The 277,394-nt window shown below is 41.0% G+C and overlaps 2 protein-coding genes and 4 long non-coding RNA genes across 11 annotated transcripts; 5 read left to right on the top strand and 1 right to left on the bottom strand.

Moving 5' to 3' along the window:
• Positions 1 to 250: 250 nt before the first annotated feature.
• On the bottom strand, positions 251 to 1,473 carry TBCC (tubulin folding cofactor C). The gene has a single exon (XM_056356744.1). The coding sequence runs from the start codon at positions 1,417 to 1,419 to the stop codon at positions 370 to 372; it is 1,050 nt and encodes a 349-aa protein (XP_056212719.1). The 5' UTR covers positions 1,420 to 1,473; the 3' UTR covers positions 251 to 369.
• Positions 1,474 to 1,555: 82 nt separating this feature from the next.
• On the top strand, positions 1,556 to 47,566 carry BICRAL (BICRA like chromatin remodeling complex associated protein). 5 transcript variants are annotated; one of them, XM_056356738.1, is made up of 12 exons: positions 1,556 to 1,600; positions 26,900 to 26,948; positions 29,810 to 29,858; positions 29,941 to 30,009; positions 34,045 to 35,745; positions 37,505 to 37,604; positions 38,804 to 38,901; positions 40,699 to 40,760; positions 40,885 to 41,030; positions 41,185 to 41,279; positions 42,749 to 42,851; positions 43,656 to 47,566. In XM_056356738.1, exons 2-12 carry the CDS (start codon positions 26,905 to 26,907, stop codon positions 44,456 to 44,458), a joined length of 3,270 nt encoding a protein of 1,089 aa, XP_056212713.1. In that variant the 5' UTR covers positions 1,556 to 1,600; positions 26,900 to 26,904; the 3' UTR covers positions 44,459 to 47,566. The 5 variants fall into 5 exon arrangements, with proteins under 5 accessions (XP_056212713.1, XP_056212717.1, XP_056212714.1 ...); XM_056356742.1 differs by lacking the exon at positions 1,556 to 1,600 and adding an exon at positions 11,397 to 11,437; XM_056356739.1 differs by lacking the exon at positions 1,556 to 1,600 and adding an exon at positions 11,888 to 12,666.
• Positions 26,955 to 28,886, top strand: LOC130157336 (uncharacterized). The gene is made up of 2 exons (XR_008824812.1): positions 26,955 to 28,345; positions 28,770 to 28,886. It is a non-coding gene; the product is annotated as an uncharacterized LOC130157336 (long non-coding RNA).
• Positions 47,567 to 72,232: 24,666 nt separating the features above from the next.
• On the top strand, positions 72,233 to 87,530 carry LOC130157773 (uncharacterized). Of its 2 annotated transcripts, XR_008825034.1 has the most exons (6): positions 72,233 to 72,461; positions 74,229 to 74,314; positions 75,960 to 77,477; positions 82,584 to 82,620; positions 84,842 to 84,927; positions 85,262 to 87,530. It is a non-coding gene; the product is annotated as an uncharacterized LOC130157773 (long non-coding RNA). The 2 variants fall into 2 exon arrangements; XR_008825033.1 differs by having other exon boundaries at positions 84,842 to 87,530.
• A 13,290-nt stretch (positions 87,531 to 100,820) lies between these two features.
• On the top strand, positions 100,821 to 197,637 carry LOC130157845 (uncharacterized). The gene is made up of 6 exons (XR_008825059.1): positions 100,821 to 101,199; positions 116,543 to 116,613; positions 130,831 to 130,898; positions 131,928 to 131,974; positions 189,888 to 189,994; positions 193,977 to 197,637. It is a non-coding gene; the product is annotated as an uncharacterized LOC130157845 (long non-coding RNA).
• Positions 197,638 to 260,616: 62,979 nt separating this feature from the next.
• LOC130157332 (uncharacterized) lies at positions 260,617 to 272,692 on the top strand. The gene is made up of 3 exons (XR_008824811.1): positions 260,617 to 260,900; positions 271,328 to 271,453; positions 272,588 to 272,692. It is a non-coding gene; the product is annotated as an uncharacterized LOC130157332 (long non-coding RNA).
• The last annotated feature ends 4,702 nt before the right edge of the window (positions 272,693 to 277,394 follow it).

A 277,394-nucleotide genomic window follows, 5' to 3' on the forward strand; every position in this document is an offset into this window, starting at 1 on the left:
ACTGGCAGGTAATTTCAGGTTCTGCCCAGATGACAGAAAGCAGCAAACCAGTTCTAATAGAGGCTCACTGTCGTTTGCGTATCGGTGCCCCTTCCCCCACCTTGATCTGAAAAACTCAGCAACGAGGTACTGTAGTAATTGGCAAATTCCACAGTGATACATAAAGATTATAGCAGCAACTTGTGTAAGAACAGTAAACTATTCTTTGACTGGTATTCTTCAATTAAAAAAATCCAGTCATACACTGTAATTCACAATTTAAATATCGAATAGAATCATTTAATGGCATACTGGGGATGAAGTCCCACAGTTTATGAATCAATACGTTTACACCAGGATTTCTCGCTCTGCGCCGAGCTGCCTCTGCAGTCAGTCCCAGCAACTGACTCTTTCCTGCTCGGGGATCAGGCTCCAGTTGGGCGAAGGCTTGTCAGTTGCCAGCCAGTCAAAGTCATCCACCAGGTTCCAGTTGTTTCTGTTTCTGTCCAGCCCAGAAGACTCGAAATCTCTCTCGATACCAGGGTAGCTCCACGCGTAGGGGGCGAAGAAGACTTTAGTGCAGTCCTCGATTATGGCGCGGCTGGTCACCTGCACGTAGAAGCGGCTGTCGCGGGTGCGATGGGTGCGGAGCTGCTGGCAGGCCAGCACCAGGACACACTCGCTGCAGCCGTCCACCAGCACGGAGGTGGAAACGGGCCCGCAGAGCACGGTGCAGTCCCGGCAGTCCCGCACCCGCAGCGTGTTGGCGTTGCCGCGGAGCCGCACCCGGCAGCCGCGCAGCTCGGACAGCACCACGTCGCGCTGCAGCAGCTCGGTGGGGCCGAGCTCCAGCTCCTGGCCCTGGGCGCCGCTGAACCCGCACAGCGGCGGCCCGCTCGGCTCCCCTTCGGCGGTCCCGGGGCGGGGGGGCGGCGCGGCGGCGGCAGGCCAGGCGGGCTCGGCGGGGCGCGGCTCGCTGCCCGGAGCTGCTTCTTTCTTCAGGGCCCGGAAAGCGAATTTCTTCTTGGGCTGTAGCTGCTGGCGCCGGGCCGCCAGGTCCCCCTGCAGCCGCGCCACGGCCTCCTGCCCTTGCCGCACCTCGTAGGGCGCCAGGAACCGCACGCTCTCGGTCAGCAGCTTCTGCAGCCCTTGCAGGCGGGCGGCCGCCTCCTCCAGCGGCCCCGCCGCCAGCAGCGCCTCCACGGCCTCCCGCTCCCGGGCGAAGGCTGCGACGAAGAACTCGCTCCGCTCCTCCTTCACCACCTGCGCCTCCTTCTTCTGCCGCTGCCGCTCCACGCCCTGCTGCCGCTCCGCTTCCCGCCGCTGCAGCCGCTCCGGCAGCACCGCGACGGCGGCCACCTCGGGCTGCAGGGGAGCCACGAAGGCGGCCGGCGCCCGCAGCTGCTCGCCGGGCACCGCCGCCTCTCCCGCTGCCTCCATCTTGCCTCCTCGCTTCCCCTCCGGTCACTAAGCGGCCCGCTGATTGGCTGCCAGCAGCCCCGGTTGCGTCGCCGCCGCCGATTGGCGGGCTGGGGGGCTGCAGCGGGAGGGGAGGGAAGGAGGGCCGGAGGGAGGGGTCTCCTGTGGTTTTAAAGGGGCCGGCGCCTCTCCGCGGGATGGGGTGAGTGCTGGCGGCAGGTGCCGCGCGCCGCGTTAGCCCGCTTCCCAAATTAGCAGCCGCCCTGTAAATAACCCCCCGCCCTCCCCGCCGTGCGCGTCCGCGCGTAAGTCCCTGCTCCTTCTCCCCCAGGCCGCGCCGGCCGTTGGGCCGTTGGTCCTGAGGGCGGCCCCGGCACCTCGCGGCCCGTCCTACAGGCGGCGGAGCCAGAGCCGGGCCGGGGGCGCCGTCTCCCCGCCGCGGGGCTTGGGGCAGGGCGGCTCCGCGGCGGGGCCCGGGCGGGGCGGGCGGCTACCTCAGGCGGGCTGCGGGTGGCGGTTCTCCGCCCGCCGTTAAAAATACGGGCGGGCCGCGCGGGCCCTGCCTCAGCCGGGCGTGTCTGCCGTGGGCCCCGGCTGCCCGCCCCGTGGCCCGGCGTGGTGCCCGCTGCCCCCGGGCCGGGTGGGCGCGGGGCTGCGGCCGCCTGCGGGGCCGGTGCCTTCGGCAGGCTCTGTAAGCGCGGGGTTCTCGGGAGCCTGCCCTGCCGCTGTCCTCTTCCGCGGTGGTGAAAAGGGCTGTCGGTACCCGCGGGCAGCTGCGGAGGTGCTGCCAGGCGGGCTGGGTTGAGATGACGGGTTGATTTATTGTTTCCTTCCAGAAGAGGGTTCAGTTCTTGAGGGAAGAGGCGACAGCAGTGCCAGACGGTGGCTGTGCCCGGGAGAGGTCTGTGTGGGGAATCCGCAGAGGCCCATGTGGAAGCATGACAAGGAAGGCTTGCTTTACATGTTTTAAGTTTTTTTTTAATTTGAGATGTGTTCTAAGTAAATCTACAGCAGGAACTAGAAATGAAGTACACTTGGCTACAGAGCAGAAAAGTGACTGCTCTTCTGATGTATTTTTTTGTGAAGAGCTTTTCTATTCCATGGAACGTTAATTTTTGCAAAGGAAGTTAACACAAAGCACTCCTTTTAGAAACACAGGAAAATAAATTTAAATTCCTGTCCAGTTCTAAGAATACCATTTCCCTTCCCTCGGCATTTCAGTTACCTATAATAAGTTAACACAGGACCTAAAACTATCCATTGAAACCAAAAGGTGGTAAACCCAAAGTAGACATTCTGAATTTACCGTTCTCTATTTGGTGATAGCGTGAGTATTCTGTGTAATGTTCCTGTCTGAAAGCATGGATTGTTACACTACTTCAGGTGAGCCTTTGAAAGTAGCCATTGTTTTCTGTTTCCTGGGAAATAGGGTTTAATTTCTGTGTTAAGACATAACATCGTTCGAGGGTAGGAAGTACCTGAACCTTATATATAATCATGCCAGCCCAATTAGGATGACAGAAGAAAGGCAGTGAAATGCCTTTAATCCTTGTAACACATAAAAGACTTGCACTAAACCACATAATATTCTCTCCTTATAGCTGTTACAATATAAAATTGGGGGATTTCAAGGGATTGTTGTACAACAGTAGTATGCCAGAGTAGGTTAGGTGCAGGGCAGCAGGATGGATGGGTAACGTTACGCTCTATCTGCAATGTTAATGTATCCAGAATTTTGCTTCTACAACATCAGATTTTGAGTCTTAAAAATTAAAACCTCTTACCTCGTAGAAAGGGAGAATGCTTCATCGTGAAAAAGGAGCAATACCTTGAAATAGTCTTGCTTGATTTCTTTTTCCCTACCAATGTGTTTAAATGAGGCATTTAGTAAGTCTTAGGCAATTTTGCTAATAAATAGCCAAGTCCACTCCTGCAGTAATTGCAGTAATGGTACGTTAGGCAGGAATATGATGCAATTATTTCACTGTAAGAAATAAATAAATCCTTATTTCCTTCTTGTTTCATAGAAAGATTCATTTTATATAGCATGCTTTTTTGCCTTACGCTCCCACTATGAGTGTAGGTAATACAGATAGTAACAGTGAGTGCTTATCCCATGCATGAGAATATTGACAGAAACAGGCTTTTGCTGCTTTGCAGTATGCACAAATGTTATCAAAATATGGCTTTGGTATTGTTATACAGATGTGACCTGGCAGATGTACTGCAGTGGGTAAAACAACTTTATGTATGAAAAGATTACAAAAAAATACTAGTGTGCACAGCTCAAAATATATGTTAAATATTTTATGCTGCAGTATAATGGTAACTTTTTATTGCATTTGGGCACTTAGAAAGCTAGGTGTTCTAAATTGTTTTTTCTAGAGGTGGTTGGAGGTTTAAGTTAGAAGCAAAGTAACCCCAGATACAAGAAGCTGAAGTGTATGACCATAATGAAAAACTAAAAAGGGAGAAGTAAAATTCTTCCAACTCTCTCATTTTGATGTTCCAAAATTGCTTTCCACACTTACAATCTGAGGTTTTGGTATAATTGATACTGGTGTGTGTATATATATATATATATATATATTGTGATAATACAAAGACTGACAATTTTCTTCCTGAATTTGCTGGCAGCAACTTCTGTGTTTCAAAGCTGCCTAGTGTGCTCCATTATAAGCCATACAGAATGGAAGACTTAAAATATCCCAAGCAGTAACCACCTGGATAAAATGTAAGCCTTCTAGCTCAGGCTTGGACTCATTTTGGTAAGCTGCAACAAGTAGTTTAGCTGTTTGAGGATATTCGATAGAAGTAAGGTATATAGTTCTGCCCGTGCTATAATTTTTTTCTGTTCCCCGTCCCCCCTGGCCCAGACGTGCTTTAGTTCCTCTCTGGGTTTAAAGCAGATAGCAGTCATTTCAGTAAGACCTTTTGCTGGTTGCTTGGACTGTGCAGTGTCATTTGTTTTATGTGAAGTCGCAGGTTGCACTTGCTTACTTGGATCTAGTGCTGTGAAACTCCGAAACATAAGCTCTGTTTATTGCTTTTGAATGCTATCTACCTAAAACATTTTGTACTGACTTAAACTAGCTCAACAGCATTAACTCAGCTTTTTGAGGTGAGATGTATTGCATAATTCAGGTGAAGCTTCAAGATCCTGTCTCATTCCATCATTATTTTAATAAGAGTGGGCAGTAGAAGTGAGATCCACAGAAGCAACTGGCTGTCTGGCCTCGCAGTAGTGGATTGTTAAACCCGAGGTTCCTGGGATTGTGGAAGTCAAGAACCTCATAGTTGTGGTGTGATCTCAAAATGTAGATTTGCACTCTCTAAAGCAAAGGAAGGAGTAAATACAGTTATTCCTTATTGTTGGTACATATTCCCAACACTGACATTTTGTATTCCAAAGCGTGTAATGTATGTACATTGGACCGTTGCATACAAAAATGCTATTTTGTCTTTTAGGTGTGTCTTCAAGAAAAGCAGCAATCCATGTCTCTTGTGTGGAGCTCTTATCTGATAGATGTGATCTCTGCCAGTTAGACTGAGTTTCTCCAGGAGAGATTAGCAAATGAATGTAATTACTTCTGGCTACAAAGTAGGTACTTCAGTGGCTTGCACAAGCATTGTATTCTACAGCTGGCTTTAGTAAGCGCTCTTTGAACTCCTCTGGCACGGTGATCAGGCAGTACAGATGCAAGCTGTATTACAGTTCATTTAAGGTACTGTAGACTGTACATTTTTCACGGTGGAATGGGGTTTCAGTAAAACTGACTGTCAAGTCACTATCTCTGTTCTTTTCTTGGGAAAAAAGTAAATTCCTTTAAGTTTGGCATACTGATTGTTTTTAAAAAAGCTTTTTGGACTAAAATGTTGTGCTTTATCTATTTGGCCATATGGAAAGGCAAGACAATGTAAAATATGTGTGTTTTTTAATTACTAATTAGAGAGTTAGAGCTAAAACTATAAAACTTACTTGGTGCATCTTAATTGCTCTGAGTAATGCAAAAGCTTTGAAATGCAATCCTTGGGAATGCTTAAGTTACTAATTATATTCCAACCAGTCAAGGTTCACTTGTTTTGAAACCAGTGTGAGCTGGTCCTTTCCGAGGACCTGGTATTTCCAGTGACAAAGATGGAGAAACAAATTTATTTCTATGAAAATGAGTTACTCTCCAAAACCAAGGACAGACTTCAAAGCATAACATTTTATGACAAGAGGCGCTTCAAGATTAATAAAGCAAGGCCCACATATACCACACACAAAAGCTCAAGAGTGGAAGTGCACTTAGGTTTAGCTCAGGTCTAGCTGCTAACTGGTATTTAGAATCCTAACTTGCTAATTGACATTAAGTTAAATTCCAAAGACCAGTATGTAAGCTACAGATGCTGTCTTATGGACTCTCCCTTTGAGGTACTTATTCTATTAGTTCTAGAATTCCTAAGAGATTTTTTCAGTGCCTTTAGACTTCAGGTGCTTTTACCAATTTTAAGGCATTTCAGGAAACCATGTTTGGTTATTGGACTAGCCAGTTCAATGGATCACCTAGGTTCAACAGTATATCAGAGTTTTCAGTTTTGGAATTGTGAATCTTAATTGCAAACATATTAAATTTATTTTTCTGAATAATTTAAATATAATTAACTCGAAGTCATTGTATCCAAGTTTACTGATTCTCTGTTAGCTCTCCTGTATTATATTCATTAGTTAACAAACCATATTCTTTTTGCCTTTTACTCATCTTACGAAAAAATCTGTCAGCAATCATTTTGAAGGAGGACTGCCTCTTGTTATTATTAGCATTTGTTCTTTAGTCTAAATCCGAGAGAATAAATTCCATTCAAATTGATACACTTTCTAGCGATAATACTAAGATTTATTTTACAGCAGTCTTTATTCATATCCAGATCTTAACCAGCTGGTTTCTAGTAGGGTCCCAGGAATACCCAAGTAAAACCATTCTTTCTCAAAAGCTGTGACTTGCTGCTTTATTCAAAATGTCTCTTCTGTTCCTCCATTTTGTCTTGTCCAAGTATGGCTTAGTACGTTTGTGTTTCTTTTCTGAACATGAATGCTTTTGGTTGCAGTGGAACGCTTACCATTCCACTGTGTTTCTATTATCCCTGTAACACCTTGTTTCATGTTTCAGGCCTCCATTTTTTGCTTAGGTTCCTTCTATTAGTATTTATTTGATTTTTTTTTTTAAATACTTCACAGAACCCCAGCTGCATTTGGAACGGTCCTTTTGTTAGTTTCGTTGCCTGGCTACTGTTTTTAATTGCTACTTCTTTTAAAAAAAAAAAAACAAAAACTTTTGTCCATCTACTCATTAACATACTCCTGTATTTCTGTATCCTCACTTAGCTGATTTTTTCCCCCCATTCATCTATGCTAACCACATTAACTGTGCATATTATAGAAGCTTCTCCCAATTTCTGCCATATTTTTTTGTTTAATTTTCTTATATACATTTTGGCATTGTTAGTTGTTGAAGATGATTTTTCCAGATACCATAGTAAAGTTCTGTCTCCAGAGGTGTGTTTTTCCAATACATTTCAGTGGCTTAGTATCTTAATATTACTCTAAATTGGAAATGAGAGCTATTAATCTTTCAAACTTAATTCTCCTTTTTAAGGTACTCTAAGCTGAAGAATATGAGAGACTATTTAAACAACCTAGAGCATGATACAGTTTATCTTGGTCTGTTCCAGTAATAATTTTGCATTGTCTTTTGTTTCAATGGGAGGACCAGTCACCACATTTTCTCTGGTTTTACTTGATTGTTCTCCATGGACCAGATCCACATCTCAGAAAACCACAGTTCTCCAAAATCTGTTCTTCGGATTCATCACAGAACAGCCCTGTTGGCCTTCACACCATGTCCACTCATAGAAACCTGTCTGCCTTCTAGTATTGGTGTAAATCTCTTGTTCTGAGGTTCGCTCTTCATTACCTCCTCTTACTACCAACGTCCTAAACAATCACTCCTTAAGGTACATATTGGTTAGATAGTCCTATGTTTGGTATGATGATTGATACTGGAGTGATACAGCTTCCTAAATTACATCATGCAGTTATGACCCTGCTTCTGTAAGTACTGTTTTGTGTAAGTCAGTCATGGTATCAAGCTGAAATTTGTAACTTTTAGGAGATTTTTACAGGTGATTTATCAAAGTATTGGTGGCAACTATTCAAAATTTGCAGTTGATATGGATATTGAACTGAATTTTTAATGTGGTATGTTGCATTTATATTCCAAGTTAAAGACCTTGTCTCCTGTCATGCCACTGTATTTGAGTGCCGTACTTTTCGAGTGTTGTGACCTCTCCATCTTTCTAGTGCTTGTACCTTTTAATGTTGACCTGTTTGTTTCTGTGCCTTCAAGCTTAAGAGTTATTTATTCTTATCTAAATTAGTAATTAAGAAAGCAGTATGTAGTTGGATAAATGGTGTGCCTGGTGATAAGCTGACACAAGAAACATGTTAAGGGATGGAGAGAGAAAGAAGCATGGGAGGGAGAAGTACCATCAATAGAGCTGCAGCACTCTGTCTGAGGGAGCAAGGCTGCAGTGGAGTAAATGGTGTTCTTTTCCATCCAATATACCTCAGAATGCAGCGAGTTGAGGTTACAAAACTACTTTTCACTCAAGAATATTGGGATGTCTGTGGCGTTAATCCCTTTAATGCAAATAGCTTAGTCCTTAAATTCTTTCTTATGAATCTGCTGCTGCTTGATCTTCTTTTGGGGTACTAATTTATAATTAATTGCACAAGAATTAGAATGCTTGCGAGGCAGACCTGGAAAACTGGGCTGAGTAATAATAAAGTTACTTGATCTAGGAGAAACATGGAGACAGAATGAATGGGGAGGGTGTTTTGTACCCCCTTATTTTCATCGTCTCAATATCTAAGCCTAGTTTTCACTTCTCCACAATCTGACATTTCAGGGCTACGTGTCTTAGCTCACTCCAAATGTCATTTGGTGTCTCTGAACACCTATGAGAGTGGTAGTTGTTAAATAGCATGGTCACAGTTTGACAGCTGATGTCAAAATATAGCCAAGTAGTATGTTGTGTGATGGGTGCGCATGATGTTCCCAGTAGCTATTCTTAAGAATTATTATGCCAACGTCTGTCTTCTCAAGATTTCTGCTATTCCTTTTTGACACTGGTCTTGCCTTGCCTTTCATGCTTATTTCCCCTTACTCCTTCTGAAGCTGCTACAGGAAAATCAATGAGAAAATGAATGAATGTGATTGAGGAAGCTAAGTAGAGACAGCAACCGAATGTGCATTGTATTTAATTTGGAGAATAGGACTGGTTGAGGGGAACAGCTGTCGGCAGGTGACCTTGGGGTAGAATTTTGACATATTAGGGTCTTTTGTGTTAATGCAGTAAGGCAGTGAGAAGAGGGGCAACCTCCTGGGGCAATGACATTCAGTTCAGAAACACCATGTGATCCTCTTAAAAAAGCACGAGTACCTTACGGCAAAAAGCAGTATTTCTTTACAAACATGGTCTGGAAAATTCTGTAATACACCAGAAAGTGATAACACTACAGCTGAAGACTGCCTTCAAACTTCTTACTATTGAAGGTAACATTAAGTGTGTACTTCAATCTGACCTATAAAGTCACATCCAACCCTTGATTATTTAAGTAACCGTTTTTACCTGAGCCAGTTTTGTTTCTTAACAGATACAGTTAATATAGAAACATACACAGATTTACTTTTGCAGCGGGTACAGTGTGTTCTGGTTTGGGTTTGTCCACTCAGTGACAATGTAAAGGGTTTTCATTGTTAAACTCATTGACTTGTTTAGATCTGGAGAAATCCAGTTGCTTCAGGGCGCTTCATTGTATAGATGTTAGCTCTCCTTTCCTTTTTGTTCTGTCCCTGCTTAGCAAGGTTATCTCCAGTGCTGCTGAGAAACATCCTTCAGGGAAAGTAAGCATAAATTATGGTACATTCATGGACAATTTACATAGGCTTCCTTGTGTTTCTTATGATAAGGGAGACTATTCTAAATCATTTGTCCTCTTTCCTCCTATTCCTTCTTTGTATTGCCTGCTTCCTATTTGTGGTTTCTGTAGGACTGGGAGAATAATAACGTACTGATCAGATGTTCTGCCTCGCAACCTCTGCAGCACAGTTCCTTCCTGTTAACCAAATCAGAAGAACGCTCATGGTGCCCCTCCAGCTCACAAGTTATTACTTGAGCAATGTTCTCTGAAGCCAGTGATGCCATGTAGGCTTCCATGCTTCAGTTCAGGGCAGAGTCTGGCCCCTTGAAGCATTTGCTGAAGTTAGGGACCTTGCATTTGACCTTGTTGGTTTTTCTAATGCTAGTGTCAGGAGTATAGGCTATAATAGCAATTAGGGCCCTGAGCTCTTTGACACATCCATATGGTTGGTTGTTCAGGTCCGTACTGTACTTACAAAAAGTGAAGTTAATATATTGGCTGATGTGCTAGGCAGCACCATGCTTGTGTTCCATATGCCTGGACTGCATAAAGGATCTGTAGGACTCATGCTAAGGCCTGTTTGCCAGGGCCCAGCATTGCCATTTAGGGAGTGATTTGAAACTTCACCTAAATTTTCTGCTGTGGGCATGCATATAAACGGGAATTGTGGGCGAGTCTTGGCTTTGGCGAAGGTTTGGAATCAGGCTTAACCTTTGTTTCCCATATTATAATATGAATCGGTTGATCACTTAAAAAATAACGTAACCAGATTCTAATTGAAAACAATGCTGACTTTTTTTTAAAATACAAAAAATCTGGCCAGCTTCTTTGAGAAGGTCCACTTAGTACACTGGCCATAACAGTTTTCATGTAATTGTATTTAAACTCTAAAAACTTTGTGTTTTTTCGAGCTGTGAAGCTAATAAAGAATGCGCTACTAATTCCTTGTCTCTAAGGAATTTTAACAAAGTTATGTTTTCTTAGGAAAAAATAGAAAAGGCTGCTGTGTGCAAGTCCTTGGGAATTACGATTACTGGCAGAAAAAGGGTCTGAAAGAGATTTCTTGTTTTAAAAGCAGTACCATTCATATTTCTACATGCTAAGAATCAAGCTCTGATTTCAATCAAAATGGTTTTGTTTTAAATAAACTAGGCTTCTGTGAATCACCTGAATAAAGATTTTTAAAATTAATTTTGAATGAAGAAAGTGAGTATTGTTAGTTTTGTATAACCAAAAAGCTTTGAACAGAATTATTATATTAATGCTTTTAGCCAAAATGAATTGTAGAATTGTCAGTGAGCTCTCGGTGCTACATGCTTTGACTTCAAATTAGCGTTTTTAGGTTACCCAAAACTTTGTATAAGCAGCTGAAATTCACGGCATGTGTTTTGACCAACGGTCGTAAGAAAAATAATGCATCTAAAAATACTGCAACCTGTAAGAGGATCTTGTCTTTTTCAAGGTGACCTTTTTCTGGGGAGCCCCCGCCCACCCCAAGTGTGTAAGTGGTTTGCAACTTCAGTGTCAAGACCAGCCAAGCTGTTAAAATGAACGTTCTTCGTGGGAAAAAAACTTTATTTTTTTTTACCTTTCTGTCACCCAAAACACACCCCAACTTTTAACCGAAAGTAAACGGCTCAGGCACTTACAGATATCCTGACCTGCAGCTTTCTCACAAAAAAAAAAAAAAAAAAAAAAAGGCAGTTAAACTTTTTAAAGGGACTGACTGTAAAAAAGGCGAAGCGGGGATCGCGCCGGAGCTGGGGACTCATCATGCCAGGGCGGCGGTGCGTGTGGCCGGCGCCGGGCTGCGGCACTGTGTCCCGGCGGAGCGCCCGGCCGGGCCCCGGGTGCCGTGCCGCGCCGCGCCGCGCCGTGCCGTGCGGGGCCGTGCCGTGCCGCGCCGTGCCGCGCTCTCCTCTCTCGCTCTCTTTCTCTTTCCCCCTCTCTCGCTCGCTCGCTCTCCCCCCTCCCTCCCTCGCTCTCTCGCTCTCCCTCTCTCTCTCTTACACTGCCAGCCCCTGATGTGATGGCGAAGAAACCCCGTTGACAAGGCACTGCTTTTTCATGACGGTGAGTTTCCCTTTGAGTGTATTATAATTTTGTGATAAAAATTTCAAGGAAAAAAAAAACACACAACCTCCTTCCTCCCTTCCTTCGGGGAGGGAAAAGAGAGGGGGGAAATCTATCTCCAGACAGACAGAAAAGAAAGAGGAGCAAATTAACAACCAGGAGTTGCCAAAACCAGGATATTAGGTTTCAGCCCAGAGAGCTATTGGCTCTGGGGCTATGTATATAAATATATATCTAGAGAGAGAGCGAGCGAGAGGGGAGACGAGGAGGAAGAAGAGGGATATTTTGTGGGTGGCTGTTGTTTGGGCAGATGTGGATTCACATGGAAATGAACTATATTATTTTTTTTTCCGCGAGGCTGGTGGTGGTGGCTGCTGAGGGCACTTAAAAAAAAAAAAAAAAAAAGTTGTTTCTTAAAATAAAGGCGGGGGGTGGTGGTGGTGGGGGTGGGGGTGTAGAAGGGAGAGATAAGGTTTCAGGTCCAGGCTGATAGCTGCAGAGAGGGGAGAGGTTTGGGGTGGGTTTTTTTTTCTTGCTGATGCCATGCAAATTTAGGAGAGGAGGGAAGAAAAATCTCTTTTAATGACTCATTGATTGAGCCGGTTTAAAATTAGTTGTTGTTGTTGTCTTTTTTTTTTTTTTTTTTTTATTTTCCGCCCCCTTGATGGCCATCAAGAGAGGGATGGAAAGAGGAGAGGAGGGAGAGCGAGTGTGTGTGTGTATGTGTGAGTGTGAGAGAGAGAGTGAGAGGGAGAGAGGGGGATAGAGAGAGTGTGTGAGGGAGAAAGAAAAATAATCTTTTCAAATCTCCTCCCTCTTTTTTTTCCCCCCTCGTTTCTTTGCTTTTCTCTAAAGCTCTGTAGTCTGTGAAACACTCTTTCTTCCTCCTCGTCGGGAAAATGGAGACACTTCGTCTCTCTCCTGGCTGTGGAGCTAGGAAGATTTTTTCTTCTCTTTTTTCCTTTTTCACTCCTGGCTTGATTTTTTCCTTCCCCCCGTCCACTCGCCACCACCCTAACCTTGTAATTTCTTTGAGTTTGTGTCTCAGATTTGTGCCTTCTGGGGATTTATTTTTCACTCATTTCCTCGTTTTCGGTGTCGCCACTAGATTTGATTTGATTTGTTTGGTTCTTTATTTGCAATTTCCTCCGAATTGCTCCGTGTCTCCTGCTTTTAACCAAGGAATGGAAACGGTGCTGCTTTTTGTGGGTGTGCGAAATGCTCGGGCGGTAGGTTTGGGCTAATGCGCTTTTTTCTCCTTTTCGGGACTAAGTTTGCCGCTGTGGGAGGTTTTTTTGGGGTTTTTTTTGTCGTGTCCCCCCCCTCCCCCCCTTTTTTTTTTCCTTTTGGAGAGAATATTCAACTGTAACTCTTCTTTTTAAAACGTAACAATAAACCGTCTCTTTCTGGAGTAACCCGTTTGGCTTTGCTGTGGAGTGGATGTGAATCTGATCCTTTGTGCTGATGGGATTATTTTCTTTAAAAGAAGCAATGTTTTATAAATAGTTTTTACTTGTGGCTTGAAATAGTAGTCGGTTGTGGAGGGGATGCCGTGAAATCCTCACAATTCACATTTATTGGCTTATGGGGGGGGGGCTTCAGTACTTAAGGTACAATTTGCTTTTGTTAATAATTGCAAAATTCACTTACAGCTTGTGGCAGATAGCAGACGTAGTGATGTTAAAATTAAACGCCGTACAGAGGGCACCTTTAATGTTTATTTAGAACTGTTACTAAAATAATCAGAGGGGGAAGGGAAGCGATGTGGAGGCCTTGGCTCTTGCCCGCTCTCTCGCCCTGGGGCCCGGCAGGCCGGGGCGCAGCAGGAGCCGCGGGAGAGGGAAGGGGTCCCGCGGAGGCCGCCCGGCCGTGCCCCGAGCCCGGCAGCCGGCGTTTGCGGTGCGGCGCTCGGTGCGAGTGGGCGAGAGCGGGGAAGATGGCGCTGTCTGGCTTCCTGCCAGCGTTTGTTGCGCAGTTTCGCTCTGACTCTCCTCCCCCACGGGCGCCATTTTAAGGTCCTTTCTGTTGTCGCCGCGCCGTGTGGGGCGTTGCCGTCGCGCCACGCTCGGGCCATTTCTCTTTCTGTCTCGGAAGCGTTACGCGGGGCTGGAGAGCCTCTCCCCGACATACCCGAAGCTGCTTGCTCCCCTCCCCGCCCCTTCTCTTTCTTTCTTTAAGAAATATCTGTAAGGGGTTTCTTCTGTGTGCGCTATGGGGAACGGGGGTGAAGGATTTGTTGGCGTGTGTGCGGGGAGCAGAGGGCGGATTGCTTTGGGCATGGGCGCTCTCGGGAGCGGCCCCGTCAGCCGCTCGCTCTGAGCTGCTGCCCCCGTCGCCTGGCTGCCCCCATCGCCTGGCTGCTCAGGGCCATCATCCTGTGAGGGGCTGAACTGGCTTGGTTCAGAGAGGCCTGGGCTCCCAGCTTGAGGCCTGTCAACATCACTTCAGAGCTTGTTTTCGTGTTTCTGAAATAACGTGTTTCTTGACATGAGATGCATTCGTGGTGTAGGAAGAAACAGTACGTGAAAGAGTGGCCTCTTCTGTTGAAGAGATGACCCAAAAGTACACCATGTCATTAAAAAAGAACACCCCCACCCCAAAATGTTCTGGTGTAGCACATAAGGTAATCTTCATTGAAGAGCCTTTAACACCTTCAAAAATGCTTGTAAAAAGACAAGGACAAGTAACTTTTTGGTGGGTGGGTAGTTAACTAATTTCGTTTCTGTTACTCTCTTGGTAATTATTTTTGAGCGGGTGGACTAGCATCTTTCCAGGTTTTTACCGGTCCAAATTATTCAAATTTGACAGCTCCACTTTAATACGCTTTTTCAGCTTTTGTTTTGATGCTGGTTTTAGGGAGAGTGTTGAAATGGTCTCCTGTTTTTTGATCAAAACTTCCTTTTGTTTGCTTGTGGTGTTCCTACGTTTCTGTGTAATCTGATCAGTGCTCATGAGGCTTGAGTTGAATACCAACATCTGTATTCAGGGACAGCAAGCATGCAGCCAGACCAAGCCATGCTGCGCACGCTAAGGGCTGTGGAATCCTTGTTTAGTTCTTCATTTTATGTTTTTTGACAGATCAGAGGAGAGCCTCTTGCTCATTCCTGGAGGAAGTGGGAGATGTTTTTAAAATTTGGGATTGCTTTTGAGGCTGTTTAAATTCTTTGCCTGTTGGTGTTGAAGGGTTTTAAATGACATTTTAAACTATGCAGTTTTATTGCTTGGAGTATACTAAAAATATGTCTGTATAGAAACTCTTTTCTAAAGACTTTAATGGGGACAACTTCGTTAATGTTTTAGCTTTTTAAAAAATGCACCTCCTAAAACTTCAGTTCAAAAATCTATGGAGTATGGAGTACAGTATTTGTTCACATTTCAGAAATCTTACTAGTACATGAAATTCAGATTTTCTCGAAGTGATTATTTTGCAATTTAGTCCTGGGATTAAGATAGCAAATTTTTTTTTTACTGTGTAGTGTATTTCTGTACAATAAAACTTTCCTAATGTCTGGCAGATTGTGTGGCTTTTTTCATTAATTTGTGAAGATAATGAAGAAATGACAAAAATGGGATAAAAATGACCAGTTTATATTCTCTCGGGGCATAATACTTGCCAAATTACTACGTATCTTCTGACCTGGTTGCATTAAAGCAAAATGTATTCTCATCTTGAGTTGACATCTTCGGTGGCTAGTAGTGAAATAGACTACATCTGTTCTTTGTAGATTTATTTCTTTGGCTGTGTCTGAGCTGAAGAGATTCTTCTTTTTGTCATTGTTGCAAGTAGTACTTTGTAGTTTGCATAGCTTGTTTACATCGATGGAGGAGTGCAGCTCACCAAGTCGATACACTAGTCTGGTTGCACTTCCATTGGTGCACCTTGGCTTATTCACTAGTGTGTGGTACTCCTGCATTTTAAGTTTCTTACTTTGTTCATACGTTGAGCACTTGCCCTGTATATTATACCTGTATTCTTGATAGTACTTTCAGTATATGTGTAGCCTTAGGTGAGGTCAGTGCTACATAGCTGTGCCCTTGACAGAGATGGTTCTACTGTAGCTAAATACTTACATTGCCTTATAGATATGCAGTTTTCCTGCCCCCACCAAGTGTCCTTTTCCAGTAGAGTTTATCTATTTAGCTTAATTGTTTAATTAACTGATCATAAACCCCCGAAGTCCTGCTAGTATAAGCTGCATTTCCAGTTTCTTCCAAGGACCCTGTCTGTATCTGTGAAGTTTTGCAACAGAGGTAGGTTGGTAGTCTAGAGCTGGAGCTTTGCAGGTGGGGATGTGTTGGTATGCTACTTGGGTATTCATTGTACTCTAGCTGTATTTTCAGAGTTTTGCTGGTGTACTTCCACATCAGTTCCAGGAAAGTTCTATCTGCATAACTGCCGTTACATGGTATAATGTGGCTGTAATGGTCAATGATCATGCCTTTTTATGCTGCATTAGGCTTGTGATAAGTCTAATGGCTGGTGCTTTTTAGCGTAGATGTAGCAGTGAGAGTGTGAAAGTGTGTCATCCCTGTCTAAGCAATAGATACAGTCCAGGCATAAGAGCCTCTCTGATAACGTAGTTTATTCTGTTCAGAGAGGTGGCATAATTTCTTGTAGTAGTTCTGCTGGAATAAGCTGCATCTGTGCTTGAAAGGTTGTTTTTTGTTTTTTATGGTGACATACCTGGTCCAGCAGAGACATGGGGTTTGTCAACAAAAGCAAGCATGTTTTGCTTTCTTATAGTACAAGAAAAGCAGCAAGATTAATAAACTGTTCTAACAGTCATTGTGACCTGCAGCTGTTCTAGTTTGAAAGCTGGAATAAACAGTATGGGTAAAGCCCTTGTTGTACCATCGTAAATCCATTAACACCAGCCTGAATTGATGTTTTTTTTCCCAAGACTATCATGTAGTTAAATGAAGATACGTATCTTTATTTTCAAATGTTTGTTTGCCCCTGCTTTCATTGTTGAAAAAACACAACTACTGTGTTTGTATTATTCTTGCTTTATTTGAGAATTGCTGAGGTTTTAGACAAAATTAAGATAGCTAGCACAAATAGACTATCAAGTTCTTGTATTGCTTTAATTTACTTTCTTGCACTAGTTTTGAAATTCTCTAGAGCTATATCCAATGTTACTTTGAGTAAGGGAGTGCTTATGAAAAGGAAAAGAAAGCAAATGGGCAAATCGCTGTCAAAACTTAATACAATAGCCTTTCTTTCACTGAAAGTATTAAGAAAGGGTGGTGAAGAGAGGGGAGTCAGGGGAGAAAGTTGTAACTTCATTGCAGGAGACTGATCATTTTTGTAATGGCTGATCTTAGTCTTGTCTCAGGTGGAGCCTGTAGTAGTTTCACTGTGAACTTGATCTGAGTGTAGAATTTCAGGATCTTGTGTTGAAGTTTGAGTTTATTGACATGTGTCAACTACAGAAGGTATCTTGGCCCCACTGAAATACCTGGCAAAATATCCATTGGCTTCAACAAGGACAAGATTGGCGGTGTGGAGGATTTTCAGCCTGGTTTTGGGGGCATTGATATGGACCACACTGCTGAGTTAGTTACGCATCTGTCAGTTCATCATACTCTTAATTTCAGTTGATATCTGAAACATAGTAACTGAAAGGAGTATAAATGTCCATTCAGCTTTAATTATTGGCAGTTGTTAGCTGATACTAACTTGTGTGAACCATGCCTGTGGCAAGGTAAACAGTTTTGGGTTTGGTGTTTGTTTTTTTAAACATAGTGTGGACTAGAGTGGCAGTGAAAATGTATTAATTGGGCATGGTTTATTAATTGAGAAATTATCAGTTCATAAGGAAGTTACATTATGGGATTGCATAAGGGTTTTTTTCGAATCTTTGGAAATTATATGCACAGAATGAGAAGTATGATACATGGGTATTCCCTAGTATAAAGTGAAAACATCTGAAGAACTGACTCCGTGTTTCTTGAAGTATCGTGTTGCATAAATAATGTATGCTTAATAGCCTGTGTTACTGCATACAGTAGTTTCTAGAAATACTTGAAGAGTGTCTAACTTTCTTTGGGCAGTGAACATTTCTTTCTGAAGGAACTGTTGAGATTGACTGCTTCTTTTCCTCTTTTGGTATGAAACCAGGACCTTTCAAAATGTTTTATGACTATTGAGATTCCTGAAGAGCTGTGTATGTGCTGGAGCAGCTTAGAAGACAGAGCCCAAAATAGGCTGTAGCATAGTGATGAGGATGGTGTTTGCTGGGGAAACGGGCTAAGTGTGTTCAACCTGGGGAGTCCCGTTGGGGTAGGTAAGCACCCTGACCTCTGGGCTGCGAGTTACACTGGATTTTCTCTGTGTGGTTTAAAAAAAAAATAAATTTCTGGTTGAAAGTCTTGCCAAATTTTTGGTGTTGCCAAGAGCAGCTCTGGGTGCAGTATGGAAAAATGGTACTGAATAAATTAGAAATTTGATGCTGAACATGTGTGGCTGAGGGAAACCAGATTTTAGACAGCTGCACAGAGGATTTACACATGTACTCGGTGTGCTTGCCTGCAGCTGGATTAACCTTCACTATCATACATACTGTTAAGTATTGAACTGTACATTTCCATATTTTTTTTCTTAATAGAATATCACCATAGTTTTGGGAAGCTTGATAAGTTGCCACATTTGCCAAACTTAAGAATTATTTTTTTTTTTTGTAGTATACTAAAAGGAAATTTATGAGTTGGATAAACAACCTATTGTAGGTTGCCTGTACTTTAGTGTATGGTTTTTATTTGTTCTTCTGTATAAGGAGCTGGTACTTCACAATTGTGCAGAGACCCTGCCTGTCTTCTTAGGTGTTTGTCTCCTGCCAGACTTTAGAAACCATGAAGATGCATAATGTTGTGCTTAGTAATTCATGAGGTAGCACTTTGTGTTTCTTTTCTTGTTGCAATTTATCTGACTCCTGAACAGTTCCCATTTTTTGGAGCAGTATTCCTAGAGAGGTGTTGAATCATTCTTTGAATATTTAAAGTTAGAAACAACTTCTTGCACTGTGTTGCATAAATGTTGTGTTTGAAATACTGATGATTAAATTCAGTTCCACAGCTCATTTCAAACATTGTAAGTTCATCTTACTATCATTATTATTATTACTATTATGAGTAGTAAGTACTACTCAAGTTTAGAATGTTGGAATGAAAACACATTTTCATATATATAGAAAGTCCACACTTGCATATTGCACTGTCATACTAGGTTAGAATCCCTAATTCCTTTGTTAGCTCTTCTTGAGAGCACAATTCCTGGTAGATTTTTCAACAGTATAGTAGTTACTTTTTGTTGATTACTGTGGAAGAGAAAATTTTTGAAAGGAATAATGAGATATTTTAGAATATAAGCACAGCATGGTTTACAAGTGAGCAGTTAAATGTACAAAGTCCATTTTTAAAAATAATTTTTCTTCCTTAGTCCTGTTGTCCTGAAATGACAAATTTTTGACAATTATGCCTTCGGTATTTTTGCCCAAGTAAAATTGAGAGTGAGATTTTAGTTTTCAATCAAGTTTGTCAATATTTACCTCTTTTCCATTGAATACTGTGTCATTATTCTGATGCATATTGTTTTTTTACAGTAGTAAGAGGGGAGAAGTAGAAATAGTTTTCAATATTTGCTTTTTTTATTCCATCTATGTAAAAATCAGTTTCTTGAAAATAAAGGGCTTGATGTGGTGAGCGGCTCATAGGATGATTGTAAAACATGTGCGTGGCTAGTTACGAGAACCTGAAATTGTCCAGTTTGAAAGGTAATAGATTGTTCAAAAGTAGCATGGACTTGAAATTTAAGAACAAAATACATGGTAATAATGGTTTGAGTTTATACTCCTTTCTTCCACTCCCGTGTTGCAGAGAATGCAAATTAGGTCTGGTTGTTCCTGTGTACGTTAAGTTTCTTTCAGTGAATCCAAGGCTGGCTGACTGTTAGGAACCTGAGAGAGAACTGGCAGTGTAAGGAGGGCAGTAGTTACAGCACCTTAGCAACCTGAAGTGCATGCTGCTGAAATGATACTTATTGCTGAATATGTGGTAAAACGTCCTCCCCCCACCCCCTGCCACAGTTCAGAAGCACACTGAGTTAAAATACTAGCACTGTGAAAATTAGTGGCAGTTGTGGGGGAAATTTGTGTGAGGGAAGGACTTCACTGGGCATTTTGCCTCTGCAGTCGGTGTGGAATCACATAATGCTGCTGTGATCCTTTGATGTAATTTAACAAGGGAGGGATGTTTGCATCTGGTTAATAGTGCTATCTTACATCTCACATATTCAAAAACAATGTAAGGCATAAAAATACCATAAATCTGATGTAGCACACGGTTCGCTACAGTACCTTTTTCTACATTGACTATTAGAGTAATTTTGATCTCTTCAATTTTTGTTGTTCTGATGATTGTTGTTATGGTGACAATGTATTTCTTCAGGTATTCCATAGTGAAGTTACTGTTAATGTTGGGATTGTAGATCTGGAAAATGGTGTAGTGCAGCAGAACAGTACAGATTTGATGGCTTGTATCCGTTATAAAGCCTGATGGAGATGTCGTGAAGAGTTCCTGCTGTCTGGATGTGTACGAAGTCTCGCTGAACTTGTGGGGATTAGTGGGCATATCTCCTAACTCAAACACTAGTTGCTTCAGGTGCTACATATGTTACTGTATGCAAGTTTCATTATCGCCCACTATAAAGCTGTTAACTACAGCAGTCATTTCCTTGCTTTAAAGCATTGATTTCCAAAGGTCAGTGTTCACTCTCAGAAGGCATGGGCCAGCATGCTGCCAGTCAGGAATTGATACTGTGTAGTCGCATGGAAGTGATGAGTCTGTAAGATTTTTACAACAGTTTTGCAGGTAAATTTATTTACTTGTGGTTTACTAAGTTCTGGTGTTGATCATATTACACTTTTGGGGATTACTGCTCTAAATGTTGCTTTTCTAAACTAACTACTGTTTTTGGCTTTTTACAAACTGTGAAAATAATATTTTACTGCTTGGTATCTGAAGTTGTGTGTTAAGGTTGTATGAAATTATAAATGACTTTGAGAAGGGAAATAATTCTTTGAGACAAGCTTGAATATAATTTGAGCAGATTTAAAATTCAGTATTTACAGTGGTTTTGAATACTTAGATTTTTTCAGTTCTAAAAATCAGGTACAGTATATGAGGCACGTATGAATAGTTGGGCTGTTTCTGGACAAATACAGTTTTAATGACTCTTCAGGCTGTAGACCCTGCATGTGTTGCATGCCACCGTGGATTGTGTAGCATGGTGATGAAAAATTGAGTCTGTTAAGGAGCACTGGAGTTAATCTGGCCCTGCCTCCTGCTGTAAGCAGAACTAGCTTCAAAGCTGGGACAGGTTGGTCAGGGCCGTTTGAGTTTTGGAAATTTCCAAAGAGGGTGATTACACCTGCTTGCTTGAGTGTTCTTGTTTGTGAGCTTCTTTTTTCCTTACGTCTGGTTGGATTTCTCTGTGTTGCATGTGTTGGCTGTTGCCTCGTGTCTTGCTGTGCACTGATGAGAAGAGGCTGGCTCTGCTCATCTTAGTATCTGTTTTAGCTAGTGGAAGGCTACAGGTGGCACCTCAGTTAGCCTTCTGTTGTCCAGGCTGAAGTAATGTAGTTCCCTCAGACTTCCTTAGTGTCACTTGCCTGCAGGATTTTATTGGCACTCTGCTGGGTTCTAGCAAGTTTTTCTGTATTTCTTTTAAGAGGGGAGAGGTATGTGTGGCAAAAGTGGACACAGCATTCCAAATGGGAGCTCACAAGTACTGAGTAGAGGGGAATAATTGCTTCTGTCGACCTGCTGCCTGCACTGCAGCTAATGTGAGAGTGGTGGCTGTAATAACTCTACACGTGTGGCTACAGGCTGACAGTTGCTTTAAGCTGGCTGAAGCACTGCTGCCTTCCCCAGTACTTAACTCCCCAGCTTGCCCATTCCTATTCCCTCTCTTGTGCTGCCACTAGCAGTCTCGTGGCAAGCCAGAACCAAATCCAGAAGCTAATTGAAGTTGAAACAGATCAATGTATTTTGTCGATGAATTTTCTGATCCAGGTGGCTGTTAACAGCCTTGAGCAGACTCGGGGAAAGTGGATGAGAGGGGTGCAGGACTGCTCTCTCCTTCGTTTGTTTGCCTTTGCTCTGTAGTAGGTGAGAGTGTTGTTGAAAGTGAGGCAGAGATGTTAAGGCCAAGTACTAACAGTCCCCCAGAGGACTGACCTGCATAGCTGGGATATCCTTGTCAGTTTTATTACTTTAACCTTTTCTTATATTCTGTTTGGTAGGATGTGATAAAGGGCACTCTGGTTATTTCCCAAAAGGGACAGACAGTGCTGCTTCCTCAAGTACATGTGACCCAAGTTGAAGTATATGCTAGGTTTGCCAGTGCAGCAGCAGGGTTATGAAATAAGGCAGCAGAGGCTTTGCTAATAATAAGTTAGAGGGAGTATCTGTGCTGGGTTGTTACTAATTAGTAAGGATTGCCCTTTGTAAAGTAGTTGAATGTAGCAGCAGGGCTGAGTTTGGCCTACTTAGGATAAACAGCCTTTTTTTGTAGGATTTTTTTTATTTTTTAAGCAAAGACACTGTAGAACAGTGTTGATAGTAACTAGGTATTTCTTAGGCTACATTGTAACAGTGCTCCAGCAAGTTGTGTGACTCTTTCCTATGTGTGTGTTCCCCCAACTGCCTCTGGCCTGGGCTCTTGTCAGGGCACTGGGTGCACTGGGGGGCCCCGATGGCCCAGACAAGCCTCACCCGGAGCCTGCACCCACAGCCCTTGCCTATGGGCTGAAACCCGTGTCAACTGATCCAAATACAGAAGTGAGTCAAACTTTTAAGAGCCTAAACCAGTGGTCTCCAAATGTTCTTAATTGCACACCCCTATCAGTAAAAGTTTTTTGAGCATGAACCCCCAAGGTATGTATATTTGTGTATGTGCTAATGAAGTTCCAGTGTTTTCTGTCTGCACCCCAGTGGATTGTCTTGCATGCCACCCCTCTTTGGAGAACGCTGGTCTAGGCTATTCTAATGCTCTTAATTCCACTCATTGTGTTGAGTTCTGTTTTCAAACTGTCTTGGCTTAATACAGTTTATGCCCATTTCACACGGCAGTCATTGATTTGCCCCCCTATATGTTAACGAACAGTGAGATGGACAGAATTTATAACTTGTGTATAGAAAACCTGAAAAGGTGGTCAGCAAGAAAAGCACCATTTGTGCTGTAGAAAATGTATTAGGAAAATTTCACAGGATAGGCTTGCTTTTTATTAACACACTTTTAAATGATCATCTGTGTCAAGGTCATGTGTTGATAATGTTTCCCTCTTTTCTAAAGAGGCTGAATGACTAGTTGTTTTTGGGTGTGCAAGGACTCTGTCGGATTGTGCACCACCTCTGTTGCTGTCGTGAAGTTAACAGGACACGAATCCTGAATGAAAACTGCATCAGTTAAAAAGATGTAAACCTGCAGTGTCCTAGTTTCTGCTGGGATAGAGTTAATTTTCTTCCTAGTAGCTGGTATGGTGATGAATTATGGATGAGAATATGCATGAGAATAATATTGGTAACACACTGATGTTTTAGTTGTTGCTGAGCAGTGCTTACACTAAGTCAAGGACTTTTCAGCTTCTCATACTGACCTGCCAGTGAGGAGGCTGGGGGTGCACAATAAGCTGGTAGGGGACACAGCCACGGCTGACCCAAATTGGCCAGAGGGGTATTCCATACCCTATGATGTAATGCTGAACAATAAAACTGGAGGGGAGTTGGCTGGGGGGGTGGTATCCCACTGCTTGGGGACTGGCTGGGTGTTGTTCAGCAGGTAGTGAGCAGTTGCATTGTGCATCACTTGTTTTGTATATTCTTTTATCAATATTATTATTTTCCTTCTTTTTCTGTCCTCTTGAACAGAACCTCTTAATCTCAGCCCATGAGTTTTACCTTTTTTTCTGATGCTCTTCCCCATCCCACAGCATGGGGGAGGTGAGCGAACAGCTGTGTGGTGTTTAGCTGCCTGCCAGGTTAAACCACAACATGCAGTTACACGGTTATGTAGATCTTGGGTATGTGTGGTGAAATAGGAGCAGAATTTAATCTAAATAGGTAGGTTTGTGTGTTGGCTGTGACCTTGATTTTCTTTCACAGACCACATACCCCTATGTGTGCCATGTAACTTGTGTGTTGGTCCTGTGGTATTTCACAAAAGCGTTGCTATGCAGCATTATGTTAGTGTCATGTTACTTGGGCATCATTTGTGGGGATGTTGAGGTGGTAGCAATCTGTCTGTGTGTTATTTGCAGTTGTCAAGGTGTGAAAGCATGTAGCCCCTTAGGCTGCAAATGCTGATCAGAACAACTGAATGTAGCAAGAGCTCTGTGTATGATAGGTGTGTTCTTGGCTGTGTGACGGTTCATTGTTCAGTTGTATAAAAACTTGGCAATGGTTTTATACAGATTAGCTCTTTGGTAAACCAGCATTAAAAAAAAGGTGACATAATATTTCTTTTCCATGTGTATATAAAATTCTACTAGTAATGTCATTGTCAAAGCTTGTTAGAAGGATGCACTTCTGGAGGGGACTGGTTGTGATTCTTTGTGTTTATAAAAATGTAGCTGTTTTCTTTAGGTTTTATTGTCTGTCATAAACTGGCAGAAGTTTATGGTGTATTGGGTAATTTTTCTTGTATCATGTTTGTGAAATGAGGAAAAAGAACAGATTATATTTTCTAATAAGGCCAACTGCATGTTCAGCTAAAGGGCTGAGTGGTGAAGAATATGTAGTACCATTAAGATTTTCTGTCATTGGTGTTCTCATGCAATTTATTTTCCTTCTGATTGTTATATTCAGGTTTTCAAGAATTTAGTGAAATTACCAGATTTGTCTAATACCCGCAGGAGTACTGATTGAACAAAGTTCTATGTGGTCATTTTTGATAATATTGAACTCTTATAGTAGTATAATCACAGAGAGTATTTGATTTGGTAAAGCAAATACAATTTATTTTATTTAAATAATGATGTCAGTATTGCTGTAGACACATGGGATGGTGTTTTCACAAGCAGGCATGTAGTGTCAAAACAGAGTTCATGTTGACTTATGGTAGAGCTGATTTTTACTTCTGGTTAGTTAGCAGTCTTTGAAACCTGGCTCTTGAGAGATGGATATGGTGTTTTTTAGCTGTTAGAGGAAATAGCACCTTCCCCTAAGTAGTACTAACAATACAGTTAAAGCAGTATGCTAATCACCGAATGCTAATTGCTTATTAATTTGTTCTTACTAATGAACATTTACATATAAATTCCATGATGTCATAAAATGTCATTTTACTTGCATAGCATTAAATTGCAAGATCAGTGCTCAGGCTGGTGGCTGTATGCAAGAGTGAGCAGGTGTATTACTGAATTACGGGAGAAATTACTAAGATGCATAATCACCTCATGAGTGCTGATTTTGTTGACTTTTGAAGTAGTTCTTGGTAGCTGTGCTTTATTTTCCAGTTGTCTCAGAAAGGTGATGCTGAGGGATCCTTATAGTGATGCATGTTCCGGTTCTGCTTCACCCTTACTAAGCTAAAGCACAGGAAATTGAGGAAAAAATCTGAATGAGGCTATGCAGTATGGAGGACAGACTGCCATCTGCTAGTCTAAAGTATAAACACTTTCAGAATTAGTGAGGTATAGAAAAAATCCAGGAAAGAATCACAGGATTGCTGAGGTACGAAGGTAGGTCTGAAGATCACCTCATTCAGTGTCCAGCTTACAGCAGGCTCTGCCAGAGCAGACTGCTCAGGGCTGTGGTCCAGCAGGGTTCTGGTTATCTCCAAGGATGGAGACTCCATAACCTTGCTGGAAAACCTGTGCTGGTATTTAACTACCATTTTAACTACTATTTTTTTTTTGTTTGTTTGTTTTTTAATTTCTTATGCTTAAATAGATTGTTGTTGTTTTGATTTGTGCCCCTTGCCTCTTGTTCATTCAGTGGGTATCAGTGAGAAGGATTTGGTTCAGTCTTCTTTACACCTTTCCGCCAGGTATTTATACACATGGGTAAGATAACCCCGTAGCCTTCTGTTCCACAGGCGGAACGGTCCTGGTGCTCTCAGTTTCTTGTGTAACAGATGCTCCAGTCCCTTCCATTGTCTTAAACATTATGAAGATCTGTATGAGGGAGAGCCTGAAGAACAATTCACATGGATCTGATCAAGGAGAGTAAGTTTCTGTTTGGTGAGAAGTAAGAGAGAGAGCAAAATCTGTATTAATAGATTTGGTTAGTATGATAGCAGATTTTTAAGAGAAGTTGAGAAAAAAACAGGCATGGAATGCACAGTGATCAATTTGATGTGATTAGAAGATGTGTGAAGGTGAGACTGGATAACTGATTGGAAGCCAGGGTACCGAGAGGTTTAGGAAATGCTGGCATCCGTTGATGACTGAACTGGTGGATTATATAGGACCTTTACAGAGGGAATAAGGGAGGATAAAGTCCTGAGAGTTACTGATAGGGAAAAGGGAGAAGGTACAATCTTAGATGACATTCTGAGAGTTATGGTGAACAGACCCAGAATATGCAAACAGAAACTTTGAAGGAACAGCAATCAGGCGAAAAAGTGATGAAATGTTTGGTACGGGCAGCACCCAACTGAGTAGGCAGTGTGTAAGGCTTGGTGGTTGTGATACTGTGAGGCTGAAAGTGTTCTGTACTCAATGAATGGATGCTTACATTGTGTGATTAAGGTAAATTAATTCCTCACTTGCTGTTAAAAGGGTTGTCAGTGGTCTGTACTATTAATCACAGGTTTGTTTAAATACACTTCTGAGTATTGTTGAGGAAAAAAAGGAAGTAGCCATATTGTCACTAGCAATAGCTAAGGAAGTTCTGCTAGAAAATAGTGTTCTTTTGAATGTTTTGGCTTTGTCATGTCTTGGCTGTGGTTTTAGCCTATAATAGCACTGTCATGATATTGACCTAGATTTGTTTACCTTTTTGGCTGGTCGGTATTATAGCCAGTAATTGTAAAAGTAGGTTCTGTAGTGGTTGGTTAATCCCATGCTGGGCTTAGCTGGGAGTAAATTCCTACAGAAACATTTTAATTGGAGTCTTGAGATTGTATTCAGTGTTGATTTATTTTTTTTTTAAAGTCACAGAAGTTCTGTTTAATCAGTTTGGTTAATCATTTGTCTTTCTCCAATTTAAAATTCTAAAAAAACCCCTAAATGGTAGAACTTTGCATGGGCTTTTGTACATCATTACATGTGACTGAATTTCATTTTGAGATAAATCAGTGGATCTCTGTAGAAGGTGCAGGTTTAAGAACTTTGCCAATAGTAGACACTGTCAGCTTCATAAATCAAATAAAAATATTGAGATATTCTAAATTGGTCTTATTGTTGAAGGCAGTCTTTTGTCTGACACATCAAATATCCATCCTCTCCCTCTTTGTTCTAGTTGTCATGGATGATGATGATGATGAATCCTGTCTCCTTGACCTTATTGGGTAAGTTTTCCTTAAGCAATTCTTTCAGAAAAGTTGGAAAAAATAGTTTTGCAAAATCATCTTCTTGAAGGTGATTCTGTCTCAGTATTGTCTCAAGACTAGGTGACTTGCAAATGAAATGAGTAGCTATGCTTCACTTTCTCCCCGAGGAGATGTGTGTATCACACAGCCTTCAGCCCCAGTGTATACCAGCTGACAGTCCACTTGCTGGCCTTCTCCTCCAGAGAGGTGAAGGAATAAAGTGTGCATGGAGGTTGGATTCCCTTCTCAGCTAGTGGCAATATCAGGTCGGTGTTGAAGCACGTTACTAGGGATTTTGTTACAAACTTTGCTGCAAAGAACTATTTTTTTTTAACTAAAAAATAAAGATCTCAATTTTTTGAGTAGTGGAACTAAATGGTTTATTAACACTATGCTTGTATTTTACAGGGAAAAGTAAAATTATAAATAATTTCTACTAATGACATGCATTTGCATGGAAATGTTAGAAAAATAGGATTGCTACCCGGTGCTGTTAAGTATTCACAACAAACAAGAATTTATCAGCATTTGGCTCAAAGATACTTGATTTTAATAAAATTGGGGATTTTAGATGGTCCTGTTTGGTTTGTTTTTTCTTTTCATCATTTCTGTAACAGATTTATTTGGAGGTTTATAGTTCTACATGGGAATCTCAAAAAATAATGTTGGTAGCTGGAGCATGAGCAAGATTTTTGTGGATTGTGTATATGAGAAATTACCTTCCTTTGGCCAACATTCATGTCAGTATTGAAGGAGAGTTAATACAGTATAACGCATTTAAAACTTTAAAAGAGCATCGAACATTTAATGTACAATACTTTATTCAAACTCTGCCAGAAGTTAGTATGACATCAGTCTTGTAGCAGCTGCTAAAAGTTCACTTCTGCTTCATACAAGATTTTTTTACTGTCTTAAATACATCGGCCATTTACCTTTCTCATGCATGCAAAGCTTCCAGTGAAACCAATGGGAGCTTTACCTTCAGAAAAACCAAAATACCACCACAGTGGCTGCTGTAATTTGGGGGGTTACTCTGTGGATGCTGTAGCAAAAGCATTGCCGGTAATGGCAGACAGTTACATTCTGTGAAGTATACTGTGCAAGATTACTGATTGGAGCTGTATGAAAACACATCCTCCTTGGAACATAAAGATGATAATTGACTGCATGGGACAATTAAATGCTCTGTGGTGAGCATGAATCAGGAGGATCCTGCTACAAGTTCACAGGTGGTCCAGGAAATGAAGTGCTCTCTATACAGATGAGTGTTTGTGTGAAAAAATACAGTGTTCTTCCTGCTGCTGGCAGCAATTACTGTCTTAAGCATCTAGAAGAATAGAAACCAGCATTTTTTACCCATCTTATCTTTGATTTTGGTAAGTGCCTTCTAAAATTCCTTCCTTACTAAAGACAATATTTAAGGTGATGAAGTGTTCTTCATTTTCAGTTGCATTTTTTAATGATTTAAAGTCAGTGAGTGTAACTAGTATTAAGCGGCCTGGTTATTTTATTGATAAGACTCATAAGCTTGATAGAGCCCTATATGAGATAATGAGTCCTATTCTCCTTAATTATTGAAATTTAGTGTAATCTACTATTTGAAAATATATGTAACCACTTCTATGTTGTAAGCGTAATAGTGCCATGAGGTCCCTGCCAGGTAGCAAAATGTCTTTTGTAAACACATGAATAAGCTTGTTTTTGAAATAAAAGAGAGAGAAATCAGAGGTGTATTTGTGCTTTTAGAAGAGTATTTGTAAACTGGAAAGATCTTTAACTTGTTCCCTCTTTATTTTCTAGGATGATCAAGAGAGAAGGAGAAATGTTTTGAATTAATATTTTTTACGTGAGAATTTGCTTCTCAGAATGTTGTATTATTACTTATTAATCAATAAAGATATTTTAAAATAAAAAAAACTCCATGTCATTTTACTCCTCATGTTAATGGACATGTTGGGAAATGCTGTATAATTGTTGTATTAAAATAATCCCATGTAACACAACCTTTTAATGTTTTTTACTTGGTTTGTATGTGCAGTTACATTAATGTATTTTTTTGTCTGAATTTCCCATGATCATTCAACCAGACCATATTTTTAATCTGAGTTTTATTCAGTGATAGTGCTAAGTTAATGAAATACATTGAAATTGTATTTCATACTATTTAATCAATTATATCTATGGTTGATTTCACTTGGAAAAGGTGCTGCTCTTTTCTCCAAGTGAAGGGACTGTTACTCTGGCAAGCATAAATTTCTGCTGACTTACATTAAGGGTGGCAGAAAACATGTTAAAGATTCAGGTTTGTCACTAGGGTATTTTTGTCAATGTTAAACGTGGCAGAAAACATGTTAAAGATTCAGGCTTGTAAATAACCCTGTTGATTTAGGCACTAGCTAAACAGACACTGTAGTTCATCTCTGGAGAAGCAATGATACCTGTTTTAGCTCTCATGTTATTTGGTGCTAGTATTTTCCTTTGGTTTTGTACTATGTGCTGTCATAATATCCTGTGTGTTTTAAGACAGTATGAGTAATACTGTTATAAAGGGAAGTAAGGTAGACTGCAACTAAAGTTTTGTATTGAACATAGTTTATTGCTTGAAATGCCTTGGTACAATGACAGCAAATACCATCAACATCTGAAGATTGTGCTGATACAGATACACAGATCCTCAGATGGTATTAACTTTCAGCTTTGCATTGGAGTCAGTGAAAGAAATGTGCTTTTATTATAAACCTGATTTATATGAATGCAGTATATGGCTTAGTTAAATTAGTTTCATTAGCAGAAAGAGCTTCCTAAAAGTGGTAACTTTTTTTCTTTTCCCCTCCCTTAAGGGACCCACAGGCACTGAATTATTTTCTACATGGACCTAGTAGTAAATCTGTAAGTAGCATTCCTGTGTATTAGACATATATAACCTTCATTGAGTGTGTTATTTCTAAACATTATTTTTGTCTTTTACCAGAGCAATGAAGACTTGACTAATGCAGAATATTCTGTAGCCAACTCAAATTCAATTTTCGCTAACTCCAATGTAAGTGGTCGGGAGATAAATTATATTTGTATTGAGATTGCATGGTTCTGTTATGGCTTTACATGGCTTTTATAAAAGGTTTTGACCTTTTTCATATGCACATTCTGAATGCTGACATAGAACCACCTCATGCTGTTAATATTTTAAGTGTTTCAGCGGGGAATTGATCGAAAGATACTGCGCTGTTGGGCCATGTTTTGTAAATATGTAAACCAGCTTGCTGAGCAGTGAAAATGTTCTCCGGTGTAACTCTCTTGTAAACTGGACTTGTAATCTTAGTGATGGTAGATGTATAGTTGAGCTCAAATGTAGACCTTAAAAGTTGGTCATTCATGCATTTCCTGTGTATGTTAGGATGGTTTTGTTTCATATTTCTAAGTAGAATCTGAGCTAGCATTTTTTTTAAATTAATAAATGGGGTTTTTTTTGTTCTTTAGACTGAATAGCTAGCTTGGGATGTTTCCATCCTGTAACATCAGTGTTAGGGAAGTCACTTCAAATTCATTAGGTGTTGCAAGTTGTCTTCGGTATTATTTTTTCACCAGGAGTGTACTGCAGCCCAGGACCAAGTTTTACCCAATGAGGTTGTGGAATCCCCATGCTTGGAGATAAAGCCAATGTTGATCTACTTTAATACTGTAGTAGTCCTACTTTGAGTAGGAGGTTGGGCTAGATGACTTCCGGAGATCCCTTCTGACCCACATTTCTTTAATTTCTTTGGTGTGTTTTTTTTTAAAAAAGAGTTCAGTTATTAGAATACATAGGGTAGGGTTTCCTTGGTAATTCCTCTTTCTGTTGTACTGTTGTCTTGAGTCTGTCCCATGTTCCTAACAGATATGTGGGTATACTTGTAGGTGATCTTAAATAATTGGCATAAATAAATCCTGAAAACTGTTTATCTGTGTGTAGAGAACTAGTGACTTTTCTGTAGCTACAGTAGTGTGATGTGAAGTATTTGCCCCATCCTTCATTTTGATATCCTTACTAAATATTACAGGAGAAACATTGAGTGACAGTTCTTTCTCCAGATAAGCTGGTTGAGGTAATGGTGGGGGAGTGGGGTACCAACAGTAATGGGTATGCCCAGTTTTCAGCTAATCAGGAGCAGTGGTTTCAACTTGGTACCAGTTAGCCATTATCGGACAGCAGCTTCCTGTATGCAATATGGCAGGTGGGTTTTGTAGACTTAATTCTAAGGAAAATGAGGTTATAGGGGAAAAAGGTGACATATGACATGCATTTGTCAAAGCCTAGACTTCCTAGTTGTTTGTAAAGGTTTTTCTGTTACGCATGAGTAGGTGGAAAGACATCAGGAGTGTATTTCTGGCATATTTTCAGAAAGTGAGTATTTGGAGTGATTTTGAGGAGTAGGAGATTCTGGGCAATGTGGGATTCTTGCGTAGTAGTTGGAAGAAACAAAAATATTTGGTGAAAGCCAAAAGAGCTTTCTGGTATGTGAGGTTGGGGGTTAGGTAATCTAGAAGGCAGATGGTCAGAGGAGCAGGGATTTCTAGTGTGTGTTCCTAGGATGGCTTACTGTATTTACATTCTCCAGCACTTGTTCCTCTCGTGTTCTGTTTTCATCCTTTGTATTTTCATCATGAATACCAATGCCATTTTCTTTTCCTCCCTCCCTTGCATGAGAGCCCTGTGCTGACCTAAGTGAAGAATGACTTGATTGCAAATACAGATTCTTATAGTGTGTTGTGAAGGAGCAAGGAGTATCTAAAATACAAATAGATGTTTTTTCAGTCCCTGCTTATAATGTAAGATACGTGAAAAGTTAAAGGCTTCTGAGTTTGTTGTCATTGAAGTTTTTGCAGATACTGAAAGTTCTGTCTTTGTATGTATTCAGAATTGCTACCATGAAGTAGGATTGACTGTCTTGATGCCCGTCTCATGCCTTTCAGTGGCAGAGTTGACAAATTCAGTGTCAAGGGTTCAGTGCCTCAGCTGGTAAGCATGCTCAGCCAACACCTAACCACAAACAAGATTAAGTTCCTGCTGACTGAAGGATGAGAAAGCAGTGTCCACTCTGCCCCCCTGTGCCCTGCCCCCTCCTCCCCACCCCCCACCCTGAGCTGAATGATTGCATAACACCTCTACTGATGGCAGGTTGGTTTCCTTGGGCAGTTGTCAGTCTCTCTTAAAACCCGCATGAGAGGGTTCCTTAGCCATTGTCCTATTCTGTGGGTTGTACTCAGTGACTGCTTCCACCTTCCTATTATAGTAGGGTAGAACAGCTTAAAAGAGCAGAATATTCATGCATGGAGCCAGCAAGAATAAGACTCTTGAAAACTCAAGAATAAGCAGATTCATGAAGCTGCAGAGTCACTGAGTTCTGGTTGAAAGTAGCATGGTGTACTGCATGGCCGTTCTGAATCTGGGAAGCAGTGATTCAGATGTTAAGTTGGAAGGTCCCAGGTTCCGTGCCCGTAAAATTGGTTTTGGATGTTAAACAGTTCTGGAAGGAGGGAGTGAAACTTGGGGTTCTTCATTCCAGTGGGAGAGTTTCAAACTGTTAATCTTGATTGCATGTAATATTATTTATTACTACTGTTGCTGTTGTTAGTAGTAGTAATAGTTATATTGTTAGTACTAACTGGAATAGCATTAATTGGAACCCTCTTAAGTTACACAGTCATGAAATATTTCAGATTGGTCATTGTCACGGAGGCAGGTTACAGGTGCAATAGGAAATTCTCCACAAGAGCCTCTACAGTTGTGAGTTCTAGTGATGCCCTAGTTAGTGACTCCTTTTTGCTCTGCCTGATGGTAGCTAGGTACAGTTGAGAACCCAATTTGTAATTTTACGTGTTCATAAGATGCAGACATCGAGACAGTTTCATAAAATATACAGGCTGATTTGGAAAGAGATTGGGGTAAAATTCTGAATAAATATGCTTGGGGAACTGAAGTTAGGGTGGGGACGTTATTGCATATGATAATTACGGCTTGCAGCATCTTCACACTGGTTATATGAGGTGAAAACAAGTGTCTGTGACCTTCAAGGAGTGAAGACTTGGAGTATGAATGGTCTGATAATTTCACACTCTTGTTTTGCATTATCTTGACCTAAAAAGAAAGTGCATGTTGTTTTTGAATAGTTGAGATACGATTTTGCAATTTAGAAGGGTGTACTCTGTCTAACTTAAAACTATTGCAAGTAGTAGTATGCATTTACATTCATCATTCCACCTGTAGAATCCTGATAGTTGTGTTCTCTAGAGTTTTTGGACATAATGTTGTTTTAGGAAAATCTTACTAGCCGTAGGCCAGAGTAAAGTAGGTTCTGATATTCCTTATCACAGTATTTGTGGATATGAATTTGAAGGATTTTTTTTCATTCAAGGTGCCACTTAATATTTGTTGTAGTTTCAATGTTTATAGTTCTCTCTAATCTTTTTACTAGCATAAAGCACAGTCTGTAGCATTGTTTTTCATACTACTTTGGTTCTACAATTTTTCTAAACAAAGAGCTAGTGTAATTCCTTTACTTCATTAAATACTTGCTAGTTTGCATTGTGTGACTATTGAAATATCGGTAGGGTTTTGGAGATGGATCTAGAGGAAGTCAGCGAAAGAGCATTGTGAAAGGCGCTTTCTCCTGCCTTTTCCGGGCTACTACTGTTGCTGCTGAAACCTTGCCCCAAACTGAGTTACAATGGAGGTCTTCTCATTCCTCCTTTCTTTTATCCCTTTGTCCATACAGTGCTCAGCTTGAGGAAGGGAAAATGGTACTTTGTCACATCCTCTTGAAACAGTGCAGCTGCAGAGCTGAGTGCTGTGGAACTGGAAGACTTGAGAAGTGAGAGTGGTGTCTCCAGCAGTCTGTTATGTGGGCATGAGTGGGGTGCCAATGACACACATGTTTATGCTGGCCCACTGTATGGGATGAATGCCACCTTACATACAGAATTATATTCTTCGCATAGTCTGTAAAGAATGTTTGCTTGCATGAAAAAGAGCTTAATGGGGAAACAAAGTAGAGCTTGGGCTTTCTGAAAATGATGTATTTCTTGGTTTGCATTTCAGAGCACTGATCCGAAGTCGTCTATAAAAGGTGTAAGCGGTCAGCTTGGAGAGGGGCCTAGTGATGGACTGCAGCTGTCCAGTAGCCTTCAGTTTCTTGAAGATGAACTTGTATCTTCTCCTTTACCTGATCTTACTGAGGATCAGCCTTTTGATATTCTTCAGAAGTCCTTGCAGGAGGCCAATATTACTGAACAGACTTTGGCAGAAGAGGCATATTTGGATGCCAGTGTAGGTTCTAGCCAACAGTTTGCACAAGCTCAGCTTCATCCTTCTTCATCAGCATCCTTTACTCAGGCTTCTAATGTTTCTAATTACTCAGGTCAGACGTTGCAGCCTATAGGAGTTACTCAAGTGGTACAGCAACCTGTTGGAGCATCTTTTGCAAGCAATACAGTCGGTGTGCAACACGGCTTTATGCAACATGTCGGAATTAGTGTTCCCAGCCAGCATTTGTCTAATAGCAGCCAGATTAGTGGTTCTGGGCAGATACAGCTAATTGGTTCATTTAGTAATCAACCTTCCATGATGACCATTAATAACCTTGATGGATCTCAGATAATACTGAAAGGCAATGGTCAGCAAACACCTGCAAACATGAGTAGTGGCCTCTTGGTTCATAGACAAACTCCAAATGGTAACTCACTGTTTGGTAACTCAAATTCAAGTCCAGTAGCACAACCTGTAACCGTTCCATTTAACAGCACAAATTTTCAGACGTCATTGCCTGTCCATAATATCATCATTCAAAGGGGTTTGGCCCCAAACTCTAACAAAGTTCCCATTAATATCCAACCAAAGCCTATCCAGATGGGTCAGCAGACTGCTTACAATGTGAATAACTTGGGAATACAGCAGCATCACGTGCAGCAAGGGATTCAGTTTGGGTCTGCAAACTCACCTCAGAGTTCAGTAGTTGGTCCTCATATGTCTGTTAATATCGTTAATCAACAAAATGCAAGAAAGTCAGTTACACCTCAGACAGTTAGCAATGCTGGAGGTAGTATTGTTATCCATTCTCCTATGGGACAGCCTCATACACCTCAAAACCAGTTTCTTATACCTACAAGTTTGTCTGTTAATTCTAATTCAGTTCATCATGTCCAGGCCATAAATGGACAACTTCTTCAGACTCAGCCTTCCCAGCTGGTTCCCAGCCAAGTGTCTGCTGAGCATGTAATGCTCAACAGGAACTCTACAAACATGCTAAGAGCCAACCAGTCATATTCGGGACAGATGCTGAATAATCAGAACACAGCTGTTCAGCTTGTCTCCGGCCAGACATTCACAGCTCCTGGAAACCAAGTTATAGTAAATCATGGAACTTCACAAATTGTTGGTGGACAGGTGCCACTGCAGCAGGCATCACCAACGGTGTTGCATTTGTCACCCAGTCAAGCTAGTGTTTCTCAAGGTAGATCGAGTTTTACTACGATGTCACCTGGGCAGTCTACAGTCTCAAATATGTCAGCTTCTAATCGATTTGCTGTTGCAAGTTCTTCTGGTTCAGTACATCCTAGCTTGGGACCATCGGTTCAGTCTGTTGCATCAGGAGGAAACTTCACTGGAGATCAGCTTACACAGAACAGAACTCAAGTTCCTGTCAGTGCATCGCATCGTCTTCCAGCATCCTCTTCCAAATCCGCCAGCACCTTCAGTCACACGTCAATTGGAGTAACACAACAACAGTTCGCCTTTGGTCAGGTATGAAAGCTGCTTGAGAATGTAGCCAAAGAAATGCTTCTAAGTTGTGCTGAAATCTGGTTAACAAAGTATTAAAGTTGATGTTAATACAGAGAGCAATAATTTTGCTAATTTATATTTTTCAAATACTGTGGAACTGCTGAAAATTACTGTAACCCGGAGATGTCATTTCACTCGATATTTTCTATCCTGTCACTGAGTGCAAATGAAGGAGTCTGTCACTTCCATTAATTCAGAAGGTTTTGTTGGTGATGTATAGTAATGTCTTCAGAAGTGCTTAGCACTGATCTGTTTCTGCTCCTATTTATATGAATGGACATTGTAAGATTATAAATAAGCTCTCCTGAAAATCTTACCATAGAGCTAGTTTTAAAGGCTGGGGTACATTCTTAGCCACTTTCAAGTCTTCTGACCTCACTAAAAACTGTGCCTGTATTTTCAAAGTTTGACCTATTCAAATAAGGGGTGAAAAAGTTTCTTGGGTTTCTCTGTTATTTGCTGTACTGGCATTTTGCCCACTAGTTCTGTGAGTCTGGAACAGTTAGCAGTTTTCAAATTTGAAGCAAAGACAAGACGAGATGTTCTTAGAATCCTTAAAAGGAAATACCTTTTAAAGTAGCTGTAAAAGCATAGCATTCAAAAATATTTTCTTTGAGAAGAGGTCTACTTTCTAAATTTGCTTCTAAGGTGAGAATGGGTTTTTGTTTTGTTTTGGTTTGGTTTTTTTTGTTTTGTCCAATTGGTGCAGCTGCAATATATGTGCAACTGTAGTTTGTTTTTGTAAGTGAGCTTCCAGGCTCTGCCAATACTTAATTCAGTGACTTCTCACAGAATTAGCAACAAGCTATTATTCCACTTCTTTCTTTTTTTTTTTTTTTTTTGCCCTTCCCCCCCCCCCCCCAGTCATATAAAATACTGATAACATCCGTCTCAAAATGCATTTGCACTAATTATCTTAGACCTTTCTCTTTTCCCAAAGGTGTGATGGATTTTTTTTAACCAAGACCAAAATGGGCAATGAAAATGTGTCTTAGAAAATAATGTCACTTTAGGAAATAAGGGCAAACATGTTGCAGAACAACGTATTTAGTCTTTGCCAGAACTACTAGCACAGGTTGTAACATTTTGTTTGCAGTTGAGTAATTTGAGGCCTGCTTGACTTTCTCTTCTTGCGTCTACATCTATTTGTAGGCTATGTGCTGGGTCAGTGACTTTCAGCACTTACAAAAGCATAATATTTCTTACAGCTGTAAAAGATCATTTTAGTTTTGTGCTGAAATTTCAGAGCTGAATATGGGAACTACAGAGAACAAATTCTACTGTTTAACAAAACCTTTTTGATTTGTTTGTACTTGCATTTTAAATATTGTACTGTATTGTAAACCATGTATCATTCAGTTGCTAAACACTGGATGGTTTGTTCCACTGTGTATTTTTTTTGTTGTGGAAACAGCTTATTTAGTCATCTTGCAGTTTTGAGACGCAAAAGCTGAGCTTTGAGGGCCACTTGTAGTGGTAAATCATGGGGTTTCTAGAATGTAACTGTAAATTTCTGCTAATTTCTGATTTACTTTATAAAATTACTGAACTTAGGAGGAATTGAGATGTCTGAAATTTCACCACTTACAAGTTTGAGTTTGAAGAAGTATGTGTAGAGCTGAATTTTACTTGCCTTTTTTCCTTTTACCTCTGTTTATTAAAGCTTTCAGTAAATGTTTGATTGTGGGTTTTAATTTTTTTTTTAATGTATGTTGCACAGAAAAAAGCTATGAACCAGACATCACCAGTTTCTGCATCGAAGACACAGGATAATTTGCGACAGCCTCAACTAACAAGTCTTCTGAGCAACACACTATCAGGTCAACTAAGGTCTTTTTAAAATCATTTTCTTAATTTTCTCCATCAACAGAAATTGGTGGTTCTTTGATGTGTGAGACTTGCATTGATGGCTCATGCTGATAGGGTCCTAAAGGTTATCAAAATTTTATCTTCAGAAGAACGCTAAATTTTTCGGTACTGAATGTGTGCTTTTATATTTCCCAACCACGGCATTTAGTAGAGTGAAAAGTTGAATCTCCACTTTTTCCATTCTATAAAATGCAAAATTGTACCTTTTTTGTGTTTGTTTTTTTTTTTTTTTTTTTTACTTTTTGTCCAGCTTAGGAAAACAGAAATAAGCAATTTTCAAAATACAAGCATGCTAAAAATTCTATGAAAATTTTAGACCTCTTCTGATAGTTGCTTCAGATACAGAGGAAAGAAGAATAGCGATTACAAGGTTATATGCAGGCTGTTATTGTTCAATTTGTTTTGGAATGTGTCACTTTCACTTAAAAGAGTTAATGCATTGTTCGTGGCAAAATACTTAGCTTTTCAAGCAGCACCATGCTACTAAAAGGACAAAATCAATATATTCGAAGCAAACAAAATGCAGTAACCTTCATGTTCTCTTTATTCAGAAAGGTTACTTATGTACAAGATCCCATAATCTATTTGTTGGGGTGTTTTTCCCATGTGTACAGTTATGTGCAGGCTGTCCAGGCAGTTCTCTACAATAGACACAGTATGGTTGTTTTTTTTTTTTTTAAAAATAAATTCTCATTTGTGTTGGTTGTAATGTAGCGTGGCTGATAAGATGCTGTTTGAATTCCTGAGCATAGCAATTGAAGGAAGTCTGCCTATTCAGAAAATCTAAAAAAACATGTTTATAATGCCTGTGTCTACATACTTTCAGGAGCTCTAGATTTTTTTTTAATTTATTTTCTTGAGGGGAGGGTTAGTATTGGAAATTGAAAATGTATGATTTTCAGTAAATTCTTGGGACGCTATACTTAATGGTACTTGAATTTCTTCTTATATTGCAGTACTGTAGTAGATGGTGATCTATATCTGAGGATTTTTGTAGCTTGCAGCACAAAATATCAGTCCTGTTTCATTTTTGAGCCAGTTTCTCCACAGGGTAGTTGCACTAATGCTTTTAAGCGTATGAGACATATAGGTACATGAAATTATTCTGTTCTTGCCTAGGATGACAGTTGTCTTAACATATTTTTTATAGGGCAGGACTGTGGAGGAAAAATCATACAGCAATCTCTAGGGACAGCACAGCCACAAGAAAAAGTAATAGGATCATCATCAGTTCAACAGAGTATACAGGTAGAGAATACTTTTATTTTTATGTTTTCCTTTCCCTTAAAGCTTTAGTGGTTTGGGATGTTTCACCTCCATATTGATAATCTAGGAGTCCTTGCAGGTTTTTTCAGAGTGTATGAAGTCACTCAAGCTTGTCAAATCTACCTTGACATAATAAACATTGAGTCTTCTGCAAATTGATATTCTGAATGCTGCTTTGAGATTTAATATTCAGTAAGTGGTGTCTGACTGTACTGTTCCTTGAAGATAATTTCATATGACATAGCAATTCTTCATTGAGTTGGATGTGATAGACCTACTCTTACCATTACTTCTTACAAACTCAGCTATTCTCTAGCTGATTGGAGGGCATGGTTTGTGAGAAGTAGCAGAAAAATTCCATCTGGTCTTTGTTTTATTCTTTACTACATTGTCATCTTTTTTTGTTTTTTTGTTTTGTTTTTTAAACCACCAGAAGTGTGCAACTATGTACAAAAATTTGACGCTATGTCCGGGGTTTGGGGCTGGAAGGGGAGACCAGCTTTTTTGGAGGAGGAATACCAGAACTTCTGGAGGGAGGAAACAATTGTTAACATTCATGGACCAAGTAGCTGAGGGCGAGAAGCGAGGTTTTGGTATAGGCTTGAAAGTGTGAGCTTTTTTGTGGATGGAACTAAACTACAAAATCACGGAAGAAAACAAGGGAGGATCAGCTTTAGAATTTTTGTTCCTTGCTGTAAATGTATTTATCAATGTAGTGTGATGTGAATGTTTTTCTCTGCCTTACTGATGTACAAGCACAGCAGAAGATGCAGTAGTACTCAGTTATGAGTTAAGCCTGGTTTTGAAATTGTTGGCTAGATGTTCATTCTCCTGTTGGTGAATGCTTTTTATGCTCTGAAGCCAGAGGCTTTTTGGCCAGCAAGTACCATTACAATATGCCTGCTTTATGTTGCTCCTACTTTGCTAAGGATGATGCTCTGTACCACATGTTTTTTTGTTCATTCTAACCGTTTTGTAGTTCAAAAGAGCTTTAATGCAGTCTTTTTTAAAAACCATAAGTAACTTTTACTCTGTGACTGGTTTCATTAGTGTGACTAGCTGACTAAAAAAATCCCCAAAACTTCATATTAAACAAAGACTCTGATCCAGAATGGCTTCTTTGGGAGAATACTTGGATTGCAGTAATGCCTCTTAAACAGTAGGGACATGAACGTTTACCACCTCAGAGAACCTCACATCTTAAGACAGTGTTCATGTGAAAAACCTCGGCTTCATAAGTGTCTAAGGAAAGGAGATGATGATGTAGATCTACCTGATGTATGCATCTATAGCATTGACACTGAAACAGAATTCCTAGAACCACTTTCACCCCACACCCAGCCACCATGGCTTTTGAGAATTTCAGTATGCAACCTTAGCCTTCTTTCCTGACAGATACTCTTAATCCATCAAAATCAGGCATGATGACATCAGCTGAGAAATGCAGAGACAGTTCTTGAGAGCGGATTTATTTGGAAAAGTTTTTAGTTGTGCGTTTTCTTCTATTTACCTGCTAAATTTGATAACCAACCTTTTTCCTAATGAAGCGTGTATATGCACTATAGTGGAATTTGCCTGCAAACATTTCAGACCTTTGGTCTGGGTAAGAGAAGTGACTTCCCGAAGTGCCCTGTGAAAACAGGAGATAGTTGAAAGTGTTTATACTTACGTGGTCACGCTTAGTATTGGTGATATACTTAATTTGCAGAAACAAATGCTGAAACTTAGACTTTGCAGGGGAGGGGATATATTGTAATTTGTCTTTTATTTTGAACTTAGGTGGATGGTCATTTAGTTGGACAGAAAAGGCCTGCTGCTAAACAGTTAACTAAAGGAGCTTTGTAAGTCATTCTTCTTTTGTAATTTTTCTGCAGATGTTTCCTCTAACCTTAATCTCTTTTTAGTTTTTTCAATTTATAAAGTTATGTTAAGAGTATATGTTTATATCTTTAATTTTTCTTGTAGTATTCTACAGCAGTTACAGAAGGATCAGGTGCATGCTGTGACACCAGATAAAAGTCAGTTCAGATCATTAAATGATGCAGTTCAGAGACTCCTTTCATACCACGTGTGCCAGGGATCACTGCCAACAGAAGAAGACTTAAGAAAAGGTACTTTTCTTTTTAAGAATTGGAAATAAGATTCTAATCAATGTATTGAGAGATTTTTTTTTAATATAAGTTAGAGCAATAAGAAAGGGAATATTTTTAAGTTTGTGCAGGTTACTGAAGAACAGTGTTTGAAAGTATGTTCTTGTCCTTCCAGTGGACAGTGAGTTTGAAACTGTAGCTACACAGCTTCTGAAGAGGACACAGGCTATGCTGAACAAATACAGATGTTTGCTTATAGAAGATGCAATGGTAAGGTGTATAACCCATGTACATTTTATGTTTATGGGATGTGATTCAGTTTGTTAAAAAGAAAAATAAAAAAAAGATATCTGCAGGAAGGTGAGAGTTGGGATTACACTTCATTTTGTTGAGGGTTTTAGAGATACATACATACATATATGTATATATGTATGTATCTCCAGTGTACTTGTTATACCACCAGCAATCTTAGCGGCCAGCCTGCATTTTTATCAGTGAAATGGGCTGAGTTTGTATTTCCCATTCTGCCTAAAGTACGGATGCTGTTACATTTGAGTTCCATAGGTGCTGAAGACACATGAACTTCTGCTCTCTGCTTATACTTGCTCTTGCACTGAACAGGCTGTGGGAGTCAGATGATTTCTGTATATTTCTGTGGGTGATAGAGCCTGAAAGAATGTTGAAAATTTCCATTCAGAGGCCTCCAGCCATATTATAATTGGACCCAAACCATATTACAATTTAGGAAATCATTACTTCTCCTTAGAAGCTAGGTAAAGCTTCACATTTTCATCAGAAGTGCTTCTGATTTAAGTGATTTCACAACCCCAGGCATGAGGTAAAAAGAAAACTGACAGAGCTACTTAAGAATATATTTTACAGGGGTCAGGAAATGTCATTGTAGCTTTAAACATATTAGTTTTCAAGTCTGGAAAAGTTTTGAATTTAAGTATAATAGACATTTAAATCACTCTGCGTTATCAACAGGAATATGTAACGTAAGTGTTAAAATTAATATGGCTTTGGAATCTAGCAGTCCCATTAAAAAAGACACTAACCATCAAATATTTGCAAGTAACTGCAGGTACAGAGGGGGAATGGAGGTTAAAACCTATTCTCTTAGCATCTGGTATGTTGTATGATAAATCCTATTCAGCCATTTTTAAGAGCTTAGTTTACATAGTGTTCAGGTTCGGAACTAGTTGCCTGTGTTGTGACTTAGTAGCCAGTGAACTTTTTTCTGTGATGAATGTATCCATCTGGGTTGAAGGCATCATCCAGAAAATGCCAATTGGCACCAGCTACTTAGAAGGACGAGAGAGAAGTGCAGGGAAGTAACAAGACAACAGGGTGGTCCCATTGGAAGTTTTTTATTGCTTTTCTCTCTAAAAGAGAAAGATGCCATATGGTGTAAAAAAAATGTGGTGTGCAGTGGTAAACATACTCAGTCCTGAAAAGGTACAGTTCTTACAGTTGGAATAGTAAATCTTTGTTTGAAAATCTTTAACAAGTAAAATGTACCATAAAATGTGAATAATACTTTGTGGTGGAGTTATAGTAGTGGTTGGGGTCCCAGTCAAGGGCATTTAAGATGCTGTGGAATTGGGAACAATCTCTGCAAATACCTACTGAAAGTAATTTCTTTTTCTCTGAAGAGTAACTAAGCTGTAGATACTTTGATTTGGTACCAGCCTGTGCGTGACTACAGAGATGATTGGTTTTGTTACCTTTTCCTGCAGCGGATAAATCCCTCTGCAGAAATGGTTATGATCGATAGGATGTTTAACCAGGAAGAAAGGGCATCTCTGACCCGGGATAAGCGTCTTGCACTTGTGGATCCTGGTAGGTAATTGCTAACTTCTGAATCTTACAAAGGCAGCATAAGTGTGGTTTGTTTAAAAACAGTTGTGGCCACAGTGAGGCACTGATTGCTAGGGATTCCAGTAATCGAAATACTGAATAAGCAGTTGCAAGTTCAAATTCAACATTCTAGAGACACTGTAAGGTTGAAGGTAGTTATTTGGGAAAAGAGTATATTTGGCCTGTTTGGCAGAGAAATACTTCGGAGTTTCTTTTGACAATAGTCATGACTCCTGCATGGCCTCCCTCGGTTCTAGTAGGGAACAGTATGTGAGGTTGCTGGCAGTCAGAAGAACACTGCTGTGTAAAGCCTGAGCAGTCTTGTTCATCTTAATGAAGTGTTGTTTTTGGAGTGTCATGGTGACTTAAATGGCAGCATTTTTAACCAGACTGTCGTTGAATGTAGCAACTAGAAACACATTATTTGTGTAAGGTAACAGTTGCTATTTGTTAAAATGTTCTGCATATTCTGCATATTTTAAAAGATACTCTGAGGATTTATTGAAGAAAGTGTTAGTCTTCCAGATACCATATTTGCATATTTAGAATGCTGGGAAGTGCCTTGAATCTGGTTTTACAGTGCACATACGTGCGTAGTATGCTGATTAACTTGGTGATAATCTACACTGGATGCAGCAGAATACTTAAGTATGTGTACGTCTCTTAAAGACACAAATCTGTAGACTGTAGATGTTACTTGAATTTTAATACTCCGAAACTACATTGGAGTATGTGTTACTTTGATGTATAGGTAATTTAAGTATAATGTTGCAACTTAATTTTCAGATGGTTATCAGGCCGATTTTTGTTGTTCTGCCAAACAATTTGATAAAACAGCTGAAGAAGCACAGTCCAGCAAAAGTGACCATCAGTCTAGCAAAACATTACCTTCTCGAAATCAGACTACCAAAACCCAAGCCAGAGACCGACCAAAATCCAGCTCAGCAGAGTCCACAAATCACAGTAAACTTCCTCTAGTGCCTAACAACGTTCTGACACTGCAAGAAGGAATAGCTTCTACTAAAAAATCAGAGAGCCTCACTAAAGCTTTAAAGTTTGAGAAAGCTAATTGTTCTTCTGAGAGCCAATGCGTGGCCCTTTCTGAAGAAAAGGTGGCTGGGAAAGATCTTGCCAAGTCCACTGAGAATTCTTCGAGTTCTGAAGACTTGTCAAAAACTGTGTCAAGAGGCAGTCATGGAACACACAATAAAACATCAAGGAACACAGTTCAGTCTTTCTCAAAGGTAACGTGTAATAATTCCCTCCAAGACAAAACTCTGAGGAGCTCTCCAAAGAATGAGGTTTTACATCCTGATAACAGGAAAGGCTCTGGTGAACCCCAGCAAGACTTACTGCTCAGTAAGAGTTTAGAAACTACATTTAAAAACATCTTGGAACTTAAAAAAGTGGGGAGACAGCCACAAAATGAGGCAACAAGTAGCAGCTCAGTTGAATTAGAATTTCCTAATTTTTCACCTATTGCTTCACAGGAAAACTTCCCGGAAAAATTTATTCCAGACCACAGTGAAGGTGTTGTAGAAACTGACTCTATTTTAGAAGCAGCTGTAAATAGTATCTTAGAGTGTTAATAGTTACAGTACCATGGACAAGTTATGTTTCTCTTAGCAGAAGCAAATGTGAATGACACCACAAGTACAGCCTGACATGCATTTAAGGTTAATCTTTCTAAACTAGATTCTGTTCTGTGTTTGAGAGCAATACTCATTGTGGTTACAGTGAGATATCCAAGTAAAGTTAATCCTTGTTAGAATGCAGTCTGTTAGGGCCTTACTATTTCAAGTATTATTATGATAGTGCTTTTGATAATTGTGCAGTACTGCAACGTAACAAGGTTGCACGTCATTAGGCCCTATGTAATACGGTAATATACTGACAATCACAGTCATTTGAAAGGATATATTTATTAAGAAGATGTTTTTAAAAAGTGATGAAAGCAACAATTCTCCCCTACCCTTCCACAAATCATCAAATTTTTGGTTTTTTTTTCTGGAAAACCCACTGTACCTCTATTCAGAAGTGATAATCTGCTTTGTTAATGAATCTGTGTTCTAGGATTCTTAAGTTGGAAGGATATCATCAGTGTGTTTACAAGGCTTCATAATTTAAACTTAAAGTGCTTTTCTATTGCTATCTGAGCAGAAACTAGTACTTGATGATATATTTGTAGTGGGTAACTTTAGTCTGTGGGATGATATTATATGATCTTAGTCACAGTGGCATGATATGAAGTAATAAATGCTTGACTAAGGGAGGTAGAATGGAAGCCAGTAAATGGCAAAGTGTACAGGATGAGGCCATGATAGAGCCATGAATTTATATATATAACACATATATATGTTAACTCTTGAGGAAAAGATTTTGCATTTTATAATTGGATGTAGTCAGCCTTGACTCTTTCTGAAGTGGTATAAATGTTGTTTTTTATTTGTTGTTTGGGTTTGTTTTTTTTTTTAGACCAAGTGTCAAAAGCACTTTTATTTGAAAACTGTTATGATATTTGTAGCTTATATTTTAAGAGGACATTAGCCTTACTCTTGATTAAATTTAAAGGCCAGTGTTTATTTTTGATTTTTTTGCTTTTTGCTGTCAGAGAATGTTAAATCATCCACTGTAGCAGTCATAATTATCAAGATATGTACAGACCAAAGTTGATCAGCAATCCCATTGTTTTAACATATCGAAAAGTATGTAATTATTAATTCATATTATAGAGCCAAGTGAAACCATTGCATGGTTTGCATTTGGCTTGCTGTCATGTTGTTAAGATAGAATCTTATTATTTTATTTATTTATTTTAAACTATGACATCTTTTTTTTTTGTTTTGTTTTGCTGCCCATGCTGCTTTTTCCTCGTTTACTTTGGTCATGAGTGCTTTTGTGCACGTAAGTGCACTGACATTTGTCATGTGCGTGTAGTACATATGTCTGCTCAGGAGGATATAGCTTTTGTGGTTTCGAAGGTATGCTCATGTTCTCCCCCAGATCTTCTCCACAATTTCTTAGAAGAATTACCAGCCATTTTCAACTGGCTGATTACAATTTTCGTGATGTAGAGGCTCATTGTGACAAGCTGTGGTTGTCAAGTCAGATTGCCAGGAAGGAAAACAAAAGGATTTGGTGTCACTTAATTTAGTCCATCTGAATAGTACAAAAGAAAGCAGAATTAGATGCTGTCCCAGTAGAAGATTACAGTGCAACTCGGTATTGAGCTACAGTCCACTGTCTGACCACTAAAGGAAACCAAATCTAGAAAGCAATGTGAGAAAGAAGAACTTACTTAAAATTCATTTCCCCTTCAACATGAACAGAAATACTGGTTATGTGTGTTACTAATTGCCATTTAAAAAGATGTGCCAATTTCAAAGTACATGTTTGTAAAAAACCAACATTCCCAAGTGTTGTATAAAATATTCAAGGTAATAATAAGTATTGCCAGTTTTAAATTTCTAGTTAGGTGTCCATAGAATAGACTCTCAGGAGGTTAGTTGTTTTCTTATTGGCAAAACTGACAACATAGTCTTCACCTATTGCCTTTTTAGATTTAATATTATGTTCATGGCTGTGTATCCCGATGCATACTTTATTTTACTGTTTTGGAAATTTAACCATTCTAAACTATCTAGGAAGGAAAACAGTGAGTTACACAGCTGTATGTTAACTAGTTAATTTTTTCTTTCATAGGGAAAAAAAGTAAAGTTGCACATTCATTGATCCACTTGCTTTTTGTACCACCTCAAAATGGGTATGGGGTTTCCAGCCTCTCTGCAGCAAATACATAATTGAAGTATCAGACTATGTGTCTTCTATTGGATCTCATTTTGGGATGGGGGACAATGGCATATAAAAAATGCCAAATTACAAAAAGTAATCATGGTTGATTTGGTCAGACACATTTCTCTGAAATACTTATGAGAGGAACCCATTGAACAATCCTAGCAAGATTAATCTTGGATTGTTAATGTTCTGTTGTTCACTCCTTTGAATTCAATTCTAAAGGAATTCTGGTACGTGGTGAAGCTGTAAATGAAAGAATTGTATTTTTGTGGTGCTTAAAAAAAAGTATGATATAGGCTCAAGTCCAGCAAAGTACTGTGAATGTGCATGACTTTAAACATGTTCTCATTATTTTGCTGGATCAGCATTGTGATTTCAATGTTATTTAATACTGCCTAATATTAAAACAAATTTTAAACTGGCAATTAAGAAAACTATGTTCATTTTGAAGATTTTAGTATAATTTATCTGTTAGATTAGGGAGGCCTTACAGACTGACTTCACTTAAAGAGGATGTGTCACTTATTGTCAGTGTGGTATGGACTTTATTTGCTTAAATACCTTCATTTGTAAAGTATGTCTCACTTGAAATTGCTTTGTATACATTTTGTAAAAATATTTATAAAATGTTTTGTAAAAAAAAAGTATAACAAATTGCAGTTTATTTTGTTATGTTGGATAAATACTGTTAAAAGACACAAGTCAGTAAATATATTGTTAATCCATGGATAGGAAATGTTTAGTTGGAGATTACAAATTGAAACAACCATTGCAATACAGCCAAAGATTTGGGAAAAAATGTCTATCTGTGATTGTCTTGATTTAACCAAGTTGAGTATTTACATTTCCAAGAGAATTGTTCTCAGTTTTAAGTAATACGGTTGCAAAATATTATTACTCCTGTGCTTTTTATATGGCAGCTCTGTTATCAAATATTTAATAGGCCAACTTCCTGTACTCTTTATGAATCTTTCTGAATGTACGCTATTAGGATTTGGTTCCTGTGGCATTATAACTACGTACGGAAATGTTGATCTCCAGGTGACAAGAATGCCACCGGCCCTGCTCTGTTGCCATTAGAAATCTTGCGATGGTGAGGTCGCTGAGACGTGCTCTCCTTCAGCGTGTTTCACAAGGCAGAGGCACCATCATCCTGATACCTTGGGGGGGTAGAAGAGAGGGGGTTTTTTAGTCAGCTGGCCACCTCATCTGTGCTACAAGTTTCAGAGTTGTGCCAGTTGTATTGCATTATAGATACCTGTGTGTGCAGTATTCCCCTTTCCTTCCTTTTGGCTGTGAGAAGGTATTACAATTGCTGGGATACGATGCTTCTTCCTACTTTCAGAGGAGTGATGAACCTTTTCTTACTGTGATTTCATTTTTCAGAAAGTATGCTGAGATTCTAATCTAGTAAAGCTCTCATGCTTGGAACTTCAACACTATTTTTGGAGGCTATGAAAACAAAAGGATTGGTGAAGTGCACTGCCTTTTAACTTGGAGTAGGGTCCGCAGTGCTGAAAGGTAGAAGTCTTTATGGTTAGTATTCATTATTTTGTCAATCAGACAAAATAAACATGCCTTTCGAATGCTTCCCACATGGATTCAGACAGTAAGAAAATGAATAAAATCAGTTATATATTATTCTAATCGCTGTTTGGGTTAGGATGGCTAAGCATCCTGGATTTTTTTTTCTTTTATAATATCCCTATAGAATTACCAGGCAGACTTTCTGGGTTGGGAAACATTTGATGTGCAGTTAACTGTGCAGCTGTCTCCACTTTAGAGTGTCTTTTCATTACAAGAATATGGTTTATTTTTTAATTGTCTTTCAATAGCACTTGTATGGTGGGGTTTGTTACATTTATTCCAACACTGAGGGCAGAATTTCTGAGGATTTTTGGCATATGTGTTGATGCATAGCTTATTTAAGAAAGTCAGAACACCTTTCATTTTGAGAATCTGTACAAAGAAAAAAAAAAATTGCCAGAATAAGCCTGGCACAAGGAAAAGTATGTCAGTGATTTTTAAACCTTAGAGAAATTTCTCTCCTCTTCAGAAATGTTTCCTTTATAAGCCTTTGAATTTTTGCTTTAGACCTGTACATGCTTTTTTTGTGGAGTTTGCACAACAATGTGTGTGTCAGACAACTTCAAGTAATGCAAGAAAGTGCCTTCATGACTTTTGGGGGTCAGCTGTCACTTCGGTTAAAGAAAGTCATTGCAGAAAATAAGTGGCTGGAATTGCAAAAGTGAGCTAAAATAGTTGACATTTATATGAGGCTAAAATCCTGTCTGGATTATTGTGATCAAAACTAACGTTCAGCAACTGAAACTAAATTCAGAAATTACAAATCGTGAATTTTAATTGGAGATACTCAAAACTGACAGCTTTTTGAAATGATCGGGTAGGACAGAAATGACAAGGAAAAAGGTGCTTGTTTTTTAAACTCTGCATGTAACTCCTGAAGCTGTAACCACAAACTATGCTGTTATTTTTGTGAGTGAATTCCATTGCTGACTAGTCAGACAGCTAATAGGTTTCCAGAGAGCTGCATACGGTGTGTATTTGTGTACAGAAGAACTCAGTTAAGGAAAATGGCCCGATTTGGCTTCAATTGTTATTATATTGAAAGTAAAGGGACTGACATTACAAATACAGGTATTTAGATGCTTTTCTTGCACTGCAGCATTCAGCCACTGGGTCAGCAGTGACAAAATATGTATACAAGTGTCTGTAGTGTTCTCTCAAGTACATGTAAGTGATGTAAACAGTAATATTTCTGTGCTAGTACTGCATTTTCTTAAAACTGAGTTCAATTTGAAGCTGATTTCGCCTCAGATTAGAACTTCTTCCGAAGTCTCATTCCAAAATGCAATAATACACAGAAACTATATACTTGTTTTTAAATTTCCTAAAAAATCTTTTTGGCTTTTTTTTTTTTTTTTTAGCCATGGTGTGCGTGGCGCATATCCATTTGAGTAAGCAGCAGCAGAGAGTAACACTGCTGGAAGGAAACCTGCTGTAGTTCATTTCACAGCTTGATGCTGCTAGGTATACCTGAGGCTAACAAATGGCAAACAAACTAAAAATGCATGTGTTTAATGTTACTGAAGTTGAACAATTAAATTTCACCTTGCTTTCAAGGTAAAATCCATCAGGGATTTGGAAGGTCCCTGTTAATGGGGGCAAATAAAGACTAGTCTGCTGTGTCTGTGGAAGGTTGGAGGTTGGATACCGAGTGGTCAGGAACAGGGACTCGGAAGCCTTTGTGTACGGAGACGGAAATTCAGATGAAGCTGAAGGAGACGAGGCTCCAGGGTTTGGAAGACGTGAGCAGGAAGGTAGGTAGGCATGTGTGGGATGGATTTTGTGGGGACCTTTGTGATCTGAATGACTACAAATGGTTTTAAAAACACAGGATGTGTTATACAGACAGGAAGTTGCACAGGGTTGGATCCATTTCTGTATTAGATCATATAATCAACATATGTTTAAAAAGTTATTAAACATACTGTCATCTTTTTCCCCCCTTGCACCTCTGTGAAAATACCTGGATGGTACTGGGTGAAGAATGAATTTAATATAGTGAATATTGCACTCAGATGTAGATTTGTATGTCTTACTGTTGCAAGAATGGGCTCAAAACACAGTTTGCAAGCTGGTTGTGAAAGAACTTACCTAATGTGCAAGGTCTGGTTTTAAATTGAGGAAGAACATTACTAAAAATTCTGAGTAAACAAAATATTGTGGAGTTGGGGAAGTGTTTTCGTGATACTGGATGAGCATCGTATAACATACTCTTTTAGCAAAAGGTAAGGAAAATGTGGAATCTTATTTGCTACTGCGCTGTTGGGTGTTTTCCCCTGAGGTTAAATTTTCCCCATTGATAGAAGAGTAGATTTTGAGTCTTTAGTGAAAATGTATACAGTCTTATGACACCTGTAATAATTAGTATTCAGTTGATGAGGACACATTATATTACTCCTTTCTGTTAAGGAGGGCAATTTTGATTGTGACAGCCAGTCTGAGAGTTAAAACTTACTTCCCAAGGAGCTGAAGACCTGCTTTTTTTAAAAGTTGAATTACACAGCATCTGATTTGTTGAAGCCGAAAGAGAGGTGCCATCCCATTCTGATTCTTTTTTTGTTGTTTTATTCTTTGGCAATCAGATTTCACGCCCCTAAACAGATAAGCACTGTCAGACAGTTGTAGCCTTTGTCCTGTTTCTGCAGCAGTGTCCTGTCAGGGACTGTCCAGTTTATTTCATTGTGATCGAGCAGGATCCTACAAATAATGATAACTATTTAAATGTGCTCCCATTTTCCTTAAGTGAGATGTAGTAATTTTGGGGGAAACTTAGGTTTATGTCGTCAGTTTGTAAATTCTCTAGCTAACAGAGACCCCCTTTGCGATTTGCGTGCAGGTGTGAAGGTGTTTTCTTTCTTACCTGACTAGCTTAGTAGTAATGAATACTGAACTGGGCATCAGGGCAAGGTTATTGGTGACAGTGAAAACTGGAAATTGGATTTATTGGGGTTTTTTGGTTCTTTTATCTGCCATGCTCTTTCAGGAGGTGCTTTTAGCTAAAGGTCCAGATGCTGGTTTTATGACTACAACTCTTGATACCCAGGTCCAGGCATGGAAAGAACATGGGACTGAAGGTTGGTGTTCACCATGCCAAAAATGGTGAGACCAGGCTGAAGAAGCCTCAAAATGTTACAGGCGACTACAGATCTGTTTGTCTGTTCTGCAATCCAAGGGCAGTATCTGACTTTAAATCCAGTTTTGTTGTGTTTATGGAGAGGAAGAGGAGTAGTAGACATAAATTGTTAAAGGTCCGTTGTTTTTTATAACAGTCAAAAAATGAGGATTTTTGGTTGCTTCTTGCTTCCCCTCCTTTATTTAACAAGGCTGCAGGAGCTTTGGCATTGGTGAGTTGACTTAGTCTTCTGTAAAAGGTTTAAAAAAAGAAAAGGGAGGGTGGAAAGCTCTGTGTGTGTGTCCGTGTCCATTCCAGTAACATCAGGTTCTGAGCAAATAAACAGTAGGTTTCAATTATCTGCTGCTAATTATCACCCAAATTTGATTTGCACGCTCTTCAAAGGGTCTCATATCTTTCCATTTAGTTATTTGTTTCAGTGTGATGAATCTTTAATTCAAACCAAACGTGGGTCAATTTCCAACTGGAAAAAAAAATGTGAGGAATGTGTTTATCCGCGGTCATATCAGTGTCGCTCTTTAGTTTTATATATGTGGTGGTTTGTGGCCTCGGTGGGGAGGTGAATTTGTGTCAGTCTGTGAATTGGCTTTGCCTGCAAGTATGTGAAGGGTTTGGTGAGTTGTAGAAGGGCTTAAATAATTGTGCTTAATGGGATGGTTCTGGTGGGCCTGGAGTAATGAGGGGAAGTTTGAAAGTTAAACAGATGTAACCAAAATCTCCATGTGACTACATTTTCCCCTCCCTGAGATATTATTTCCCTTATGCAACATCAGGTCAGTTGGTCCTTTACATGCACGTGTTTTCTACTCCAGTAATTATCTTTTTAATCTTTATAGGCAGGCTGTTTGCTCCTCTGTAGTGATGCACCCTACAGTCTCTGAGGGCATTGAAATAATGGGCGCATGCCTTTCCTCTACCAAAAGCATGGACTGCAAACTGTAGGCCTGTAGTGAGAAAATAGGGCAAATAAAGAAATGTCTCATGCAGTGATTGACTAAGTAGATGTTGAGCACTGTCTTAGAAATCTTGCAGTGCTGTGTCATCTGGGCATTGTCCTGGGCAATCGGCTGTGGGTGACCCTGCTTGAGCAGGGGCGTTGGACAAGATGACCTCCAGCGGTCCCTTCCAACCTCAGCCATTCTGTGCCAGTAATATTCAGCAGAAATTGTGAAGAAAGGATATTAAGGCATGCAGTACTAAATGTAGCTGGTTTCACCGACTGCAGCTTTGAATTGCACCTTTTGGGTCACACAGGTGATGGCTGTATTGAAAAATATGTTGGTTTCAGTTCTTCCTGAATAGAGTGAAAGAATGAATATAATATATTGTCAGAAACTTTTTAAAAGATTGTTACCAGTCAAATGCTTAGTATTTTAGAAAGAAACAGAATTATAGGTTCCTCTATCGCTATTTATCCTGCTTAAGGGAGCATATTTTTCATTTTTATGCTCTTATAGATCAAGTGCTGAGAACATGCCCTGTGCACGTTGTCATACAGTGCATTTGTGTGCTTACACACACTCACCACACTCTGACCTTTTGGATCTGCAATTACCCATGGCTGTCAGCTTTTTAATTACATGACTGCCTTGTGCTGCAGTCAGGTCTATCTCAAGGCTTGTCTGCGTGCTGTGTAAGAGTTACACCAAGCCTAATGAGGCCAAAGGCTCATCTGAACAGCGTCTGTCGCCTGGGTAAGAGCCTGTCCCCTAGCAGAACGCCTAGCAACTATTCCCACTTCCTCAGCTTCCTCCAAGAGCCAAGTTTCCTCTTCCAGCTGACTGCTGGGGGGGGGAGCACCCATCTCCCAGTCCCTGGGTACTCCCAGTACCAGTCCTTGTGAAGCCAGAATAGCAACTGGCAGGAGAGTTGATGTCATCTTTAGCAGAGTTGGCTCTTGAGGATTTAGCAAATGCCACAGCTACTGATGCTTTGTTGGGCAATCTGCTGTAGGCTGCTATACGCCGCTATATGCTGTAGCTCCTGGCAGTCGTTCATAAAGCATTCACTGGATGGGGTGAATGCCCTTCGTTCTAACAGACCTTGCCCGTTTTCACTGTTACACATACTCGATGTCCGTCCTCATCCACAGTCTCTGTGCCTGCTTTCCAGCCTGTTACCCACTGCAGCTGCCGGCTTCCTCCTTGGGAGCAGTCAGGGTCTCCTCCTTCAGCCCACGGTGAGAGCAGCGCTGGCAGCTGCTTGCCCAGTGCACATGGCAGGACTTCGAAGGTCCTTGTTCAGGCATTCGAGCCTCTGCTTTTCCTGTGCCTGGAAATCAGTCTTTGTGATAAAAAAAAATATTATTTATTTAGTGCCTTTGTGCTGTAGTGGATGCAGCCAAAGCACAGCCTGCCATCCAGCTGGCTAGGCACTTGGCAGCCGCAGCAGGGAAAAGGGTAAATCCAATCACGGAACTGCCGCCTGGAACGGTGGTAGCGACATCGTTAGCCAGCCCTGGTAATTGCTAACAGCCATTCACAGCTGCATGGAGTTTTGGTACAGATTCTTGCAGAAAACTGTATCCGAGACCATGCGCTCCTGTTTCTTCTCCTGCGTGTAGGAACGTATGGCCCTGCCAGGCTCAGGGTGCTGCAAACTGGCGCCGCGTGGCACCGGCCACGTGCTGATGTTATGGCTGCCGAGGTGGTTGGGGTGCCTGGCTGTGCTGCGCCCGATGCAGGGGTCTGGCCTCCCTTCCCCTCAGCCAGTGAGTGCCTTTCTGCTTGCATCCCTTCTACCTCTGGGTAACATGTTTTTAGGAGTCCTTTTTTGTTTTGTTTTTATTTTCCCAAGATAAGAAGGTACTGGGGGCAGGTAAACACTCAAATCTGGGTAAAAGCTAATATTTACTTTGCAGACCCTTTTTTTTTTTCTGCATTTTGACTACTTTTCAGAAAGAAATAGCAGGTACAGGTTCTGTAAGCAGACAGACACAATAGTACTGCAAAGTGTGAATTTCTCCCAGCTGTCTTAATGGAGTGTTGATTTTAAAACCTAATTTCACTGCTGCTTACCATGCAATTAACACCCAGTTATTACATTTGGTTAGTTCAGCTGAGTGGTACCACACTTTGTGTCAGGGTGGGTGTCAATATGGACACTTGAATCAAAACATCCGTTTGAAGATAAGTGACTAGTCAAAGAGCAAACGAGCGCTGAGGCTGTGGAAGCAGGAATGAGCCAGGAAAACCTGGTAATATTATAGCTCTATTAAAATTAATTTGAATAAAACGTTAATTTCCGTTTGCTAAAGAAAACAAACAAACAAAAAAAAAACCCCAAAAACACAGCAAAGAGAGTTAAGAAAAAAAAAAAAAACCAAACCCAAACAAGCAAACCAAAAAATACAGCAAAGAGTTAAAAGACAGGAAATTAAAAAAATGTTTCCATGGGTTTACAAAGTTATCAAATAAAAGGGAACCAGACCAAACAGCAGCTGCTGCAGAGGTGAATCAGGTACCTCCATGTAAACTTGAAATACAGGAGGACAGGACAGCTAATGAGACAAAGGTAAGCATCAAGTGAGGTCAACCCCCTTTTATTAAGAATGTAACTCTTCCAGAATGGTAACAGAATAGTAGCTACTGTCTTGTGCAACAGCAATGGGATTTACTCGTACAAGGTTTTGAAACCTGGAGCGCAGCGAGGTGAAAAAGCCCACCCTGACGGAGGATGCTCTGCGCTTGTTAATGAGAAAACAATTTGTAAAAGTTAAAACTTTCGAGGTAGTCTAAGATCTAACCCTTCTTCCCAGCAGCGATCTCCTCAGCTGCTTCTCTGGATCCCCTGTGGATGCAGTGACGGCCCGCGCTGGTAAGACAAAACCAGGGGTTCTGGCCGCTCGGGATGGATCCGGTAGGACAGGAACCGAGTCCCAAACCTGCTGGAGCTTTCCGGGCTGGGGAAAGATACTTACTCAGGGTGTAAAATGTCCGTATATTGTCAATTCCCGGGCGGCTGCGGTTTGCCCCTCACTTTCACGACTCTCCACGAGGTGGAGGAAGCGGCTCGTGCTCCGGCGCGTGCGGGGCTCGGCCCGGTGCGGGGGCGGCCTCGGGGGGCTCCGGGATCCGCCGGGGCTGGCTCCGGGAGAGACCCCGCCGGGATCCGCCGGGGCTGGCTCCGGGAGAGACCCCGCCGGGATCCGCCGGGGCTGGCTCCGGGAGCGGCCCGCTGCGATCCCGGCGGCGGGTCGGCTCCCAGAGCTCAGCATCCCTGCGGAGCTGCGGCTCTTTATGAACGAGGTACAAGCAGGAGAAATAACAGCAGTGTCTGTGGTTAAAATCCTGCAGCTTCTCCGAGGTGTCTGCTAAGGGCCCGGGTTGGTGAGCGGCGCGTGGGGTTTTGTTGGCTGCGGTGGGGTTTGGGAGAACCCACCTTGCCCCATTAGCCCCAGCTTTCCAGTGCCTCAGTCCTGGCTTTTCAGTCTTTGCAGCTCCTAAAAATCAAACCCCATGTAATTTGTGATTTCCTTTCCTTGTCTCAAACCCCGCTTGATTTTTATGTTTGCCTGTGATGAAACAGGTCAGCCCAAAATAGAAAATACTGGTTAGTTTCAAAATTCAATTTAGTTAATACCTGTTGGAAAAAAGATCTGCTAATACCTGTGTGTGCATGACATGGCACTGCTTCTGCTTCAGCATCTTGGGGCAGGTCATGTGGGTTATTTCTCAAGGTGCTGAAGTGTGTTTGCAGTGGTACTGAGGATGTTTCCGAGTTGCACAGGGCTAACTCGATTGTATCAAGATGAAAAGTCATTGGAATGGGATATTATTAAGGTAATTTATAAGAAGTGAACTCGGGAGTAGAACTGAAAACTGAAATAGTACATTGCTTGGAAAGGAGTCTTGAGGAGCCGTTACATTCTTGATACACAATCCTCTATGCCTATAGCATTCTTGCAGAAGTTTGTGTAATGGTGTAGTTAAGATCTTGCACAAAGGGTTGTTTTGCTTCCCTTTAGCCCAAACATTTTCTGAGCTGCTTGTTTCTGTGTTCCCACAAGCATCATGTTGCCATAAATGAAGCATCTGTGAGCTTCAGTGTGAGGTTAGAAAAAGCGGGAGATGAGGGGGGGCGGGCGCAGACTTGATGAATGGTGTTGCCATCGGTGAAAATGTTCATAAACAATTGAATTTAGTAGCTCAAACTGGGACCAGTACCCTGATACAGGAAGATCTGTGTCGTGGTTTGCAACAGAATTTTTTTCCGGTGTAATTCATTATCTTGATTGTTGGTTCCCTTCATCATAAAGATGCTATCATTTCTACTATTTCTAAAAAACTTATCAGGCCTTCTTTTATTTGCTGGTGGCTCAGGCTGACTGAAGAAAAAACCAATATCTTTAAAACATGTGGTGAAGTGAAAAATGCACTGAAATTTCACTTCAGTGCTCTGGCCAAATCTGTCTTGTGGGAGTTGCTACTCCAGCCTGCTCTGTGCTGGAGAGCCATTTCTCTCATCTTCACCTGTGCTGCAGAGTTGTGCTTCCTCTTATGCTGAGGCCAAACACATCCTGAGAAAAAAACGTCTTTGTTTGCCAAACATGCAGCTGATGACACATGTATTTATGCTCCCTGGCAAACTAAGTTAAACAAACAGGGACTAAGTTGGGCAGACGTTATAGGAGGTAATACCTCATTTTAGCTCAGCTGTGAGCAGTTCATTCTCCTTTCCAATTATGGCATCCCTATGCATCACTTCCCCAAGAGAGGAGTATTCTGGGGAAAAAAAAAATTACAGCACTTAAAGTCTTGAAAGAGCAGTAACTGTGCAATGGGGGACAGTAGCTGGAATGAAGGGTCTGAGCACATGTACATCTGTCTCATTTTGTTAAAAGCATGGTTGTTTCTACCTCAGATATTAAACTGTTAAATTAATTCCTGAAAACTCAGTCTCTCTGTTCACAGTGTGCCTGAATTCAAGCTGCGTTTCAGTAACATCAGGTTCTGAGCAAATAAACAGTAGGTTTCAATTGTCTGCTGCTAATTATCACCCAAATTTGATTTGCACACTCTTCAAAGGGTCTCATATCTTTCCATTTAGTTATTTGTTTCAGTGTGATGAATCTTTAATTCAAACCAAACGTGGGTCAATTTCCAACTGGAAAAAAAAAATGTGAGGAATGTGTTTATCCGCGGTCATATCAGTGTCGCTCTTTAGTTTTATATATGTGGTGGTTTGTGGCCTCGGTGGGGAGGTGAATTTGTGTCAGTCTGTGAATTGGCTTTGCCTGCAAGTATGTGAAGGGTTTGGTGAGTTGTAGAAGGGCTTAAATAATTGTGCTTAATGGGATGGTTCTGGTGGGCTTTAGGGTAAGGAGTACAAGTCCTGAAGTCACACAGACACAGAAAAATCTTGCTAGACTTCAATTCCCATCCTACCTATAAAAAGATGTCTGTGCTAGGATGAAATGGAAAGGTAGGATAACACAATCTAGACTTTTTTTTTTTTCTACTGCATTGAATCTCAACTTAAAAAATGTGTATATTGGATTTTACACAGGCTGCTTGGTTGGCACCGTGACCCTCTGCCACGCGCACAGCCATAAAATTTCAGTCACAGAACTGAAGGAATTGTGGAGGTTTTTGTGGGGTTTTTTTGTTTTGTTTTTTTTTAAATAAACTGAAAGCACCAAATGCAAACGAGGGTTAAAGCAACAAGAAAATTTCATTGTAATAAATACCACATGCGATCACGATTTACAAAGCGGACAATAAAGACTAATTTATAAAGAGAAATCCTTATATTCTCTTTCATGTGGCTGAAGGCAGCATCATTTCTGGCTGTCTTTACTGGAGATTTATTCAAAGATTTAACACCCTCTTCTGTTTTTCTTCTCCTGGAAGCCTGGAGGAGGATACTTCATTAACTTGCTATTCTTTAGATTCATGTCTGACCTCTGTTTTCTTTTAATGTGGAGGTAGTTGGTAGGAGGTTTGGATTTTTTCCTTCAAAGAATGCTTTCAAAAGATTTCTGTAATATGGTGTAGCATTTCCTACATGTATTTATTTTTTTATAGCGACTGGAGTAAATGGACCTTATTTTAGGTAAGCCTGTGAATACTGGAAAACCCCTCCTCAAATTCTGTATGTTGTCTTTTGATACTTTCAGGATTGGTTATTTAGCATCTCAGCAAAAGAACCTCTTTTGGTTTGGTGCCCAAACAGTCAGCTAAGTCTGAACTGGTGACCTAATGTAAAAACTTTTGCTGCTGTCAGTGGAAGAAAGATTTGAACTCTGTGGCAAGTATTTCTTACACTTCACTGTTTTGGTCTTCTGTCAGTCACAATTAAAATCAAGGTCCTTCTGAAGTAGAGCTGTAATTACAAAATTAATATCATGTGCTTTTTTACTGTGGCTGTATCTGTAAGATGCATCTCAACAGGGTTTGATACAGTGAATTCTTCTTTGCCAGATGGAAACTTTTCTGTTTGTCTGCGTCGGTGTTTCTGGGTTCCAGTGCTATGTGACTGGCTAGTGTCCATTGTATTTTTACAGTTTATTTTCTGTCTTGCCACATCCAATCCAAGTAGTTGTATGTTTTCTTCCTACAATGGAAGCAGGGTATGTGCTGATAGAATTGGTATAGCATACAAGACACATTAGGATGTGTAAAAGTTTTGTGTTTGGATTGTCTCAATATTTCTTGACAAAGGCGGGGGATCTTACTTATTTAACAAAACCAAAAGTAATAATAGACATTGGGACAAGTACTTGCCTGTCATGATAGGAGTGGGATAAATCTTCAGGCAGGGGCGTTCAGATTCATAAATGTATTTCACGCAGATTCTGTGGGTGTTTTGTAAGGTTTGGTTGTGATGTAGTAGGCACTCTTCTTTCCTAGTATCTGTGGCTGGTCTGCTTAGGTGATGAACAGAATCATGAAAAAGACTTTGTCCTTCTATATTCTCAGGGCCTTCAGATAATTTCTAAAATTATTTGCCTCTGTTAGAGTAAAGCCCTAAAGGAATGGTTACCTCTGTGCAGAGGTTCTGACAGTGGGTGATGGTGGGCTCTGTTAAGTTCTTCAATGATTTAGCCATAATCTTCGTAATACTTGGAGATCCCTTAAAAAGGTGAATGCTCAGATTTTACTGACAGAACTTCTGCCTACAGGTTAGCTGCCTGGAGCTATATTGTACTATATAAAGCACAATACCCTTGCTAAAATACCTTGGAATCATGCTGTTGTGTGGGAGGGTCTCTGTTCCCATTCTTCTTCCACCAAAGACTCCGAGCTGAGACTCTGGGAACCTGTGAATGTGATGGGTACTCTTTGAAATCACCAGTTCTGAATGAACACATGGGCTTTCTCTTGAGCTGTCGCATAGCGGTAACTGGCATCCTTCAGGATTTGCATTGCGTGTGCTTGTTTCACGGTTCTCTGTAGTCTAGAATTTCCCTTTGAATTTTTGAATTGAAAATTCAGAGAAAAAAGGGCTTGAAGATGAGCTCCAACTTGTATAACTTCCCAGCTAAGAGAAAAAACACAGAAGAACCCCCTAACCATGCAATTTTCTGACTTTCGGGTCGCCTCATTGTATCCGGCTCTAAGTGCAACCATCCCTGCGAAGGATTCCGAACTGTGAAGGATTCTGGCCCTTCATTTTCCTTCCCTTTAAGAGGAGGAGAGTGACCTGAAGTTCTTTTCTAGCTAAGTAGTACAAAGTAAATGGATTTTAAAGTAGAGATACATTTTTGAAGATATTTTTACTTTAGATTCTTTTGCTTCAGAAACAAGGTGTGGTTTGGTTTTTTTTTTTTTTTTTTTTTTCCTTCAAGGTACCAGACTGCTTGAATTTCCCTTATTGCTTGCTGTTCGTCGTATCATGGAGGAGGAAGCTTTCCCACTCCATAATCTTTGCTCACTGTTTCTGTCAGTCCTACTTCTGTGATCCCTTTCTTTTAGAAAGCTTTTTAACAAAGTGGTCTTTAGACGTCTAGTTTTTTAGCCAGCTTTGTTACTTGGGCCAGGAGCCTTATGTTGTTGACTCATTGCTTATGAAGAAGATACTTAACTGCAAAAACCCTGATGCATTCTTGATAATTCAACCCATAGCCTCGTATTTACATAGATCAGTTCAACCGTAGAGGGAGTTCTTATAATTTTCCAAACTGGAAAAGAAACTAAAATAATACTTTGTGTATCTAGTAGCTTTAGTTAATTGACTAGTTTGGTCTAGAATAGTTTGCATCCCTACTGTATATTATTGCTCATAAATTGGTAACACAGACAGTCTGTGTGTCCCCAGCTTTGTGCTGGACATTTGTACCTGGACTATCTGAGACTCAAATTGCCTTTACGTGTGTAGGAATCTACAGTGTTTGTTTATTTCTGCTTTTGGTCCAGCAAGTCTATTAGAGCAAACTGGAGTATTCCTTTAGATTCTTCTCCAGTCCTAATGTAACTTGAATTCTTTATCTAATTGCAGTCAGAACGTAGGTATCAAAAGAAGAAATGTGGAGAAAATCAGCTCATCTATCCATGATTTTAAATAGATTTTCCAACAGATTTTGGTACAGCTTGGTCCTGAATTGAGAATGGGAGAAATTAACTGACCTCCATAAACCTTCAGCGGGGCATGGCAGAAGTAAGTTCTGTGGAGAACAAAGACAGACATTTTATTTCTCCAGTACATCCTAGCTAATCTTCACACCTAAGAAATTTTGGGACTGATGTGACACACACACACACACACACACACACTGCTTTCACGCCTAGGTAACTATTAATTTCACCAGGGTGAAGTCAAGAAATTCTTGAAGCACAGAGCAGGTCCGTAACCAAATGTTTATAAGGGCTCCAAGGTTAGTGGTGTCCAGGGCATAAAAACACTTTGAGAAGTCTTTGATAAAATATTCATATCTTTCCCCCCCTAAGCTGCTATTAAGAAAAGTGGGCTTTTTCTGCCTGATGGAGAAACCTGGTCACAGTTATCCATGCCTTTGACACCTTGACACTGTATTATGTTATTGCCACACTCTCCATACAGGGCTGTGGGCTGAGACCCTTGGAAACTGGAGCTGGTGCACAATGTGAAGCTTCATGCCAAGAACACTTCAGATCAGCTCTGCTGGTTGTTAATAAGTTCCTGGGCAGAATTCAAGGTGTTAGTTGGAACCTATAAAGCCCCAAAAGGTTACCCAGGAGGCTGCTTCCCTTCCTGCAGCGCAGCACTTGCAACTGGGATCAGCCAGAGATACTTGACCTCAGCTTTGGAATTCACTTCCCAAATCCATCCACCTGGGCTGGGGTCTGTCAAAAGTTAGTGTGTGCTGTAAGCTCAGCTTGTCTGCCAGATGACTTGGTAGGGACGGTATGAGATACTGATACTGCTTTATGCTGGTGGTGGTGTGTAATTTTACTTACTGGTGAGTGTTGTTTGGTTTTTTTCTTTCTTTTACCTTCCTTTTTACCCTAGAAAGAACAGTTCATTGTTTTTGAGATGATAGTATAACTACAATTTGTACCTGCAATCATGTGGCTGGAGCTGAGGCATTGCCAACTGCATTTTAATTAATTACATTTGTGATTCTGTTGAAATCAATGGGAGTGTATGACTCATTCCCTGGTACTAAGATTTATTCCTCTGAGCAAAACTTTTGAGATCAGATAAGAATCAATAAAGAAGTTCTATGTAAAGATGGATGAGATCAGAAAACCCTTCTTGCTTAACCCTTAAAGACTTCTCTTTAAGACAGATCAGTGACGTGCGTTATAAAGCCGAAATGTCAGTTGGAGAAAACAAAGCAAGGGCAAGTGATAGTAGAAGGGGAGGCAAAATCCATGTTGATGTTTGTCATGCAGTCTGCTTTATTCTCAGCTCATTAAATGAGGTGCAGAAGAGGGGAAGCTGCAAAAAGATGGGATGTGCTTGACCTTGATTTCTGATGGAGAGAGGTAGTACATGCAGTTACAGTTCTGTAGCACAGAGCACACAGCTTGTAAGCTGAGCAGACTCGTGCTCAGCACAGATGTGAGGTGCTGTGCCGTGATCTCACAGGGCGCATCAAGGAAATTAAAGCTGGAAAGCCAAACCTGGGAGATTTGGCCATCTAAGTAATCATGCGTGGCTGTGGTGTGCCCTTTGAGAAAAAGCGCCTGCAAAAATATTTTTAGGTTTGTAGTAGTGTAGTCTATAAACAGGTAGAAATGGTGGCAAATGAATTTATTGTGTTTACCACTGGAAACAATAATACAAATAACAATACATAGCTGTTTTGAATGGGTCACCCAGGAGAAGTCCAATGACCTGATTCAGGAAAGATCTGTTGCTTCTCCATTTGTTTCACCTCGAGCTGTCAGGAAAGGGAGAATAAGACGTTAGAAAGCTGAGGGTATGTATAAATCCCTGGGCTGGAGCATTTTATTTGCCGGTGGCTCATCCCTAATATTGTTTGGCTATAGACCAAAGTTCCTATCTGATAAGACAGGATGTAAAACTGTGAGTAATTCATCCACCAAACAGCACAAGCCAGATTTTTCTGGTTTTGTGTGTATAAACAATCTGTCCCTGCATTTTTATTCCCATCTGTTTAGACAGATCCCAAATTTAGGTGTTGCTCTATGTGGTCATCCACAGGAGAGAGGCACTGCACCCCCAGTGAACTCCATGGGCCTCCCACCCACAGACCCCCGAAAGCACCAGGTCCCAGTGCAGCACATTCCTTCAATATGTCAGATGCTTGATCAGCCCAAACTTAATCTTTTTCTGCTTTCAGCCTCCCAGCTACGGGGATATAGCTGTTTCAGGCAACCTGTAAAACTGCCTCTCCTTAAAGCCCTTACGTAGTCACACAGTGAACAAACCCCACACATCTGTCATGACAAAAAGCTTTTCTTCAGAAGTAGAGCCACCCCTATGTACTCATAATTTTTCTAAACGGTGTGTTCATTGCCAGTAAAGAACTTTTTTCCCCTAGGAAAATGCATGTCCCAGCTCTAATAAGTTTATTTGTAAGTCTGATTGACATATGATGGGACAAAGTTAGAGTGACAGTGAGTGTTACATTGATGTGAAATTTTACACCATATCTGGACATAGTATATACTTGGTTTATGATCCAGCTGGGCATGCTTGTTAGTTATTGTTGAGGTCAATCAAAGTGTAATTGTAACATAGGGAAAGACGGTCCCAGGGCTACAAAGATTTGTTTCCAACAGCTGCTATTCATTATTCATTAAACTCTACCTTCTGGTTTTGAAATTAATAACCCTTGGCCTTCTAACAAGGCATCAGACTTTAAGAATATAGATGTAAAAATCAAAGATGCGCTAGTTTCATCCCCAAATAAGTGAGAGCACAAAGCACTTTAGCTAGCAATCATAGTTGGCTGCAGCACTTGGTATTTCTGCTTGTGGAAAACCAGATGTGAGTTAATTAACCTGAAATTTACAGGCACTGTATGCTGGATGTGAGAGAACTGACTGGTGTACAATAAACCCCAAACTTATGGAAGTCAGGGGGAACACTCAAAACTTCAGTTAAATAAAATCTCATAAAAATTAAGGCGAAGTACAGTATCACAAGTCTACAATGGGGGAATATCAGATTAAATAGAGTTTATACAGATTGGCACTTGCACACCAGCGGTGTTCCAACATCCATTTGCCATTGTTTGTCCAAAGTATAGCACAGGCTTTGGCTCAGGACAATGGTGGAAGGAGGCATGTGATGTTTCTGTCCCACGAATCCCATTCCTGTGTCCCCATGAACGTCGCTGCACTGAGATGGCACACAGGAAAGGTCCCGCGACAGCTTCGGAGCGTGGCAGGGGACAGGGACTGCTCGGCTGCTGAGTGCCAGCTCTGCAGCCCTGCCGAGCTTCTGTGAAGCTTCATTTGTTGCTGCTGAAGAGCAGCTGCAGGAGGAGCTGGGTTCCGCCGGTGCAGTCCGGCTGAGCTTGTTTGACAAAAAGGTGTTTTGGGAGCGTTTTCTGTAGCTGGGCGAGAGATGTGTTTTTGGATTCCGTAAACCACAGAAAGAAAACAGTGATATCTGTGAGTAATCTGCTTGAATGAAAGCTGTAATTTTTGAATTGCGATATTAGTTGTCACGTCCACTGCAAATTTCTAAACTCTGCAGCAGTTAGTGACTACCGCTTCAACTGGTCTCAGAACAAAGCAGTCAAGCATATGGCCATCATTGTTATTATGGAATTAAAAGTAAAGTTATGTAATTAGCTTCAAGAAAACTTCATGACAGGCATATAGCATATATCTATATATTTGTAAAGAAAAAAAAAATATATTTACCTTTTTCAATAGATATAAATCAGCCTTTCAGCAGTGTAAGTTCCGGTGTGGGATCCAGCGCTCTAAAACCGATCTAATGATGGTGAGGGGAAGACATTCTCTTTGAATTCTACACTACCAAACCTCCACTGGAATAGATAAACATTTTCTGGAGTTCCTGACTAGACAACACCATCTTTGTTGAGATTTCTACTGTTGTGAGATGCCCACCTGCTTGAAGGGCAGTCCCCTTTCACCGCAACATCCTACCTATACATTGGTGGTGGGTGACTGTGGTAGGACTCATTACTCCCTCAGAGATATCCTGCCTTCCAGATGTCTTGCACACCGTCACTGAGTAGTGGAATTTTAAACCCTGTGTATAGGAACAGGCCCTATGTCTCTTTTTCCAAAACATTGAAATATTCTGTATTGGCAAGAAACAAACTTGTGATGCTTACCATTGCCCTTCAACAGTTATTACAAGTTTTAACAAATTCTAATAGGAAGCACCTCAAATTGTGCTGATGTTTCTTCTTGAGTTTTATGTCAAAATCTGTGGAAAACTTTTTTCAGTTGACTTCAGAGGATGCTGCTTCCAGCCCAGGCAGGTGCAGGCACGTTTTTGCCATTTCCTTGCTTTGTATTAGCCCTTTGTGATGACACTGTGGCTCAGACTTCAGGGTAGTGTTCTGAGGCTGGGTGTCTGAGGGCAGGCCGTCTGTGGAAAATACGATTACACTAAGTGTGAGGCATGATCATAAGACCAGTAACTATAATAGTATATCATAAAGTGAATTAAAATTGGTCTAAGAGTGTTAACACAGCCATCTCTCTCCCCTCTGAATCAGCCTCTCATATCCTTTTCTTTCTTGTGTAAATTCCACTACTTATTCACGTGGGGTGCATTAAACCATCACTAAATGTTACATTTATGACATGTTTTTAAGCAAACATTGGAATATCCATTGCACATGAGCATGTTTCCTCAGCTCTGCCGGCCTTGTTGGGCAGCTTATCTACTGTTCTTCCTAAGTCTGACCTTTCATGTTTAGTTACTTTAAAGACACTAGAAAACCAACTCTCTACCCAATTTCCTCGTAGCTTGGGGGTAAGGTTAAAATATCATGTAGCTACCGTATGTTTGACATTATACAGCCACAACTGATAAGCAAATATTTTCTTTTTAAATACACAGTACATTTTGCAAGAGTACATAACAAGTATTCTCATTTTTATTCTTTGTCCTGGAGAAGGCCTGGTGTTGTTAAATATAAAACGTTGCCACTGGTGTTTTTCTTACTAAATCTGTTCACATCAATTGTTTCTGCCTACCCCATATTTCAAAGCAAAATGATGGGGAAAGGTCATATTGATTGCCCTTCTCTTCAGTTCTCAGCTTAAGGGTGTCCTGTTTGTAATTAAGGAACAATTTCTTTTGTGATGGTAGTCAAGAAATTTTTTTTTCTTTCTTTTTCTCTTTTTTTCACATCATATTTGGAAAGGTATGTGGAAGCCAGGGAACAGTTAATGCAATTGGAAGATTTGTTGCTACAGAGGTGATTTGCTTTATTTTTTTGAGAAAATCTGAAACAGCTTCTGTGTTGTGTATTCAAATTTAAATCCGTACACTATCAGCAGTGAATTTGGAGGTAAAGGGCTGAATGGGAAGGTTTTGATTGCAAGGCCATCTGGCGTTATTATGAAAAACGTTTTTGAATGCTTAAAAGAAACCTAAACCACATTTGCTCAGTAGGTGCTGACTCCAATGAAATTGAACCATCTTGGTGCAGCTTTGTTTTCTGACTGTTGGAAGGACTGTGGGAAAATCAGCTATTTCTATACTGATGAGGTGGCTGTGGCTGAGAATCATGATTTTAAGGGAAAAAATGTGCAATGGAATGCCTGGCATGTTGAAGCAAAATATTTTAAAATTGTAACTTTTTTTTTAAACTTCTTGTGAGATTCATGCAAGATGTACCTTTTTAGAAGACCAGAGAGAGATAATCAATATGTTGTTGCTCCAGTCTGGTCCTAGAGAGATATGCTGAAGAAAGACAAAACCTATTTGCCGTCACAGAATGGTCCGAAAGCATTTGTGCAGTACAGAGAAATATGCTTCTAGAGAGTACGGAGACTGGTATTACTCGGGTCAATCTCCTGAAGGCTGAGTTTTTAGATTTCTGTGAAACTCAATTTGTTTGCCTGCTTTTCTTAAAGGCTGTGTGCTGTGTTTGCTTACAGGCTTCACTGCTTGGATGGAACCGAAGGGATTAGCAATGGGATGTAAGGGCTTTTCTATCTAGGTCAGGCAGGATTTAGCACTGACTGAAAATGACACTAGTTGTTTAGTATTCTGGATCAAATGTACAGTGGCCGGATTCATAGCAGTCTGGGTCATCTGAGGTCATAGTGCAGCTAAAGTTGAGAAAACATCACCAAAGCTGAAGCGGCATTTTCAGACTGCTAAGCAGGGAAGAACAGCACCGAATATTCCCACACAAGGTTTCATTCATATGTATTTCCTCTTCCTTTTTGAGGCTGAATGCTTTATTCCTAGATGCCACATGTAATGCATTTACAAGCTAGGAAAGCATGCATCAGGCTAGGCATAAATCTGATGAATTGTTTTTAGTTTGAATTCTGGAGTCTGAATTGCTTTGTCACTGCTCTGAATCAAGAGTCTGTTTCTGAGGTTGTCAGCAGGTTCAAGAGGTCCTCCTTTAGGATTTAGGGGGGAAGACATTTTTTGTCTTTTCATTTTGTGTAAGATTTTTTTTCAACGTAAAAAAAAAATTAGGAATGAAAAGTCTAAATATCTCATTCAACCAGTGTGGATATAGAGTGCCCTGATCACTTCAGATTACTTGAATTCACCTTAAACTCAGTGGACTCGTTTCCACAGGCGATGCCAGTTGTGGTGAAACAGGTGGCAGGCGGGTTCCTTGGGTTTCCCACCATATGATGCTGGAGCTCCTGCCACAGGCACGGTCTCTCATCCACCCAGGGGGCTCTGATGGGAGAGCAAAGTCAAGCAGGAAAAGAAAGGGAATGTGGAGTCAACGAAATGCTAATTTTCCTTGTGTGTGTTTCTACCCTTCCCTTTCCTTTGCTCAGCAGAGAAGGGAATTGGAAAGAAAAAGGAACCGGTTTCTGCGCTGGCACCAAGGACCCACCTGTGTGGCAGTTTGGTACCTTGTGGAAGGCAGGTGCTGTTTGCCCCTTGCTGCTAAGCTGGGTTACTTGGGTCGTGTGCGTGGGAGAAGACTCACGCTGCAGTGTGCTGGGTGACAGCAAACAGCCAAAAATCAAATGAATGGGGATTTAAATTTTGTTATCTGACTTCTACGTGCCAAACCGGGGGTATCCACCGTGCTTGGTGCTGTAGTATCTGAGCAACTACAATTCATTTCTTTTTTGAAATCGTGGAGCCCCAGTTCAAGGACTTTGTTTTGTATTGGCAAAGCAGTTCAGCCATGCAAAAACTAGACTTCTAAGTTTCATTTGGCAGAGAAGTATGGGACCTTCTCTGTCACTGAGATCTCTTTCATGTCACGCGACAACAGGCTGTGGTGACTTTGCAGGCGCAGACACGCTGAGCTGTGTTGGTGGAGTGTTTCCTGTTCCAGGCAGAACAAGATGTCGTAAATCTTCATTCTCTCTGTGATAAATTGCGTGTTAATGAAGATAGAACTTGCTTTGATATGAAACCAGGTTAAAAGAAGAATTCTTCTGATGAGAAAAACCCAGAGATAGTGAAAACAGCAAATTAGGATACAGGGGAAATGATGGATCCTGGCAAGGAATTTTTGTGTGGACAGTGACAAATTTTGTACAGATATACTTGAATATTTTTAATGTTTGAGTTAAGATCTAAGGGGTGCATTTATGAGCTCCTGGTACAGATAATTACTGAAAAATTTGACGCTGAATTTTGAGCACAAGATGGATTTCACTATAAGCACACCTCTTCAGTTCCCATAAAACACAGCCCTCTCTCTGTATGTGTAGTCTGTCTTGCCTTATTCCACAAAAAGGGTCTGCAAATGAGTGACTAAAAGGTAGACAGGATGATTCACCCAAAAATGCTGTCTGCAGGGTTCACTTTGATGCTCTCACTAGTCTCATGTGCAGTGTGTCAAGAAATGAGGTCTCATGTTAGCTGATTTCTGTGTTCTCAGTTTGACTGACCACTGCATTCCTCTTTTATATTGAGGTAACACCATGGGAGGGACCTCCAAGCTTTTAATCTCTGTGTTTCATCGAGGCATTTATTAAGCACCCAGTCATCTTATTAACTGAGTGTCTTTCAGCCCTGCGCATAAGGCTGGCAACTCTGATGAGGTTTGCCCTTGTGTATCCTCTGCATCTTCAGGACCAAATCATTCAGAGCTTGGTAGTATACACAAAATTTCTTGATACCTTTAGATTGGTCACACATGTCCTAGCATAAAGCACACTGAAATAACTGGGAACTTCACTACAGACTGGAAGGTCACCTTCAGTAACAATTATTCCATTTTTACAGCTCACCTTCAGTCACAATCAGGCTGCACATTTTTGTGTTGCTTTCATTTCTCCCTCTGATATTGCATGTTTTAGGAAGGTAAACCCTGGCCTCATCTATCATTGTGTCAAATGCTGAACATCAGACCCGTACTTGAATTATCAGTTGCATGTGGATTACGTTACCTGTCTCTGTTCTGATCTGTTTCTGTTTTCCGTATGATACAGCTGGTGTAGGGTTTTTTATCATACAAAAGCTGTAACCTGGAAGAACCAACATTAATTTCCTCTGGAGCCTTATGAAAAGTATCAAGGGTGCGCCTGACTTGTGGTGACAGAGCTTTTCAGCATACTCTGAGAAAGAACTGCTTCTGGGCACACATGGCAGCCAGATATAACTTAGACGCATAGCAGCGTACATATAGTACTAGTTCATTAACTTTCCCTTTGTGAATCTGCTAACCAGACAGTTTACTAGCACTTTTAATGTACCATCACGTGTCTGGGATCAGATATTAGTAATACCCAGCTGCAGATCAGGCTGAGTTTCCATAGGACCTCAAACAATAGTGATTAGGTGAAAGCTTAATATCTTTAGCATCTTATAAACCCTGTCTCATATTTTACATTAGGCATTCATGAAAGGGAAGACAGAATAAATTACTCTATGTAAAATGCATCCGGAAGCATAAGATAATCCTGTAATTCCCAGTATTATCCCTAATAGGGTGACCCTAGAACCAGTGATGAAATGGAGCAACAAGGTCACTGCATGCCAGGGTTCAATAAAATCTTCCATGGCTGCTTTTCTGCAATATCTAACCAAACAAATTGAAAGCAATTTGAAAAACTCTTGAAAGTAGTCTTTGTTCTGAAGGGATTAGGAGCCCACAGATGAGTATGATGTTCCTCAGCCTCTGTGAAAAAGAAGCTTTGCTGAGACAGCCTCAAATCACTGCAAAGAAATCAGTGTAATTCAGGAACCTGGGATCTGTTTCATCAGTTCCCAGGTGCAGTGCAGCAGATATTGGGTATGATTAAGAAATGGTGCAAGGGAACTTGGAATGGACCTTGCATGGGCAGCTGATTGAAGAAGCTCCTGGAAGGAACATTATCTGGGCTAGATGTCTGGGAAAAGGAGAGTAGCTTGTTGGAGTTACCTTTATTTTCCATCCAGAGCTGTGGCAAAGGTGCAAGGTGACTCTCTGAGAAGGGATCACAGCCTTGCAGCGGTCCTCAGGTGGAGTGCTTGCACCCTGGCCTAATGAGCCACCTGCTTGTGGCTCCTGTGTGGTGTCAGCTCTGCAGCGGAGACCTCTTCATGATGGCTGTGTTTTTCTCTTTTTGTGTGGGACAGGTACTGCCAGCAGTACCTGACAGATGAACAGGTAATGGGGAAAGTGGTTGATGTGAAGGCTCAGCTGATGTTCAGCTGGTCCCGTGCCCACAGCTGCGCATGGAGAAGGTGGGTGCCTGTGGCCCTCTGGTTCTTGGGATCCTGGGATGACTGTCACAGAGGGGCCAGCCGCTGGGACAACGGTAGTCTGATGGGCAGGCCACCAAAAGCTCGGTGGCACATGCCCTGAGCTGAGAGAGGAGTCTCTGAAACCAAGAAAAACTTGTTTTGTGCTTTCTCTTTGCAGACAAAAGATAGGTACCAGCAGAACGTAACCGATCCCAAGGTGGTTGCTTATAGATTAGTGGCTGGTGATGCCTGGTGCTTAGTACCACCTAGCTCTTGAAACGACTCCCTGTTTGTTCTTCCCATAGGATCCTAGGAGAATGGGTAAACAAGAATTTCTTGTTCCCACTGGAGTAGGCTATGAATGTAGGAGGACTTTCAATGATTTTCTCTGGAAAGGAACTGTGGTTGAGACATATGGTCTTTTAATTTGGAGAAATCTTATATTTTCCAGGGTGCTTGCCATAAGTCAGGGAGAGTTTGGGCTCACGGGACAGATGGGTGGGTGGAAAAGCTGTTTTTTGTTTGGGGTTGTTTTATTTTATTTTTTTTTTCCCTCCAGTTTGGGCTCTGACACACAATGTTTCATTCTGTTGTTTGAGATTTTGCCACTAAAACCTTGGGAAGAAAGGAACCTTCTTCCCCATTGCAAGGCTGGTATTGTTTGGGATACCCTGCTGGGCTTCTGAAGAGACGTGATGACAGACACTCTGCAACAGACGTAAAAACCAGCTCTGGAATCTGAACAGCACATCAAGCATGTGAGCAAAAGCTACGCTGACTTGTGTGTGTCTTCATCATCGCCTGCCAGTTGCAGAACAGGCTATGTAAGTATAGCACTGTCAGTGCTTCTTGGGAGAACTGGCTGCTTTGAATAATTGAAGAGAAACGCGAAAGATAATTTACGACAATGAAATGTGTAATAGTAACAGTGCAGTTTCTGGAAAAACAATGCAATGTGGGGATATGGAGATCTGAGCTGTAAAAGCCTGTAAGTCAGTCAGATAAACCACCAGGGATTCCCTCGTACCGTAGTGAGAAAATTCCCAGTCCTCAGTACGGATGTGAGATGTCTGCGCCCAGTCAGAAAGAGCTGAGCCCCTTAGACAATTATAATTAGATCGTTAAAGTTTAATGCCTGGCTGTATCATTAACTCTATATTGTAATAATAAAAGGGTGGTGAGAACCTCCAGTAAAAGAGCCAGATGATGTGCTATTCCCAACCTGTGATTCCTGGGGATTATGGGCATAGTTGCAGCCAACACACAGCACAGTTCCCATGTGAACAGATCTGGTTTCAAAATCACCGCTATGAAATAAACACAAGACTTTTAGGCAAGTGAGCTCTCACCCAGTTTGGTTTGACAGCAGGGAGTGATTCCTTAAACATTCCCGGTGCTGCAGGGCCCAAGAGGATGCTGTGCTCTGACCTTGCCTCACCTGAGAGCAAAAGATGGCCGAGTAGCTACGTTCATGGCAACAGAAGAGTGGGAGCAGAGAAACAGCGCAGGTCTAACGTGGTTAACCCAGGCTTGGTTGATCAAGGGCTGCCTGGGGCATAGGGAGGCAGCCCTGAAGCGGGGGGGTCGGCAGCAGCTGCTTTCACTCCCCACAGCAAAGGGAGCTGTGTCTGCTAGATCTACCCACAGTGAAGGAAGAGGAACCTTAGCCTAGTATATCTCATTTGATCAAACAGTAAAATTGGTACTTAGCACACCTGAAAATGCTTGTCAGAATCCTATTTTTCTGTTTTCCTGTTTCTAGCTTGATAACCTTGCATACTTACAAGTTCTACAGGGGTTAATACATTGGAACTACCTTGGGGATAGAAGTATTTGGAAGCACTGGAATTCCTGTTTCTCCAAGTGTGAGTGGATGTTATCTGTTCATGTCTGACTGTGTCTTTGATATCTTCAGATGGAAGGTGATGGTGACGCCCCAAGCTGTTTCATGCCAGCCATATATCACCATTCTGGCACCAGTCCTCCTTTGACATCTGACCTGAGTACTATCAGTTGCAGTACATTCAGTTCCCTAAAAAGCCAGCTTTTTGCTGTAGGGAACACCGTTTCCTGTAGCTGCTGGCAGACCCAAGGGGCCAGGGAACTCACTGGGCAGGGCTCTCCCCCCAGGACTGTCTGAAATCCTTGTTTCCACTGTAGTAGGGGCCCTCTTTGCCCATACGTGGCTTGCACCTTTGAGGGTAGCTCAGCCTTGCACAGGGGACAGGATGGATAGCACTCATTGAATGAATGAATATTCGGTGTCTCACTTGGTTATTCCATGGGTTTTGCCAGGTCTTCTGGGTCATATAAGTTTCCAATGTATCCTTTATATATAAAGCTCTCTCTTTTTGTGGACTTTTCTATGGTGCTGATCATGAAGCTATCTGAGACTTTCATATCAATGCATTAATTTTTAATTTGCCTGTGTGAGGTGAGGAAATGGCCCAAAAGAGCAGTAGAGGGGATTTAGTCTGCAACAGGGACGTTGAGAGGCTCCAATCATTTCAGCTGGTTTTGAGAGACTTTAGCACTTTAGACAAATCTGGTTCAGACTCCCGCTGCATGGTGAGACTCCCAGGATTGGAGACCATCTGTGAGAAGCTGGGAGTACCTGAGCTTTTATTTTATTTTATTAAGTTTATTTTCCCCACTGTCTTCAGCTGGAATGCATTCAAACCTACTGGCCAAACCCAGGTCATCTTGTGGACCAAACCACTTTGAGTGCTCAAGTTGACAGCCTTAATACTCTGATTTTTTTTATAACATATACTCTTTTTAGTGTGATTCCTTGGGAGCTCTGCACAACCCCCTTCTCCCTAGACATTCATGATGTAGTCTCCCATGCAATCAGTCAACAGGTCTGAACTGTTAGAGCCAAGCACAAGCCTGACTCACGAATGGGCTCTCAGACTAAAGATGTCACAGTCTTTCTGAAAACTTGGGAGGGACTCCCTAAGAGCACCAGATTGTGAGGAGAAATCAGTACAGGAGATTCTGTTCTCACGATGATAATAGTAGCTGAAAAGTTCATTTTGCCAGTGGGATTCCCATTTAAATGCAAACAGGGGAGGGCTTGTGATTCCTGACTGAGGTCTAATGGCATATAGGAGTGGGATATTTCTTTGAACATGATCTTGATAATAACATTTACTAAGCCCTGTTTGGCTAGACTTACAAAATAACCTCTGCCAGTTGATATCACCTGGACCACTGGAATTTTTGCCCTACATTTTACAATTATCTACTCACTGTATGTTTTTTTTTTCTTTTTGAAAATTGCAGAACTATTTTTTTATTCATACTGAAGGATATAAAGACATAAGGAAAAACTTTGCTTTTTCTCCAGCCCCCATTATTTAATGCAAACAGTTTTGTCTGAACATTTCCACTGAGGCCCAGTAACTTGGTTCTGACTATGCTTTTAAGCCATATTTCATCTAATGTTGGGAGGGAGTGTACTTCTCTGCTGCTTTATAGTTTGAGCTCATAAAGAAAAAAGACTGAGCATTTCTTGCTGACAGAGTACTTTGGAAATTTAGGGTTTGGGGTTTATATTTTTAATATTACCATCCCATGAAAGTAAATAGATAATTAAGACTTTTTTTTTTTTTTTTTTTTAATGGGGGAAGAAACAGCAAGGGAGGATGAGAGAGGTCCAGATGTCAGTCTAACAACCAGCAGTCTCTTGAAAGCGGCACTGTGGTGGGCAGTTTCGGTATGGTGATTTGTTTGATCTATTATAAAATCCTCTACACCAGTGTGTAGCTACCACCCACTTCTATTTATTATGCAGTTTTATTTTTGCTTGGTAATATTTTTCTTGTGTTTATTTTAAAAGGTCTACATTTTGTGGTGACAGTCTCCCATTTTCCAAATTAACTGCTAGCAGATGTTGCTGTGTGGTGTGAAGCACACACAGCAGCCTAAACCGCCAAGGTCTGGATACTGGCTTAGAAAAAAAACTACCTTTGTGCTATTCAAGCAAGTTTCAGGAGTGTCTATAATATGCTTATGTAGAATCTTGTTCAGAAAATAAATTACTGTTGTTTTTGTAGCATTTAGATGGCTTTAGTGTTTGGAATTACTGCTGAAACCTAACAAGTCTGTACCATGGTTTATGAAATATCATTTGAGCAGTGTTATTTAGAAAAGGATTAGCTACGGATACATTATATACAGGGGAATGCAGGTAAGTAATACTTGGAGCTACAACTACCCAGTATTGTCCCTTATAAAATCCTTGCTACTGTCGCACATGGCTGCTAAACCTTACCTTTTGGAGCTAAAAGCTTCAGTGCGAGCAGAGCGCTTTGAGTACGCTGCTTTTGAAACTGTTGCTGAAAATGAGATTGAGAAATGGGGGTTTGTGCTTTTCCTTTTGGATTAAGGTATTGCAATTTGGCTGGGGCATTGTCCTGTGGCCAAGGATGTGCTTTTTTTTTGCTGCATCTGTGAAATTTCATCTGGTTTTGGACAAACCATGCATTTGTGAGAAGCTGAGGTTGCATATGTTGTAGAGTGACTTGCTACTCATCAGGGCCATTTGTATATTATGCTACAATTGCTCATCCAGGGAACTAGGCGAGTTATAAGCACTCGCTGTTCTCCATGCCTGGTGTGAGTAGGACAAGACGGGGAAAGAAAAGGGTATGATAGTGCAGCGTGTAGTTCACTGCCTAACTTGTTGCCAGACTGCTCAGGAGGACGCGTGGCTGGTGTGGCTGTGGCTCCACCAAGGCAGGTTTTTAAGATCTGTTTGTGCGAGTGTGTTAGGAACGACGCAGGTATAGTTGGTGCTGCATTAGGGCAGGGAGGTGGACTAGAAAACCTTTAAAGTTTCCTTTCAGATCTACCATTCTCTGTCTAAGCCTTGCTCTGTAGCCTCCCTCAAAGCAATTGGCAAGTTACCCCGTGAGATACGTTACTGCAGAAGGGCTGTCCACTAGATGTCAGTGGAACTTCACTGAAATAAGATTCAAAAAGCCTTTTCTGGTCGGTCGTTAAAGAGGTGATGTACAGGTGAGCATCAGCACTGTGCTTGCAGCCCGCTCAGCACCGCGCCTGGGCTAAGGCTTGTTCTGCTTCTCCATGGGCATCCCACGCTGACCTGAGGAACGGAGCCATCCCTGGGCTTCTGTGTGGTGGCCAACACCTCACACAAGTTTAACACCCGAAAATGAGACTGTTTCGTGTTAAGGTTTTGAAGAGTCTGTGGATGGGTACAGCAATGCTTTTTGGGATTATCACTGTGTGAGCACGTTAGAACAAATGCCTTTCTTGTTGTGAAAGTATTTCAATGGTGATCTATTTGCTGGGATTGCTAAGGATTTTATTTTCTTACCTTCTTATTTTCACAACAGCTATTTCTGCATTTTATTCTAAGACAACTCTGTGATGGTAAGGAATATGCAGACTTCTGTATGCTTTTTCGCTTTAAGAAAAAGCTGTGAAGAGGACCTGAATGGCCTTGTTATTGAAGTTGCTGAAGTTGTTGAAGAGGACCTTGTTATGGCCTAATAATCTTGTTAAAGGAGCGTTATCACAAAGGTTGCAGGTAAACAGAAGTTGGTCTTCACCAGTGTTTTTAATGCATAAGTTGGATGAATTATATCTGCTTTATTTCACTTGACCTACTAGAGGTCCCTCCAGTTAAATCACCTGTAGTTGGCCTACAGTTGACCCTTTGTTGACTTATTTAACCATCTGCCTAGTTTTCAGAACAGGTTATGAGCATTCAGACTTAAATCAGTCCTTGAAAAGGTCCTGTCATTAGGCAATAAGGCTCATAGCTGATAATCTGCCCGTCACATATTATGAACACAGATGACAATCACTTACCTCTTTTATGTCATAAGGCTGAAATTGCCTGAAATGAGGAAGAAAGCCATTATTTAATCAATGGAATTGCGTCAATTGAGTAAAATTTGTCTCTAGTGTAAACAAATGGAATGTCTTTGCACTCTGTGAAAACAAGACAAAATTACTTGCAGATCTTGCAGATCGAAAAACATAGGAAGTGGGCTTGTAGGCTGACACATTCAGGGTTTCAGAGTATGCATTTAAAATAATTATCCAGATTGCACTGGATTACTTAATATATTTTTTGTATCATGTGTATACACTTTTATATTTGAAACAATAAAAGCAGTATTAGTCCTTTTTTAGTCATGTTTGATTATTTGAGAAATTCCTTAGAACAATGCAAGATTACTACTGATAAAAGTATTTGTTAAATAAGAAAATGTCAAAAACCAGTTTTAACTTCTGAAGACGAACTGAAGAGCCGTCATTAGTGTGTTGCAAGACACAGAAGGTTTTGGTACAAATACATATAAGAGACTTGATGTGAGAGAATGATCTTCTATTAAAAAAAATAAAATTTAAATTTCTTCCTTGTAGCCTCATGAATATATAATAGCAGAACACAATAAAGAATTAAGCAATTTCTAGATTCATGCATTTACCCAAGTGCCCCGTTTTTAGTACTATGAACACTCAATATTTAGTGGCTGCCTCCTGGAGAACAATTTATATGTGAAATAAACAGAAGCTGCGTAGGGTGTTGGGATATCAGCCTGCAGGTATTTTGCATATCTTTAAGTTGTCCACAGGTCCAATGGGAGAAAATGTGGGTGTGTTAAAGATGTATGTTTCTAATCTGTAAACATTGTGATTTACTTGCTAAAGTAAATTTTGTTTGCAGTTTTGTAAATGACCTAAAGTGACCAGCTGGAGTAAAATCAATCATGTGTTGAATTGAGAAGCTGATCTTGCGTTCTAGAGGCAGCAGGTATGCCTATGTAAGTCATCCTCATTGATTCAGGAACTGGGATTGCTCCACAGAGAAGTTTGCAGGAAGAAGCTGGTCTGGGAACCAGGTATTTAATTTTTATTTTTTTTTAAAGCTCCTTTTGTGGCCTTTTGGAGATAATGTTGGATGATTGAAATAAACACTGTAGGAAAGGTAAGAAACTCTGGGTTTAATGTGTAGATCTTGATTCAAGAACCTTCTAGGACAGCCCGTTTACTCAATGAATGCCCAAAGAACCAAGCTGAAAGGCATTTAATAATTTCGGCGCTTCATAGGACTGGTCTGTAACTGTGACATGTGATAGCTGACAGGCAAAAGGTAGAGGGGTGGGCAAAATTTCAGCACCAAAGATCACAGAAAAGATATAGTAAATATGCTGTGCATTAGTCCTCCCCTTTCTCTTCTTTGAGCTGTCTAGAGGTTAGGAAGGGATTTTGAAGGAGCAGTGTCCGCAGCAGGGAAGGAGCTATCAGTTGAAGGAGTCTGCACCTCACTGCTATGGCGTCCCCTTCTGCCACGCTCTGGGCCAGGCTCTGACTTGAGGAAGCAGAGTCCCCTGCTTTTGTGCTAGCTCTGTGTGCATCAGTGTGAGGATGCAAGATATAACTGCGGTCCCTGTAAAGATGGGATCGACTGCCTACTGTCTTCTTCATCTGTCAAGTTATGCCACATGGAAGAGAGCACTTGGAAGATGCTGGGCTGCATCTTTTCCCTAATTGTGATTAGTGAGCAGTGGTTGTGGTGGTGTTTTCCTCTCAGCTTTGTTTCGGGAAGATAAAAGGAGAATGAAATGGCATGTTGGTGGAGCTGGAGATCTGGAGTCAGAGCCGTTGGTTCTGCCCTTGACCCTGCCAATGCACAGGAGCTGCAAATTATGAACTAAAGTTACGGAAGAAACAGGGGTTCCTTGCTGCCCCAAAGTGTTGGGTCTGGATTTCTGACAATGCATGGAGAATGAGCTTGTCACCATGTGATGCCTAGGGGTCTCCTCTTCATGTGCAGTAGTAACTCTTGTGCTCTTTCCCTGTGCCATGGAGCTTAGCCTTCCGCAGAGGGATTTGAACTTGAAACTCCTTTGGTTTATTTGAACATGACTACAGGTCTCTCCCACATCTGTCTTTGCCACAGCCCTAAAGTCACTGTCTGGCTAAACAACAGTCGGCAAGTTTTTTTACCACTGGGGTTCCTGTATAGCTGTTTATCCACACGAGCCAGAGTTTCTGTATTTCCACGCTGGCAACTTGAACTGGACCAGAGCTCAGACTCTGCACGTGGCCTCTTGCAGCGGGGTGCGTTTCCCGTTTTATGGTGGGGGTATAAACTAAGGGCACATTTTATGGGGAGGAGAAATGGTTTGTCCAGCTGAAAACAGAATGGAAGGGTGTGAGTGGGGAGGCTTTGGGTAGCAGGGTCTGTAAATCCTGGGGGACAGTTCATATTATTCTAGATTTTGAGAAATCAGCAGGAAGGCAACTGCCAGCTCTGGTTTCATTAGGGTGGTGCTCTCTGAAACACCCTTGGCAGTTGCTTTCACATACAGGTCAGTGTAATGATAAAGTTCACTTCCTTTCATTGGGGGGATTGCTTTGGATATCTGAATATATATATATGAATATATTTATTCAGAAATGCCTGACATAGTAGCTGATAAAGAAAACACTATGCTGGATTTTCATAAAATAAATATAATTGATAGCCAGTAATCAAGTGACATTTCTGTATTTGTTTGAGAATTGGATTCCTACCACTTCTAATTTCATGCTCTAGGGTCTTGTTTTCCTCCTTTTGTCATTCCAGAGAATTTGTTCCCTTTTAACTGAAATAAAAAAAAGTGCTCTTTATTCTTACACTCTGCATAGTAAAGCACGCTTAAGCAGCAAGGTAGAGAAATCTGCACCTTGAGAGAGTATCATGTTGTACTGAGACTTCTGAGAGATTAGCTTTTGAAGAACCTCTTTGTTTTTATTCTGAATATGATCCAGTCCTGGGGATTTAATTTTCTTCTCCAGATCATTATGTTTGCATGTTTTCTTATCAGAGGAGGAATAAGTTTAGGGCATGAGCCTGTAAATCTGTTTTCACATAATTCATTAAGAGTCACGTGGTACTGGTGCCATTAAAGGGAAAGATACTGTTTATCTTTTAATTTTGCAGTGACATCTAGTCCTTTCAATATGGTTTTCATCTTTAGAGCTCAGTGCATTATTCTGGTTTCCCACACTACGATTGTTCAGGGATTGGCAGGTCTGTGAATAAACCTCACATAAATTTTGTTCTCTTTCTGCTCAGTCACTCTCCCTTCTGCGTCTCCTTACAGTGCCCATCATCCAACCAAGTCAAGCTGCCTTCAGTAGTGAAAGATTGGCTCTTTGCTAGATAGCCTTGGGTGAACAGAGGAGCAGAAATTTAGCAGGATCTTGTAAATCATTTGGGTTTTCTCTCAAGTCAGCCAACTTTCTATGTTCAGAGGCCAGATAATTATCCTTTTGTTCAAAAGAATGTCCTTATCCATTTTCCATAAAGAGATCTGAAGAGTTTATTGCTTCCATGTTGTGATCTCTTAGCAGTTGCTGAGGCTTATGAATGACTTTATCATTTATGAAAATGCTATGGAGTGCTCTGTGGGATATGCAGAAAAAAGTTTCTGGTTTCCTCCTCTTTTTTTCCCAGTAACACTCTGAATATCCCAGGGAGTGGTTTCAGCTGTGTTCAGAACCACAACCTGTAAGAAATGATACCACGCTGGTGTGTCGTGGCAGCCAGGCGCAGTGTGACCATGGAGAATTGTCCCATGTGTGCCATGTATGAAGCAGACTACTCATGGTTAGGGCAGTTGCTATCTTTGTGGGGACAGACAAAGCCTGATTCTGCTTGCACAAGCTGAAGTCACTTTTGGCTCTGCAGAGGGGAGGAACAGGACCAAAGTCAGTTTTGAAAGTGGATTTGAAAGCTGTGTCTAGTTCACTTAGATGCCCTTCTTGTTAGGAGTTTGAGCATTAAGGGATGAAAAGTGGAGTGATTCTTTAAGGTCTTCATCTTCCATGTCCATCTCCTGTTGACGTTGATGGGGAGTGGGCTCACAAGACAAAACCAGTAAATGTGGCCTCCAAGGATGACTACAGCTGTGATTTCCCAAGCCTTTGTATCCTACTGGGAAACTTTCAGACAAAAAGGTAAAAAGCTTCCTATTGCCAAAGGTTCAAATGCTGTATTTAAAAGGAGCTTGCTCCAGGTTTCTAAAGGCAGCTGATCAAAGCGTGTCTTTGTGCGGGAAGCACAATGCGCTTCACATGCACCCAAATTAAGTTGCTTTCCTGTAGCAGCAGCAGCATGACTGAGTGCTAGCCTGTGCTTCCCAGGAAGCCTGCTTGCCCTGTTGTTCCTCTTCTCTGAATGAGCAGCTCTCAGCAGGCAGCTGCTGCTGCTCTTCTAATCAGGTTGATTTTAGGTAAGCTTAGTGTAAAGAGTGGGACTGCATTATAACTATGGAGAAGAAAGTGCCAAGGTTTTTTGAGTGCTTGTAAATTTAGTTGTAGCAGCTGCAAAGGCTAGAGGAACTGTGGCCTGTCAGTCCAGGAGCTGGGGCTCCTGTTTGGTAGTGTCTGCTCAGCTCTGACAGAAGTGTGCAAATACCCTGCTTGAGGCAGAGGAGCTGTGTTCCAAAGACAGCTTTTGGGCTGGGTCTGAAATCTTAATTTTTGTAGATCTGTCACAGTTCCTGCTAGAATTGACAGGAGATGCAGGTGCCAATATTGCTGAATAGCAAGATTTGATTCAAGTTGGACGCTCTTGGTTTCAAGCTGGCAGTTGAAAATGCTGTTTCAAAGTGTCTGTGCATATCTCTTGAAGATGTGGGATGCTGTCAGGCTTGGCTGGCTGACTGGTATTTGCCAGTGTGTTTTAAGACCCCTCAGAGGTTTAAACAACTGGACGTTCCTGTTGTTATTAACAATCCTAAGGTATTTATTTTATGATAACTTGGGCTGTATTTTATTCAGAGCAGCTCAACCTGCCTTCCAACATCTATGAGTTATGGTTTGATTCCTTGCCAGTCGTTTCTCCAAAACCTTGGTGCTCTAGATTTTGCTTTGTTCAGTTAGACAGCCTGAGCTCTTCTGGCCTTGGGGGCAGCGGGCGGAAACATGCGACGTTACATCCCACAAATGGTATCAAGTTTACAGTGTGAGGGTCTGCTTTACCTCTGTTTCAGTTCACGCTGCCATAACCCCATTTATTTCAACACAGCAGATCTGGAATAATACAGGTGATAGAAACGTGGACAAAAATGCCTGATGGCAAAAATTCCTCTGCTGCATTAAAGTTAGGTGGCCAGTATACTGAGATCCATCTTTATTGCTTGCATATTTTATTGTGTTAAAAATGATGATTAAGGGAGATCTGAAAGTAAGGTAAAAAATATGGAATGCTTGAATTCATTAAGAGCCAGAGGAAATTCATTAAAATGTGCTTTGCAGCCCCAGGCCAGTTCCCTACCTGTTCTGCAGAAACACAAGCTGACCGCCTTCCTTGACTCTCTCCTCGCCCCCACCCTCACCCCCCCTTCCCGGCTTTCACCTCCTGATTAGTCCTGTTGTTTCTCTAATAATAAACCTGGCTGCGTGTCCATCCACAAACACTTTTGTCGTGTGCCTTGTCCGGCAAACAGATGCTGTTGAATTTCTTCTGATCTCTTTTCCTGATGAATCTCTTCATTGTCCGTATTGTTACAGACACAATTCAAGATTCTTCAGCTTATTTCCTGGTTTCTTTTCAAAATGGGATAGGGATGACAATTTATTACTTGCATGATGTTAGGCCTAAAAAACCCTTCCTGGGCTCTTACTCAGTTGTTCCAGGGGCTATATAAAACCAGAACAAAGGCAACGTGTGCGCATAATGCATACTTTTTAACAGGTTATTCTAGAAAGGCAGGGATTCTCCTCAACTGTGAGACAAATTCTCTTCTGTTCAACTCCGTTAGCTGTATACCAGGATCGAAAAATCTGATCATTGCCATTTAACAGTTGATGCTCTTCATGCAGTCCTTAATAACTTCAGTGATAAGAACGATTAAATGAGAGCTTGCCTGTTGCAAGAGGTCGTATTTCAGAGGATAACTTGATAATTAATTTTTCCTGAAAAGAACGCTATGTCTTATTTGTTTCCCCTGCAGGAAATTCTGGTTCATCAAGGCCTGATCTGCTGCTTAGGTAAGTTTGGGTTTCACAGGAGAATGAAAGACTGGACATTGGGACGTTCCAAGAAGATTTTGCAGGAGCTTAATGTAACCTGAGCCAATTTAGCAAATATTATTTGTATTTATTTTTCACATCTAGCTTTCTAAGGCATAATTAACTGCTTCTAGCAGTTCTTGCTTGTATAGAAGTTTTTAGTTGTTTGGAAGCTTTTTCTACTGAAAATCTTTAGGTTGATAAATAAAAACAAATGCTAGAAGACAGGAGAGCTCCTAGAGAGCCATCTTGCTTATATAGCTGTTCCTTCCCTGGGTATCTGCCACCGCCTCCAGGGAGCAGGATGCAATGAAACCATAGACGCTCCTTTGAGGGATTCTCACTGAGCTGTTGACAAGTTCTTCATGGGCTGTGGACAATATACCACTATGCACTTGTGTCACACCACAGGGCCTCCCATTGACGCTTATCCTTTTCGTTTGGCCTCTGACCTCCGCTGCTTGCCACTTAGTGAAACGGCAGTTCCGAAAAGAAAGCAAAAGTCAGGCCGAAGTAGCTTTCATCTACCTTGCATAGCCTAGCTTGTACTACTCGCTATTTTTCAAATTAGTAATAATACAGATCCTATATATTTTTCCCATTTTGAAACAGAACCCATTCTTGAGTAGAAATGGACAAAACAGCATTGTTTCCCTGCTACCCAGATATGTGAATGTTTACGCTGACATAATTATTTCCTCCTTTTTTTTTTTTTTTTTAATCAGAGGTAATCCAGAACTAACCCAGAGATTTAAAAAAATGTACAAATGCAAATTTACAGGTTTGGTCCCTCTGCAGTTTCTGGCTTTCACATATGTTATTGATCTTTACTTGGGCTTACTGAACTGAAGGCAAAATGTCATGTTTAGGTACATTTTAGACAATCCATGCAGCAATTATTTTGAATGTGAACATCTCATTCATTTGGGTAATTAAAATACTCCATTACAATTGTTCAGTATATAAATGCTAATCTTTGAAATCTGGAACGGAAATAATTGTATTACACTTGATCTGTGACTGTAGAGCTACGGCACCCCCAGCTCTTCACACAGTGATGCCAAAGAATAACTTTGGTGGCCTACAAGTCTGTTAATTGAATTACTGGATTACAGGAATGCTGAAAACCCTCTGTCTCTAGCCAGGATTCTGTGGTGTCAAGGTGTCGTACAATGAATGAAAAATCACTTCTCATGACACATGGGTTGGAAAATAACCCAACAAGCCTCCTCCATTCCTCTGCTTGATCCTCAGAAGCAGTTGAACAGTACCCCTCCTCCCACTGATTTTGGAAGTGGTCATCAAATGAAAGGGTAGAGCTAGAGGGAGGGAAGATGCTGATTTAATTAGAGATCTAAAGAATCTGATTTTTTTTTTTTCCCCCAGCATGTAGTATTGTTGTAAGTCAGCACCTACTGATGTGTGATGATTACAGGCAGCCAAGAAACTGACCTGTACATCCATCCTTCTAGACTATGATGGCAGAGGCAGGACACTTTCCTTTTAAGAATAAGCAGTTTTCCGATTTTGTTTAAACTGATCCAGAGAAAATAATGAAAATGAAATCAGATGAAATATATAGGAAGGATAGCTGGAAAAGCAAATGAAATGTTGAAAATTGACAGTAGTCATTTACAAAACAGGCAAAGCTTTGAAAATATGCTTAAAAGATTTAGGAGCATAGATTTTATCAAAAGCAAGCAAGATTTGTATTCTAACCCCCAATATAGAGTTTTGAGTATTTTCTCTAGTATTTGTGCTCAAGTTTGGCAAAAAAAAATATTATTAAAAATGTTTATTTTTGAAATTAAAGATGCAGAACTTCGGGAATTGACTTACTAAATCTTCAGTTTTGATCAGTGGTTTCACAGTTTTATCTAGTGCTGCTGACGTCAGAATATTACTTGAGAAACTGCTTGCTTTCATTCAAGAAAGACAATAAGATTCTGACTCAACTGGCTGGATGATTTAAAAAGCTGCCTTGTATATGAGGACGGAGAGATGCCTGAGCTGTGATTTTATTGTTTTTTTTTTTAAATACTTGCTTTTGGCAGGAAAATTACAAAAAGTGACAATCAAAAGTTTCTTAGCGATGATTAAGCATCAAGGCACTAGTGGAGAAAGGAAGCTGCTGGATATCCTAACGATTTAAGTTAATGCTGTAACCAAGTTGCCTTCATTTTCTCCTTTGTTTCATTAGGATAGAAATAACGGACCACGCTGAGAGCATTTAATCCTTTTGCATGCCCCTCTATGAACTAAGAAGGTGGTCCTTGCTTGAAACAGGTAAGACCATCATCAGACCACTAAGGTGACCAGTTGTAGCTTCATTCACACTGGTGTTCAGTGGATGCCAAGCATTTGCAGGATGAGGGCCAATATTTATAACTCCAATCTACTGCATGGCTCTTTTTCAGTTCTTGATTCTTAACAGGTGCTCTCCCCCTGCCCAGTGCTCTGCAGGCTGTGAAAACAATTGAAGGTATTACGGTTAGACACTAAATACATCATGAAGATTAACTTGATAAATGGTCAATTCTGGCTTCATGCTTGAAATTTAAGTCAATTGTCTGGATGAAATGTGTAAATCCCTGTATAACAGACATTTATCTCTTTCCAGACTTTTCAGTGCTCTGCACAAGATGAAAGCAAGCAAGTGGATAATTTTTTCTGGTGGTGATGCTGTATTTTTCTTCTGCTAGGAATAATTTCCTGGGATGTGGTGTCCAGCTGTGTGCATACAATATGTGTTGACAATGAGGGACACAGGTACTTTGGCAAGTATTTCTACTGGTGATGCTCTGAATAGCCTAGGATCTGGTAGACATCCCAGGTGGAAAATGGGATCTTCCCTTCCAAGCATTCCTGCCAGTGTCCTACAGGTCACATCCCTGTGCTTGGGGCTTGCCCCTGACATGAGCGAGGGGAGTATTTATTCTCCCTAATAGCCTGCAGGAATTGTGCTGCATATGCTTTAATGGGAATATTCTCTTCTCTCTTGCCTCTTTCCCTTCCTCTCCCTCCTGACCCTAGCTTTTCCCCTTCTTTTACCTTTTCTGGATGGATTGTATGTTTTCAAAGTTTAAAGCTTGCTTGTTCTCCCATTGTTCCCTAAGTGCCATGGCTTGAAGTATCACAGGCCAATCATCAAAGCACCTTTAATAAGGGATTTGTCAGGAACTCATGTGTGTATGAGCTATATTTCTTTGCACAGTGAATTTTGTGGGTTATCAGAGCAAAATATGACTTGCTTTGACAGTGGTCCCATCATAAGCTCTTACCTTCAAGAATTCAACCTCCTACTTTTACAACCTATTCATAGTCCCTTTGGAAATTTTAAACACAGCATGTTAGGATGTTGGTTAACAGCAAATAAACCTGTGCGCTGACCTGCCCATGTGCTAATAATAAGTCATGAGTCTGCTTTTTAAGAAACTCTGTCACAAATGGTGGTTGAAAAAATAAATGAATGACTGAATTCCTACAGATAAGACCATCCAGATGGGACTGCTGGGGGGTAGGCTAATGAGTTAGCCCTGAGGCCTTGACAGTCTTCCTTCTAAAAAAAAGTGTTGTTCAGATGAGCCCATGGCCTCTATTTTCCAAAGGTGAAATTTACCATGGAGTGAAGGGCCAGCAAAAGGTCTCTGCCTCAGGCGTGCACGAGGCTTGACAGATAGATAAGGTTTGTGCTAGCAAACTTCGATTTTTGGGAGTAAATTAGCTCTTTTGGAGAGGTCCTGAAGTGCGACCAGACCTAGCCGTGAATGTTTTGTACAGGCTTTTGACACACTCCTGGTCGTCAAGGATATGCAGAGGGGCATGCATTTATGGATTAGATAGTGGATGTATGATCAACTTGCTTATACCTTTTTAATGAGTATGCATAAGGACTGCGTGTGTGGGAAATAGGCCATCATTTTTTGCAAGAATTGGATGGCTTTAATTTCTAGCTTTGTTTTTTTGTTATATCACTGTAGCAATTAGTTCCACTTTTCCATACTACTAATCAGTTCAGCATTTTCTGAAAGGACTTTCTGTACTGCAGAAATTACTTCCATTTGCATGGAATGTTGGATTTGCTTAAAATAAAAAATGAAATTTGTGGCCAGCAGACACACCAGATATTAGGTACCTTTTTGGGGGGTGGGAGGTGGCTACAGAATATCACCAACAGACAACAATGATATGCAGCTATTATCTCTATTGCACAAGTATTTCAGTTTTTGGGTGTACGTGGTGATGGTGTTGCTTTATTTCTTGGACAAAAACACAGTGTGGGTAAAAACTACTAAACTCCTTGGTCTTAGGAGTTGCTTCCTCTTTTGGCTGATGGACAATTTACAGAGTTAGTTCCATGATTTCTAGCGTCTCAAGAGTGCATTAGAGTTTCACAGCAGGAGATTTGTAAAAGGGAAAGGAATGGTGTACAGGGAATTAAAAGGTCTGTAAAACTAGAGGCTCGCTCTCCTGTGAGGAGTGATCTTGTCTAAATCAATAAATGTCTATAGTCTGTGTTTTTCAGCTGTGATTATTAGGACTGTGTGTTCAGTCAGTGCATTCTGAGCAGAGCTTAGTAACACCAAAAAATGTATTTACAGCTATTTGTCCAAATTCTGAATAACCGTCCCTTTTGTACTCTGTTCTTTGCTATTCCCAAACCATAGTGCAGACAGGCTTTGGCTCAGAGTCCAGTGAAGTATTTCTAAGCATGCTTAACTCCAGGCACATGACTACTCCAGTTAATATTTGTAAGACTTTCTACAGGCTTAAAGATAAGCACATGCTTAAATGGTTTGCTAACACTGAGTCTCATTTTTCCTGAGTATTTAGAAGAACGCTGTTTTTGGTGACTGCGCCATGCACAATAAAAGATGTTCTTGAATAAAGGTCATTATTATCTGTCATTCATTTTCCATTATTCTGTATTAATTGTTACCTATGGTCCTACTAACTGTTTATCTTGGATCAAAAACTTTGCTAAAGGGGCATCAATGAAAAGTTGCACTTTGATATAACAAGTAGTGAAAGCCAAGGACTAAGAAAAAAACCTTTAAAGTCCAAGATTTCTTTTGCAGAAATGCTATGTAAACATGTGGAAAAATGAAATACACTAAAGAATAAGAAAGCAGGAAAGAAGTGCCTATGTGTATGCTTTTACTATAAAAGGGTAATTTATTTTTTTTTTTAACTGCAGCATAACTGGTGCCTGCTAAGTCTTACCCTGCAAGGTCCTGCAGGCATTACAGGTTTCTGCCACGCGGTAGCTAAGTAGGCTCAACTTTTTTGCACTCAGCAGTGACTCACTTTGCCTACTTCAGTCTCTTAAAAAAATGGTAGTGCTTAGTTTCTGCTAAAATAGGATAGCTAACATGCAATACTGTAAAGTTATGCAAATACCACAGCAAAAACAGAGTAATATTGGCAGTGAAGGGAAAACCTATTCTCATTTACAAAAATTACTAAATCAGTTCTACTTCCAGGGTAGCAGCTGGGGAGATGAAATTCACAGGTATTAGGCAAAGGTACAGTCACAGCTAAAAGTAAGAATGTGAAACGGAAAATTAACTAGCTGGGTATGAGGAGGACATATTGTTTATGAACTGTTCAGTTACATTTTCTGCTGATCCATCTGCCTGTGGAAATCTTTTGCCATCCCTTGAAGACTAAAATATTCCGAAGATAGAGGCAGGATTCAAGCAGTACCATTCTCCCCAGATATCTTCTGATGAGGTGTCAGCTTCCTTTTGGCAGAGTCTGAAGGATAGATAAGGGACTGTGGTTACAGGCACAAAGGGCTTTTATGACAAGGTGAGAAAGAGAAAGTTTCAGATTAGCAGGAATTTGTATCTTTATTGTGCTTTTAACTTCAGTTTCAAATCTTAAAACAGATTTTCACTGGTACATGAACTCAGTGAACTAATGTCCTATTGCATTTTAATTTCATCACTCTGACTCTTTGACTTCAAAGCCTGCTCCAGGTCTAGAGAAAAGTTCACAATCAGATCAATTTGGCTACAGAAATATGTGTTTGTTGTACATGGTCAGAAAACAGGGAGAGCTTTTAAAACAGATCAGCCAAGAACAAAGAAGGCTACTATATGTTTCGAAAGATCCATTGTATTTGTACCTGGATAACGAATAATCTGAACTAGCTCTTCACTGTTAAAGTAAGGGTGACTAATTTTTAAGGAAACAAACAGAAGAAGCCTCAGAGGTAGGTGTTTAACTGAAAATAAGTAAATCAGTAAAACAAGTATAAAACCCTGCAGGATATATTTCTTTTGTCTCCTCTCTCCCATAGCTGTGTTATTCTTTTGTTTTGTTCACCCAAAAAAGTTTTTAGGTTTGCAAATCTGTTCCACAAATTCAAGTTTTGGAGCTTTAAAATTGTGACCCGTCAAAGTTCATTCTAAGCCTGAGGGTTATATCACATTCCATAAAATTGTTAAGACTGTCCATCAGATCAGATGGAAATCTAGTAAGTGCAGTAGTATCTCACCACTTAGGAATCATGCTCAGCATTTTGTGTGGCCATCATTTGAGATAAAAGTCACTGGTGTCTGAATTCTATTATTTCACATACATCAAACTTTCCAAATCACTCCTGAGTTCCCATGTTTTAGGTTTACCCATATCTGTTATGTTACTTCGGGGAGTGTCAACTGTACTTTGACATCATGGGGAATGAGATAAAAAAGAAGTAAGATTTGGTTCATTGGAAAAGGACAGTTAGACAGTGGAACTGGTGAAAATTCAGGAGGGTAGATTTTAAGTTCTCTTTCTCTATGTTGTTGAAAGAATCCATGCAGACTGAGAAAATGATGTTATTACCACTGCACCATATAGAAACTGCAGAGCAGAAATCAGCAAGGATTATTAAGCAGAAGACCACAGGTTTTGGCCTGAACATTTTTCAGAAGTGATGCAGTCTTCTTCACTAGAAACTGCATGGGTCCAAATTTAGCACCTGATTCAGATAATTAGCCAGGTGCAAATACTGTTTTTGTGGTGGTCCATCAGATCTATCAGTCTATTCTCATTTACAGTGGAGCTCTCCGAACAGTAACAATCATTTGGCCTCTGGTGCATTGGGACAACTTCTACAATGAAGCAAGTGGTGCTCCTTACTGAACATACCTGAACTCTGGTTCTGGACCCATCTCCATCAAAATCTGCAAAGGCAGATGAGTGCTCCAGTGCTGACAAATGCCACTTCTCTTTGTGGTCCAGGGGAACTGCTGGGTACTCAAATGTTTTTCAGAGCAGGACATTTAGTAGTGTAAAAATAGATGCAGTGGCTAACTTTAGTGGCTTACTTCAAATGTCTTGATAGTCCTTATTTGGGCAAAGGAAATATTAACTTCTTTGGAGTTTTTGTGATGTGAAGGCTGCTGAATAGGCATGTAGCTATTCTTTTGTTTAATCAAGAGCAATTTGTTTATTTCTGCCATATCTTAGTGTATAATGTTATATATCCATCTGCCGCTGAATGATAGACAATCCTAAGTTGGTGTAAACCAGCAGCATCTATCAAGAATCTGGCCCTGTGCACTCACTCGCCTTATCTGAATTTCTCTAACTTTTCCTTTTCTGTGTACTACATGAAGTCTCTGCTCCTCTCGTATCTGTGCAAGAAGATTTATTTGGCAGTAAAAATGTCCTCTTAAATTGAAATTTCAGTTATGTACTTTATAGAAGTGAATAGCTTTCAATAAATCAGTCTTCCTTTCTCTTTCCTATTATTATTTATTGTTTACATTACTGCAACAGACATAGCTCCTGTAAAGCCTTTCAGCTTTAATCCAGCAGTGGGGGGAACATGTGACGTTGAAGTACAACGGAAGCAAAGGAGCAGCCGTACCTCTGAATTTTATTCCCCACCAATGGGCGAGGGACTGCTCTCTGGGTTGTCAGTCAGTATCAGAAAAAAACAGTTTTCCCTTGCATTTTGAGGCAAGAATTATTGACTCTTTTAAAGGGGTGCTAAGGGCCTAGAACAGAAGGACAAGGGTCTCAGGGCTGTGTGTGGCTGCTGCTGCAGAGGGAATGGCAGAAAGTAGGTGGTGTGCTGCGGTAAAAGTGCTGTATAAACCTCCTAGACAGTTAGGAATATCTTGTGTAAAAATCCAGATGCCCATCTGTAATCCTAGACACTTAAGTGTTTTAAAAACATGACTCTAGAAGTGTCTTCTGGGAGGAGGATTTAGGTCCTTGGTCACAGCTGAATAACCCTGTCCCTCAGAGTGCTCTGGTGTGGTGTTGGGGATGGTAAATCCCGTGCACTCAGTAAGGAGGTGTTGCTCTTGGGTAGAAAGTAAATTACATTAGTTTTGTATGCTTTCTGGTTCGTACATTGGAGATGGTAACTGTGTGCCAACAAAGGCATTTATTAAATGATTTAAGTGCATTTTGATTTGACCCCATTGATGTCTTGGGTGACTTCATCCCTCCTGTATATGTTTCACCTCTTTGTCTACACTTATTTACTGCTTGTACTGCTGAAAATAATTCAAATGCACCAGTGATCGGAAGAGCCTGACTACATGTTTTCTAAAGAAAAGCAGGACAGGTCTGTAAGATTGGCTGCAAAATGTACTTATTGGCGTGTGCTGTGGTATGGTATATACTTCGTGTCATGTGGCAGGAATCCCTGGTCTGTCCCTGCAGCTCTTCCTTATGTTGAAATTCCTTTCAACCCTGATGTTATTTCTGTCTTTATTTTTGGCAGCAGGGTTAGCAAGTTTAAATTTTGAAAGGCGGGGAATGAGAGAGAGATAGAACTGCTTGGTGAAGGGGTCAGAAAGGACAGGCTAGCTGAAAGCAGTCGGGACTGCTAATGCATTCCTCTTCCGTCTCCTCGTGGGGCAGAGGAAGGCAAAATCCTACACGCAGCCCAGAGGTCCCTTCCCCCCACTTTCATCTCACCCACCCTATAAGCTTCGTGTCAAAGCCAACCTCTTCCTGCTGGAGGATGACTGGATGCGATTCCTTTCAGAGGCTGTCAGCACTTCTCCTGTAACTGCCCTGTGGAGATGCTGTTGAGTGACATGAAACACTTTTTCTCCTGACAGGATTAGCGAGCCATCTCTCCACACTGCCCAGCTTCCCCTTCTGTCTCCACCAGCTCTCTCTATGTGGCCAGAGAGGCATGCTTGGGTCTTGGATAGCATTGAGTCACTTCTCCCGCATTTGCTACTGACAGAGCAACTCTGTTATTAGAGGAAACTTGCTCTTCACGCAGCAAATTAACCCATTTTTGAAGTGAGAACAGGAATTGTTAGTCTATGTCCATTTCTTTTGTGCCTCTCTATTTATATCTTGTGGAAACATAGGGTTTGTCCGGTGTTATGCCCAGTCCGTGGTCCTTCCAGATATGAGTTCCTGCTCTGACCACAGTCTCATCAAGCATTCCGTAGGAGGGAGAAGATGACAGTGATGGTTAGCCTGTCCCAGCAGAAATGGCATGACTAATCTCTGATAATGGAAAACTTCCCTCTTCTGGGAAGATGTATGATACAATCTTGCCAATGGGACTCCCAGAATCAGGATTTTTGTCCTGGGTGTTCATTTTCACTCCCCCAGTAACAGTGTAAGATGGGCAGAGGGATATTTTTTAGGCACTCTTGTGCATGATCAGTCTAGCAATTTGCTGGAGTGAGTCAAGAAGTTGGTACTAACTTGCCTCTCCCCTGTGCCATAGTTGAGTCTTGGTTATCCTGTCCCTCTCTCCATTATCCCCTTGACCAGTTTGTACTCTCCATTATTACTTGGCTGTATTAGGCTACTCAAGCAGGTCTTACCTTTCATATGACTACTTTCTCTTCATCCCAAAGTTAATGTGCCTTTTCTGAATGAATGCCTTGACTGTGCTTCTGTTAACTTATGCTAACCAGGGCATGCCTGCCAGGTCTTCAAAGACCAATTATCTTGCTTTGCATTTAAATATATACTTCTCTCGTTGCCAAAATACAGAATCATAGAATCGTTTAGGTTGGAAAAAGACCTTTAAGATCGTCAAGTCCAACCCTTAATGTAGCACTGCCAAGTCCACCAATTTATAGATGTGAATATGTATGAAAAAAATACAGTTATTACATGACTACATAAAATAACTAGAAAGAAGCAGCTCAATTTTTTTTCATTGCATATATAGTGGGGTTAGGATGTATTCAGCCAAGTATGTATTCAGATCATTCAGCTTGCAGTAAGCATGTGTATTGAAATCAATGTTGGGTCTCCTTACGGGCTGAACCTGGCTCTGCAAATTTACAGTACTATGTTACTACATTACAATATGCTGTCATGTTCAAACTTTTGAATTTATTAAGCAGGATGTAATATGCCAAATCTTTACAAATTACTCATTGTTTTGGTACTGGATTTTGGCAGTATTATCATTAACATAGCAAGCCAAATGACCCTTGCACTAAGTTTTCCAAGCGGATGTCAATGCAAGAAACTAATCTCAGTTTATCTCAAATTATTGTACTTTCAAATGGTTATTCCATCTATAAAGTATGGGACAGTCCATATTCATGTTATCCCAAGGGAAGCTCCTTGAAAGAACTGTGACCTCCTTGCTCTTGAAGGTTAGAGGAAAGTGTTTTCTTCCAGCTCTGCAACTCTGCTTCCATATGCTGCCAACTCTACTAATCTTGCCAAGGAAAAACAGACCTTTCCTTTCTTATTCCACCTTTAATTTGTCCTGTTCAGGTTTATTTCTGGAAAAGAGGACGTGTTTCTTCTCTAAAGCAATCTTCCCTTGCAACAACCACTCATCATGGTCTGACCATGGCTTGACCCTTTTGGAAACACTGAAATGTGAAAAAGGGCACTTGGATCCCATGGTGCTGGGCAGGCTTAAAAACACTTAGATAGATCAAAAAGGCTGAATTGCTGAGTTTTGTGGCTTCTGTTTGGATTTTTTGTTTCATTTAACCTGCAGTGTCAACGGATCCAGAGCTCTGAATGGCATACCAGACAGGAAAAGCCAGTTGGGAAATGACCTGAAACTGTTGTTGGCACTGTACTTTAAAAGTGAGCCTTTTTATTGTCTGCATAACAGTGGCTGCAGATCACTATCCCTGTGTTGCTATTAGCTGGTGCAATGCTGAGGATACTTCTGAATAATGGCATTTCATGTACAAAAAGAAAATCCAAGAAAACTCTCATTTCAGACCTGAAGTTTTGATTTTTGTATGGCAGGAATTTTTCTTCATCTGATTTTGAAGCCGAAGGAAAATTGTGTCACAGGGCCCAACTTTTCATCAAACACTTGAAATCATTTATGAGGCATGGTGAAAGGACTTCAAGAGTGCTTCAGAGAATCCTGATTATTTTCCTGACACAAGCTTCTTATATTGTCTAACTAGCGTTGCTAAGAAAGACAAAATGTTTGTCTGCTATGTAACAATTATGCCATAAAAAGAAAAAAAGGAATGAGAAAGGCAAAGGGATTATAAACCTGCAAAGGAAGCCAAGTATAGAGTGACCGTTTTTGATCTTTACTATCAAGGCACCAAGTATATGTTTTTTAATGTTCAGTTCTAGCTAAATTTAAGCTATATACTCTCCACCATATTCCCTCTAGGGAATGCAATGCCAAACGAGCACACAGTGTTCTCACATTAAAATCTTCCATCAGCATTGCTGTGGGCTGTGGGAGATATTAAGTCAGCCCGTCATCTTGCTGCTCTAGCCTGAAGAAGAGGCCAAAGTTCAACAGTTTCATTAATTCATTCAGGAAGAGAGGAAAGTAAAAACAAACCAAGTATTTGTTTTCATTGATTGTTCAGGTTTCATTGATTGTCCAGACGACCAATTCACTTTGTTGTCTTTTTCCCCTTTCCCCTTTCTCCCCTTCTAGAAATCAAGGGGTTATAGAATTTTAATGTCAGTGATGAAGATACTGAAGTACTTAAGTCGTTCCATCATAGTCAAGTTTTCCCTGAAAATTTTAGTGTTTGCTTTAGTCTTCCTTTGCTGCATTAGTTTAATTTTATCAGACATGATAGTAATTTTTAAGCATAAGCTCTTTATTTGGTTATAGTTCTTTATCCAATGAAACTTTACTACTTTTCTTTTCCTACTAGTCACTGAACAAAGACTGTGTTTCAAGAATGCTGGCTGGTTTGCAGACCTCTGGCTGTATGAGATAGCTCCTTCTCTCTGAAAATGCAACCTCACGTAGCACAGAGCAATTAAACTGTTGGGAAATCTGAGAAACCCTGTGGTCACAGGAGATGCAATCCTACATTGACGGCAAAACTCTCTGCCAGATGAAATAAAAATAGCTATTAATTTCACCATGTTAGGAGCTAAGAGCACATACAGGAGCCAAGCTCAGAAGTCATCCCTTTGTACAGGCTTTCCCCCAAACATAAATGCAATCATGCTGTCAAATAAAAAGGGAGGCAACAATCTTAACACAAGACACTGCTGTTGCACTTGTATAATCTGAAGAAATGCTTGGTCTGAGACTAATGTGTACCAGTTTGAGAACCCCACTGGTAACTCAGAGATCATATTCACTGTGTTAATACAGAGTTTGCCCTTACAAATTTATGAAAGTTACAGCAATGGGACCAAAGAAATGAAAGGAGGGCTGGACCAGAAATGTGGAGGATAGCAGTAGCTTACCTTGATTAACTTGGTAGTTCAGGAGTTCAAGCGAAGTTTGTGACTGCTGTTCTTTGTTTTTCTTCTACAGAGCAATTTCCCTTATCCTCTTCTTCCTCTTTCATGTTATTTATTTTCTAGTAACACTGACCTTCTGCATTGAAAAATAGTTTCCTCCTCAAAGAAAGACTTTTCCATGTGAAAAAGTTGTTCTTGTTATGCGAATTTACATTTTATAAATGTATTTTCTTGTCGGTTTTTCTGGCTTGTGTCTAAAACTGCATTTTAGATTTTAGGTAAATGCTTCAAAAGTGCGTGACTTGGAAGCCTGTGTTCCCTGGTTTTCATTAAGATCTGAATTAGTCTTTTAAGCCAGATTTGAAAATAAAGCTGAGTCTCATAAGTCACTTAGGTGCTCTTCAAATTTACTTTTAGGGTAAATCCTGAATGCAGTTTTTTTCCCTGTGTATTGTTTATAATGATAATCTAATGTTTAGCCAATGCTTGGCTGTGGAACAACAGAGAGTTGTGAGATGACCAAGCTCATTTCCTGAGTTGCATCTTTTTGTTTTCATAGCAAGTCTTTACTTAACATTTCATTTAACAAGCCTTGTGGACTATCTCTTGATTAAATTCTGCATGTTTCCTGCCACTTGCATGAACTGAGAAATGTAACCTTAAAGCCAGAGCCAATATAAATATTTTTTCATAGAGTGATGTAACAACCAGCATTTTGTTTCACAAAATTCAGACTTATTAGAAACTGTGAAACTTTCCTTCATTTTCAGTTTGTCCTGAAAAAGCATTTCAGGCGCTTGCTTATATAAATGGGGAAGCTGGGAAGCATTGTGGGAAATTAATGTGGAGTCACTATTGGAAAAAAATGGTTAAACTTTCAGAAGGAAGATTGGGATATCAGTATTAAGATTAAGTTAAAGTCTGGCCTAGGATAACCTGTGTGCATTGCACTTAATGTGTGTGTAAAGTGAGACTCCCCTTGTATTATTTGTTTGCTGCTGGTATGGCCATTGCTATGGAGCCAAGTTATAAAAACCTTCATCTAATTTGCTTTGCAATTGAAATCAACTAATACTTTTTCCTCCCTGCATAGTTCCTGGATTTAATTACTAAATTTGTAGGGCACATACTCTTAGATTTCATAGTAGAAACCTGGAGTGACTTTTGCTGAGTGAAGTTACTCTGCAAATGTGCTTGTGTAGAGATCAGCAGCTAGTCCAGAAGAAGAGAGTCATAGTGGGTATTTCTAGAAATTGTGGTTGATGGTAATATCAAGACCAAGATAAAATGGAATTAGAGTTTAAGGGAGAAGTTTGCACTATAGGCATAGTTTTAGGGAAGAGGCCATCTGAGACAGTCAAGACTGAAGACTGTCACCATGGGATATGCCCCTGAGAGGTTCAGCCAAAGGACTTGAATGTTGGAAGTTTTTCAGTTTCTTGTTTTTTATTTTTTTCTTTTTCTTTTTCTTTTTTTTTCTCAAACAGTGTAAGATTAATTTATAGTGTTTGAGTAGGGGGGAAGTTGAGGGATGGGGTCAAATTGATGGCAAGCTGCCAAAATCTGCTTAACTTCTTTATCAAAAGAAAAATAAACTTTTATCTGCTTTTCTGATGTCTTTGAGTGTGAAAATGGGTGTGTTGCAAACTGAATGCAAAGCTGCCCAACAGCAATGAATTTCAAATTCTTAAAGTTTATGGGACATTATTAAACCTGTAGTTATGGTGGTATGTTAACAATTGCTGAGTTTTACTAGCTTTACTTGACTTTGCTTTAAAAAAAATGAAAAATCTTGGTGAATAGTTGCTGCTCTAAGTTTCCAGTGGTCAATGTTCAATTGCTGCTTGGATTTCTCTGCTGATTGTTTTGATTTGCTGCTCAAAGGCCAACATGTAATTCACTCAGTCTGGTTCCTGAGTCTGATTACAATTTTTATAGTGCCATCTCCCAGTCTCAGTCTTTATAGGTTTTTTTGATTGGTGTAGGGCCATTGCAGTTTGGTTTTCTATTGCAAACTTTCAGTGAGATGTGCCAGGTCTGCAAGATGGTCCCTATTTTTTCCCCTTCTATCTGGTTGTTGTAAAACTGCACTTCTTCAAGGACGCCAAAGCTCCCAAAATATTCTAATTTATTTTTTGATATCCCAGTTAATCATGGTCCTACTAAGTTCCCCAGTAACTGAATTTGCCTGACTCTTCTGTCCATTTTCATAAAAATATTCTTGTAAGACGCCATTAAATAAGACACTATTTTCAGTCACTTTAGCTTTGCCAGACTTCAACTGTTATGTTTAAATTTTTGTCAGGTATCTGCATCACCTAGGATGTGTTTGCTTGGACAAAAAATACACCAACATATTCCAGCATTTTTCAGAGTAATGCAAAGGAAAAAATACCCTTTTTAATTTATATTTTAACTGTTAGGTATTAAAAAGATTCTAAAAGTATTTGTAGCTACGTGCTTTGAATCTGAGACCTGACAAAGCCAGAGGTTTGAGTATTTGGGCCAGAAATATAACTTTTGACATCTACCCTAGAAAATCTTAGCTTATTTGATGGAATTACCACCTTTTTTTAGAAATCAGATCTCAAAACATTTTGGAAATGTTTTAGCTTGTGACGTCTGAATTATATGAAGCATTGACATTTCCTGAGTGTTGAAAATTTCAGTTTTGCTCAGCTATCATCAAGGTAATTTCTTCTTTGATACCAGTTTGTAGGAAAATGCCTTTGGATATCGTATTTTGAAGCTACTGGGAGCACCACTGAAAACACCAAGAAGTCAATTCCCAATTCTAATTTCTGGAAGATTTTATGTAAGCATGGTAAAAAGGAAAAAGAAGCCCATTGTCATATGAAGACACTTCCTCTTCCCTCATGGTTAAATTACTCATGGTGGATGCGGCAGGGTTTGGTGATGAAGGTGTGCTACAGCTGTGCAGTTGAAGATCCTGTCATGTAATGAATACACTGGAAAGGCTGAATGAAAACACTGGAAAGGGACAGATAAGGGTTTTCCTAAATGTTAGGTTTGTCACAGGCAAAATAGTCTTGGGAAAATTTACTTAATTTATTGCCAGTTAACATAAGCTTTTAATTGCTGATTCAAGTATTGAGAAAAAAAGGCAATTAAATGAACACTTGGGCAAACGCCTTTCCTCACCCTCCTGCAGGCTTGGCTGTGGTCCGACTCCTCTCCTCCTCCTTCCCAGTCTCAGCCTCCCCCGTCACCACACGCGTTTCCACAGTCTCCTGGTCCCCTCAGTGAGGTGACAGGTGGCACAACAGATTGGGGTCATTGGCCTAATGGCTTCCTGCCAGTCCTTGCTTTTCTTCTGCACCAGCGTGGGTCACCCATGGCTGCAGCCCCTCAAGGGTGTCCCTGTTTGGGTATGGGGTGCCCATGGGCCGTGGTCCTTCAGAGGTGTCCCTGGCCTGGTGTGGGGCCCACACCCTCAGGGGTGTACCTGCCCTACTCAGGGGTGACCTCCAGCCTTCTGGGGGTGTCCCTGCCCTGCTTGGGGATGACCTCATCCCTCTGGGGATCCCTCCTCTGTCAGGGAGCACCTCCTTCTGAAAGCGTGTCTCCGGCCATATCACCAGTGATGCTGCCTTACCCGTGTATCCTTCAGTTTGTTTCCTTTTCTTTCTCAAAACATGTCCCTTCCTCACATGTGTCCTGCTCCAGTGGCTACTTTCCTTAGCTATGGCTGGGCAGAGGTGTGAAGAGGTGTAGTTCTGAGGTGCTCACCATGATGTCGAAGCCAGCAAGACCTGGTGGCGACCAGCCGCGGGCCTCCTCCATACGGGGCCCTGCAGCCTCCGGGTACACCCAGCAGAACTTTAGGAAACATTTCCTAACTTACCAGTTCTTGGCTTTGCACCTTAAATATATTTTTTGTAAATACAGGGCTTGCTATAAATCTGTTTTCAGAGCATCTGAATATGAAGCCATGTAGACAGGTATGTTATTTGGAATTGGGTTCTGCTGAGCAGAAGTGCTTTCACACAGTGGCGCTTTGTGTTGTGGTGACGGGCCAAGACACCTCACGAGCAGGTGTGTGCTAATTAAGCTTGACGTGATTAAAAGTCCCTGAAAAATCTGAAGACGATTCATTACAAAAAAAAATCTGAAGACATTATGTTACAGGAATTTGAGTTGCTTTTTCCTGGTTGGGGTCTTTCTTGCTACCAATAACCTGTTGAATAACTTGAGCTGAGAGCAGTGTAAGTGAGCACACCCAGACACCTGAGTCCTGGAGAAGGCATTTGGGTTTGGTACGTTTGGTAGAGACCTAACTCTTTGATTCTCCTTGTGTTTTGCTACTGCGTGGAATTTTGCTTTACCAGATTTTCTATGCTTTTTTTTCAAAAATCACAGTTAAAGTTTTGAGAAGAAAAAGAGAAATGAAATATCCTTTCCAATATTTTCTGATTCTGGGACTGAAAAGCTGCTACAGCTTAATTTATCCCTCTAAACATTAGGCACTGTTATTTGAAAATGTGAGAAGTAGGATGGCAGTGTCCAACAAAAGCATGGGTTTTGCTAGGAATGTGAGAATACAGAACTGGCAGAAGCAGGGATGAATATTATAATATTTTTATCCTGCAACTTTATGTTGATTTTTAAACACAGTTCTAATGAAAATAGTATCCTCGCTTATAGCTGAACTGCCGTCCGCTCCCTTTGTGCAAAACACCAATTGATATAAGTGAGTTATGCCAGCAAGAAATAAAGATAGAATATGTTATTTGAAATCCATGCTTGTCAGATAAAAGGGGGAATAAATTATTATGTACCTTTGAAAAAAAAAAAAAACATTAAAAATACAAACAGTGAAGAGAAAAGCATTGGGTGAAGAAATACAGTTAAAAGAGCACATCTGTTTTAAATTCTTATTTGGGGCGAGAAAGTCCCCACATATGTTTTTATTTTAAATTTGCATGTGTGTTGTTATCCTTGTGTTAACTATTAGGTAAATAAAAGTATTGAGAATCCATTTTTCAGTGAAGTTTGGTTAGGAGTATTTGTACACATTGTGAGAGAGATAATTTGAAAGCTAATTGAAGCTTTGTGAGGAACCAATTCCCTGCAGGTCCCTTAGTTTAAAATACCTGTCTTTTGTGTACTAGTGTTGACCAAAGGCATTTATTTATTTTGGAAATGAAATAATTTTACCCTTCAGTTTGCATTTTTGACATGTCTTGCTGAAGTACAGCATAACACAGAACCATGTCACAGCTCCAGCTGTAACAAGAACTGAACTGTAGATGAAAACACATTTGGTTTTGGTTAATGAGGTACATATATTTAGTCTTGATTGGTTCAGATAGTGATTTTCAATATACTCTTTTAAATTTAATAAGTTTTCTACTGAATAGATAGGGGATCTCACGCTAATAAACCTAGCCATTTGAGCATAAGTAGGAGTGAAATTCCAGTGCCATTGAAATCTGTGCTAAAAAGTCTACCAGTTTCCTTCAGTGGAACTTGTGTTTTACCTCACAGCCATTGTAAGGGTCTCCCAATCTTGGTCTGCACTTTTATAAAGATATGTGGTGAAAAAGTATATACTATTTCATGTTGCATGATCCCTGACATTAGAAAAACTACTTGCATGAGGGTCTAGAACCATCCTGTTCTGATTTTGTCATCAAATAAAAGTGCGTAAATTCGAAGCCTTGACCTTTTCAAGGTCAGCAAGAGAGACTGGAGAATTTATCCCACCTGGGATCTGATTCATCCTCTGCAGGTGATGCTGGAGGAAGCTTCCTTGTACAACGTGCAGGTGGGAGAAGCCAGACCATGGAGCTGCCCATTACTTCTGTGCTTCTCTGGAGAGCTCAAGGGGGCATTGATCGGCTCTGTCTCAGGCACTCTGAGGAACAGTCACTGGAATATCACAGAACAGGAGTCAAGGTGGGACTTTTGAAATTACTCCCCAAGCAACTGGCCAGCATGAGCTCACCTCCTGATATAAACTAGGAGAGCACACAGGAGAGAAGGAATTTTAACTCTGTGTTTTGCAGAAGCTAGAATTGCATTGGGCACTGGGCTTTGAATGAAAATAACTCCATGGACTCATGCTCTCTTCTTCACTGTAGAAAAGTTAGTGATTCAGTATCATTACCTCTGCCACTTTATTACTCCAAGAAAGAGTTATAAAAAGAAGCTATAGAGTCATTAGAGAACTCTATTAAAACCATCGCTGTTCCTCGAACTGCTGCAGGAAAAAAAGAAGGCTTTTGGACCAAAGATTTCTCTCCAAGATTTTTACCCTCTGTAGAGACGAAGAAGGCTAAAAAAGAAATCCCTGTCTGTAGTTCTTGCCAAATAGGCATGGCTTCAGTGTTTGGAGAATCCCTCTTGGGAGATCAGTAATGGTTTGATGTAGAAAGATTTATGGGCACTTAAAACTTATAATGAAACTGTTATCTTTGCTCTCTCTCCTCTTTCTAAATCATATAAAGTCAGGTGGTATGTACTCACAGTAGTATTAATAACTGTCAAGTCAGATATAAAGCAAAAAATATTCCTGACCTGGGTAAAAATTAGAGCTGAGGATGAAAACTGTCAGTGAAGAAGTTTTTTTTGTGTTGTCTCCAATAGTAAGGTGCTGCTCTTGCAAGTAATTCTCTATAAGAAGATCTTGTGCCAAGTCTCATTAACTTCAGCAGGAGCTTCGTGAGAGCCTGGGGATCCTGCCTTTCAGAGCAATTATGTGACTGGAGGCTGAGATGGAGAAAGAGCATTGTATGTTGGAGGGCACGGTGGGGGAGCTGCTGGCAGAGGGAAGTAAGCAGGGAAGAAGTGAAGGGGGAGATAGAAAGGTAGTAATGCCATTACCATCAGAAGATCTTTCTTGGGTTAAAATCCCCCTGAAATGCTGTTATTTTTTTCTAAAATATAGCCTTAATAATCCTGGATTGCCAGGGATCAATCCTGTCTCCACTGAGGGCGCTGAAGCCTGATGGTTGGTTTTACAAACCAGGGGTTTCAGCCCCTATCAGGTCATTCACATATGTGCATTTCTGACTCGCACAAGGTTGCCAGAGTATTGCAGGGTTGGTTTATATCCTCCCTTATTTCTATGCTAAGATGGAAACATTTTGAAACCCAATTCAGAAAAGTGAAATTCTGAAAGAAAACACAGAAGTTCCTGTTAAATACTCTGGAGCTTGTGTAGGATTATAAAAAATCTCCAAGCTGGCTTGAAAAGTGTGGGAGACTGAGGATAGATCACCCTATCTGTTTTTAGACTTTTTCCACCATTAGCTATCAAAAATTGCTGCTGGTGGTAATCATTGCAACTGATGCTCTTAAGAGTGGAAATTCAGTTTGTCAGACTGAGGTATCCAGAGAGAGAAGATGAGAATATACATTGAAACCCACGGTTTCCCTTTTCTCCATGTATTTACTCATCAAGGCAAAATTTTTCTTCTTTACTTCATTTTCTCCTACCTTATTTAAGATCCTTAATTAGAAAGTTGGTTTGCTTAGTGTTGGGACTGCCCTGCTAGCCTCATCCTGAGCCCAGTCCTACATTCTGTTCCACAGAGGCCAGGACCATCCATGCCAGAGAAGGTTTCATGAATTGTTGAGATCGGTGTTGCTAAAAAAGCTGTCTTTAGCTATGTACATTTCTTCTTTCCTTTCACCCCTTTTTTATTAAGGTTTTGCTGATGTGGCATAGTTTGTGTGCTTGTCATTAGTAATAATTAAAAAATAGTATCTACAAGTTTGAAAAGGCTGACTGAAAACAGGAGTATATGGGGGTTTTGTGCATTCAGAGTTAATATGTATATTCCCCACCGCTCCCCCCCCCACCCCCCCGTGGCTAAACACTTTTAACCTTCTTTCCTAAATCTTATTCTGTGCTCCATATGTATGAGAACTCATTTTGAACACTTACTGTTAATTTTGATGATTGGTGTAAAAGAGGAGCATGGAATCCAGGTCAGTTGGATTGAATCCATGGGAAAATGCCCCTAAAAATTAATTTATGGTGGATGGGATTGATGCTGAAAAGGCTGACTTAATTTGTTTCATTATGTTTGGAGAATGAAGCTGAAGGCTTGACAGCACCAAACTGAGGTGGGCACAGCAAAGCCCAGTTCTTGGCAATCTTCACTCCCAGGTTTGGCCATGCATCTCTTTAATGATAGGTAATGTGCTGTTCTTTGGCAGCTCCTGAACAAAATCCTGAATTGATTTTGCACCCAGGGGAGAGTACAAATCATCAGCGCGATGCTGTTGATGGGTGTTTATTTTTCAGAAACTTCAGTAGTGCAAAGAAATAGTTCTGGAATGTAGGCTGAAGGGAGGGACAGGAGAAAAGGGGTAGCTGGAGTAGGAAAAGAGGCAGTTTCTTACCACTGTGTCCAAGGAAGAATGGAGACTGAGGGCTGAAGAGTGGGTACTACTTAACCTGTGGAAAGCGTGCGTCCTTAGCAGGGATTTGTCCTTCCACATACACTGTACCTGTTTAGTGCTTAGCGTGCGACTGTCTGCTGATAATAAAAGGATGTCAGCAAATTAATTTCTGTTTGAGATAATCTTTAAGCTTCTAAGTGGCATAATTTCTTTTTTTATGCCTTCATTAGATCAAGTACAAAGTACGTTTTTTTATTTAACTTTAATGTCAGAATAGCTCTCAAATACGTTATTGGGAGAACTTTTTTCATGAGCAGAAGCATTAAGTGCTGCCCCTTCTGATTTGGCTAATGAAGGGAATGACTAATGAAGTGAGAATGTGAGAGTTCACACATAATTTCATTCTATTTGAATTTGAAAATGCTGAGCTGCAAAAGTGCTAAGAATTTCCATTTGTGGAAGAAAGAGGAAGATGACTATTAGAACACAGCTCCTACTTCAAACCTATTGCAACGATTTTCATTAGCATTGCTACTTTTGTTGTAGGAAAGCGTAGAGCTGAAAATATTTTTCTATTTTAGACAAAGGCAGCTGTGTTTCTGACTCAGTGAATGCTGGTGCTGTCTATGTCTTCATATGTGATTTTGACACTCTAGATCTATCAAAAGAAAAACTGAGGGTTTGGCATCTAAATAACGATGGGAATCTACCTCCTTTGTCATCAAAACTCAATTTTGGGAAAAAGGAATTTTCTTTAAAAATAACATGTTTAAGTCTATTTATAGATTCAGCCAAATTTCAGAACTAAAGGCATGTGCAACTGCTAGCACCTTGTGGTACAGCAGACAGCAATGCTGTAAACTGCTATTACCCATGCAAATGGTGTTTCCATATCAAACATGGAGAAGTCTTTGGCCACTTAGGCGTTTACAAGCACACAACGTGTGCATGTTTATGACTATGCAACGGTAAATGGACTTTGGCCGCGGAAATGTTGTCAATAAAGTGCAAAACCATCGATGTATACATAAGCGCATTCCCTGCTTATTAGCGACCTGCTATAAACCCCTGTTGACATAGCTATTGGTTGTGCGTAATCATCGTGCGCATTTTTAACTATCACATTAAGATTCCCAGGTTCTTGTAAAATCAGTCACTACAGTATTTTCTTTTTTTATTAATACCTGTGTGTATGAGGTGTCTGACAGAGTTATTATCCACTTTGGTGATGAAAAACTCCTGCCGAGGTCCAGGAGAACAGGATTGTAAAGACCAGCATGATGTCTGTCTTATAAAGCGCTCATTCTTCTGACTGACCATCTGTGTGTGAAAAAGGACTGCTATTACGCAGCAGTAGTTTTGTTGAGTTTGGCCTTGATTTCTTTTTTCCAGGCTCTGCCTAGCAGAAAGGGAGGGAGAGAAGGGAAAAAGTGAATTTCATTGGGGAATGGAGGAGGTGGGGGTGGAGGGAAGGAGGGCTGAAAGCTTAAAAAATGAGTGACTGGTAGAAGAGTACAGTAAAGTCAGTGAATAATTTTACTGTCCTGGTCTAGCAGCTTGGGAATGTGCCATGCTAAACAATAACATCTTCCAAGCGAGAAAGGCAGAGAGGGAGGGGAAACTTAGGGTGAAGCATGGGGAGGGGACTGGAGGCAAGAGGGGGATTGGATCCTTGAGTACAGTCATTGCCAGTCCTTGGATCAGCTACTTTTTATTTTTCTTAATTTTTTTCGTTAAATATTTGACACTGAGTCAATGCCCAGGATATAAAAATCTGTACTAGCCTGTTACCATTGCCTGACAACTGACATTACAGGTAGGCTACTGGCTTCAGATTTTGCCCACATAAATTAAATCATTATTGTTTCTTTGGAGCCTTATGGACCTCACTTTTCTAAAATCATCATATGGCACACAAGATCTAGAGGCAGGGCTCCAGGAAAGATGTAGGGCTGCCATGTAACTTGGTCTGGATCTTTTTAAATTTTCTTACCATCTGCCTACTGAAAATGTTATCCAGGGCCTTTTGAAGGCTTCATAGATTTATCCATGTTTACCAAATGTCTAATAGGCACTAATAGCTTATCAACTGAGACACCTCCTGCCAGTTTCTCTTAGCCAGGACTACAGTGCACATCTGGGATTTCGGCACAGAGGGCATCTTGATCAGTGTGCTGAGCTGCTAGAAAAAATTAAAGTAACTATGCTTGCACTGTGCAGTTACTGGGTGCCTTGGCAAGAAGTATGCTGCTTTGGGAAGCTTTGGGTAAACCTTATGGAGCGTGTCCTGCTCTGTTCCAGGCCGTTTTCTATGCCCAGTTAGCAACAGTGGCATGCTGCAGGAGTTTTGGTTTCATGTGTGCCATGCAGGATAGAGGAGGCTTTCAGGGCATGGTGGCCCAGAACAAAGGGGCTGTCAGTTCGCTGTTGGAGAAGCCTTCTTGCCCTGACAGAGATGGTATATGAGGCTTGGGCAGTGGCCACCCACAGCCTGGGTTTGGGCTCACATGAATACAATTTTTGTGGTATCTTGCAGACATCTGGTTTGGAGGAAACTGATGCTGTGACTGAATGTGGCCCTCAGTTCTTAGTTTAATTAAAAGTTAAACTGCAACAGGTCTGATGCACCATCTGGTGAGAAGATGTACTGTGTGTGCCTGGTTATACATGTGTGGTGTGCCCCTCCTCTTCCCCCAGCGCCAACACACCGGGACAGCGACATCGAACTGCTGCTGGAGCCGCAGGGGGTTTCATGCTTAAGCCTGCCTTTCATCAGTGGCTGAACAGGCCCCATGAGACACATTTCTCTGGAAAAGGTGCAGCAAACATGAGTTTCAGCTGCCAGATTGACTAGCAGGTTTTTCTGGAGGATATGAAACTGTAGCAGGCTCTGGGTTTGGCATGCAGGAGGATGGATGGAACTAAAAACCTGAGAACATTGCTGGGATATTGGATAATTTCAGGCATTTGAGCCAACGGTGATAGGAGGCAAATCCTGGATCAACACTGAACTGGTGTGAAAAAAACCTGGAAATCAAAAAGCCAAACAAGAAACATATAAAAGAGATAGGAAGCTAAGCTTCCTATGTCAGTTTTTTTCTTAAAGAGATAACATGTATCATAGCATTGATGGAGACCTAGCAAGGAGGTGAGAGAGAGACGTGTTGCTTTACTAACTCATAACCCATGTCAGTTAAGAGGTATTTCATGCTTTTATGAGGATGGATTTGGCAAGCCTCCAAGAAATGGGTGAAAGTCATGTAGAAAACACTTCCCCAATTAGCTAGAACATCACAATGATGTAATTGAAGGACTGGCAATCACAGGAGGGGGAAGTTACTGACAAAAATCTGTTCCATGTTACTCAGATTATTCCTGATCTAAAAATGGGGATAAGCAGTAAAAGGACAGGATTTGCTAATGACACAAAACTATTCAGGAACATCTGAACTCAAATCAATCCCGGGGAGCTGCAGATGCTATTAGGATGCTGAATGGCTGAATCTTGTTTCTCAGATTATTTTCTAACCTTAATAAATGAAGAGTGAAGAAACTAGCTTAAATTCTATATATGCCATGAGTAGCAGGAATATATAGCTATTAGTAAATTCTATATATGCCATGAGTAGCAGGAAACAGCTATTCCCATCTGGGGGAAGCACCTGAGGTGTCATTATGGCTAGCTCTGACAACATCACTTCAAAACAATGGCAGAGCCAGCTAGAATGCTAGGAGTTGGTAGGAAGGGAATAGAAATCAAAGTATAGAGCATCATGCCACAGAGCATTCACACCTAGTCTTCTATGTGAAACTCTGGAAATACTGTAATTTAAAAATCCCAAAGATTTTAAGAAGAAACGGAGAAATAGATCATAAGGATGCTATGGAATGAATTCTACATGACAAAGAGCTTGATGGACTTCCTGTGCTGTAAAAGAGTGACTGTGGGGGAAAGACGATCATTATATTTAAAAGCAGCAAGGGTGAATGAAGGACAGAGGAAGTGAATAAGGAGCTATTTCTGTATTCATTTTCTAACTAAACAGAACTACAAACACTCACTGAAATTCTCATAGCTGATTTTAAACAAGCAAAAGGAAGGGCGATGAAGTCATGGACCTCATTGCCACAGGATGTTGTCTTGGACAAAAGCATAAGCAGGTTCAGAAAAGGATTAGGCAAATTAAATGAGGATGCGTTCATGAGTCTCTAATAAACATGGTGGTGCAGGTGAGAACTCTCAGTTCAGGTAGTCTCTAAGCTGGTAGCTGAATGGATACAGCAGGGAAAGGATTGCTCTGTATATACCCCTTTTCTTATAGCTGTTATTAGACCAGACTACATAGACCTTTGTTTGGCTCCGTATGGCAGTCCCAGGTTATGAAATACACTTTTTTTCCTACTTTGTAGCATAAGAAGCGACTGCTTGTCAGCCCGGTACAAATGGCAGAACACATCGCCGGATGAATGGGGAGGGTGTTTCTGGAGGGTGTTTTGTGAGGAGGTGGGCCCTGCACAGTGTGCTAGGAGAACAGCACTTGTGGCAAGGGTGCCCATGTTCCTTTCTGGCTTTACAAGTGAAGGGGATGATGGAAAGTACTACAAGGCAACGTGCTCTTCATTTGGTACAGAGCATCTGTCTTCGTCCCAAAGGTGATTGAAAACACATTTTTACAACAGAGAAAATGAATGGCCACAGTTAATTTGGTAGACGTGAATCTGCTCTGGGAAAGTGAACAACTGCTGATCAGAGGGTCACGTTCTTGCTGATAGCGTGGCTGCTGATTTTTTTCCATATCGGTGTCAAAGAGGGAAAACAGCAGCTCCTATGCCAATGAGAGGTCTATCTGTTGTGAGTGTCAGCACTTTGTAAACTACTTCACTGTACTCCCTGCCTCTTCTCTTTACCTCTTAGCCACTGCTTTAATAAATATTTTAGATGAAGAGATATTCTCTGCAAGACCTAAATATGCTGTGTAGATGTACTGTAAATGTGTAGGAGAACAGAACCTCTTTTACCATCTGTTCTGGCTTCCACTCACAAAAATCTGCTGATAAAAATGAGTAGGATAGACTGAGAGAAGTCAGGTGAAAAAGTTAACGTGGTCTCATTCAGACATAAAAGCTGATATTAAAAAAAAATAATCACCAAAACACTTGATAAGAAATCTATGTGAGCAGACTGATTTTTAGAGTGTAACTTAAATGAGTTGTGCTGAGGGTCTGCAATACTTAATTTACGTTAAGAGTATTTTTACTTTTTTTTTTTTCACTTCTCATTTTTGTCCAGAAGTGGAAGTGCAGGAAATCCCTCAAGAAAGGCAGTTCTGGAGGTTTCCAGCTCATTTTGGGGCTCTAGAGATTCAGATAGTTTGGGTAAACCTGTGAACTTTTGGATGTTTATCTGAACTGAACCTGAACTCTAAATCTTCTAGGGTTCATCCAGTTAAGTCAAAGGGAGGAAGGCCTGTAATGATAATTCTAATGTTCTTTTCTCATTCAGCCATGGATATGACCCTCCTCAGCCTCCTGAGAATTTCTATGTGCTGCATTAAACAAAGAGAAAGTTAAATAACGTGTATCATATATGCACAATTAAACATTGTACGCACCATTACAGTCAGCTGCTATACATCCCAGTTGGCAGTGGCTGCCTTTGTAGGAAGATTTAGCTAGAAAGCAGATGACTGTTTCCAACCTGACATTGTCTCTAATTACATCTTTCATGTCAGACAGAGATAACTTGCGAAAAAACACTAGAAACAAAATTACTGAGCTGTAGTAAGCAAAGCAATAAAAATAAAAGAAAGCTCATTAAATAAACACATACATGAATATGTAGTGTTCATTCTGTCAAGCTTTTAGACGTAAATGTAGTAACTTATTCCTTGTGTGACCTTGTAGTCACAGCATCTGAGTTCTTGATGTTTATCTATGGAGACCTCTGGGAAAGAGGGGAGCAGTTTATAATCTCTATTCTATAGAAAAGAATTTTCTATACTACAAAGATAACATCACAGCCTTTCTGATGTCAAAGACAAAGCACTGGCTGATTTTTTCTTGCTGCAAGATTTTACTAGTAGAAGTTAATGTAAGAAATGCACAGCAGAGTGAAGAATGGCATCAAGATTTCCATCTACTTTGTCAAACTATCCACACATACCCCATCATCCACCACAGTTATCACTGGGTCAAATTTGTACTCATGTATTACATGTAAGGAAGCCGTGATTTGTTCCCTGGGGGTTCTTCAGCTTGAAAACACCCAGAAGTGCTACCCTGACCTAGCTCTCATACCTTCTCTCTTTTTGAGACTGCATCAGGGACGACAGTGCTCTTGCAGACATTAACAAACAGGTGTGGTGAAAACATAGGGCCTGTATTAACAGTATCTTTCCAGGTGCAAGAAAATTAATGGCTAGAAAAATGCATAACTAAATGCCCTTTGTTGAACCTGCAGATGAGTGATTTGGTAGCAAGTCTGAAGAAGCAGTGTGCTTCATTGTTGAGGTTTGGAAACGTGATGCCTTCTGTTCCTGTCACCTGCCTTTGGCACCTAGGTGAGCACCACCATTAGGAGCCTTTGGTGCCCTGTCCAGTTTGTGGAAGGAGGGCTAGTGACCGCGTTGGTAGATCTGGCTCACTTTCTGGTGGTGCTTAGAGTTACAAGGGATAAATCTAAAACTTACTTCCCAAATGTCTTCCCAAGGCATACTTCTAATGTTTATGGAATCACTATGACTGTGTTACCACAGCAGCAACCATTTATGCCTTTGGAGCTGCTGCCACTGCAGGGGAAAATCGGAAGAGCTCATTTTATTTTCAGAGGAATTTGAAAACCATCAGTGCTCAGTTTGAGCTCCTGGGTTTTCCACAGATCTTGGCATTCTGCAGGGGTATGCTGCTCTCATCAGCTTCTCTATGTGGGAGCAGCTGCATGTTGAGACCCCTTCAGAACCGTAAGGACTGCTCTCAGGTCCTTCAGTCACATGAGATCTGAGTTGCAAAGTTCAGACTGGGCTTGTTCACAGATTTTTGACAGGACTCTCAAACAAATTCTGGTTAATTTATACTTTTGAACAGGAACTCTGTGGGATTTAGTAATTTTGTGGGATTTAGTAATTTTGTGGGATTTCCAGATTTTTTGAAATTTGGCTAGCTTTCTGTTTTCTTTTTTTGTGTGGATCCATGCAGGCATGGCGTTCATAGAAAGGAAGCTATGAAAGCTGTAGCTTAAGGAATGATTTTCATCAGTCCCTGTGAATGGGGTCTTCCAGTCTGACATATATTGCACACCTTACTTCACATTGCACTCAGTCTTTCTAAAATACCATCTCCTGGAGAGTATGCTTGAATAAAACAAATCTAAACTCATCCAGCTTCTAGGAACATCCTATTGGAAAAATTTGTTTGTTCCCCCGGCCTAATGAAACCAATGCAATGGAGTACTAAGCAGGAGAAAGATATTAATGAACAAATCCTCTAGAGGCTTAGGAGAAATGCCCATGCCAGCAGGATGCAGGAATGCCTCCTAGACATACTTAACCTGGTATGTGCAACTGTGTTTACACAGCAAATCAAAGATTAGTTTCTTTACACAAGGTCCAAGGAGATCTGAACCAGGGGAATTATACTTACTTGAAGGATACAGCATAGGGAACTTCTTATGATCAAAGATAGCTTTGGGGCCTTTCCCAGAGATCAAACTCTTAGCCTCAGCTTGAGATATAGGTATAAAATTGATTCAAATGCTCACTGTCTAAACCTTTTTAGTTTATTTAAATATACATTGTTCCTCTGTTTTTGTCCTAGTGTTGTTAATATTTATTTTGCCATCCAAGGAATGGTTATGACTTTCTTTTGAAACCAGAGTATTGGGTGCAAGCTTACAAAATTGAATACTTGCGGGAATATTTAGATGTGAGTCTTGCAATATCTTTTATTCTGAAAATGTTTTACAGAGAAGTCTCCCTGAAAGCAGGTCACCGTCAGCAGTAAGATTCTAGCACTGATGTAGCTTTATCTCAGACAGAGAGAGAAAAGCCAGGCAATAAAACAGGATTATCAGTGGAAATGAAAACATTCAAAGGAGTGAAGCATAAGTATAAACAGTCTCTCTCACATGCCCTCAAAAGAGGATCTTTCAACTGAGGCTTCAGATAAGGAAACGTTTCCACTAGAGATGCAATTAGGAGAAATAATTGGGCCAGTTGAACTCTGGGTCGTTGACCCTGGGCCTCATTGTGACTTAGGTCTGATTCTGCCCTGAGCAGGAATAGGCCAGGGAACGTGACTATAACGCTATCTTTGTGGAGCTAAGATTCATCCCTTTCTGAGTCTGAATGCCACAAGTTAAAGCACTGACTCTTAATATTGCCAGACAGTGGGGAAATGAAGATCCAGATCCGGACGGGGATCTATGCAGCATGGTTTGGATCCCCATTATCCCTAGGGCACTGTAGCATGCTATAACACTTTTACTTTCCCTTGTTGCACTTACTTATTTGTGAGTCATGCAATTCTGTCAGCTCACAGCTCAGTTTCTTCTCTCCTGATGAAGTCTGAGAATGGTGATTAACGTCTTATGTTTTGTTGTGCCATGAGTTGCCATGGGAATGAGCGCGAGGTTGCAAATCTAATGAAGTATCCTATCTTATGGAACAAAGAGCAGGAAGTGGTGACAATGTAGGCAAGAAGCCTTATGTGAAAGTCTCTTGTCTGAGATCAGTTTAGGTGAGCCTGGCTGTCCTGGTACTTCCTATCTTGTCTTTTAGCACATCAGGAAATCTTATTAGAACTTGCTTTTGTCAGGAATTACTTAAATATGGCATTTACAGCCTAATTTCCTATGTGCTTTTTAAAATAATGGCTGTGAAATTCTTGTTGTTTACTGACTGGAAGTTTTTTACTTGCAGAAAAAGGAAGAAAATATACCTAAAAGCAAAAATATATGGAGCAAAAATTCAAGAACTGCTGAGAAAAATGCCAACACCCTCCTTTCTAGCTGAGGATGCAGTGCTCTGCAGTGGGTGTACTGGGAGGAGTGTAAAACCACAGCAACATTAGAGGGATACTTTCATTGCTAAACTGTCGAAACAGCTGCTAATCTGCAGTGTAGGGACTTCCCAGGGCAGGGATTGTATCTTGACCTTTGTGTTTTATAGCCAGTGGTCCTCACTTCCTTCACCTCTAATACGCTTCAAAATTATACAGGATTTTGCAGACTGGAAGAAACATCTCACGCTGCACAAAGTTATTAGAAAGGGTGGTACAATCTCTGAACAGCTAGTATTATTGTTTCCTAGTCAGTGACACTGCCAAGTGTGAGGAAGCTGAAGTCTTCCTGTACAAGTATTTCCCATAATTTGCACCTTAATTTCCACCATGCTAAGTAAAATCACTTCCTGTCCAGGTGTGGGCTTTTTTTTTTTCCCTCTTTGGGCATGTGAGAAGACTGGAAAATCATACGGATAATGCAGTTGCTCAGTGTTGTCCTTTTCCAGAACTCTGGTCCACACGGCGTGCAGGATTGTGCTGGGAATTCCCCCCTCGTGCTTGAGCCCTGCCTGCAATTTATAGGAGAGGGATGGAAGTCCTGACATTTGGAACACAGCAAGGCCTATTGCTTATTTCCCAGTAGAATTTTTGACTTAAAAGATTTAGTTGCTTTTCTATATTAAATGGAGTGAATACTTCAGTGTTTTTGTCTCAAGGTCCATCAACATATCTTCATGTTTTGTCAAGGGGCCCAGCTGCCAATTTGCAGCGGAAGTGCTGTTAGCAGTGGTGGTAATCCAGCATGGTGGTCTAAGAAAAGAATAGGAGCCAGACATTTGTGTTTGGGCTCCAGTTTTCTTTCTTGTATTTGGCTACAGTCACCAAAATCAAAGCTTTAAAAGAAGTCTCTAGTTTGTGATAAACAAGATGGTCACCCCAGAATCAGGATCCTCCCTGCTTTTGAAAATGCTGTCTCTTACCTGTGTACGTGTTTCTTGATCTGTCGACTCTCAATGATGCTGTATTTCTTAGAACAGACGTGGCTGTTTGGTAGATATTTGCAGTGCAATGGTTAGATCTAAGAAAGTAAGTGTGTGAATAAAAGGCTAGGTTTTTGGTTTTGGTCTGTAATTGCAAACTGAGAATAGAGTAGGAAAATCATACAAAACTGGATTATATATTTGAGACTTCAATCTCTGCCATTAAATCTCCATCTCTCACTATCATTTTCTCTCCTTCATGCACACACGTCCCTGGGCCTCATACCCTCTGCTCTGGCTCCTGGCTCATCCCTGCTGTCACCACAGTGGCATTTGGCAGTCCCTGAGGTGAGAGAGGGAGCTAAAAGTGTGCTGTGTGGTGTCCTGCAGCTCTGCCTTGATACGAAACACATTTCCTACCTCCAGGACGCTTTTTCATGTCTTCCTTTCCTGAGTGTTCCCTCTTCCTCTACCCCCACAGGGCAGCACTCCCTTTCCTTTAAGAAAAGTTTTATATTCAGATTACTAATTTTAACCTGATTATTGTTTGTGAAGCAAATAATTGGAAGAAGTCAGTTATTGGTTAATAGTGCTTTAGTGGTAAATCAGTTCCAGCAGCTTGCTGTGCTGCTGCTAGCATGAGTCCGCGTGCTTCTCAGCTAGAAGCTCTCGTCTCTCTCCTCCCCTCTCTCCCTCTCTGAGATCCTTTGCTAGGTCCATATGGTGTTGGGGATGTAAGCACTTCAGAGGAGCATTTCAATATACAGTTATGATTCCAATTTTTGGCATCAGCTTTTTATTACAAGTTGTTGCCTGGCTGGAGGCGTGAGAGACTGGGAGCAGGGAGGGTTCTCGACCATGTGTGAAGCAAGGAGACAGCAGGCAGCAGTAGCAGAAATAATACAATAACTTTTCTCTGGAGCATGAAAATGGGGTCTGGAGCAATCCCCTTGGCCTCTAATCTCTTGCTAATCTGTAGCTGTCACTAGCTCTGGGGTTTATAGCAGGGACCATGACAGTGTTTCTGGGAGGAAGGGTCAAGATTTCAACCACAATAAAAGTTGTAGCTCAAGTTAGTAGCCTGTATAGTGTTTTGGTCTGGTATAAAAAAGGGTGCGTAAAGTATGAAATCCATATCTCTGTTTTAAAATAAGACCTGGTCTAGGTACTGGTGCTCATTTTCTACATTGTCTTGGGTTTGATTTTCATGTAGGTCTAAAAATGTAATGAAAATATAAGCAGATGTGTTTCTATGATAATACAGAATAAGCTCCTCATATACAGCAATTTGGTTTGCATTTTATATTAGGCAGAAGTTGATACTTATAAATAAGATCACTAAATGCAACCATATTTCCAAACAGACCCAGTAACAATTGTAAGAGATTGTGTGAAATTATTAGTGAATGAGAGACTCAACATAATATGCTCTGATTAGCAATTACAAAACCTAGAGATGCAAAGTTAAAACTAAACTCAAAAAGGAACGAAAAGATGTCAGGGACAGATATGCTCAGCTTTAGGGTCTGTCCTGAAGTGATCTTGTGTAGTAGCCTCCTGATACCAGACATTATTACCATGCACACAATACCACACACAGCAATCCCTAACAAAGTGCTCATGTACCATGGTCGATGGGAAAACCAGAAACCAAGAAACCAGACATTCCCCAGGGCACAAAGGGTGCAAAAGCATCAGACTGTCTTAGCATGGAACCAGGTCTCATCCAGCTGAAATTATGAACTCTAGTCCAACACCAGCCCTGCTAAGCATAACCTGGTCACTTTTTGATTATGTGGGTCCCTGTGTACCATGTTCCCTTGTGCTCTGGGTTATGCTGGGCTTATAAAATTAATAAGAACCAGAGCAGTCTTCTTGCGCACCTGAGGGAAAGAGCGCGGGTATGCCCTGAGGAGGTGACTGAGAGCTGGATTTGCTGGGCTGTAGCATGGTGAAGCAGCTGGATGGTGGCTCTGGAGGGGCAGTACTGGAAATCGGAGGTTCCCAGTGAGGTGCAGGTTCTAGGTGTGTGTGGGTTTTCTGTCTTACTTTCAGGTGCTTTTGCCTCCTCACAAACTATTCAGGGAGCCAAGGTGCCTAAATGAGGGTTTGAGATCCCACTTCGGAGTCAGGAGTGAGGTGGACTGCATGATCCTGTGTACTCCAATTGCCTGTAAGAGAAAGCTTTGTGGTCTGTTAAATCTTGGATGAGTTTAGGGCCTTCCTGAAAGTAGTTAGGGAACAAATGAGTGTACAGAGTCCTTCTGAAGGAGAAAAGAATGAGAGTATTCCACAGAGACATATTAAAGTCAATCCAAAGCAAACTGATGACTTTACAACCCTCAAGCAAAGTGCCCCAGATCATTTGTTTTGTGCAACAGGATCGTGTATGAAATATGAAAATGTGTACATGACCTTCTTTTAAACTGCTGTGATTTATTGCTGCCAGAACCACAGGGGAATCAAGATGAGCTTATGAAGAAATCAACATTATGTGGGATTGCAAAATGATGCTAGGTCTGACGAATCTTTTCTGAAACCCTTTAACCACAAGAAATCTGCTGCTTTACTCAGATGTTGCAGAATGGAGATGTCATCCACTCTGATTCCAAAAAGCCTTAGGTCTCTAAATGATTTTCAGGAAGGTGATGTTTGCCTTTTTTTAGTATTAGTGTTTGTGTTCCATGCAATCTTCTGCATGCCCATGCTGAGAAACTTGAATGATGCTGGGTTTATTTTCTTTGGCAGCATAAAACAACCCAATTTACTTTTTTCAGATTATTCAGTAACATTTTTTTTCCTTCCTCTGCTAAACACACTTTAGTTTAAAAAATACTATGTGCTTTCATATTTATAATTTGATGTGTGATTCTCCTGTTTTCCCCACCCTTCTCAATACCTTTGTTCTGCAGCTGCTATCTTCAGGTGATAGTTCTGAAGCAGGCAGAGGAACAGTGGGGAGAACCACAAATCTCAGCTTGAGGTAAGTCTGGTCTGACTCACCATTACTTTGTGATTGTGTATGACAGACAGGGATTTCTTTTTCCTAATTTTTTTTTAAAAAATTAGAAAAACTTTGTTCTCAGACAAGGTTAATCATTTTAGTCAAAGTTTCCAATCTTCTGATGAAAAATCAGATGTTTATTATTATTGCCATGTGTTATTGTTACTGCCATCGCTTTCAGTTAAACCTGTGAGTTTGTTTTGCTTTTATTTTCAGATGAAAGTTTTTGCCTTGGGACCTTAATTTGAAAGTGATTTTTTTAGTTTGGGTCTGGTTTGGTAACATACTGTCCTTCAACAGGGATGAAATCAGCTCAGGAGGTGCTTGGTTCAAGTGTCAGGATTTCAGGACTGGCCTTAGAGTAGAGGAGCTGCTTGACAGGTCATGCTTTGTTTCCTTTCCCTCTGCTTCTACCTTCTCCTTGTGTGAATGGAACAATGGTACCAAGGAGCTGATGTCCACGTGAAATGCATTTCAGATGCTCTACCTTGAACTGTTCCTAAACTGGTCCTGTAGGTTGCATACCTGTAACTTGTTGGAGTGCAGTAGGTGTGCTGCTGGAGTGGGTCTTCCAATTTAGTTTCATAATCCATCTTGTGAGCCCTAAGGCTGTTTGAAGTGCAAAGCAAAGCATGGTAAGATGATGAGGACATTTTCTTCAAAAGCTTGCTCCTGATTTGAAACAGAAAGCTAGTGTAATCACACTTCCTTTATTTCTTGTGCTCAGTGATTCCTGACATATTATCCTCTATGTGAATATCCTTGCATGGTCAAATCTTCAGAAATGCAGCTGTGATCTCATGCAAACTTAAGCATTATGGGCCTTTATACAGTAAAAAAGAAAAAAAATAAGCTAGTATTACAAGAAGTCCTGTGGGATGTGCATTAAAACTGTGTGAATTGTTGTCCTCCCTGTGCTTCAGGTCATTTATGTGCCATCTGGAGCAAGTATCTTGTGTGAAATTTTTATCAGTTCAAAATGTGGACTAATTTTCCCATATTTGGTGGCTTTCAGCATTAAGTTTTTCAAAGCCTCATGCTATCCATGGTGTCAACTACTCTTTTTACCTGGCCTGGATTCTCTTCCACTTATATTACACCCTCACTTTTACATAAACTCTACTTCTGCCCTGTTTTGGCTTATCACCCGTAAAATAGTCAACTGCCTTCTGAGATAAAAGCACAGATGATAGCAATGTGATGTGTCTATCCACCCCAACCCAACTTAAATCTGGTAGTGAAAGATGCCCTGTTAAGTTTAGGATTACTTTCATCTGTCAACCACTGGTGTAAGTAGAACTACAGATCCAAAGAATATAGTGCTATATTACCCATATTTTTCTACATCTGTGTGTCTATAAGAAAACTATGGTCTAACGTGCTTGGATGTTTCTAGTATGTTAAATATATACAACAAACAACCATTAATGAGTTTTAAAACTGTGATGCTTATTCAGTCTACTCAGTGCTCTTGAATGTGAGCCAACATTAATTCAAGCCCAGTTGATCCTAATAAGTAACTAAGACCCCATTTCATAAACATGCAATTCTAGCTTGTTATTTCTGGCACTGCCATTAAACAAAAGTCTCTACCCTCAGAACGACAGAATTAAGGGATTAGGGATAAACTGAAAATCGTGAATAATTCGCAGTTTCTTCCCTCCTCTTCTCCTCACTAAAGGCAACTCTAGAGGGGCTCAAAAACTGCTCTCAGTTGTATACCTTTTCTTTTGTGAGTTATATACAGGAGTGTGACCAGCCAGTGCAATGGGATTTGCTTATATGAGTGGAGTCTGTAGGACTGGATATATCTAATACTATCACCATCACAGGTAGGACACTAGTGTCACTAGGACAAAACACCAACACCTGCACTAAAAGCTGCTACTAACACAGCCACCCTGAACAGGGATCTTTAGTGCCTCCCTATAGTGTATTGTCCCAATATGTATTTCTTTTCAAAAGAAATCTCTGACATTTGCACAGAATATATGACATTTTTTACTAAGATGCATTCAGTGTCATTTCTTACCCTGATCCTTCAGATAATCTGGAACATGTGTTATACTTGTTCCTTAAGTAGATTTTCTCTTCTACTTCTCTGATTTTGCAGAAAAATATTTTATGAAGATCTTGTGGAAAAGGAGAAACTTTGCAGCAAGTTATCAGGAGACGTGTTTTATTACATAAAATCCAGTGGTGTAGGGGTTCAGATTAAAGCAACATAGACTGAAAACCAATGTATTTCTCAATACAGACATTTCTTACTCATCCTTTATCTCTACCATGCCACTGGATTTCTCATGCAGTTGTTGAAGTCTTAGAGCTGTAGAATATAGTTTTAGGACTGTCCTTTTATGAGTTTGTACAGTGCCCAGTCTCTGGTGCCTTTGGCTTCTAGGCATTATGGTGATATGGAAAAAAGCAAGATGTAGACTTTGCCTTCCTCTTGCAAGTGAGAATTATTTGCTTGCATGCATAAAGTCTGAGTTGCTAACATTCTCTTTTGCTCAAACTCTAAGCTTTCTTGCTGATGCTGCAACATTTGTATAACGCTGTTGTATTTTTGCAGCATTGTGCCAAAATTAAAAAAGGGTCTAGTTAAATTAAAAATTGGGATACTAATGGCCTTATAGACTTGCTGTCTTGTTTATTCAGTGTCAGTGAATGGCTGTACTGTTCAGCAGCATGCATTAATTTTTCTCAAGCGGTTGCTGATGTTGTTATCGTTCTGGGCTCTCTCTTTTCTTCATGTGCAATTGTTATTTTTATCAAAGCATATGGGGAGAATGCTGTGCACACAGCTGTGTGAGGAACGAATTCAGAAAAGGCCAAGTCAGTTTGTAAGAGAAATCAGGTGTATTGCCATCAAGTTTTGGGTCAGTAGCCAGGCACCAAGTGACTTGGCTTTCTTGAAAAACAGACTAAGGCTTTTAATTTCTGAACAGAATGGGGGAATGCATGCAACCCACAGAGACTGGAGTCTCTCCAGGCCTATCTAACATAATGAGAGAATTCTTTGTGAAATGCATAAAATGATGACATTTTAGTGGCACGTGAAAGATTTGATTACTTTTCCATAACCTACAATAATTGGAATGTTCTTTTGCAATCCCGTTCCTGGTGAGGACTAGGAATGTGTAATGTCACCATATATCTGCCTCAGAGACATCTCCAGGGCAGCGTGTGGTGATATGGAAAAATGGGTTAAAAAGACTTTTTGAAGCCCCAAAGAAATTTACAGGCATGTTCATCTGGGAAAACATCCAGAAGATGAATTCAGAGTCACAACCACAAGTCTGAGGAAAGGAAAGATGGTCTGGTCAAGGTTTGGTGAGTGCTGTGGTGGCCAGCAAGTTAAGGGTGAGCACCTGGCCCAGTCTGGCACATCTGTGTGGCATTTTGCAGAAGGGAAGAAGGGGCACGCTGCTGGATCGTGCTCCAGGATGGGCCAGCACAACTCTGGTCCATGAGAGTGAGGTCTGGTCCCAGTCGGGCTGGACTGGCTGGCAAAAAGGCAACCGAGTCCTGAGCTGCCTCTTCGTCTCCTTTCAGTGCAGCTGGCTCCCTGTCACCATCCCGAGGGGGTCCACATACCTGCTGGGCTTTCCTGGGGCTGGTATGGTTTCTCCTCAAGTTTGGATATGGAGGTCTTGGTCCTCTGGGTGACAGGCAAAGTCTGGCTGTGCCATCTCAGTGCCGGGCCCCTGGCTGGCTCGCCCCTGTGGCCTTACAGGGTTGATACTAAAAGGATGGCGTATTCCCAAGGAGTTTTATAGCGAAGGGCAGAGAAACAGAAAAGAACAAAATTACATTCACTCCTGGCTGAGGGCTGAAAACTAAGACAGACTTAGTTTTGATAATCATTAGTATTTATCCACGTGTGAGGAGTAAGTGAACAATACAGAAGGGATTTCGGCAGTTTGCAACACAGGAGATTTTTAACATCATCTAACATCCCTGGCTAGCACAGGTGGTAGGTTAGCATGGTTTTCCACAGCAAAGCTTATCTGATACATTGAAAGGCATGATTTAGCATTTCAGCAGTGGTAAAGAACAATCAAAATCTATTAAATTGGTTCTTAGTATTCAGGACGTGTATGCTCTTGCAGCATAGTAATACTCCTAGATAGTATGTTAGGGTTTTGTGTGTGACGTATGGGCACCGAGCAGCTCTGTCACAGTTTAGCATCACCCTGATACAAGCCATAGTGAACCACAGAAGGAAAGGATAGTTTCTACCCTGTGGAAATGGCAATTGGAAATTCAGGAGGAATCTCATGGGTTGGGATTCCAGCACAGAGAGCTGCACTGGTGTATGAAACAGGAATAGACAGGCATTGGGTGATATCCATTTGAACAGCTTGGGATTGCTCTAAAGGTAAACCTGATCTTTTCACTCCCAGTAACAAATCCTTGCCAGCAGAGGACTGTATGTATTTAGTCACCGAGGACAGGGTATATATTACTCAGCACGGCTGTTTTATCAGACTGTGAATAGACAGTTCTTTCACATTTTATATTGTGTAAACACAGAAAGACAGTTGATAGAGTGGTTTGCAACTGGACTGTCTTGACACAGCATTTTGTGAGGACACAGAATACTTTGAAAGGCTGTTTCTAATGTAAAAGCATTAAACCATTTAGTTTGGTTTATGGACTAGTTTCATTGACGAGTTAGATCATGAATAGTCTGGTGCAAAGGAGCTAATATCTATAAGGGGCTGAAAGAATAGAAAGGGATTTTAGGAGTTATATGTTGACAGAAGATGAGCTATGCTACATCATGCCCGTTTGCCAAATTAATTGTTTATTTCAATATTTATAAAATTGAATAGGAAACAGATGGTAGAAATAGAGATGCTTGTTAGGTTTCTGTAATGGAGAAAGGAGAAAGAGAGAGAGGAAATCAGAATCTCACCATAAGAGAGGAACAGGAAATTAAAATGTCAGGCAACTGACAAATCTGCTGGACCACACACAAATATAAAGAGGTTTCTCATAGGATCTCTAAAGCATTTTAAATTTAAGTCTTCTCTCTTTTGCCACCCAGAAATCAGAATAAAGATATTTTTTTTTTAAAAAAAAGAGGAAAGTCAAAACACACCCTCAACCCAGTTGTTAGAATATAGTATTGAAAATGTCTTTGGAAAAATGTCTGAGTAGTTTGGAAAAGTCTTACTGTAGTATCTAGTAAGAAGACACAGAAGAGAAGAGATGAGTTCATGACTCATGTATCCAGTTTGGCATCCTTGTCCTTGGCAGTTAAAAATTCATAGTCTTTGCAAAGACTGGTGCTATGGCAGGCAAAGGTCTTGCAGACTAGGATTAACAGGTCACTCTGGGTTACATTCATCCTCAGCACCCATTGCTTGTGGTTTTCCCTTGCATTTGGCTGCATTTATGCTAATTTCACCTAAGATGCAAAATGCGAGAGATGCGGGCAAGGGAGTACTACTGTGTGTAGGAATACCTTTACGGTGTATGTTACACCTAGAATGTCAGAAGGGCAAAAGAGGAAAATAAGGAGGTAGAAGAATAGGTGGCTTTCACATTGAACAGATTTGGTGGAAATGTGCCAGATGTGTTAACTGAAGGGCAGGGATCCTGAATCCATGTGGGATTCTGATAGTCTCCCTGCAGCCAGCATGCAGCAACATATTCTCCGTGCCTGTCAGTAGAAAACAGATCCAGAAAAGCCAAGCTGCTCTTTGCAGAAATCTGCTTCTGCTGCATCATTATCTGAACTAGCTGAATTTGGAAAGAGATTGTGAATCCAGATAGGGTTACTGGTCTCTTCCCCTCTCAGAATTGCTTCTGGTTTTTAGTATGCATGGGAGCACAGGGAGATACGTGCTTTGTCCACTACCCTTCCCAGCTGGGGAGGGTTTGCTGCCACTCTCTGCTTCTTTAGCTGCCCTTTTCTTATGTCTCTTCATATTCAACAGTCATCACTGAATAAGGGCTGTCTGCTGACATTTCCTGCAACAGTAAATTCTGAGCCAACTGTGCTGCTCTGCTGACATATGGATGTTTTTCTATCTTGCTGTCTGTCTCATGGTAAGGTTTTGTAGGTCTTGCTTCGACTTTGGCTAAGTGCCTCACAAGCTATGGACTCTGAATGTCTGCCTTATTTGGAGAAAAACATAGGCTTTTCAGTTGGCTTGACCTCCCAGTAAGTTTCCTGCTCTCCTTTGACCTGTTTCTGCCTTGTCAGTCTTTGTATTAAGCTTTTTTCTCTCTTTCACATATAAGAGTTCACTGATCCCTCTTCTTTCCCAAATAAAAAGAAAAGAAAATTTTAGTAGCTGCTGCTAATTGTGCCCTAGTCCTTCTACTGGCATTTCATGCTCATCCCAGGATTGAGATATGTGCAAGTTCACATTCACACCAGATCAGCAGATGCTGCTACTGAGGGTTGTATTGAAACTTGTAAAGTAGCCTACTTTAATCATGAGTATGGACAGACTATGGTCTGCCTCATAGAACTATTGTCCACCGCATTTTAGCACAGACTAGAAAATTCAACCCTTTTCAAGCAGACTTTATAGACAGTCCCTGAGAAACAGTCTATTGTACCTTCATGTTCCAAGAGTAGGCTTTTCAAACCAGTATTGGTGAATATAACTATAATTTTGAAGGCAAATGCTGGTCCCTCAGTTGGATCAGTGAGATCAGAATTAAGCCCTTTAGGTCAAATGCTGACCACAGTTCACCAGAAAAAATTACTTTGTCTGCAGTCAGTTCTTCCTTCAGTTAACAACTGGTAAACCACAAAGAAAAGGTGAGGAGCAAAATTTGGCATGGTCGGAGCCCTTGGTCAATGACAATAAGATGCCTGCAAAAGAGATGGATTTTGTGATTTCTTCTGTATTGGCTCTCAAAAGGAGGAGTGTTGGAAGAAGAGGAGAAATAAGAGTGCAAATCAATGGTGCAGCCGTTCAGGGACAAGCAGTGTTGGGGGGATCCATTCTTTATTTGTCTGATGGTCTAAAATGGGAGCTTTCCACAAATGCATGGCTTCGTATGGCATTCATTGTAAGCAGGTAGTGTGGGAGCAGCAAATAGATTTGTTTGTAACTGGATGCCAAAAGGAGGAGGAGTTAGCAGTCTTCCCTTTTGCTTCTCTCCCTTCCTCCAAACACTAGGAGCTTTGGCAGATATCTCAGGAACCTGATGATTTCAGAAGATCTGAACTGAACTTGTCTGAACTTGCCAGCTTGTCAAAGTTACTATTTACTGATCCTGTGAAGAAATAAGGGATGCGCAGGTATGGGACACTAGGAGTCAGTGTCTTTGCTGACCACTGAGTAAGATGACTCACCTGTGAAGCAGGGTATGAAGGAGTTTTTTGTACAATTCTAATGTATTTTTCATCTGACACTGCTTCTGATAAAGCTAGACCTAAATTCATCCCAGGGGCTACTCCAAATATAAGTTGTATTTGGTCCATCAAATTTGTGATTTAAAGGCTCAAAAGAAGACATATATGTTACAGAATTGTTGGCTGTGGCTAACTGAAGAGGAAGAGGAGTCCAGTCCCTTGTCCCAGCATGTTCACCTCTGTGGGGTTTTTCCCATATAGTTTATTTTTTTCAAGGGTCTGACTAAAGCTACTGTCCAGCCTGGCATAAATCTTAAAGATAGTTTCTTCCTTTCCTCTCCACTTAACTGAAGCCTGAAATGTGTTGTCCTGCCGTTCTTCCTGCCTGTCCCCCCACCACTGCACTCTCATGGAACTGCTGTTAACAGAGGGTTATCACTGTGATGGACAGGAGTGACTTCAGCAAGGCTTAATCCTGTGGGGGAGAAATGCACTGGTAGACAGGGAAGAAGGATCAGCATTAGCACAACAACCAAGGAACTGATGTCTTTTTCAGAGTTACACTTATCCATACTCTTAAAGTGAGCCTTTCATAATGCTTCCTTCACCTGCAAGCCTTGCAGATCTCGGCCTCTGGTGGGCTGCCTCCCTTTGCATCAGTCCCCATCTTACCACACAGCCGCTGCTGTCTGTGTGGTCTTTGAAATTCACACGGCTTGGTGGCAACCAGTAGGGAGGGAAAATAACGTGTTTTATTTATTTAGAGTCAAGCACAGTTTAAACTCCATTCTAAATAAATAAAAACTCTTAGCCAGATTTATATAAATAAAAAAGCAGATTTTCCCCTCTCTTTTGGCTGCTGTTGAACAGCATCAGTTTCAAGACCACACAAGGAGCTGTGTCGACAGCTCCTGAAATGTGCAGTGCCGGCAAAGGTAGGAGGGGGACTGGAAGGACCTTGATAACTTGCCTTGAGCTTCTGATGCCTGGAGGTTCCCTGTATACACAAAGGAGTAGCCCAGACACTGTGGTGGGTTAAAATGTTAGAAGAAAACTGAGAACATCTTAGGTCTTTAGTGGATAAATATTTCTATAAAAGACCAGGGTTTTTTTGCAGATTGTTCATCCACTTTATCAAGTCATCTGTGTGAATGGTAGTTGGCATAGCTGAGCACTATCATCTCGGTCTTTTAGTTTAGCCTAGAGGTGATAGAGCACCCATAAAAAGCAGTGATGTGAGGAAGAAAATGTTTTGTTCTTAGGAGGCTGATCACACGTGGCCTTTGGGGATTGAGTCTGCATTACACAAAAGTTCCCAGTTTCCATCAAATGGTGCTCCCACACAGGTGCTGACAGTGCCATGTCTCCTCTTACAACCATCACTTAGGGAAACTCCAAGCATGGTTTCATTTTCTTGGGAATGAAATGTACTATGTCTGCACAAGGTTTCAGATCTCTCTTCGCTTGCAGGCCTGCCAAGCTATCAGGAAGGGTGACAAGCAGCTGCTATGTAGAGCACCTGGGTTTTGTTACTCCAGATGAGAGATTATAACAGGCCTTAAATAGGTATCTGCTTTAAGTGGATCCTCCTCGTGGCAGCATTTACTCTGCTGCTTGTGGATGAGGGTGGGCTGGAGGACACAGATCTGCCGGTTGCAAAATTAGGCTGAGAACAAAAAAGGCCCAGTTGATGATGTTGTTGTGACTGGTCAGAGGCTGCTACAATTCTGACCAAAAAAAAAAATCAAAGAAACACTCTTGCAAGGCAAAGCCTTGCTCACAGTTCATTACCTCTTTCATATTTTGAAACCTCCTTGGGCTGGCGAACAAAATGACCTACAGATGTTAGTCACATAGAGGAAAATTTTCAAAGAATAATTTTTTAAACATGTCCTTTTATAGCTTACTTTACACACTTTATATATTAATTTAAAGTTATGAATGGTTATATATCCCACAACCCTCCTTTGGGTTGTCTTGTTCTGTTAGTAAAACATCAATTCACTTTTCTCTTGCCACTTAATGACACAGGGTCACAGCTTGTCGTCGGCAATGGTGTCAGAAGAGCATGATCTCCTAAATAATCTTCACAACCCCCTTATCCTTCAGGTAGTTAGCACATCTCAGGGCTGTATCGCTCTATGGTCCAATTAACAGTAAAATGCCATTTTTCTTTGCACAGATGAAGTGATTATCCTACTCCTACTTTGGCTGTGCCAACCTGCAGATGGTTGCTTCAGCTGCCAAAAACCTTTGACACAGAAAATCGTCTCTGTCCCAACCTGCTCAACCCAGAGATGTGAAGAGTTTCCCTCCTGGCTCCAGCTGGTGGTGTCTCAGCAAGGCTTTTTCCTTGAGAACATTGTTTGCCTTACTAGAAAGAGCATACATTTTAAAAATGCTACTTAATACGTGAACAGAGATAGTGTGGCATAGACTCACACTGCACACCTGCAAGAATTTCAATTTTGTTCCATGCATAGGGGAGTGGATTCAATTTCTAATGTTTCAGAAAGAAATGCTGTATTTTGAAAACCTGAATGTAGGAAAGCTAGGAAGGCTGGTGCAAAATACTTTCAAACCTGAATTGTATTGGGTTTTTTTCATTTTCCTTCTTAAAAGAAGTTTTTAATGCTTTCTCCTATGAAAGTATAGTGTCAGTGGCAATGGACTGTATGTGCGATAAATGGCTTTTTGTGATTACTAAACACCCCAGCCTTGCCTTACAATTTAACCAGCCATGAAATCATTTATTGCATTGCACACTGAGTTGCCGTGAGGAAGGGTGTCACTTACATATTGTAGTACTCTAAGTAACTACACCAAAGTTTAGATCATTCATTTTCACAACAGAGAACAAAAATTATTTACCTGATTTTAAGTCTCAATAGTAATGTGAGATGTTTAAGGCCTTGAAGAGAATTTAACATGTGAGTTTTAATTTTTTTCTAAAAATGATAGCTGAGCTATTAGAGCAGAACCACAAAGCAGGTGGTTCTACACATCTTGTGTTGGTGACTATGAAATGTCTGGCAAGAATGGACTCCTGGAGAAATTTTGTGCAAATTTACAGAAAACAACGAACAAATCTAGGTCATGGGGTTCTGAGTGAGATGGAGCTGCTATTTCATTTTAATTATTTTATGGGAATTCAGTGTAAATATTAGCTTAAAACCATCAAAAATTCCAAGGAATAAAAATTAAAAGCCTATGGGAGGTTATGGTTGAGGAGAATAAATACAATAATCTGTATAACTGTAGGTAGGCTAATCTGACAGTGATTTGGAATAAACATCATTAAAATCTTCTTAGAACATGTAATTAGCTAAAGGTTGTAAAGTAATTGTTGCCAATGAAGACAGTTTTATTTAAAACTGCTCTTGCCAAATAACTAGATTAGATTTAAATAATTTTTGGTAAAGTTAAATGTGATGACAAGCTGCTCATTTAACAGATTAGATTAAGATAATTAGTAGGAGATAAAACCACTCACTCCATGTTACAAGGATTAAAAATATTTTGTAAAAAAACCCTAAAAAAGTTTATCATCATCACAAGGGTGAAAAAGGGTTTTTTTACTCAGGAAGTCAGTCAGTCTGACTGCTAGCCTGATGCTATTCAATTTACTCTTTTCTTCCAGTTATTTGGAAATAAGTATGAAATTATTGTTAGAAAAAATATCTTGAGGTAATAACACTTTGCTCTGGTAGGACGTTTTTGCTAACCATGGGGGACTGTTTCATAGGGTATGTTTGGAAAAACAGGCATTTTATCATAGAGGAATGCAAGCACAAATGTCTGTCTTGAAAAGGAAGAAGGCCCTGCATGTAGGATTTCTGCATGCTAGAAATCAGTGATCCTGAAAGTTTTAGAGTTTGTGGTAGTCATGTAAGTTAACAGGAGGTTTTAGGCTACTTTTAGGAGCATGACTACAGTATTGTATGAGCAAGTAGGAGAATATTGTGTAGGACTGGAGAGGTGATTATTCTCCTAGATAGCACTGATAAGCTATTGATTAGAAAAGCAGGCTATTTTCTGGTGCCTGTTAGGAAAGGGGATTGATCATAAACCAAGGAGATAGGAGGAAAAAATTCCGGGGATGCTCTGAGGGTTTATCAATACAATAGATCTTGAAGACTCTCAAGTACACAGTATATAACTTACATGTATAACACATAATATATATCAGTATTTCTGTTGTTATAATTTTATTCAGAAATATATATGTATTGGTGTAAAGAAGTATGTATATATGTGTGAGTGTATGCTTGGGAGGTTTGTGGTAATGTATTTTCTAGATTACAATAGTAAAACTCTTAGCTATTTAAAAGAGCAAATTAATTCTTTTATTAAGCTGTTGTAATTCATCTTGCCTTACCTTGTGCAATATTTTTATGCTTAAAATGAAGCATCATCTGGAATGACTAGTATTGTATATATAACTGTAGCTCCAGGCTAGCTTCATTGATCTCAGTAGCATAATGGATAGCAGAATTTGGCCCTCTAAAATTTAGTTATGTCAGTCCTAAAATAATTTTATAAGATATTTATATATCTCCTCCTCCTTCACACTGCTTGTAACCTGAGAGCATCCGCGTGGCTAAGAATACAGACTTGTCTTTTCTAAACTGAAGACGTTCTGCTCATACCACTGGAGAAACAAACTGAAAAATAAGGCAACCAGATGTTTAAAAATGTTGAAAGTTCCTTTTTTTGGAAAGGTAGCTACGTTAAATAAACATTAAAATGCTATTTTTTCTATATAACTATTCATTTTAATGGCACCCCAAGAGTTCGTCCAAGGGTCTCTGGGTCACTTGGGAGAAAGTACAGTATATTTTGGCTCCACAGTCTTCGACTTGCTACAAAGAGCTAATTCTTCCAATTAATGAAATAAATGTTGCTGATGTAGGTGGATTGACAAATTATTTTCAAGGCTAGTTTATTCAAGCAGATGGCAAGTCTGATACGGCTGGAATGGTTCAGGCGGCCTTCCCTGCAAGGAAAAGAGGCCCTTGGAAGAACGGCATACGGTGACTGTTCACTCCATTCACCTCATGGCATTTACTCCTTTGGGCATCTTCTGTCTACGGTGGCACTGCAACAAGGCTAGGAAGTATGAGACGGTTTTTGTCCTGTAGGGCTTTCGATAGGGCTTTCTGTTCAGGGTAGAAGAAACCTGTTTGGACAAGATACCTGTGGTGAACACCAACAGCTGAGGTAGCTGTAGGTCTGAGAGTCCCTGCTGGGCATACTGTAATTTGATGAGCTATTTAATTGAAAAGCAGGTCACTTTCTGGTGCCTATTAGGAAAGGTGATGAAAATCCAAGAAAATATGGGGAAAGAATTGCAGGGATGCTCTGAAGTTTATAGATACTTGCTATTTGATCAGTTGCTGGAAAGCTGAATAGAGCAAGGAAGCTAAAGGGAGAATTTCAAGGCCACAGTCTGTTTATGTGGGTAAAAGACTTTTGGAAAAAGGAGGTTTTCTTTTCAAAAATACATTCCTTCTTTGGGATGGCATGCTGAAATAGCTGCGTTTTAATTTAGTTTGCAACAGTTTATGAGAATAGTTGTATTGCAGTGTTGATACTTCAGGAGTGGATCAACTCCATGAATTAATGCATTTATGTGTGTCAGTAATGATGAAGGTGGGTTACTGCACACCTGAGACCCTCTGTAGGGCATATTGGTGTCTGGCTGCAATTTCTGAGCTTTACAACTTCAGCTAACTAATGTGGTAGCCTCTGTGTTTCCAGACAGGAAATAACACTCACCGTTAGCTGTACTGTATATGGTGATAGGAGGTTGTGCTCCTGCCTCGATACCTAAAGATATAAAAAGGGTTACAGAGAAAAGCTTCCCATCTCTCAGGGAGCACATCTACCTCTAGCTATGGCTTGAAAACCAAAAAAATAAACGAGTTGAAGAAGTCAAGTGCAGGATTCCTTTTGCCTTCTTTGGAAACAAGACTTGAGGCTCTCAGCTGGTGCCCATCAGCGTAATGTCAGAGGGCTGTAAGGTGATATAGCATGTTGCACACTCCAGTAATCCGGATATATCAGAACTGGCTTTAAACGCACTACCTGATGTACCACAGCCAGACCTCCTATACCACAGTGTGCAGCTAGGTCTTCGGCAGAGCAGGAGGGTATACGTAACAAATGCAGGGCTCCATGCTGCTGTAGCAAAACTGCTTTTCTTCCCTGCGTGTTAGCTTTTTTTGGAGCCTGGTCAGCTGGTATGGTTTGGTTTGGAGCCTGGTATGCTGTATATGCAGTGCTGTACTATATGCAAAAGACAAATGGCACAACAGGGCAGAAAGCAACCGTCGCTGTAGCGGAGTTCACATCCATGGTCTCTGGGTCTGGCTCAGTGAGAATAACAACTTCAAGACGTGGAATTAAATTGCTTTGCTACTGTGTGAGCTTTAATGTTAATTAGCTGTGTGAGTGGACAGCTGTGCAGGACTAGCTAAACCTCCAAATCCTGACTGCACATTACTCTATTGGGAAATGCTGGACCTCAGTCTGTGTAGGTGGGTGGGGTTTTTCTTCCTGTTTATGGCAGGGGAGCTTTTGGAGGCTGTTTTATTTTCAGTCACTTGGAGCTCAAATATGAGCTGTCAACCCACAGAGCAGTGTAATATTACAGATAATTGCATGTTGTTCACTGAGCCCCAAAGGCTAAATCACCTCTGGTTAAAATACCAGTTTTCATTGTTAGTGAAATCTGATTTTTTCTAAAGAGAAATGTGGGGAATACATGGAAGAAACTGGTTTATCATTTATGTTCTTGTAGTAGCTTAGTTGTAAAAACAGGTTGTATTTACAGTACATGTGGATAACCTCTTATAACGTATTGTTTACAGAGCCCAGGAGAGAAATCTCAGCATCACGCCAATGGAAGAATTTTGTTATCCCTTCTCTTGGGAGAAAGGTATGCAAAGAAAATAATCCATTTGTTGTTATAAGAGGAATATATTTACCTTCCAAGAATTACACATCGCAGATTGGTTTGATTACTACAATTAGCGTATCTGCTGCTACAGAGTGTTTGCTTTGTTTCTTAAAGAGGAAAAAAAATGTGGTGGTACACAGGGGATATGAAGAGTATGGATTTACATTAAAAAGACTGCTTTTTCTGGCTGCATCTATAGATAGATGTTAGGGAAACAGCCAGTGAGGCAGTTTCAGCAGAGAATTTTGCATGTGCTTAAAAGTATTTGTTTTAAGTTTGTAGACTGAATAAAATGTGATCTCCAGTTTCTCCAGCTGTGCTCTGTCTACAGATTGCTCCAGAATTTCTATGCCTTCAACTTCATATCTCTCTCTTTTCTTTTTTTTTCTCTCCTTCCCCCTCTCCAAACACTTCCAAGAGCCAAGAGGATAGTTGCTGGTATGCAATGAAGGCTCTGAAAGGAAAAGAATAAATTAACATCAAATGGGCTTCTCCTCCTCCCACTCTACATACAGAATGTCTTAAGGAGACCCTAGCACCATATCAGTACTGCCTCCCAACACGTTCTGTATCCCAAGAACCCCTCCTAGTCCTTTGCAACCTTCAATAACTTCACTTAAAATGAAAGTTCTATTTTGGTCTTTCTTCTGTGAAATTGTTGGTGGTGTCTTCTGGAAGGTGCAAACTGATACATTCCCTCAGTTCCTCTTAATGTCTGAAGGAACTGCGATTGTAAGGTGTATTTCAGGGGCTATTTAAGGATAGCATCCTTAATTAACATCCAATTGGATTCAGCTATTGGCATCTGCTGTTTCATACTGTTAAAGAAACTGGTATATGCTTGCTGTCACCTGTCTTTTCAAGGGTACCCTACTTATGTTGTTTCTATCTAGCCTACATATTAAAGAAGGAGCGTCAGTAAAATCTCAGCACTTACTGCATTGTTGTATTGGTGAATACTTTTTAGCAAATCAAAGGCTTTTGGTTACTTTGCGTTTCTTGGTTCAGGCAACAGAGATGAGGACTGAGATGTGGAAGAACACTTTCCTGGGCAGGTCAGTACCCCTGGCTGTGGCTCTCCTCTGGGTCCCCTCCCAGCTTTGCTGGAGACCTCTGAGATTCCAGTCCAGCTGACAAAAAGGTGCTTGTGTAAAGTTTAATGTGCAAAGATGGGATTTATTTCTGAACTTCAAAATGCCAACTTATTTTGCCATGGAAACAAGGGAAGAGACCTCTGGTGCTCATGGTAAGAGAGTATGGCTAAGAGTGTGAAGGGATGGCAGTTTAGCTGCACTGTGCTGATATTTGTGGCTTTCCTTTGTGTGGCATGAGATAAAATAATCACGTTTCAACCTCAGTGAAAGCAACTAGAAACCCCTTGTCACTGCATCATACCAGCTTTGATCTGTTGTACTTGATTGTATACTTTTTGTGTGTTACAGGCTCCCAATTTTCCTTCTTTGCTCTAAAAACTATACTCAGAGTATTGAATCACTTTTCTCCATATCAGTGAATCTGCTTATTGACATCCTGTTAGAGGCCTGTGCAAATGGTCTTCAAAAAGGAATAAATGAAAGACACTAGTGAAAAGCAAAGTTTGACCGGAGGGCAAGGTTCTGTCAAAAACACTTTATCTTTCTTTGTTACTGAGACACGACCAGATGTTTGTTTATAACAGAATGCCTGCATTGGGATTTTGAAAGCCCAGATGAGAAAAACTGTATCTAATTGCTGCTAGGAGTACAGCTATGTCCTAGCTGCAACCTGGGCTGGTGTGTCCTGAAATACTGTATGTGGAGATTCTGGGAGAGGAATAAAAGTGTATGTGCTTTTGCTGAAAGGATATAGGGCTGTCAGCTCAGAAACACTCTGAACATCTGCTCTGACTGAGCCCTGTGGTTTAACTAGATTAAAGCCCCACATTAAAATCATCATCAGTCAGTCAGAACGCTTCCTCAGTCTGAGAAACATAACATCACGCTCAGTGCTGCAGTTTCCAAAGAAGCCAGTGTGTCGTGGTAAGAAAAAAAATATTCAGAACAGTGAAATATTTCACAATTGTGGCTTGTTTGGCTTGTGTGACATCACAGACTAATGTTTAACTTAGCATCAAGCAACTTGCAATTTGTTGCCCTAAATTATTTTAAATCTAGCTAATTATTTTGACCATATCTTGGCTATTAACTCTAGTCAGCAAAATACAATGTAATTCATGTTCTTCTAGCTTTGGGAGAGTTTCCAATCAAAAAAGTTGTAGCACAGACCACAAACTTGTGTTGTTTCAGTGGCACAGAGGTCATCTTCCTTTTACTTAAACCCCTAGATAACCACTTAAGACTGCCAGACTACAGGTCTTATAAATTATAGGAGTATGAATTGCCAGGAAATCTCTGTTTTATTAATAAAATGAAAGCCACCATTACAAAAAGAAAACCCAACCCTACCAAACAAATCAAGATAACCCTCTTCAGCTGGCATTTGGCTGTAAGCTAGTTGTATCATGTATGCAATAATCCTTTCCCATAGACAAGTTGCTAACAATTGAGTAAACGGCCTGAAGTATCTTACATTTACGAGACCTTTTGCTGTAGAAATACTGAATGACTTAAAATTAAATCTATGTTGCATTTATTAAAGTATTTAACTAGTTTGGTTTTAGTTTTGTTGTAGTGAAACAGAGAAGATAGAAATATATATTCTGCACAGTGCATGTAACAACATAACTTTTGAAGTCCATTTCATTTACACCAGCCAGAAAATGTATCCAGCAATGTGGAAACACAGTGTTAATGAAAAAATTCTATAAATCAATGTACAGCCCACTACATGTTGAGGAAGCATCTGGTGCAACTTGAATGTTTTCTGTCACTGATTTTAATAGCCAAATGTGCAAAATAGCTTACTGCACAAATATTTTGAGATTTTTGCTGATGGAAGTTACAGATATGAATTGAGAGGCTGGAATCAAGGGACAGATTATAGCTATTTGGAGCCTGAAGCATGTTATAGTATAACGATCCTGTGTGCTTCTCCTGCCTCTCTTCTCATTCCTTCCCTCACACTTTCTTGGAACTGCAGCGGGAGGAAGGCTTCCCTCTTGGGAAGCATCAGTGATCCTTTCCCTTTGCAGGCAGGGAATTTCTTGGAAGACAGGCAGCTATGTTCCCCCATGCTCTGAAGGCTTGCCTTTGCCTGGCCTGCTGCACTTTTCTCCTGGTAACATTTGACCGGTGATGCTTTTATTGGGGAGATGCTGAAAGACACCTCGCAACGAGAGATCTCATTGAGATGAATGAATGTGTTCATATTGCAGACCTTAAAAAGACCACACTACATCAGATAAATGTCATGTTGTCAATCTTTTTTTAAAAAAAAACATTGTGGGCTAGGATAATGTGAAAAATATAAAAAGAACTAGGAATCCAATATTATCAGATGATTTCAAGAACTAGGAATCCATTATGATCAGATGATCTCATGATCTGGGTTGGTAAGGAACAAATTTTAGGTGTCTGTACATTAACTTCTACCTGAAGCTGCTCCAAAAAGTCACGTTTACAGCAAACAATGTAGTTCTATGTAAAGTTCTGAGGACGAAAGCTCTGCTCCTTAAGAGAGGATGGTGGTGGCAGAACAAAACAGTGAAACATCAAAATGAGGGAATTGTTATTTTCTTTCTTGGATGCTTTGTTTCTATTGATGACTGATCATTTCAGATTAATGATGTCATGTCCACATATCCCAGCTCCTTTCTCATTGCAACATTTACTGTCTACCAAAGGAAAAAAACGTTATGGTGTTTTTTACCTATATGAGTGATTTTGTTTTTTCACATGAGTGACTTGTTGACAAAACAAGGTTTTTGTTATGGAAGGAAGCATTCTTTATCATTCAGAGTGAAATTTTAATCTTCCAAATGTCTTCAAAAGTCACCATGTGTTCATGGTGACTACTCTATTGTAAGGCATGACATTTATCTGGTCAAGGGCTGAGTTTTTTGGTCATGTGTTTGGCATTACATTATGGATGTTCAAGTTACTGATAATGCTCTTCAGATGCATTAGAAATTTGGTGTATTTGGTCTAGACTTGCATTAGATGTTAGATGTTACAAAGTGGCCTCATCCTGGGAGAGAATCAATGGGCAAACTGCTGAAATGAAGCACCAATTCAACTGTAAGAAAAAAAATGGTATGTAGAAAGGTGATTTTGCTGGAGCTTCTATTGAGAGGGTAAATATTTATCAGATAAAAGGAGATATGCTATACAGAGAGAGCTACAAAGAAATCAACACCACCAGCTGTGAAAAGCATTGCACTGGCATAAAAAAGAAATTTATAAATAACTGATGAGCTAGCAGCATTACTCCATGGACCAGAAACCACAGCCTTAAATGAAACGTATGCAGTTGAGCTATGAGTTTTTCAAAGAAGTGTCAGGTGTAAAGAAAAATGATTTTAAGATTAAAACATCAGAGGGACAACAGAGTATGGAATTATATTTAACGGTTACAGTGGTGGGAACTTGAGAGAGGGCAAATAAATTATGAAAAGACAGGTAGAAGCCTATTAGAGCACGTAAGCAATTGTGGTCCAATTTGAAAAATGGACATTGTTGATGGGGGATATGATGAGGCTGAGCAAAGTGGATGAACAATAGTGGGATCTGAAAGAACAATGACTCTGCTTTGTTCCTGGGATCTGCAAATCTGCTTCAGATCAAAAGAAAAACAGACCTGCTGGCACACAGGCTAGCAGGAGAATAGTTTATACCTTGATTTTCTAATTAGAACTCATCTGTGATTACACTTCTCATTTCTCTGCTATTCTCTGCTGGTAAAGCAGCCACTTGTCTAGTGGTGCCTATAACCCTGACACTGTGTCAGACTCCAGCACTGGGCTCCCTCATCACTCGAGCCTGAAAGCAGAAATCTCCAAACAATTCAGCCATGCAGCAAAGCTACAGGAACCAGATAATACGTGACTAGCTGGGATGGAGATGCCCAGAGTTAGTTTCCCAGGTTACCACCGTGTTGGTGGATCTGCCCTGCGACTCAGGCTTGCAGCTCCAGATGGATAACAGAAGGTAGCTGTGGTCACCACGAGTCACAGGGTGAGTGCACTTGGCTGAGGGTGACAGCACACAGCCTGTCAGCTCTTCTCTACCTGCCCCATCACATGCTCCCACCTCACATTTTTGCTCCAGGGCAAATCTAAAATGGCTACACACAATGCTGAGTAAACAGGCAGTTATAAGAGCAGTTAATGCACTGAAAATGTTACTCTTGAGCTTGCTTTGTGGTATCTTCCCTGCACTACCACACCTTGTTTGGTGTTTTACTGACACTTGAGAGTTTCTGAAAAGCATGCAGTAATTGCAGTGTATTATTATCATAATCTGCATTTATGATACATAGTTTATCATAAAATGCCTTTTAAACAATTTCTTGGTTTTTCTTGAAGTGTTGCTGCAAATGACATTTGTGTGTGAACCTCAGCTGTATACAGTAACACCTTGTAAAGTACTTTAACAAGACAGAAATGCCTAAATAAAGTTTGGGTTTGGTTTCAAAGATCTTCCCTTTAGGAGACTGCAGTAAATTCAACCCCCAGATTGACACCCTTTTCTCTGTATAAATCTAGTTTTCCAGAGCTAACATTTCTTCATGGTGTAACTTAATTGCTTTACAAGGAAAGACTACAATAGTGCTATATATCTACAGTGGCTTTCTCTAGCTTTTGGAAAGTGTATGGTTTTACAATTAAGCAACAGGGATGCTCTAGTCTGTCACATATTTGGGTTTGTTAAATCCATTAGCAAGCAATAAAATCTCTGGTATTCCATTTTTCTCACTATTTATATTATTTTCACCCCACCCTTTCACCCTTGGCTTTGATTTTCTTTCACTTTTGCCAGTTTATCTACAACCACTAAATAGAAACAATGCTGCTCCTGCTTCACAGCTCAGCAGACAGGTAACGGTGAACCATCGTGCTGGGCTATGCCTATTCAGCCTCTGCTGCCCATGCAGTTTTGTGTAACTGAGCGTTCTCCATCACACCTCTAAAGCCCCTGTGAACGAAGCCTATCTAGTAAGGCCAGGCTCTTAAAATGGATGTGAGTACTACAGGTTTCCTGTAGTTCTCTGTTTTCAGCCATTTAAGCACAACTGGTTTTCACAATAATCTTCTTTAACCCAATATACTCCTGCACTCTCAAGCTTGACGGAATCTTTCAAGTTTTGGGTAGGGCTTAGGATTTGCTGAAATGTCAGTGTATTTTCAAGTCCCAAATTGAAGTTTTGTTAAAAAAAAAAATAGAAAAAAAAAGGGCTAGAACTGAATAGATTCTGTGCACACAGTTCAGAAGTATGTGTATGGAAAGCAACACTCCTAATTAAAAGTCTTCATAATTCCTTCTCCCCAGGTTCTGACTAATCCTGGATGGGATTACACAATGCAGGGATGTCTCACTTGTGGGGTTTAGTCTTATGAGATCAGGACATGTTTATCCTCGCTCAATAGGCAAGAAAGGGAAAGGACCTCACCCTGTTAGTCACCGCAGTGGTTAGAACATTTGCTAGTTGTGGTTGGGGTGGACCGATGCATGAAGCCTGCTCCCTGTGAACGTGTTAGCCACTGGACTGGTTATGGGGAATGGTGTTCTTTGCCACAGCCTATTGTGTAATGGGTAAACTTGGTTTGCAGTCAGTTAGAAAATCATCTCTGGGATGAAGCAGACCTCTAACAAAATCTTCTTTGCCCTAAGGAATTGCAGATGACATCCACATTGATACTGAGGAAAAAAAGCAGAGAGAGAAATAGAAGTCTGAAAGAGTTCCTAGGGAAGTATTCAGAATTTGCTGGGCAGGCTTCAGAAGGTTATTTCTGGGGGAAAATAAGATGCCTGTGTGGATATTTTGGTGAATATGAAATCTTACAGTGAAAAGGCAGAAAATCACTAGGCAAGTGCAGCCCAAAGCCTGTCATTTGTTTTGTGTCAATCTTGAGTCCCCACGATGCATGGCGTTTGGGAGGAGGTGCAGGAACTGGAGAAGCTACCGTCACCTGGAGAGAGTTTGGAAGTGTTTGTGGAGAGTGCACAGTGTGCAGAAAGGGGGAGTGATAAAAGTGCCACTAAACAAGAGGAGTTCTTCAAGGGAGTACTGAACACCAACACAGCAGGTAAATTAATCTGGAAACAATTTGCTAGCTGTTGGCTGCAGGTACAACTGAGGCAAGGACTGAATACAGAGGCAAGAGCTTCTATTCAGCCAGACTACGTAGCTGCATAGAATGTGATGTGTGAGCCTCTTCTGGGTCAAGCAGATACAAAGCAGAATACAGACTGAGAAATGCCACTCTGTGTTTAACTCTGTTATATTTATCTGTGGGGCAGCTTTAGAGGACTGGAACTCTTAGTTTAGATGTAGACAGTGTGATGAGGAGATCAAGGTACTGGGGTTTCAGGAAAGGCTGTAGGCAACAACAGGTAAAATGGAAACACAGCTTTATAACTAAGGGTTTCCCAGTGTATATGGGTAAAAAGTTCATGAGGATAAAATTTGCAATTGTATTTGGGGGAATAAGCATCTTTTATTAGACCAAAACCATGTCAACCACATCAAGAGACTATGCTTACTGGAAAGACAGGGGTCTTAAACTACTACAGCCTTTTACCTCATCTTTCAGGTAACAGGGATGCTCCCAGCAGTGTATGAAGTGGTCTAAGGAATGGATTCGTCTCTGGAAGACTTCTTTTGCTATGGAGGTAGGATTCATACAATGCCTGATAGGTGCATGGCTCAGAGCTCATAGACCAAGCAGCCAAACTGATGCCATGGTGACAACTGCAGGCTCCACTGGCTACAGAGAGAGTAATTTGACTTAAGTTGTTAGCATGGGGTGGGAGGTTCTGAGGTCCAGCCTTGCTCAGAGGACTGCTCCTGAGAGCTGAGCTGGGTCTTTTAGGCCTTGACGTGAGCTTGGCTTCACCTGCTGAACTTCTGCTGGCATCACAGTGCTCCCACATAGAAATGTAGCCTGAACCCCCCCTCCCCTGCACGTTTGGTGGGAGTTGCAGCCCAGCCCATGCGAGAAGTGATCTGGCATGTCAAGCTGCAGCCAAGCAGCTTGCCTCCCTCGCGCAGCACAGGGCGTGTGGGGCTCAGCTCCCCTGTGGAGCAACCTCAGCCGCCCAGAGCGCTACTTTTCAGGTTGCAGTAAGTTCAATTGGAGTTAAGGTGACTGTTTCACTCCAAGCTGCTGATGAACTGGCAACTGCTATCTTGATGATCTGTTCGTGATTATCCTACCGAGAGTTTAATTTTATTTCATTTTTGCTTGTTGATATTACCTGTCCCAGGGGCAGGGAATTACATTGCATGCTCCGTATACAGCATTACGGTTACTCTTCAAATAGATAAATAGAGAAAAGTTATTTCTCTCAAATCTCTAGCTGTTAGGACTTGTTTTTAATGCTACATGTACTTGCTACACACCCCTTGGTTTTTGAAGCCCCTGTTTCTGTTCTTATATCTTGATCTTTATTTAAAAGTAATATTAGAGTTGATTAACTGTAAAAAAAACCACCCAAACCCTAAAATGGTTTTTGCTGACTAAAGCGATCTCCCTGAACATAGCAGATAGATTATTTTCAATGATGGATTCAAACACCTTCAGGGTCTGCACGGCCTTTCTATTTAGTACTATCAATGCTGTAACTTTGTTATCAAGACTGGCAGTTTCTTCTCACAGAAAAACTTTATTACAAGGCTGACTTTCCTAACACCTCCCTGTTAGTAACAGAAACAAATAAGAGTTGATTGTTCAGCTGCTGTCATTTAAAAAGACTAAATCAACCTGCCACAAAAGAATAATTCCCTCTGGTAACTTTATCCATTTGCCCTTGCTGGTGACACTGTGGATACCACCCTAGTTGAACTATATATTAGTTCCTAGAGAAGCACTTTGAAATATATAGCTCTGCACAATGTTGTAATTGAAAAAAATTGAATAGCCATACATCGTTCAGTAATCTGAAAAGAATGCAAAGGTTCAGTTCGAATTGCTTTGCACAATTTAATACCATTTTTCTGTGCTTTCCAAATGGGTTTATTCTGCTGTTCTGCATATATTTGTTATACAATTTGGCAGCACTGGCTATATGCAGGCAGCACTGCTTTTTAAAAGGACGTGTCAGTGTTTTCATTTTATGTTCTGACCACATTTTAAAAAGACTTTACCTAACCAAATGACCCACTCCAGGTGTTTGCTATTCCAGCAAGAAGGGCAGCTGCTCATCCAGAGTCCCAGGAAGGGTTCAGTAACCTGTGAGAGGAGTTAAGGGCTTGACTTTAAGCTGATCCATTAAGGCACTCTTTCTTCTATTGTGTCTTGGAATCAAGTCTCTAAATTCGCTTTGGATTGGGGGAGCTTTAAAAGCTGCCATGAAATATGTGCTTTTTAAAATTTACTGTATAACGTTCTCTTAGATTGGCTTCTATTTATTTTACATACAATTCTTCTACATGTTTCTGGATATTAAACCCTGTATACTGCCTATCTGTGAAGACCAGCTATTTTGAAATCTATGGAAGAATGACTCTGAACAGGTAGTCATCAGCTTTCACTTAAAGTTACTTTTTTAAAAAAAAAAAATTAACATTTTAATATCACATTTTGCTCTTAGTACATTCCTCATATAAATCCTACATATAATATGACTGTGATAAAAAAAAGTTTATCTAAAAGAGTTGTTAATAGTATTAATATCTATAAATACCACAAAGACTGAATCACCATGCTGCTTTTCAAACCAGATCATCTTACTGCTGATAGGTATGGTAATAAAAGTTGGTTAAGATGTAATTTGGAAAATTATATAAATACATGTTTTTTTCAAGCTTTTTATTCCAACTAACTAGAGGATTCTTTCAGTTGGTGGGGTTTTGCATCTGGCTGTTTTAAGCTTTCTGTGTTGTTTTTATAATGTTATGGATGAAAAGAGAGTCATACTGGGATTTAAAGCAGGCAACACCAATAGGGTCAAATTGTTAAAAAGCTTAGGAAAACCATTCACAGTATTTTCAAGGTCTGCATAGATATATATATGCACAAAAGGCATGAATATAAATACAATCACACATTTTGTACGTGCCAAAATATATGCTAGTAAATATTACAGTGCTTTTGGGAGGTTTATTTGAAACACAATCCCAGATGAAGGAAGTGTATGGGAATAAGTATATTGTCAGACTATCAGGATCTGAATTGCATAATGGAACAGAATGAACAGCAGAGAGAAGCAACTTTCTTTGAAAGAGTAAATTTAAAATATAATGCATATTCTCCATTTGTGGTGGGAAAATCCAAGACAAATGGAGACCAAGGAAATGAGAAGATAAAGAGAAATTAATAAAGTAAGCTACACTGAAGTAAAAACAATTCATGGTTGAAAGGAAGATGAGATTGAAACTGCTTTTGGATGTCACTTAGTGGCATTGCACAATGTTCTTTGTTCTAGGGCAAGCAGGCTTTAGAAAGCCCGTAGGAGATACGAGGTTTGTCTGGAGTTTCTAGATTTTGGAGTCTGTTTTGTATATATGTCAGTCTCTGGGTAGCTCTAGATGTAAATTCTTGAAGCACCCTAACTTTCAGCATCTTTGTATCCCAATGATACTGTCTTTTATTATTGAAGAATGGAAGAGTTTTGTACAAACCAATTTCTGATTACCTATCAATACATTGATTATAGAACATAATACTGTTTTTAAGAGGCATATTTCTTAGAATTAAGACAGCCAATACTAATTTTCTCTAGCCTGTTTTGATTAGTCCTGTGAATAGTTTGTAACTGATTACTCAAATCTTGGCTGAGCCATGGTCAGGCCCAGATTGCTTTCTGTGGAGGTTCCACTGAAGGTTTTTTTACTATAGCTGAACAAAGAAGCCCTGAATTGGGAATTGATAATAAGATATAGAATGAAAGAGTTAACATCTACAGTTTCACTGCCACTCTTCTGTTGCAAGGATATTGTTAACAAAGACTTGATTGTTGTTTTGGCTACCAGTATTAAGTACAAAAGAACTTTATGAAGGTCCCAGACACAGACTGGCATTTAGACTGACTGTCCTTTTCCAAAGCAGCTTTTCTATTAAATGAGTCCATTATTAAAACATGGTAGCTTTAATTAAATCTCTATAAGCTCCCATCAGGAAAATGGCATTAGCTGCTAGCCAGGAAAATATGGTAAGTCCGTACAGTATCCCTGTTATTAGCGCTTGATTGTCTGTTGCAGTGTTTGATCAAAGGCATGGAGATTTTGACGTTGTTTTACAGCAAGGCTAGCCCAAGGTACTCGGGAGTGTGTGTGTGGCAGGGATTTATAAGAATTACAACTCCTTGTAAGTACTGGACCTAAAATCCTAAAGGCTGCACAAAATACTGCTCTTGTACTCGTCTAGCTCTTCCTCGTGCGGTGTGGTTGTGTCCCTACAGAAGTGCTTGAGCGAGGTGTTTTCTCATGTGCCAATAAATTATTCTAAGTGTGTAAGATGCGTTTACCAAACACAGATGTGTCTTCCCCTAAAGACTGTAGGGCTGGGAACTCTAGGTATATACACAAATACAATTCTTTAGTTTTCATTTAAGTTTTGGTTAGATTATGTTAAATAACTTGATTTAAAATCCCACCTTTAAATACTGATTCAGATGTAAGATCAGAAGCATCTCTAAAGGGTTTCACCCATTTCTGTGGATAAAAGCACTAGAGATACAGAACAGGGAAATAATAATAATTAATGTGGTTCTTTAATGAGTGGGTTTGTTTGCATGTTTCTCTCTAACTTGGCTTTAAGATTTACGCTTAAGACTTGTCAACTCACCACTGTCGAGTAAGTGACATAGTTACAGCAGATTGAGATGGAGAGTGGTGCACAGGAGATCTGCTTGCATAGTGTCTGAGTGCACACTACCACAAAGAAGTACTCAGGTTGTCTGTGTCATCGGATGGGGTAGTCCTTTCTTCTAGGGAAAGGCAATAAAAGATCTTGGAGCTGTTTGTGCTGGAAGTCCACTTGTCACGTACTTGTCCATTATCAAGTTTCATCATCAAGGAAACATCATTCCTGCTTCCACTGAAATCACTGACAGCTGCTGTTGACTTCAGGGGAATGGGCATGAAGTCCCATGTGACAAATATGAAAATGATGGTAGTCCTAGACTTCTGAGTTTTATAGGAATTAAATTATCTTAAATATGGGCTGTTAGAACCACCACAAAAAAAATGGGGGGGGGGAGGTGGGAGGTAGGAAGGTATACAATTACCCAGAAAGCATGTGGCTTTTCATTGATTAGACTGTCCTGTTTGATTAGACTCCTCAGTATTTTTAATTTTCTAGCCCTAATTGCTGCCTTACATCTTTCTTGGGTCCCTTTGTTCTAACTAATCTGCTTTCAGGTCCAGATTTATTTTTCCAGTGCCTTCAGATTCTCCACAAATGTATCCTGTCATTATGTGTTTTATCTGTTTCTGCAGACGGTTATTTGACAGAAAGTTTCCATTGACTCCAGAGAATGGGTCCTGTGAATACCCTTTGTGGTTCTCAGGCGGAGTACTTGCAAAATGGAATTGATTAAAAGGTCAAAAAACATTACTGTTGCAATGTCTGAATTGCTCCATCAAAGTGGTACTGTGACAAATGTGTGCAAATCTTTTCAAGCGAGTAGGCTGGATTTAAAAAATTTGTTCCATCTTTAAGATCAGCTTTCTGATGTTTCCCAAGGACAGAGACATTTTCAAATTAGATAAAAACTAGTCTCTCCTCTTACACTAGTGTCAGTTAGTAGTAACTCTGGAGGTAATGAGATTCCCCTAGTCTGAGTTAACAGTAGGATTGAGATTCATAGTATTTAATCTGTTTTCCAAATTCTGGCTCTAAATTGTTCAAAATAGCTGTTTTAACATCAATAGCTTGATTAGTATAACTAGCTAAGGTAAGACATCTTGCAGAAAGTGCAAGTAACCAGTGTACCTGCGTCTTTCAACTTCAGAATGACTGATGGGGAGCCTGTGAGTGTAAGTAACTCCAGATTTGTTTCACATACAGTACATGACACAGGAGAAGAAGTAGCTATATGTCCTCTCCTGCTCAAAAAGTCTTAGAAGGCCAACAAAGTCTCGAAGATGATGATACTGATTTATAAGGACATCATGGCCAGGGCTTGGCAAAAGGTTCATCTCGGCGTACCTTCACAGCAGCATTTACTGTCTTGTTCCCTAGCCATCCTACATCAGGATGTAAATTTGCCCCTCACCATTTAAAATAGCTATCTCACAAATAATTATTAGCCACTGCATCTTACTTATCTGTATTGAATCCCAGTGGAGACAATATAATTGTAAATTTCATTGCCAGCTAGGTAAGCCCCATATGGTGCCTCCTCCTTGTGATTCTTCTAGCAGCAAAACCTCTCTGAGCCGATGTGTACATTCCATGGTAAAACAGATCTTCATGGTGAAGGCAAAGCCTCAGTGTGAATAACCTCTGTGTCTCCATTCACTTTTGAGCAGAGAGAGATAATTTATGTCCATCTGCAACATCATTAGTGCATTGGGCACTTGAACTAAGCTTCAGAGACTTAAACAAGGAATTGTTTCTACCTTTCCTTATGTGTTCTTGTAAAAGCAGAACTTCTTTTGGGGTCTAGTAAGTCAGTTTATCTCACTTTTGGTTTAGCTAGGCAATTGCTGGGTAGATGGGCACTGAGAACTTCCATCTTGACAGATTGTGCACATATGCTTTACGGAGTTTATGTGTGTCTTTGGTGGGTTTAAGAATGGACTTCACACAGGAGTCTGAGGGAAGTTTCCTTCAAATTCCAGTCACAGCTTCACAGCATGGTTGAGTTGGAAAGGACCTATGGAGGTTATCTGGTCTGACCTCCCTAAGGCCAGTTGCCCAGGACCGTGTCCAGATGGCTTTTGAATATCTCCAGCGAGGGAGACTCCACAACCTCTCGGGGCAACCTGTGCCAGTGCTCAGTCACCCTCACAGTACAAAAGTGTTTCTTGGTGTTCAGAGGGAAGCACCTGTGTTTCAGTTTGTGCCCATGCCCTCTGGTCCTGTTACTGGGCATCACTGAAAGGAGCCTGGCTTCATCCTCTTTGTGCCCTCCCTTCAGGTGTTTATATGCATTGATGAGATTCTTGATCCTGCCAAAACAGTAATTGCAAAGGGAATAGGCTTCGCGAGGGAAAATCAGTTTGCCTGTGGGTTTGAGTGAAGCTGCTTTGCATGAATTCTGGATGTGTTGCTGGTGCCTAACCTCCGCTCCTTAAGCTGCAGCCGTTTGCAGACCTGCCTTTTGATCACAAAGGAGCGCTTCACTGGTGGGCAGCAGAGCTGACTGGCACACACACAGTAAATCTGAGGCACATTATCACCTGCAGGGTGAGGGGAAAGGTGGTAATAGAGAGCAGCCACCAAGCACTCCATCAGTTTCTGTGACTAATAAAAATCACAGATGAACTGTTGTGGTGGACAGATGGCAATCCATAAACCCGGGCTGTGGGATGATAAGGAATGTCATCTTGAACCAGACGAGTGGCTTTGTTTCTTGAACAGTGTGAAGTATTCAACATGTGACAGCTGTTCTCCAGAAACTTCTAGGGCTTGCTGGTGTTGCTGCAGTTTATCTAAATTATTTGGATGACAAAAAGTTATTTGCAGATAAACATGACTTTGCATAATCTTAAAGCAATATATAGAGATGGTAGAAATACTGTAGTTCAGTAGAACAGGAAAACTAAATGACAGAACACTCCCAGTTGTGTATTTTGCAGTGTCTAATGAAATGACAGATACAGCACAATCTGTTTTTAGATGGCAAATGTGAAAGATAGAATGTGGTACTACATAATACTCTCAAGCACTTTTAGTTTCCATTAGAATTAATTAATTTTTCTTTCCCAGACTATCATTTCACAGCAACATTTGTGATTTCTCATATAATAATATTGTTTTAAAGAAAACTCCTCTGCATAAGCATAGGCTGTAAAGTAGCACATTGCCAAGTTAGGAAATAGATCTTTTCAAAATAAAGTCCTATAACAGGAGCAAATAAACACAGAATGCTAAAGAGCGACTGCCAGAGAGGTTCACCAAAGTCTGTCACCACTGGAGAGGGAGACAAATCCTCCTCCTTCTTTTCTTCCAGTTTTTCCTGGCGAGCAAGACGAGCTCTACACAACAGCTTCCCTGGGTTTTTTTGGTCTGCTGTGCACTGGTACCAAGTCTGCACTTAGATGGTGACCTGTACACTCGTGCTAAGCCCCAGCTTTGTGCCTGGTTGTTCCTGCAAAAAACTCAGGGTCTGCCCAATAGATGGGTAGTGTCCCTGCATGTATCTTGGGGTGCAGGTCCTCACCTTCTTGTAACTCTGTTCAATTTTCCTGCTTAAATTTAAATCTGCTCCCTTGGTTTTACAGTTTGAGAAGCTGAACATGGGAAAGAAATATAAGCATGTAAACAGGCCATGCATTGTAATCTAGGTGCTGATGTATGGCTGTCATCCCTCCAATTCACCTGCTAGAACAGCTGTGGTGGTGCTGGGATATCACACATGGCTGTTGTGGCTTTGCCAGCAGTGTTGGCCTGCCCTCATGATGTTCATGTTCCATTGCTGTTTTGGCAGGCTACTAACATTTTCTTGAGGAAGGAACACATACAAGGGAAGGAAAACAATGAATTCAAGAGCATTGAGCTACTTAGCAATAAGGTTGACTGCCACATCCTCCATGATACATCGCCGTGAGTAAAACTTCAGCACTAGCATTATGTCCAGCAATTGCAGCGCAGGGCTGTCAGTTCTCATTACTCAGAGACTGAGCGAATGGATTGCATTACTTCAAATGGTCTTCTGAAATCAGGCTGTCGAACAGAACAAGAGGCACCAGTGCAGCTATAGACTTTCACATGGTTTGAATTGTAGCAGTCATCTCTCCCCCACACTCCCTGCAGCATCAAGGAGTGCCAGTGTTGGTGCACTACCAGGGAAGTACTGAATTGAAATGCAGAGTAACCGCACTTTATGATTTTTTTTTTTATGTAAATGTGGAACTGTTCGGTCGGTCCAGGGCTGAAGTGAAACATCCAGTTAGAAATAAGCCTCACTAATACAAAAATACAAAGGAGACTGTAGCCTGCGCTGGAAATCACAGCCTTTTTTCAGGATCCCACAATATTGTGGTAGTCTGTAAAAAGTTTGAAATTTGTGAAAGTCCCAGTAGCATCATGGAATCTGTTTAATGGAAATTCCTGTCACTTTGTGGAGCATTTGTAAAAAAACTTTCCAGACTAGAAGTACCCATACATTGGAAAATTTGATTCTTATGATGCTCTACTACCATTATGAGCTTTTTTATATTTCACTAATGAATTACCATTCTGAAAATAAAGCACCAGTAGGGTGGTATTCCTTTCAGCCATAAGAGGGCAATGAGTACAGAAAACACCTTTCTGGTTACAGTGCTAACTTACAAATTATGAAAATGCGATTTCTTTATATATATACTGTTAGTATGACCCAGCTTTTGTTAAATGTGTGCTAAACTGTAGTAGAATCACAGTTCCTGAAATATAGTATTTGTGACACAAAGGCAAGGCTGTTTATAACTAATTTTTCAGATCTGTGGATATTTTGCTTCTGTGGGACCTCTGTGGTCAGTGGCCCTTACCTCTACTGTTTGCTTTTGGTCTTTTGCTTGGGGCTTGTGCAGAGCCTAACAGTCACACTGTCTTGCAGTTATAATTTGTGATTAAAAAAATGTGAGAAAACCACTCTGCATATAAAATCCTTTGGTATTATGTGGGTGTCAGTGCTGGATTCATGTTACCATTACCAGCTTCTTTTCCAGCTTACAGATTAGCAGAGATAGTTTGTCTTCTCCAGTGGCAGTGGCAAGAGGTGGTGGATATGCAATATGACCATGTATGTTTAGAAAAACTTGGGTATTTTTTGTGTAGAAAATGTTCATGTTTTAAGTGAAAATGGGAAGAAAGCTGAGATAAGAATAATAGAAATAAATCTTCAGTTCTAAAAGTACAAAGACCACTTTATTAAACCTGGGTAAAAAATCCCTCCCTTCTGCTTACAGAGTAAAACCTGCGTATACCTTCTCTTTTATTGTTCTGACAATGCATAATGATATGATTTCTTTCCATAAAGATACACTTTTGTCCCTGCCTAGTCCTTTATTGTTGATGCTGCTATTTCTTTCCCTAATGATACACTTTTTTACTTACCTGTTCATGTGTCTGGCAGATTATGATGTAGAAAACAGTTTTACATTTATGACTAAAAGCAAAGTTTTAGTTCTTCGTGTACTGCCTTCTCTGAGGTGTCATGTTCAATTAATAATGTTATGAACAAGCTGCTTCAAGCACATATTCCTTCTTCTAGTATAAATGACTTCTATTTTGACAAACTAGAACCGGAGTAGTCTAAAATTCAAGCATGGATTAATTTTAAGCAGGTCACCTTGTACTAAAAAAAACCCAAAAGTTTAAACTTGTTGGAGAGAGGCATATCGATGAAAGTAAAGGAGATTCAGAAGGCTAGGGAATTAATTTGATTAATACAATATGGTGTATATATGCTCTTTCACATGAATTTTAGTTTATTCTGTTTCTAACCCCACTAAATACTAATGAGGGGAATAGGACTGACTTCTGGATCTACTCCTTTTGTCTTTTTTTAAATTTACTGCTGTGGGGTAGAAACCCAGCAGATACACAATGCCATTGTAGGGACCAGAGACAACAACTTGAAATGCATAATGAAAATTCTTAGTTTATTAGATTTGTCCTTCTGTGATTAAAAACATATCTTAACAGCAGACATCTGTTGGACAACTTACGTGGTTCCTTATTGTCTTGGTATGTGAGAAAATACTGCAAGCTGTATTGCTCAGCCTAGTATGCTGCGGATGCACAGGAAATTAAGCATATGCTCAGTGGTGGAGTTGTAATAACATGCAAGTTTGGTGTAATCTGTTGAAATGAAAGAGTGCCTGCCATTCCTTGTGCTGTGCCCTATGGAAAGTAAAAGGAGCGAATGATAGGAGCCTTCTTCCCTTGCCTGATTTCATGTGATACATCTTATTGGCTGTGAATCAAGTTTGACAGAAAAAGCAAGTGTGTGATAAGCGGCATGTTAACATCAAAATAGTTTTGCAACTGCTGCTTTGAAGCCTTGTACTATGGCCATTTCATGAACAGATCACTGTATGAAGAGCAGTGTTATGGAGCAGAGCACTGCTTTCACTAATTTTCACAAGAGAAGTTAATTATTTTTTTCCCCTCAGTAAATGTACTTCCTTAAATGGGATATCTCCTTCCTTAGTATTAGTTTTCTCCCTGTGAGCACAACTAACCAATCTTTTGAAAGGTGACGGCTTTGAAGCCAAAATAGCAAAATAGCACTGTGGGTTGCCAGCATGCAGCAGACTTTGATTGTGTGTACTTTCAAAGCAAAAAAGACCTTCATGGTTTTAACTAGATGTTTCAGAAATATCCGGGGCAGCTCAGTGTTTTGCAAGTAAATATGCAATGATGCCCATGGAAAAAGTCACCAAGGACATAATATTTATTTACATACCCATAGTTCCTCTGAAATTTGTGTGCTACAAAGGTATCAAAACAGGCAAAAAGCTTTATGAACTAGATTTTCAAAATATTGAATATTCATATGAATAAAAGTCTATTCAGATTTACAATAGAGAAGGTTTAAATCTTCGTGTTTCAGGACTCAAATAACCTCTATGGAATTTTAGGAAGGAACTCATCTTGAGTCTAAATAAACAATTTCCTGCTGAAGTACTGGGCTATTTTGCCCCAAATCCAAGTCAAAGATGGACAACGTAAGAGCAGTGGGCTACTATTTTAATATGCTATGATGATCACCACAGAACTGTATCTCCATATACTTCCAACAGGACATAAATATATCCTGGCCTTGCTGGCAACCTGGGAGCTGCAATAAGTACTGATCCTTTTTACAGTGAATACCGTATTATCAAAGCACTAAGATTCAGAAATGGGGCTTTGTGCCTTTCCAGGATGTGAACAACAACTGAGGCTAAACCTCTAGAACTGAGGTCTTGCATCAAGGTAACATGATCAATAACCAGGAAATACAGAGGTGAAGGTACATGCCGGGCAGTTGTCAGTCTGCCTTTTCAGGGCTGATGATTATTGCTGCAAAAATGTCCATCAGGGTTAACAAAGTATGAAGTAAGTGGTGGCTTCTCCATTTCTTAACATTCTCAAGTTGACACTAGGGGCATATGGAATACCTGTTGGTAAATTGGAATGTGATGGTTTAAGTACTGGAGCAACTGGGTTAATTCCATTCCCTGTAGTATACATGTGTTAGAGAGTGTGGAAGTCAAACTGGATGACTTTGTGATGTTTTCTTGCTGTTTATAGGTAGGTATGAGAAAGGCCAAAGAGAATGCCTTCCCTGGTGCTTGTGTCTGGCTCCAAAGGGTTAATTTCAATAGGCATTTCAGCTGGATTCACTCTGTTAGCTGGATCTAGACTGAGTGATAGAGAAATTCCTTGGAGCCAAGCTGTGAGTGTAATATGAAGAAAAGTCAACCTGTGCTGTGAGAAATCAAGGATGTCTTTTTCCAGTGTTTAACTTGGTACGTTGTATGAATGAAGTTTTCTTCCTGAGACAGTGCATGTGGTATGGTAGCATATATGACCGTGGGCTTTAAGAATTGGGAGGGAGGAAGTGAAAAAGGTTGAGAAATTCTGCTCTGGGAAGTGATGAAGAAGAAGCTAATACCTCGCAAGTACGGAGAACTTCTAATTCCAGAGGCTGGAAGCTCCTTTGGGCTATGTTTTACTGACTTACATGAACTGCAAGGTGATTATTTTTTTATAAGATCTGGAACTTTTCTTTTTCCAAAGCCTTCTAAACAAATGTTTGATAGCTAACCTGCAACTTCTGTAAGTGGCACAAGTATTTTTCCACCCACAAGATATCCTTTTCCTATGTTTTTGTTTAATTTTCCCTGTGTCTGATTAAGCAGGTGAATTACTTTGTGTATAAGTAGTACATTTTTCTTAAAAAGGCCTTTGATAGTGCTCAGTTCTGACAAATTTAGTAACTGTATATGCTACCTGATGTCAAAACAATTTACCTATTTTTTTATAGCTACAGCTAAAGCTGTTTTTTATGACTACTTTAGTCCAAATAAATACTCCTGACTAGAGTAGATCAAGATAAACCCACAATCTGCAGTCGTTTCTTTCAACAAATACCAGCCATTTGCCCACTCATGGGTTTTCTGGCTCCTTGCTTATTAGATGTTATCCAGCAGTTAACAAAAATGTCTAGAAGAAGCTTATGCTTGCTTTTGGACCTTGGTCAAATCCGACAATTTTCTGATAAGGAAAATTTGAAGCAGTGGGTATGTACATAAATTGTACATTTTCAAGTAAAGCTGTGGGGACAGATGTAAGAGTCAAACAGTGCAGTGGTCCTGCTTTCTGATGTAGGCACGGTAAAGATGAAAATCCCAAATTCTCTTCTTTTGATCTAAGGAATTTAGAAGGTATCATATAGGAAATCTTTGGTAAAAGCAGGAATTCTTTCCACTCCTCCGGACTCTGGCTACAACGAAAAGTGCTTATTTTTGTCTCTACTGGTTGAATAAATGATTCCAGAGGGGTTGCCCAGTGTAAGGAAGATGTGTAAACTCTGATCCTGAATGTAGTTGTCTCAGTGTCTTAGTATTCATTACAGAACTAGAAAGATCTACCTCTTCTTTTTTTTTTTTTTTTCTTTTTTTTTTTTTCTTTCCCTGGAAGGGGAAATACCCCCACTTTCTGGTGTGCCTCCTGACTTTTAATAATACCATGGACTTCTCTGCCTTGCAGTGAACCAGTTCCACAAGGGGATTGCCACATCAGATTATGTGAGTTTGCTTCATTTCCAGGCAGTGCTATTTAATATACATCTGCTATGTAATAGATGCAAAAACCAAAATGATTTTCAGTTGCGTTCATCTTTATTGGATCTGACCTCTGGTCTAGGAGGTGAAGGGAGAGTGGAAAATGAAAGCTGATTTGGTATTAGCCCACTATTCACATTAGAAAAAGTAAATGCTTTTGCGGTTTTCCTTACAGAGGTGTCTTTATTCATTTGACATGCCTTTAATAACTAATTCTAGTTGTCTGGTTGCCAAGATAGATTTCCTACAGGCAGACTTAAAAGTGATTTTGTCCTCTTTGAATGCATGGCTTCAAATGATCCCAGAACAGCAAACATTAGACTTCCCCCTAGACCTTGAGATTTTCTGAAGCACTGTAATAACATAAAAGGATAAGACTATTAGAAAAAAATAAATACATGAATTAAGTATGCTCCATATGATGTGATCAAGACAATAAAACTCCTTGTTTTTCTGTGCTAGCTTCTATCTCCTTTCTAGTGTTGGACATATGCTGTGTATTTCTCACTATGCCCGTTTTATGGATTTCAGTGTCACCATTTGTAGATGCCTGGGCATAAGAATGTTTTGTAGGTTTCATCTGAAAGCAAGGAGCCAACAGACCCCAAAATCTTTCCTTTCACAGATGGCTTTGTCCGTGTTCCTTTCTCACGTTATCACAGAGCTTTAGATATGTATCTAGTATGTCTATGAGCATATGTAAAGCTGGCATGTGAACTGTGAAGTAGGATGCCTTCCTTGTCATTTAACTGCTATGCACATAAAGCAATCAGAAGCAATCGTAAAACTTAGCCTCATACAAAAATGAATTGAGCCTGGGTCTGTTTATTGATTAGAGAAGGAGCATGAGAAAGAATTTTGTGATTTCCAGGCACTGACTCATGCTGTCAAGGGGTGGATCTGCTACAGGGTGTCCCCATGCGTTTTGGGTTAAGTTCGGTTAAAATTTGGAAGCTGGCTCTCTAGTGTACTGATAGCCAAAATCCACCTGCTCTTTCGGTTATTGAATTCTAATAAGTTATTAATTACAGGTAATTACTACAAAGCTTTTTACCTTAGCTAAATTTTAAATGAGCTTGGTTTGATAATAGGAGCAACCTTTCAGCTGAGAAGGGCTCCAGCAGACTGTTTTTCAGCTGATGATCTTGGTGTTGCCATAGACATGTTGTGCTTAGTGACCAGGCCCCTTTATTCAGTGCAAGGAGTTTCATCTCTGTCCTGCATTGCATTGAGCAGACTGACCAGTCTTGATCTCTCTCTGAAGTTGAGCCATTTAATTGTCAGCTTCTGAGAGACAATTTCATAGGATGCCATGCACTCTTCCCCCCAGGCCATGCCCACCAGGTATTTCTCCATTGTTCCTTTGGAAAGCTCCTCAAGCAGTATTGACAAGAACAGTATGCCTTGACAAAGGAGATCACAGCCCTAGCTTGTGCAATGCCCATGCGTTTCCATTTCACTGTAGAAAATACCTTGTGGCCAAGCCTTGGGTGCATCCCTTTTAACTTTTCTAATGGTTACATCACAGTGACAGCTCAATAGCATTATGTGATCGGTTTGAAGACATGAGTCCATAGAAACAACCAGAGGACCTATTTCTGGCAGGTGAATGCACTGCTTACATCAGAAGTTCTTGTTATTTCTCCTTACATGCATTATCTTACATATTGTACTATGCAATTTAATCTCCATTTTGTTAACTGGGTGACCTCAGGGCCTTTTAACACATCATTCTGACACTTCTGTACTGCCAGTACCACGGTCATCAGCAAATTTTGTCAGCAGGGTTTCACATTTTTATGTTAAGGACACTACTGTAAATATCAAACGTGCACAGTACCAACTGTGAATAACTCCATGAGTAGCCTCTGATAGGTTTTCCTAGTAGTTTACTCTCTGATACTATATTGCCTGTATTGAATATTTACAGAAGCACAGACAGGTGAGACTTTCCATTGCCTGGGAGACTCATTTACTTTCTAAATGAAACTACAAAGTTTGTCTGGATTATCTGTCTGGTAAAAACATGTTGCTTATTACCACATATAACTCCACATCATCATTTTTTTTTTCTTAAAATTTTGAAGCTTCCTTGGTACCCATGAACCGGTAAAGGTCAGGACCACCATATGACTCAGTTCCCCTGAAAACTCTCAGTGCTGCAGGGATTCTGTGACATAAACTAAATTTCATTTTTAGAGAAAAGCAAAGTCATGTTAGACCTCCTTTTCTGCAAAAGCTTTTTTATGCCAGGGATATGATAAACAAATGCACTTGAAACAGCCTGCAGCTTAAAACATTACCCTGCCAAAATAAAACTACGAAAGCTAGCTTGCACAGTACAAACCTGCTTAAGGAACTGCAATTTCAAAAGCAGAGCAGTTGTTTTGAAATATGATTAAATATTTTGGAAACTTTCTAATAGATATTGTATTATTTTTACAGGACACCGATTCTCACGCCATGCAACTTATAGCCATTTAATTGTGTTTTATATGGTATCAAACTTTCTGCCAAAATGTGGTGTTGGAATGTTTTTCATTGTTACGGGTCTATCTACATTACATCATTTACTCACTGCATCATGTGTGACACACATGTCTGTGTTTAACCTTCACAGTTAGGATATTTGAGTCTGCTTTAATCAAATATTATACTACTAAATGGGTGTTATTCTTTAAAGCTTCTTTGCTGAGGAAACAGGTCTGAGTTTTCATATGTCCACCCACTAGAGGCTGCTATCAAATTTAATAGAATCAATAATAACCGACAAATTGGCACATACTAGAGGCCAAAATTCAACTTGGTTGCCTTTGTTCTGTTGCCTTAACCCTTGTTTCTCACGCAAGCATCTAAAAGCTGTGGAGTAGAAGATGCATGTTCACACCCTCAGGAAAACAGTAAGACCAGTGGGTTCTCTTCAGGAGACAGAATGGGAAAATGCTGAAGTTCTTTAAATGCCGATACATCTTTCTTCCCTTGTAGAGGCGTCTGCGCATGCCCTTAACACACTCTGCCTCTCCTTCACTGCAATCAGTCTAGAGAAGAGACAGGAATCCCCTTCAAACAGCCCTTTCAATGCTGCTGAGTGCAAAGCCTTTGAGGTTGCATTTCACACCCCTCAGGATAACAGAGAACAAGATTTGCTCAGTTATTGAACAACGCATCATAGCTACCGGTAACCTGTCCCACAGGGTCATTTCTTCTGGGATCGCTTGATTAAGCTGATGACTGTTTCTCGATTCTGAGCCTTAGGTGATAAGTTACACAGCAATTTATGCCATCTTTTGGGAAACACAGATAACTGGGAAGGTTTTAATTTGTGAATGTGACTGCTGGTAGTGTGGGAAGAGATGAGCTTTATGAGCACCTTTCAGAACAGGAGGAAATCATGATGTACATAAAGAAAAGCTTTGGCTTAGAAAACCCTCTCCTTCCTCTCTGCTCAGTCTCCCCAGGTGTTTGCCAACTGTGCAAATGTACAAGGCTTATACACAGGAAAGACTACCCTAAAAAGCAGGTGCAAGACTATGGTGAGATTCCTACCAGGTTTCTACTTCCATTTCCTTTCAATAAAGTTCAAATGGCAGTGTATTGCAAATCCCAGGCCAGGACTTGAACATGGGGGTAGCACTGCACTGCTGGGATGGGATGGGACAACACTGAGAAGCCCCGTGATGTGGCACTGATGTAGCCCTGCGTTGCTCAGAGCTCACTGAAGGCAATGAAAGAGATTCTGTGGGGCAACTGAATCAGGCTCTGGAGCAGAAGAATGGGGCCACTGAAGTCAACCTGATTTCACTTGTTTAAAGTAAGTACTATACTTACATCTGTTGTGGAGTTTGAGCTAAAGGTTCGGTCTTGATGTTAGCGAGACCAGCAGAGTTGCCTTGCACAAATTCTTAAAGAAAAGCTCTAAATCCAAGGCCCTTTCCCACAGATTCCTGCACTTCCAGCCTCTTCTGCCCTGTCCTAATCGACATAACAGACTTCAGAAAGGCCAGTTCAAATCTACTGTGAAGCAAATGGAGGTGGCCGTTTGCTTGTCTGGATCCTAGAAAAATCTTTGCATCAGAGATAGTATATAGATATCCATCTCAAACTCTTTTCCCAGTAAACAAGGAGCACAGAGCATGGGTTGAACTATCAAGTTAGAAATCCTCTCTAGAGTTTAAGCTGGTTGGCTTAAATAAATATGATTTTAAACACCATTATAAAAAGCATGTTTTGCCAGACAGTATGTTTGTAAATACTAAAGATCAATTGAGAAAGACTGTTGCCTGTGAACCCATGTAAAGCTAGAGGAGTTACTGGAGGGTGAAGTGTGGGGAGTTGGCTAGTTTATTGCTTGACTAATTAAAACATTTCAGTGCCATTAATTATGCTTGATGGCTAAGCCTGTATGTGGGTTAAAGACCTAAAAGTTACCTGATTTGCCACTCTTCTATTTCATTTTGTAGGTAGTGTAAGTGATTCCATGTCATGAGAAAATGTATACAACACTGATAAATCCATAAAGTATTTGACCTTTAATCAATCCTAATATTTTCAATCCACAGAGCCTTCTTAAATGCCTGTAACCTTGGCCCTTCCACTCCCATTCATCACAATTACTGTTTGAGCTGTCTGATGCAATGCACAAAGCATTGCATGTTGACATCCAATATTTTATCATTAATAAAATAAAAAAAAAGTAAGAAACATTCCAAGTATTCTTGCTGTTCTGATATATTCCAGTGCAGTGCCCAAGAGAGGAAAGGGGACAGTTTTGATTTATGTCAGTGCTAGCAGATACTGTTAATTAGTGTTTACTGTTAGCAGAATGTAGATATATTTGATTAACTAAACAACTTGATTCTTGGTGTTATGCTAATTTTCAGTGATTGTTAACCTTCTCATACTGAGAATAGTGCCTGTAAAATAGTCAGGTAGACAGTCTGGATTGCATTTTAAACAAAGGCGTAAGGATCCTGGAACAGTAGTTTACATTAATTAAGAGAGCTTTCGAGCAAATCATGCAGACCTTATTCATGCTAGAATACATGAGGTAGGGCTAGCAGAATGGTTACCAAAAAATCTAGTATTTTCTCCCACCCTCCAAGACTATTATTATTGTCTTGATCGAAGAACATTGCTCTGATGGATGGAAATACTAACAAAGTTTACCCACAGAGGGGTTGGTTTCCTTAAACAACTGAATGATTCCATGCAGAGAACACTGGACTCCTCATGCAGGAACTCGCAGTTCTGGTACGCACCCAGGCAGTTGCTTTATCTTTCTGGGGCCTTTTATTCTTTGTGCGCCTTATCAGTAAAAATTTCGAGATTTTTCTCTTGGACAGTTTCCTTCCACATACATTCCTGTGCCAAGTAGAAAGAATAACATATTTGAATTGAGATAAGTATGATAAAAATAAATATTACTGAAATTTTCTCTTGTGTAGCATTGGCTTTCACATCACCTATGATTCACAACCCCCATGAGGCAATAGGTGCTGCCTGGGATTTTTGCTGAAAGAGAACTTTCATTTTCTTTGCATTCCAAATGAAATATGAGTTCCTGAACCTAAATATGAGTTCTCGAACCTCTCCTATATAAAAGCACCATTTGGATATGTTATTGCACTGCTATTTGTCCAGTTTCAGAGCTATAATACCCTCCCCAGACCTCTTGCACCCAGTACCAAAATACTCTTTCACTAGAATCGTAGAATCATTTAGGCTGGAAAAGACCTTTAAGATCATGAAGTCCAACCATTAACCCAGCACTGCCAAGTCCACCACTAAACCATGTCCCTAAGTGCCACATCTACACATCTTTTAAATACTTCCAGGGATGGTGACTCAACCACTTCCCTGGGCAGCCTGTTCCAATGCTTGACCACCCTTTTGGTGAAGGATTTTTTTCTAATATCCAGTCTAAGAGTATTCTTTACATATATATGTCTCTTTGTATGTACATCTTTATATATATGCATTTATCACATAATCACAGAATGGTTTGGGTTGGAAGGGACCCTAAAGATCATCTAGTTCCAAACCCTCTGCCATGGGCAGGGATACCTTTCACAATATGTTTATACGTATATGTCTTTCAGAATAAGGAGGTGTCATGACTGCTTCAGCAGTGAAAGTTCAGAAATAAAAAGAAATGGCAAAACTAACATTTTTATACATTTAAGTTCCATCTTAACTGGAAGAGTTTTATGTTCTCTTTCTCCATGTTGTAGGTTTTTCTTAGCATAGTTTTTATAGGTCTTAACGATTTATTAGCAGGAATTATACTTTTAACGGAAATAATGAAAAAATTACATGGGAACATGATCTAAGTCCCCACTCTCCCTCAGTGATATTTCTCTGTTGTTTTTCCAGCTATTTTGCCAAGCCAAACAAAATGATTACAACTAAGCACTGATGTGTAAGAATTAGTATGATATGCCTCTGCAATGCTGGATGGAAGAATGAACATGATTTCATTTTTACTGCAGTTACCCTGTAAACCCTCTCTGCCTCTGCAGCTTTGTGCGGGTGGAAGTTTCACAGGAATGCCATGGAAAGATTTACAGACTTTCTGGCCAGGTTGATCACTAACCTCTCTGACATCCTGCCTCTGTTGACAAGACTGTCTGATATTGATTACAAGATAAAAATCTCAGCCTGCTCTGGAGAGCTCAGGGATCACATCATTTAAGTGTGGGAAATATGGACTGTAGCGTTATTGTACATGGGGTACCCACAGACTAAAGTGCCAGACATTCAGTTCTACATAAAAGGAATTCCGAGAAAACATTGTAGGTGTAGGAGCAGACAAAATTTACTATCTTTAGTTGAATGAGAGAATGCTAAAGGAGCTGATAACCTATTCCTAAATAACAAAAACTGTGGCAGCAATTTCTTTGTGCTGAGTACTGATTATCCTTGATTCCCAGAAGAAAATGGTTGATTGTCAGAACTCATGTTTTCTGCCATTCATGCAGAGGACGTGAAGTTTGAGAGGTCCCAAAGGACATCCATTCTTCTTACTTCATTTATGCACAAAAACTCCATTGCGTAGATTTTGCACATTTTAATAAGATTTAATCAAATAGTACTTGCAGCTTTGTTTTAACTTGACATAAAATAGAGTGACAAAGCTTTTTGTCTGTGTCTATGCTGATAAGGTTTTCCATGATGGCAGCTCTGCAAAGAGCCTATCTGAAAAGTAGTTCCAGGTACAAGATTGAAAATAGCTGAATTTAAGTTGGAAATCTTTTCACAGTTTAGTGGAACAATTAGGTCTTCTCCATGCAGTGCTGTGGCATACTGGAAGCAATCTCAGATATTTACCAGTATGCAGCTGTTTTCCATACTGTGACTAATGACTCCACTTGTGTTTCCATAATGCTGAAGAGGCTTTGACTTGTGGCTCAAAAGATCTGACATACGATTGAGTACTGTGACCTCTTCCTTTCCCTCTTTGACTCTGCAGAATACACATCCTCTAAGAAATCTGTTGTTCTTGGCTGCTGTATCTCATGTTATTAGTCCCATATTTTAGTGAAAAAGCATTGGTCATATATGTGAATAAGCAGTACTATTCCTTAGCTGATTTTCCAGAATTTCATCTGCCGCTGAAACTGCCTTTTGCTGCTTTTTCAGAGATGCAATGGTGGTGAGACTGATATCTTGTCATAGACCTGTATTCATTAGTTTCATTGCAATATAACTGCTACTGAAGTGCTCGTTTATTACTGCATGAAATTATGCCAGTTCTTTAGGAACAGATCTGTGAAAAATGCCACTAGCAGTGTTTACATGGGAAGTAAATGGACTGGACTCAGCGATGGGCAGAGTGTAAGCAGGGTGAGTATCATTGGAATGATCACTCTGACTGGAACAGTCCTCCATATAGGCAGATATTATGATGGAGTTTCTGAGCATTTGCATGTGGCAGCCACTTCTCCTGAAGCCTGGCTTCTTTAAAGTCCACACCCCATTGTGCAGAGGAAGTGTTCAAGCCAAGGTGGGACACTTTTTGAGGATGTGTAAGTGGTCATAAGTTTACTCTTCAGAGAAGTGTTTGGGATGTTAGTAATAGAGTTGCCTGAGTAAACGGAGCTAGATTCATCCCTCATACTCAATTCTCTTCTCCCCTGCGTGTGTTTCCTTAGTGCTTGGAGCCAGTCTCCTTTCTCTTCCCATTCTCTGCCTCCTGTTTCCTTTCATACCCGACACTCATTTGAAAAAGCCAGCCGTATACAGACACTGGAACTGTTTATCTTGGTAGAGTGAGCATTATCTATGCTGTTCAGCTTTTCACCTTAAGTCTTTTGTGTCTCTTTTTTCTGAACTTAACTAAATTCCTTGAGTCTTGTTGTTTAACAGCCTGACTTTTTATCCACATACTAAATTCATAGCAGGTGACCTTCCTCTGTGACCTCTTTCTTCACCAGCCTGAGTTTTTCTGAGTCCTTGTTCTCTTTTTTTTTTTTTTTTAAAGTACTCTTCTGGGTAAGTCCTGAACCTTCTTTAGGAGGTCAGCAGCCTAGGACAGGTTATGCTTAATTGCACAGCAAATATGTTCTCAGGCCAAAGTATGGTTCCAGGCCAGGGCAGAGAGACCTGGTAGCATGGTAACAGTAATCTATGAAGATGAGCTGAAATTCATCTGTTCCCACATGAGCTTTCCATAGGTTTGTACTGAATTTTCTAACTGCAGTCCTTTCTTTGAGATGCTAAGCTGCATGACCTCCCAAGAGTAGGGCCAAAGGAAATGCATGTCACTTTTCCAGTGCCTTTAGTGTTCAAAAGGCTTTAAAAGGATCTAGTTAAATAGGATTATTCCTATGTATTCTGACTTGCGAGTTTAAGGTGTCCCCCTTCCCCTGTTTTGTGCGAAGGGAAGGGAGAGGTAAGAAGGTATATTTCACCCAACAAGGCAGAAAATGTTCCTTTTGAAGATATTTAAGAGTATGTTGTGGTATAGGAAGATCACCTGCCAAAAAATCCTATAAATTTGCTTAGTAATGTCCCTTGAAAAACTTGGGTAAACCTAAACTAAAAATACGTGCAAGTTTTTAGGCTGTATTTGTCCTGTGAGCTTGGCACAGTCTTGTGGACCTACCTTCCTTCAGCAGGAAGAGAGTTGTGTGGGTAGTGCTGCATCACATAGAAAAGCCAGTGAAACCAAAATAAGAAGATATAGTTCTTTGCCAGGTATTAGTAATAAAATAAAACTTGCGTCCAAGTTTCTATGAGTGAAATGATACAGTTCCTTTCCAATATATGAGTCTACAGAGGCATTGTGGTTGTTTATGTCTACACATATTTATATATGGCAGGTTTATCATTGAAATATCAACAATTCAGAGGCAAAAATTGAGGTAAATAAGTTTTCCTTCATTTGAATTCTGTAAACTGTTCACAGCTGTTACTTCCGCTGTGATGTGGGAATATTCTGTAAAAAGAGAGGAAACTTCATGGGCTGAAGTTCAGTCCCTAAATAATCCTCCAGCAGCGGTTTATGGCAATGGCTTGTGGAGGGCCCGAGTTTTCCCCTGTTAAACTCACAGAGCTGCAGGAAGCCTGGGCTTGTATGGGTATGTACCGTATATGTGTTTTATACTGCTGCTAAGTGACCATGAAGCTCTGCTGTGCTTGTAGACCTTTGGACAAATGTGCTGTGACAGGCAGTGAACTTTACTTTTGGGGCTTGCACTGTCTAGGTTACATGGTTTTGGGAGGAAAGCTGTCTTTCCCACGGAGAACACAGGGAAATCTGGAGGAACCTGTCCATCTTCTTTTCCATCCCACACCTGGACATGTTCAGTGCAGTAGAATCCATCACACAACGGTTTCTCCAGGTACAGGGCCATCACTCCCTGCTGATCTCCAGGTACAGGGCCATCACTCCACGCATTTACCCTCCTTTCTTATCCCCTACAGTAGTGGCTCTGTAATCTTTGGAGACTTGATGCTCCAGAAATATTGTCAAAATCATGTGCCAATGTGAGATTTCACACACACACAGAATTGTGAGATTTGAGAACATGTACTTCCATAAGCAACGGGGCTTAGCAACCCTGTGGCACGCTCTGATATAAATGCATGAAGCTGTGGTTGAACCTTCCTTTATTTCAAATACAGGTGAAATTGGTTAGAGGGCTATAAAGCTGTTAGAAGGGATTCAGTAAGAGCATATGGAGGGATGCATTTAGCACTGTTTTCTTGGGAAGCTAGATATTGTATAATTAATCCCTTTTATTTGTTTTGCTTCTCAAGCTTTCAGGTGTGTTTGGGTCATATATTCAAGTTTTCCTCATTACCACATGGGATAAAGTTTACATTCCTGTAAAGCAATAAGGACAAAATAAAAAACCTGCTTTTGCTTCCAGAAGCCAGAGATCTAAAAAAACCACCAAACATTCAAGCCTTGTAGTAAAATACTGAGTTGGCAATGATGCTGCAGTTCTCTTATACCAGGATACATAATGCATGCTCCCACAGCAACTAAAGCAACAGTGTTTAGCTTCCAGAGAGCACACCCAGGCTTCTCGAAGAAACCCAGCAACCACAGCAAAGCAGCAGATTGAAAGGATCCCCTAATGAGTGAATATATCCAGAGCTTTTAGTTCGCCATCTGCTGTTTTGACAAATACGTGTGAGCTGTTTTGCCAGCAGATATCACTATGTGTGTCCAAATTACAAGTGAGAATGAAAGAGAAAAAGCATTTCTCCACTCATAAACGACAGGCAGATTTAGGAATGCCTGCTGGAGTATATGTGTGTTATTAGGCACATTTTTAATTATTTTGTCAACTTCTATTATGAGGTCATTTCACTTCAACGCAATTTAAAACATAAACCCATAATTTTTTACGTTCCTATGTTCTTTTTTTCATTATACGTTTTTTTAATATGCTGCTTGATCATGGCCCCTAGAACAATACAAAGGCCTTTAACTGTCTGAATTAAACTGCTGTGGCTTTTCTTGTCAAAAAGAGCTCCTGCATTTATTTCTGTATACATTGACACTATAAAATGTTTCTTTTCTCTCTTCTGCAGGCAAAGAGCTATAACAATCACATTTCATTGTCATTTCAACCTTTGTTCTAAAACATTATGATGTGTAGAAAATTGATTAACTGGAATTTAGTATATACAACATAAGGAAACTTTGTTGAAATCCAGAGGGCCATTTCTGTTCATTTGATAAATATATTAGTTTCTTTGGTTTCCTGAATTACCAGGTAAAGGGCAACATTTTCCAGATCTAACTAATTTCACTGAAACATATGAAAGACAAATACCAGAAGTCAAATCTAACATATTCTTCCCAAGGGCCTTAAAAAAAATCCTACCCAAACTCTTTATTTTGAAAAGCTAAAGCAAGAGTTCAAAATTAAATGGATGATTCATGTGAGATATGTGAACTGAAGAACACATCAAGCTGTTATACCAGCTGAAATGGCCTGGGTTTTCTCAGCACCATTAAAGAAAAGAAACAAGAGGTGAAAAAAATAGATTGCTGTTTTACGCCGTCTATGCAAGCGTCACCATATCTCAGGCTCACAACAAACCAGACCCTCTACGTTGAGCTCTCTGCGCAAGGGTGAGGGCACTTAGCCTCATGGCTACAGAGATGGATTTTGCTTCCTCTGTATCTCCTGGGCATGGAGGAGCTGAGGGCTGGGCAGGGTCTGTAGGAAGAGGATGCTGCTCGGCACTGGTGGCCCTGCAAAGCCTTTCTCACAGTGGCAACCCTACTGCTTCCACAGCTGCAGCTCTGCGGTCATGTTATTCCTCCGTAAACCTATTCCCTCCTGCTGCCGCATTCCTGGATGTAGAGCGCAGCAGAAGACTACCATCCCACCCCAAGGAAATTCTTGGATGTGTAGACAACTGCTTTACAGACTCCTGATCTGACGGTCACACACAAAGGGACTGACTGGGGTTTGCCATGAATTTTTCAAAAGTGCCAGGGAAAGCAGCCTTTACAGTCAAGTAGCAGGAGGAAAAAAGCAATTGTAACTAATAGAGATATTAGTTATCAATTCCCTGATGTGCTCATAGTATGTTTCTTACTGAAGGTAATTAAAGAGGAAATAATGTTTTTGTGTCTGATATGGCAGAATGTAAACATACTAAAAATTATAGCATATGCTGCTGCTTTATTTTTTCAGTAACAATAATTTTAAGCAAAGGTAAATGTTCCCAACTGGGCAAATGAGAATCCTTAATGTAATCTGCTGTATGAGATGCATTATAGGCTGTAGCAAATATTAGCCATCACCTCTTGATGCACAAAAAATCCTTCTTGCCAGTGTCAGTCACATTTATTTTATTCTAGACAAAATAGCTCCTAGGTGTCGCAGCAAGAAACAATGGCGTCTGAGTGCCTCCTGCAGAACGTTTGGATCTTGAGCATATTTTGTTTTGTGCTGAAGTTGAATTTGATGTGATAGGTCTGGAAAAATATAGAGCTGACAGTCTATATACACAACCAGGTTTTCAGTCCACATGGGTAATGAGACCCAAGCAGCCAGCCACTTTTTTCATGCCTCTGTCAATTTAAAGTGCATTTTTAAATGAACAGTGGGGTTATTCGGGTCTATTAATTACAGTAATTGTTTCCTGCGTGGAAACCACATGTATGAGATGTGAAAGGCGCGTGTGTGTGAGAGGGAATGCTGGCGTGTGTGAGACTGGTGCAATTCCCCTTTGAAGATTTTTTTTTTATCCCTAGAGAGGGAGCTTGTAATGAGCAACAACATTTACACTGAAGACTTCAATGCTCCTTGTTGCCCCATCGTTGCCTTGCCTTTCACATGGAGATTAAAGCCAGTGGTTGAAGCTGCTCCTCCTTTTCCCATGTGGCCGATATAAATTCTACATCAAATAGAAAGGAGGAAGGGCAGGTTTGGCTGTCAGCAAAAAATGAAGGAGAGGTCTGACAGCAGCAGGAGCAGAGGCTCAGTTCTCATTAATCTGGAGGGCACCAGAAGAGTAAAAATAAAATCTTGGGAAGATGCCTACTGTGCCCTTTAAACAAAGACCCTGTGATTGGCATAATAAGAAGAGCAGCATTGGGAAAATGCTTTTCATAAGGCTCGCCTACTGGTGGATATGATGGGAAACTCATGCAGATTTTGATAGTTTGTATAAAACTTGAATGCTGTGGTTTGTGCATTATGGAAGTACAATAATGATTCTGTAGTTCAATTTCTAACCTGTTTTCTATTACAAGTCTCTGCCTTTTAACTTTAACAAGAAAGCCTTCATTCTGCCTGATTATGCTATTTTTCCTAGCACAGAATGATGCCAGAGGAAAATTGTTTGGGGAAAGTTTGGGATTAATCTCAAACTTTGCAGAATGTTATTTCCCCATTTAGGTTTCCTTTTGCTGCAGTGACACATCTCAAATGTGGCTCAGTCCATGTGCTTTCCTACACTTTGCCCTGTGGAACAGCTTAGTTTGGAGAGAAGAGGGAAGGGATGGAAAAATATTCAGCAACACATCCTGATAGAGGAGCCAGGAAGCACGGCTTTATTGAATTAGGGAAGTGCTATGCTGGGAAGACAGACAGTAGATATATAAAAGTAGATAGTTAGCCCTTACACTGTGTAGATAGTTTGTATGCTGAATTCATGGCACAGGCATAAATCACTCCTCAGAGGCACTAAGGTTCATAGTTTGTTTTGTCACTCTTTCGGCTTGATTTAGAAACGTTTGCTTATTCTCAATTCTGGTGGTGGGGGTTTTTTTGTGGGTTTTTTTTTCTGTGCTGAGGTCCTGTTCCCTGCTCCTCCTTGCAGTGGATGAATAGCAGAGACTCTGGTTATACCCAGAAGTATAAAAGCAAGAGCTGTAGAGTCATCACAGCGGGTTTTATCCATCTCTTAGTTTGTGATAGTTCCTGTGCATGAATGTGGCAAAACTTACTCTTGACACAACAGGGACAATTAATGGTCAGAAATCAGCATTTTAGCTACTTTAATCAGTTCTGCTTTCCCCTCTTCTTTCACCTTCTTTCCCAGGGAAATAGAGTTGTTGATACTGCTCGTTTTACCCCTTCTCGCCCCAACTGAAGATGTATGTAAAGACTTCAAGGTTCAGAGACAAGGCTATGAAATAAAATTCTCTTTGCTAGTTAAGCTAGAAATTTGAACCACCACAGAAGATTATTAGGAAGGGTTTAGGCCAGGGGAATTTCTGGTACTATTTGAACACAGATGAACCCAGGTTGCACATCAGAGAGGACTTATGTCAGCAATGAGACCCAACTCAGAGGAAATCACATTTTCTCTCTCAAAACCCCTTTTGTGACCTCATATTTTTTATTATCTTATTATTTAAACTATTCCAGGCTTTTGCTTGAGTTTAATTATGGGGCTGATAATATTTGAGTCTCTACTGCTTTTGATGAGTAATAGGTTCTTTTAAAGCCATTTCTTTAATACCAGGTGGCATTATATGACATGAGCACTGAGTATCCAGCTGGTCCAAATGAAGAAATATCTGGGCTTAATACCAGGCCTAGTGGCCCTTTCCTCCTTCCAGGAGGTGGATTTTGTAGTTCTGCCTAATGCTCATTCAGTGAGGTCAATGACAACCTTTAATCTTTTTGATTCTGTTGTTTGTGTACCACTTGATGTGACAGGCTTCTTGTGGCAGTTTTCTTATGGCAAAGCCAAAAATTTGTTCTTGCTTGGCCTTGACCACCAGAATACAGAGACTGAGCTGGTTTTTGTGATGTGAGAATTCCAGGGGAGAAATAACTCTAGCAGATAAAGAAAAGAATAATGTTCTTGTAAGCTCATTAAGTGCTGGGTACCAGAAAAGGTAAGTCAGAAAGAGATTAATTTGACAGGGAATCTGTGATTGATTGTACCAGGTGTTTTGGGTGAAAGTGAAAGATAAAATATGATATTCCTGAAACTTGCTTATTATGAAGTACTGCATATTTGGAAGCATTTCTGTGATGACCAAGTAGTGCAAGTGTAAGACTTAATTAAAGACTTGAATTAATTCTTTTAAATGCATAATTTAAAATAGTGTCTTCAATCAAATCTATGAATATAGTACTCTCAGTAAGTGAACTGCATCACCCTAATGGCTCACTATGTTTTTTTGTTTGCTTTATTAACTAAGAAAAAACAAATTTCTGTTTGAGTTATTTTATGTGTAGGCATGATTAAAAGTTCTCACTGTATCAGGGGATATTAACAGGCAATTATATTTTGAGTTTAAAATGGATTGATTATTCCTTCCTGAGAGAACACCAATGCACAGACAAACTGCACAGAAATAACATGTCAGTAATATCACACTACTGTACAGATCTTAAAGATAAATTTCCATCTGGCAAGCAGACATTCAGGAAGGAACTGTTGTTAATGTGGCTTTCACACAGATGAAGTTCGTAGAGGATAAAACTCGGCTTGAGGCTTCATTTCTACTTCTCACAGTTGGCAAATATAAATATACTCTAAATATTACTTGAAGAAATTGAGCACAAATAATCAATAAGGAAAAAGCTGAGTTTCCTCTCTTGTTCCACTGGAAGTTTTCAGCTACTCGGATGGTCCTTCCAGAGAACAAGAGCCAAACAGAAAAACAAAAGGAATTCCAAAAATGACAACTACAAACCAAGAAGAAAACATGCTCTGTAAACATTAATACTTCACTGAAAACTTCAATATGCTTAAAAAACATCTATTAATTTAACCCCTGTGAGGGAAGATAAATAATAAAACCCTCATTTACAAATGAGAAGACAGGAAGAGAACCTGAGCTCTGATATCCCTGTTGACTTCAGTGGTCTTTGGAGAAGGTCCCCTCTGATCTGTGCCAGCTCAGGGCACCTGACTTCACCACAGTACTAACCCAGCATTATACAAGGTAAGATAATGGAGTAATACAGTCTGTTCACCATAAAACACATGACGTTTGACTCCCTAATGTACATACCGTTGATAAACACGAATAATAATACTCTCTGTTACTGTAGTGCTATCTGACCTGAGGTATTCAAGGATTACTTAAAATGATGCACAGCATGTTTTGGGAGGGAAGAAAAATGAATCAGACAAAAAACATATGGTACTTTTAGAAACATGCTGTAATAGGAAGTTGTCTTCTCACATGGAACTGAAGCTCCTACTGGTAAACAAAGTAAATATTAAATCCATCAGAAGGAATGGATAGAGTTGGTTGAAAGATATAATTTCAAACTGAAATGGTAGCTGAAATTTCAAAATTTACTTAATCCTGAGCTGAAATGAAGTGTCAGTCGCAGAATTTTATTTAGGAAAAAAAAAATTTAACAATTGTTTTAAAATATGTTCAACTGCATTGAAATTTTCCATTTTAAATAGTGATGAAATTAAGATGTTACTGTAAAATATTTTGGCATTATTAATCCTCATTTTGTAAAGGAAGAAAAGGTTCCTCAAAGTGTTTGGTTATGTCATTGATTTTAATAATACTTCAACTGCATAGTTCAAGGAATAGATTTGACGGACACATGCTTAGTCACAAGGAAACATGCAGCTACTGATTCATAAGCACCAATGGACCTTGTCTTTGAAGGTCATCTGTACAGGTTGAAGGTCATCTGTACAGGTGCTCATTAAGCATGTTCTAGGCTGCTTATGAGATCTCTTGAGATCAAATAGTTTAAGAGAACAAGGTTTGTAGTCTTTACCCCTAATAGAAGTTACACAAATTAATCTGGGGAAGAGTGTGCCTTCTGGATATTTTCTTATTTACATTCAGTATTGCTTTTCCAATGGCCGCTGTAGATTTGTTCTCCATTTTGTAGGAAACTGATTTATACGCCAGTTGGCTCAGTGGGGTTCACTGAAATGAAGGCTTGTTTTAAAAGGGAACAATATTGTAACTCAGCCTGGTAAGTGTGGGAGACAGCTGTCCGCAGCTTATAGTTTGAAATATTGTTTTAACAATTGTTTCTTTCCTTCACTTAAATCAGTAGAATATTGCCATTATGGGACTTTAGGTAGAAACACCTATTCATTACAAGAGAAACAGACTTGCAGAAAGTGAAGGCTGGAGATGGGGCACCTGTTAGTTATTTCTCAGTCAGCTGCAAACTAGGATCTGAATTCTAACAAATACTCCTTTTTCAGTTGTGAAAGTTCTTCAGGAAATGGGATTACCTTGAATTTGGAAATGCTGACTGTTTAAAACTGGTGCCAAGCTAAAAGAGATGTGTTAGCCTGTGGCAGTGGTGTGGGTCCATGCTTGGCTCTGGAGAAACAGGATATGGTGCTTGGGGGTCACATACAAATCCACCCCAGATCAGGATCTCAAAATAGCTGCTCTTTGAAAGCTTCTTGCCTGTTGATGTGGAACAAAAATCTATGTCCTGAATGGCAGTCCTTCATCATAAAACTTACCTATGCTGTGGGAATTAACTGACACAAGTTAAATCTAAAACTGGGCTCAGCAGCTGTTGTCACAGTAGCTTGGGCACTTGGGATGACTTTGAGGTTGTATTTAGATGCCTTACAGTTAGACCTGGGGCATCCCTTCATCTGTCACATGCAAGCTTGCAGCCTCCAGATGTGCTGGAGAACATTCAGAGAGGGCAAACAGTGGCTTGTGTGCAGATGGCCTTTGGCAGAAGGGCAATTATACTGAGCAGCTGTTAGTAGGGAAGCAGGCGGGGAGGGAGGCAGGCATCTGCAGAATAGCTTGGATGCAGTTAGGGCATTTGCACAAATGGAAAAAGGGAGTTAGCTAAGAATGGCCTAGCCAGAAGACTTTGCCTCTGGTTGAGCAACGAGCTTCAAAAGGAAAGAGAAGAGGAACAAACAGGGCTTACTTCCTCTGCATCAAACAAGGTAAAGCTGGTTGAGTTGGAAAGGCCGGGTTGGGCAAGCAGGTCAGAAAACATGGCTACATGTCAATGGAGAGTTGTGAACAGGTTGGGTGCTGAAGTCAAAAGTAGTTGGTCCCTGTGCTGGGAGCTGGAAGTACTCACTGAATCTAAACATATGTCCACCTACTTGAAAATCTGAGTATACGCTAACTTGCCTAATTTTAGCTAGCCAATTTTTAATGTTTTGCCCTAAAGCCCATTTGTTTTTGAAATCGCCTACAGAATTACTGCAGGGCATAGAGCTCTAAGTTTAACAAAGTCTGGATAAATAAGGGTTTGATTCACTAGTATTTGCCAGATTAAATAATTTCTTAGTATACAACTTTTAGACCCAAAAGTTTCTTATGGTCTTGCATAATAAACTATTTGTGCAATTAGCAATAAATTTGTCACTGTAAGTCACTCTTTAAAGCTGGGAACAAGTATAACATTTATTAGTGTGTTGGAGTTTGCAGTTAAAAATAGCTATCCTGTTTTCATATAGTGAATGCACTTTCAGGCTTCTTTTCCCCAGCTCTGTAGATACAGGGAAGGTGACAGAATCAGCATGAATATGTGATAGAAAACCGTATTCTTTATGTAGAAACGAAGTTTATTTGCAACATGTTTTGATAAAAGAAAATCTGCAAATTTTGGCTTCATTGCCACCTCTTTCAGCATTGTATTTTGGGCTTTAGCAAGTGTTTAATGCTACCTGTTCTAATTGCAATAGGCCTTATCTGAAATGTGCAGTCTGGTGTATTAAGGCTAATACATTATACAAATATGCAATGTTAATACATTATGCAAAACCAAATACCAGCTGGTGCTCAGCATGCAGCTTTAGCACTCAGCAATTAAACAACACACAGTGAAGGACTTAACTTTGTTCAAGTTAAATACTGTGGTCTAGCATGGGTCTCTGAGGCCCATCTTGCAGAGATGCCTTTGCACCAAGTTCTGGTGAAACGGCTGAGATTACTGCTTGCAGTACTATGAATGGTAGTCAGAGTATGTAACATAGACATTTACTTTTCATAGTATTTACCAGAACTGGTGGTTATTTATCTGGAAGTCTCAGGCATGAGGTGTTATTTGATTTAGGGAGCAGTGTGTGTAATTTATTACCTCTGGATATCCCTTGGCTCCTTTGGAAATATCTTAATTAATACCATTTTCTTCATTAGGGGGTTCCTAATTAAATTTGGTATACTGTATATGTTTGTTTCATTTGGTTTAACCTTGTAATAAATCTGTCAAGCTATGTATCACATGTCTATTAGCTTTGAAAAACTGAAACTCACGCAAATATAGAAGAAAGAATTAAGCTCATTATGGGCTTCAACCTTGTAAGAGTTTGAGGAATCCCTTTTATATCAGCAGGAAAAGAACAATCTGAGCCTTCACAAATTATACCCAACCTGTGTGTGGAAGGTGGTGGTGAGGAAAGTTGAAGACCGAGGAGGAAGAGGGGGAGACTTGGGGCATGAAGGATTCCAAAGAAAGGATTTAATTATATTGGAATTAAGACTAGAACATTCAGCTGGACTGAAACAGAATTAATTATAAAGCATTTGTTTTGGAGAAGCCAAGCCAGAAAAAGCACAATGCTGCCAAATAATATTATTTAATAATTGTATTAAAAAAATAGAAAATTAATCCTTTGGGACTCTTAGTAGATCATTGAAACCAACTGGTCTTTTGATGAAGTATGTATCTTTCTCAGATTAAATTACAAGGACTGTCTCATATTCTCATGAGATTCTGTAAACTGATATTACATTTTTAGTAAAAGCAAAATTAACGAATTGGTGATCACAGACTTTCTAGAGGAAGGGCAGAGCAGAGTTTTCATGAGCAGTTACTCAACTGTCCATTCTACTGCTTTTCCCCAACTTGAGCCTCATGTTTTCTATGATGCTGGGAGAAACTACTTTTCTTGAACATTTTCACATTTCCTGGCCCTGCTCTTGTCTTGTAAGTGACGACGTGTCTTAGAAAATAAAGCAAAAGAAAGAGAATGATGGTTCTTGAGTGAGTTGGAAAAAATACAAGGAAACCTTTTAAAAGAGAGAAAGGGATGTGTTTACCCTTTGCTTTGGCTTCAGCTGTGTCTAGACATGGCTTTACCTGCTTAATGGTAACCACAGAGCCTAGGGGAGAATCATCTCACTCATTTATGCCCAACATTAATGCCTCCTTGAGGCATTTGCTTCAAAGAACTGCTAGACAATGCCACAAAAGCTTCTAGAATCAGGTCTGGCAGGACCTGGCAGCGTGATTTTTGGCTTCCTGAAAACAAAATCTTGAATGCTGCTGATGTGTACTGCCAAATGCCTTTAGCCCTGGAACAGGGTGTTCATGCACAATGCAACTCTCCCTTGAAATACTGTAGGTGCGTATCCATGGCTAACTAATTTTAGGCAATACTTCAATGTTTATGTCGATTTGATGGATAAAGCTTTCTGAGATGTTTTGTGTAGAGAATTCAAATGTAGTCACAAATGAAAAAAATGTTAATTTGGTTGGACAGCTCTGTGTTAGATTTCAGGTGCCCCACAGCCGTGAGCCTTTTTTCTTTTCAACAGTGTTTTAGTCAAGAAGTGGAATTAATGCTGGGTTTATCTTAACATTTCTGATTTTTCTGGCTTAATGTGGTTCCTTTCTTGCCCAGTTTGAGACTCCTGCTGGGAGATAATTGAAGTCCCTCCTGGGAGAGTTTCTGCAGCAAAACTGTTTCTTTTCAAGCTTCTTTAATGTTTTGCCTCACTTAAAATTGATGGAAATATGGCTGGATGTGTTGATCGGTTCTTAAAAGTGGGCAACAAGGGCAGGTGGAATGGCTGATGCACAGTGATACCTGGTGCAGTGTTTCCTGGTAAAAAACAAATACGGTTCTCAGATTTTGGTGTATTAGACTTACAATTTTTCTACAGTTAGGCAGATTTTCATGTTTTGAGTTGCATGAAAACATTTCTTGACAACATAAGCTGTGAAGGGTAGGCTGTGTTTAGAATAACTTGGAGGATGGAAAGATTAACTTGGCACTTCAGGATCTGGGCCTCTGAATGCTCTCCTAACAGCTGTCTTGGGAATTATCCTCGCAGGCACTCTTCTCCCGAGATGTGTTCTCTGTAGGGAAATTTTCACCGCTCTTCGAGATTTTAGTGAAAGAAAAGCCAGTGCTGACTCTCCTGACTCTGGCTCTACATACAGGTGTTAAATCTTTGTCTCAAGTTCAGATCAGGAGCTCTCCCTAAATTAAGAGGGATTTGGCAATCTCTCATGGGTTCTGTAGCTGTCTATTGTGACAATGTACGATCTTAGAAACCTCATGACAATAACGGCATAACAGGGTGAAAAGGAGTAGAAATAAAAATTTAAAGCCAGCCTGAGAACTGCTGAGTAAGGGCTCAGTCAGTGCCCATGGCTCTGCCCTTGCCGGATGACGCAGCCCCGCCTGGGAAAGGCCACGGGTTTACTGAAGGCCTACTACAAGCTCTCTCCCTTGATCCCATCTAAATTTTTTTGCCACAAATTGAATTTTGTGAATCAGAAAGAAATAACACCAAAATAAAGCTGGGAGCTGAAGAATGAAGTGGAGAAACATAAGAAAGTGTGTGGGTTGTATCTTGATGTAGGCCTTGCCTTCCAGAGGGGCAACAGAGCCTGCCTACAGGTAGGGCACCCAGGGCTCCTCTCTGGCTTTCTGCCCCACAACAGGCAGGGCAGAGGTGATGTTTCAAGGATATTTAAAAAAATAATTTAGCTGCTTAGAAAGCCTGGTCATTCTTGCACATCTCAAACTACCCAGCCCCCTCGGAGCAGGCTTGGACACGGAGCAGATCCTGAATGGCTTCCTCCAGGGAGCATGGGGCTCTGCTGCCGCCCGCTCCTGCCGCTGTGCGCCTTGGGTACAGCCATAAGGCCCCTGCCTAGCAATCAGTGTGAGTAAATCTGCTACTATGGCCATTATAATGGCCATAAAGTGGCTATAGAGAGAAAGTAACACCACATCACTGGGGTCTTGCCTTTGAACACATTCTCAAAGATATAATTAAAAACACCAAGTGCTTATTTCAAAGCCAAAGTTCATAAGTGATGGGTCTGGCATCATGCCTATTGCAGGAAGGCTAATTACACCATAAATTAAAGGTTGTTTTTTTTTTTTCTAACCAAACATTATGACCTTTAATAAAATTGTTTTTACAACCAGCTGTCAATAAATCATCCAGGAAAGCTAGTGAGAAATGTTCTGTGAGCACTCCACTTCTGTGAATTTCATTAGCTACAGTTTATTTGGTTTTGTGAGCTATGATGGTTTTTAAATCTCAAATTAAAAGCCCCGAACCATAAAAACTAATTCAAGAACATTAGCATCTCAGTCTCTGAAAATGAGACTCTCTAATTGCAGAAATTAGTCAAGATTGTATAACGATCAGGAGGTCATTAAAAAAGAAAAAAAAAAAAAAAGAAAGAAAGAATAGTGCATAGGCTGTACTTGATTCAGCTGCAGCAGCTCCAGAAAAACTTTTTTTGAATATACCCTTCATGACAGAAAAATGTGTCCAGGTAGATTGATTTGAAGCACTGTGAAAGCCTTTTAACCTAGCGCTTTGATTTCTCAGACATCAGTTTTCTGCTCTTGTTTATTCTCTTAGGTGCATCAGCCCTTTTGAGTTTGGCCACATGCAAGAAGTTATGCTACACGTTGTACTGTTGTGTATGTAGCAGTGAAGTATGAAGTAACACCGATAGGCTTTACTTCAGGATTTCTTTTTGGTTTGCATTCTTAAGGTTCCTGTACTACTTCATGGTAATTACAAATATTTGTAGGAAACACACTATACTGCTTGCTTTGTCACTTTAGGATGGACATATTTTAAAGCTAGGCATTTTTATTAGATTGGTACCAGAAAATCAAACTGCTAACATTCTACTCCTCTGCCTCATAAAGCTCTTCTAAGTAGAAGAGTGGATTTAACTTGTGTTGTAGAAACATCTAGAAAGCCTTTAAATTTGAATTTGATATGGCAAGACAGCAATCCTTATTCTCAGCTCCTTTTTGGAATTGCTGGTTTCCTTATGTTTCTGTTTTCCTCTCCAAATATTTTGGCATGACTGTTTTAAGCCGTTCATAATGCCCACTCTTCTTCTGACTTACCAAAGATCATTTGTGTGGAATATGTATCATAAAAGTCAGATACACCTTTCTGAGCCACGCATAGCTTCTGTGAGACCTTGCTTACACAGTTGCTGACATCTCACACAGACATCCCTATTCTGCCCTGTGGCTTCTGTTTAGAGGGTTCCCAGGGATGTACAAGTACATCCACTCCCTCTATTGCATTTTGTTTCAGGGACCCTAAAATCACTAGTTGAAAGGAGAAGGTGAGACTTCCTAGTACCTACTTTTTACTAGTAAATTTTAAAAATTACCTCTTTTCCTGTACTCTGCCTTTTTAATTCCAGATGTTTTTCCTCTTCCTTATTCCTTGTCACGAGCATTTGTGCACTGTTTGAACCAATGGTCTTTTACCATGTCTACACCAAAAAAATGAAAATAATGTAAAAAAATTTCGAGTCTTTATTTGCCATTGCAGATTCCCTGGGAAACCTGTTGGTGTGTATGGGAAGATTTGAGACACCCTCAGCCCTCATTCCATGGGCTCTTCTGAGTCTCAGTCAGAGACATTGATTTCCCTGCATGTTTTCCTTCTCTGGATCTCACAAATTGTTCCATTCAGTTACTTTTTGCCATACATGCACACATAGTACCAGAAGTAGCTTTTCAAACTCAAACACCATGGTGTTGTCATTCATGTTGTTCCCCAATGTATATTTGTCTACGTATGCAATGTGTAAATGCAGACATATATGTGTATGCATTTATCTATGGCATGGTGATGGAAGTATCAGTTTTTGTTATGTGACTTGATCTTACAAAGTGGATTCCCGTAGTCTGCTAGCATATTGTAGCCTTGTTATTTCTGAAACAAATAACTTCATGCTTATTCCTTATATTTGATCTTTAGTGAGACTGTTGTTACAGCAGTTCTGATGATCTTTTATTTTTTCAGGCAGAATTTCAATTAATACATTCTTTTCTGTAGACATTTGCCTGTATGACATGTAACCGTCACTTAAATGCCTTGGCAAAACAGATTGAGCTATCCTCCCACCCCAATCAAATACTAAAACATAAGCACTGAACCTTACTGTGAGTAAAATAAATAAATTATAAATTAAATCTAAAAGCAAGATGTAGGCTACTGATGAGGGCAAGAGAAATCAGAATGTATAAATATAAGTTACTTGAACTCCATGAAATACACACACGCGCCTGCATGTGCACACACACATAATGTTAAACTTGATCTGGACTTTTTCCTTCTGGCTTCATTAATCAACTAGCCAGTTAATCTAAAATATTTCACTTCAGCTTCACAGATCTGTTTTATGTATATACATTTTTCAGTTTTTATTTTGTTTGAGGTTTTTTAATATTACTTGGCTTGCCTTTCAATTATTCTTGAATGTTTAAGGTTGGAAATGAAGTAAATCACAGACCCCCATGGACTGATGTAACACAAGAAGGCAGATGTTTTTCCCTTTTCTCAGGTCACACACTGTTTTTAAACTGAATGCACCAAGTCTAATGAAATGCTTAAATACTAGTTTCATATAATAGTAGGCATCTTTTTCTGTAACCATGTTTATTATATGTGGAAGCCATAAGCTCTTCAGATCAATAGGTCCTATTTAGTTCCTATTAGGTGCTAATTTTAATTGGTATAATTTTATCCATATGGAATATGCATCATATGTGTCAGAATTGCCTTGGTGAGCAGTATATAGTTTTCACAAGTTCTGTACCTAGCGGCCTGTTAATCTATCATTGGATTTATTTATTTATTCATTTATTTAAATAACAAACAACTGACACTTCCAAAGGTACAAACTGAAAAATACTTTCCAGGAAAGATTTTTTTTCCATATTGATTTAATAGGTAGTCCTGTAAAGTGAGTACTCTGTACACATTTTCACCATGCATGAAAATGGAAACTGGCAACTGAGAGAAGAGTGTCACTCTGTATGACTCTTGCTCTGTGATACGACCTACTTGTTGTAGAATTTTGTATCAAATTACTGCCTTTTTATTTTTTAATGCTTTAGCATTAGCAGAACTAGTCCTTTCATTATAATTGAGTTTTTCTTATTGTTTAGCTTTGTCTTGCAGCAAGACTCAGAAGGTTCCTAGAAGGCACAGTATAAGTGCTAATTATATCAATAGAAGGCAACATCCAAGGAATAAAATGTAAGGACTTGCCAGCTGCACCATTTCTGTCCAAATTGGCATCAGAGTTTTGAAGTTTATATTTAAGGTTTTTGCTCAGGCCTGGTACAAGAAGTGCAGAAACTCAGCACTTTGACTATGAGATTCCTGGTAGCCCTAGGCTCATCACAGTTGTCCAATTTTAAAGAAGTTTCTATGAGATTTTTCTGAGTTTCTGAACTGATGGTGTTTTATTGCATTTTTACCTGTGCAGGATATGAAAGACAAGTATTACTTTTGTGGATAAAGTTTTTAGCTGCTGAGTGTGTATCTGTTACTTTATACATGCTCCGTTATTTGCCTTCCATTCTAAGTGAAAGTAAGTTTTTAGACTGCTAAAGGGTCCCTGGGTTGTGGGAGTGCTCAGGGAAAGCCAAGATACCAAACACCTGTTTTTCACTAAACTTGAGGATGTTGGGTAGGTCAAGAGGGGAGCTGTGGGTTAGCTCATTCCACTGTAAAGCAATGAAAGCCATAAAATATTATGAGCAAAAAGCCACCTGTTCTTGAATTAGTGCTTGCCGTCTACCTTTGTGGTTTAAATTGAAAGTTCAGTATCTAGGCAGCCTGTTTTCCTTTTGCTCTGACTTAACCACAGTGTGTCAATTTGTACAGTGCCTTCACAACCAGCTCCATCTAAAAGCTCTTTGTAAAACACAAAAGCAGGTGCATACATGCATCCCTTCCTCTCCCAGGCACAGCACACTAACTATTAAGCTACTTTTCTGTAAACAAAGCATAAAAATCAGGCAAGTGTCAGAAGCTAAACTCAGTATCAAAGTATTAGAGATTTTCAGAGAGATATGTCCTTCACAATACATGGCTGAAACAGTACTCCTTGATTGACTTCAGGTTCTGTATTCTACAAATACAAGCAGCAGCTCTGGCAGCTTCATCATCGTCCTTTGGACAGAAAAGCTGATGGTCTGTCTGTACTGCTGGGTGTCAGTATGGAAAAGCATGAGGTTTTGTATAATCTGGTAATTTGGTTGGGTTTAGGGCTATTTTGTGTGTGTGTGTGTGTTTGTTTATTGTTGCCTGGCAACATATTAGTTTGTTCAGAGTCAAAGTGTAAGAGTGGGAGTAAAGAAGCTGATCATACAGAAGAGCCATGTACTTGATGGGAAGTACTCTGTAGCCGGAGGGGGCCGGGCTTTGTCATCCCATTACTACACTGACCAAAAGACAACTGGCTGAAGGCAAGAAAAACAGCTGAAGAGGGTTTTATCATGAGATGCCTGAGGAGGTGGTAGCCTGAACAGATCTACTCTGTCCTGCTGTAAAGGTAATGTCAGTGTGGCTGACTTTCAAGGATCTTTTTTTTCCAGGTTCCAGCGCATATCCTTTGATTCTTGATCTTCCAAAAAATGCTTGCTGTTACTGATCTTGTGCCTGTTTTTGCTTGCGGTGATTCAATCTGTTGTATTTGCCCATTTAACATCCAGTTTAGTGGACCCTGCAGTATGAGGCTGTTGTGGCCGTGTTATGCTTTTACGAGCAAGTCTCTTTTTCCATTAAGTCTTTTAAGATATTTGGGGCAACAGTAATTTTAGGCAATTACGTGTAATGCCTAAGTGAGAACTATGCTCATCCTCCCCTTCCCACATTGTCAGTGAAGCGAGCTAGAGAGTGACAGCATGCTTGGGCTGTGATTCAGATATCATGTGGGCTGAGGCATCGTTTCTGGAGATGCTTCTCTTCTTTCCACAGACAGCTTGTCTAGCAAGTGTGCAACAAAACTCAGGCCAGGGTCTCTTTTAATACTCTTTTGTGAAAAAGATGTAAGCATAAGGCGCTCCAACCTCTTCTGGGCAGCTATGAACGGATGGGAGTCTGTGTGCTAGATCACATCTGTACACCTCTGCCACTATATCTAATGAAGCCCTAACATCCAGAGGTGCAGCTTTTGTGAGCACTCTAAAGGGGCAGCTGTCTGCCATTTCCACTGCAGATGGCACAGTCTAAAACCATGGCCTTCCCACCAGATGAGGGCATTGAAAATGCAGGTTTGTGAAGGATGCAGGCTTCTGCAGTGGTCCATGTGTACTCTGGCAGAGGTTGTGAACAACAAGCTGGTTGTTCAGCTCCTCAGGGAAGTTTGTGCCTACCTTGCAAGGTCACTCATCTTCTGGTGGACATAAAGGAGAAGCTTTCTCTTTAGTAAAAGAAAAACCTTTTTTTTTTTTGCAATATGGTATGTTGGGCTTAAGGAGTAGTCATATGCAGTTTAGGCTTGTAAGTTATCTTTACTGTTAACATACATTTGCCAAGCAGTACAAAATGCCCAGGAGAACTTCATCTTGCCTGTGTTTCAGTGGTTTGCTATTTTCATGTTTCTCTGTGGTTTTGTTTTTTTAAAAAAATTTGTTGTCCAGAGCAAAATATTCCTTCAGATAATGTATAATTTTTAGTCTAAGTACAGTTGTTCTTATTTTGTTAGCTCTGGCTTATTTAAACTCGAGGATCAAGTAAGCCGATAATCAGTTTAGTTTTGCAAGCAAAGGAAACAAAAAGAAATAGCTAGGGATGTTACAAAAATGGAAAGGAGTTGTCTCTGTCTCTGTAAGAACTACACACAGATTAACTGATGATTTTAATGCCAGTATGTCAAAGTTAGCTTAAATGACTTTTATTAAAAATAACTTAGAAAACCCTTAAAATGAAAAAAAAAAAAAATCCAAAAAAGATTAATGAAGTGGCTATTTGATTTAGTATTTGTACAGGCCGCTATTTACCAAAAGCAAAACCTCATATTCTGCTCTGCATACTCCAAATCCACTTCCTCAGTTTCTGAGCTTATGCTGTCAACCATTTCCAAAGCTCTGTGGTAGCACCATTAATAATCCTTTTGATATTCTTTTTTCTAATAAACGTAAATCATCATGAACTCATTTGGTATTAGCATGGATGTCGTAAGTATTTCTATGGTATTCCATCACTTAATAAAAACACTCTGTTGTAGATCTGACTAAAATTAAAGCAACAACATTACCATGGACAAAAATTTGAAGGAATCCCATCTCATGTTATGAATATGGCATATTCATATGAATATGAATAGTACACTGCCGTCTACTTCGATGTGAAATTTGGCTGGATTGTGGCAAGTGGGACCATGAGGGAGGCAAGAGACTGATTCTCGCCACCTCTGAGCTTGGAGAGGGCTCCCTGTAGCATCCCAGGGACATGGTGGGGCTCCAGGTGTTATGCACAGGGTGCAAACCCTCCTGCGTACAAAGGCGAGGCCAGCAGAGCTGTTGCTGCATTTTGCTTGTCTCAGCACAAGGTCCTGGGCAGCGGTGACCTGGACACTGACACTGGGCAGGCACTGCCGGCTTTTTTTTGCCTAGGTCAGCAGTGGCAAAGGTGTCTGCCCCCCGGGATGGGGCTGCTGTCCAAGGAGCTGGGCTGCTGCTGTCAGGTCTTCTGTTTCGTGTAAAGCTTCATCTCTCACAGCTGAGATGGTGTATGAAAATTGTGGCTTTGATGCTGCCAGAACTTGGACTTCTGCTGTAAGCAGGCCTGAAAGTAGAGAAAGGAGTAAGAAGGTCCAGCTCAGGTGGCTTTTCAACCAGTGTAAACTGTTGTTTCTCGGTGACCAGTCCAAGGATAATGTCCACAAGTGAGGGTTTGCCTGTTTTGGTTTTTAAGCAGATCACTTTATTAATCTCTACTGGAATGCTGCTTAAATTTCATAGCGCGAGGCAGTGCCAGGTACACAGCAACTGGGCAAAGGAGCTCTGCGTGCTCTGCCCTTCCAGTGCCATACCCTGAATTTGCCTGCTCACTGCAGCATTTCTCCAGCTGTGGGGACAGGTGAGATGATGGGCAAAGTAGGACAGAGCATGCAGGATCACAGCATATTCCTTTGGCAGGAGGAAAAAAAGCAGGCTCAGAAAACTTAATGAAGTCAACAGGACCAGGATTTCCTTATTTTAACTTTTAATTTGGTTTAGTACATGGGTCTTCTTGCTCTGGTTGCTGGTCCTTGTGGTGAAACAAAGCACTGAAGTAGATGAGAAAAGGGAGATGAAACTATGGCGTTACTTCAGTCCAGCATCAGCCATAAAGATGAATTAAAAACCAGAAGTAGAATGACTCATTTAACATTGCAAAACAGAAACCCTTCTCTTTAATGTTACTGAAAAGCCACATCTCTCCATAGTCACATCAAAAATGAAGCCTGTATTGAAATTGCTGGGGAGCAATTTAAACTTTGCTATTGATTTGTACAGTTCCTTTGCACTGAAATTTCAAGTAAGGTTTTTCTTATACATTTTGGTTTTGCTTTTAGGGGGATTAGTTATTTACATTTAGGCTGGAGAAACAGAAGGCAGACTGGTTTATAAACCTCACATTACTGACCATTTTTGTCATACAGTGGGCTATTATTTCGGCAGTAATTGCAAAGGATCTTTGCATTGCAAAGGTATAAATTGTCAAATTCTCAACATCTAGTCAAAGTAAAGGAATATGTCAGCTTTTTAATGAGTCCAAATATTGGTCTGCATGATTATTTTATTTATGTGATTGAGGTCAATTACATCCTTTTAGAACACGAGCAATAGTAATCACTTAAATTTTTCTGTTAGCCTTTTAACTGTGGTTAGATGTTTTTTCCTAAACAGCTTCTTCTAATATCTTTAATTTGCAATATTTTTACTGGTGCCAATTGTTCTGCTACAGTTTTGCAACGGATATAAACCACAGTGGTTTGTTCATTACACTAGATGCCTACAGATTTCTTTTTTTCTGTAACTGTGCTGTATGATTTTTATGTGAAATTGCTTCTTTACAACTGTAACTAATAGGATTTTCCTGGAAACAATCAGAACATCTTGTACCAATGTTTACAATAAATATATAAGAAGAAATTGATAGCTATCTAACAGTCCCCAGGAAGATGCAAAGCCAGCCTCTGAATGTTTTTCAAAGGTAAAGATTGGGTTTTATTTTATTTGTATTAAGACTTATCATGTTATTTGAATTCCCTTGATATTTTTGTCATACTTCAGAGCCTATTTTTACATTGTCCGTCCATTGAACGTGCTGGTCTTACATGGTGCCTGGGAAATGTTAATTGAACAATCCTGAGTTTAACCCCTCCTTCAAATATTTTGTAAAAATACAGCTGTTAATAACATTTATTTGGCTTCAATTTAAATATGAAAAAATCTATTTCAGGAGGTTACTGAAAAAAAAGTTTAGACTTAATATGTGTTCCCCACATATTAAGAGCAATGGCATGTGCTGTAAAGAATAAAAACCACAACACACAGACATCAGTCCTCATGGGCTAATGGAAATCTAGACCTGATTAAAAACCCATTTCAGGACTTTTTTATTGCAGGGGTGGGTTTGATAGCTGTCAGTGTACAGGAAAATAGCACATCTGGAATCTTACTGTGTACTTGTGCTGGCTGGTATAACTCAACCTGTGTGTCAGATATTTTTTTTAATAGCCAAGATTTATTTGGTTTCTATTAATTTTTTAAAAGTCTTTAGTAAGTATGCTTATTAAGTACTAAATTTTTACCCTCCACAAATTAAAAGCTATATTTTAGTAGTGAGCAGTTTCCTTTTGAGAAAAGTAAGAAAGCAGAAATATGCATTAGTAACATGGAAAGTTATTTGATTGCAAATGTACCCCAGTAGATTCTCAGGGATGACTATTTTGCAGTTTGTTTAACAAAAGTTGCATTTTTCTTGTGACTTTTCTACCCAGATATGGGAAGTCTAAATTGAGATATTAAACAAGTAGCAGGCTCTGACTCACTATAATATCGAGTTTATTTTCCCATTAGGACAGTGTATACGCCTAGGAAATTGTAAATATTGTTTAAAAAGCACTCAGATTTGCTTGTAAAATATGAAACTTTAATAAAGAAGAGGCTTTTTTCCTAAGCAATGTCTTGCAGAAAAATGAAGTCAGCTACAGATCAAGAACTCCAGTGTTGTTTTGGTTTCAGATCTAACCATAGTTTTAATGAAATATGTATATTTGTAATCATCATTAAGTTAAAAGCAAGAACAGAGCAACAGAAGTCCTTTGACAGTGCCCCACATCTTTAGATTTATTGTCTAGTTAAATTTTTAATAGTGCAGTTTCAGAACTTTTCTAATTGCTCTAGAGGTTTGTACAGCTGAAATATTTAATATGTTTTCATATATTCAGATCATGGTCTAAAATCAACAATGACCTTGATGTTGCCTGTCTTGGATGGTCTTAAAAATTTCCAAAGATTGAACTATGCATATGAGTTATTAATGCTTATGGCTGACTTACTCAAGTGTCATTATAGTCCTGTCTTGCTCTGCCAACCCATAATATTAATAAGTTCTTGCAGGTTTGAGTTGCCAGGTGAAATTGTAAGTCTTCAATAGGAAAAGAGCCAGAAGGGCATAAATTCTAATCATGTTCTGTTATCGTCAAGATGTTTTTGAAGCAAATAATATACTATTTATTCATTTTATATACAGTATACGTAGACACACATTTAAATGTCATTCCAGTGTTAAAATGACTAGTTAAAAAAGTCATAACAAAGGACCTCTAGAATGTCACTACAAAGTGCCCCGAAGAGTTCAGCCAATTCATTTGGCTGAGGTGGAGAATGAAAAGTACGCCCTTCTGGGGAAGAGTCACCCTCTGGAACAATCATTCATCAAGTAGTCATAATCCTGACACAGCAGAGCGTCCATCAGTTTTAGGTGGACCAAAGTCGAGTGAAATACTTGCACATGAGATTTGTCAATGTTTTCCAATACCATAATATTTGTCCTCAAATATACCAGTCTTTTCAATTTCTTAAGGGCTTTAGAGCCGAGTGCAATAGTGACTTCTCGATAATTATTCACACTTTACAAAATGTACCATGTGCATTTCCCAATACCTTAGGAAGTATTACGTATGAGAAGTAAACTGTACTTGTCAAAATATATGAGCAAAGCATATGTTGTAAAGCAATAGCCTGGCTTTTGGTTTTCTTACTAAGCAGAAATTTTCAGAAAGTCTTTGATTTTTAGAATGCTGTGATTCAAGGGTAGTCAGTGGGAGACAGTCTGGGCCTTTATTTTTTTCTGAATTGTTGAACAGTTCTGGGCTCTTGCACTGGGTTCCTGCCTTCTTTTGCTGATTAGTCTTAAGAGGTGTAAAGCTAGGAGCAGGAAATGTTGATAACAAAGTCTGCTTTACCAGACAAGTTCCCCATTTTAACCCTCTAATCAAACTGAACAAAGTATGAAGTTAAGGGCAGGAGTCTGCACTTAGAAATTACTGAGAGGTACCATTTTTTTATCTTGTGTAACTCGGACTGTATCTATTTGATTTTTGCAGGTAAGAACAATTTGTAGTATAATTTTGCATTGTTTTGTTGCAAAGGGTCAACACAGAGTCACTGCTTCTCTTCTTAATCTCAAAATAAATTGAAATTAAAATAGGTCAACACAGTAGGAGGTGTGTTCCACAGGACTTTCTGGAGGTAGGGATTCATATTAATGGACGAAGGATCGTGGTTTTGAGAGGCACTCCCCGTCAAAACACTGCTGGTGTAATGCTGGGTGTGTTGGACTGTTGTGCTTCTCTCTGCCAGGGCAACTACTTCAAAATGAGCCAATTTTGCTCCACAGACCACAGTGAGTAGCTGTCACCAGTCAGCCCTGCTGGGCTTATGAGGTGCAGGTCCACAATACCTTGGCCAGGAGGGTAGGTACTGTTGTGGGATAGGTGATCTGAGCTCAATATTCTGGTGGGGGACACAGAGGCACCCTGCTCTTGTGCAGCACCATGCCTCTGCATTCAGCAGGCACTTTTGGTAGAAACCCCAAGCCGGGTACGACCTTTATCATTGGTGAATGTCACTCAGTGGGCTGCTGGTCACAGATAGATCAGAACTGTGTTACTTTTATTCATGTTCTAATTCTGCGGTGAACTAGGTCAATTATTTGCCATTGCTTTCGGATGCTTGCAGAGATCCATCACATTTGTTTTCTTCTGTATCCAGACAGTTTAAATTTGGCAGTGCTTACATGTGCAGACAAGTACTATTAAAGGTGTGAAAATATTCCCGCAGGACTGCAGCTCTTGTGTTGATTCCTGGATTTCAAGAGAGAGGACAGATCCTAACGATGACCTGTTAGCCATTTCTGCCAGGCATTCTCACATCAGGCTTATAGACTTGAGTTCAACCAAAGCTTATTTTTTTTAGAAAGGCATTTGGTTTTGCTATTAAGTCTTCAAGTGGCAGGGAATATATTATGTCCTCAAGTAGACTATTTTAGTGCTAATTTGCCTCCCTAGTAAAAATGCACATTATTTTTAGTCTGATTTTGTCTGCTCTAGGCATTGGACTTTTTCATATCCCTGTCTACAAGCTTAAAGTAGACTGAATGATTTATAAGATGGGAAATATTTTTGGCATGGATGAGCTTATAAACTATGATCAAGTCAAGCATTCAAATTACCTTGGATAAGTTTGAATCTCTACAGTCTTTCAGGAATAGACAGGTTTTCCAGCCACAGACCCATTCCTCTAACCCTTTTCTGAACTGTTGCTAGTTTCTGAACATCCTTTTAAAGTAAAAGTCAGCTAGAGAGCTCAAACTCTGAGATCTGATGCTCTTTTAGTACTCGTAATTTACCCCGTGATCTTAAGATGCCTCAGAGTACGAAATAACTTTTTAAAAAATTGAGAGCTTTATCAACCTTACAGAGCTCTCTTTCAGGACAGTAATTCTCATCATTACAGCTGTCACACCGTATTTACTGCTGTTGCTGTTTTCTGTTGAAATGATAAAGCCAGGCAATGTCTGCAATTGTTAACATCATCCTGTGTACAAAAAATCTCATGTTTCCTAGCAGACCCTAAAATAGCAGTAAAGTGAGGAGGAAACCTTTGGCAACTCTGAAAACCAAGAGCAGAAAGTTGCTGCCTAGTGACAGCAAAGTGGCTGAGGACATGAGGATGACAAATGGGAGTCTGTGTGGGTGACACCTCAGGACACAGCTATGAAAAGCTCTTGTTTGGGATAAGATTTTCCTGTGTCCCAACATGCAAAGTTTGGGTGCAAGGGCCAGATCTACAGGGCCTGCTTGGCAAAATACAGTTGAAAGAAGGAACGTGTTCAATCCCTTCTTGAATGCACCAGTGTTTCTGCTTCTGAACATAAGTCCCACAACAGCCATGTCTGTTGTCCTAGTAGCTCTGCTATAAACTAGTAGACATAAGGCTTTGGCCTATTGGTGTCGGCTCTGATCATGTTTGAAAGATTTTATTTTTTTTTTAGCATTCACAGTAGCTCCTCCATTTTACATCTTTATTGAAATTTATATTCTGTAGAAACTTCACATTCGTTCTTCATGGGGAAAGATTTTTTTTGCCTGCTTGGAGTAAGGGAGCTTTCCAGCCATGGACCTTAGAAGACTGAAGAACCAGGGGTTGGTGTGAAATGCCTTGGGGTTTTTAACCCCACCTGAACTGCAGGTCTCTGTGGGTAAAGGATATTGCTTCATGAATGGACCATATCTGGCGAGCAGGTCTAGTGAACAAGTGAGACCTAGCTGAACAAGAGAGTAAAAGCAAAGTCTTCTGTTCCTGTCAGATTTCAGAACACCTAACTTCAGGTCTAGTTAAACATAATTTTTTATAATATAATATCTTGTCCTCTGTGGTTGCTACTCCTGCTCACTTCTTTAGCTCGTTTCCCCTTTTCTGGCTTCATTACTTCCTCAAATCCCAGCCATCTTTGGCTTTCCCAGGTCTTCACACGCAGCTATACCTACAGCTGGAAATGGGAATGTAAATGCCAGTAGAAAAGAATGAATTCAAAATGGGTCTTCTAAGGTTTTCTTGCTACTAAGGTGAATATTCCATAAAATACAAAAAAAGAAAAAGGATGCCCCATCTAAAGTAAACCAGTGTAACTCTTATGCTGGTGGGAATATTCTGTACTTGTAAGCAAATGCGCAGACTTCCTGCCAGAAGCGGGTAGTTATACAGATGCCTCTAATAAGCTGTGGAGTTTGTTTCATTGAGTAGAGATTTGAAAGTGGAAACCAATGATAGACTTCCTTCCAGAAAATATGTTTTTGTGACATTCAGAGCTGGAAAGTACTATCCCTAGTTTATAAATGGGGCAACAAAGTGTGGAGATGATTATGTGATTTCAGAGAAAATCCAAAAATTTCAGAGTCAGTGTGGAAGAGAATTAAAGTGTGACAGCACTTCCAAGGAGAAATGATACCTCTAATAGATGTAGAGTTAGCTTAGCTTCTCATTGCCTAGCAGAGCCCTACACTTCTGCACTTTGTGGCTGTGAAAAACACCTAATCAAAATGGTGGCATTTTTTGTGTGCTCACTTTTCATAGGTGCAAATGAAAACACCAGATGGAAAACAAAATTTAGCTGACCATGGATATTTTAATAGCTATATCAAGCATTCCTTTTCTACAAGGACATAGATCTACCACTGCTTTTCCTAACAGAAAGGGTCACTGGAAAAGTTCAAATGATGGTGCTTTTCTAACCAATCTAAGAGAATTAGCTGCACTAAAATGCTTCCTGGCTTGTGTTACCACAAAAATTGTAAAAACAGTTTTACAAGCTGTTGTGCTTTAGTGCAAAGCAAACACATTAAAAACATTTAATGAGCATTGCTTCTTGCATCTTCCTGTTAATTTATGTAATTTAGTCCTATAAAAGAATCAAGAGCTGTTTGTTTGGAGCAGTTTAAGATGTTATTAATAGTTGTTGGTCATGCTTTACTTGTAATGTGACCCTAGATAGGAACTTGCAGTTATAACAGTTCTATGATATCGAGAGTTGACTCTGCATTTGCTTAAACATGGAGGAAATAAACCAGTTATGACACAGTAGAATGCAGTTAGTTTTTTCTAAACTAGATTTTGATATTCTAGTGCTGTGCACCCTCAGACCTTAAGTCTAAGGGACCTCATGCCTCCACGGTGCCTTTCAAAGTTGGTGTGGAAGCCTCTGCACACATTACAGAGAGGTGCCTTCGCTCCTACAGAAGAGGCAGAGCCACATGTTGGAAAGCACAGCTTCACACCACATGTTCAAAGGCCCTCTTAGGAAAACAACGCAGAACTGTAAGGGCATGGCACAGATGACCTCAGGGATCATCTCCCTTTTCATTTCCAGAGCTAGCTGGTTCAGAGCAGCGCTGGTTCCAATTACAGCTCAAGCACAGCTGCAAAATTCCAATGGCACCCACATCTTAGGCACAGCTTTACTGCCTCTCTTCCTGTATCACTAGGCTGATACGCAGTATATGCAACTGATTTGGCATATATATAGATTCAAGAGTAACTTGGCATTGTCTATACATATTATTGGCAATTTTTCAAACCTTTCCATTTGTGTGGATCTCAAAGCCGGTCTCGCTTCATTTGTAAATGTGGTTACTTGCCTAAGTCATGCATGATGCCCTTAATAAAGTTGTTCCTGCAATAAGCTCAGACCTGTTGGACAACTTTGTGCTGGAACTAATTATGCTTCCTGACATCCACTGAGGAGTGACTCATAATTTGCATATGCTTGCCTTGTATCATAATTCCTGAACTGTCAATTGAACTCATTCTGTGCATTCTCTATAGTTACATTGTATAGTAACATCGTTTTTCATAAGTCACGTAAATTGTGTGTTTTTTCATCTATAGTTTCTTTGTGTTGGAATCTTTCACTGTGCTGTTTTTTTATATCTTGGATACAAACGAAATCCAAAGGCTCAATAAGTAAGGCTTTATGGATAAAGCGGAAAGTTTTCTACTATGTGGGTTTAAAAATACACTAAAAGGAGCGCTGCGTTTTATGTTTTGAATTTCTGCTCTAGTGGAGGAGAAAAACTATTAAATGGAAGAGAAAGAAAATAGTTACTGGTGAAAGAAATGTGAAGATGAGGTATGAAAGAGACTGGGACGGCACTTTATTTTCTCTTAGCCCCCTGTGCAAGGCTCGTACCCAGTTCTACACACTACAGTGAGTTACTTTTGGTATATTAGTGAAGAAAAAGAAAAAAAAATGTGCTGCATAAATTTTAGGCTGGCTTTCTGCATAGAGAAAATTTCACCACTGTTCTTCTCTCTTCTTTGTAGTCCTCAGCATCACTGATGTGAGCCTGTATTTATTTTGATAATTTTGGTTTCTTCTGTTATGAATGACCAGGCTGGGCCTGGTTCAGGCTGGAATATTAGGCAGAAGCAGAATGTGTGAAACTAAGTTTAATCATGATACAATGCTTTCTGGTAGCCTAGATTTACTAGGAAAAAATGCTGTCCCTACAGTGAGGTTAAATGGGTCTAGGTGATATTGCTGGAGCAATAACACACCCTTTAATTCACTGAGTGCAGCTTGTGATAAGAACGTGATGTGCCAGCTGGATAGGATCCTGCTAGGAATGACTATAAACCTTTTTATTAAACATGATTCAGCCTGTCTTTACTTCCCTCTCCCCTCCGCTGGTTCTCCAAATTGCAATTTCTATCTCCTCTTTTATACGGTAGGAAAAATAACCCAGATGAAAGCTTTCGTTCTTTGCCTTATGAACCTCTTTCCTCAGACCCCCTAAAGGGAAATTGTTTCTGGAAAGTTTGGACAGTTCCTTTATTTTCCTTAATACTTGCAAACACTAAACCGCCACCGCAGCAGAGGTATTTGTATTGCCATACACTGCTTGGTGATTTTTCTTCCTATATGACTTTTCCCTGTCTCTTTCGGTTGTCTTCTAGGGCACAGCTTGTGGAAATATGTCACATTTCTGTGGTGCAGCAGAGTGGGAGGCAGCAAATCTGGATCTTATTACCAGTTTGGCCATAGTCTTCCTGTGTGAACATGGGTAAGTTAATTATTCCTTCACTGATAATATGGTGATGTTAATCACTTCATGGGGCAAGGGTGGCCAATCTGTAACATGCTTGAAGTGTTTAAGCAGTTAAGATGGGGCTCCCAAAGCAAGTCTCTGTTGTGTGCTTGGCTAGCATGGAGACTTCTGGGCAACCTGAAGCTCCTCCATGGGACAGAGCAAGTGGCTACAGCTGCTAATGCTGATGCCACCCAGATGCCCTGGGATTCAGCTGCAAGGCAGCCCAGACCTGCTCTTCAACAGGTCCTCAAGTGAATCATGCACGTCCCACCCTGTTGAGATCTTGGTACGAAACATCTAGGACTAGCAAGGCTGGCTATCTCTGTTATATAAAAATAAAAGGAAAGAAAAATAAGCTAAGCTCTGATGAAAGGAATAGCAGAACCACAGCAAAGAGGGCTGGGAGAGAACAGGTGGTCCACTCCCTGCCAGATGCAAGTTTATTCCTGCATGTCTGTTCAAACCATGGTTTAAAAAGTGCCAGTGATGGACCAAGATGGTACCAAAGTGCAAATATTAGGGTTAATTCATATTATAATGTACCTTTCAGCTACCTTCTTGTTCCCCAAAATAAATGGACTGCATGGGTTAAGGACTGCATTCCTCCCCACATGTGTCAAAAATCTCGTTGCTTGCTTGGTTCTCCTGATCCTATAAATCATACAAACTGTGTTCGTCTTGGACTCATACTGCCTTATTTTCCCACTTACTGCATAGCTTGGCAATGTTAGAAGGGACATATTTTCCCTCCCTTTCCTTCTTTTTGTCTTTCTGTTGAGCATTTTATTTAACTGGAACTGTAAAATCAAAACATTAATTGCCAGTCTGCTACAACCCTTCATGCTTTATTTGATAATGGGCACAACTTATACTGCAGTATAAAGATAGTTTAAAAGACATACTAACCCACTCCTTTGAGTGCAAATCATCTGCATGGTGTGTGTAAGAAAAAGGCCCACACTTGGGACTGACAGGGGTTAAGAGCAGATCTGGCAAAACTTGACATTCTTCCCCTAGAAACTGGATCGGGAGAGTGAGCAACATCCAGGCACACAGACAGCAGCTGAGCATTGGGCTCGGATTCACACGCCATGCAAAGCCGATGACACAGCCTAGGAAAAAGGAAGAGGAGGGAAAGCTCCCCCTCGATAACCAAGCTATTCCCTAGTTGCTTTTCTTTCAGATCCCCATCCAGCAAAGGCTCTAGCATGGACTTTATATATTTAAATAGTTCCACTGAGGCAGGTGTGATTTCAGGGTGATGACAATTAATCTTATTTAAAATCACGTCTGAAGATTGAATGACTTCCAGGATTGGGTCTTTGCCGACAGTCTTTGGATCATTTAGAAAAAAGGCATCTGCTTAAAGCAATCAAGATACTAGGAGGAAGCCATAACATGAAAAAATGTACCTGTTTTTTTCTATATTGTCTCAAATTAAAGATTGAGTCCTATTTTATTACAGTTTCACGCTGCTAAGCCTTCTTTTACAAGAAAAATAGAGTACATTTGACCAACATCTCAAGAAACAGAATTGGAAGAACCTGTTTTGTTATGTTCATAAACACCTGTTAAGAATATTTAATTTCTTAAATTCTCCATGTTTTTTGTTAACTATGTAGAAAAGAAAAATTACAGATTATTATTATTATTTTTTTAAATGCAGTCTTATCCATTTTGTGGCCTTACTTGTAAATTCTAATCTCTCACACCTGGACATGTCTCCCTTAATGCTGAACTGTGCTGAAGATTAAAGATTTTTAAAGGTGCAGGGGTGTATGAACAAGTTCAACGATCTTGAAATTGCATTAGCTGGTAGGGTGTAGCTGGTTTACCAGAGCTACCAAAACAATACTTAACTGCTATACAAACACATCATGCAATTAAATGCATTCGTCTTGTTCATCAGGGTAGAACTGAATCATCTTCCAGAATTCAGCTATGCTTGATATCTGCATGTAAAAGCAGATGTCTTTGATGGTCTAGAAGAAGCTTGCCAGGGTTTTTTTGTCTTCCCTTCCTCAATATACCAGGAACTGTGAATTGAAGGGAGAAGTATAATATGAATATGGGTGTAAAGGCAAAATCATTGTAATTAAGGTGTTTTGCTTCTCCCAAAAATCGCCTTAAGTCTTCACACAAGAATTCTGCTTTTTTGACTAACTTTGCAGGTTTTCATCATTGGAAACATGATATTTTCTGTGGCCTTCATGGACAAGAAAGTGCATATGACATGCTCACATTCTATCGATTTTCCAGATCCGAGAATGCTAATATTTTTCATATGTAATCAACTGCTGTTTACATTATTTGGGGATTTGAAGTCTGATTTGATGCTTTATGAAGTCTGACATTGCTTGAAAAAACAAATTCTTAATAATTGATTAATAAGCATGGTTGTACCACTTAATCTGTCTGTGCAAAAGAGGCATTATTCCTCTGGGACAGGAATAACCCAGCATTTAGTTAATCAAGTTTTAAAAGCTGTGAATTTAAGCTCTTTGGGATATATACATTACCAATTGCAGGAAGTTGGGAAATAAAAGGAACTTTTCAAATAAAAAGATGTCAATTTAATAGCAAAGGAGCTGGAAACAGATGTTTCACGCAAGGCATAAGAGTTGTGTCATTCCTTTAGGTTTTCAAAGTCACTTCTTGTCAGATGCATTGGTTAAGAGAGAAAATTAATGAGCTGTGTTAAGTTTTATTACACAATCTTCTGATGTGGGAAAGCTTCCCTCCAGGAACAGCTCTGTGCATGGCTTAACTGATTTAGGCATGCCTGCTGCAGTATTCTCCAGAATGTGTTAGAGATCAAAGTAGGGGGAGTTATTCAGGTTTTATGGCAAGGTAATTAAAAAAATATGGGGATTATTACATATAAATCATACTTGCATAAATTTGCTGGCAAAATAAAATCAAATAAACACGTTTAAAACATGAGATCAGGAAAACATTCAGCCACGTTTTTCACCATTACAGATGCAAAGCTGTACCCTGAAGTCTACACAGTTGACCTCCTCCTTGCACTGCAGAGAATTGGCCCAGTTCCATTTTAGTGGCATTTTCATAAGGGGGGTGGGGGGGTGGGAAGGCACACTGAGCTCTCCTATTTTGTGATGATGTGGAGATGGGCACTTTGTACCAGGTACAGATACAAGACTTCCCTTGGTTTCTAAGGTGATTTCATCTGAAAGTTTATTCTCCTAGAAGTAGAGTCATGTGCCTGAGCCATCATCTTTTCAATGCGAACTGTAATATACAAAACGAGAGACAAGAGCAAATTCTTTTCTCCCTGCTGTTGTTTCAGTGCAGACTGTAAGCGTAGAGCAGCTTTGGACCAAAAACTTCTGGGAAAAGGGGTAAAAAAGCCCTAGAAAACTGTAAAGACTTTCTGTTCTCGGTTACACAGGATTTCTGAGGGGAGTGGGTACAAGCTCAGGAAAGATCACAGCTCATCGTTTCGGGCCATATGCAGGAGAAATGGATGCGTGCACTATGCTCCAAGTAGGGGCTTAGAAGTTCCAGTTTAGAAAGAGGGAGAGATGGTCCAGTTGTAAATGTTGAAGTCCTGATTGTGAAATGCAGAAAACATTTCTCTCTGGGTGGGAGAGAAGTGAAGAGTGTTGTGAAACTTCTGTTTAATCAGAGGAGAGCTTCCACATTTCTGTCACATAAATATGCAGAAAGGATAAGCTTATAGCCTCAGCTGTCCTGAATGCAGTGATACCATATGATGACAAAACACACATGCGCATGCCTGTATAAACATATACACAGTTGTAGCCAAAACATATAACACTGTCAGGACTGAGCTCTCTCTCTCTAAGGATGTGCATATGCCCTCTTTGGTCTAATTGGGTTTATGACTCTACATGTGCATGTATATGGAAGAGATATAAAATACAAGTACAGCAGCTTTTGATGTGAAATAACATTTATTTTCTTGTACCAGTTACAGGTCCCCGAGAGAGTACATGTAAAGTTTTCACTGGAAGCTACACAGCTGAAGCACTGGCAACAGAATAAGCAGAATATGCTTGGCTGTCATTTTACCAGTTTTCTTTGCTGCAGTCCTAACGTGCATGAAAGAAGGGATATTGGTTGGCAACCCCGTGCAGATGAAACAGTTCGATCTGGACAATGAAAACCTAGGGAAGTTTCAGGTGAAGATTCTCCTGTGGTTTGCTTCTCTAGGTGATGAAATAATTTCCTGAAGGAAGTGAAGAAACTACCCCACAATGTCGAATCGTTTAAAGGTACTTGATTGTCAAATATTGTGCATCTTAACTTTGTCTTGGTGTTTGGCCTTGCAGATCTCTTCCACTTCCAACCTTTTTCAAAGAATCAATAGATGCTGCATCTAATAATGATAATGAGTATGTATTAAAGACATATTATCTGGAGCTGGAAGCTGAAGGCCAGACCTGAAAGCATTGCAAAACTCAGCTGTACTTGCATACTCCCTGAATATACACTGCTGTTAAGCCCATGTGCGCAATCTTGAAGACAAGGACCAGAAAACTCGTTGAGATTTTGAAACAACAATAATATAAAGCCCATTGCAAGATTTAATATAAAATCTGAACAGTAAAGAATTCTGTGATGTATCTGGTTCTTGTTTGATGTACTTCTACTGCCACAGTTAATATAGCATTTGCAGTGTACACATAAAGCAGATACACCCAGATTCCTCTCTAAAAGAGTTAAATTAATTTATAGTCATGTATGCTATCTTTTCTGTTGTTTTTTCCCTCACAGTTTCTATAGGCTGTATTTAGTTAATGTAAGTTCTTCTTAACCATCTTCCACAAATTTTTCTGTTATATTATGGTAGAGGTAGATGATTATAAAGGAGGCTATAAAGATTCTTCTAAGAAATTTCTAAGCATGAAGGGAGTCCCTTTTTATTGGTAATTACCAAAGTCTATGAGAATGTACCTCAAACGAGGTATTCGGAGACATATTTTTCTACACTTAGGAACTAATGGTTATATATTTCAGTACAGCAGAGCAAAATTCACCCTTCTGTACAACATCAGTCAAAGTCTTCAAAATATTTCAGCCCCCAAAGTAGAATTAAAGTAGTATAAATTTTCCTAATGGCTGGTGCCAACTCTTCAGACATAAGGTTCAATTTCAGCCTTACTTCTTCTGTATACTTGTGAATACCAGTGAGCTGAGGATTTTCTTGGTTTTGCTGCAGACACGCTGCATGTCTGTGTGAGCATTTTCTGCAAGATCTGCCGAAAGACAGGAACGTACAAAGCCTGTTTTACAGGCTGTCACGTTTGGCCAAGGTCAGTCTGACCTGAGTATTTGGGATGCTTAGAGCAATAACCCCATTAATATCTATGTTCTTGTGTTCAGCAGCAAGCTGATGACTTTGACTGGCTTACTTATGGTTCTCCTGCAAGCCTCAGGAACAACATTGTTGAGAATTTCATTTGTATTTTTGTTGGTTGGTGCATATGTGTTCTCCAGTTGCATCCTGAAGTGCTTTGTTTCATAACTAGTGTGTTGATACTGGATCCCAGTGCTGTTGCTGCTAGCCGTTCCTCCCTCTCCCGGTTCTCTCACTGGCTTCCTGCTACACTGTTGGGGAAAAAAGAGTCAGTATGTTGGGGACATCCTCCATCGAACTCTCTGCTCTGCTGGAGGGGCTGAGGAAGGACCAGAGGAGCAGTCTGTTGACAGCTTGTGTCTCTGCCTCTCCAGTGCTTCCAGGAAGGATGATGCTGGATCTCAGCACAGAGTATGAGTTCCTTGCTCCTCTGTGCTTGCTTTTCCAGGCAAAATGGAGCACCCCAGGACCACGCATCAACCCCTGATGGTCAGCATGCCATACACTGTCTGCTGCTTTCCTTCAGCTGAGAGCCCTGGGGGGTGCAGGACAGGAGCCGTTGATGGCCTTGGCACTAAACCCCTGAGATGCCTGCATGCTAGCGGAGCCCTGGCAGATATGAACACAGAGCCTTCTTCCCAAAATCTGCATGAACCCTGAATGCAGTTATGTTAAAGTGATGTTTTGTTAGCTACTTAACATTGTTTCACCCTTTGTAAAATGGCATCGTCACTGGGAAATGCCTTGAAATTTTTATCTAGAAACTGTTTTAAAATTGGAATGTTATTATTACTAGGTTACTGTAGAACTAGAAAAAAAATTACCGTGGACTTTTCCTCATATATGTTTATGCCTAGAAGGCAGCCTGCATGGGCCCGTATCTAGACAGACTCATGGACACAGTCTTTGTCAAGGCATAAATCATTTTAGAGGCTTGCTAGGTTTACTTCAGACAGTTCCATCTTCTCTATTTGGAACAGGCTGTGTTATCAGCCTAATTGCAGCCATTAAACCATTTGCGGCCGGAATTTTTTGTTTGTGTGTTAACATCAATGTTGGCAGGAAAATGATCACTAGAGGTGATGCTAACTATAAAATATGTAATTGCTCTCCAGTAACAGTGACTAAGGGCTTTAAAGGAGAAACAGGACCCTATAAAAGCTGCTCATTCTGATTCTAAAAGGATCAGATAAAATAAGGAACCTGCTCTGAACAGTTGGGATGATTTTGTGAGGAGATACATGGCTTGGGCAATCTGATTATGGGCCATCTGCATCTCATACCTCCTTGGAGGCCGTATTTGATGTTTAATGTTTTTTCTTTGGGGTTGCACCATCTTTTGCTTTCAGCTCTCTACACTGATGAGTTTTTGATAGCTTCTTGTACAAAGCAGTGCATTTTAACGGTTTTGCCTAACTAGAACTAAATTAGTTTATATGAAGCAAGGGCATACCTTTCTGACAAAGATCTCTCTAATCCATTATGTTGTGTTAGATGTCTATTGATCTTTTTTTATAAGTGCAGTGATTTGGTAATTATCTTTAAATCCTTTCTTTTCTGACTGTGCAGTGTTTAATGTGTGGTTTTATTGATTAAATAATAGCATACACTTAATGTAACAACAATGTGTTTCTTGCAAGATCTTCCTCATTAATAAATTAGATGCACCATGTATTCAAGCATGGTATCAGTTAAGCTGACAGGCACAGAGGATGTTGCTGGCCTGGTTCTGGTACAAGTGTGCAAGTAGGTATGTAACACTGTGCATTGCGATGTTCAATACAAATTCAATTACCTCAGCAAAGTTGCTGTAAGAGGAGAAAACTTTTTTACACCTTGCAGTGAATATTGCTGAGGGTGAGTGGTTTTTTTAACGGCATTTTCATCGTTGTCAGGACTGGTATTGTAAAGATAACTGGAATTTCTGGTGTGGCCATGCAAAGACATAGAATTTGCTGTCCTACGCACTGTGGTGTTCTCTAGAGTTATAACACAACAGCAATTTGTGGAAACCAGGGAGAAAATAAATTTATCAGATAATCCTAAATATTTTCAGTGGTGTTACTTTGTTTCCCTTTCAAATTATAAACACACTTGCCTATATGCCTCCCTCTTTTGCAGCACTGTTGCCAGTTACTCCATTCTCTGTTTCTTTATGTATTGAGTCTGGCTGAGATGGAGTTAATTTTCCCCACAGCAGCGCTCACGGTGCTGTGCTTTGTATTGGTGGCTAGAAAGGTGTTTGTGACACACCAGTGTTTTGGCTACTGCTGAACAGTGCTTGGAACAGCATCAAGGCTGTCTTTCCAATATTCCCCTCTCACCAGTAAGCTGGAGGTGGGTGAGATCTTGAGAGGGGACAGAGCCAGTACCGCTGACCCCAAGTGATTACATACCATATGATGTCTGCTTAGCAATAAAACCTGAGGGAAAGGAAGAGGAGGGGAGATACTCGTTACTATGACATTTGTCTTCCAAAGCAATTGCTGTGGGTACTGAAGCCCTACTTCCGAGGAAGTGGCTGGACTTCACCTGCTGATGGGGAGTAGAGCATAAATCTTTTGTTTTCCTTTGCATCCATGCAGCTTTTGCTTTATGAAACTGCCTTTATCTTGACCCATGCATTTTTTTTCCATCTTATTTTCTCCCCCCTGCCTGTCCTGCTGAGGGTTAGAGTGATAGAGCAGCTTGGTGGGCACCTGGCATCCAGCCAGGGTCTACCCACCACACTTTAGTGAGTAGCCTTCATTCAATTATCACATAATCACACAATTGTTTACCTTTTACACATACATTTACAAAATCTAATGCAATGTGAGTTTAAAGGCAAAGCCCAACCAAACAAGGAGTGAATCAATACACTGAAAGTCAAAAAGGTAGCTCTGAGATGTACTTTCTAAACATGAAGCCGCTCAGTCAGAAGGAGGAATTTCAGTTCTTTGCAAGTAAGCCTACTATGGAAATCCTTCTTCAAGAAGGCGTACACATCTGTTTGTCTTTCCATGCAATGCGCACTGTGGCAGGATGAAAATCAGAAGCAGAGCTAGTTGCCCTTCCAGGAACTCCCAGATCTAATGTATGATTATAATCTTGGCATCTAGACCATCTGAAGATGGCACAAATAATAACAGAGAACAAAACCCAACCCAATTGCCCCTAAATTCCAGTGCAGAAACTATAGTTAAACCTCTTTTGACACACTTCAAAACCAGTTTGTGTTTTTTCTCTGCTTGTTCCTTATGTTCACTGTAGGTAAGTGACTGCTTTTCAGCTTTGAACTAATTATCATTCCTGAAAGCATTTTCCAAACCACAACCGCTTTATGGGCAAGCTTCTCTTCTCAGTGAATTACAGGAGTTCTGCTGGTGACTTCAATGGGAGCAGGAGCAGTGTTAATGAAGTAGTCCTATAAAAGAAAAAAGGGGGGAAAAAGAGGAAAACTGCTTTACCAGTGCTTTGGGGTTAAGGTTAGAAGATTGCTATAGTCGTTACAGTAAAATGATTAATTCTACAGCTTTTTCTTTAAAATGGAAGTGCAGCATTGGCTTACTGTGCACATCCTGACCTCTGCCTGTGTACCCACTCTTGCTGTATACTCTGATTTTGGCAGGAAGCAAATATTGGAGTCTTTTTTGCTTTGCATTTGATAGTGACAACATTTTTGGAGTCCATGTGACAGATCAACTATTTCTCCCCTGCTGCTCTCAAAAGTTTTCGTAATATCAGCCTTAAAAATCACATTTCTTTGGCAAATTTCTCCAGGATAAAAGTCAGCCATAAAATGGAAGAAAAATGCCTTTAGGCTTACGAATTCTTCTTTCTCCCAAGCAGCAAACTGCTGTTATTTTGAGAAGTGTCTGTGTTCATTGTTTCTCTGAAATCTGAACTTTTTCCACTTGGAGACAGTTAACTCCCTGAGAATCTCGCAGAAACAGTATTAGATGTTGATCTCTTCGCAGGAGAGCAGGGAGCAGCAGACAGCCAGACCACATTGATCCAGGCTGCAGGACATGTTTAGTGAAAAATCTATAGAGCTCAGCTTAGGGTGTCAGCTGTCAGTCTGTAGAGCATCTGTCAGAGGAGTATTTGCTTCACTGCCGCTGAATGTGAGTAATGCTTTCACAATATGGCAGTACGATGCTATAGATTACAGTTGTAATGGAGCACATCCTGAACAGCTGAGCCTGCTCTCTCTCGCTCATTCAATAGCAAGAGTTGCCTCGCTATAAGAACTTGGGGGATTATGTACTCCAAACAGCTGTCTATAGCACCATGGATTTATTTGGGCTAAATGAGAACTTGCTTTCTTTAGCTAAATCAAACTTTATCAGACAGTTTTACTGTTGGCAGTTAAAATAAAATGTGTTTGCTGAACAGTAAACACCTTGTTACTGTTAGGAAGGATTATATAAACAAAAGGCATACACAATGAAGTCTTATGCCAACTGACTTACTGTCAAAATAATATACTGCTGTTAGCGGAATTGTGCTCACTTGAAGGAAATTATAGGCCTAAAACCACATCTTGAATGACAAAGAAACCATTTTTCCACAAATAATCTTTATAAAGTTTAATACACTGTGCCTTGTAGAAGTGGTTTCAGAGAGCAAGGATGCTGTATCCTCATAAAGGAAGGCTAGGAAAACCTGGGTGAACTGCCCGAAATCTTCAAGGTTTACTGTATTTGCATAATGCACTGGATTAAGTAGATTTAGGATACTCCCCTCTACGAGAGATGTGGAAGTTGGTTTTGTCCAGCGAAAACTACGAATGCTCCCTTTCAAAATAGGATACATTGTTCTTCTGTCACTTACTACACTATATAATCTATGTAACTGCAGAACACTCATGAGCAACCACATAGATGTCACAAAAAATCAGATATTTATGCACTGTAAATCAGCTTCCTTTCACTCAGGAAACTGAAAGGAAGGCAGACGTTCTGGTTTATAATCACAGGGAAAAAAAGACGGGTCCAAAATCAGCAGAGTCACTGAAAGGAATAACACTGACTACAGAGCTGTGGATTATTCTTCAGAGAATTTGAAAATGAGTTTACTTTCTTTCTGTTAAAAGCTGAAGTCCCAATTCAGGAAAACAGGGCTAATACTATCTGCACTTTCTCACTCTCTTCTGAATTTCACCGTGCAGAATGATTTGCATTTCTTTCTATGAATGTACAAAGCATTTCATTTAACCTTTTACAGTTATAACACAAGAATTGAGTTGTAATTACCAAGAAATCTGTTCTGTTTGCAGAACCCACTATGTGACTGTAATGTCGACTGGAAATATGGACAGCACCTCAAAATTCAATGGCTATAGCTAAATTTGGGCTAGTGATTTCTGTTACAAATAACTTCTCAAGGATAACTTGAGGAGAGATTCATAAGTCTGCAAATTCTTGGGGAAAACTCTATACTGTATACAAATATGTGCTGAAGATCCGTTGAGCATTTATTAGCATAATTAGGTTATTCATTACTACATGTATGTATCCTACTTTGGAAAAAATTATTTTTCTAGGAAAAGAACATGCTGGAAGCTTGAAAAGGAGAATTGTAATGGTGCCTTATAAATTTTCCTTTAGGCAAAACTGGCTCCAGGTGAAGTTAAGATGAAGCTTTCCACACGTTTCCCAACAGAATGTCTTGCTTCCTTAATGTTATGCCTGACCTTAGAAATGCACCTTTTCTTTTCCATGTTCTTACTGAAAAGCTCATATAATATTATTTTGTGGACAAATACACCTATTTTGTTGTAATTTCTTTTCCCAGTTTTTTAGGGAAACTTGAGGACCCAGTAATAATCCCTCTGTGCTGCTTGTCATGGCTGTATGGTTTGTAGTGCAATAAAATGTAGACAGGTTCTTAAATCTACCTTCTGACATCTTAAAAAAAGTCACAAATTAAAAGATTTCTTCTACTTCATCTTTCAGTAGCAGTTAGAAAAAGATATTTAGTTAATAAATGTTGCTGCTGTAAACCTCAGGACAAGGTCTAGAACTATCGTTTTGTTGTGTTCACTCAAAAGGGACATTTAAGTGTCTTTCCATGGGAAATCAAGAATGAGGTGACTTCATGAGGATTTGCTATTGGTCTTCTTTAAGTATGTATATAATTTATGCTGGTACGCAAGTGCTCTACCTTGGTTAATTAATTAGGGTCAAACCCATTACAGGTTCACATTGTTGACCTTTGACATAAACCTGAAGGATCAGGAAAGATGATCATCTATTTTAATTATTTTCTGAATTCAGCTTTTTATAGAAGGCAACTATGGACAAGGTATTTTACAGAGAACATGATACCTTGGAGTTTTGTCCTTCCTTCAAACCAGGCATTAAATGGCTTACTGTTCAAAGGAAAAGTCTGTCATTTATGAAACTGAATGCAAATATGGTAGCACACTATGCTTCTTTCTTGCTTGTATCAAATTGCTTTCCATGGGATGTGATATGGCACAGACAGAACTGTGACAAAGGAGGATTCATAATTAAAGTCAATTCTCCCATGCACTAACAAGCTCCAGTGAGAAGTAATTAACATTTCCTGAGCAAGTTGCTCTGTAAGCAGCAGGTCAAGTGAGGCACGGCTGCCTTCAGATTTATTTCCTTCTGTCCATTAAATTTCTTGCGCTGTAAAACCACCTGACACTTAATGAGGGAGATACCTGTCACAACTGTTAGGAGCTACTTGTACCCTGACTGTCTGGTTAGTTCATGCATACTCCTTGGCCAGAAGCCTACTGCTACACAGAGGGTTTAATTGCAGAACTGAGCCTGCCATCCTCTTTCAGCTATTGCACTGACCTAGCTACTGATTATCACTGTATTTCTAGGAACTTAGTTATCTCTGTGACCTGTAATCCTTTGTCAAATGAGGTTGACATTTGGGAAAGATTTCAAAAGTTAGGAGATAAAGCTTGTGATTGCATGGGTTCATTTCCTTAGGGAAGGGTAATACACAAATATATATATGTATTTGCAGTGATTTATCTGGTAACATACGTATCAAAGCTGTAGGTAATTTGAGATTTTGCGGTACGTATAAATGTTGTGTTCTGAGAGTAGCAAAACGAATTTAAAAAGATGAAGCACAAAGGAGCTTGAAAAATTCTTACCTTGGATCTGCTGCCAGAAACATAAAGTACTTTACCTCTAAAAATCAGAGCCCTGTCCTCCAGGTGATGCAAGTTTGGCCTTTAAACAGGGATCAAACTCTTTTCTGTGTGAAAAATAAATGCACATCTTTGTCAAAGCATACTTTGGCTACTATCTCATTACTCTCCATGGGCATTAGGCACACAGCCTACAACTGGCTAGTAAATATCACCACTGCCACCAGGTAGACTTTCCTAGTCTGCATTCACCTCACTTTTAACCGTTAATTAATTAATTTTAAATTCTCTACAGGGCAGTTATCAAACTCGGCCATCTTTCACTGAGACAACAACATCCTAGTGGACCTTCTTCTTGGTCACCATTAAAGCAATGTCCAGCAGTTTCATTTTTAATTGACCGAGAGTCAGTGGTTCGCAGCTGTTTCGGGTTTCTACCTCTGGCAAACAGAGAAATGCACATCTTTAGTACTGGTTTTGTACTATGTCTTTAGTTAAACTGAATCTGGTTCATATACCTGCTGCTGTAGTGCTGTCCCTCAGGAACAACGCTGGGCTCCTCTTGCAAAGTTGCCTTTTCTGTGTTTCACAGGCCTGGTGGTAAGGGCACTCGCTGCTTCATCAGGTGTTCTTAGCCCTCTATTGCTCCACCTGCAAAAACACCACCTTGTCTTTGTTGAAATCAGCATTTGACCTTTCTCAGATCATAAACCCCATGATCACTGCTCGTAATCTGGCCCCCTGAAACCAGCATGTCCTCTGGTTTCAGGAAGGACAATAATCAGGGACAGCAAAAAATTCAGTTAGGTCTGGTTCAGATAGTTGACTTGAAATGTTTCCTTCCGAGAGGAGGCTTTAGGAAGGGGGTGCTAGCTTGCGCACAGAAGGACACAACTGTTAATCAGCAGACAGGACATTTACATCAAAATGGTATTTCAGGAAGACACACAATATGAAGTACATTTTCTTTCTGACATGAAGGGAAATTAACTTGTACCACGGACAGGTTGTATGCTTTGAACCGCTAAGAGCTCCATAGCTCTTTAAATAAGTGTCAGCCAGAATACAGGTTTCCATGTTTTTGGTAACGCAGATTAGTTCTGACTCTCCTCCAACTGAAATCAATGGGAATTTGGCCGACTACATCAAAGGAAACAACACTAGGACAAGTTAAGTTTGATGCATATGACTGATTATTGAAAAATATGTATTTGTATGCTTGAGAAATAGAACAAAATAAAAACCAGGAATACAATCCCCAGTAGATTTAAAGAAGGGTTTGGATTCCAATTTTTCCTCAATTCTTCTCCAGTAGATCTTGTTCCAGAGCAGATTTAAAACTATGCAAATAACTGCCTTTCTCCATTTCCCACTTTTCAAGATGGCAGAAGTTTCAGGAAAATCAGATTGATCTGTGAGATTACCAATGCTGTGGAAACTGAAAGCATATCAGTATGATTAGGACCTTCCTCAAGATTACTGAAACATCAGACTTTTCCCTTGATTTGGCCTCAAATGTAAACTTTGATCCTGAGCCTAAAATATATCTTATTCTAATGGTAGTTATCTCTAACATGAACCACAACCAGCATACTGAAATGTGTGCTCTGGGATGTGCAGTGAGCCCTCTGTCGCACTGTCGGCACAGAAAGGCTTTAAGATTGACTTAACCAGGCACTGGGAAAACAGGGGTGCCCCTTGTCTCCCTATACGTAAAATATCAAGGGAAACAACCTGGGTAAAAGGGACCATGAGCACAGCGAGGTGGAGTCCCTGCTGGGTTCACACCCTCTTTGGGCAGTGGGCATCTATATGCAACAGAGAACAAGAGCTTAATTAATATCCGGAAGAATTCCTCAAGGTATGGGCAAACCCGTCACCAGACAGATGCATGGCTATGTGCAAGAGATGTGATCGTTTTTTGTTTCTCCCTTTCTGCCTTCCCACAGGATCCCTAATGACAAAACATGCCATTTTTGTCTGAAATGATTTTGAGGATAATGCTATGGGTTTACGTGGATTGCTTTATGCAACTGTTGGCAGTTAGTGTCAACAGCAAAAGATGACCTTTCAATGTATGTTTCTGTTTACAGTGTTCATAAAACCTGGGCTATCTGCAGTCACAAAAATTAACAAATAGATCTGGGTGCGTTTGATTTACTTTCCCAGTCTTGACTTTCTACTAATATGCTGGTTCTCACTACATGTATCCTTTAAACTGTCACAGAAAACTCCCAACCCACCCCCTCATAAAAAAAAGACCCTGCACTGCACTGCAAACCCTTAAAATAAATAGAAAATAACTCTTTTTTCCCCCCAAAGCACTCACATTTGTTCCTTCAAAATTAGGACTCAGCAAATAGTTGGAATACATCTGTACTCAGAGGAATCCACATCAGATCATAAATTTGTTCATGTTAAACACAAACATATGAATGCACTCTTATATCCAGGGACTATGGAAGGGTTTAGAATTTGCACACTTTACTCTGTGTAATGCCAGGGCAATGTTTCACTCATCTATATAAATAGAAAGCAGGCTTGTTGCATTAAAGGCATAAGTATCCTTATGCTCTGCATAAACATCACAGGATTCAATTTTGTGAAGGAATCACATAATTTGTCATATCTTTGCTTGTGATTGACTTCAGTGATGGGCATACACAAACATATGATTTTCCACTCAGTGTATCAATATGTCTCTTGGTGTGCATTTGCTGCTAGAATAACAGGAAAAAAGATTAACCTCAGATATGCAAATAAGCTTAACTGAATAAAACGAGACAAATTATCCCGTCGCTGGAGCAGTTCCTGGTTTGGCTGTGCTGCACGCACTGCAAGAGCACCGGGAGAGGGCTCGTGTGGCTGTCCCTCATTCCTTCCCTCTTTGGGACTCGGGGCAGAGCTGTACTGGGGTGACAGGTACCCCAGCACGGTGAGGCATTGTAGCACAGTGTACGGTTACATGGCACTATGTTATCCCACCTCGGTGTAATTTAGAGACATGTAATTACTTGAGCCTTACTGTCTCTTCTGAGAGCCCCAGTTTGGCTAATAATAATTAAAAAAGGAATAAAAAACAAACAAACAAAAAAAAAAAACCAAGAAAAAAAAAAGAAGCTTTCATTAAAAAAATGACAACTTTCCCCATTAAAGTTTATAACCCTTGTCATTGCAAAGAAGAGGGTAAATGTGAAAATAGTTGACACACAAGGCCCTGCTCGAGTCTCTGCTAAGATCATTAACCATGTGTTTGTACATTTTCAGTGTTGGCAGTTGTAAGGAGACCTCAGGCTTTTGGCTCCTGTAGGGTGGCGGTGCTGGTGACATGGAAGGAAGACCTCTCTTATGCCATCTGGAGCTGCAGAAAGAGGTCAGGAAACTATTTGTAGAGTGTCCTCAGGCTCTCTACATCGAGGCTATTTATGGTAGACCATAAAACAAACAAAAAAACAAACAAAAAAATAGTTCAGTGTGGCCATAGTACTAAAGAAGCTTGTCTAAAAATCAGCCTATCAGCCTACTACTGATGAGGAATCTAGAGGAGAAAAAATGTACTATAAGAAGTATTTTTCATGGAATGTCATTTATAACTTTCCCACCCCTGAAGCTTCATTCTTCCTCCCTTTCCTGGAAAAATTGGAAAAAAATGTGGAGTCTAAAGAAATCTAATTGTATGTGTATGCCAGATGGAAGTTTTGTTAACCCATCTACTTCTTGTGAGTTGTCTCCCTTGGGGCTATTATTTATCATCTTTTACAAAACAGATAAAGAGGATTTCCTGCTTCAAAAAATGTACAGCTTATGGCCCAATACTAAAAAACCTTACTTATAAGAGGGCTGTCATTGAAGTCAATGGAATTTCTTGTATGAGAAAGCATTTCCAAGATCAACCACTAAGAAGAGAAAGCAGTGTACATACAATAGATGACTGTAATACTGGGGTAAGAACAAAATGAAAAGATGAGGGATGGGAATGTATGGTCGTGTAAAATTATGGAAGCTAAGAAAGATATTGAGGGCCACCACCTTCAAAAAACAAATTGCCTTCTTTAATTCAACAATGTACTCACATATGGTGAAGAAGTAGTTACGGATTTTATCAGCCTTGGTAAACAGTGTTGGAGAAATTCTGACAGGAGACAATAAAATCTAATCTAATCAAGCTCAGGTTTTGTGATCTGCATCACACAGCTATGAAATCTCCAGTACAGTTTTTTCTTTGTTTCAGATGACAGTTTTTCTGAATCTGAAGATAGATTTCTCTGAAATAGTAAATTGAAAGGGAAGTGATGTATGTCACCCTTACAGTCAGTGGGTGCCTGTGCAGGCAGTGCGAAGAGGGATGGGTTGCCTTCTCCGTGAGACTCGGCTGTCATTCAGTTGTACAGGTAGGACACAAGGGCTGGGTTTGATCATGTAGCAGTCAGGTAGGGCCAAATGTCATTACTTTTCACCATCAGAGATATTAATCTCATCTCATAATTTGTTCTTCAATTTTACTTAGGTATTTATGGTCTTTGTTCAAGATTGCTTTGAGATTTTCCTAAGTGACCTGGATTTACTTGGCCAGGCTGGATAGCACTTTAGCTCTCTGGGCTGAAGCTGTTCCATCATGAAACAAAATTACTCAAATTGAAGCCCTGAAGGACAGTTGCTTATGGAAAACCTTTCTAGACTTCTAAAATGCTGAGCTGCTTTCTCACCATCACTACCCTTAAAGCAGTAGTAGCCTATTGTTGTAGCTTTAAGGTGGGCTGAGCACACAGGACTCGTAAGCCTTATAGTGAGAAATGGCTTCTGTGTAGGTGGGAAAAAGGACAAGCTTTTGAGTGTGCAAGCCCTTCTTCAAGTGAGCAACATAAATGAAGCATGCAGAAATTATTCCTAATTTGTATTTAGCTTGATGATTTTTCTTTTTTTTTGAAGTGCAAGAAGGGATTTTGTGCTAAAAAGTGTGCCAATCTGCTCAACGATATCAGGCAATCCGACAAAATCTTCTAGCAAACTTGCTCTCTCTTGAAAGGACAATCACCATCCTAAAGCATGCCTTGGGCTAAAGCTGGTCATAATGATCACTGCAAACTGTTTATTCAGTGAGCCCCTTTCCTTGGCTCTTGAACAGTTTCTTTATAACCTTACTTCTGACATTTGTAGTTTTTGAGTCTGAGGTTTACAAACATGTTTGATCTAGGAACTACACATACACATTTTGTACTTGTTACTCTGAATTCACTTATTCAAGGTTGGTGATTGATGATAACTCCATTTTGCTTTTTGGCTGGATGATCTATGTGTTTATAAAGTATCTCTACTTCTCTGCTTCCTATACATTCAATTTAATTTATTTATTAAGCCAACTTCTGCTACTGGCCCAAGATAACATGTTCTGCAGATCTTTAAAGAAAAGTATTTTCTTTGTGAGCATACAGAAGATGACACGCAAGTAGAATTCCCCCCAAAGCTAAAGAACATTTTCACTCCTTCCCCCCCCCCCCCGCCCCATGTGTTTAGACACTAGAAAATTCAAACACCTGAATCAAAACAGTATTAAATATATATGTATATGTACTTTCTTCTATCTCTGTCCTGTCTGTCATACTAATGCAGGACTATAATACTCTAAAAATATTATTAGGTGCTAGGATTATTAGTTTGTTAAAATGCACATGAAATGGCACATTCTAACTGCTGAAGTAAAGGACACTGAAGAAGTTTGGTCAAGACATTATTCTGAGAAGCATATACCTATATTCATCTCTGTACTATCAGAAATAACTTTATTCTTCCATATTTGATGGAAGTTTCATGTAACTTTCCTGTTACAAGGCACCCAGTATTTTTATCATTCTTCCTGTATTTAATTTGAAACTTTTAAGTTATGGGGACTGTGACATTCTTGTAAAGAATATGATGAACACGAAAATAACTCCAAAACAAGTGTACCAGGTTAAGAAAAACCTTTGCATGACTGAATGCATTCAGCTTGTTAGTTCCAGCTCTGTAGAGTCTTCCTAAAGAATTGAATTTACATGTCTTATTAGCAAAGAGCCAGATGAAAAAGACTCTTACGAGCCTTTTGTGGAGCGCAGCTGAGAATGAGTACTGTGTTACCGTCATTCGCAGATTTTTTTTGGAATGGTCTGCTCCAAAGGCATATATAAATATACATTTACTTTTATATGTATATGTACATAAATACGCATATCAGCTCACACGCATGCTCATACTATGGAAAGAAAGTCCAGGCAATTAAATAATCACAAGAGATAGATTTGTTCCTACTAGCATTACTAGAAATTAGAGTAAACATTATGCCTGTGGTCTCCTTCAGTTCCATCCTGGATGGTTCTGTTAGCTAAAATACATCTGTTGTCAGCACTATCAAAGAATAAAATCTATGGTTTTAACTTAAAATGTGATGGGATATTGCCTGGAATGTTTTCTCATATAGACAGTGTTATCTGAGTCCTTCCTTGGCAAGAAGTTCAGTCTGAAGACAGTTCTCAGATGGTTTCGGCAGCTTAATTTGCAATGCCTCTGGAAGCAGAGCTCCATTGTCCTCGTAAGGAATTCCTCCTTCCCAGTCCTTCCAACTTTTTCATCGTTTGATCCATGAGATCTCTTTCAACTACTAAAAGCAGTTCCGGAAATCAATTATAGAACTACCTGTTTGCTATAGGCGTTAGTGACATACTGTGTGCCTAGAGGACCCACGTGCATTGTCACCCGCATGGCCTTTGCTGACGGCTGCAGCGTGGGATGCTGCAGCATGGCTATCCCTGCAGTGAGCTGGAGAACCCCACGGAGAGCCCTTGTATTCCTTAGCTGTCTTGGGAGAAGCCACTGCCACAAGCTGTGGCACTCCAGCGTACGGGGGTAGATTAAGCCTTTCACAACCGATAAAGTACACCTAAAAATGGACCACACGGAAGAGCTATGTCTCAAATCTCAGAGGCTTTTCATTGTTTTGTTCCGGTTTTTGGAAGACCAGCGTTCATAAAGCTGTGTTGAGAGGGCATTATGCTAAGGAAGCAAGCAGCAAATTTGTAGGTTTGCCTCTAACAGCTGGTTTGGGAGGGACCAGCCATTAGGCTAGAGGAGCTGGAATGTGGGATGGGGGAGTGAAAGGGAGATTGTAATAATACTCACAATTAAAATGCTGAATTCTAGCTGCTGAGGAAAACAGTGCTGCAGATTTCTGGAAGAAATTTGATTCCAAGAAGTGCAAGAGGCCATGAGTGAAAATTCTTTCATAAGCAGGAAGTAAGAGAGGGAATGATAAGGAAATATTCTGTTTATTTTGGCCATCATCCTAAAAAACCTGGGGTAAAAGCAAAGAGAAAAGAAAGAAAAAATAATGATAAACGATGTGGGAAAAGTACCTAGAATTTCTGGAAACTGCAAAGGCTAATTATGAACATTAGTAATTTATTCATGTGTTGTCCTGGAACTAACCAATATGTTGCACTTTATTAGGAATGGAAACTTGCGTTGTCTCTATCAAACGTACAGTAGTTAGCTGATTAATTGAATGGTTTGTTCAGTAGTATGATCAGCTGTTATAAATATTTTAGTAATTTTTTTGGCATTAAAAGTAAACAGAGCTTTTTTTATCTTTTTGGCTGGGTTGAATAGGAAAGCACGTAGCCAATAAACCTAGATCTTGTTTCATATCCTGAATTTTGTTCTGAATGCATAATAACCCTAAATGTGGTGCTGTGTTGCTAAGAAACTTCTCACAAGATGCAAAAATAGGTAGTTATTTTGCTATGTTTAAAAGTTCTTTTGATGTTGTATTTTGCTTTACCACTTACCCTCCCACTGGCTGTAGCCACAGCTTAAAAGACGTTTCTTGTAGACCCTTGAGACCTGTTTTTTGAAGAATCTGGTGTGTATTTTTGGAATAGGCCTCTCTTCCTTCTGGATTAATGTCAGGGAAGTAACTGGAAAGCCCTAGAGACACCCACTGATTATGAGCCCAAGCCCTCCAAGGAACATCCCCGTTAACACTGCTGTACTCTGAGCTGTGCACCAGGCAAAAACTACGGGCATTATAAAGTGCATATTGCAGGTTACAGCTGAGTAGATGAATGAAGGGATATCCAAAAGCAGGAAAGGCTGTGTGGCGAGGGGCATGGGACTGCAGTCTTTGGGAATGGCTTGTGCCCATGAGAAACGTGTTTGTCAAAATGCATCCCCAGCTGTGGGATGGCATAATTCAAGTGTCAGATGCCGCCTTTCGTTTGGACTGGAAAGCCGAAGCCGTCCACATTTGTGTTTGATTCCTCACTGAGCCTGAAGATGTTGCTGGGCCGAAGAATGTCATTGTGTAGTTCCCATTGTCGGCTGTCACACTGCATATGTTTTGGGAGTGATCTGAAGTTTTGTTTGACATCATGACTTTTATAAGAATCAAAACCCCCAAATCCCTCAGATGAAATCCATATGGCTTTGTTCACAGGCTGAAATAAAATCATGCTCGCAGCCTTTACTGCAACTGAGGGATATTTGGTGGGAGTCGTATTTTGCTTAATAAAAGCATAATGTTCAAATGCTGGAAATGTGGATATTATTAAGTACCTGCTCTGTGAGAATAACTCAAACGCTGTTTTATTCCCTGCCCCTTTCGTTAGTTCGTATGCACAAGAGTCAGATCTGAGGCTGACATGAAGAACGATCTCCGCAGCCTGGCATGGTCCCAGCTTTGCTTGAACTCTGTTTTAGACATTATTGCGTTTTTGTCTGCATTTTGGCTCCTTGCAGCTCAGTGCTGAATATTTGGCATAATGTGTGGTAAGGGTTATTACGATACACAGAGGTGAGGTAATTCACATCATTTCTGCAGTGTAGGCAAGTTTGCTTGGCTGCTAGAGCGGTTAAAGCAGGAAGCTTCCCGGTGTGCCGAGATGCTGATTACGAAGGGTCAGGCCTGCGCTCACCATGACATCATAAAACACAACCGGGGGCTGATTTATTTAAGAACTGTCATGTCACTGCTTTTGTCAGGAGAAAACCGGAGGACAGAGAAGGTGAGGAGGAGCAGTAGGCTTTCACAGTGTGAGATTTATGTTGAAGAAGAAAACACTGACGGGTCCTTTGCCAATGATATAAAGAATGTTTTAGTTACTCACAGGGCCAGAGGTACAGAGTGGCACTCTTCCCTCCTTTCACCAAAACATTTCCAAAATGAAGAAAATGTGAACAGCAAGTCTGGCATGAGAGGACAGACCATGACAAATACTGAGGCCTCCTTGGCTGTTGCTCTGGGCAAATCCAACACCATTTGGCATGTGGGAAAACATGTCGTACATGTGTATGCATAAGAAGCATTGCAGTCCCTTCTGAGGTAGTACAGTGCTGAAGAGAATACCTCACCAGGATCTCTTCCAGAAACAGCCATGGGCAAATGATGCTTCCAGCATCCCAGTGCGGGCTTCTGTTCTGCCTCCTCCATTCGTTTGCAGGATATGGTCTGTGGGGCAGAACAAAGCGCTCCAAGACAGCTACAGTAAATACACCAAACACTGGCTAAGAGGTGCAAAACCAGCACATTAGTGGTGTTAACCTGACCAGTTCCGTAATAACTTACCATAGAAATACAATCCTTTCTGTCTTCTCACAAAAATTGTTTTTGGTTCCTGAAGATCAATCAGCTGAGCTGACACAAAAAAACTCTGCTTTGTCAAGGAAACTAATATGACCCATGCACTGTACAAGCAATGGAAATTCCTATTGGAATGAGACTGTAGCATGAGTAGGAGAGTGTATTTATAAATGCACAATGCAAATGTCTGTACTGATAGGGTGCATCCCAGCTTTTCCATACAGCCAGTTGCAAAAACATCTGCTTGGTATAGCTAACATCCCACTCTTAAGACCATCTTTCTGACTTGACGCACTAGGTTTCAGCTTCAGCTCCTCAGTATCACATGGAAAACGTATCGCTGGTTCTTATGCCAAAGAGTACTCAGCGTTTGGTTTGATACCCTATTAACTAAGTTATTTTTGTAGTTCTAGTACTTCCTTTATTTGGCTGTCTCAAACACTTTCCAAATGCAAAGTAGAACTTGCAACAGGCAGGTGGTAGTGTTATGAAGGGTAAATTAGACACAGGCAGCTTCACTGATTTCCCCAAAGACCTCCCAGTACCGAGCTATAAATGCAAAAAAAGGTACTCCAGATTCTCTGTTCTGGTCAGGAGACTACACAGCCCCTCATTCCCACGGTAATCTGCAAACAACCTGTGCTGAAAAATCTTATTCGGGTTACAGTGCTGAGAGTCCACAGACATTAGAAGGAGAAGGTGATAACAAACACCAGCTGATTGCAGGTGGGGGCAAAGCTCCAGGTTGCTTAAGGATATGGGAGTTCTCTGGGTCACTTCAGAGGCAACCCTTCAGGTCCTGAGTGATTAATTAATCAATTAACATTCATTAGGGTTTTTTATAAGCTATCTAGAGCCCCATATGTTCTCTGTCCTTTTCTGTGCTTTTCTCCTCCTCAAGACTTGGCGTGGCTTTCAGCATCCAGGGGTGAGTAGCTCTAAAAGGTGGGGTTTTTACAGAAACTCAGGGGGAACACAGAGGAAAGCTGATGTTGGCAGTATTGGAAGGGGAGTATCTGATGTTCTCTGGAAGGTTTTGATTATCTGTTAATAATCCAAAAAGATATTTCTCTGCGTGTTCATTTAGAACTTAGCAGTGGCAGCTGTGCTATCTGGTATTTTAAATAAGTAGTTCTGCTGAAATGAATGTGTAAATGCAAACTGATAGAAGAGATCTTCCAAAGAACAAGTCTTAACTGGGCTAATATACATGTTTGAGTTTCATAATGCTTTCTTGGGAGGAGAGTGCGGAGGAGCAGGATGAAGAAATCATTCCCTTTAAAATGGATTTATAAACTGCTCTTGAATTCACTTGCAATAGGTTTTCTATCATTAAGTTAAAATCCTGCTTCAAGGTGGTAAGGTCTTTCACCAAACACTTCCCTTACTCATAGAGGGGTTCTGCTCCAGTTAAAGGCAGTGGGTGTGACAGCTGAATCTTTGTTCATTTTGTACAAATAGTCCAGGTACTCTAGAAATACATAGGAGTTTGATGATAAGAGTGCTTGGATGTCTTTTGACACTGTTACCCACAGGAATGCTGGGGATTATCTTTCTTTCCATATTGCATACAGCAAAAACAGGTGGAGACCATTAGGGAGGTGCTAGAATCTGTTGTTCACTTTTGTTACTTGTGATGATGATCTGAGACAGGGAAGGAAATAAATGCGGGGGGTGGGGGGGGGGTGGGGGTGTGTGTCTCCCTTTGGATGCGCTGAAAGATGCGCTTCTCAGTCTCCATGAGGAGACAGCTCTATCCAGATCCCATTCTGTTAGACTGTAACATTGCCATTCACACTTGGGTCTTAGCTCCTCTCCTCTGCTGAAAAATACTTGTAACTAAAAGTCCAGCTTGTCGTATTTGTTGCAGAAATGAACAAGAGAGAGGAGAGCAGTGACTTTGAGGGAGGGTTAGGTAATTGAAGCTCTGATTTGAAGTCAGTGGGAATGCCAGATGCTTTACCTTACAAATGGGAACCTACCTGTCTCTAGTGTTATCTCTTTTTGATTTGAGAAATTCTTAGGTCTTGTCAGAATTGTTTAATTAAAAGGAAGAAAAAACCCAACCCCAAACTGTATGGTTCAAACACTCCTCCTTGCTGCAATCTGTATTTTTATGGCGAGTGTATGGGAAATCCTGTGTTTCTGCACACAGCAAATGGCAGCAGGTGGAGATTTTTGCTCAGAAATGATAGGCTGCTTTTGCAGGGTGCTTTGCTCAAGAAAGCATTTGCTTTTAGCTTCGTTTGGGGTTTGATGATTGGGAGCCAAGTTGTGAGCCAGCAGCAGCCAGAGGATCGTGGCTGGTTGGCAGTGCCACAGCCTGGCCGTGCCTTCCCCTGCTCCTTCCCCAGGGCTGTTGTATGCTCCTGGTGTCCTGGGGGCTGGTAGAGGCTAGTAACAGAGTCAAGGTGGGTAGAATCCTGGTGAGAGAGTAGTAGAGGCTAAAATTAATCCCCTGTCCTTTCCCTGGAGGAGTAGAGTTGCTCAGGCATTAGTCTCTGCTTGAACAAGTACTACTGTGCTGAGTGATGAGACAAGGTTACCACAGAACAGAGTACCAAAGAATTTTCCTTCTTCATATAGAATATACCCTTGGACTGTGTATTTGGCCCAGACAGGAAAGCACACAGGGGACAGACAGAGAAAGGCTTGCTTAGAAGTCTCATTCCTCTGTATTTGTGTGGTTTTAGTTGGCAAGCATGTATTTAATGGACAGGTTATAAAGGGCTTCCTGCAGTCAGTGTGTATATATATATACAAACTTAATTAACATTATTCATTATAAAATCACTGTGAAGGACAAATTTGACTCAACTGTAGCACTCCCCATGACAGCCTGTATGTAAATCACCGTATTTTTCTTAAATTAATTGACTTTTGTTTCAGGGCTTAGTTGTATAGTAATGCAGATGGAGAACTGCTCCCTGGATATTAGATGAGGATTTTTGTGTCAGATGTGAAAAACTTCAAAGGACTTGTGTCAATTACCACTGTCCCTTTTTGACTGTAATAATTTAAATCTTAGACTACAGAACTTTGGACTGGTAGTGTCGTTAATTTGCAGTATCACATTTTTTTTACAAAAGGGGAATTGCAGAAAGCCAAGAACTGGCAAACTCACTCACTAGATGGTGACTTGAGTTGGTCGTGACCCTTGGCTGTCTGAAATCAGAAGCCCAGAAATACAAGAGGACTTTTTCAGTCTTGATCAATGGTGTGTGCAAACCCTGTTTATTTAAATAACAGCAGATAGTTTAATGTTCATCATTCAAAGGGAACTTTTTATAACTTTTTCCTCTAGGTTCATGCTTGTTTTCTGACCCTACTGCTCAAATAAACTGCAGGGTTTGTTGCTCTTCACATACCAGCAGTTTAAGTTCTAAAGCCACTCTTACTGACCTGAGATCAGATAAATACTCTCCTGGGAAGTTTTAAGTTATTTGCTGACACAGAGTTGGATTAGGAAGGGTACAATTTTGTGCAAAAGTGGACAAAAGTAGAGATGCTCCTCTGCATGAAATATCTTTGACCCTTGGTCTTTGCCCTGGAAAAGGTTGAGGGAGCATTTTTGCAGGGTGTGTAAAAAATGGTCTAGCAGCTTTCTTCTCAGATGAAGAAGCCTAAAAAAATAACCTGCTTCAGCTCTACAGTCATACAAGACCCCAGTCTAAGCCTTGTTGGAATTACCAGAGAAACTGTAGTGAACTTCAGCAGATGTCAGATCAGGTCCAGAAAGCAAAATTTTAGGATAGGGCTTAGGCTTTAAAAAAAACACCAACCAACCAAAAAAAAAAAAAACCCAGCTAAAACAGAATCCTTGCAGATTGGCTGCAATGTCTTCCCAAGCCAACTTGGAAAATGTTGATAGGCATGAAGGATCTCTTGCTTCTAATTCTCACAGCACGATACAATTATAGAGGCAGTGATTGTAGAGCTAAAAAACCTAGATCTTCATACATTTCAGAAAGGAACTGGGTGTGGCTGGGAATGAGGGGTGCTGCACCAAAAAAACCTTATTTTCTTGTCAAAAACTGCTCAAGTGGACTGGACAGAGCATCTTTGTACTTTAAATTCATGTGCTTTAGTATATTCTTTCTGCCTCCTCCCACTCTTTTACTTCAGTGTTCTTTTGGAGAGGCTTTTTACTGATCTGAATTAAAGCAATAATATTTTATACTCACAGGGATACTTGCCTGTTTTACATCTCTGGATGAACGTTAAAAAGCTGCATTACTGCTTTTTCTTCTTTCTTGCTGTATATATTTGAGTGCCAGATTTATCAGTTCTAGTTCTCCCAATGCTGGAAAGCGAGTTTGCTTCAAATTATAGCTCTTTGAATGAGACCAGTGCACAAATGAAACCCATTACTGTACGTCTACAATAGGGCCAAACCTCTGATCTCAATTTCAATTTTGTAAATGAAGAGTCGACTCTAATAACTTCAGTCAAATTACTTTGGATTTACACCAGGGGAGCAGAAATCAGAATCTGGACTTTCATGTTTAGTTTGGGAAGCACTTTGAAATTCTTGTGGATTAAAGATACTAAAAATGTATGTTATTATTATGTTATTCCTTTTCCATGTCCCACTTCACATCATAGGACTGACCATATATCCTAGGATGCCTCAGCCCACACTTTTCCTAAATTTTACCCCTTTAATTTGATGATTATAGCTTTCTTTATGTCCTAACTCTACAGTTAAGGTTAAGCAATCATCTTGATTTGAAACCATTCTCTTCAATAGTGTCATGGGAAATGTGAATAAAATCTATTCCACCATTTTTTGAACTAGACTATGGTAAGTTAATCTCTTTCCCATTTTTAATTTATCCAGCCTTTTCTTGCCAGCATTTTACTTAAACTTCTTAATGTGCAGTCCGCAAACTTGGCGTGGACATCTAAGGAATAATTTTGTATATGTTAAACCTTTGTTAATAACAGTCCCAAGCAAACTGCAAGAGAAGAGACTGCTGGCTTAATGTATATGAAATATACCAAACAACTAGTGGAATAAAGGATAAAAAACAATGCTGAAGTCACAGTACTCACTATTGTGCAACCACATTAAGTTATATCTTCAGAAAAGTTTGGATGCTGAATATAGTAACTGTCCTCAGTTACGGCTTCTTTATGACTAGATCTGGCAGTCTACAAATGTATCTCTGAAAACTAAAGCTTAAGAATTTGAAAAACTGAAGCTTAAAGATTCAGTGGATGAAAAGGGGAATTTAGCATGGATGCATGAAGCCATGGTTCTGGAGCAGACATGCCTGTGGGACCCTGTAGCTGTACAGGGAGGTGGAGCCTGTGGGACATAGGGCCTCCGACCCAACTCCTCCTGAAATCGTTAGGCAATGGCCTGTCAGTTTAGATTAAATTTTTCTCAATTAGGCCAACTTCAGGGAAGATTTAAAGCATATTTTCAAACATGGGCTTTGGTCTTTCTGACCAGAACTTGTGCTGTTCTGCATGACACATGCACATCAAATATTGTCCCAGCAGTTTGTTTTTCAGTTTCTAAACATAAGTTGACTGGCACAAACTATTTTGCATGGCTCAGCTGATCTTAAAGGAACGGTCAAAATGAAAATTTGAAGCTCTTTTGAACTTTGGGTGGCTTTAAATGACTTTCTGGTTCTTGAGTTAATAGTTTAGAGAAAAAAATGGAAAATGCAAAACAACATTGCAGCTGTTGTGATATGTAGTTAAGTTTTCTGGAATCACAACAAACTTTGTTCATGACTAGAACTATCTGAACTCAAAATAAGACAAGCCAGGAATAAGAGCACTAATAACATTTCCAGCAGTAGCCTTTTTTTAATATCTTCTGCTAATACAATTGTAGCAAAAAAAAAAAAAAAAAATTGTCCTTGAAACTTCTACAGGACTCTTCCTCTTGAAGTGTTTTACAAAACAAACTGGCAACACTAAGCTCTTGTTAAATGAGAAATAGTACAGTATGATGGGAAGGTTATCCAACTAACTAATGGCAGGAATGGGACTCGAGATGACTCTTCATGCAGTGAGTTGGCAATTCACCAGTGCCTCGCTGGTGCTGCTTATTGTCAGAGACAGCTGGACTACAGTCTGCTCTGACATGGTCTGTTCCTACGGCCCAACCTAAAGAGCAAGGGAGCTGTCTAAGCAACTCTTGCTGTTCGTGCCTTCCTTGAAATAAAAGCTCACTTTCTCTACTTAAAATTCTGTTCAGAGAGAAAACTAAAATTAATAATGTCAGACGTGACTGGGGCAAGGGGGAAAGTACCCAATAGAAAGAGCATCTCAAGTGTCTAGCAGTTTGCACAAGACTCCATAAGTAACCGGGGGGTGGGTGTAGGGGAAATGCTCTGAGACCTGTAAACCATAATGGGTATCACTGAAGACCTTGAAACGTAGCGTTCTGCGTGACAGCAAGCACAGTTTAGTTTGTTTGATTAGGTACTCAAGCGTGGAAGCCAAATGGCAACATGTGTAGTAGTGTTCGCTGAAGATCAAGTACAGCTTTTTATCTTGGAGATGTGACAAGACCCGGTAGAGGAATGTTTTATCTTGAGAGCCCTTAAAAAGAAAGCAGCAGCCAATCAACACCATCCTTTGTTATTATCCCATTTAAAAACCTGTCTTTTCCAAATGCATTTGTGACATGTATACACTCTGCATAGTCTTTTTAAAAATAAGATTTGTGATGGGGAAATGTCCCTACTTACTACTGGTGCTGCAGAACAGCTTTCCCACAGGTGTCACCTATAGAAAGCTTTCCCTGCTGCCACCTCTAGCCCATCCTGACCGCATTTAAATCCATCCTTTTACACTCTTCATGGAGGAAACAACAGGTCTAGTTGCATTGGTGGGTATTTCAAATAGCCCTTATTGCAAAGCTTTTCCAGGCCTATCAGTTTCTTCCGGGCTTTTGCCCTCTGCAAGAGCTGTATTATGTAAACAGGAAACATATAGGAACTTGTTAATTGCTGGTTTATTTTTCTTCTGCAGCAACATAGACTGCTTTTCTTATTGTCACCGTAGCGATCAAGTTACAGCATGGAACTTGGATGCTGAAGAGTGTTAAAGCAGTAAACTGATTCAGGCTGGAGGAAGCAGGGAAGGTTAGGTCGCAGCTTTGTTAGTAAAGCCCATCAGTTTTATAAGCAAGTTGGTTGTTTTTTTTAATCTTGGTGAAAAGTTAGTTTGGGAAACTGTCCCAAAAATCAAGGTAACTTGGGAAAACTGTTTTTCTATTACAAGCTGATGCTTAATGCTGAGGTCTCTAGAGCTGTTACCATTGCCTGTGATGTCTAGCATACCTGTAAGTGCTACAGAGCAGTTAAGATAATTTTTTTTGTGCTGGAATTGTTATGTAGATGACGCTTCAAGCCTTGCTTTCACTGAGACAGCTACTCTCTTGAGGCCTTGTGGCAATAACACTAATGCACACCAAAAAAATCCAAGAAGGATTAGAGTTGGCTCTCACTCGAGGAAAAGACGGAGGAAAGGGTGCTCACTGATAAAGCAGGAGGCAGTGCTGTAAGCCATTTGGGGATCTCCTGTTCCCAGTTCAGAAAACTCCCCATTCAACCAGAATGAGTTCTTACATATGATCCTTTAATCACAGACCAAGATCAGCTCTTAAACTCATTGCAACCTTTATTTTGGGACTAGGTTCTTGGTACAATTACCCTGGCTTCTTACTCTGATTATTGCAAGTTTCTCTATTACAAGTGCAAGGCTCTCTGTATTTCTTTTTTTCATGCTGTTGCCTGAGAGATTGTGGTTGGCCCTTAGTGGTGCTTGTTGTCCCTTTCTGGCTTTGCTTTCACTAGCAGGCACTGTGAAACAGCTGGAAGAAATCCTTGGTAACTAGAATAATTGTGACTGAGTTTACTTCCATGATGCATCATACACAATACTCCCAGAGTTTGCATTACAGTGGGTTGATGCGTGACTGAACTTAATGTATGCCCCTAGATTTGTATCTGAGAAAATACATAATATTATTGCCCTGCTAATAATAGTTTCCTTAACTGGCAAGAAGCAGAATAATCATTGCTGGGATCTTTAGGAACTATCGTAACTTAAATGGGAAATAACCCCATATGTAAGGTGACAGTGTTTCTTGGAGCACATCTAGTCAGTCTCCCTGGGGGCACACCCCTCTGAGTAGTTCTTAAAGGAAAACTTGTGCTGTGAATATTTTCCTGGGAGGGAGAGAGAGAGGTTTTGTTGTCAATAGTATACTATCAGTGCCAGAAGCAGGATGTCATATGCTATTACAATCTATCTAGTGGTATTTAGGAGACTTGAGAAGATATGGCTGTTTCGAAGGAGCAGTGCGTTACAGAAATCTGTCATTGAACCAAAGTGAAAAAGGGGAGCTAATGAGACAGAGTGGTGATACAATGAAAAGTGTACCAGTAATCCTCAGGCAGTGATTTCGGCTCTCTTCTGAAATTCTGTCAAATTCTCTCACTAGCATAGTAAAGCATTTCTGAAATGAAGACCAAGTCTCTACATAAAATCAAAATAAATCACGGGCTGTAATGAGGAACTCATCAAACATTGTGGAAAGTAATATTCCCTGCTACTTGCTTGTTATACTAACCTGGTACTTCTGGTTGGTTACAATTATTGATATAAAAACTTCCTTGGAGGTCTATGGCTCTCAGGATGGCCACCTCACATACCGAATTGCATGTTTCCCAGGCAACAAATGCATTTTGCTTCTGTGCTTTAAGTTTATTTAGGGAGAAATGAGCCCGTCAGGATGTAGGGGACCTAGAAAGGGGAAGGAAGAGGAATAGTTGCAACAGGAGAATATCAAAGAACAAGCAGGAAAGAGAATAAGCTTTATTCTTGCTCAGAAGCCAGGTCCTGCATGCCTTGGTCCAGGGAGTAGCCCCAGTGAAGTTACTGGGGAAACCTGTGTGAGGCAAGAGCAAAGCTGGCTCCAAATCAGAGGCATTTATCTGAAAATGCCTTAGAAGTAGAAAATCTATCAGATTTCAGTTAAAATAACAATTCTTTGCTGGTCTGCCAAATGACTGCAGGCTTTGGATGATTTATCGTTGAATCAGTGCGCAGCGAACGCAGAGCTCTGCCTTCCCCTCTTGCCATGCCAAACAGAGGAACCTTCACAAGACCTTGGCACTTGTCAGATTTAAATCCTTAGGGCAGTATTTCTCACCTCAAGTGCAAAATTCACCACTTCCCTGTGAAAATCGGTATGGCTGGGAACTGTACGTGCGGAGCAGAGCTCACTGCTAGCATTTATACAAGGTTCATTATGTGGGTTTTGGGTTTGTGTTTGGTACTGTCAGAAACAGGGTGGGGAAACTGCTAATTCTCTGTGACCCCCTTTCCCAATAAGCTTAAAATAGCTGTGTTAGACACAATCTGGGTCTGCCTAATCTCAGTGCTCCTTTCTAGAAATAATCTTCTCATTCCCACTCTCTCAGCTTCTTTGAAACATAATGAATTGGAATTGCACGTAAATGCCAGCAATATTTCAAAGGGAGGCTGAAACACAATGTCTGGTCTCTAATTAGTTTTGCAGTGTGTGGCCTGTAAACTCGATGATAAATGAAGCAATTAGCCATCAGTGGCTTCAATTAGATGGCAGTAAAAATGGTAACAAAATAGTCACCAGCGAGGAAACTTGCTCTGAAATGTGCTGCTGTGGGTCGGCTTCAAGCTTCGCAATGAATTGGGGCTAATTGGCTTGTTTGTTCATTGTTTCTTAGGGGCAGCGCAACTGCCTAATTAGTGAGCACTTTCCAGGGCCCGAAGGAAACTGGGAGGGAAGATGTGGCGCCGCTCCGCTCTCGGAGCACCCTACCTCCCTGCTGTGGGGAGAGCTCACCCTTCTCTTCCTCTCTTTTGGAAGCAGAGAGGGTTGGTTGGTACCATCTTCCAGGCAGTTGTTTAAGCCTTGGATCCCAGCGCGCTTCCCAGGCATTTACTGACACAGCAAACCTCAGCAGAGCACGCTCAGACCATTTCCTTGAAGCAACAATTAGAAGTCAGGAGCTGGCTCTCTGGCGTCGCACTGGGAGGAGAAGGAAGAGTGAGCCCTGGAACTGCTGAGCCCAGCAGTGCTTTCCAGCTGGGCTCCACTGTATAGCGTGCGGCTCCCTTGGTTTTGACACTTAAGGGGGGGGAAATAACAATGGTACAGTACTTCTGTAGTGAGAGATTCACCAATGTTTTCCCACTTTCACCAGTATTTTATATAGAGGTGAGTGTCCCAGAATAAACAGGACAACTTAATTGCCACTGAAAGTACACAATAAGGGAAAGAGGCTGGTGCTAAAACCTGTTTTCTGTCTGTTATTCTGAATCCATGTGTCTGTCCCCACCTGTAAAGTCATGCCTGTCAGTGATTGTTATCGTTATTTTCATGGGAGATAATGGGGCTGTCTCATTTTCCTTTAATGCTTTTCAAAGATGATGAAATGAAAAAGAACAAATTGGATAAAAGTGAAGTGTTAAAACGCAAGGGATTTTCAAATCGGGGTTTACGTTTTCAATTAGGAGACTTTGTTACTGAAAACAAGAAGCCAATTTGTCAGAAGCAAAGGCTAATTTGTCTTCACCTCCGAAGACCGGAGGGAAACAATACATCCTGTTCACTCCAAACCCTCTGGCTGGGTAAACTAAAAAAGGGCCACTCGGTTCCAGTTCTCCCAATTCAGCCTCTATAGGGACTGTGGTACATGTTCTAGAGGATGATGATTATTCCTTTCCAAGGGTCGTGGCATCCAAAACTGATCCTTGCTGAAATACAGCAACTGGAGAAGGGGGGAAAGGTATAGTAGTGTCAACACTAGTTATGTGATTCGGAAGTAAACTAGGGAGAGCTGCTGTCTGGCCCTGATGATGAAATCATTTTTGAAGGTGTTAAAGCCCATCTGCTTCCAGGAAAGCTATTGTCTCTCACTACAGATTTTACTAGACTGATACCAAGATAATTTGGAGAGTGCCTGTGGAAATCGCTAATTCAGTTTGACAGTATAAAAATGTTGCTGTGGCACACTGTAATTAACACTGAATTTCCTGCATTTTTTGGCACCTCTGGGCTGACATATCTAGTGATGCTACACTCGGGTGCATCCATTACCTAGAACCCTTAATGTTTTACCTAAAGGAAAATGGAGGCTTTTAGCTGCCCATCTGCGATGCTGAGTGTCCCTGCCTGTGCCTCCGAGCGTGGGCTCTGCCTGGAGCAGTCCAGGATGGACTCCTGCTGACAGCAGCTGGCTATAGGTCAGACCCACACCGTGCTCTGCAGAGGCTGGTGTAACCTCAGGAAACATTCTGGAAAGGTGGGAAGTGTTTATGTGCAAAATGATTTCCACTTGCGTTTCTTCAAACTCTATTGAATATCTTCCTAAGCTCAGGAGGTCCCTCAGTATCACTGGCATTCCCTGTAGGAAGACCAACAACCCTATGCACTCAGGGGATTGTACCTATTTCAAAATGACACGTTTACAACAGTGCCCTGCTTATTGATTAAAAGCAACTATCTGAAAGAGAAAAATTAAAATTTCAGTGCTGTTCCCTGAACAGCTGAGCTGGGCACTCGGAAAGGCTTTGCGGTATTTCAAAGAGCAGTCTACCATTTTGTTTCTCTTCAGGGAAGCGTGAACCAATGTAGTTAGCAATCCTGGCTGACATCTAAATTTGTAACAAGAGGAGTATGTTCTTGCAGAGCAGAGAGAAATAACGGGCTGCATTGCATCCCCTGCTAGTTGTGGTTATTATCAGTATACATATATTACTAGCAAACTGCTGGGCTGGACGTTTAGCCCATAAACTAAAAATACTTTAATGTTTTGCTCCTCTGTTCAGAGATTTGCAATTGGAAAAAAAAAAGTTGTTATTTAAAAACAGGCTGCTAAAATGAGACACATAAAATATTGCAGTATTTTTATTATATATAAAATGAAGTCTCTGCATTTGTTTTTTATTACCGAGTTACACACAACAAATGAATATGCTCTGAGCCAACAATTTCTACTCTGTTACACATGTGCACTGTGTTCCTCTGACTGCAGTGGGGTTTGACTAAGCCCTTCTACCCAGTTGAAAGAGTAGGCTGAATGATATTAGCTTAAGCAATGAGAGTCAACAGGAAATGGGGGATTTGGGATCTGAATAGTAAAATGGGTCTTGGAGCATGTCACTTGCACAATGGCAGTTCTTGGCATCCAGTGGCTTTGTGCTAAAAATGAGAGCTTATTCCTCAAAAATCCCTAAATTGGGGAATGTGTGGTGGGCTTGAAAGGGCTCAGAACCTCTTGCCTGAATGACACCGCTGGGGCTGGAGGGCAGATGAAGATTTTAATCGCTTCCAGTCATCTGCTTTGTATGGCTCAACAGGAACAAGTTAGAGCATTACTGTGAGCAATGCCAGCACTTAAGGCATTTTGAATCACTGGTAGGTTAAGACTGGTCAGATCTCAGAGCTAACGATATAAAAATCATTACTATGATCTTGCTGTTTTATCTGCAGCGGTGACACAATACTTTGGCTACCCACTTCACAGCTCCCTGTAGAGTAGTGACTGAAAGCCAGCTAAAATTGCCTAGAAAAACTCAATTATTTTCTGTTAGAGTCACTGCAGTAGGACAATCACAACAAAATAAAGAACAAAGTCCCCTTATCTAGAGAGAGCTTCTAGGAAGCGTGCAAGGTCTGAATCTCCTTTTGCTTAGTTCAGTATTAGTGTCGTGTCTTTGGAAATATTCCTGATGTACATCAGTGAAAGCCAGTAAAGAATAAAGTATGATAACTTCATGCAGAGATGAATAATGGACTAAATCGACAATCACAAATCTTCCAATACTGGAGGAGAACAAAGCTTTTCATAGTAAAACTGTGTCTGGATGCAAGCAGCAAATAGGGGTTTGTCACATCAGAGAGCCTTTAAAAACATATAAAGAAAACAAAATTATGATCAAAGAGAAATTTGGGGAGCTGGTTTTTAACAGGGTCTGAGCATTGCCAGGAAAGCTTTTTTTTTTCCCTTAGTTCCCTAATCCGTTGACTAGGTAACTCCATAAAGCTAGGCAGCAAGTCCATGACCCTTTCCATGTTGGCCCACCGTGCAGGATTAGGCTGTGTAATACATAAACCATATGTTGTCAAGCAACAGCCTGGCTCATCTTGCATGCTAATATTAGAGTGGACTGGTACCATTCCACACGATCTCCACCTATAGCTGTGCCTTGAAGGCCTGCATTAGTTTCAAATTGGATCTGAATCTTTCAGTTCATGCTGGGCTTAATTCTCATGTCGCCTTCAGCGATTGCTGTTACTGCTTGGTGGAAGCAACAGGAACAAAGACTGGAAATCACTCTACATGCACACGTGCCCATGTTTTATCATCCCTGCTAATGCTGCGCATCCCTGTTAATGGAAGATGGGGTGCTGAAGATTAATCTCTAGTTCCTTTCCATTATGGTATCGTTCAGAGTGAGCTGTAAATCTGCTACCACTCCACAGGGATTAGTTATCATTGTGTCTGATTATGAGATTAAAGTATGATTAGGAAGGTATAAAATGGCAGGGGGTGTAAAGTCTATAACGTGATGAGAAACCTCATTCTGGGATTAGACCATTACCCATTACAGGCTGTTCCTCCATAGCTGTCAAATGGCTTAGTTGGATGCTAAGTCCTGGACTCCACTTACTCTCTGGACAGGTGAAAATTGTGCTTGGTTATAGCTAATGGCAGCCAGTGAATTAGTGCATGGGAGGTGAAAGCTCGTTCCTGACAGAGTACAGGTGAAGAAATCTTTGGATTTGGGTGATGTGGGGGAAGACATGAATACTAATCTCTAGGAATAGAACAAGTATTGTGAAGGATATTTGTCTAAGTCCTAAGAGTCGTTCATGAATATAGGGTTATTTAAGACAGATGACTTTCCTAGGAACAAAGGGTTGCCTCCTAGACAGCAAAATGTGAAGTATCTGATAACTTTTCAACTTACAGAAGCCAGGCAGGAGGAAACGTATATAAATCCAAATACTCCATAGTCACACACAGCATTTTTTTCATGTGTGTTCATCTGCTTCTACAAGTGTTGAAGCAGAAATATCTGTGTTCAGAGTTTATGAATAAGTTGTTTATTTGTATTTACTGCCAACCTACAAACTATATTAAGATGAATGGAAAAGACTTTCCATTCTTTCAAGGTGGCTCTCCTTAAATTTAGGGTACAGGAACACGCACAATCCCTTGACAGTGTTCCAAAAGAAAACCAAAGGGTACCGGGGGACTTCTCAAAATAGCTACTCGTACTGGTAAGACAGCTATTCAGGTGGGCCAAAGGTCTTCTGGTGACCATCATGAGCTAGTAAGTTCTCTGTCTGCATCAGGATAGTAAGGAAGAGCATAAACCCTAACAGCTGCAAGAGAATTTGTTTGTGTGGTTTTTGAGCCTGTTCTAAGTACCTCAGCCAAGTTTCAATAATTTCTCTGGCAATACTTGTGACACTGGTGCAAACAGTTTCTCAGAACTCAGAGACTTCTTGCTGCTATCTTGAACATTGTCTCTATGTGGTTTGATCTCACTGCTCCATTTCAGGTGAATTAGGATATTAATAAACGATGAGCAGTAGTTGAGCATTTCTTGGTTTTACTCATGTAAAAGAGTTGCCTCATTGATCAAAAGCAGTATTGCACTGATAACGTTATACGTAAGTTTGCAGTCTGATGTTTTAGCAAATGTGAGGTTCTGCCTGTTCAAGGCATGGAAGTGTTCTTTTTTCCAGCTGCTTGGAAAAGGCCCTGTTACTGACTTTGTCAAGAAACTTGGATCCACCAGACCTAGTTTGTTGCCTGCCTACCAGAAAAGTTATATTTTTTTTTTGACTCATCTGAGCCCCCAGCTTTGAAGAATGAGGTCTGACATTCAAAGAATGAGATTTCTGATCTGAGAAGACATCAGCCTCTGTGAGCAAGAGATAGCCAACAGCTTGAAGTTTGCTGGGGCAGCTCTGTGCCTCTGTCCCCAAGCACTCTTTGTCTGGTGGTGCTGGGCAGAGCCCGAGGGAAACATCAGAGGCAGCTGCCAAATTGTTTGTTAAGGAAAGCTGATGTCCAGTTAGAACTGGCACTGAGGTGCAGAGCTGGAGGCAACTCAGGAACAAGGGGTAGATGGTGCGACACTCACTGTGGGCAGCTCTTTTGAGGGGCTGCCCAGATACTGCGTGCATAAAGGGCATATACTGTTAAGCAGCTATTCATGATGGTAATGCTGTAATAAAAGGTGTTTTTTTTCCTATTACTCTACTTTTATTATACTTACTTCTGTGTGCTGCTAAGAACTAAATTTTAGTCCTTTGAAATTTACCTTTAATAAGTGAAAACAATGCCTAGGTGGGCGACTGAAGGCTTCGAGGACCCATTCACTGTGTGTGCCATCCTGTAAGAGAAAAGAAAAAATCAAATAAAAACTCTTACCAATGCAAGTAATAAGGAAGACTGAAAGCCCCTAGTCCATCTCTATCTGTAGGATGGAGGAAACAGATGCCAGGCACCGGCATTTGCCTGAAAGTTGGTATAAAGATAGTAACAAGGAACAGCCCAAAGCACCTCTTGCATATGGCAGATGCTGTGTGTAATCAAGATACAGGACTGGTGTGCACAGTGGAACGATGGATGGTTATCTTATTTAAGCTGCAGTGAATAAAGCTCTGAGAAGGGCTGCCAGGCTTGCTTTTACATACACATTTTCTACAGCCAGATGAAAGTCATTTTCTAAGAGCTGCAATTGCTAACAGGGTGTGCACCGATGGGCTTTATCCAGAGGTGAAGGTCTTTTCCACAGAGGCTGAATGTGTTTTTGGCAGCTTATGCTGCTCAGAGAAATCAATGTTTTTTTGTAACTGTTTGTTATCTGAAGGCTCTGTGTTATGCTGTGCAGTGGTCTTTAGAGCAAGGTGGATTAGAAGTGGATTAGAATTGCAATAAATAGGGCTTTGCATCAGGCTCTTGCTGTTTGAACTTTCTGCAGTTCACAGTGCAGCTCTCCTTATCGCTGAGCTTCTCTCAACCAGGAATCTGAGGAAAAGAGGCATTTGTAGTTGATGGGCTTTTTTTTTTTTTCTTTTAATTCTGATTACTTGTATTGCAATATGGAGCAGTGTCCAGGAATCTGACCCCAAATAATTTCCTGGTGTGCTAACATAGTAAAAGGAAGATAGTGAGGTAGTCCCTACCCTAAGGAAGCTTGCAGTACAAGAAGTTAAATGGAAAACCTGGAAGGGCATAGAGAGGCATGCAGAGATTATATGATTTTCTTCTGGCTTTGCAATAGAAGGGAGAGAACTCAGATTTCTCTTTGACATGCCAGTGTCAATGGGTGTGCCATTATGTGGTCCGTTAGTCCAAATCACTAAATGATGCTGACATCCTCTTTTTACACAATTACATGCTCTTTGCAGTCCAATACCCCCTGACATCTACAGCAAAATTATCAGAGATTCAGCAGGGATCAGGGCCTGTGAACGAAATCCTAGCTCCTGGACGAAGATGGTGCAGGACCAGATCTGTGGGACAAAGGAGCAGGCTGATGAATGAGCCCTGCCAGTGGGGACTCTGGAGCCTGCTAGCTCCATCATGACAAGGCAGGTGCTGCGAGGCAGCTAGGTGAAACAGGAGAGAGCTGGATGTGTAGGGTAGAGATAAGTCTTAAGCTAAAACCACTGAGAGATGATCTGAATTATAACTGCCACCCTGCAAAGGATGCAATTAACAGACTGTGAAAATAACCAATTTTAAAATGATTGTGCTGATCCAAAAGACACTCTGTAAACACTATTAGATGGATGTATGGATGAAGGAGTACGTAATTCTGAGATATAGTTGAATGTTCTATCAGAGAATATGGATTTTAGTGCCAATGCCAGAAGGCCCTGCTTGTCACATGAACAAAAACCCCCATGAAAGGCGACCAAATGCGGAGTGAGCTGGTTGCTGCCGCATTACTATTTTATTATGGTACCCATACCTTCTCCTGTTTTTTAAGGTCTTATTTCCTGGGTATGTGTAATTACATGAGACCCTCTTAGGATTGTTTTTGTTTCTTATTATCATTCTCAAGTAAGTACATCTAGTCCTTAAGGAGGAAAGCTTTTTTTTGTCAATTTGTGAATACAAATTTGCTCAGAAACCAGAAGGCAAATGAAAGAGTTGGAAGGCGTTGTTGCTTTGCTTTGGTTTGTTTTTTAGAGACCTTGGAATTTTTAGGCCAATGTCCTGCATTTTTTAGGACTGATTCAATGTCTTTTTGCACCCTTTGCCTTTCTCTGGCCTGGTTCTGAGGAGCCTCTGGAAGAGGAGTCACACAAGCTCACAGAACTGGGTCTGTCGTGTGCTCTCTCTGATCTTACTTTGCTGCATTTCATGGGAATCCTCATTCCCACCTAGGGAGGGTGAAGCACTGTTTGGAAGCTGGAGATGAGCTTTCCTCAGACACCAAAGGTTAGAGGCTTAGAAACACTTCCCTTCCCTCGTGAAAGACAAGATGACAGCAACAGAAATGAGACGGGAAGAGAGAGTTAGGAAAAAAGGAAAGAAAAAGTGGTTGTGATACATTCTGAATACCACTAAGCTATTCCTTGGCTGCTGTCCTGTAATTATTAAAACATGCTGTTGGCTAATACGTGTGTTTTATTTCCAAGGGGTTTGCACAGAATTATTCACATTTATGCATTTCATATCTCATAAGCCTGGATATGAATAGTAATGGCAGGCACCTGATTGTCCTGAGCAGCCTAATGTCAGTCAAATGAATTCTCCAATTCAAATCACCGGTGAGTAGTAATTTATGGAAATGGGACTTTTTGATGTGGAAGCAACATTGTTCAGGTTAGATGTTTTTAAAACATTGATGGTGTTGTCTTTAGCTCTTTTGCTTGTGGATGGGTACAGTTGGCATGGCAGTTATAATACCAGACATTACGAGACCTGGGACTCTCACCTGTGCTAGCGCAGGCAATTAGAGGAATATTAGTCCCTTACTCTGTGCAAGGCATAAGGCAATCCTGGCTGCGGAAAAACGAGTGACCTCAAATGGATCTGAACACCTGCTTACCTTTCAGCACTTACTCTGAGGCGATGGGTTGGGTTAGAAGTACAGCTTCAGGAACCTTTCCGCCCATGAACTTCCCACTCATTAGGTATGAGGTATGTTATTTTCCTCAGTGGCTGGCTCTGATCCATCCTTCCTTGCTGTCTTGATATTCCTTCTGGGACTCACCCAACAGCAATGCCACTGTTTGTTCAGATTTAAAAAAAACAAAACCAAACCAAAACAACAACAACAACAAAAAAAACCAAATAAAAACAAAACAACAAAACAAAAATTTAAACAAACCCAAACCTCACTAGATTCCCTATGGATATTCCTCCACACAAAAAGAACCCCAAACACAAGGCTTCTGCCTGAAGGACACAATTAAGCCTCCAATTAACAAGTGCTCACAGTCACACTAGAGCAGAGCTATCTTTGTTTATTGGGAGCAAAGCTAAGCAGCTCCCATTAAGCATCCCCTTGGCTGAAACCATTAACACCTATTGGGGTTGCTTTACATTTCTTCGCCAGTGCAAGACAGCCAGTCCCTCCCGTCTAATGCTCCTTCATCTCCTTGCAGAATAATTTAGCCTGGCTCCCAGTCTGTCCACCAGCAGTGCCTGGCTGCCTGCCTGGGCCCCCAGGCAGGGCTTGAGCAGCTGGTGCACCTTGCTGGCTGCAGCACACACTCCTGGGGAAATGCCAGTAAGCTGCTCCCTCCCTCTCACTGAATCATGGAATCATTTTGGTTGGAAAAGACCCTTAAAATCATGGAATCCAAATGTTAACCTAACACTGCCAGGTCCATGACTAAACCATGTCCCTAAGTGCCACATCTACACGTCTTTTAAATGCCTCCAGGGATGGTGATGCATCTCACTTCTCCTGCAAATGAGGACTGCCATCCCTTCCACCTTTAGTGGCCTACACAAATGGTAACAGTTTCAGAGCATCACAGCCAGGGCAAGAATTGATGTATTTTGGAGCCCAGTACTGAGAAAGGGAGGAAGATAAGGACTTAGATGCAGCACTTGATCTATGGTAGTGCACATACACATGCAGAACTAGAGGCAGTGGGAAACAATGAGGGGGGGAAAAGACCATTTGCTGTCTTTGACGAAAGATCACAGTGAAACTGGGCGACATGGGCACAGTTGTCTATAAGAGAACCTCACCAATGCGGCGAAACCACAGTCAAATCAAATTTCTCTTATGGGTGCTCAAGGACAGGCTCGTAAGGAGCTGAAGAAAGCATTGCCCCGATGGTTCCCTGGACTTCTTAGGCAGGGGAGGGCACGAGCAGTGCAGGGTGTCTGGCTCGCTTGGGAACCCAAGGGGGACGGCAGCTCCATGATACAGCCTTTGGGAGCCTTTGCCCCAAATCCACTCACTCTCCTCTGAACACCAGGATTAGGATGGGCCTGAGAGATGCTGTCTTATATTCCTGCCATGATGTTTTATGGAAAGTCTATCCACAGATGTAAGCCTTACCAGACTCTCTCATATCGAAACGGAGTTGCTGTTTCCTGCCGGATGATTTGTCCTGTGACAGCTACAGGAGAGGCTAATGAAAAATGAGAGGAATGTGCTGGCCATCTTAGCAGCCATATTTCACAGTGTGGTTTTGAAACCGTTTGTTTTCTTAACTTCCTGAGGTCAACAGTTACGGGAGATGGATGTCACCACATGTGCACGTTTGGAAAAATAGTGATGGTCAGGCTTAGTGAACAGTGTTATGGGAAGGCAAAGAAATAATAAATAAAAAAAGGCAACACCCCCACCACCACTACCACCACCCCCCAACAAATAAACCCAAGCAAACAAAAAAACCCTCTTATTTTTTTGGGACGTGGTCATAATTTCCTAAAAAATCTCAGTCCAGGATGTTGATTAGGCAGATTCAGCAGGCCTTTCAATTAATTTATTATTTGTTCCAGAATTGAATAAACAATGCATGAATATTCAGAACTATTTTAGGTCCTTTTTAAATTAATATTAAGGCTTTCTTGATTTCAAGTATGACTACAGGCAGACTCCTATCTCTTCCAGGGGGCTTTTGATCTCAGCTTAGCACAAAACCTTTTTATTATTCCTCAGGTACTGGAAATACGCTCACTTAGGATACCAGTCGAGCCCTTGAAGACGTGGATTATTAAGGAAAGCAGTCGCTGATGTTGTCTACTGAAGAGTCTAAAAGCTGGGAGGCTTTAAATAACAAACTTCCATTTAAAATGTTAGTCTAATTCAAGCAGCGAAAGTGCAATAGTAATGCTTTTAAGATTTATATAATATCCTCAGCCGGCTCCAAAATACTTCCCAAATAAGGATACGCATCCTCATTTTACAAATTAGGAAGCCTGACGTAATTTATTTATGCTTAAACACGGGGCTAAAGACCTAGAGCCAGCTGTTAGTGGGGCCAAGAGGGAGCGCTGGTCTCCCGGCTCCCAGCCAGCGCCAAGCCTGGGAAGCAGTGGGGTGCCTGGTGAGGGGGTGCCTGTGGCCTGCCCCGAGCCCTTGGCCCTCTAGCAGCTTTAAGGACCAAATTGGCTTTAACCTTGTGCTGCTGGATGGAAGTACTGCCTAGCTTGATGTGCTCCCTCCCTGTGGTGCAAGGCACTAGGTACAACTGGGCTGGGATGGTCCACGCTGAGTTTGCACCGGTATTTGTTATGTACTTACCTGTATTTGGTTCAGTGAGGGCACGGTATTCCTTTTGCTTGGGCATTCTACCCTGTTATTAGCTGTAGGATTTCTCACATGATGCCCACTGGCTCTCCTAGAAGCGATGCAGGCTGACTCCCCTCAGCAGCAATACTAAAATGCTGGCAATACTAAAAGCAAAGCGATGCTCTCTCCACTGCTTCAGTTTCCTGGCTGCATCGTGCAGCACAGTTGTGTGATAGCCGGCACCAGCTAGTGATGAAAAACAAATGAACTGGAAGGAAAGGGTATGACAAAAACGAATGGTATGGTATAACAGAAACTGGCTACAGCGCGTGAGACGCCAATACAGAGCAGTTATGCTCAAAAATGCTAAACAGATGGCATGGGACAATGCAAAGATTGTTTAGCGTTACCCTGAGGTATAGTGAAATATTGTCAGGTGTGGGAATGTAGTGAGATTTTCCAAAGAGGTCTTCTGGGACTGCTCGCACGCCCCAGCGTGTTGGCAAGCGTTGGGAGACAAATTGAAACTAATAGCTGAGCAGGTGAGACCAACAGGATCTGCACTCATTTGTTAAAATGAGGCTTTAATAATACAGAGTGGGACAGTGCCGTATATTTGATAGCTATTTTTGTTGCTGTTAAAAGTAATTTGTTTTATGTAGACATCAGAAAAGATAAATTACTAATAGCAGAGGCAATTAATATGTTAGGCAGAAACACTGCAGCTCTTCTTTCAAATGCCAGTGTCCATATGTAGGAAAATTTACAGGGAGCTGCGTGGCAACCACCTTAGAGTGCTAGAAATGAAGGCACTTGCTAGATTTGAACCAAGCCTGAATAAAATACATTTAAATGAAGGAAGAATCCTAAACAGTCTACTAATTTTTTTTAAAAAATTAACTATTACAATTGGTTAGTTCCACAAGTGTTTAAAAGGAAAAAAATATTAATTGCACTGGATTTTTTTTAATGCTAATTCCTATATCATATTAAAATAATTGAAGAAAAAGCTCTACTTAATTCTTGACTTCTGTCTGAAAGTGTAAGACAAACATCAAACATTTGCATGTGGTTTCTGTGGAACAGCCCAAGAGTGTTTTCAGTTAAGAGAAAAAATGCTCTAAATTTTTGCAAATTATATTGGCTTGGGATGTGATGGTGCTGGAAAAGTGTTTTCTGTTTTGTTTGTAAAAAGAAAAATTTTTGGAGGTCATATGTGAAACTTGAGTTTTTCCCGGTTTCCACAAAATCAGCAGGTGGTACTTGCAAACAAACTGTATCATCTAATTTGGCAAAAATTCCCAGGAAGAAAATGTATGGGAGATCTGCAGTTTGTTCCAGTGTGAATCTTGGCAAGAAACATTTTTGCCTGCAAAAATCAGGGCTTACTTATTACATTAGGCACTTTTTCAATATGCAATAAGGACATATAATGTCTCCTGGATGCTCCCTAGAGATGGACAAAGTTCTCCCTTGAATTCTTTCTTATGAGAAATGCATGCACATAATTTGTTAAAAGGTTTCCACGCACTAAAAAGCGAAAGCTGAAAATGTTGTGGGCTGTTTGGTTGGGGTTTTTTGCTGTTGCCCCAAACAATAACCCAAATAAATTGCTTTTTGACAAATCCCCAGAAAATCAAAGGCTGTTGTTTACTTATTTAATTTCTGCTGAAAGCTTTCAGGAGCTGCTTTCTCTCTGCCTGTCAGCTCTCCTAACCTCTTCCTCTCTTCAGGAAACATCTCAAGAATCTTTTTGGGTTTTTTTCCCAGATCGCTTCATAAGCCTGTGTTATTGTTTACAAATATTAAAATTCTCAATGGGAATATAAAATTCCTATGAATTCCTGGCTGTATTGTGCTTTTAAAGTCTACATTTATAAAATTAGGCACTTTGGCTGTTAAAAGTTTGATTCTGGAGTTCTGGCCAAGAAAAAACCCGTTCCCTGTGAATGTCAGATGTTAAGAGACCGGGACCAAGCCAAATTGCTGTTGGCCTGAAATTCCTTGGGTTTATGATTCTGCGCGAGAGCGTGGTTTGGAGGTGGGCTCTGGGGAAAGGCTGTGCCCTGGAGGGGGATTTCGCACCTGCAGAGGGCTGGCAGGGGCTGACGCAGGGCACCGAAACTCCATCGTGTGCCCTCCTGGGATCCTCTTTCTGGTGCTCAGCTGCCCTCCGGAGCTCAAGGAGGCTTCTCTAAGCCAACTTCTAGTAGCCATAGGCCATAAAATATTTCTTCTTGTTATTCCTGAAGAGAATTACTGCTTGCTTTGCTCTCTAGGCTTTGAAACCTGCGTTTCCTGGTGGCTCTCCTGACACACACGCAAGAGCTCAAAAACAGCCCTCAGGATCACCGCAACCCCTCTCTTATCTTGCGGCACCTTCCAAGAGCTCCCTCCACAGCCCCATGGAAAGCCACCTCTCCCTGACAGCTGATTTATTGCTTCTCCTCCTCCCCTTGTTACAGTAGGTCAACGCCACACTGAGGCAGTGACAGTCTCCCTGTTGGAGGTGGCCCCGTTTAACACGGCTCTCCTCGGGGAGGTGGGTGGCCTGGCTACGCCCGTGCCAAGGCTGGTGTCTGACAGACAGATGAGGAAGTCGGTGGGACATCACTTTGCATCTTTTTTCACTTTTGTGTTTTTGGTGTGTTTTTTCTCCTTCTTCCCCAGAGATGTCAGGCTTTCTGCTCGTGGTATTTTTAAACCAGGCTTCCGACAGCTTTTTGAGGAGGGAAAATTGCTGATGTACCATCCTTTTTTGGAGGGTAAAATAGTCCTGTGAAGTGGATGATGAAAATAAACAGCAAACAATATCAAAATGAATTGTGAACATTTAAGCAGGGCTTTGTCACTAAAGTCTTTTTTAATAGTTAAAGAAAAAATACACAGAAAGCAAAAGAATAGTCTTTTTTTTGTTTGTTAATGCAAGTAACAATAAAATAAACAAAGCACAGTGCATCCAGCAGAAAATGCAGCTGAGAAGACCTCTACAATAAAGCTTCATCTTTAATGCTTGATTTCTCTAGGACTGCAGGCGGTGACACTTGGTGTCCATAAAACTGAACAAAGTTTTAAATTACAGAGAATTAATCGACCCTGTTTCTGGTTCTTCCCTGTCTTACACCAGGGTATGCAAGCAGCATGGTTGATGTTAGCAGGGCTAAAATCCAACATACAAGAATAAATTCTTCCTTGTGATGCACTTCTGCATTTGCTGAATAGCACAGCTGTCAATATTTTTAAAAATTAAATCAGCAAATTAAGATAGCAATTGTTTCTCATAAAACAAACTATACTGTGTGTCCCAGACAACACATGTGGGAATTAATCTCAACCAGGCAGAGGCTTATTTGATTAACTTTTAGATATGGTAAGTAACCACATTGGAGTCAATGCAATAAATAAAGCCAAACATATGCTTTGTCTTTGCAGGGTTGGAGTCTTAAAGCTGAAAAGGTATAAAAGAGCTGCATAGCTGGAAGCCACCAAATTTGTAACCTTTCTCTCTTTTACTATGTACAAGAGGAAATACCTTGCATCTTCAATAGCTTCGTTTATCATGACTTTAAATGCAGATCCCAGAAAACAGTTCCATTAAGATTTAATTAGAAGACACTGTCACTTTTTTCAGCATGTGTTACTCGATTCCTTGTGAAATTTGTGGGAGTTAAGGGTAGGGAACACTTTCGATCTTGAATTGATGCAGGGTTCAGCTTTGTACTGCGTCGTAAAAATTGTCCCCTGGCATTTTAGCCTCAGATCCTTGTAAATGCTTATTTCAGCATAAAACTTCTGAGATGTTTGGCATTCATAGATCTAAAACTAATAAAACCTTTTTGTGTTCAAAACTTCTCCCATCCTGCTTCCAGAAGTGGCTTGGATGTGGCCAGTGCCTGTGAGACGTCAGGGACTGCTGACAGCAAAGCAGAGGTGCAAAGGCCGGTGCCTCCATGAACCCTCTGCAGCCAGGCAGCGTGCAGGGCTGGCAGCGTGTAATCCGACTTTGAAACTCTTGAGTGGCCTCTCTGCCGTGGAATATTAGGATCTAGGCATGGTGTTGCAAGGTCTTCAACTTTTCCATGGTTTTTACTCACATGCTGAAAATAGCTGGCTTCCCAGAGCCATGGCTGTGAAGTGTAGGAAGAGATGCCTACTCTTTCCCCTCCCCCCCACTGACCCGTTTTAGATCAGGGTCTTGGGCCCATGCTGATAAAGGTGATTTCAGCCCAATTTTAAACGATGTCCAGAGGAAAAAAGTAACTGAAGGCCTTAATTTTCCTATTTGTGGATTTACAGCGTGCTGCTTATTTTGGACAGCTTGCAGTTACTCTCTCATTACATACCATGTTGCAGTCACGATGACAACTTGTAGTGGAGTGCAAATAACATTTATTTTTTGGGCAAAATATAGACCTAGTGGTTTCTAAGCATTGTGATATTTCTTTTTTTAAAGGATTTTTAAATATGACATTGAACCTATGTCTTGGGTAAAGTTTTTTTGGTGTACACAGTACTGGTGGGGGGGGGTGCTGAGGCTCCCGTGCCTCGGCTGTTCTCAGGGCATGTTGGATATTTTTTGGAGCCTGTTGCATCCCTCCCAGTCCTCTTGTTGGTGACGTCTGGGTGGGGCTTTTCAGAGTGCTGGATCTGGCTACCTCTGTGCTACATCCTCAAGTAAGCCATGATGAGATGTCTAGCAGGGTGGCTGTATGGGATGCTTGCTGGCCCGTGATAAGCACTGAAGTACACCAGGAGATTTTTGGGAGGAATATTAGCTGGCCAGGTACCCTGCTGAGAGTTTACCTGGCTGGATGGTAGCCCAGGCTGTGCAAGCCCCCCTGCCCTGCCCCTGAGCAGCCAGCCAGGGCTGCCACTTTGCTGATGTCTGGGGGATGGGCCATGGGCACTGCTAAAACTGAGATGATAGAATCCTGAGAGTGTCTGGAAATTGGTACTCTACTCCAGCAAACGGACGTTATCAGGGGACAAAAGCTCTCTTGCCACATGCTGTTGTATCATTCTCTCACTGCAAAATATTAGGGTAAGAAAAATTTATGCTTATTCCAGTATGTAAAGGAAAATTCAACTAAAACAGACTTCTATTTCACCAAATATTTCACACAGTCAAATTACTTATTTACTTGTAGGGAACATGTGTCACACACCTGTTAAGAGCTATCCAGGGTGTGTTTTCTTGTTTGAATGATGAGTTTGGGCTCTGCTTTGAACAGTATAGTTTGAAAAACTCAGAAATAACCAGATGTATCAAATAATATCGATATGATTCCAGTTTCTATTTTATTTGTGCATAAAATGTCTCTGTATATATATATTATACATATATATGTTTAAACCAGTTATACATAATTGATGTGGACCATATTCCAAACTGGTGCAATATTGGTCTTCTTTCCATGAATGCTATACAATATATACTAAGGATCTGGATTTTTAATATTAAACTACCAAAATAGATGCTTGCCTTCATGCATTGAGCAGACCCACAGCTGCACACAGAACATGAAATAAAGTATATGCAGCATTAGGCCCTAATTTGTTAAGCCAAAAGCTTGTATGACAGTCTAAGAGGGTTCTTTTGTGGAGCTTTCCCATAAAGGAAAAAAAAAAAAAAAGGAGGAAACCAGAGTAAAACTGAAAACAAAATATTCCTCAAAATTAAAAACAGGATGATATTCTTATGCAGGCTGTGAATATTTTGAACCAATATGTGTATATATATACACACACATATAAAAACACACAGGCAAGGCTAGTCTGAAAAATACATAGTGCTACATCTGCCGGGAAAGAGTTTTGTTGATGTGTGAATTTGTGAACTGTTATACAATTAGACATTTTCAGATATTTTTTTATAAATATGTAGATAGCTTACTGGGAGTGCTGAAGGGTATAGGAAAACATCTACCCTCATGATCTCTGCATTTACTCTGATTCAGTGATTAAGATTTTCACACAGTTGAATTTGGAAAATGGTTGTAAAAATGTAAAAAGCCTAATAAATGCTGGTAGTGCAGAGAGAAACCCCAGGGTGTGATTCCGTGCCTGTAGTCCTTTGGTGCTATAGTGATAAGCACAGGTTTGTTCTCTGAGAGGCTGCAGCATAACCTGCCATGCATTTATACCTGCAAAAGCAGGGTTTTTTCCCCAACTTTTTCCATGTTCACCGCCAAATCCTTCTAAGAATAAGATCTGTGCATAGAGAGAAGAGGGCTGTTCGGTGGGGAGGGAGAGCTCATGACACAGCAGCACTATCAGCTAGAGGACAGACACTGCAGCCTTTGAGTGCGTGAATGTGAGCGTGGGATGGAGAGCTGAAGGCCAACACATTTTCTTTCATTGGAAATCACAGAGCATAGGCGATAATCCTTCCTGTCACTTATAACTGTGCTTCCCTCGGACTGTAGACTTTCCCTGTGATCAGGACAGGCAGAAAACATGAAATCAGTTAATTAGCCTTTCAGCTGGAAGCGTTTATCTGCTGATAAAAATCAGCAGTTGGGAAGGGTAGAATGAAGCAGCTGTAATGCTTAATGGTTTTTGGGTTTGTTGTTTTTTGTTTGGGTTTTTTTTTTTGTTGGGTATATAATTAAATCTCACTTGATATGTTCTTACTGGTAAAATATTATTCGGGGAATTAAATCAATGTTTTATACATCTTTCAAGGATTCTGATGCTCTGTGTAAACTGCTTCCCTTGTAATGAGGAATTACTGACCTATCATTCTGGGTTAGCTGGCCCTGCGCTCTTACACAGCGTGGACAGATGAGGCATGTAATTTAATTCCTACTTGTTTTGCACACTTTTCCTTGGCCTGCTGGCAAAAGCCCTCTGGTGCCAGGTCTCCCATTCCAGCTGTTGTGCATTTATCTTACTATTGGACAAATACTTCATCATCCCATAACTTTTTTGGGAACAGGGCTGCAGGGCAGACAATATTTGTGGGAAAATCTGAAAAGTCTGGCTGCGCCTTCTGATACGTTATGGGATGAAGCATTTTGTCTCTCTACCATTTAGAAAGGTCACATACAGACAGACATTTGGCTAAAGACCACCAAAACCACTTTGCTGAGCCCAGTTTCTGTGCGTCCCTATTAGAGACAGCAGTAGCAGCAGCATCGTATACTCAGGGATACAGATGCTCCTCACCTGATGCTGCTTTTCTGTTTGCAATACGAACACGCTTCTCATGCTGCTGCTGCTCACAACCTCATGTCTTTCACTGTAATTGCCTTCTGACAGCTACCTGTGTTTCCTTATCCTTTTCCCCCTTTTCCAGTGAAACTTAAAACCAGGTGAAACTTGGTCAGTGTCAGATTTCACTTCCAAATTGAAATTCAAAGCTAAAAGAAGCCCCGGGTCTTCCAAGGTTCACCAGCCTCATGTCAGCCCAGGACTCACACACATACCAACGTAAGCCAATTTAGGGCAGTATGCAGAGAAAATGTGCTGCAGTCTTGTCTCATTGCTTTTATCCGCACTTGCCTTTAAAAAAGTTCATTTCCTTACTATCTTTCTTCTTTCCATTTCTGTGTCCTCTGTCTGATATAATATGTGACTGTGTTACTGCATCAATGGCTTGACATGCCTTAGGTACAGGAAAAATGCCTGTTTTTTAATAGGTGGCATAATGAGATGTTAAAATGTATGACAAAAATTCAGATGATTCATAACCATGTCCAAGACAAACCTCTCACTGAACTGAGAAGTTTTGCTTGGGTGAAGATAAACAGGTATGTCCAATTAGGCAGAAAGTCTGCACATAGGGATTATTTTTGGTTGTTTAAAAAAAAATATTTTTTTTTTAAAAAAAAGAAGGAATACCAGCAGTAGTTTACTTTGGATAATTCTGCTGAGCAGCTGGACTTTAAGGAGATTATGTAAGCTGAACTAATTGCCAAACTTCTGGTGCTTGTTCCTTGCTAGCCATAATTTAATTCTATATTAAAGTTTCTGGCTTTCACCCCTAGTTCCACATGATCTGAGCTTTGTGTAGGGCCAGGGATGGTGAGTAAACAGTAACTATGGTAATCCTGAAATTTCCTCTGTTCCTGCGCCAGCCGTTCGACCCATCCACCTCCTAGGTGCATATTAGAGTTGCCTTAAGGCTGTTCTAACTTATGCCTGCTTGGCTCCCGCAGGAATATTCACACAGCTGGGAAGAACAAGACTGTCATTACAGCACAGGTTTTATTTATTGTTTCAGGGTAGTATTTATGCTGGCCATATTTCACATTTATTTTGAAATCAAAGGTTTTCAAAAGTGGTAATTTCATAAAGAAACCGGGCAGTTAAAAACATGGGAGCTACAAAACTTGTCACAGCCCAGTGTATTGAAGGTATCTAATGCTATACGTTAGCTGTATTAATTACAGCAATGGGAGAAGTGGGTAAAGCACCCATGTGATAAGGCACCAGCTGTGAACAATTTGGTGGTCTACAAAAAATGCTCCTACTGTTGCAACTGCTAGCAGAGTGACCCAGGGCGTGAGGGAAAGTCATGGTAAGAAATCTGAACAAAAATACAAAGGCAGGCCCAGCCACAGAGGCACATTTTATCACTATAGGACTGTGACTTTTCCCAGCATGTTAAAATGTCCTACGCTCTTCCAGTGAGATCTGCTGTGAAAGTTCAACATTTGATCAGCCCCAGAATGTCTCGCCGGGTGCCTGTGGTGGGAGTGGAAGTATGAGAAAAGAGTTAAGTTACTGTATCAAATCTGAGAAAAGGTTTTGATAGGAGTAAATAACTGTATTCTTGATTCCCATTACTATTCCTAGAGAAACTAATGTTTCAGTCACAGCTGGAGCTTGGCTTCGTTCTTTGCCTGGCCCTTGGGAGGGTCACAGGCAAGTTTTGAAGAAGTGTGCTGACATCTGTGGGGCAATTTAGCCTAATGAACCGAGAGGATGGATGCGGTGGGGGCAGAATGATACGTGCTGCGTTCGTGGTCCTTGGTCCCCTCTGCAGTGCTCGGCTAGGCTTCCAGCCCTGCTCCACATTACCTGTGTTGTCTTTAGCACTGAGCAAGGCTGTTGCCTTTCATTTGCATTCACAACTGTTAGTGTAGCCCTGGGGTTGCTGCTTCTCCCTCTCCCCATCCTTCCACCAGCCCATCATCTCAGAGCTGAACCAGTAACTAATGAATAATGCCGGGACAGTTAGATGGCAGACTTTTTTAAATGGATGAACTTAATATTGTGGTCTCCCTTCTGATCCATCAGGCGACTAAAGCGTTGCCATTACTCCTGAAATAGCATGGAGTTACAGATGAAGATTTAGTTATAGACAATTTGCCAATTGCTGTTTGCGGTGGGACAATGGTTCCCCCTTCCCCAGGCAGATAACCAAAACCTAGCATAAGAGCAATGACACACCGACACGTGCACTGCTCCTTGCTGTGTGCTCCAACACTTTTTCAGTGCAGACTCATGAAACCTGCTGGCTCCTCCTTGAGCACCTGAATGGAGATGCCGAGGCTGGTGGGCATGGTCAGTGTGCATCTGGCAATGGGGTAGCTATCAGCCTCGCCAAGAGCTGCATGTCGGCTCTTGGCCTCTGAAGCCCTTGCAGATGAGTCAGCATAACGATGAGAAGGCAGCAGGGTCATCCTTCAGGCCCTTCCCATCTGCCGTGGTGGGGACACAGGACCTCACCAGCTAATTGACCTGTTCATTGTTTCTAGCGAGAACACCTCTTGTACACCTTCAGACGTAAGGATCCTCAGATAATGTTTCCTGCTTTCACAGTGACAGGTGCCTGGACCAGATTTCATTGCTGGGCAGCCTTTAAAGCCCTCCAGCACAACTCCTGCAAGCACATCCTGCCAAAGGGAAAGCTGAAACTGGGGCCCCGTTCCCACCCGTCCTGTGGCTGGCTGATCCCATGAGGGATACAGTGACCTCCCCTTCTGCTCAGTAAAAGCCCATATTCCACTTGGTGGCCTTGTACTCCTTACCTCCCTCATCTCCACCCCTTCTCTGAAACCATGAAATACCAGGCTGTGATGTCCTCGGGCGTGGGGGACACAAACTCCCATGCCAAAGAATGATCAGCCCAAGCACTTTGGTTCTGCCAAGTTTTCACAACTGCTTTCAGGCTGACCTCTGCTAAGGTCAGATGCCAAGACAGCACCAGCGCCTCAGGTACGGCAGCAGGTAACCAAAATGAGCCATCCTGAGTATGACAGCTGGGACTCATTAGTCTCCCACTGGGATAAGCACTGCAAAGCAAAGGGAAAAGTCCTCCAAGCCAGGCACGCCATGGAGGGAAGGAGCCAAAAGCTTCGCAGTGACCTCACTCCTCCCCTGGGATTGAGGTGGAGCCACATGCATTTCCCTACCAAGGCAGCCACCGACGTGAGCAGAGCACCAGCAGTGCTCTCTGAATCAGTGCAGCTCCTAGAAAAAGCCCTTCTCATAACTCAGGCACTGATCTTTCCATCACCATGACACCTCTCTGACAAGGCCCATCATCTGTGCTCCTGCCTGACCTACACATCTCTCTTGTAGGCTCTCATCTCCACTGGACTTTTGACACTGGCGTTGCCCAGCACATGCACTGGGTCTCTCCTCGTGTGGTGTCACCATGGCCCTGCTGAGGGCTCTGGGACCTGCTATGCAGACAGCAAGGACTGGATGTCAGCCACTGAATACAAAGAAGGAGCTGTTCTTCCCCAGAGAGTCACTGGCCGTGCTCCTGATACCAAAACAGCAATGGGGTTATATACATGTTAAGCAATGCCAGCATCATGTCTTGTCACCTAGGGTCTCTTTGCCATAACGGGATGTAGCAGAAATCCCAGCATGGGTACAAGACAGCTTAAAGGACTCATGATTAGGATCCCCTATACAGATAAGCAGGGCTGTGGGATAAGATTTTCACGTTCCCAAAGAAATTCCATAATCTGCAAAAAATCCTGTCCTCTCCTCACCTTGCCTTCCCTACAGACAGTGTGTTATTAGAATGTGAAACACTGGTTCAAAGGACACTTGCGAGAAATCAAGAAGAGATCCTGGGGGCCCTGTCTGTGGCTTGAGTATTTTCCCATTAGCTCGATTTGAAACATGCATTCCACAGGAAAAAAACAACATTTGGGAAAAATGGCAGTAAAGCACAGAGTAACAAAGTTCCTTCCTCTATCTGGTAATGTCACATTCATTGCCTCATTACAGCTAGCCTTTATTTTCTATTCACTCTGTCTTATTCACTAGAAACTTGTTTGCCATTAATTATTAACTAGAGCATTAAAAGGCCAAACCAGGTCTACAGAAAGAATCCTCACGTTGGATCACTTAGTGTGTCCCCATCTGCGCCGGTGGGTCAGGTCGTGCGAGCGAGCCCCTGGGGAGCACCAGCAGGCACGTGGAAGACCAGGTTCAGAAGAGCAGTGCGATTGATGACTTACCCACTGGAAACACCTCACATCTAGGAAAGCTGTTCCTTATTGGTCACCTTTAATGTCTTCTGTGCTAACAGATACTCAAAAAAGAAAGACTGTTTATTTGCCCTGTAACCTCAGCGGCTCTTCGAGGTATTGCAGCCACCATGGACCTCCTGTCTATGTCTTATCTTGTGATTTATCCATTCCCTCCATTTTCCAGAGCTCTCAAAAAGCTAGGTGAGGCACCCAGAGGACTGTGAATGTTGGCAAGACCCCTCAAGAGGCGATGTGCACACTGCTGGAAAATCCTGCTGGCAAAACCGTTCGTTCTCAAAACGACATGCGTGCCGACTCACAGGAACCACAGTAGGCAACTGCATGGTTCACATTGGCATTAATGAACAGGAATTCATCTCAATATCTGATGATGACAGGGAACAGGACTCCCCGAAACAACAATCATGCTTGAATTCAAACTGGTTATTTATCAGCTAATTTGTTTACTAATGATCTAAAGGCCTTCCTCTCATGTTTTGACCCAAATACGTCAGTAAGGTGTCCCTGCTTCACGTTTATGCATGTGGTGGATTTTCTTTTCATGCACCTGCTATTACTGTTAGGTTTCACTTGATGAGCAGAGGCAAAGCTTTTCCTCTCCTGAACAGTTATTGAATTACATTTATTTTCTTGTGCTTTTTACCTGTCTCTCTGGAAAAGATCTCAGGTTCACAGGCTTAATGCCTGAGTGATCCACAGAGCCCCATTTCCTGCACATTTCACTGCTCCAGGTAACAAAAGTCGCTTCTCTCTCTGGTCTCTGAACTGGAAAAGCTAACTGTTCCCTTCAGAAAGAAACCCCCTTTTGTTCCTACTTTATTACTTATGACTAACAACATTACGAAGGGTTTGCTGTTTCACCTCTGTTCTTGCTGCTGCTGGGCTGTATTGCAGCCTGCATTCATGGGCTTTATGCTACACCCCCCAGAGAATGTGCTTTTCACAGCATCACTTTGGGCTGCATGGCACATGCCACGTTTCAGGCAAAATCTTCATTACTTTGGTGAGACTGTGTGTCTTCAGTGCTCCAGATGACTCTTCCCTGCTCAGGGAGGATTACCCCAACAACCTCAAGAGTGAGTTTCATGGAGCAAAGGGTGCAGCTATCGTCTCTGCATCTGCCCAGGGCCAGAGTTATCTCCTGTTCACCGCTGTCTGGAATTGCTTGTTATTGATTCCTGTAAATTGTCTTATTTGTCTGAGGGCTGCCCAGATGAACAGCAGACGCTTGAGAACTCTAAATAGGAGTCAGCCACAGAGTTCAGAGATTAATCTGTCCCTTTGGGGTGCTGAGCAGCCAGCAATCCAAACAGCTTGTTGTAAGAGGCTTAACAATGCAGAACAGCTGATTTCAAATTCATCCATTGAAAACATACATTCATGTTGTTGGATGTTGGAATAATGCTAAATCACTTTAATCTAAACCACATTTGAATACGACTCCCACAGTTTAAAGGGCACTGAATTAATCTTGTGAGTAACGGAGTTGCCTTGTAAAATGCATTTGTGTGATGTTGTAAGAAACTTATAAGAAACTTGACTGTGAAGGGGGCAGCTCTTTGAACTTGTAAACCCTCACTGTTTAGAAATATATGGCTGTTTGAACATGAGTCTAAACGCAGCAGATTTTGAACAAACTGTTCCTCTGCTTTCCCATATTTTAATGTGCTCATCAGTGAATATTTATGTACGAACCCTGTAGTAAGCTCAGTCGTCATTTCTCAGCTGTCTCCAATTGGCAGATCGATGAAAAATTTGGTGTGCTCCCACTCAATTGAAAAAAGTAACTAACAGGCTGCTAGGTTGTTTTCTCTCAACGTTAATCCATCATTATCACCTGAAATGCATTACTTTGAAGACTGAAGAAGGTCCATATTTCAATTTAAATGATGCTTAACAGGTATAAGCTTGACATTTTCAGTTCCCACTAAGGCTTAAAGAGCTGACAACATTTTATTTTGCTGAGAATATATCTTTTCCTCCTCAAGGATTTCTATACAAAGACCTAGCAGTAGGCATGCCTTTATGCTAACCAGAGACAAGTCTAGTTAGTTATTCAGAAATGCCTTTATTTTGTAGGGCTTTAAATTATTGTTGTGTTAGAAAGAAGTTGTTTGGTTTTTGTGTTTGGTTTTTTTTAATGTTAATTCATGGGGGGGTGGGGGTGGTTTGGTTTGGTTTTTTGGTTTTCTTTTTTTCTGTTTGTAGTCATAATCTTCTTGATCTTGGAAAAGGATGATGATGGTAGATAACTGCTTTGTTTGGGAAGGAAATGCGGGAATCTAGATTTGCAGCAGCTAGATGGGCTTCAGCCTGGATCTGTCCTCTAGCAGAGGTAAAGGAAGGCAGTAGCCCCTTTTTGGTGAGATGGTAGAAATGATCTCTACAGAAATCTCTGTGGAGGTATAACAAGGCTTCTTCAAAGTTGCTGTGGACCAAGCCCTACTCTGTGTGAACATCAGGACTGCACACAGACATAAGGACTGGGGTGCTGCTGGTACCCTATGCTCAGAAGGAGTTTGGAGAGGGATCCCCCTTTACCGGAATATGTTCAGCCCTTTGCCTTTTCCCCAAGGCACACGTACACACAGATGCATGCCAGGCATAATACAGTTGCTAAAGGTTGAGAATGTCAGGTTCTGTCAGGTCTCAAGAACCCACAGATGTTTCAAATCAAAATGTTACCTTAATAGGAATAATAAGATGTTTGAGAGAATATTTTGGTCTGTGCCATTTGAATGGGAAAAATTGTCTTTTCTCTACTCTGGGAATTCTGTTCATTGGAGCATCTTCAGTTCAAGTCCTTTCCCATAAGTTATCTGGAGAAGGAAGCTGGTGATTTTTCTCTATGGCAATGATGGGTATAATTTACTGCCTTAAAACCGTCCAGATACACAAGCAGGTATTCCGAACAAATGTCGAGTGGTCTGTTTCCAGTGCTGCTGGGCCAGGTTGCAGGCACCATTCGTGGTACGTGTTCCACAGCGCCAGGCAGCAGGTGCAGAGCCTCCTGCCGCAGGAGGGAATCTGGGAAGCGTACTCCCAGATGCACTTTATTTCACCCTGGGCACAGCAAAAGCATGTCTTGCAGAAACCAGATGGAGTCCAGTCTGGATCTGTCACGTAGGGAAGATGGTAGCTCCATTTCAGAGAAAGGAAGGAGCTGCAGCTGTTAGAGACCTGCTGCCTGAAAGGTCATGGGAGAAGACAGAAAGCATTTTTACACAGCTTCCCACCCTTCCTGGCAGAGCCCTCAGAGCCTGGGCCACAGCTTTTGCTGGATGTAACTCACTCTGTTTAACTCTGAGGATCTTTTTCCTCCTCACTCTACCATTCCTTAGAGAATCTATCTCATGCTGAGCAGTTTTGCATAGTTAATTATTAACTATACATAATTTCAAAAAAGTGCTTTGAAATATTTTTTTTTGTTTATTTTATGGAAAAAAAACGCTTTTCCCTGGAATTACAGTGTTTCCTTTACTCATACATTTTGCATGAGGTTGTTCTTTTACGGGAAGTTACATAGCTCATTAACTTCTGGAATAATCGGTATCCAATGGTGTAATCAAATCACAGCCTATAAATAAAAGGAATTTTAAGGTACAAAATCTTCATTGAGCCCGTCTCCCAAAGCATCCAGTTTTTGGTTGCGTATTGCCAGCTTAGCAAAAACTAATCTATGTGCGTTGCTTGAAATGTTTACCCATCAGAACCACCTATTCCTATGGGTAGCAGAGTAACAAATGTTTTTAAATATGTTGTGTTAATATTATACGAACACACTGGCCTTTTCAAGATTATTCTCAAAAGGAACTAACGAAGACACACACAATAGCATTTATAAATAGAAAGGCTGAAGGGAGGAGAAGCAATTGAGCAATAATACCAGTTTTTTAACCTGGAACTTTGTACAACTTTTTTAGTAGTTGCTGAGGTGTATTTTCCTGCCTTCCATGAGCTGTGTAACATTGCTAATCCCATTCTATTTTTTCTACCAGTCTTGATTTATACTCATTCCTCAGTGTGACATCTTAACCTTATTATCTCAAAGCATTATATCTATTCAGACATATCATTATTAAGTGATAGGTGGCCTAATGAAAGTAAAATTCAGTAAGATGAATCTGTAGCTACATATACAATGGTCTGATCCTTATGAGATACTATGAATTTATTTTCACTGCCTGTGCTGGTGGTGCACATCAGCTCAAGAGCTGACAGTAAGTACTTAAGAGTAATAGTAAGTACTGAAATATATATATATATGGGAGGAGAGAGAAAGACATATAAATACATACACAGATTGAGAGACATAAATATGTACACATTCTGATGATGCCCTTTGAAGAAAAATGTTTCAGAGGAGACCATGGGCTCCTCAGAGGATGAAGTAGAGGGCCTTGTAAGAAGAGTTAAGCTTAGACTTGAAACCCAATATTTTATATACAAGGAAAACCATGGATTAATCATACGTATGTGTATGTATAAACACATATGCAGGTATATCTTTAGATCAAAATACATCTGTACTTCCTTGTGCTGAAGGCAGGAGACCCAGCCAGGCAGGTAACATTGGCCAGATGTGTACTAATGCCCCAAGTGCCTGCCAAGTGAAAATCTGCCAAGTCCCCAAGGGTGTGAACCAGGTGCTCTGATCTCTGCCTCCCTCAGCCTCCTTGCCAGAAAGGACACGCCGCTCAAAGTCTCTCTTTCGTGGTGTTGGAGCTGAGACCTCTGAGGGAGTATCCATAGATATATCATTCCTATTCTTCCCACGTGTTTTAAAATCCACACTCCAAACCCTTGTGCATTGTCCATTTCTATCTGTCATTCACAACCCGGCAAAATGAAGGACTATGAATAATGGTGATGTAAAAAGCAGCAGGCAAATGTGATCTACAGCAATGCTGGTGGGGAGCAGCATCCCTGACTGGACTTGGCTTGTGTTTATATGGGCTGCTATTAATAATAAACAAGAGTCTCTACTCCTTTGCCATATGATAAGCATCATGTTCAGTATAGAGTTTCGAGATTTGGATCTGTCATTGAAACCTCTGAAACAATACACACGTGACCAGATCTGAGCCATCTGAACTGTTAGAAATACAACTGCTCTGCAAAGTCCACTACGAAGCCAGGTGCTGCTGCTGTGAGAGCAGCATTTACAGGCTCTCCAGAGGGAAAAGGTCATGCTGGGCCAGGCTGGCTTTTCAGTACTCAGCTTTCCTTTGGTGATATTGTTAGACATGGAGAATATTTAAACAGGTTTTATGGCAACTGGCAAATCAACTGCCTTGAAATGATACGTATAACAAGGGAACTAAGGAAAGACTAAAAATATAATCCCTAATCTAAAGCATCTGACATGTTTCCTGGACAGTAGTTTGGTATTACCCAGATGTAGGCTCACAGAGCTGTCTATGCAAATCAAAAACATCCATCATACCGAAATTAGTTTAATTATGAAAGTTTTGCTTTTCTAGTCAAGCTTTAATTTCAGTTTCTCCTGATTTCACACCACTTAGCCTCTCCTTTTAAATTACATTCTGCCACACATCCATCACACTCAAGCTGTTGCAATCACAAATGCAAAAGAGCACAAAGCTGATTCCTGAAGACGGAGATGAAAATCTTCAAACCCTTATGTTTCTAATGGAATGCCTTCCTTAATCATTCCAGTATTTTAATTTGTGACTTTACTGAAACAATGAGTATTAATAGGTATAAGTACAGTGGTGCGTGTGTTGTCAGATCCTGAGGATGCTTGAGACCTACCACCACCCCAGCCCGCAGCGCAGCTTGGACAGACTGCTTCTACAAGCCTCAGTGCTGCTGTTTGGTAATGCCAAAATACCGACCTTCCCGAGGCGAGCGCTGCAGTTTAATAACACATGCACAAAACCCTACCAGCCCAGAAGAAGCCGCTGCCAAGATTAACTTTACACATGATAATTTCTTGTTTGTGCTAATATGTTGCACTGGTTGAGGTCTCAGCTGGCCATGCCTGCGCTGCTAAGAGGTTGGAGGTCACACTCCTGCCCCATGGGAGCGTGGTGCACACCAGCTCAGGTCCTCACGGCTCAGAGCTGCCCTTCCATGGCTGGGCTACCTCGACAAATGCCAGCCAGAGCCCCCCAAGCAGCCAGAGCCCCCCAAGCAGCGAAGCGGTGCAGGCAAGCCACGGGCAGCACCGAGCTCTGTCCCTAGCCCCTCTCTCTGGGCAAAGCAGGCACCCTCAGATGCACCCCCTCCAAGCAGGGTGTGGGGTACAGAGCAAGGCTGTCCTTCCCCAGCCACCCCCATGCTTTGCTCCTGTGTGGGAAGACATCTGCATATGTCAGGAAACTTCACTGCAGCCTGAAATAGTCCCCAAAGGCTACTAAAGCTCGGGAGCAGTGTCGTGCTGGCTTTCTATAACACATGAATAGTAAAAGTAGATAATTCCAGGCTGATTACTTAAAATTTTTCAGTTGCACGGTTTATATTGATACAACATGTATTTAGCTGGGGCCCTGCTCATCTGAGACCTTTAAAGGATATAATTAATCCATGGAAAACCTTGTAGACTTTTGTGCTTGGCTGGTATCTGTATTCTTGTGACAGAAAAGAGCCTTAATGGTACCTTCATCCTTTAAACAAATTATAATTAGATGACTAATATTCTCATTAAAAATAGCTATATCACTTCCGTATCCACTTGTTTTGAATTTAAGATGCTGCTGAAGACACCCTCTGCAAATTCTAGATTTAAAAACCCCTTTCCATAAAGTCAAGAACATGATAAAAGCAACTTTAAGCAGCTCTGTTGTGCTTGCAAGTAATTATTTGCAGTGCCAGTTTGGTGGGGGATGTTAGTGCCCAGGATCCCAGGCCAGCCAGCACTGGAGTGTCTGTCCCTACAGCAGCTGTAGAGAGTTGTGTGTCACCTGTGAGGGAGGACAACTGCAGCATGGGGGTAATGGTGGCCACAGTGACCTGTAAAAAGAGAACAGTGAAATATCACTTGCTTGCTCCCCTCCCAAGTCTAGGAGGTCTTACTCAAGATTTCCAGTCTTTGGCAAAGAACTAACTGAAGGCCATAATTTTTAATGTGAAAAAATTGTGTATGGAGAAAGGATGATCTTCTTACATATATACACACACACACCCCAGATAATATTATTATTTTTTTTAAATGCAGATTTTCAGATTTTCTCAGGCTAACGATGAGTGTTTTTAATTTTTTTTTGTAAGTGTGACCTATTAGGAGCACACCTGTTCTCAGGCGACCCTCATCATTGCTGTCTGCTAGTAGCTTGTTATCTTTAGTGCTGTAGAACAAATAAGAAGCAGCTGTAATTAACAGATCTGAATTCATACACCCGCTGCAGCGTCCTCAAGGAGCTGGGATTTGCTGGTTGTTAAGGATGGGTGGTTATGCCCTGATTAGCTAGTGTAAATATTTGCAGCAATGCCTTATTTCTCTTTTCTGATCTTGAGGAACTGAGCTATTGACAGTAAGAGTTTATATAAATTAAAGTTTTTGCTTCTTAAATTTCATAATAATGAAGGTTCTTAATTATAACTAGTACTTTTAGGAAAGCATAGCCTTACATGAACTTTAAGATGCTTCTGAGCCTTTTTGGGGTACCCTTGACTCTAGTGGTGGTCCTCATCTGCAGTTTAAAAAATGAGGTGGGTATGCGTGTGTAAAGGATTAAACAATGGAGTTGTATGAAGATCTCTTAATAACTGATGATCTTGCAGTTCAGTATATGACTTTTCTCACAATATAAGGGTAAACTGGTATGAAGCAATGCAGAAGATAACAAAATCTCATAAATATACACAACTTTTTTTTTTCTGAGTACCTGGGGACATGCATTTACTGGGTGCTGATACAAGAAGTGCTGTATAGTCCACAACATATTGTAGTAATGTTTCTGTGTTAATTTTCAGTCAGTCCTAAATATACAGATTTAGCTTATTATTTTCAAGTCTTGTTCTGGTGTACCCATTCTGCCTGTGAGGTTTCATATTTGTTAAGGCATCTCTTTTTCCTTGTTTTTGTTTTTGCAGGTTTTTTTCCTCCATTATTATTTAATATGCAAGCAAGCTTATTTGAACAGTGCATTTTATTTTTCATTTTGTGAAACTATGACTAAAGTAGGATGGACGCAGGTTTCCATTCTCAAAAACCACCTAGAACATTTATTTCACACAGAAAAGCAATTTGAGGAAAATTCTTGGTTTTGTAGTGAAAATACACTTAATACCCCAAGAAGGGTTTGGTGGTGCAGCTGTCCTGATAGGCATCCATGGGTTCTTAACACTCACTCCAATCAATTCCTATAAATAGTTAAGCGAAGCTCAAGGCAGCTTTAAAATAGTGTGAAGTGTTGTTTTTACTGTGGAACCTTCTGCTGGACAAGAACCTGTTTCCTTCAGGACAGTAAGGGGAAGACTTCAGCCCACTTTCCCCTCAGACTTCTTATTTGTAATGTAATTATTTTAACTAATTTTTAATTTTATTTTCTCCATCTATTTAGAGCTAGCCACTGTAACTTAATATAGTATGTTTTTATTACTACTGCTAAACTTCCTCTGCCTGATTAAAAACTGGACAGGTGGTTAGCCACCACTTTATGAGCAGTTAAACCATTTAGCACATCACCACTAGTTTTGCATTAGCACCGACCCTGGGATTCATTACATGGTTCAGCAGTACAGAGACCTGGTGCATTACGCCCCAGCAGGGTTCGCCTCAGGCTGAATTCTGTCTGACTTTTACTCTTGGTATGGATGCAAAAAGTCAACAGCCTTGCAAGAGACATGATTGCAGTAGATGGCTCATCTTTGGACCATCTCTGTACACTTGCAATGAGTCCAGTTGGCAAAAAGTGCTGAACTGACACCAAAGCAGAGCCCTCCATTCACCCCAGAGGTGCAGATGCAGCCTGGCTGGCTGGTGCGCAGCCCTGGCTGGGAGAGCTTCCCATCTCAGACTGGTTTGGGGCAGGGGGGGAGGAGGAAAAAAATAAGGAAAAAGACAATAAAATGTACCCATTCTCTTAATCATTTGACACACACACACCAATGAAGCTTCCACCTCGGAGATGGTGTTTGTCATGTAGGTACGCAGCCATTAAAAATACAGAACCATCTGGCTCCCTTCTCCTGGAGAGCAAACAGCTATCTGCCAAGGTGGGCTGAAGTCAGATGGATTATTTCAAGATAAAAGGCTTTTTTTCTTTCTCTAGTTTCTCTCAGCCACCCGAAATAACTGCACCTATTTATTTTTTTCCCTGCTGTTACTAAGTATAGCTATATAAGGGTCCCTCTTCTAGCCCTCTTTTCTGTTTGCCCTTTGCATCCCCTCCCTCTCTTTCACTGTTTCCATTTAGTTTCAGCTCGGTTCAGTATTTGCCTCTGAGTAAAGCAGCAAAACGGCCACATAGTCCAAGCTACAGTGAAGATTAATCTTGATCTGTGAACTGAATTTTAAGGAATATTTCATGTGTTTCTTTAAGAATGACTGGGATTTTTGAAGAGAGTGCTGCTTCTCAGAGGAGAAGTTAAAAAAAAAGAAAAAAGGTGTCATTTGGAATTACTGCTGGTTTCTCATAGACTTCTACCCCAAATAAAGAGGAGTTTTATTAGAAATGAGACAACTTTTCAGGAAAGTCCAGGTCTTAAAGATGACTATATGGATACTCATATATGCAAATGTGGTCCAAGAAATCAGTTTGACTTAATTTTTTTCTAATGGGAAGCTTTGAAACTTGCAAAATCCTCTTTGGGATGCTCCCCCTGATGCTTGCTGTCCCCTGCCACTGTGCTTCTCCTTACCCTGGCAGCCCGATTTTGGGAGATGCTCAGCCAAGGGCGCAGGGAGGACTGTGAGGCAGCAGCAGCATCCCCCAGCAACCCCGCTTTTTGGGGGAACTGCAGACTGCACGATGCCAAACTGCCAAGAAATGTGCAAAAAAGAGAATTATTTCTGGCAAGCAGAGAAACAACAGTTTACAAGTTGGAAGTGTACATATTGACATTTGATTTCTTGCTGCTGAAACATACTACGGGGCTTCATTTAGCCTGAGCTCAACTGCTGGTTGTTTATATAGGCTACTGGCTGTTTACATTAGGTCAATACACAGGACAGGCTGTTTACAGCAGACCAGCAACAAATTCCACAGCACTGTCTGTGTCTACTGCTGCTCTCTTTTCTGTTTTTTTTTTTTGTTTTTCTTGGTTTGGTTCTTTTTTTTTTTTTGTATGTGCAGAGCTGGAAAGAAATAAAAATTTGGCTCCGGAAATAGACAAGCAACAAACCCTCCTATGTATGGAGCATTCCTTCTTGCCTAAGAAGTGACCAGCACCATAACTTTTTAATGGTCTGTTCAAAAATATACAGCACAGGGAATTAGCCCAGCAAAACATCAATGGCAAAGGATGGGGAAGAGCTGAGAAGAAAGCAAACGGTCCGAGCTGATGTTTGTCTCCATCTACAGGGGACACAGAAGACACATTTGCAAGCACTTGTTCCAGCTGCACACAGGGGTTTGCAGTGCATTCAGCTCACAGTGTAGCTGGCTTGAGCTCCACAAATGCAAAGACTCCTATGTTTAAGTGTGCCATTTCTAAAAGACTTCATGGGCTGCTCTGACAGAGCCATGTAGAGCTCATGTCTCCTGCCCTAGATGAGCAATGCTATTTGTATCCTTCAGAATATTGATAAACATTAGCAATGCTACTAAAAGGCTTCTTAGCCACAGATCAGTGGGTTCCTTAAGGCTGAGGGAGAAGTTGGGTTTCTGACCTGCTGCTTTCAGCAACTCCCTGCTGATCTGAGCTGCCAGGATTCATCCCCAAAAGAAGTATGTCTTGGGTTCCAGCTTCTCACTGACCACCACAGCATTCCTCCTCTGCTCCTGCACTTTCCCAAGAAGGGTGCTGCCAGCTGGAGAGAAGACAAGGCAGAAAGCCAATCTTCAACTTATCTTGCTGATTCCTGCAAACCCATCAAGAGAGGTGCTGACTGTCCTGATGCTGCTGGGGACCTTTGCCCTGTGCTGGGTGAGTGTGGGCCCCTGGAGATGATAAATATCTCATTGTTTCTGGAAAATGCAAGCTTGATGCCTAAACCTTCAGGTTTTTACTGAGTTGTTTGTTTGTTTGGTGGTTTGTTTGGGGTTTTATTTGGTTTTGCACAACTCGACAGTTCTGTTTGCATTTAACATTTAACTCCAAATGCATTTTTACTTTCTTTTGATTCTGGGCCTGTAGCTGCCCGTGTGCTTTCCCAGTTGTGACCCTAAGGAGGAGCGCAATGAGAAAGAGCAGAAGGCTGAGCAATACCCATCCAAAAAGGCATTATCTCACCTACTGCTAGTCAGCTGAGTTGAAGCTAGTGAGCTCTGTGCCCTTAACAGCTGATGAAGAGGCATTGCCCGAGGGTGATTCTTCCAACTTGACACATAAATGGGCAAAAAGTTTCTGAGTGGTGCCTCATCCCACCTCATCTATGGACTATTGATTACAGAGGAAGCCTAGATGAGTAGCTTGCATTAGATATCTGACTTCTAAGTGACTAAGGCAGAGGAATTCCGCCCCACCTCCCCCCCATCCTTTGCGAGTGCCTGTGTGCCTGCATGCACCAGCCTCACTGGGGCTACCAGGTAAGGGAGTAGAAAGTGAGTTTTGTGAGGATGCATGCAGTATGTGCAAGTCTTTCTTACCAACAACCCCCAGCAACTACTTCACATGCCCAATCCTGCCACCATGGGAGGGTCACCTGGAAACTCCCCAGCCAAGCTCCCATGTCTGACAGTTCTAATTCCACTGTGTCTCCTCTCCTGTTTTTTTTTACTTTCTGATGTGTGTTTCTATACCTATGTCACATAGGTTCAAACATGAGTTATAATGTTAATGGTAGATTTTATTAATAAATACATAAATTGCTCCAGGAGGGTGTAACTTGTTTACCAGAGCTTACTATTTCCATCAGGAACTGAAAGCCTATTGGGGGTCCCCATGCTCACCCTTAAGCCAAGAGGTGATTTAATGATCTGCCTCCTCTAAGGGTTGCCTTACACTTAATTCTGAAGAAGAAATTATGGCCATGCTAGTTTTTCTGTTTTCCCTGCAATAATATCATTGGGGTGAATTTGATACAATATCAAGGTTTTGGCCGGGTTTTATGTTTCAAGTGAGCCTTTCTCCAACACCCCGTTGTTATAGCACTGGGTCACAAAGTACCTCACTTGGCAGCTCTCTCTAAGTACAGTATTTTTTTCTTTACCTGCTCTTCTTGTGGCTGTTGCTAACAGCCTGAAAACTCACCATCTTGTGTCTGCAATCTTCCAGTTAAAGCTGTTCATGAAATAGGCAATGTTGGACACGGTCCTGACAGTTGCACAAGAAGGAGCTGAAGCTTGCAAAGAAACAGAAGCTCTTAAATTTTGGCAGCATTCAGTAAACTGCCTCCCATTAATAAATAACTGACATAATTTTCAACTTTTTGCTCCTTTACAGATGCCTCTCACTTGGCAGCTGGCCTCATCCCAGCCAAGTCTGGAGTAAAAACTCCTGATGATTTCAGCTGGCCGAAGGGTCAGGAGGCTGGGGCTGGATAGCTGGATGCTGCAGCACTGGGCTGAGCAGGGAGGAACGGCCACTCAGAGAAGCCTCCATCAGTACAAAGGTTCAGTCTGATCCTTACAGAGCTTTTCTCTGCTTTTTAACCTTGGGCATGGATGTGCTCTTCGGGAACCTGCTTCCAATGCTGCTTTGCAGGCTCCCTTTGCTCATATTTCATCCTAAGGAAAACAAGCTGCATGGTACGTGGCAGCTGTATGGGTCAGGTTTGCAGAGGGGAAGAGAATGCATCCAGGCAAACCAGTATTTGCCAGAAGGGATAAGGTGGCTGTACCTTTCTTTCCCTCTCCCCTAAATCAGCCCAGGCATAAGAAGAGTCACACATTGAGAAGTGATGTGCTGCTGCTAGTGCTGCATTCACAGCATCCACTCACCCATTTCTCAGCCCCTGCTGACTTCAGGGGGGAATAAATGTGTCTCTTGCAGCTTATATACCTGCAGCTGATGTGGAGTGGCACTGGCACACCTAAACAAGGAAGAACAATCCCACTCCAGTATTTATGTCGCAAGTTGCAGCCCTTCTGACTTCTTGTCCATGGTATTTTTTGTTCCAGTGGCTGAACGCAGGTAGGAGCAGCACCTGGGCTCCTGGAGGGCCCCTGCTTTCCTCTGAAATTCAGAGCCTGTCCCAGCCATGTGGCACTTACTGATGTCAGCCTCAGGGAATCTCGTCTTCTGTGATGTGCAGGATTGGCCCTGCAGCTTTACACTGGCCTGTTGGTTCAGTGTGCATTTGGAGTAACTCAGGATCTGAAGCACCGTAAGCTGAAGCAGAAATTTACCCTCAGAAAACGCCCTGTTTGCTAGGGCTCTGTGCCTGCTTGTTTAATATAGCAACTGCACCAGTTTTCTAACAACAACTTTAAATACCATTCATCAATAAAACCATTGGGCTGCTTGGCTTGTATTACATGCCACTGATTAACTACCATTAAATTAGCAGTTAGTGTAATCAGATATAAACATTCCTTTGTGGCTAAGCTGTTAAACTTTTTTTCCCCTTTTTACAATTGCATGTAACACATGTCGGCACGAGACAGGCTCAGTAATTTCACATTACTGCAGCTAAATTATGTTTGTGGGCTCCAGAAACGCTTCTGGTGCTACCAGGCTCGTAAACACCTACCTGGCAGGGAAAAGCTACAACTTCTGCCCCAGAGCATTCAGGGTTTAACAGGATTCGGTGTCGTACAGTGCATTTATTGCATAAATACGTGCATAGGCTATGGACAAGCGATTGACAGGAGGAGTTCAAAATTTGATTTGCTGCCATTCACCATTGATTTTCACCCTGGGTCGCATTATTAATTGGTGTAAGTCAGCATCCAGCTTGCTACAAGGAGGCATAAAAGAAGGGTAGGTGTCTGCAGTTTAAAAGGGGAGAGGTGACTCTGTGTGGCTTTCAGCTCTGGCAACTCCAGGCTGTCACAGTCAAAAGCGGATTTTGATTTTTCAAAAGGAGCCATTTTGTAGGTATTTATTTGTGGTGTAGAATAATTTTTATTAACTGTATTTATTTTTATGTATTTATTATTAACTGTATTTATTTTATATGTAGCTCTGCATCCTCTCCATTGATAGGCACTTTTGTAACTCTTAAAGACAGAAATGAAATACGCAGCTGCAGTCATACTCATAAACCACTTTCTTATACACATGTGCAATATAGAACATAATGAAATTATTACTTGAAGTTGTTATCTCAGTGCCAGTGTTAAATCACAAAAAAATACCAACCAGCAGAAATGTTCCCATCGTAACCTTCCATTCCCTCACAAGGCAAGAAAATAGCTAGAACTTGCAGTATACCCAGAAGATGGATAAGCTTATCTTCAAACAGAAAAAGGCTGTGGAAGAGAATTTTTTAAATGTTTGGGTGGTGGTTTTGTTGGGTTTTTTTCAGTCTGTATTAAATCTGATTATGTTTTTATCATTTAGATATAAGCATATGAAAGCCAATATAGTTATATGCCTTAGATTATACTTGTGCATGATTATAGCTGAAAATTTACACCAACAGATATTGGTCTAAATAACTTGTGAGCTGGAAGCTGGACTACTAGTTTATCTATTTTAAAAATTCAGTCTTGTTGCTTTAAAAATCCATAACATGTAAAACATTTCCTTCAAGTTGTTGGGATTTAGGGGGCGGTGTGTGTTTGGTTTTCTTTGGGTTTTTTTTTTTTCATTTCAGTTGTACTGTTTGGAAATACTATATGGATTGTTATGCATTAATAATACGTAGTCATTTGTTCTTGTGAAAACCTGTAGTTTCTCCAGCTATGTTCAGATGGCTTTCCTGAGCCTTGAAATGGGAAAGTGAGAGAATTCACCTTAGCTGCATATGTTGTCTTATGTTACGTTTGATGATCTGAGAAATTTGTGATACAAATGACTTGGGTTTCCAAAACCAAATAGTAGGCCACTCTCCAAATGCATTCTCCCTCACTCTGACTGTGAGAAAGGCTGCTCTTAATATTTTCTTCAGGGGTGTAAACCTGTAGAAACTGGATTAGTATATTGACTCCCTCAATTAAGGTTAATCTAATATCCTGCCTATTTAAATTAGTGTAAACATTGGTGTATAGGGTTAAGGGAAAGAGTTGAACTGAAAAAGATTTATTTAAGGATTAGTGTAGTAGCTAAATTAGAATTAAATCCAGGAAGTAAACATCCCAGCAATGCGAGTTGTGGGAAACAAGAGACCACAGCAAAGATCAGTGGTTTGAAACAATAATGTGCCACCATGGGAAGAGAAAGGAAGAAGGGGAGAAACAAGTAAATCAAGCTTTACTGTACAAATAAGGCTCTAAGCCTATTACTGCCACACAGGTTGTGGGGAAACTCCTCCGTTAAGTGCCATGGAAAGAAACTTTTATCCTTTTCATCTTTCTCCTTGGTTTGCTCGCTTGAGTTACATTGTGGACTGAAATACCCACGGCAATTAGAATAAAAGGACAAATTCATAGAAGAATCCCTGAAGGTACAGAAATTATCAAATTTTCTGGCATCAGATTTGCTACAACATTTAGCAAGGGTTTGTTAGGGCCTTTGGACAAGCCAACGAACGAAAAAAGCGGTTTCACTTTCTGTTAAGCACCGCTAGGAACTGAATTGGCCCGGGACATAAATGTATGGATGTTTTCTCAGACTTAGCATAGGTTTCATCTCTGTTCTGTCTGGCAATGCTGTGGCATTTCACAGGGGCCATGGCTGGCCCTTGCCCTGGGGCTCGCTCGGCTGTGCTGTGGGCACAGAAGGGGTGCAGAGCTCGGTGCTTGCCCTGTCCCCTGCTTGCTGACAGCCTCAGGGCAGCTGCAGGCTTGCCAACCCCCCCCACCCCCACCCCCCCCACCCCCACCCCCCCCACCCCCCCGGGTCCCAGAACTGGCCCAGCTGGTTGCTCCACTTGTACCCATCTTCTGTATGAACAGGAAGGACTAAAATCAGAGCACACTCCTAAATGAAGCACCTTGGGCTCCAGGAGTCCCCAGTGTGCTGAAGGCTGGAAGAAGACGACTGTGCTCTCAGGCTGTGGAAAGCTGCCTCCCAGATTTCAAATAGAAGTACTAAGCCTGGCTCTCGGTATTTGCTTAGCAATACCTTGGATAGAAGCATGCCACCTACTGAATTATTACTTTTGGCCACGAATTTTTGTTGGCAAATTACCTTCCAGGTATCGATTGGATCAAATCCTATGGAACTGGTGACGGTAATTCAGCCTGGTGTGATACGGCTGAAGGCTGCTCTGGCTGACTAATCTATAAATTTGGGAAGGGCTTGTTCATTCAATAAACACAGTTTTAACTGGTTCCCTTCTTATCCAGGAAGGGGAGCAGCCGGCAAGGAGCCCAAGGACGAGGAGGAGGGTGGCCCAGGGCTGCAGCTCCCAGGACGGCAGAGCATGGAGCACGTGTGGGGTAACCTCTTCCAGCAGAACACACAGATTGCTTCCCAGCCACGTATGTAACTAATTTTTTTTAATCATTTTGCCAATTTCTTTGTGCTTTATACCCCCAAAAGACTGAAATAGTTGAGCCGGCTTATTCTGAAGGAAAGTGTCTGAATTTTAGCTCCTATGAGCTAGTGTCTTGTAAAGGCTGGCAGCTTAGTGTTTCATCTTTCTGCCTAAAGCAGTTTTTAACAGGCTTGTTCTTGGCAGAAGGTTGTGGACTTAACCATGACTGAAATACATCATGTGTCTTAACAGCATGCTTTATGTGAGCTGCCATCCTGCTTGGCAGGAGATGTGAAGAAATATAGGTCCTGGGGTGTCTTGAACCCTCATAGTGTGTTTTCTGAGGGGTCAGCGGGGAGGGGGAATCATTCTTCGCGTGACATCTCCTTGCTGGACAGGGGAGACCATTTACAGGGCTGTTACTTCAGAGGACAAAAGAAGTCACTCCACAAATTAATTACCCTTGTTCTAATCCTCTTGTCCACGTCCACCTGCACACTGAGCACCCGGTCAGGCAAACCTCCCATGGTCTGTTCTGGGTGGATGTAGATGGCAAATATGAATGCAACAGCTCGGTGCTCCTCGTTTGCCTTAAAAAAGCACAGCTGCATCAGCAGTATTGAGCATGCAGCAACAGGATCTCTGGACAAAAGCTCAGCCGAAGATTTTGCTAATGAATCTCCCCTGTCCATGTAATTTGGACTTTCCTCCTGCCTGATGTTCCAGCTGAGCTGCTCAGGTTTAGAGCTTCATGATATTTTTAATGATGTTGCTTGCTTAGGCCCTTGGTCGAGGGGTGCTGTGGGGCACCCCGCCGCAGCAGGGGTGATGGCAGTGCTGTGTTGGGACGCAGGGTCCAGCACTTGCCCCCGGGGCTCGGAAACCGTCCCGCAACTCTCGCTCCACAAAGACTGCACTGCCCTGACTCTGCCAGGCACTGACTGCCCTCAGTCCTGCCGTGCATGCACGACAGAAGGCAGCAGGGATGGAGAAGGCAGAGGATCAGGCATGTGTCCGTCCCTAATCACCATCTGCTTTAAGGTTTTGTTGCTCTTTTTCATGGTGCATGGTACCTCGCTTTAGGAGTAGTGCCCCTGGGCCAGCAATTGATATCTTCTTCAAGCTAAGCAGATTCCTATTTTTCTGACAAAGTAGAACTTGGGTCCTTTAGGGGAGTCCTTCTATCAGATTCTGGGGAATAGAAGTCCTGCTATAAGCATGAATTGGGTCTGGTCTATGTAGAAAGGGCAAAATCTGTCCATAGATCAACTTACTGAAGTACCACAGCATCCAAATGATTTAACTCTCCTTAATTCTGTTACCTTGGAGTCCTAAAGAGTTACAAGAGGTCCCTTAGTTTCAAATGGGGTATACAGAGAAAACAGAGAGTACTCTTTCCAGGCTGAGTCCCGTATACCACTCCTGAAAATCAGATCTGAAGAGGTCTCCACTGGAATATTAACCCTGAGATGTTCACTGGGCACCTTGGGCCAGTCTGCACCTACTTGTTGCATCCTGACAGGCTCCTCAAGAACATATATATTGGGAGTTTATTTAGACTAATGCAGTTTTCTGCCTTTACCAGTGCCTGCCATCTCACCAGCTTTACAGTAGCCTGGCAAGGGGAAGCTTTTGCTTTACAGCAACAGAAAACTTCAGCTGAGCTGGCAGCACCAGCGCTGGTCAGTATTTGCTGGTCTTGGTTCTCCACGTGGCTGCGGCAACGCTTGTGCTGGCCGGGGGGAGATGGTCTAGCAGCAGGGAGGTGTGGTGGCTAGGGCAGGAGAAGGCAGTGCTGCCTCTGTGTGAGAGTACGGCCCTGATTCAGGACCCGTGCAACTCCGTGGGGCTTTCCCCATTGGCGTCAACTGATTTGCAGAGCAGGTCTTTGGATGGGATCAGTAGGGAAAAAAGCCAATTTACTTGTGATGTCTTACTGCCCGTCACATTAATCCTATGTATATAAAAAAAAATCACATCTGAGTAGTGGTTTCCTCCCCTTGTTTAAATAAATTCAACTGTTCGGCTTCTGATTTCCGCAGCAGAGCTCCGCGTCGGCCGGCCCTGTTTGTGGAAAAGTCAGCAAGCACGTTTCAGCCAGCGTGGGGTATTAACATAGGAAGCCGATGCTGGGTTGGTTCCCCTTGTTTCTCTTACTGGCTATAGAGTTTCACAGCCTGGGATATTAGTAAATATTTATGTTTAATTACTTTCACTTAAGAAAAACAACCACAGCCAAGAAAACTACAGAGCAATTTAATGGGTTTTAACTTGCCACACTAAACCGCCTTCTTAAACATAATGAATTATATGAAGTCATCCGGTTTCAGACTCTCTTAAAGAGGTAATTTAATTCAAATAAGGTTGCATATTACTAGCTTCAGTGTCTGAAAACATTTATAGTGCCAGTAACTGTTCCGTTGCCTTGAGTTATTCTGCAGCCTGAAAGACAATAACAAGCTAAGCTTAGAGAAGTGTGCTGTGGTTTGGTGTAACTGATAGATGAAATTGCTAGGTTCACTGCCTCGGGCGAGAAGTGCTGGGTGAGTGTGTTTGAGTCTCCTTTTATGTAAGACAGTTTGGCTTAAAACAAAAACAGGAAAGAAATCTGGCATTAGCTGCTCAGCAGCATTGTTTTTGAATCTTTTCCGCAAGAAAACAGACCAGAAAAGGGCTGCTTCTCGCTGGGTCCTAGCTACCATGCTGCCTCTCTTACATATGGTGACGAGGTTCAGGTATATGTCCTTCGGTCTGTTGTTCCAATGAAATATAAAGACACTTCTGCTCTCTGGCACCACTGCAGAGCTCATATTCAGGGATGAAGGAAGGGGAACGCTGGGTTACCTATACAACTCCTTTTTTCCCTGACAGGTAACCAATAGAAGGACCTAAAGAAAAATACCTGTACTCTTCCATCTAGAGATCCCCAACTGCTGAACGACCGTGTAGGCTTAGGAACATCCATCGGGGTATTTTTCCCCTCCTGAGACAAACTGTTACCATTAGTTTGAGTCTGGCAGTTAAGAGCCAGAAGATCTTGCCACAGAGGCTGTTAAACTTTGCGATGCTTTCAGTGTCCTTTGAATGGTTGTCCTTTAAAGTAATTGCATACTCTAAAGCTCCTTATGGGGCTTAAGGGCTTGATTTGCTTGGGATGATTGCACACCTTGTGAAAAAAGCTGCAATCCAAATCCCGAGCTTGGTCCTGCCAACTTTCCAGATGTTGATTGCTGAACTTGTGAAGGCTTTGGGACGTTGATTGCTAAGTATGTAGCCTGCATGAATGTCTATCAGCATGTTAGACAGAAGATGCACAGGGAGAGACTCCATATTCTTGATGTTTCTGCAAAGTCTGATACACAGCTCACAATTTGCAATTTTGCTCATCTATTATGAGCACATGTAATTAATGCAAAACGGAGGAAAGGTTACTATATTAGGAAGTGCTGCAAGTGTAATAAACAGTCCACACACAAACACGATGGCACCACACTTCAGCTGTTCCCTGTGACTAGCTGTGTAGATAATACTTTGACAACTTTTGAATAGGACTGTGAGCACAGACAGCATTCAGTGGAACTACCTTTGATTTCAGAGCTTATGGGGTCCCAGTGAAATTACAGTGCAAGGTTATTTGACACTATGTTTTCCAGTCATCTCCTAGTTCAGATACCTTTTCTCATCCATTAAAGTCTTACTGAGAACACATTCATTCCCTTTGATTCATGCTCCATCCAGCCTTGAAGAAATTCCGTGCATTTCAAGTTGACCGATTGAAGAGTGAACCGCTGATCAGTACTTGTATAGGTAACAATATCAGCTTTTGGATCATTTAAAATCCTTGGAAAATGCTTCACAGAATGGCAAAGGGTTTCTTTTCAATAAGAGAGTTGTGTGATGGGGACTATCTTCTTCAAGGAGTCACACAGCACCTGGCTGAATGGAACCCATAAGCTTGCAGTCTCTGCAAACTACATGACTCTATCAGTTTGGTCTGATTGCAAGCTCTTCACTGCCATTCACATTCAGCTAGCTCTGACTGCTGATGAATTATGTGCTTAAAGTTTTACTCCAATAATGCCAAAGTCACCCCCTGGAGAATATTGCTGAACATGCTTGATGAATGTACAAGCTCTTCTTTAAAATAAGCCACATATAAAGTTGTTTAGGTGTTCTTACAGAAGACCTCTGATAGGATTAAAAGTGAACACAGAGTAATGGAAAAAAAATATTCATTAGAAGGGATTACATTTAAACCTTTAAAGACATCTGATATTTTTTCCCTTCTAACTCAAACTTGATTGAACTGTTGAATGGAACTCGGAGATTATTTCTTGTCAGGACCTATCAAACAAGCCTGAGATCACTAAGGCACTTGAGCATGTTGAGCATGAAATTTTCATTGCTCTTTATGCTGCATTTTAACTATGTCTAGAAAATAGCGTTCATTTCTAAGGGTACTTAGCCATCTTCTACGAGAACTATTTCATTTAAGTTCATGGTCAGTAATAGGTCTGGAAATGAAACCATTAATTTTAATGTAGTATGTGCATGTATACATTAAATTTTATTGCTTTGTCTGAATTTAAAAGGGTGAAAGTAGGGCAATTTCAGACCAGTGTAAAGTTGCAGGTACCTGTACTTTACTGCTCACCTCTTGAGAAAGGAGAGCTCAGCGTTTCAAACTTTTAGTCCTGCATATCACTGCAATAAAATGGAAAGGTTTCAGGGAGATTTGGATCAAGTTTTTGTACTGTACCATTTATGTGTGAGGATCCTCTCACCTAAAGATACATCATCTGTAAAGGGCACAGCAGACTTGACAGTGCACTATCATTACAATCAGTAATGACAGAGATTTCACATGTCCTGAAACTTGCCACCTGAGCTTGATGAATGTAAAGATCTATTGAGCCAACTATAAATACGTTAAAGAAAGCATAATAATAAGAGCGCAACCAAAGCCAAGAATATTTCCATTTTTTCAAAGGTTTCCAAACAATTTATATGCTGTAAGATCATATGCAGAGTCAAGGCATCACATTTCAAGTTAAAGTCAGACATTCAGCTGTAACTTTGAATGTAGAGGTTGGAATCAAACACAGTATTTTCATGTTACTTGAGTTTAGACTTTCTTTGTGTTTTTATGTTCCTGTTCAAAAGAAAGGAAATCCCTGATACCAAGACAAGTCATCTGTATTCTGAGCCAATAAATCCTTGGGGAATTTGAAGCAGGTAGATTGTTAGAGGCCCTTTTAGGAGTTTGAAAAGCAATGGGTGATACAAGATTGATCTTAATGACAGTTGCAGGTGCTTAGCTTTTAGGACGAGGTCATTTCCCGTGTGTTGGCACAGTGACAAAGATGGAAGATGGAATGGTTCTTCTAATTCACAACTCAGTAATATATACTCCTTAACTGGAAATGATGGAAATGGAGGAAAAGACACCTTTGGAATGCTCTCGGTGCCCTAACACATCCTAAACACTGCAGCCAAGTCTCAGCATCATTAAAATAATAGATGCAAATCAGAACCTGTTAGCCAGTAATCAAAAACAGCTCCTTCCCCAACCCTTATCTTTTGGTTACATGTTTAATAGAGATGTTCTGTGGCTTTGTTGCCATGCTGACTGCAGGGAAAAAAGAAAAAAAAAAACCCAACCAACAAATCCAACCAGCAGTGCCAATGCATGCCTTTGTATTTAATTTTAACAAGAAAAATTGTGCAGGTGGACACTGGAGAGGCTGAGACGTCTTTCTCAGCCTTCTGGGAAAGCACGATTTTGGCAACATGTCCAGCCATGGGGAGGCCTAAAAGAACATCTAAAATCACCTGAACTTCCTTGTTTCTCTCTTGACCTCTGTTTGTAGTCACAGCTAAATGATTCAATACAAATTCCCTTGAATAAACATGTAAATAAGACCAAGCATTTACGTTTCAAGTGGATCATCATTAAGGTTTTGAGCTGTCCATATGACCAGCACAGGAAAATGTTATTAATAGACCTGAAAGTCTTCAAGGGAATGTGTGAGAAGAAAGACTAATATCAGGGGACCCATAATCTGTTCCTAGCTGGCTTTTAATTCTGCTTAGCAAACATGAATGATTTTGAGTGTTGAATGAAGAAGCAAGCTACGGAACCTGCACCATGTGTTTAAACTACAGCTGGCTGGAACACTGTATGCCTGAAGGCAACATTTTTAAGTTCAAAGGTAAACATTTGGCTTTTTATAGACAAAATTAGTTGTACAGCATATTTGATTTAGTATACTGCTACACAGGCCAACTTTTAATTGAAATGTATTAAAAAATAACCCTACTTCCACTGACAGTACGCAGTTTCCTAGAGAGCTGCATGCTTGCTAGTAAACATCAGCCCTCTGGGCCAGGTCTAGAAGACAGAGGTCAGAACTTCTATAACTTAATATTTTTCAAGGCACCCTAAAGACTTCCTCTTCCCTCCCCATGTAAATTGTTTACAGCCTGCTCCAAAGAGGAGCTCCCCTGCAGGACTTTGACCATGCCTGTAAACTGATAAAAAACCTCTCCCTGGAAACTTCCCCTGGTGGACCTCGCCATAATATTTTATTGTCTTCAGTACGAAGTGTATGCACAGGGATCCTTTCTGGTGAAAACACAGGCAATAAATAACACTGAGAAAGGAGAGGTCTGTACATTGAAACTTATAAGGAGTGATGGCATTTTGTAGTTCTTCTTGCTGTTGGATTAAAGGGGTAAAGGGAGCTTTCTAATGCCAGCACACACTGACCTGCAAAGCTGTCACATAGCATTTGCATGCCATTTTGGACATTTCAGTATGACTTGCTTAGATTTTATTTCTTATAGTTGTGGGGCTTTTTTGGTTTAAGTAAACTTTTTAAAAGTGAGGAAAACCTATGCTGCACAATGAGGTATTGAGAGCCATGTGCTCTGTGGTACAGAAAGATATGTTATGATTCTTATCTTCGTGAGACTGTGAAAAAATAGTTCTTTGTCCTCAAACTCATTAAAAAGTTATTTAATAAAGAACTTGAAACCATTATCAATATTTACAAAAGAAATGCTTGAGAGCTGAGTTATGTGTTTTGAAATTCACAGAAGGCTCAGTGCATTGAAGCAACAATATATGTGATAGGAAGTATAGCTGACATTTTCCAAATATAAAAACCAGATGATGGAAGGTTTAATTTCTATGAATTGGAGCAGTAGCTGAGAGCCTACTAATCTCTCAGGAATATTTTTAGCCCATTGGGGTGCTCAAAGAATATAAAATTCTCAGCATTGCTGGAAAAGCAGTTGAGATCAACGTGCTTTTGCCAGAATCAAAGGTGGTTCCAGTCTCTGACCTAAATCTGGGGACTAAAACAATTTTTAAGGCTTTTGGTTTTTTTCCAGCATAGTGTTTTGTTGTGGTTTTGGTTTTTTTGTTTGGTTTTTTTTTTTTTTTAATTTGCAGGTTAAATAGAGCCAAATTACCAAGGAATATTTTATGAATAATAAAGGACTGTTTTACACAAGTGTACAGTTTTTCTACTTGGAAAACAACACTGCTGACTTTATTGGCTGATATCTGTCATACTTTAGAGAAAGGTGAGAATAAAAAGCCCCCTGCAAAGTGTAACCACATTGGACTGAGGATATATCCATCTGCAAAATGCTGTGAGAAGGACACCTCCACAGAGAGATGTAGTCATTAACTACCTCTCTAAGCCTTCAGAGCTTCAGAACCTGAAAATTCCTCAGCAATCCTTTTGACACTTAACCCAGGGGTGCCCAAACCCCACTGGCAGGTCTCTGCCAGCCAAGGCTGCCAGTTACTCCTGTTCCTGTGGGGCACGTGCTGAGCATGCAAGTGTGCACACCTGGGGAGGGCCTTGCTCTGCAGCCACCCTCAGGGCTTCGCCAGCCCCACGGAGCACCGCCAGGCATCTCCCTCAGGTCTCTGAGTCGGTGCATTTATTTTCCTAAAGCCGAGGTCAGCCGACTGGCCTTTAAATCCACCTTTTGTGTTGGTAGAGTTAAACTTGCCCCTGCTGCTGGAAATGTGCGCTCTGTGCCTCTGTTTCTTCTGTTCATCATTTAACCAGGGACTCTCAATTCTTTTAGGCAGCAGCTGATAAAAACCACCAGAGTACAGAATAATTTCTGTAGTAGTTTTTAATACAGCGCCCATCATGAGTAGTCATGATGGAGGAAATCCCATCACATACTCTCCTGCCAGACTACTCCAGTAAGAGGTGAGGAACAAGGGATGAGCTTTGGTCAGGCAGTACAGGGATTCAGGTATGTAGGTCTCCTGGGTTGCAGGACAATCCTAACCACCCGGTTTCACAATGAGGTAGCACTACAGAGCCTCAGCCTCTGCTTTATCACGGGAGCCACCTGCCCCGGGGTGTTTCAGGATCTGAATCCCAAGGGCAGAGGCATCACCTTTCAGCCCTAAGCCCAGCACTATATAACACTATACTGCCCTCCGTACTTGTTCATGATCTTAAGAGGCTCTTTTCTCAGCCTGACGGCTGTCCTGACTCCCATTTGCAGTTAGTTCTCCTTCTCGGGATGCCCAGGCTCTTCTGGTGCATTATGTGAAGACAAAAATCCTACACGAGTTACACAGCACCGTAATGTTGGCTGTTGTAAAGCCAACATGCCTTTTAGACATCTATAGCTTCAAGAACCTCGGTCTTGTCTTACTCATACCAGTATCACTCAAAGATTAGAGATCAGTGCTGAAGCAGGTTAGGATCCGAATCAGGACCAAAACCACTAAGCACCACGTTAGGCAGGAGTAACTCCAGCCTAGGGCGTGAACCCTGCACAAGCACAGCAATGCCCTATTGCCCATGCACTTAACTATTACTACAGGTGTATTTATGTCTGAAAAATTCTCACCCATCGTCCAAACACACACACAAATACTCAATTAGCAGAAGGAGTTATGTGAAATGTTCATCCACATGATGTGTGAAAATCCTGAACTGTTTCTAAGTGTAGATCCTGAAGTACTTTTAAACACTTGTGGGGGTTTTGGGGTTTTTTTTCCTAGATGGTGCAGTTGGTTTTTTTATACATGATACATGTTGATGCTGTGCTTTTTCACCATGTGTGTACCTCACTGCTCATGCTGTCAGGGCTATAGATTTCCTACACTATAGCAATATTTGATTTAAAAATATTCCGGCAAGAGACAAAAAAAAATAAAAATCAATCACATAATTTATTTTTAATTTTCAATTACATGCCAAGGACCTTAGATCTATACTTACAGCCTTGAAAATGGTCTAACTGGGGTGAAGAGATGGCAACAGGGTCACAGAATAGACACAGCAACCAGTATCACAGCCAAAGGTAGGAGCCTGACCACTGAGTGCATTAGTTTTCCCAGAAGTTTCCAACGCAGTTAGTAGTCAGTCACCATGCTAAAGGCTGAGCTTTAAGCACTAGCTCGACGAGGTCTAGTCCATACATCTGGAAACAGCCTGTGTATCACAGAGAATACACGCAGAGGGGGCTGCTCTTATTTTTTTCCCATGTGTTTGCTTTTATTTGATGTATTTGGGTGGGAAAGGGAAAGAGGAAATTCTCTGACATTTTCACGTGCCTTATTTTTTTAAGTGACTCTGAGAAACAATTCAAACATCTTTCTTATTCAAACAAGAGGCCATAAAGTGACCTGACATCTTTCCTGGACACAGTCTTGGATTCTCTCATACAAATACATATAAATAAATAATAAAAAAATACAAATGCATACAAATACAATGCATACAAAGTACTGCATTCTCATCTCTAAGAACCACTACTTCAATTGTCCTGCCACCATCCTTGGAAGTAGGTACCGATGGCACAGGAATAAATTACAGATCCAGGTGCTGCTCTTTGCCATGTCTTTGCGAACAGGTACGTGGCAAGAAATAGTCTTCTGAGTACAAAATACTCTGCTCCTGATCCTTTCCGTTGCTCAGTGCTGCTGGAACAGCCAAGATTCAGACAACCTTCTTCTGCACCTCTCCAGTCCGGCCCTTGTAATTCTGTCCTGACTTTAATTGAAAATTGTTTAAGCCCTCTAAAAAAACTACTATTGCTGCTGCTGCTGCCAAGGTTTTCATGGCCTGACAAAATATTCACACCAGTATCTTCTATGATCATGTATAAAAGCTCACAGCTCCTAAAGCTCTTCAGGACTATAGCAGGAGAAGAATTCAATCAATCAATTAATTAATTAAAACATTGATGGTGATTAATTATGCCTGGGTTAACAAAATACCAGCCTTTCCTAATTGCTTTGGGAGTCAGGAGAAAAAGAATCAGAGTTTGCTGGAAGTGGCTTGGTTGCTGCAGCCCTCAAAAGCCCGGAGGAGGAGGAGGAGACGGAGACGGAGACGGAGACCGAGACCAGGGTTCAGAACCTGTTGTTTCCTCCACTGGCAGGAGGAACCAACAGAAGGGATGCCAGGAGGGGCTTGCTGCACGGAGGGAAATGGGGACGTGCTGGGAGAAGCAGGCTTAATGGCAAAGATGGGAATGACAAGAAGACCACAAGTGGAGCCCGGAGAGGTGAGCACTGCAGACACCACAGAGGCAGCTGCTCCTCCCACCGCAGCGGCGCCGGCAGAAGGCAGCCACTTCCAGGGAAACACCAGGGCGCTGCCTCGGCACTTTGAAGCCAAATACTTGAGTTTTAGTCTTTCTTACTTTAATGCTATGGGTTTCCCCAGACTCTGGCCTATCCTGATTCCTCTGAACAAGCTCCCAGAGCTTTTCTGTGGGTGGTACTGATGGAGAAAAGCAATGGTGCTAGTAGTAAAATGCACCAATTTTAAACCATCAATCCCAAGCCATTCAGTGACCTTCATGTTTGCATGAATGTGCACTATGCTCATGTAGTATCACACTCATTGCAAATGCTACTATGATGTTGCTTGAACATTTTGCTTCCCATAACAACTCGGTGAACCATGGCCAGAGAGAATCATGCCTCAGGCTCAGCAGCAAATACAGCACAAGCTCCTGGCCTGCAAAATTGCTCCTTTCTGATCTGATCCTTGGCAGAAGCCCTTGTTACACATGCTGGGTGGTTAGACCAGCACTGCTGAAGCTGTTCCTTGCCTTCTAAGCAGGTCCTCGTTTGATGTCAATTGATAAAGCTCCACAAACAAAACCTATTCACACCTAGAGCCCATCCCCCTGCATTAAAGTACTAGGTTATTGTTTATTAGGCTGAATGGATATTATGTGCATGTATGTATAGTTTTTCATTTCAGATTATGAAAAAAAAAAAAGTAGTAAAAGAATCCATAGCCATGAAGAGCTTGGATTGAACCACAAATGCAGGGACAAAGCAAGGCGGCGTGATTCACGGAGAGCAGGGAGCCCCTGGTTGTCTCCTGGGTGCTGCAAGATCGGAGATAAGTCACTTCCCACATGCATGTGGCCTTCCCACTTCCCACCCAGGGTGTGACTCCTTCCAGTTCCCTTTGGGAACAGAGCCCCCTCTGAGCAGCGCTGACACCCCACCTACTACTCTGGGGTCCCGATGCTGGGGATGCAGGGCATTTCTAATGCAATATAAACAGATGAAAGAGGGGATTTAAAAACAATTTATTTTGTGGCTGGTACTTCAAAATACTTTACAAGTCATATCAAGAGGATTTTTTAAAATCTTTCTTTATGAGTTGCTTTCTTTTCCAGAACAGTATCCTTGGAAATGACCCACTGGGTAAAAACAAAACAATAATAAATCCCTGTGAAAAACAGCCGTTTGAATTTCCATGAATGCCATTACCTTCAAAAGCCATCACAGCCTGCACAGCATTTGGCTGGCACCGTGGAGAGGGCAGAACAGTTGGAACAGAGGACTGGCAGCAATGAGATTACACAAAGATACCATCAAATGTCATCCAGACTGCTGGTAAGTACGTTTGTCCATGTCCCAGGCTCAAATAAAGAGCTTGCAATGTGAATTCAGGCTTGTGGCAGGTCTTGATGCTACACTTCACACCAACATGGACCAGCCAGACCCAGCCACGCCGGCAAGTGTGGAACCTGTGGGAAGAAAAAGCCACAGAGTAAAGAACTCACCTAAATAACTCACCCAGAAGCTCACTGATGGTAAGATCAGGCAGCTGCCTGTGCCTTTACTCCATTGTGCACTAGATGATGTGACTACTATTTTCATATAGATACTTGCACCCCAGCTGTGCTGGCAGGTTTGTTTTTCCAGGTGCCAGGCAGCACCCAGGAGCTTATGTTCTCAGACTAAGCGGACTGGAGGCTTGCTGCCGTGTCATGCTCATCAGACCAAACACATAATCCTTGAAATGCCTGTGAGAGGTGACCTAGAGCCTCTGGCGTGTCCTCCGGGAAGGATCAGCCATGGGAATTCACATCAGCTTTTTTAAACAATTACTGGAGTTGCTTACAGGGTGTTATTCGCAGACTGGTAGAGGGGCCTGCCCTGTGGGGAGCTCTGTCTTTCCTCCTGGCATAACGAACTAGGGGAGCTGGGCAGAAACTGGGAGGAGTGAAAAAGTACTTGAGATGCTTGAAAACATCTGCCTGTTCTCAGTTTACCTACTCTCACCTTTGTAGAGCTGCGGGACAGGCCCATGTGCCAGGAGGAGCAGGAGCGCTGCTGTGGGTTTTGAAGGCCCTTTCCAAGCTGCCCGCATACTTCAGTACGTGGTCCTGCCATTTTATTAAATTCTTCTGAAGTTGCTCCTGACCTAAGCTAAGTACTTTTCTATTGACATCAACTTTTGCCACTTCACTATTCACCCCCAGGTTATTAATAAAGCATTAAACAATATTGGTCTGAGTCCTGCTCTCTAGGGCACCTCATTATTAATCTCTTTCCCTACTAGAATTGGCCATTTATTCCATACCCATTTATAACCAGATTTTAATCCATGACAGGACTTTACCTCTCACTTTGTGGTTACCAAGTTTCCTTAACAGTTTCTTGTATGGGTGTTTATCAAAAGGCTTTTGAATGTCCAAATAAATTATATCCTCTGGTTGTTCTTTACCCACTATTTTATTAACTCTTAAAATTGTAAAAGGTCTGACTGGCAAGATTTATTCTTATGGTGGCTATGTTACTTTTTTCCTCTGCTTGAGACTTGATATTTCCCTGCAGACTGTAAAATATTTAGAGCGGTGACCCTCTGAATCTTGTGGCTTGAAGCAGCACCAGATGTGTTGTCAATGTTTAATTAAAAATAAAAGCAAATGTAATATACTACTGACTTTCTCAACTACTTCCTTGTAATGAAGTTAAGGTAATAATGCAAAATTTCCATGAGCTTGCCAGTCTGTGTAAATATTTACAGGGTCTTTATCGCTGCAGTACCAGATTCCCACATGCATTAGTGCAGTTATCCTTATAACACTTCTCTGATACAGGGAAGCTTTAATCCCAGCTGCCTGAAGAATCAGGGCACACTGACATCTGACACATAAAAAACAAACTGCTGGGCTTTGAGAATACAGGTTAGGAGATAAAACACCTTCTCCCACTTACAGATGCTGTATTTGCAAAAAATGCAAGAATCATCACAACTGAGAAATGTAATAAAAAAGGCAGGGTGCCCCAGTGTCTCTTCCCAAGCTCACTAAACCCCAAAATTCATTTTTCCCTTTGGAAAAACGCAGAGCACTGCAGGTAGAGTCCAGGCTTTTCCTTTTTTGCAGACTGTCTGTGCTTGCAGGTTTTTGCTGGCTCGGCTAGTGGCCATTTATTTTGGACTCACACCACATATCCAGTGTTTCATTATGCATTTTTGCTCCAGCCAGAACTAATACAATTGGCTGCATCTCAGCTTGCTTCAAATGTACAAGGGAGTAGGTTTCCTGAGAGAAAAGGAAGAAACAACATTTAAAAAAAAAAGAAAAGAGATCCTGTTTAAAGTAAAAAGCACTACAAAGATTTTGCCATGTAAGAAAACTTACAAAAGTCCACAAAATATACATATGCAAGGGCCCACCACTGGCCCCCACATCCCTGAAGAAGGAGGGGCTTTCCACCGTGCCCTGAAAGCTGACAAGACCTTGGCAAAGCAGGGAATGACTGAGAGGTTGGACGTGGAGGAGCCCTCGGTGAAAAGGCATGCGGGATGTGGAGTTGCGTTTTCAAGAGACTTCTGGCCTCACAGCTGAGGCTGGGCTTTCCAGAAATGCTCTCCTTCCAGAGCAAAGCAGCCAGAACAGGTGGCCAGGAATTCAAAAGGTTACAAAGTCCTTTAAACAATAATTAACTCCTAAATGTCAAAGGGGAGTGCTGTGGGTGCAGAACCCTTCTGGAAGATCAAACTTCCCCAGCAGAAGCTCTAAAGGGTTCTGGCTCCCACACACATGTTTCCACTTGTGGTTTTTAAGTGAGATTTTGAAGCTACCCGTGCTTGAAAACGTGGGAACACTTTTTTGGGGCCTGGAGTCAAGATCCCTTGAGACAACAGTGGGACTTGCTTGAAGATGCCTGCTTGTGGGTGTAAAAACAGGGATGGTTGAGCTCAGCTTGGCGAATTTCACCAACTCATGGACCAGCGATGCCCATGCAGCCGGGCTGAGGGCACAGAGTGCGTACAGGAGCACGGGCACTTGGGATTACCCCTGGCTGGGTTTGGATGCAGACCCACAAACCCCTCTTTCCTGTCGCCCATTCCTGAAACACAAGCTTTGCCTCCAGGAAGGCCACGGCTCCTGCAGCAACCAAATGATTTCCCCAAGGAGCAGTCAATGTATTGCCACGATCTTAATCTTATTTAGCGCGGTAGCATGGTTTTAATTTTTCCCTGTTTGATCCCTCAGCTTCAGGAATACTGATAGAAATAGAGACTGTGAAGATCAAATAAAGAGCAGCCTGTTGCAGATGAAAAAATACCCTTCAGTCCTCACTCTCTCCGGGGTGATTCAGCTTTTCCAAGGGCGCTGCCGAGATAAAAGGCTGGCAGAGCAGCAGCCGCGTTAGCCAGCGCTGTGACGCGTTCAGCGCACCGCCCCGCAACGGGGCCGTGGCTGCGGGATCCGCTACCGGCTGCCCCAGGGTCTCCGTCAGCGGGGGTGGGGGGGGCGGCCGGGCATGCGGGAGGGGCTGTCGCCCCGTTTTCACTCCGGCCAGGGGCTGTTTGCCGTTGACTTTACCGGTAGCGCGGTTCACCCGCCTCGGTCCGCACGGCAGCGCGGCTTGCGGCGGCGGGCAGCCCCTCCGCGCCCAGCCGCGCCGCCCCGCCCGCCTCATCAGCGGCAGGCCCCGGGCGCGGGGTAATTAGAAACATGGAAGGGGCTCTCTGTCTTTTGAAATCTGTCTCTCAACATCAAAGTGCTCCGCGCAAGTCGTCCTCCAGAGGTCGGCTCCCATATCTAAATGAGTGATGTATTTCATGGTATCTGTCGGGAGGGATATAATGAAGAAAACCGGCTTTGAGATGGGGCATGATGTGAAAAACAGGTGGCCCGCTGTAACGGGTTGCGGAGCATCTGTTTAGCAGTCCGGGCGTGTTCCCGTAAACTGCGCAAACACGGCGGGACGGCGGCGGGCGCGCAGCCTGCGCGGCCCGAAGCGGCGCGTTTCTGGGGAGCAGCGCAGGGGTCTGCCCCGGCCCTCGGGCTGCGCCCCTCAAACCGCTGCCTCCTCACGGTGGCAAGCGAAGCCCGACCCCCCCATTCCGCTGCAGATCCTCTCCTTCCCGTCCTGCAAGAAGAGCGGGCGCTGCCTCCACTTCGGAGAGATGTACAACGCCCCCCCCAAGCATCCAAGGGTGCAGGTGCCATGCCAGGTACCTGGCAAAGCAGCCTTTCCCCCTCTCCGCGAGCCTCAGCCGCTCCCCCGGGGCTGCCTGCACCCCCCGGGGGACCCTCCGCTTCCGTGGCGAGCACAGCCCCGCGGAGGAGCCGGCTCCCCCTTTCAAGGGGCTGCCGCCGGTTTGGCCTATAAGAAACACCCCGCGGAAATCACGGCGCTTGCTGGTAACGCTTCCCGGGCCTCCTCCTTCCTCCGCTTGCACAACCGCTCCGACTTTATTCCGACTCTATCTGTGCAACAATAGAAAGTGTTGGCAAACGTCAGCCAGGCCATAAATCCAGCCGAGCGTACGTGTTTCAAGTGCTCACGGGCAAATCGCCGTGATTTCCCCGGAGGGTGCGCAGGACGGCGGGTTGCGCGCTTGCTGCGTGCTCGCTGCGCGCGGCTCGGGGAGCGCGCACTGGGGAAGCCCTCCGCGGTGAGCTGAGCTGCGACGTGCCATTTAAGATGACCGGCAGCATAACACCGCACAGTGTCGCCTCGGGAGCCCTCTGCCTTGCCGGGGAGGGCCGCTGCATTCAGCTCTCCCAAGCCTACCGCGGGAAGGCAATCCTAGCCCCTCCGCCGCCCGCGAGGGTGCGGGGGATCCCACTCAAAACAGGGAGAGCTACAGGTGTCCCAACGTATTTGGAAACTCGCTTACTTTGCAAAAAATTATCCCGGCCTGCAACCCGTCCTCCTCTACACCCGTGAAAT

This window comes from Falco biarmicus, chromosome 12, assembly GCF_023638135.1.
Source record: "Falco biarmicus isolate bFalBia1 chromosome 12, bFalBia1.pri, whole genome shotgun sequence".
NCBI lineage: Eukaryota > Metazoa > Chordata > Aves > Falconiformes > Falconidae > Falco > Falco biarmicus.

Coding starts and splice junctions, on each gene's coding strand:
- BICRAL (XM_056356737.1), top strand. Junction 30,010..34,044: donor CAATTTTCGCTAACTCCAAT/GTAAGTGGTCGG, acceptor TTTGCATTTCAG/AGCACTGATCCGAAGTCGTC. Junction 38,902..40,698: donor CAGTTCAACAGAGTATACAG/GTAGAGAATACT, acceptor TTTTGAACTTAG/GTGGATGGTCATTTAGTTGG.
- TBCC (XM_056356744.1), bottom strand. CDS start 1,419: ATGGAGGCAGCGGGAGAGGCGGCGGTGCCCGGCGAGCAGCTGCGGGCG.